A 260,927-nucleotide genomic window follows, 5' to 3' on the forward strand; every position below is an offset into this window, starting at 1 on the left:
TCCTGATATGTAACTTCCTGCATTGACAGTGAATGCTGGCTTCAGACATTAATTGTAAGATATGTTATCGTTCAATGTGGACGTAGGTCTGAGGGATACTGGGCTGGGTCTGCAGTTATACAGATGGAAAACCTGTGACCCTTTAATATTGACCTGAACACTTTCTCACGAGCCATTGAGTCTGAAGTTATAAATGTTAACTAATCATCATCATCGATTCTTTCACATAATCAATGACATATATAGTCATAAATATGAGTGAGTTACTTATTAAAAGTCACAGGTTTTGTGCATATCTAATAAGATGGCGAGAGTCGTACATGTTAGTAAGTCATTAATAAACCTTTATAACTTCATACATTCATGTTGCAATTTTATTGCAGAAGAGACCTTCTATAAATGTTTGCTACTATTTATAAATGCAAAGCAGTTAGCTTAATATCAAGTGAGAAACCTATAATCCTTTCTATCAGATCTGCAGTTTTAAATATTAGTAAGTCATTAATAAAGGTCTCTTCTACTACAGTAATCTATCAAGTACGCAGTAACAAATATTAGTCACTACTGAAAGGTCACAGGTTTTGCACATTTAGTAAGCCATTAATAAACATTTACATTTATAACTCCATACTTCATAGGTAATTGTAGCTGTTAGTTGCAAACCTGAAGATCTGTTAAAAAATGAGAAACCTGTGGCCCTTTATGACTGGCCGACTCACTCTCTAATAAGTTGCAGTTGTAGCAAGTCATTAATAAAGTTTCTTTCAGTACAATAATCACTGGAGAATGCAGTTATCAATGTTATTAAGTCATTAATGAAAGGTCATGTAACAGGTTTCTTTCTTTATAATAAAACATAAGATTTGCACTTATACTTTAATACATTATTACCTTTTAATTTTAACCTAGTTATTTTCAAATAAGCCATCAAGTCTACAGTTAATAAAGGCTACATCAACTACAATCTATCCGGTGTGCAATCATAAATATTAGTAGGTGACTGATGAAAGTTGCTGGTTTCTTGTGTTTTCATAAGATAGATAAAAATAAATGTTAGTAGGTAATTCTTCCACTAAAAGCATAAATGAAGTTTGCAGTTATGAATGTTAATGAATGGTTTTTGGTCTACATGCTTTATGCAAGGGATTTTTTTGCAACCTGCCAACTAAAACGTGGTTGTTTCATGTCCATTATCAGGTATTACAGTTCTATAAAGACGTAATATATGAATTATTAACCATTCATAAGGTCATTAGTCATAACTGATAAACCCTTTATAAAGTGTGCCAAAGCAGAAAGCGGTACTGACTTTCTTTCTACTCATTTGTAAAACCATGCCTCGTGCACAGGGGTTTCTAGTTATTTTGACCTCCTAAAATTACAACTTCAGGGTCAGCTTTCAGTGACCATTGAGGTTAATTCTCCAGGTGAGACGGCACTTCAAAGCCCCCAGCAACTGGCTGACCACGCCATTACAGCACAAACCTCTTTAAACAACTGATAGTGAGACAAAGGAGGCTGCAGCATACTTTCTGTGGGCGATATGAACAAACAGTTAATGATGTTTACTTAAGATTACCGGAGCTCACCACCAAAGGAGTCTGTCTTGGAAAGAGAAAGAGCCAGCAGAAAAAGAGAAATAAGGGAAAGAACAAAAGGAAGGCAATTCAACACTTTAGTCATTTAGTCAACATTGTTGTTTGTCTGTTTGTTGGGTGTGCCGGAGCAGTGGAGGAATGCTGTGTTTAGAAGTGAATAATTTGCCCGGGACTTGAATGACACATATGGGTACAACTCTACCTGCACACAAAGGCAAGTTAAAAAGCATTTCATGAATAAAAGATAATTTAAGTAGAATGAAATTTCCTCAAACAGTATCACTCATCAGGGAATTCAATAAGTTGATTTGAAAATGAGGAATGCTTCTTCATGTAGAGTGGATCATGTTGATTGTGTTCAGTGAATTTTTGCTGTATGCTGTGAACAAATACAGGTAAGTCTTGGGCTGTGAGTGAGAAACACTGCCAGCTGAAAGGGGCAGGTGACTGTATATGCTGATTTCTGACAAAAAAAAAAAAAAAGAAAAGTTTTAATCACTGTTTTTATCACTTTGCCCTGGGCAGTTTTGTTTGTGCAGTGTTACCGCCTCAGTGTTTTCATTTCCCTTCAGCCATCTAACAGATGGGTCACCCAAATTACAGACAAAACACTTTTAATCTAGTCATGTAGATCATTTTAGTTATATGTACTTTATCTGTTTAAACACAACACTCACATATAGTAACCTGAGCTGATACTGCAAACTTGTTAGCAGTTAAGTTTCTTATTTACGCATCCAGCAGATATTGAGCTACATTCGCATTCTTCTGTCCACCCGACGAATCTAAGTCTAACAATTCACTCTTCTTTCAGCTCTGTTTTTCTCTCCACCAACTCTTGAGGGAAATATCTGGCTCTCTCACGGCTAAATGCTCCATTATGTCCACCAGCTAGTCGCTAACAGTGTCTGTCTGCTATTTGGTGCTGGGTAGGTGCTGGTGCTGGTGTTAGGAGGGTTTTAGAGCTTTTTTTTTTTTGCTGAAAAACAACACTGATGAGAGCCGTGAGAGTGAACCAAAACGGTTAAGTTGCGGGGCATAAATAAGCGTAATCCTTGGGGGCAATTGTGCCTGTCAAAGTATGCCCACTAAAAGTGTTTTTTTTTGCTACTGACAGACTCAGATTGTTATTATAAGTGTCTGACAATGAAAGTAAACACAGGAACTAGCCGCCTGTAGCAGCATTATGGCTAACAGCATAGGGAACTACATCTGGGGCAGTTTGCTGGCAGTTTGTTTACATGTACGAGGCTGACCTTCACCACAGTTAGACTGTAAGGAAACTAAAAAAAAAAAAACTAAGTGCAATGATGGACTATCCTGTGGACTATTATGAGGACAATCGTGAGTCATTACACTTTGACTTGCCAGACATATTTATTTGATCTGGAGTATATAGAGAGGAGATAAAACAAATGGAAGAAGAAAAATGAAGAATGGAGGCAGGAAGGCAACAAGACCGTCAAGAAAGTCAATACAGATAACAGTTACCTCAGAGAAACTGCTGGTGTTCCTGCAGTCACTGCTCTACTGACAAGTGAAGAGGAAAACTTTTTCTGCACATTGGGCCCTGTTGCTGCCAGATTTGGAAAATCTAGAAGTATCTATAGAGAGAGTATAATCCCAGCTGTGTAACTACTACAAGCGTTTATCAACATTGTCGTCCTGGAGACTGTTTCACCTCCACAGAATCAACTGGATGAAAAGAGCGAGGCCAGCTAGACCAAACGTTCAGCTCCACATGGTAAGAAAAATGTGATTTCAAGAGAAGTTACAGTATGTAAGTCTCTATTGTCCAGTGGCAGTCCTTGAAAACTGCACAGTATGGATCTGGTCATTTTATCCTTGCAATTTGGAAACTTGCAGGCATGAACCATTTTATTTCATGTACTAAGTTACTACTTCTCTAGCATGAACAGACGCTGAGCCTCAGACGTAAACAAACCGATGGGCTAACTGCCCCGGATGTAGACACTTACAATAACAATCTGAGCCTATTTGTGAAAATAAACAAGCACTTTTAGTGGACGTACTTTGATGGGTGCAATTGCCCCCAAGAATTACATTGCAGCGCATTTTGCAGCTGCCGGCTGAAGCGATCTCACTAAATACTGGACCAATTCCAAACATTTTTGTCCCCATTAGTCACTTAGACCTCAAATGACAGGAAAATAGGGTCCAGGTTGAAAAATACTAGAATTACACTTTAAAGGAAAAACAATATTTTATGCCACCTGCTTAATCTCATTGATATGAAGCATGTGCAGTATTGTAGCACTCCTCTCTTAAACCATATATGCTCAGGCAGGATATGTATATCTAATGGGTGGGGCTGTGTAAGTGAACTGAAGCTCCCACACCTTGAAATGCTAAAGTTTACCTTCTAACTCGTCTCCTTCCTCCCCTAACAAACAGACAGCCAGACGCCTGTCTCCGCCACACAGATACGACTGCAGCCGTACTGTAAAAGGCACCCCAACAACCGCAGCTGATTCCTCCCAGAACATGTAATTTTCTCATTTAGCTCACAAGCGTTCGGCCCGACACCAATTAGCACGGGGCCCTGACCTCAGATGTCTGTACCAGGAGACATGGTGGCGAACGACGCACCACGTGGCGCACCTCAATCAGCCGCTTGCACCCTCTTTTCTATTTTGCAGCCATCAAATCATCGCCATATACATAATTCATACATCTCAGATTTGGAGGTTTATTATAACCCCTCTCTAACTCTGAGAGTATGATTATATGTCAGCTTCAACTTTATAAAAACTGGAGGATGGGCTGTCTTTCCGTTCTGTCTACATTTTCAAGAACCCTTGATTTACATAGTGTCAGTGAGTGTTATTGTGACTGTTTACATTTTGAAATAAAGTCAAGCTTTATGAATATAATTTCTAAGTTACTGATAAATATCTTATGATGAAGTTATAACTCAGTACACTCCAGTAAGAATTTAAATCTCAAAAGTGATATTAAATCTTAATGTGCATGCTCCTCCTGTATGTACCTGCCTATATGCTGTGCAAAAATGTAGAAACCACCTATTTTTATTTTGCCTGGCAATGTTATGCAATACCAAATCTCACCATAGGGGGGTGGGGTCATACCAAAGTGCTAGTGCTGTCACCCATGCCCTCTCAAAATGAAAGAGCCATGATTGTCAATGAGGAGGGTGTGATGGGCTTTGGAGTAATCTAAATGTAATGGTAAGATAAGATGAAACTTTGATGACTGTGGGGAAATTGGAGTCAGGATAAGTGTCTTCTTACTCAGGTATATGATGGAGACTTGTGTCTTAGGAAAGAATAATGATAGTATGCAAAATTAACCTGTAACTCCCCCTGAAGATTATGGTTTCCCTACTTGGACAGTGCAGGTAGCTTACCTCATAGACTTTTAGACTCTTAATAATAAATCTGTAACGTAATTGTAGTGACACATGACATTAGTATGCACAATAGGTTACAATTAGATGAACTCTGGTTATCTTCATTAACCTCTTGTGCTCATCTTGTAGAAATTCACATTTAGTGGCCTCACATTATATTTGATTAGTTTCCTGATGCATTTCTTTAGATTTAATTTGATGATGTTTGCACTCGTGTCTACAGCCTCGTAATGTTTACGTGTGTACGTGTGTGACCGAGTGTTTACATATGTATATGTATGCATGCGCATGCAAGTGCACGTCTGTATGCGAGTCCATTTGCACGTGTGTGCGTGCACATGTGTAAGTGTGCAGCATGCACATGTCTCTCCTCCTTGACGTCGTCTCTGCACCCCACCAGGCAGCTCTTGGCCTCCTCCTTTCATTGCTAAGAAACCATCCATTCTGTGTGAGTAATCAGAGCTGTGCCTCCAGGAGCCCAGCCAAGCCTCTCATCCTTGGGCTGCTCAAGAGCTGCTTTAATTAACCATCATACCACAGATGGGATCGATTTTTCCCCCCACCCCCTCTTTCTTGCTCTTTCTCTATGCCTCCCTCTCTCTCTCCTTGCCTCTCTCTCTCCCTTCTATCTCTGCTGCTTCTTTCCTGCACCCTTCTCTCCCATACACAAGCCCCATAATTGCACTGGAACAGTGCCAGCCGCCAGTCGGGCCCCAGACTGCAGGCCTCTCTTCTCCCTCTGTTCTCCTCCTCAGCCCCTGGCCTCACCTGCTCAATACCTTATTAGTGTCAGGATCTGTAGAGAGCCATTGCGGATTAACTAAAGAGATGTGAGATTGATTTCTGCCCTTGCAGATAAAATTGAAGTTTTCTTCGTGTGTGTGTGTGTGTGTGTGTGTGTGTGTGTGTGCGCGCATGAGTGCATGTGTGTCAGCGAGGGACAGACAAGTGAGAAAGAAAGGAAGAAAAGTAGGAAAGATGTTTCAGAAAGAGAGAAAAGGACTGTCTGATTTTCAGTCTGCAACCATTCAGGAACATACTGTATGCATGTGCACATGCAAGTTGCGTGTGTTTGTGCATTACTATTCTCTAGTATGTATGAGGGTTTTTGAAATGAGGGTTTGCTAATTTGCTATTGGAAGACCCACTTGAGCCTCTGCCTCTCTCACAACAAATTAATCCTCCCCTTGCTTTACCTTCATTGGTTTTCATGTGGCGCTATGAAGGCACTAGACAGACCAATATCCCTCTGTGTTACACTATTCTAGAGAGAGGTCCTCCATCCATACACATGAACACACACACGCACACTCACACGCATAGATAGACTTATACGTGCACACCCACCTCCACCACTAATCTGAAAGTCCAATCTCAGATTCTAATCTGCCAAAGTAATAGTCACAAGAAATGACCTGTTCTGGAAAATATGTTCACGAAAATAGCCCCCTATTGATTATTCATGGCTCAGGCATGGCTATATGTGTGTCAACGAGGTCTCAGAGGCAGCCAGTTGGGTGAGAGATTAACATCTATTTCAGAGATAGGTGAATTTGTCGTGGAGGAGAGGTGGCGGTGTGTATGTGTGTGTGTGTGTGGGGTGGGGGGGGGGTTGCAGGAGGTTGGGGGCTGGAGCGAGGTGGAGGGTTGTCTCCTCAGGATTGTGCTGTAATCACAGGCCTCCGTCTGCATGGCACATCTCAAGAGTGGTGTCAGCTGGGCTCTCTTCTGTTTGCTAATAGCAGGGGGTCAGGCCTCTCTCACAAAGAGGTGCGTTTGATCCCCAGGTATGGGACACGGAGGGAAAGAGGTGACACTACTGAATACTAACAGGGCAAGCTACGTGGCTGCTTATCTTTCATCTGGTGTGTGTGTGTGTGTGTGTGTGTGTGCACGCGTTTGACATCCTAATGGTATTTGTGTTTTGTAGGCAAACAGCTTAGTGGATTTAAAGCTTGAAAAATGTGCTGTGGATTTATTTGTCTCAAGGTATAAAAAACAGAAGAGACTAAAACTAATGATACTATACTAAAACCTCTTAAAACCTCTTAAAACATGTCTAATACTGATACTAATAATTCTAATTAAGCAGGAGACAAAACAAAGACTGTTCTAACCAGTCTTGAGCAGGCAAAGAAACTTTTCGAACAAATACGCCCCGTTCTTTCCCTGCTGTTGTGTGATGGCAGGTGCATTGCCTTTGTGTGTTACAGCTGCTGATTTGTAGTGTCGTGTTTGTGCGTTTGTATAGCAGCCGTTGTGGTGGCGGTTGTGTAGCAGTTCATGGGTCCCAGGGCCCAGCTGCCAGAGTGAGGCAGAAGAGTCAGACATCATTGTGGTGTGATTTCCTCCTCTCCTTGCAGATGGAGTGTTTTTGTCAGAGCGAGGGCCACTGTGATTGCCTCTTCGCCACCGGTGTCAGCCCAGGATAATACTGCAGCCGTCCCCCCAGGAACAACACAGGATCAGCGCAATCCATTTTCTTTTTCTCTGCCAAAATGGAATAATTTCAAAGAGACAATCCCTGGTAGTCTCCAAAGCCCAGGAAAAATCAAAAGACAACCATTATGGCAAAAATTGTGAAAGAGGTGTTCCACCTTTCCACTTGGCTCCACCAAATACTATGCCCAGCTCTAACTAACAAGCACAGCCACAGATAGACAATGAAAGTGGATTGGAGAGCAAAGCTAGCAATCTCACAAAACAGAACACTAAAGCGACACATGAAAGATGCATGCACACAGAGTACAGATGGAGAACCAGCTAGTGTAGTCCCCAGTATGGTCCTCGTATTAGGCGCCAAACTCAGATCTTTACATTCAAAATATGGTGGTTTTTATCTATGAGGCCATACATCTGCAGCAATCTGAGTTCTATGGCAACCTGCCCTTTACAGTCCTAATGACACTTCAGCAAAGTGTGGTGGCTGAGAGAGGGCGGGAGCCGGGAGGCTTTCCCTCAGAAAGAGCTGAGAGCATCTCATTGGGAAAAGGGGCTAAGAGTGTTGCTGTGATGCCTGACTCCATATTCTTGGGTCATAGATATTCAAGGACCACACCTCCCTTTCCATTCTCTCTTCCTGTTGCCCTAACACATCAACATGAGTCCTATAGTCGGCCACCTGCAAATGAATATCCGTGCAGAGATAGAGATGTGCGATGGTACTTGAGCTCGATGATTTGATGTGTAGTAAAGATGGGCAAAGTCAGGAAGTCTTTCTTCTGTGCGCTAACGTGCAACAGAAATGATCAAAAGAAGCTTATCTACACTTACCTGCAATTTTATTTTTGGTACCTTTAAGAGAAATAACTCCTCACACATTTCTCAAGATCTTGGCGTGACAGATCAAAATGATGTTTGAAGCTCTGCTATGCACAGGTGCTTGATGGACAATATCGGAGTAGTAGTCTATTATTGTACAGTGTGAATGAATGAAGAGTGATTGAGTGCAGTACTCCACGCCACCTATATAAAGCAGAAGTATTGCAATGTGAGGGCCAGGGAGAGAGAGGGTGAGAGAGCTCTAGAGGCCTAAATGAGGTGAAGGGAAGTGGAAGTGTCCAGTAGGGGGTCTGCTGCTGTGGGAAGGGAGAGGGGGAGAGGGGAAAGGGAGGGGGAGAGGGGTGGAGGGCTTGCTCTACGTGGCGCCTGGGCCAATGCATGAGGGTTTGGGGCTAAGTGTCTCATCAGCATCCAGCTCAGGTGCTGCCAGGGCCCACGCACTAACTATGCCCTGACTTGATTGTAATTGCCTGAATTCAACTCCCGCTGCTCCCTCCTGGCAATATCACAGGCACATTTAACTCCAGAGAGCCTGGGGACCATGCAGCAGGGCCACAGAGAGCAGCTGACTGCCTCTTGTTGAAGCCTGTGGACTGCAGGGGGATCCTCTCTTGTGCTGTCTGCTTTGTGGGGGAGGGTCACAGGTGCATGCACCCCCCTCCTCTGGGTGTTTGTGAACATGAAACAAGTGCGACTGCATCGGATGTACTCCGACAGTGATGGCATGAGCATGACAGAGGTATTTGCTGTTTTCCTGTCTCCTTTTGGAGAATGAAAATTTGCCCCCTTGCTGTCCTGGAGCCACTTGAACAAAAGGTCTACTCTACACTATGTGCAAATTTTTGTGGTTATACAACCAAATTCAAGGCAAAAGTTATTCATAAAAAAAGTAACTTCTCTTTAAATTTCAGGGGTGTATCCAAGGGTAGAATTATTTCGTAGGTCTTCAGAGCTATTTAAACCATAAATTATTAAACAAAATATTTCAAATCTCTACATAATGTGCTCATACAGTAAAGCAGAAACTCCTGGCTGCTGTCAGCCTGTGTTTATCATGTCCAATTGAAAGCCAAAGTATGCACTTGATTGCTTCATATTTCCACCTACAGTACTTTTATTTTACACACAGTGGTGAAAATCATTATCATGCTGGAGTTATGCTAATATTTGGGGGTTGAAAATTGCTTGAAATGTGCTTTGAAAGGAAGAACAAAATCTTCCCAGAGGCCAGAAAATAATTGAATGAAAAACACGAGACCACCATCAACAACTTTACAGTAAGTACATTTGGGTTTTTTCCAAATAATACATATGAATTTGGCTCCAAATCTGTAGTTAAAGAACATTGAAGGTGCCTACATTTCAGTCCTTTTGTTTGTGACATTTGTGACTGACAAGGGCATGAATGAAGTACTTCCCTCTTACGGCAACAAAAGCCCTTATTCAAAAACAAGATAGAACATTACAAGCATAAATAGATTTTCCAGTGGTAATACGTAATCTATGTTTCCCAATCGGCTAGCTTTGGAAACTGCAGCAGGGTTAACTTAAAAAAGTTAGCCTGTGGCGCTCCTCATCCTGTGATAATAGGCCTGTCTGTAATGAAGAACAGGCTTGTTGCCAACAGGTGGTCTCTTTAAAAGACCAGAGCCACAGCACTCAGGATGGGGAAAAAAAAGTGCCATGGCAAAATGTGTCAGAATCTAATGTTCTGCAGAGTGAAAAGCCTGTTTTCTGTCTTTTGTTCCCAGCTAGAGATTCAGCCTTGTTCCTCATTGTTCAGGGCACAAACGAGCAACAGTCTTTTTTGACACGGAGCCACAGATGAATAAAGACTGGAGCTGACTAGTCACAGGAAAGAGCTTTCTTTTTGGAGGGTTTGGAGCCCATTAAGAGTTTGTGAGATATGAATGGATATGAATCCTCTCCTTCGACCCTACCAAAAAAAATACAACTGGACCCATAGAAGACAAGGAACACCTCTGTGTCTTTTTACCGAGGTTCCCAAGAACATTATGAGAAATCAGGCAGAGGGAAGACTGATTGACAGGCAGGAATTACATAGAGTCAATGAGGAAGTGGTTCTTTGTTCATTTGAAAGGGTACACTATGCCCACCCAACCTTGGAGCACTAACCACTGACACTAATGTTGACATATTGACTTTGTATTCATGAAAAAAATGCTGTATGGAAGAAAACAGGTAATTACTGTGATTACAAACTACATTATTGCGACATACTATAAACTTTACATTTGAGTGTAGGAAGCTGCACGCATAATGTGCTCCTGCATAATGTAATAAAACAGACAGGATAAAGATAATGAAATATTTAGTGAGCCACTTCACACAGACGCTAGTCAGCATGCTCGGCTCAATGGGCAGATGATGGGTGGATCCCAGCAAACGCAGCCCTGCAAAATACAACCTTTTGTACAACTCCATAATCCATTTGTTACACTCAGACCAATTTGTCCTCATTAACCCTCATAAGGGGACTGTGTCTGAGACAAAAGCTCCCGGGGAACAATGAGCACCCCCTCCGTCCACATCCCCGCAGCTCAAGTGCTCCCCTTCGCAGCACATTGTGGCCCCTCGTTGCCCAGAAGGTTCCAGTCTATGAGCAAGAGAAGGACAGAGCCGAAACAAGCGAGGTACACCTGAAAGAAGGGGTAAAAAAAAAAAAAAACAAGAAAAGAAAAATTCCCCCATTTCCGCATTGAGAATGAAATATCTTCTGAAAAACCACAATGCAACGTCTTCTATTGTGTTCAGGTCACTCAATCAATCTACTCTGAAATAACTCTTGACATGACATACAAAAAGAATTTGTAAAGAGAAGGAAGGGGAGTTTACAGTAATTTCCAGAGACGTGAGAAAGTTGTGTTTTTCTGTTTCGGTTCTGTTTCTCACACCTGTTGCAAAATTAATTTAAAAATGTCATATTATTGTATTTATATAATAATCCAGTGGCTCTAAAATACAGTCTGTCTGTGTTATCACTTAGTTGACCATGACCTGGTCAGAGTGTCTGCATCAAACACCATTTTTATTCACTTTTTTTTCCCCCTCAGTGGATTTATTTATAAGACTTCCTGTTTTAAAAAAGTGGATTTCTCATTGTAGGTCTTTCTTCTCTTTTCAACTTGGCTCAGACAGACAGTCATGGTAAAAAGTGCTTTTACTCAACTACTGTATTTAAGCACAGTTTTGAGGTTCTTAACTTGAGTATTGCCTTTTTCTTTTTACTTCTTCTCCGTAATATTTCAGAGGGAAATATTGTACTTGTACTTTTTACTTCACTACATTTATCTGACAGATATAGTTAGTAGTTACTTCTAAGATTTTACATAAAAAAACATCTCATATAATACAAGCCAAGAACCTTTTTCCAGCTTGTGGTGCCTTACAAAAACAATGTCTAGTTGGGGAAACGTGTCACATTTCAGATGTCTGAGTGATTTTTTACTATTAATGTCTGAAAGGGTTTCATTTAAATAACAGTTTAAGATAAATTTACCCAATATTTCACAAAAAGTGAAGATTGGAGACAAATTTGTGTAGCAGAACTTTGTCTTTCTTCCTTCCTACCTCAACCATCATCTCATAACACCTTAGATTTATCATCTGACCTTTTGGAGGGGCCCCAACCCCTAAATTGGGAACCACTGGATTAAACTACTTAAGAAAACTAGCTCAACTTTTCTTTTGATACCTTTAATACATTTTGCTGATAAAACTTATAAAATTTTTACTTCAGTAAGGTTTTGAAAGCAGGATTTTTACTTACTTAAGTTCTTGTAATGGTACATATATTTAAGTAAAGGATGTGAATACTGCAAACTCTAGAAATATAAACCTCTCCTATTCCTTGACTAGTTTCAGGGTAATGCAACAGTCGTCCCCAGCTTTACTTATAACACAATAAAATCATAATTATTGCTTCAGCCGCTTACTCAGTTAAGCTCTATGCGAAAGCCTTTTATAAACATGTCACAGTGTCAAACGCAGCGGCGTCCCATTTAATGCTGGTTTGTTGGGTCTCCGATATGTTTTCCAAACAGAGTTGCAGTAATCAGGTCATTTGTTATAATGACAACCATTAGGGGTGATCATCGTCACACAGCAGTCAGGCAGATAAATCAGGTGCTCTCTCAGATTCATCTCAATTACACACACACACACACACACACAGAGACAGACACGAATGCACACACACCTTTCTCAGCATTAAAGATGAAAATGTTAAACACCAATGATAAATTCATTCTGAGTCAGATTCATTTGAACTATTCATTAGTTGTTTTTTTTTAATGAAAAGATTTGTTGATTATGTCAATCAACAGGAAATTCATTGGCAGCAATTTTGGTAATGGACTGATCATGTAAGTAATTATTTAAGCAAAACTTCACTTCTCAAAGGTGGTGGTTGCCGGTTTCCTTCCTGTAATCTGAACATCTTTTGGTTTTGAACTGTTGATTAGTCTAAACAAGACAATTGGAGGAAAAAAAGGTAATTTAATAATAATAATCATGATGATGATTATCAAATATAATCATTAGTTGCACCTCTTCTCTCTACCAATAAAGGAATTATGAGTCCAAGTTTTCATGAAGGAAAAATACTTTTATTTACAACACAATTATATTTCACTTAACTAAAAAACTATTTAGAGGAATACAGTTTTTTCTACTCTGATATCCAAAATGTGTCTCATGGCCATTACATGAAGCTCATATGAAATGTTTTTAAACACATACAAGGAGAATAGTGCTGATGAACCTCTGAGGAATAGCAAAAAGAAACTAATGATACATGTTCATTGCATTTATAGACGTGGTGTGTTTGTTGATTTGTGTTTGTTACAGTGGACCCTCTGCTCCGTATCCAGGCCCGAACTCATTCACTCTGTTCAGTAGTGCTGCTTTCACTGCGCTGATCTTTTCATCCAGTTCTGTCAGACTGCAGGCCTGAAAAGGACAAAGTCAAACCAAACACTACCAATTAAAATCAGTCAATCTCATACATAAAGTGCAAAGAAAGTGTCCAAAAGGAGACAAAAACTACTAACCTGAGCAGGTGATGTCTTTGCTCGCTTGTGCAGGTGACTCTGTAAGAAGATTAGACCTTCATGATTACTTTGAGACACATACTGAGGTTTTTTTTTCTTCTTCTCTTCTTACTTTGGCCTTAAAGTCTCTCAAGGACTGAAAAAAATAGATTTTACTCAGACACAATGTCACACAGAGAATACCTAAATTTATGCTTGGAATTTCCTAAAATCCACTTACTGAAATAAAAAAATAACTTAGTTGAATGTCTCATTTAAGTGTGGTACTTTGTTTCTTATACATACAAAAAAAGAGGAGATCTTTTATAAGTGAAAAGCAGCAGACATCTGCTTAAGATTATGAGAAGCATTTACTTTTTAGAGCTTATTTTTAAATGGTATTTTGCCTTTATTTGATAGTTTGAAAGCAGTAATAGACAGTTACATCAGGGAGAGGTAACATCCAACAAACACGGATCGTCATGGTTACGTGTCATGTGTCTATGACTATATGAAATATGTTTTTACTCCAGAGGTTTTCATCTTTACCTCTAACTGTGAATCCTTTATTTTACTGTTGCTGTATAATTCGCGAAGGAGTCTCCTTTTTCTGTTTAGTGTTAAAATGTTGCTCCTGATATCGTGGGCCAACTGTGTACAGCTCTTCAGCAAACACCAAACTACAGTATTTTCAGAAATTGCAAAAAGAAGAAGATGGAGAGAAAAAAAAAAAAAAAGTGGTACTCCGAATATAAAAGACCCCATCAGTTTATTCAAAGACACTCGACATCTCTTGCTCTGCTCACACAAATATGCAGTGAGTCAAAAGCAGATTGAGAGCAGCATACTCACAGAACCAGCATGCTGTGCAGAGAAATACCAGTGTGAAGAGACATGCAGCATCTCAAGCACACTTACTCAGATAACTAAACACACGCTGGACAGACTCCTTCAAGATGGGAAATTAGAATCTGTGTGACTCTGCTGAAGTCTTTCGGGTTGAATATGAAGTCCAATAAATTACTTACCATCCCCCTTTTAAGCCTGTGCTATTCTAAAAAAAACTAAGATGTAGGGCTGTTAAAGTTCTCGTTTCTCAAGCGATCTGCAGTGACCCAAACGCCACGGCGTGTTGACCTAAACAGGTTGCATTTTTGATTCAAATCAACTTAAGTGTAACTGGAAGAGGAAAACGTGTTGAAGTATGAGGGCATATCAGGGGAAACCCCATGAGCATCACCCGCAAACTCCTCTGAGTGAGTAGAGTGCATTTTAAAATAACTTTCCAGGCAGCTGACTGATATTCTACATACCAATTCAGGCATTATATACATAAATGCTCCGACTGACAGAGAGCTGATGAAACGGGTTACCTAAAAATACTCAAGAGCTTCTCGGCAATACAGTGTGGATTATTGTTTGAAATACTATACAAAATACAGGATATTCCTGTAAAGTTTGACAAAATAATCTCGACTCCATGACAACTGAGCAAACTACATCTCATAAGATGAAGCTGAAGCTATGGAAAAAAGCGAGTAAGTGGACCTTGATTGTTCCATGTTTTATATGCATTAATCATATTACTACTTGATTTCTCATTTTACTCACCTTTAACTCTGCTCCAATATTAAAGCTGTAAAGAAACTGTGTCCTCTTCATTTAAAAATAATCCTGAGCTGCAGATGTGAAGGTTTCATTTCTGGCTGTGTTGTATGTACTTTAGCAAGTCTCTCTAATGCCTCATCATGTTCAGGGCTCGAAACCTTGATTTCTGCCAAAAACACATTTAGAGTGAAACCTCTGTGTGTGTGTTATCTAACAGGGAGGAAGGAGCAGACAAACTTCTCCTTGTCTGCTATAATGTAGCAGCTGGTTACTCTATTTGTATGAGAGGTAGGTGTAAACATGATAGTTTACACCTTTACAGGCCAAATGAGAGGTTGGCAATAGCAGATACTGAAGTAAACATAAGAGGTGAGATTCAGGCGAAACATTATTGCTCCCGATAATGACAGTAGTAGTAGTATTTTTTGAATACACAATACACTGAAGGCAATCATCTATGATATATCACTAACTCGGAAGTTTTATGGGCAACTGAAATGAAAATATGCGCAACGGAGCCTTTGTAACACACATACCAACATGACAATGTTTATTGAGCATGTGTACCATCCATTAAATGTAAGGGGACCATAAACTGTCAGAAGTGTCTGCAGTAAAGGAAAAGTATACATATAACTCTTCAATCTGTTTAATTTGTGCAAATTACGTTAAACAGAGAACTGAAAGTAGCACATTAGTACAAAACGAGCAAATAAAATCCATCACATGCAAGTTTAATAAGAACTCTGTTACCGAGTGACTGTCGGTGTCAAAACGACACTAGTTAAGACCCGTGTATGACCTCTGACCGAGCACCGGCTAATTATTTTTAAGTGCCATTCATGTATCTATTTCAAAGCTAAAACACTCACCGTGGACTGAAAGTACTCAGGTGAGAGTCCTTCCAACTCCAGGATACGATCCTCCAGCTTCTTTAATCTCTGGTAGACACTCAAAGGGACTGGGCCCGCTATGGAATAAAACAAGTGGTGAACCGCCTGAATACGAATGATTTTACACAACAAACTCAATAAACATATTCAGGGTCATAATAAATGGAGGCTTAGCTAAAAATGAATAATGCAACACTGTTTATTTCAGGTAAACAAGGAATCAGTTGTTTAAATATGTAGAGTGTTTTTAAACTATCCTGCATCCACTACAATGTCTTCATAAGTGTATTTCAATGTGTTACATTTCCTATCATTTAAAACTTGAGACTAAAAGTGTCTGAATGATGTAAGCTAATATCGCATTTAAGTAAGAATCCCTGATTTCAGCACTACTTGAAACTCCTGTGTCTTTCTGACCTGTTGGGAGTTTAAGGTGACTCTCAATGTTGTGAAGTCGTTCTTGTATGGCTGAATTTCCGCAGTCTCTGACCGCCAGCCCCCTCTGCTGCTCCCCAGCCTCTCCTTGGCCTCCCCCACCACGAGTCTGTGGCCCGTAAGTATTTACCACTCGTGTAACTGCCCGGGAACAAGGAACAGAGCACGTAAACAGAGGCCATAACCCAGTTTTAACCACAGACTAGTTAGCAACATACAGGGTTTTCAGCCATGAACCAAGCATGATGCATAAAGGTGTTGTTTGTCAGGTATTTTAGTTTCAATTTAAAGTGATGACAATGTGTGTGCTTTGAATTGTTGTGCAAGCTCACCCAAAACTGTTTTTTGTTATGATAGATGTCAGGTAGAACATTTAATTGTATTAATTAAACCAAACATCACAAATCAACAACAATTCTCGTAAAAGTCATGTTTTAACAAGAATTTTAAGGATAATGGACCTCTGACTTTTTCAAAATTATGTGTATAATTATAAAAAATGATGGTTAAGAAATGCCACATTGACATTTGCAGCAAATATTTATTTTCTTACCTTTCACGTGGCTTTTAAAACCCGGGTAAGGAGTGAATACAGCATCTGTTCTGGCACAGCTGTTTTCTAAAGAGGAGAAAATTTGATTCAAAACGTAATTAGAATGTAATTGTAAAAATTAGATTTTAAAAAAATCACTTCAAATTACGACTGTTACCATTAGTGTGTCCTGATTTCTATTACTGGTCTCTCACATCAGGCTCTGAATTAAAAAAAAAAAAAAAGGGCCCTCTGTCTCATGCTTTTCTGGACTAAGCTGGTTGTGTTTTGAGGCTGAGTGTGTTAGCTACTTCAGCTCCACTCTTGGAGCAGTTCAGCCTGACCTCTCGCCTGTGGAAATCAGCTCTCTCCCAAACATTGGCAATCTGTGTGCAGGCTCCCTCTCCACCCTGCCCCCCAACCTCTCTCCCATTCTCACCCTGATTGCAGTCGATCACGTTGCAAAACTCGCGTACATTGTTTTCATTGATCTCCATCTGCTTGCGTTCCATAAATGCAGATATTCTTCGCTCAATCTAGGGTTACAATGGAGAGACAACACAGATAACAGCATACGGTGGATTGATGATGTATTGATAGGTGTCAGATATGCAGACTGTTTTTTCGCCTACTTAATGCTAATGATCTGTGGGGCAAACACAGTGCAGCAATTTACATTATATGGAATGAGAAATGCAGTAGGGAATTATTTCAGGTAGCCAAAAAAGTTGAATTGCTTGCCATCATCAAATGATGGAATATGAATACTGTTTGCTTGGCTACCAAAATAAATGCACAACATAATGGGGCCTCTTGTCCTTCATCCACATGCAATCTCAGAGTAATGAGCATCCACTTCATAATCCATCAAGGACCTGGCCCTCTCTCAAAGCCCTCTAGCAATGTGGTCTGTTCTACCCGACCACAGCACTAAAGGACCCCTTATTCTCTGCCGAACTCGGGCTTATCAGGTCTCCATCAAGCATTTGCTTCACTGCAGCACATCATGTGCACATCCTCGGGAGCAATTACTTATGATTATTCATTTGCTTGACAGAGAGTAAAGAGGGCTCTAAAAATGTCACTGCCTGAACAGCTGGCAGATCTGCTGACAGAGACCAACCTCTGACTTCCCGGCTCTGATCTGCACCATGACATCATCAGCCGCCGTCTTGCTTCCTGCAGCCTCTGAGCCGGGAGGACCGCGCTCAGACAGAGTAGTCGTCTGCTCTTTGAGTGAAGAGGAGGGAACGGCATCGTCTGATGTGCCGTCCTTTGTAGATGATGTATGACTTTCAGCATCCACCAGTGTCTTTAGACTTTCTGAAACAGCCTTAATGAACAGAAGGATAATGCTTCAAAGCACAAATAATATATATTTTAACAGACTCTAATTAAAAGAAAAAAATAAAGGGTGTAATACATTTTCTCAAATAATGACGCATTGCTCATCAACTCAAGCTTACTTGTGCAGACACTTTTAGCCCCAGACACAATAACGTTAAGCAATTTAACCAATACAAGAATGCATAAGCTGGAAATCATGCAGCATGTAGCCACTTTACCTGTAACTTAGTGATGTGCTGCTGCAAACAGCTGTACACATGAGCAGCTGGAGATGACGGAGGACTCACAGCATCAATGTTGACTTCTATTCTCAAAGCAGCATCGCCTAATTTGAGCTTCATAGCAAAACCAGAGACAAAAGTGAGTTGACGCTGCCCTGAACATGAACCTCAAGCAGATTCAGTAGATAACATTACATTGCATGGTCACTGGTAGAACTGAAATGCAGTACTTTTACTACTATTTAGTATTTCCATTTGATGCAACTTTATACTTGTACTCCACTACAATTTAGTGAAAAATATTGCAATTTTCACTTATCTTCAATTTATTAGATTATACATTAAAAAAATAAGACAATCTTTAAAATGCAACACATCGTTTAACAAGTAGTTATCAAGTATCGAGTAGTTCCGAACCTTTTTGGGTTTTGTCATGATTCAGATGTCTATGAGTCGTTAGAAGTTCCACCAAAGAGTAGCCTCTAAATGTCTCACAGGGTTTTAATTTCAATAACAGTTTGACATTCAAAGAGGTAAAATTATCCAACATTTCACCAAAAAGCAAAGATTAGAATACCCCCCCCCCCACAAATGTGCAGAAAATTAAATCAGGTTTGATCTGGATAATTGATTAATCATTTACATTAATCATCAAGAAAATGTACCAAATATTCTCTGGTTCTTGTTTCTCAAATGTGAGTATTTTCTGCTTTTCTAAGTTGTATATCATCACTTCTATATCAAACATCATTTGTAGGCTAAGCAATGAATAGATTATTAATTGATGATGAAAATAATCATGTGTTGCGGCCCTAGTCTCAAGATAATCAACATATTTGTTAAGGCAGTAATGTAATGCCACTACTACTACTACAAAAGCTATTAATGATAGAGTTCATGTACATGATGAAAGTAGAGCAAGTAAGTTTGCACATTTTAACAGTGTAGAAATGCAGTGTAAACAGAGTCCTACAGTGTGGACAGAGCTGCTAACAATGATGTTCATAGATTGTGTCCTTTTTTCCTGCTTTACAAGACAAAAAGGAGGAATAAAGAGATGACACATGCATGGAATAATAGAAGCAAAGGGTCATACTATGTGAAAATAAATTACATAGCTTATATGTTTAAAGGACAGGTTCACAATCGTTCAAGTCTGTCTTAAAACAACATTCAGGTGTCCAAATGAACAGTGAAAGAGGTTTTCCTCGCAGCAATCATTCCTCCTGTTCATACTGGCTATTAAAACATCCCCTTCAAATGTGCTTTCAATGTAAGTGATGGGGGCCAAAATCCACAGTGTGTCCACACAGCTTATATGAGACTTCAGCTGCCCGAATTAGTCATATTAAGTGGATATCTGCCAGATTTACAGTCTTTTTAGCATCAGATTCCCTCTTTGTGTTTCCTTGGACAGTGTTTCCCTGTTGAGCGGCGGTGGAAGTATAGCAACAAAAAGAGGGACTTTGGCACTTAAAAGACTGTAGAATTGAAAGATATTTACTTGATTTGGCTAATTTGGACGACTGATGCTTCATATTAGCTTCAGAGAAACTTTTAAATAATTTTTTACACAGAAGGAGGACTGTGGATTTTGTAAGAAAAACCTCTTTCAATGTTGTTTAATACAGGTTCAAAGGAAGAGCAATGATAACAGTTGTTAAGGGGGTGATAATGACGAGGTGAAGTTAAGAGATTTTTTCTAAATTTATGCGAGAAACTGGATGTTTTAGCCATCAGATTGTATGGGTGAGCTGTTAAAAATTTAAATTAGATAGTTTATCAGAAACCGAATCGCCGTTAAAGCTAATCACAGAACTCCACTTGAATGTTGAGATATAATGAATGAAGTGAGAGGTAGCACCGATGCTAAAAACATTAGCATGTAGCTAACTTCGCTAGCTGACAACACGCACTGAAAGGCAGCGCTACCCGGAGCCACACGGGCTTAAACTATCCACAACCAACCTCTTTCCCGAAATCTGCTAACCGCTTCAGTATCACACACATGCAGTCCGTGTAGCTGGACATTTTGCCGGATTCATTAGGAGGAGCATGACTCCCACTCTGCTTCGTTGTCTCCGCCATTGCAGTTCAACGGCTGCAGAATACTGCCCGCTGATTGGCTGGAATGTGGCGGCAGTGTACGCACGCGTACACGCACACGCACAGCCAATGCTGTACGTAGATTTCTTACGTGTCTAAATTCATGTTTCTTACTGCACAGAAAAGAATGTAAAATAATATATTATTTGTGATCCATGTATAATTAATAATAATTAACTAGAACTGCACTTTGTTTAGATCCATTTTGTCTTAAGCTTCCATTTTTTAAATGTATCTAATTATTTATTTATTACACAGGATGGCACAAACGTTACCAACGTGTTTTTTATTTTAATTTTTATAGATTTAAAACAAGTTTAATATTCTTATTCTTATTTATTTACTATACATACTGTATATTATATATTTATTTTAAGTTTGTTATTGTCATCTTTGTGTTCCTGTCACCTGTATTTTTTTACTGCCTGTATACAAGCCAAATTTACATCTGGATAATAATAAAGTTGAAATGAAGAAGTTAAGTTAAAATACTCCTTTAGAAGTATAAGTTCCTGCAATCAAAATTTAGTATATGTAAAATATTGGATTACCACTGATGCAAAGGTGTAAGCAACCTATAAGCAGTCAAGTTTAAAGAACAGGTACATAAACTTTAGAGGTTATAGTTAGATATTTTTTTAGTAAGTGTTGGGTAGTTTGATCTATACCCAATCATATTTCATAAACTGATTACGTGTTTTGTATATTATCTTCAATGTGTAACTATAACTGTAAAATAAATGTAGTATGTTGCAGGTAATGTTGATATAATTAAGAGAGGCTCAGGCAGAATAAAATGTCACTTAGCTCTCATTAGGAGTTGAAAGGGCTCTGTATTGCTGGCACACATGGCCCACAAGATTAATGGTTATACTTACTGAAATGAGCATGATTACTGATGTGTATCTACATTAGTGTAACTGCATAATAAGCCTATCATACAACTAAAATAACTAAAGTACATTTTGTTGTTCAGGATTTTCACCTGCAGCCAAATAAGAAACAATCAAACATGGCTACCTGCAGACTGGACTGGCTCAAATTTGAGACTTGCAGTTGCATTTAACTGTATACTCCATCACTCACTTTTTAAACAGGAAAAAGAATGGTCACTCAATTATAAGAACATTGTCCCGCAGACCATGGCGGACCGTGCAGCAGGGCATTGGGATGGGAACCTGGCCACAATGGCGTGTTTTCTGTGTTGAGTGACTGTGGGAAAATCTCCCTCCTCTATTCAGACATTTTTCCCTTCTTTTCATATAATGAGGAGAGAGACTGATGAAGGCAACAACAGAAGAAGAACAATTACAGGCAATGAGAAAGCACAACCACTCAGAACTCAATAATGCTCTCTAGAAGGGTTAATCATTTTAGGAAAGGGTCCGAAGACAAGTCTTTTAGTTTAATTCATCTCTGGGGTGATATTTTTTTCCCCTCGAAACAGGAAGGGAACTGTAACACTTGACATGGTTTGACATGCTGAGCCATTGCTGAATGTTCCCACACAGCAAGAAGCTCAGAAATTTGAAAACTGCTCATTTAATTTGCCTGGCCAAAGAGCTGTGAATTTTTTTTTAACTGTCTGGAATTGTGATTAAGGGTGCTTTGATTTGCCAAACTATGAACTTTTATATTTTAAATATTTTACATTTGGTTTATACTTTTTTAAACCAAATGTCAGTTTTGCAGACATTCATGTTCTATCAATGTAACTGAAAGAAAATCATGGCATTAAATATATTAAATGCACTTCAAAACTTTGCAAGCAGATATGATAATTCTATACGTAAAAAAAAACTAGTAAATAAGTTTCTCAGTGTTATAAGTTTATAAATGCAAATCAGTGAAGGAAAAACTACAAATAAATGCATTTACAATGTTTTTGACAGTATACAAAATGTGTCTTAAATGTGTTTTTCTATGCAAAAGAAATGTTTAAAACAGAGATACCACTAACACTTTACATTAACTTATTAATATTCATAAGCAGTGTATAAACACATATTAAATTGTTTATAATACACTATAAATGTCATTGTAAGTGGTTATAAGGACATTTTAAATTGTTTATTAAATGTATGTACTTGTCAACAATTATAACTTGTGCTATGGTACACCCATAACTGGTGTATAAATAAGTGATTGATAATACAGTATAAACATAGCATAGTAACATAACAGGCTATAAATGTAGTTGCATCTCTAACTGCTGTATAAATGCTGGATAAATTATCCATAATACAGTGTAATCATATTTAATTATATACACACAAACAAATATGTATCATGTGTAATAAAGCATTTGTTAACTATACGTACAAATCATTCACAGATGGCTTTAAAATGTTTATAAATATGTTCATAAAGACGTGTTGAGCTTCTTGACCTTGAAAACAAAATTTGACAAAGAAAACCCTTTGATCTCAAGATCCACTTAGGCTACTAGATTTCTCCAAAGCTCTTCAGCCACATCTCATGGCCTTCATCAGGAGATGGAGTTTGCTCAGTTGTCATGAACTCTATAGAGGTATGTACAAATAAGTAAATACTTAATTAGTAAGCATAATACATAAATACTAAATATTTCCTTTAAATAATATTACAAATATTGTTTCCAATCATTCATTAACTGTTTATACACCAATTATAGAAGTTTCACAGGAGGAGTAAGATGAATAAACTATTAAAATGTCTCTATATCTGATTACAAAGGCATTTATGGTGTGTTATAAACAATTTACTAAGTCTTTATATACTGTTTATAAATGCTAAATATGGGGTTAAAGAAAAGTGTTACGGGATCTCCTTTTTAAACTGTTTTGTATTGAAAACTCATTCAAAACACAAACAAAAGGCAAAACACTATGTATAATCCTACTGGTTTGTGAGATTGGACGTATATAATTATTATATCTGCTTGCAAAGTTTTGAGATGCATTTAAGTAGATTTAGTCTTTTAAAAAAATAATTAACATTCAAAACCTGCAAATCTCAAATTTGGTTGCTCAGAACATCATGTTTGTGTTAAAGTGGGTTACAAACCATTTATTGATTATTTATATAAAACAAACAAATGCTAAATATGAGGGGCTAAAATAAAGTGTTACTGCAATACCTTTGTGGTTTCCCATTCAAGTTAGCTCAATTTTTTTCAACTTTGGTTCACAAGAATGTGGTCCTGGCAGGGAGAGTGAGTTTGTGTTATACAGGAAACAAGGTGGTGGTGGTGGTGGTGGTGGGAAGCGAGTGAAGAGGGATTGTTGCTGCCTCTTGCCTCAGTCACATCAGCCACCTGCAGGAAAGTAAAAGGGTTCGCTTTTGAGTCTGTCTGCTCCGTGGCAGCAGATGATGTTGACAGAGCATGAGACAGAATAAAGGCCAGACGGGAGGGTCAGGAGAAAGAGGGAGCACAATGTAGAGAGGCAAGTGGATTGCGGTGGGAAGGTTTTGTCTCATTTTACTGAGAAGGGGACAATTAAATATATTCCTTCCCCCTGAGCTCTGGACTGAGCTCCCCACAGCAGCTGATCATGAAATGTTGCTTTTAACTAGAACAATAAATAATAAATAATACATTTAATTTGTACCGCACTTTTCATTCATAGTGAAACTCAAAGTGCTACAGTATTGATAACATAGAACACACAACATAAAGAAAATAGTGATAAGAGTTAAGATGAAAAAGCCTTTGTAAATAGAAAGGTTTTTAGGCCTCGGTTTAAAAAAACTAGGGTCTGTGCTGCTCTCAGATGGTTAGGAAGCCTGTTCCACAGGTGTGGTCCAGCAGGGCAGAAGGCTCAATCCCCCATGATGTGGAGCTTACTACTGGGGGCTCAGAGGAGCAAGCTGCTGGCTGATCTGAGGGTGCAGGTGGATGTTTGTGGTATGATCAGTTCCTGTGGGTAGAGAGGCGCATGTCTGTTGATGAATTTGTGTGTGAGTAGCAGGACTTTGTAGTAAATCCTGAAGGAGAGAGGGAGCCAGTGCAATGAAAACAGAATTGGTGTTATGTGTTCGTGTTTTGCACTCTGATCAGGATCCTGGCTGCGCTGCTCTGAATGTACTGGATCTTCTGGATGCTCGTGCCAGGGATCCCTGTGAAGAGTGCATTGCTCTAGTCCAGTCTTCAGGAGATACAGGCATGGACAAGTTTCTCTGCATCTGACAGGGTTAGAGAGGAGATGTAGAGATGTTTTTTAGATGATAGAAAGAGGTTTGCGTAGATATGGTCATCAAAAGTCAGCTTATGGTCAAACCTAACACCAAGATTAGTGACTGAGGAAGAAAGGGGGATGTCCTGGCCGTCAAAGGTGAAATGAGGTATGGGGGATGACTGAATCTAGTGTGGAGTGTCAATAAGGAGAGTTTAGTTTTGCTGCTGTTTAACTGGAAGAAATTTGTGCTCATCCAGGCCTTTATCTCCTTAAGACAGGTGGTGAGGCATGACATGGCTGCAGAAGGGCTTGGGGCAGTTTTGATGTACAGCTGGGTATCATCAGCATAGCAACAGATATCTCTGCTGATGACACATCCAAAGGTCAGCATGTAGAGGGTAAACAGGATGGGGCCAAGAACTGATCCTTGCGGAAAACCACAGGTGACAGGGAGAGATCTAGACCTGCATCCTCCCAGTGAGACATACTGAGTCCTACTGGAAAGGTAGGACTGAAGCCACTTAAGCGCAGAGTCTGACTGTCCAATGGTGGTGTGGAGGCGCTCTAAGAGGATAGTGTGGTCCACAGTGTGAAATGCAGCACTCAGGTCAAGGAGAATCAGGATATATATATATATATATATATATATATATATATATATATATATATATATATATATATATATATATATATATATATATATATATATATGTATATCAATGTGAATTTCCATAACAAATTTACAATGTGATGATTACATAGACCATAAATTTCAAGTTTTTTAACTTGTGTGAACATACAGTGTTAAGTTTAGTTTGTAGACTTTTTGATAAAGAATCACCTCTTGCTCATTACCACTGACCATGACTGTGGCCCATAAGATGAGAGCATAATGTACTCAGCATGTCCTGGATGGCTCCAAATTAACTGTGAGTGGGACCTGCTGCTCCTCTGACCACCTCAGAATAGGATGGTCCACCTGGCTGGATCTTTCACTGTGGAGACGGTGGTGGTAATACGAAAGGTCTGGGAGGTGTCGAGGTCCTGGGTCTGGGGTTGGTTTGTGCAGAATGGGTATGGCTGATGCTCTCCTGAGGGAGGGGACGGAGGTCACCTCTTCCTTCAAACCACCCAGTGCTCTATCCCTCTGCTTGAGTTCCTCTGTCAGAGCAAAAAGTTGAATCTTGAGGCTCTCTCTCTCCAGCTGCAGCTCCTCCAGAAGTTATTTTAGAGCATCAAGCTCTCTGCTGCGACTCTCTCTCTCGTGGTTTAGCTCTTTTACCTGCTCTGACAATGTTACAAGCTCTCTCCTCTAGCTCTCTTTCTCTTGCTGTAGCTCTCTCACTTGTTCTGTCAGAGTGAACAGGTCTTTCTTGAAGCTGTCTCTGTCTTTGAGTAATTGTTTTTGATGAGTTGTCTGTATGCTTTCTTGCTCTTTTCTCATCTGTTCCATTTGTTGCTGTTGTAAGAGCTGTGTTGAGTCTTTGTCTGTCTGATTCAAGACCATTTCCCTGAGCTGCACCAGCTCTACTTCTAACTGGGTGAAGTGTCCCTTCAGGTCTGTAAAGGAGGTTTGATGTGGAGGGGTCAGGGTCTGCTCTGTGTCATCATAGTGCTCCCCCTTAGTTGGGATGCATGAGACAGTTGGAGGGTCTGTGTCACTGACATAAGGCTGGAGAGGTGTTTTCTCTCTCTACTGGAGATTTAAATGCCTGGAAACTGTCCTGGAAAGGCTTCAGATGACCATGTTCCATGACTTTACCACTTCTATAAACACTGACAGGTGTCATTATGCTGTTAGAGCCCTCTGGGTCTCTGCTCTTTAACTGCCAGTACTCCCTGTAGCCCTTTTATTCCATTGTAGGGTGATGGTTGACAATGGCTCTGTGCCTGGTTTCAGGTCTGTCAGTGTAGAAGATGAGTTTACTAATTTCTCGACTTTTAAAAAGATCAGCAGAAAGGGTTTCTGGCTGTCCCTTAAGAAACTCTTGTCTAAATGTGCTTCTCCCTGTGTCATTTTTAATGTCTGGTGGGTAGTGTATGTTGATGATGTCACTCGTGCTCTGCTCTGGGTAGTATGGGAGGGTTGGCTGCTGTTTTGAATGGCTCATTGGTCAGGTTTCTTTGAATACAAGTTTTTCCAATTGTCACAGTTAGCTGCCACTGATTCCAGCTGCCATTTTGAGGTTCCAAATGTCACTGTTTGACCTCAGCTCAAATGGCTTATCTGAGTTGTTCTTGGTAGTCTATTTGTAACACTTGAACAAACAACTATACTTTCAGGTTTCCAATAGTCTAGGGATGTTGTTTCTTATATTAGTTATATGTAGGCCTAGTCACTCCCTTTTGAATATCTGTTGTTTGTTAATTTTCCTTCTGTTTCCTCTCTCCTAGTAACAAGCTCCTGCTAACAATGTACATATTTTAGTATGTGTATTTTATTGTACTTCCATATCTTTAGTGTATTGTGATTTTATGATAATGAAATATGTATATTTTAATTACAATGTACATGTAAAGTCCAACTAGGGACAGTTGAAACGAGTTGAAATTTTGCAATAGCTATAAACTCTCTGTGCAGCCCATCAGTTTCATGCTCTGTATTGGAACTATGTTGAATTGCATTGACCCATTCAAATAAATAAATTCAAACTCCTGCTACCTCTCGTCACTTTCTTTGGAGAATTTTCTTGATTTCTCTTGTCTTTCCTCTTGTCCTGTTTGACTTCCTTGTTGTCCTTGATCTTGTCTTTAATGTGTCCAAATTTTTACTCTGTTCTTCTTAAAATGAAAAAAATATATGCAAATCTAGGAGCTCATGTAGTACATGTCTTCCCTGTCTTTGGAATTCTTAATACTATCACTACTTTGCTAGATATGTAAAAACTGTTGACCTGCTGTTGGTGAAGATAAAAAGTCAGTGGATCACAAAAGTCAATAAGTTTCATCTATTGGGACCTGTACCAAATTTCATGGCAATCAATCCAGTAGTTGTCAAGACATTTCATCAGTTTCACTAGTGAAACGTGTTCCAGCATTTGCTAATTAGCACTGAACACAAAGTACAGCTGGGATTATTGGACAAATTAAAATTTAGACCTGCCTATGATGCTAAAAGAAAAACGAAGGCATCACCAAAGTATTAAAATTCATCCTGAGGGGGACATGAATGTGTGCACTAAATTTCATGGCAATCCATCCAATAGTTAAGACATCTAACTCAAAACCAGAAATGTCAACCTCATGGTGGTACTGCAAGTAATGTCGGGGGATCACCATTGTCTTCAAGATTCATCTTCTGGGGACCATGAATGTCTGTACAAAGTTTTATTGCAATCCATCCGATAGTTGTTGAGATATTTCAGTCTGGACCAAAGTAGTGGACTGACCTACTGACCAACAGAGCACAGATCAACACTGCCACCTCTACAGCTGCACAGCTGGTGTGGCTAAAATCCCAACACTGTCCAAAGCCAGACAGAAAAAATACCCACTGTGTCTTTTTCTGCTCACACAGATGCAAACCTGCAAACCCAGGTTCACCAAACTCTCAATGAGTTAATGCAATGGGGAAAACACCACACTCCTGTGCAATGCAGGCTCCACTGAAAGTTAGCCACAAGGGTAGGCAGGCAGGTTATTGCTTTAAGCCACTTCTGAATGTGAAGAGCATTAATGATATGGACAAAGCACTAAGGATCCTCACAAAGTTATTAACTGGCTCTTACCGCTGCACACTGCTGTTTCTGCCCGGTTCCAATCAGCAAGAGGAAGATGTACGACCACTGGCACTCCAGTCCTTCCACATGCAATCGCTTAATCAGCTTAGTACAGGTTCCCCTGCACATACAGAGTGATTCAAGAGGTCTGTTGCCTTACCTATATTCAGATGGGTTTCCATTACATGCCCTTGACTGTCTGTAATTCATGTTTTGTTTAGAGATCTCATATCTGACAAGGCGAAAATCACATAGCAAAATTGTCAAGCTGGTAAGATAACACAAGTCAGCACCCGTGGTGAAATAAGTTTACATTTAGTGGCTGTTAAATTGTTTGTTATATTCTGGATGTTTGTCTGAGCTCTTATCATGCTTGTTGGCTTAAAAGCTGAAGTTTAAAGTTCATTCTTGACTTTGGAGACAGCAGTTAAGAAAACAACTTAAATCCTCTACTTAAGTAAAACTAGCAGAACCACAATTTAAACCTATATTACAAGTAAAAGTCCTGCATTAAGGTGTAAGCAGCAGTTTAATGGTGTAGCTAGTTGATGTGTAGCCAAGTTTTACATGAAATGGGTGGTTGCATCATATTTTGATAATCTTACTAAATACAAAGCAGCAGTACTGATTAAACAGTTTTTGTTTAAGGAGTATTTCATAAACTTTGAATGTAAAATCTTCATCAGCAAAGTAAGTAGTAACTATAGACAGGGCTGCAGCCTGGATTTTTGACCCATAATATTATCACCCAATTATTGATTTAAATGTTTAATTGTCTTTTCTGCCTTCCTACACTATAGTCTAAATTTCTTTGAAATTCTTTCCAAGCCCTCTCTACACTTCTTTACGTGTTTTTCTGGTAAAGAATACTGCATCCATTTAATTTAACAATGGGTTAGATGACTATGTTCAATGTGAAAAGTGGGTGTTCATTGCCACAAACCCACAGATAATTATCACTCTGCAGGTCTGCTCCACTCCACAGAGCATTTTAAGCATCTTTGAGCTAATTTTTTTGGTTTCATGGCCCACAACTTATTATGTTGTTCACCCTCACTGCTCTAATCAGTGTTGTTTCCAGCCACAGTAGACCCACAGTACACTACACCATACACTGTACATTGTACAAGACAATCTAGTGACTAGCAAGTTATGTTTACAGATCCCTTGTTATGGAGACTGTCCACTGATTACTGATTAAGACTTGAGATATTTGTTATGGATCGTGACAAACAAACGATAAATGGAAGTGATGTAGTCGGGGATGTGAGTCGTCCCTTTTGAGCAATCGCTTTAGTTGAAACATTTTAAGTACATGCGGTTGTAAATACAAGTTTGGCAACGTGGAAACGGTTTTGGCAATGGTGGAAGAAGTATTCAGATCCTTTACTTCAGTAGAATAGCAATGTCACACTTTAAAACCATTCAATTAAAAGTAAAAGCCATTTTTTGGGGATTTTTGGATTATTATTACTGATGCATCACTGTATAAGCAGCACTTTAACCCTAACAAACCCTTAATAGCTTTCTTTTAGCCTGAAAGTTTATGACTTTTCCTAAAGTGACCCAGAATAAACAAAAATGGAAACATTTAAATTTTTTTTATATTTACGCAGCTTTTTTTGAACTTAGAGAGGCTTCCCGGTTAAATTTGACCCATATTTATTCAGAAATACAAAAATCACCATGCAAAAATCATGATGTATATATAAATATAGTGTGATTGTGAATGTTTTTTCTCCTTAAACAAATAGTGTAATACCTAAAGATTACACTCTCTCTGCTCTCTGACAGCTTCATTAAGGATTAATCACCCATTTATTAATGACTGATGTAATATTTATGAATAAAAATGGATTTGTGGTTCAGACAATTGCTATAATGATTAATTATGAGGGTTCAGAATATGAACATAATGTAAGGGTTAATGTTTTAGCTGGTCACAGTGGAGCTAATTTTAGTAGGACTTGTTGACTGTTGGTTCAGTCTATAAACCATCAGTCTATTATTAGGATTCATATTTTATCATTTGTATAAAATTTGAATCAAACAATTATTATATGTTTTGCATTTAAAAGCCTGATCTTCTAGTAAAGACAGTATATATTTCAAATATAGTTGAGTAAAAGGTATATTTGCCTCTGCAATGTAGTGAAATAGAAGTATAAATAAAATGTAAGTACACTGAAAAAATGTAACTTGTTGTTTCAACTTACAAATATGAACTGCCTTAAAATTTTAGGTTAAGTCAGCAAATATAAATAGTTCTCCTAACACCACCAAAGGTTAATTTTAACAGTCAGTTTTTCATTTGACATAAAAGAACAGCTATAGTTGCTGCTGTTGATAATGTAAAACCCTGATCTCAGTGACCTTATTATCATACGAGTGCACGGGGTAGGGACTGGGTTCAATACTAACCTTCATCATGGTTTGCATTGTTTTTATAGTTATGAAAAGAAACAGCCATGACTTATTTTAACAAGTATTAAAGACATACAGAAAGTTTTTCTCCCCCAAAAACGTAGTTTTGTAGAAACAACCTTCAGAGTGTGTAAATCTGAAAACACAGACATGACATCGTGAACGGGGAAAACCGAGATTTGTGGAAATGGTGTCAAATTGATGACGAAACAGGTAGCGGCAGTAGCATGGCATTGTTGTGTGGAAGAAACACAACAACAATAATAACAATGGCGGATGGCTTCATGTGAGTGTTGTTCTCTTTATTGTCTGCTTTGACAGCTTTTTTGGAGTTAAACGTAGCTATCTACCACCTTTCTCTCACTGAAATTGTTGTATTCTGTTCACAATAAACAAAATGTCAGGAAACGGAAATAGTATACTGTTCTTCTTCGGTGGTTTTCTGTGACCGACTTGCTCGTCTGTCCTTCAGAATTCCCTTTTTTAGCGTTTTAATGTGGATGGAGGTATTTGCAGAAAAGAGCTGAAACTCCTGCTGTAGACGCATGTCATTTTTGCTCAAATTTAGCTGGTTTATTGTAGACATAGTAAAAATTTATTGAGTTGAGTGAACTTGCATTCATCTTATGTTCATTCAACTCATTATTTCAATTTAAAAATAGCTCAAGTCAGAAGAGCTCATAAATATGAGTTCTGAAATGGTACTGAAACAAAAAAACGTGAAATTTTGAGTTGAATTAACTTGAAATTATATACTTAAGTTATGTTAATGAAAAAATATTAGTTGATTCCACTAAACTCCTGTATCATGTTTTACAGTGCAGTCAAATAAAGCACAAGTACTTATTGTGTGTAGTTACTTCCCAGTATTTGATGCAGTAGCTAAATCCTTATACATCCTCATAGTGCGATGTATTTAATAACGTTGTGATCTTAAGACAATCGTGTGACATATTTCTAATATTTTAAACTTTTCACTCAGTCTACAGCCGATCAGCCTTACAGAACCTCCGTGTATAAATCTGTCTTTCAGTGGCCCTGGGAATACATCTTGCTATATTACTCCCCCTCCTCCATTTCATGACACCATCCCTGCCCCCCACCTTCAGCTGACTGCACCTGTCACCTGGGGGCCTCTGCCTACATTCAGGATCAATTTACATAACCTCATTTAGCAGTTCACAAATCAGAGCCATTAAGAGCTACTAACAGGAACCAAGGGTTCTAATTTAGCTTGCCTTTCACAGTGGGAAAATTGTTCAGTTCAGGCCTACAAATAAAGATTCAGGTCTTAGCTTTGATTGTTGATTGTGATGGTAAATGTACAGATGATTAGAACAGATTTTTCCTCCCTGTATTGATTTCCTGCCAAAACACAGCAGGCACTGGTCCTGCACTGGGAAACCACTGGAGGAGGTGAGCGCTTAAAGGGAGACATTGATATGTACATATATTAAGTGATTTAAGTATAAAATATTTAATAAAATCATAAACATGCAGTGGTTGTCTGCAGGGTTGTTGATGTTAAGATGATCTATCAATCATTTACTGGCTTTACTGTGTATTATATTATTATTTTGACAATTATATTATCCAAAGACTCAATCAAGGATTTAATGATTAATTCATGTAACAATTTATTTACAGTAACTTAACACTTTGTCATTTTTGATTCCACTACACACATTAGACAGTATCCATCAAATCATTTAAAGGATTTGCTTGAGACTTAAACGCTTCTATTTACATTTGTGAGGCAACGTGACAGTAGCAAAAACCAATTCAGACAGCCGTGAATAGCTAAAGTCAAGAGCTGAAAAATTATTTTCAATCTGCATTCAATTTGGCAAAGATGGGGCTCATAGAATAAAGAGGCTGATTCAAATTTCCACTTGTTCACCACTAAACTTGGTGGTACGGCATTGCGAACGTGTGCTTTTTAGGGGGCATTTTTTGGGGGAGCATGTTTAATTAATCAACAAATCAGCCCTCTCTTCTCGCTGGCGTTCCAGACACATATGTTTGCACTTCAGGCTGTAGCATAAGGAGGAGGCTCTGCATGAGATGCATCCAGCCGCCTACAGATTTTGTCTACTGCTGTTGCAAAATGTGATTGCATAACATCAGTCATCAGCAGGCAGATAAGAGCTTCAATAACAGTAGGCCCATAGAGTTTGCAAAGTTATATAGAGGATATATACACTGCAAGACCCAGACGCATTGGATTGACTGTATGTAAGCTCTGGGGGTCAAGTCACACAAAAATGAAAATGTTTATGAGGTGTGATTCAGTAAAGTGCCCCTGTCCAGCTTTGGTCTGGCTCGTTTTTAGTCGTTTCACTTGAGGATAATTTATTACAAGTGTGCAGAGCAGGTCTATGTGGGGGTTGGGATTTAGCAGAATGGTGCTTGAAAATGCTATAGCAACCAACAAGAGGTTGTGGGCCTTTGGTAAAAGCAACTCTGATTGTGTAAAAAAGGAGATAAGATAGCATACTGATCGTGATGGTGAAACATGTTAACTCAGTTAAACAACAAAGTTCAGGTCTTTTTTTTTGTTTTAAAGCAATTAGGCAGTCTAAAACAAATGAATAAGTGTTGCATTAATTGCTTTTTGGATATATGGATGGACAACATGGAGTTTTTAAGTTGTTTTAAATGGACTTCAGGCAATTTTAACTCAAATATGGACAGTTTAGAAGTTGAACAGTGCATCCCAGCTCTCTTAAAACTGCTCTCAATCCAAAAAAGTCTCAGTTGAGCAAGATTAAATGCTAAAAGGAGACTTGGACCAAAGCCAGTGTCTTGTCCATCACTCCTTAAAATAGGACAAGGGGGGAGACAACTGTTGTTGCTGTGTAGCCTAGACGAATTACTTTTAATGAACATGTAATTAATGGAAATAGACTGAACGGTCTCAAAGCAAACAACGATTCTAATTGATTTGCATTTCCCCCCTTTTTTTGGCGCTCCGATTCCCTTTGTCCGGCGTCTCTATTGATTACCCGCTATGTGTATCGCTCCGCATGTGTTTTCCTTCATTAAGAGATAACGGGTTCCTGATTACTCCCATCCCTGGGTTTAATGTTGCTTAATGTCTACTTTGTTCCCGTGTCATGTCGGAGGGCAGCGAGAATAATGAGAGAGTGGGTGGGCCGTGATTGGCCTGCAGTAAGGCAATATAGTGTTTAGGACGCCGGCTGCAAGGGGATCAGTGGAGAGGTTAGAAAAGCAGAACCTTTGAGCTGGCTGAGACGCAGCATGTGGTCTCCGGGTCCGATTCACTCTCACTTACACTGGTGTTTTCTGCTAAACTGCCTTTTTTTTTTTTTTTTTTTTTACCACCAACACCTGACACTCCTTCACGCCTGTCAGCCTGACATCCCTGAGATGCTTTGGACGGCGAGTGTTTAACATAAATGTGCCTCCATGTATATAAGCCCCTTCTGTCGATTTCCGTTCATTCAGTCTCCAAATTGACCAAGTAACAAATCACATAGGATAGACTATATCCTTACGATTCAGCAACCGGAATAACATACAGTGACAATTGGCCTAAAAAGAGAACTACCGCGTTGTGAACAGAATTGCATGTTAGCTGATTGTTAATTTAAGCGGCTCGCACTGGCTAATTATGTCGACACAGCCAAGCCATTTGCATGATGGACCAGCCACCTGCCTGAAGGCGCTGCCAGGGCAAACTATGTAATTACTGAACAGCAGTGGGGCAATTTTTGACTGTCGCCCCTTTTGTGTCACATGAATTCCTCCTAATGACATATTTCATTAGGGGGGCAAATATCACCCCTCCTCTTGGTTGCCGAACAAAACATGCAAGTCTCAACAGGTCCTAATATAGGCTACAGGACCTATTTACATCCACCTCCACCCTGTGTTTGTATTAACCTGCAGTTATGTGCGTCTTTGCTGTGAGTTAAATGGACGGTCGTGCCTTTTCTCAGCTCGGCTCGCGCTTTGCTCGGGTTAAAATGGACTAGGCCTTTTCTTAAAGAAGTGATTGCACCCTGAACTCATTAAGCTGTCAAATGTCTAGGCTTTGGGATCTTGATTGCTTATTGTGTAGCAACATTCAAGGAATTTTTTTTTTTTTTTTAGTCTGCAAAGAGACGTAACCCACTAACAGGAAGAATCGATCGACAACTGGATTTAGGACGGTTCCTTTAAGTTTTCACGCACACTAAAAATCAATGGGTTTAAATTTTATCCAGTTTGGGTCAATATAACAGCAACACAATACTGGGCTAAAGTTACCCAGAAAGCCACTCAGGACCATATTTCAACCCTTTTTTAAATTATTATTATTATTTAACTGTTGGGTTATTTACTCAAACTAAAGCTCGTTATAATCTGCTCTTTTTAAACTCAGGCCTACATGTCACGGTTTGTTATTGATTGTTAATAACTTGTGTATCTATTGAATGTCATATGCACATCGTTTTGTACAAGAAATTTGTGACAGTTATTAGATAAAGAGTGAAAATAACATATTTCTACTGGGTAAAGTTTACCCATAAGTGTGTGTCTAAAGTTTTATTATTGGATTTATGTATTTATTTTAACAATAACCCAAATCAAAAACATTCATGAGCCTCAAAGCACCATTACTGTAGCCTATTATTCCGCGCATGTTGACCAAAAAACGATATATAGGTCTATTTATTAATGTTATAGGCTACTTACTTTTCAGCATTTCCTTGCCCTACAGTATAATTACACTATTGTTATAATATTATCGTGATATTGTGGAATATTTTTTTTTGTTCACTCTAAAACTGTTATATATTTTCTACATGCTTTCGTGTTTATCGCATACGCATCAGTTTAAATTCACTTTAGGTCTTGCAGTTTGAAGGCGATGGCCTCGGACTATTCAAAGCGTCATTAAAGGGAAGAGAAGTTATCTCTGCGGGCCTATAGAGCGAGCAGCGGGACCCGGGTCGGTCTGGAGGGTTTGGTGTTAACGGGGTTAGTGATGGCTCGTTGGTTTCTAAAGGACTCCTGCTGGTACTGTACACAGACATGACAACTCAGCTTTTAGTCTGGTTCTCGCTTAATTGGCATGTTTAACGGGCGCACGCACACGCACACGCACGCACAAACACACACACATTCTTGAATTTCTATCCTTGTGAGGAATTTCTATATACTTATTCACTTATTGGGGTTACACCAGCCAATCACGTTGGTATAATCTATCCTAATCCAAATGTTCATTTAAATTCCAACTAAACCTAAAGTTGGTGGACTTTAAGGTTAAAAATCTTGAAATTATTCACCAGTTTGGAGACAAAAGACTGAAATATGCAAAAAAAAACAAATGTCTGGTGTTATATTTGGTGGCAACCTGTGGAGCATTGGGAGGACTCATATGTAAAACTAATTTAGCATTAAACTGAATCCAACCTATCTAAACCCACATTTGGATTATGCTGCTGGTGTCTGGGGTCCAAAAATGCTTTTAAAAGAATCCAAAACTGATAAATTAGGCTGTATTTTGATGGGATACAAAAGTTTGCCCTGCAGGGTTTGTAGGATGCACTTCTGGAAAAAGCCTGATAGAGACGCATGAAAGCAGACCTGCTGGCTATCTCTGTGTTTTGTGGGATAAAGAAACTAATGGACCATGTGGTGAAAGATAGTTTTTTTGTGCAAAATATGTCTCAGAACATGATTGTGAAAATGTATTTTTTCTGTTTTTTTTTTCAACTTGGTGAAAATCATACATCAGAGAAACTTATTTTTGCATTTGTGATATTTGGACTAAACCAAAGATTCATTTAGTTAATTTTTAGTTTGTTTTGTATAATTTATTCAAGTAAAAAAGGACACCATGTGCACAAATTAAGAAATACTGAAGTTGCAAGAGAATGTCTGCACTCATGTGACCTCTTTATCATATGTAAAACCCATGAAAGTTCTTTTTTTCACTCCATGTTCCAGTTTTCACAAGGTCCTGAGTTATCCAGATAATGTACCTCTTAATTAAGCTTCATGAGAAAGAACACGGTTTATACAAGATCTTTAAACATACAAAGTGTCCTGTCTTGTACTTGTACCCATGATTCATAAGCTTCTCATGCTTGTAAGTAAACAAAACCCACTGTTTAACAGTTTGGTTCAAAACTAATCTTAACTGTTATCCTTATTCTTTTCTTTTAAATCAGAATCAAACACTAACCTAAGGAAATCTTAAATTCGCTCTTTACTTTAATCTGAAACTCAAACTGAGTCTTTTAAGGGCAGAATTACAACAAGAACAACTCACACTGTACTGAATGATGACGACAATGGAAGCACTTGCATTAGCTTAGTTGGACACAGCGAGGAGAGTACTTCATTAGGTTAGAGGAAGAGGAACTATCAACATCTCTGATTGAGGTGGTTTAAATACACAGTATAACTGCCATTACCTGACCTCACAGAGCAGATATGACTTTACTGCCTCATGTAGTTGAAGAATGTTTTTTTTTATTTGAGGTACAGCCCTCACAATTTGATATGCGTAACAGATTTCTGTTTCAGTTGAATAATGTTATTGATAATGTTATATTTTACCCAGATTAATTTAGCTATCACCTACAACTGATGTGTGGATATGTGATGTTTTTTATATAGTGGGAGCCTCTGTGACGTTGTCAGCCCATTATATCCTCAACATTGCCCAACACAAAACTGTTTTGTCCAAGTATTAAATGTCAATAGACTGAAAAGTAGACAAAATTGTAAGTATAACGCAATTTCTAATATTTATTACTAACTTAATAAGTAAATTATCAAGGTTATGTAATTAGCCAAGCTGTTAAAGGAGCAATACTCGTCCTATATTTAGTTAGCTTGCTGATCTATCAAGGAAACAATATGTTTGTCATTAATAAATTTAAAAAACACAGACATTTATGGTTTTATTTGAATTCTCCTTCATCATTCAAGTTTATCCATTGAAAAACGATAGAGCAACTGGCTGGGATCTAAAACAACTGTAAGATTATTTGTCTTCAGAGCAGCTCTGCTCTGAAATATTAGACCGCCAATACACAAAAGGCCAGTTTACAGCTCAAAACCATGTTTTAGTGTTGACTTATTACTGGCCTGTATACTGGATTAAATCTCCTAAGTCTTCCAGGTAATAGCCTTTGTCAGCGGAAGCTTATGATCCACTTCAATAAACATGAGGTGTCACAGGGATCAGTTATTTTTTTTATTTAACATTAATGCCCTGGACAACGTAATCAGTGTTCTGGCTTAGTACTTGTATTTCTTTCTTATATCATGTAAAGGTGCTTTTGAGACTTGTACGTGTCATTGTAAGTATTATATTTCCTTTCGCTTCTATGCAGATGATACTCCCCTTAAAACCTGATTATCTGGACCATCTTAACCAAATTATGATATCAATTCTGTTTTTGTAAAACTCCAGAGGAATATGGAGCAACAACTAAGTGGTTTCTCAGCTCAAAGTTTCTCCAAACAGTAACAGAACTTTTGGTTTTACTTTAAAACCATCACTGGGAGGAGATGGAGGAGTTAAAAATAACCTCCAGGTCTGTACTACTTGCTTATAGGTAAAAAAAATCAATGAATAATATCACAAATCTAAACATAATGCAGAACATCATCATGGAATATCAACACTTAACAATCACAGCTACATTTAAACAACTCAAGTTATTCAGAAACCTTCAGACAGCTGTTTAAGAGTTCATATTTGCTAATGGCAAACAGTTTGTAAGGACTAGAATGTCCTGGTATTTGCTTATTGTGTTTAATTTCTCGAGATTTGTTCTACATTTGTTCCACATAAAGGATCAATAATGGCTGCAAGCATTTGTCAAAATGAGTGGCTTTTACATTTCTTTAAAGACAACATCTTCAGACTCATGCTTTTAAAAGAAACCAACACACTGTCAATCACTTGGACTCACTTCATAACAATATTTCTGTCAGCAGACATTAATCAGGTAAAATTAATATATTTGTCTCTTAGAATTTAGTTCATTCTGCATGTTTATTCATTCATTTAGTCATTTATGTAACTACGTATTTATTTTCAACCTTAGTTTTTGTGTTGTTTGGAAGTTTTTGGTTCCTGTAACCTTCTGTGATTCTAAAGCACAGGTCACAAATAAATGTGTAATTATAAGGAGACAGATCACTTCAATACACATGAATGAATGTAGTGCATAAAATTAAAGTTTCTCGAAAATTTTCACTATTTTCTTATCAGCACTGTGAATTATGACCCATGTCCAGTTCAGTCTGGAAGTGTCCCCGAGCAAGACACGGAAATCCTTCTGTCCATCAAGCTTTTCTTGTAAAATTAATAAACATCCATTTACATGTTTTCTTGCTTTTTGGGGTAGGCAAAGCACGAAGTCCATTGTTAAGTACTGAAATGAGAAATCTTGTGATTTGTGCCGTATTATTAAAATGAAGATAAATTGCAGCCAGTCCTAGAGAAATTTTCTTCAAAAGAAAGAAAACCAAATGAACACTGAAGATGTATAAAATGCGCTTTGTTCATCAGAGGGAGGGAGAGAGAAAAGACTCCACTCAGCGAGCTCTGAATGCTGCATTTCATGCCTGCAACAATTATGCCGAAAGGTCAAGTATTACAGCATCTTGTGCTCCGCTTTGCATGCAAAGTATTTCAGTTCACAAATGACCCTCGTTTGCGCTCTTTGCACAATGGCTTGAAGAACCGGATAAACGTAGGAAAATTAAAGATTTTTGCTGCTGGCTGACAATAACATTTACCAAAGGGGGTGATTGCAGTTGCTGTGTAATTGTCCTATTTGTAATGCACATGAATGCTTAGGCCCCGCTGCAATGAAATGTTTAGGAACTTAGGAAAGATGAGCGAGAGTGACTGAGTTCTAAAACAAGAAAGGGGATTATTTTTGCTCATGTTTAAACAAGGTTATTATGAAGTGCAGCATTTGACACATAGTTGTGCCCAGTGTCTTGTTACTATTAAACAACGTTATATTTTTTCTTAGTTTGACTGTAATTTTGACTTGATTATGAAATAAAATATTATATACATGTATTTTAGTCAATACTGTCATGTCCGGGTGCTGATTTTCCATTGATATATCTACTTCAGCACCGTGGACAGCACCCAGGTCCGCCTCCTGCATCTTTAACAGAAACTACAAAACCCTTCATAAAACCACAAACACACACACACACACACACACACACACACACACACACACACAGTAAGAAGTCACTTTAAAATTCGCTGCTAATAGTTTTCAGGTGAATTCATGGTTATTAGAGGTTGATAGACGCTTCTATGATGCACATAATCCACAGTGCAATGTTAATGTCACACATGTCGGTTTAATGTCCTCATATATTAATCAATAGGAATATAAGTCATGAATCACACTTGCACGTCCGCGTGTTTATCTGTTGAATACGTTTGATGTGGTTACATCCATTGCTTTAAATAGCCTCTGATTTGATTATGCATATTTTCAATTATTCAAATGTATTATTTAAGTTTTAGCCAGTCTGATAAGTTAAAATATCCATCTTCAACTGATTTGATCATTGAAAACTTTCACTATTTCAAGATTGTGTTATTCCTTTATGTGTAAATTGATCCCCTCTAACTGCATTACAGATACTATTTTAGATTTTAAACTTAAAGCAGTGAAAGTGCACAATGGAAACAAACCTACAATTTGTCATTTACGTTAACAAAAATAACAAGTTTAACGCAGAAAACAAGACGAAATGATGATTAGCCTAATGGTTTAAACTGACATTTACAAAATTACAAAGTGCCAAAATTCATACATTGTATAATAAATTAAATTCTTTAAAACGATATATTTTGTTTTGTTTCCACTTGTCGAAGCCACAGTAAAGATTTAAGTCAACCCTTCAATTTTAAGACGCACCGGTGTTTGATATCCTCTCAAAATGGAAATGAATTTGTATCTACATTCCACTGAAACATAAAACAGCAGTTCTGAATGCTAAATATCGACCAAAGGTAATAATGAAGCTAAACAGGCGAATAAAATTCACCAGCTATAGCCACTAACTCAAATATGATTACCTTGAGATTAGGGTCTAATTGCTTGGGGTTCATGGAGACCAGCCCACCATAAAGCCAGGAGGACTTGGGGAGTTGCACTGTGGGTTTCTACAAAAGAGAGCGATGAGAGCACACACGCTTCCAACAAGTCATTCTCAACAGCTACAAGCTGCACACAAAGACCACACACCGCGCCAAAGACATGTTAATGTAATCCCAAAGTTCTCACTTCTCCCCCGAACAAAACCAGCTCTGCAAAATACCTAATAGAAGATAGTTTCTGATGCTGGTTAAGGTCTCACTTTAAAGTCCAAAAGGGGCTTTTTTTTTTTTTTTGGGAGGGGGTGGGAGGGGGGGGGGGGGGGCAGCCTGGTGGCCTAACTGGCTGCTACTGCTGCCTTAAAGGGACACACGCAAAATCAGAAAAGAGTCAAATCTGTGCGTTTAGTTTCCTAATAATGTGAGATAAGAAGTGCATAACAACATATAAGAACAAAAAGGGGTTTTTATGTTACACATCAAGAAATAAAAAGTGAGTGTCGCCTGAAATTAGAGCAACAATGCACTCAAAAATATTTCCATTCTCACTATAATTACAGAATAGGAGCCAAAAATGTGCTGCAGAGTCCGAATCAAAACCTTCATAACAAACCTCTGAGAAGAGAACACATATTTTTAAAGGTTGCATTAACAGAAAACGGTGTGTGCATCATGTTTCTGCAGGTCATCATACAGCCTGTAATTTTAAGACATCATATCTTACAGCTATGTGGCTCAAAATGCAAAAAAAAAAAATGCTGGACGCTGTAAATATCAGGAAACACGCAGGATAATCAGCAAGAAGCCTTCGATCAGAAGTCAGGTGCAAACTGCATATAAGCGATAATTCACAATAGATGTACCTGATATTTGATGCATTTATTTAGCCTATTTGCTGATAAACAGGTGGTTTGTGTTTATTTATTTTTTGGTAGAGGTAGGTCGAATAGTTTGATGCGTTTAAGGTTGATCAATTAATTAATTAGCGTTGGCTTTTCCATTGTAGGACTTACATTAAGACGATAAGTAAATAGATCCCAAATTAAGTCGTGATTCTTGAAATTTAAAATAAAATACGCCAATAAAGAGAAAACAAATAGCCTCACAAACTAGTTCCGGGTACACAAATGATCATTCAGCTCATGACAACAGATAAATGTCAAGATTTAAAAAAAAAATCTAATTCTAACTTAAAGAATTGCAGCATTTTTTTTCGAGGAGATGAATAGGCAGATAAAGGAGAAAATACGAAACTCCACTGTAGGCTATCAAATCATTTTAGCGTATAATACAACATTTATCAAGCTTTATAATAGTTTCCTTCAAACCGCAACTTTTTAAAATTATAGCTATATGATATGTGTCAACACTGGATTTAAACAACTTATTTGCACCGTAAAAAAAAAAAAAATCATCTGTCGTTACCTTTGTCGCTTAGCAACCAGATTGTTTACTGTTTAAGACCTATAAGACCTAAAACGCTATAAGGGTCCCTAATGACTGTCATGGCTTTTATTTACCGAGATTTCACCTACAGAAAAATAAATAACACGTTCCTCACTGCGGCCGTCTGTATAAACATTTGTCACCGTCGTGTCTAAACTGAGACATGAAATACAGCCTGATCTTCAAGAAAAAAAAATGTTTGTGAAGACATGTTTGTTATTGACGCTATAAACAGCCTTTCGCCGTTTCCCTTTCAATCCCCTGATTGATTATTGATAAGTCAGCTGATAGTCCAGCGTCGACAGTTCGCCTCGCAAGTTATTTGAGAAGAATGCCGCGCTGTTTGGTCAGGGATTTTCATCGATAAGCTGTCCTTTGAGCAGCGTTTGTGTTTGATGTTGGGAGCCGAGAGACCTCACCTTTCTGACTCACACACACACACATACACAGAGAGAGAGCGAGAGAGAGAGAGAGAGAGAGAGAGGGAGAGAGAGAGAGAGAGAGAGTAAAGAAAAAAGAAGGCACATAAAGGCTCGGTTTACTCTGCAGGTCATGCTTGTGTGAGCTGGAGCCTTTAACGATAAGCCCGAGCTGTGTGTGATTTGTCAAAGAACAAAAAAAAGAAAAATAGGCTCCAACATTTAATTGTCGTGTCAGAGAAAGAGCCTGAGTGTTGATATAGTGTTGATATAGTAGGCTATTTGGTTTCTTCACTGTGCCAAGCCTGAAAATATTTGGCAACATGGAGTATATCTGTTCTCCAGAAGATCATTTTCCCACAGTGAGCCCAAGAATATATTAAAAATGTCAAGAAAATTCTATTAAAAATTGTAAAAATGTAATAATAATAATAATAATAATAATAATAATAATAATAATAATTACGCACAACGGTTTGTGCGTAATCCGGTTTACTCCAGGCCTACTTCCGCCATTTAACACCGCATATGACGACATATTTCACAAAAAAACCCTTAACTATCTTGTTTCCATAATTTATTAATAGGACTGTTTTGTAGTAAGTCAAATATCTATATAAGTTACAAAGAAATAAAACGTACAAATACCAATGAAACGACAACAAACCGGCAAGAGCGTCAAAAACTTTGTACAACAGATAGCTAAAATTCAAACCTTTTACAGAAATATACACGCTAGATCTACGGCTTACATTAAATTCTATTATAAATCAGAGTCATGTGTGTTTGTTTGTGGGGAGGAATTTTAACAGCACCCATATACAGCAGTCCTGTAGTCTATATGCCTCCCCCCCCCCCTCAACTAATGCGGCCTATATGACTGCTGATTCTTCTTTTGTCTCAATATAATTTACATAAATAAATCCCAAGACTTTCACATCCGCAGTTTCTGGTCAAAAATGTTTTTTCTCTCTCCTCTCCTCTCTCGGTATGAGTCACACTTCCCTCCAAAAACTTTCCCTCCAGGAAATTCAAGAGGAGCTGCTGCCACCGATTTCACAAGGTTCTTGTTCAAATGCGCACATTTACAGTGAAACTGTCTTGAAAGAAAAGTGTCTCTCTCTTTTTTTTTTTTTACTTAAATAGAAGAAGGTTTAAATGATAGCCGGTGCTCTTGTCACCACGTCCTGCCGTATAACAGGGCTGAACACTGCAGGGCCGAGCCGTACTCTGCGCCGGGGGAATTCAGGTGGGAGAGGCCGGCCACTTGGCTCTGCAGTGACGGCGGACTGGAGGAGTGCGGCGCCAAATCTGGAGAGTGACCTGTGCTTCCCACCTGCTGGCTCTGATGCTGCCCGAGGCCGGCCGTGTTGTTGGACATGATCATGACATTACCACCTTGCTGGTGGTGGGTCTGTGCGGAGGATGTGGGCGTGTGGCCGCTGCCTTGGCACGGCTTCCCGTCCTTCACCAGCACCGGCACGGCCACCCTCCGGGGGGACTGCTGCTGCTGTTGCTGACAGGAGCCGCTGTCCTGCTGCATCTGCTGCTGGGACACTTTGTCTTTCGCCTGCCTCTTCATCTTATACCGGTGATTCTGAAACCAGATTTTCACCTGGGTCGGGGTGAGGTGGATCATACTTGCCAGGTGCTCCCTCTCCGGCGCCGAAAGGTATTTCTGCTGCTTGAAGCGTCGCTCCAGCTCGTACACCTGCGCCTGGGAGAACAAAACTCGCCTCTTTCTCCTCGGGGTGCTGGACAGAGAGCCCATGCCTTTACCCACGTCTGCCAGGGAGCTGAGGCTGCCCATGCTGCCCATGTTCATCCCCGACGACGAGCCCATGAAGCGAGAAACTGCGAGAAAGAAAAATAAACACAATAAAATACCTGATTTCACTTTGAAGCAGTGTGACAGTGAAATATTATTGTGTCCTTTTTATGGGAAAAACCTTCTGGAAAATTGTGGTTGAGTTTGGAGATAGTATTTGATTGATACAACTTGGTTATAATATCATTAAACCTGGCATTCATGTAATTACAACCCTGATAATTTTTTTCATGGCAGTAAAAAAAAACGTGCAACATAGTCTGAGTTTTGACAGGCAGCTGAGCAAAAAATGCTTTCCAAAGGATCAGGTGCTCTTATCCATAAATACAAAACTCCAACGCGTGTCAAAACACATATTCTTATATTATCGACTTGTCAAATTATAGGCAATCAACTTAATTTCTAGGCACACAGTGCAGCAAAAAGCTCATGCAAGATACCATATTATTACTGAATTAATATAACAAAGCATGGGACACTGGTTAATAAATTATCTTGCATACACGCGCACAGCTGAGAGGGAAATCTGGGCATGAAAGCTCCTCTGATGAGACTTTTTTTTCCAGATGTTGCCTTGGATGAAATGCAGGGGGGATTTTGCTTGATCTTTGCCCTTCCTAATAATAAAAAATAATAACTCATTTAACCTACAGGGGTATGGAAAGTGTCCACCTTGGTGCTCAAACGCGCGCAGGTGTCAGAAACAATACAGCAAGCACTAAAACGCAGCATAAAACAAACAAACAAACAAACAAAAAGCATGCATATAGGACCTGCGATAACTCAAAGCTGGAGTCAAACAGGTGCGGTATACTTACTGGTGGAGAAGCGCGGGTCTGGGTTGGCTCCGTACCAGCCGGTGGCCGTGGCGCTGCCCCTCATGCCGTCCTGGTAAGACGGCAGGTCGCCCATGTTGCCGTTACAGTAGCCCCCCATGGCCGTGTGTGACAGCTGAGAAACACCTGCCGCAGTCATGTGGTAAGCCGCAGACACAGTCCCATTATGGCCCATGTGGTGCTGCTGCATCGCCGCCTGAGAGACCTGCGGCTGCCGGTAAGAAGTGAGAGGTGCCCCCAAGTTGTTATTCTCCATACTTACTTTCTTATAGCTCTCCTCAAGGGGACTCAAGATATCGGAAACAGAAAAAGGAGTCGTATGCTTTGGGCTCATCGACATTGTTCTGGGGCTGGAGAGGGAGAAATTAGAAGGCAAGGCAATCTCTCCTTCTCTCTCTTTTTTTTTTTCCTTTTTTTTTTTTTTTTTTTTTTTTTTTTTTTTGGCCAAAGCCCCTCTGGTTCCTGTTGTCTCAACGTCGATCCTGGTAGATGAACACGTAGGAGAGCGCCTCAAGTCCGCCTTAATTGGATTGAGTGGGAGCTCGGTGCTGGCTTTGGTTTGTTTTAGCTGGGTGCCAGGTTTAAGGCTACCATCAGAGGCGGGGCATCGGCAACAATACAAAACAGCTCTATAGCCTCCTTTTTTTTTTTTTTTTTTTTTTTTTTTTTTACGCCGAGCGTAATTTCACTTACAAGACATGTGCTCTCCTCCCACTAACAATAACATAAACGCTGTAGTACATGATCATAAATGTTCATCCCGGCGGCGCAGAGTGGCTGCAGGCGGTGTCCGGGGCTCCACAGCTGATGCATTTAGAGTTTGTGACTTGTTGCTGTCGCTGATAAACACACGGCTGCACCTTGGGATTGCAGTGACCACAATACACTTTATTAACTGTAGTGATGTTTACGAGGGCCTCTTGATGAAAGGAGGCCTATATGGACTTGAGAGTTGGAGAACCACTCCTCAGTTGAACTACTGACTTTTAATGGCCATGAGAGGCCTCCAGTGATTGCAGGATTGTTTGTGTTATGCCTTATCGTACTCAGACATGCAAAAGTGCACTTGCGGGGAGGGAAATTGACTGATACTGATAAGTAAATAAATACACATCCGCGTGTTAAGTGGCTGCGTAAATGATTAACCCCCACCGCGTGTTTTTCTTTTGATATCATTGGACGCAAGCAGCGTGTCACCTAAATTCAGATGCACACACTTCGTCTAAGAGACCCGGTATAAAAAAAAAAATAGAGTCTGGAGTAGAAGAGGCTCTCGTGTGAAGTTAACGGCGTTCAAGCACTCTCCTGCAGCACAACGCAAGGTAGCCCTCAGTAGCATCTTGCCTTAATGCTCAAGGAGCCGTAACAGTTTAACTCAATCATATCTCATTTCTAAAAATGTTTTATGCAGAGGAAAAAAGATTTTTTTTTTTTTTTTGCCTCCACCCAAACAGCGTTGAAGTCGAGAAATGCTGTTCTTAGAGCCAAACATCAAGCAAGCTTTTAGTCTCCTTTTTTCCTGCCATTTCCACCTAAAAGTGACAAAAATAGGAATTTATTTCAAAGCAGAAAATCATGAAATTACACAAGATGTTATTATCACCATTGCTGTATTTTTTAATGTAATGCTAGTTTACATTACCAGTATATTTTTTTACTTGTGCATTAATCTGTATTAGCATATTTTACATATTTATCAATATTTCAATATAACACAAGACAACTGCTTTAAGTGCAAGTCATTATGGCTGCCAACTTATGTCCTTCCTGCTACAAAAATCAGAAAAAAAGCAGTGACGAATTAAAATTGGTACAATAACTTCTAACTTACACACTCTGTGGATGTCAGGATCATACCGGAGCTGAACCTACAACTGTTATATAAATAAAATAATGTTATTAAATGTGAAGCTCTCGTCAGGAGGTCTAACTTGCAGCAGCTCCCAGCAGAAGTGTTTTTGCTTGCCTGCAGGTTTGGAGCCGATATCTCCTTAAACAGGAAATAAAGCAACACAGCGTCTTCTGGTGGCAGACACAATCAGTTGTAATGTTGTGATCCGTTTTATTCCTCGGCGGCTCCAACCTTGTTCTCTTGTCTCATTTGATAAAAAATATAACTGTGAATTATTTCCTACTTGTGCAGCTTTTTTTTTATTGATGCAACAAGCTGTCAGACTGCAGGCAGCAGCAGCAGCAGCAGCAGTGAGATGTGTGGTCCCGTTACATTACAGCAGTGACATGCAGATCACTGACAGACCGTCACGGGGATCATCAGTCACACTTCTGCATTTTTACCGGCTTCTGGCTGCATATTTCACGGCTGCCCGCATGTTATCCAGCAGGATAATCTGTGGACTTGCACAGCTGCAATTTAAAGAGCCCTGCACGCGCGCGCCACAATCCATATCATCCCGTCGCCTTACAATTATCTTTAATGAAGCAATATTATCATATAGCTCAAGGCTAAATATTACAGTTAAAATAAATTGTTTGGATGATAGCCGGGATGCGGGCGCATAATTCGCAGGCCATATAATCACAGGCAATTAAAATTAAAGCAATGTTTCTGCATCCAAGGTAAATCTTGCTTATGCCTTCCTTAATTAGAGAATTTCGCAAAGACATTCTTAATCATCTAAATCAGTACCTTTCCACTGTTCTGGCACAGGGCTATTATGGCCAATTAGCGGTAATTAGTCCAAATGTTCCGGCTAATTCCTGAGAATAATGAGGACACTTTGAAGTGGCGGGCATGAGGCTACCGAGCCTTTGTTATCGAGGCTTCAGGTTGTTGTTTTGAACTGATTGGTACATGATATAATCCCGTGAGCAGGATGAAAATAAGTGTGTGCAATGAAAACTAAGAGGGAAGTTACTTACTGTTATTATTCCCCATTAAAAAAAATCAATAATATGTTGTATGAAGATACACATTTCCCTTGGAATATTTACGTCCAAATAAAAATATGACAGCGGCCCTGTAAAGAGATAAATATGTAAAACAGAAATATCATTAAATGCTCTCTAATAGGAATTTTAAACTAATATTAAAACCATACATTTTTGCACTTGATGGATAGATGTAAAATGTATACTTGCTCTCCAAAGGAATATAATTTTCAATTTTTAGATGTGGTGATTTTATACCTGAGGTTATTTTACATTCGAAAACGATTTTCTACAATTTTCAAAAATAGGCCTATTTTAGTTCCACTTTCACACAAACATTTGTGAATATATCAGTGGCCAAAAAAAATGCCACAAAACCAAAAACCAAGACTGATGTCCCGTCTGGTCTGCAGCCAACTTACTGTAGACCCCATTAAATCCAATCTTAACAAACTGCCTGCAATAATAACCTCCTCTTGTATTGGCTGCCTCGAGCTTTTCCTTTTTTTTTTTTTTTTCTTCTGCTTCTCCTCAAAACTTTGCTCAGACTTTTTCCATGTTTTCTTCCATGACAACTCTCACAGCTCCAGGAAATGAGCTGGAGGGGGAAGGACAAAAAAAAAAAGAAAAAAAAAAGGAGGAGGTGACAAAAGAAAAAAAAAAGAAAATTGGACAGTTTGTACTTCACCATCACACACTCACGAGACGTCTGCTGCTGCTGATGACCTCATGAGTCTTTCTTTCAGTTTTCAAGTGAACTACAGGAGGTCAGATTGATACCTGACAGGTGTGGAAATAAAACAAATAAATGGAAATATGTGTGACGTAGACGCTTCAAAATCCATATAACTAATTTATTTTTTTTGGAGAGGAGGTCGTTTTCAGTATTTCCTCTAAACATGGTGGTCATAGGACTTATTGGAGGGTAGGACAGCGGTTTAAAAGCGCTGCAGCACAACCTTGCATGACATCACACCAAGCGGCCATACGTCACTGCAGACAGCCATCTTTTCTACGTCTGCAAAGCACTACAGCAGTGGGAGTTCAAGGAGTAAAACGTGTTTTTTTTTTTCCCACCCCAGTGAAGTACGTCCCCTAGTGGATCACCGTCTGCCTTCATCACAAGAACTAAACTAAATGTTACTGAAGGGGAATGAGTCGGTTTCCAAAATGATACCGTGTATTATTCCGCCATCTAGTGGAGGGATGGATCACAAACACCACCAGAGTTTATATCCCACTCAACCAGTATAAGCCAGTGGTTCCCAGTGGGGTTTTTAGAGCCCCAAACAGCTAATAGATGTATTTCTGTGTTATTTCTGATTCACTTACTGTAGTTGAAAAAAGGAAAATGTTTACCATCATTAATAACTACTGTCTGCAGTGTGAACATACAGAGATCATTGACTGCAGTTGTTTCCAACATGATCACATAATAAATCTGATTGGTTGTGAGATGAATGATGGAATAAAACAAGAAGAAAATGTGTTTCTGCTACATAAAATTCTGCTTTTTGTTTGCATTTCTCTTATGAGATACCAGATAGTTCTCTACAATGTTTTACAATGAAACACTAAAAGAAAGAAAAACACACTATTGATAACAACTTTAACAACCAAAAACTGTATTTTTTCTTCTATGACCTTTTCATGTGAAGGATTTTAGAGCCCTAAATAACTAAAGTATATATTTCGTATTCTTTACTATCCTTTTAAACATCTGGGGACCCCTAAAATGTTATACGGATCTCTTTAGGAATCACTGTTTTAGTGAAGATGCGATTAACAGCTTACATGACTCACAATTAACTGCAAAATACAATATTTCTAATATGAAAGGCACCGACACCATCACTGTACAAATACGTTTTGAATGTCTGAACACACAACTATAACTGCACTATTAACTGTATGTGTATTGGAGCCATTCATGGGATTTCAAAGATCAACCCTGCACATTACACCTTTGATCTGACCTTTGACCTACGAAGCACAAGCAAAAAGGATTAATCTGTTGGATTACTTTTTGATTACTTGATCATTCATTTTATCTATAAAACATCAGTAAACTGATTTTTTTTCTTTCTTTTGGTGTTTCATTGTAAAACACTTTAGAAGACGGATAAAAAAAGCAGAATTTTCCATCATTCATCTCATGGCCCATCAGATATATTATGTGATCATGTTGGAAACCGCTGCAGTCAGTGATAGTTGAGGTCCATGTTACAGTAGATAAATGACAACTTTATAATAAATAATAATAATTAATAAAAAGACACAGATTGACACAGATAACATGCTGTTTTGATACATGTCAGACATTAAGGCTGCAATTATTTTCATTAATCTGTTCAATCATTTTCTCAATCGATTATTCGTTTGATCTGTAACATCAGAAAACTGTGAAAAATATCCACCACAGTATCCTAAAGCACAAGGTGGCGTCATTAAATATCTTGTTTTGTCCAACCAACAGGCCAAAACCAGAACAAATTCAACTTACTATCATGTAAAACCAAGAAAAGCAGCAAATTCTCACATTTAAGAACCTGGAAGCATCAAATCTTTGTAATTTTTTTTAAAAAATTCATCAACAGAGGGCATCTTAATGTTATTAACAGCAGAGCAGAGTATACCGTGTGATGTGATGTCAAACAGGCTGTGTTGAGACTAAAGTGCAGAAGATAATGTAAGAGTAACTTTACAGATAAATACCAGTGAATTTCCAGATCACTGCCATTAAATGATACCCAGTTATGTCTAAAATATCCTATTCAAGCACCGGCCATGAGGAGCAGCTAGAAAGGATTTGGAATTTCTTCATTTAGACCTTTTATGTCTGATAGAGCTACAACAATTAGTCCATTAATCAATTAGTCGATTGAAAGAAAATGAATCAGCAACTATTTTCATAATTGCTTAATTCTTTAGGTACTTTTTTTAAAAGGAAAAATGCCAAAGATTTGATGGTTTCAGGTTCTTAAATGTAAAATTTTCTTTGGTTTTACATGACAGTGAATTGTTCAGGGTTTTGGATTGTTTGTTGGACTAAAGAAGACATTTCATTACGCCACTTTGGGCTTCGGGGTATTGTCGTGGACATTCTTCTGTTTTTTTGATGTTTTATAGATCAAACAAATGATTGATTAATCAAGAAAACAGTCTGACAGTTTAATCGATAATGTCTGACATGTTTCAAAGTGGTATCTGTGTGAACCAGGAGCTAAACACAACTAACAACTAACTGTCAGTCATAGCTGCTAATGTGTTTTATTCTTTCTGATTTACTTCCTGACGTTAAGACACGTTCACCATCATTAATAACTTCTGTCTGCAGGGTGAAAATAAGAACTGTCATTCATTTGCTGTAACACAGACTTAAACTATCACCGACTTTGGTGGTTTCCAACATAATCACATAATAAATCTGATGAGTCGTGAGATGGATTTCTGCTACATAAAATTCTGCTTTTTGTTGAAAGTTTGCGTTTCTCTTGGAGAAACCATATAGTTTTAAACCTTCTGTTCTCTAAAATTTACAATGAAACACTAAAAGAAAGTGTGTGGGGGGGGGGGGGAATCACTACTGCTAACAACTTTTAAACATACAAACTGTGACAAGAGATTACAAGAAGACAAACACTCACTGTATGTACATATTCTCTTCTTAATAGGCTTTTTGGATGCTTCAGGCATCACTGACAGGAACTTGGGACATGTAGCTTCTTCCATTTTTGTTCTGTTGTTTTGGAGGACTTGGGAGTTTTTTTTTCCTGCCTCTGAGTCTATAAAGTTGACCGTGTGCTCTCTTTTCCACCTGCTGTGAGTTCAGGCTGGCAGCACATTACTCACAGCTCCAGGAGAGGCAGTAAATCAACTCCAAATACCGCAAAACTCACAAGTTAATAAAATGCTAATTTACTGTCAGTGTTGTTCATCATGTAACCAACAAATCTAAAAGCTTCAGTATTTCAGTAACACCCCCCAAAATACCAATTAGACAAAATAAAATAAATTCAGTTTGACATTTTGAAGCATCTTTTTGTGAATTTGCATATGTGATTTTAATTTAATCCCATTTTCTGTGTCTTAAAGAGCTGTTTAATCAAGCAGCTGCATGAGGGACAAAGTCTGGAGAATGATTAGCCTGTGTTTGATTTGATTGTAGCCTATAAAACAGTTTTCTAGACAATCATAGTGTTTGCACATAGATAAAGACAAACCGTTAATAAAAATCTACACTGTGGTAGCTGAACTGTTACAGCACATGTCACATACTACTACTGGGAGCCTTTGTTGCATGTCTTGCTCTGGTTTATCTCCTTGTTTCCTGGCTGCCTCTTCACTATCAGCTGTCCAATAAAAGGTGAAAATGCCCCTAAACAAGTCTTTAAAAAAAATCTATGCAATAATAGTTTTTCAAAAGCCAATAATTGGGAAAATGTTGGTGCTTGAAATGCATTTATAACTCTAAATAACTTGCCAATACATGACAAATTTTGAAAATAAAATCAATGTTTTTAAGTAAGGCCCATTTAAACATAATGTGGTATCAAAGGTTACATGCAACAACTTAACAAAACTCCTCCTGTGGCCTTCTTTAACATGGACCTTATAACTTTCCTAACAGAGGCCCCGGGGCCGGCCAGTGACTAAAACTATAGGATGGGCAGGCTAATACAAGCCCATCCTTTTCAGACAATTCTTCTGACCAACTTAAAAAACCAATGGCAACCCCTAAAAGCCTGTCTTTGTCACCCTTAAACCCCAAGATGCTCTAAAACACCATTGTGCAGTTAAACCTCATAAATTTGTCGCAGGGACTGATTAAACATCACGGGAATTGAAACACTAAAGATTTTGTCTAGGTCCCTTTAGGCCGAGGGACAATGGTCCATTCACAGGGAGACACATGGACAAAAAGAGTGTTTAAGGGGAAATGCAGCGAGCTGAGGGGTTTGGCCAGTCCCCTCCATATGTGATACAAGGTGGCCCCAGCAAGGGGGACAAAGGGCCAGGTGACAGGGACGATGGGCTCCAGGGTCACAGGACGAGCAAACAACATTATAGGGGGCGTGAAAACAGAAGAAACTGACATGATTTTAAACACTGAGGCATATTTTTCATGATAAAATATTTAAATGAGGGGGGGAAATGCTTCAGCAAGGAAGGGGAATCTGTTAATTGAGAATATGACCAGTGTTTCTCTAAATCCACGCTCACTGGAAGTCACTGTTAGAACTTATTAAAACTGTAATAAACTGTGAAAAACATCAATATAAAACCCCTTTTTCTTATCTTTTTCTCACGGTGGAAAGCATTACCCTCCATTACTGCACCTGTTCAGTTCTCTTGTAAAATATTTAGGATGAGTGCTTGAAAAAAAAAAGTTGATAATTATCCATTAATTCAGCCTGTTGGACTCTTAAAAAAAAAAAAATCACATCCTCTTCAAACCTACAATGTACAACATTTCCAGATAAATCCTGAGTTTCACAGCCTCGTTTAGCTTTACTTGCTTGCAGAATAACAAAAGTTAATTGTATAAAAGTGAAAAGCAGCTCATGGGCCCAGAGGACAACAGGGTGCTATAGTGACTGAGGCTGTAATGTTTACTGGGTATTCTTATGCTTAACCAAAGCCAGTCCTTTTATAAGTGATGTTTGCACAGCTTCTGGGTGCATAATTAGTTTTTTTAACATTATAAAAGCCTCTGGGCCCCAGTCATGACCTGCTACATATTTTAGATTTTTATATATTTTAGGCTGCATATATAAACATATATGCAGCCTAAAGCTTTAGGTCTAAACTTGTCACATTTTGAAGATGTTTAAAAAAAGAAAAATTTAAATAAATGGGCCTATAGAAGCTGGTTTTGAGAGATTACAAAGCACCAAATATTTGTTGGTGTAGTCCTGAAAAAACACATTACACTGGAAAATATCATAGAAAATAAGAGGAAGTTTTTATTAATCGTTTCCTTCACAAAAAGAAAAAAAATATACAGTTAAAACCTTTAAAGAAAGTCTCCTTAAAGGCAACAAATAACATGATTTTTTCCTTCAAACATTCAGGCTAACTGCTGCTACATATCTCTTCTATTACCACATAATGCAGCCTACTGTTCGTTATTTGTCTCCAACAAAAGTTATTTATACAAATATTATATTTTTAAAAGGCATAAAAAACAAATACATTATCTCACCAGATAATTAAAAATCTACAGGCTACACCAGTAAGCCCATATATGAGAAAATATTATCAGCATTTTTAAAAAAAACAGTCACAGAAAGACGCAAAATATCCAAAAAAAAAATGTGCAAAATATTTTTCATTCTGTAGTGAAAATCTTAATGTTTAAGTTGCTCGAAATTTTGCAAAAACATTCAGAAAACATTTGATGCAATAGTAAGTGAGTTTGTGCATTGAAATGAGGGCGGAGGCGGATTTCACTTGAAAGAATTAAACTGGACCGAGTCGCTCCAAAAGTCTCTCCAGGCCAATCTGGAGGCCGCCGCGGCTGGAAAGTGCTGGTATCTGGGAGGAAGAGCGACGGGGGACGGATGCTGAAGAGACGGGTAGGCTAAGGGGAAGGGTACCGCTTGAAGAGGCGGTAAACAGGCAGGTTTATCCGCTTCAAGTATGCAGGTGTGAAAAGGTTTCCCATCCCGGACCAGGATCGGAACAACGACTCTGCGCAGGACCGGAGGCTGAGCTATCTCCATGTCCTGCAGCGCTCCTTCCGCCCGACCCCTCTTCATCTTGTAGCGGTGGTTCTGGAACCAGATCTTCACCTGGGTCGAGGTCAGGCTTAAGACCCGGGCTAGCTGCTCTCTCTCCGGGCCGGACAGGTACCGCTGCTGGCGGAAGCGCCTTTCCAGCTCCAGGGTCTGAGCTTTGGAGAACAAAACTCGGCGCTTCTTGTTCTTCTTGCTCTTCTCGGGCTCCGAGTCCAAGGACGAGTCATCCGGCTTGGTTGAGTCCGGGGAGGCCTCAAGGCTGCCTTCATCCGAAGCTGTACGAAAGGCAACAACAGGTTAGTCAAAATTAGAATAAATAATATAGAAATAATGTGAAACCAAACATTTTTGCACATTCTCCTCGAGGTGGTAAAGGTCATCTATCTATCCACTTAACTGGATGACAGCTCCTTATAATTTACAAATATAAATACGTCCAGGAGATTTTCTAACATCCACATGCTTTTTAATGAAATTGCATGCGATAAATTCAGCACCATCAACGTGCCATGGCTTTAAACGTGTACTCACATATGCAAGGGCTGCGGTCGCAATCCATCCAGGAGGTGTAGGGCGAGCTGGAGGAGCAGGAGGAGTAAATCGGGGAGGACCGCGGCGCTGCCTCCGCATCCTGCTCCGGCAAATCCAAGATGCTCCTGACTGAAAAACTGAACTTGGTAGGAACAGCCATTACGTCCGTGAAATCCGGTTTGTTTTGCGCAAAGAGAAAAAAAAAATAAGCACTTGAATTCTATCCAAGGAGAGAAAAAAAAAACCGCATCCGATCCTCTCCACTTTTACGCACTGTCCAAACACCAGCTAGGAAACCAGTGTGTGCGCACTACAGGCTCAGTGTTTACACAAACAGCACTCCATAAGCTGCAAACAACACAAGGCTGCTCGCTTATAAAGCCTCCTCCTCCGCTTAGTACCTGAATGGCTCGAGTGCTGTCACCCAATGATGGTAGGTGTGGACGTGCGGAGTAAAAAAAAAAAAAAAAAAAAAAAAAAAAGGCGCTTCAACAATGAGCGAAGGAAACACTCGTCATCATTACAGATTCGTCCCGTATCGTCAAACTGGGGAACAGATAATGGTAATTGTTGGAGCTGAATCACGTCTTGGGTGGCAACTGACAACAGAGCCCGTCCCATCATCAAACTCCCCTCCACCTCCCCCCTCCCTCACCCCCTCCTCCTCCCTCCTCCTCTAGCCCAAACAACGTGTCTAACATTTGCATACAAAGTGAGCAATTAGCGTGATGCCTGCAGTTGGTTTAACTAATACGCCCATTATAGACGTATTAATTGCAGGCGTGAGAAGTTTTGACGTTTATGGACACATTCAGATAATTCTTGTTTTCTTTTTTTAGCTCAGTGGATGATATTTTACTTCATGACATATTTTTTTGAGAAATAATATTGTTGAAGAGGCAAATTAATTGCGCAATTTTTTTTTTAAAAAAAATGCCATTTTCAACCTCCAAACACGCCTGATTCAGCTTCTGACAAATTGGAGCAATGACTGATCACTGCTGACAACATTTTATTATTTGGTAATCAAGACAAATGATCGACAATTCATCATGTTGCACGCACAGAGCTTGTAGCTTCCAATTAAAACTGCATGTCTTGATTGTTCTCTGTCCAAATTTAACACTTCAACTGTGTGATTCGCTTATGTCAAAGTGATCCGATCATTCTCTGTCCAAACTGACGCCTACAGGCTGATATGTCCGCTCTGGTTTTTTGGGTTTTTTTGTCCGTCGAGACATATAAAACGCATTAAATGCAAAGCGTGAATCCAGCCTTATGTGGGGGCTGTGTTTTTCTCTCTCTCTCTCTAGTATTTGATATTGATATCGGGCCCTCATCCACTTCAGCGAGGTGCATGAGGCCGGGGAGGAGAGTGGACATGCCTCCCCAAGTCGTCCTGGGTGGTCGGACGAGAGCGAACACAAATACATGCCAACCAGAGGAGAGGAACAAAAGGGGAAAATGTAGCCCCGCGTCCGAGACCCGTTGGAAGCATTTGTTCCAGTCAAGATTTTGCATTTGTTCAGTCCCGCAATAATGCCTGATTGACGCCCCGGCACAATGTCCTTTAACTTTCCAGGATAAATCCGAGCTTGTTCCGTGTTGTCATGGTTTTGAATGGAGCTGAATAGGATCTGGGCCACTATCTACTGCTCTGCGTCTACTGCCGCCAAGTCTATAGTCTGAAGCAATATTACATGTGTGATTCAGGACGTATTAAATTCCTTTTAGATTTTCAGAGTTCAACAAAGTCAGTGACCTATATTATCGCGCCAAAACGCTCTTAAATCAGCCTCCTTCTGTCGTTTTCTTCCGGTTTAAGATCTTTACGCACATCACAAGTCTTGTCCCTGAAAACTAAACGTTATATAACAAGATATTTTCAGGAAAAAACACATCAGATCTGAGAGGAACGACTCCCTCCACTGTAAAGCATCATTTTCTCTGCACACAACAGCCTCCCAGTGGTTGACAAACAGCTGCGGATTACAGTACGCAGGTCAGCTGGAGTGGATAGTTTACAGAGAGCACTCGATTGGAGAGCAAAAACACGCAAAGGCAAAGAAAAGTCATGTCCAAAGAGCGGGAATTTTCTGTCCACAATGACCCAACAGCCTCTTAATCTATTTAACACCCGCTGGCTTCAGCTAGAGAGGGTCCTCTGCAGCTCCCAAGAGCTCTCCACTGCCAAATATTTACTCTGTTGTTCAGATCTCCAAACCCAATCCCTTCTCAGCCAAATGGAGATTTTTCTCACATGGCTCTGCAGCTGAAATCTCAACAACTGACAGTTTTGACGTTTAAGAGCGTATAAGGAACCTCAGTAGATGTTTTGCAGTCTGATCGGCCTTTACAAACTATGTAGTTTAACAATAAACTGATGCTTTTCTCATATTGGCTTCTCTCCACTGGCTAACAGTCAAATTCAGTAGAAAATATGACATTTTAGTTGTTATATTAGTATCAGGCACAGCATGATGCAGCTCCCTGGTTTCTGAATTGTGTGTCCACAGTGACTAAAGACTCTCGGGTCAGCTGACCAGATGTTTCCTGAACCGCCCCCCCCCCCCTCTTAAAAATGACTGAGACAACTTTCTGCTATCTGTTCTAAAATTAAACCGTTTTGATCCAGGATTGTCCCTAAAGTCATTACCTCTAAACTAGAACCAGATCCTTTATCAGTCGTCCTCGGCTCATCTGAATCCACAGGGAACCTTAATTCAGCTCTGAAACTGTTCCTGTTCTCTCACTGCAGGAAAGAAATCACACACACTAAAAGGAAATTACTGTCCCAAACATTAAAATGCTGCTGGACGACATAATTAACACCTTATATTTAGAGAAGATTCAATATGCAACCACTTACTAAGCACATCGGAGCTTGAAATTAGAAGACAAACTTTGTAATATTTCACAATATTGTACAAATGTGAATGAAAGATAAACAGGGAAATTGTTTAGAGTGACAAACGGGGAAAAGGAAACAAATAGATAATCCCAATGTCTCCTCTCAGTTATTGATTGTGTGATTAAATGTCTGGTGGATACTTCTATACCACATCCTTTGATTTTATTATTGTTAAACTGAGCAACAACTTAAGTTCTGTGCTAAATAGCACTAAAAAATTGTTTAAGGGAAATTCAATGCAGGTCTTTGCCCCTGAATAATCTGTTTACCTTATAAATCCTCCAATTCTACTGATATAAAAACTCTCAAGACTCAATGTAGTATATAGTGATTTTCTAACAAAGGTTTTTGCTCTTTTATATCCTGCATCTTTGATATTTTGCACTTAATTAAATTCTAAAGTATTTATAATATTGCTAATCTAAGTCAAAGTCCTAAAACAAACACTCACAATGGCGCCACCATGTCCTGTAATCTGCACTCATGTCGTCCAGTTACCAAACACTATGTGACGGCTCAAATTGTGAGCCTGCAGTTTATGAGTGAACCGAAGAAAGAGATAAAGCCGTGCGCCGTTTTATCTGATTCCAGTCTGAATCATTGTCCGTCACTTTAAACATCCACAATGACCCCACTGTTACTCCTCAGTGCTGCATGATGCTCCAGCAGCTGCACCTGCCGCTGGTATCCTCTCCGTCTCCCTGTCCTGTAAATACCATTAGCATTTTGGAGAGGGGCTGCGGGGGATAATTACTTGGCAGCCACATCTCTCTCTCTCTCTCTGCAGTAAACCCTAGAGTCTTGTGAGGCCGCTTGACCACACAGCAGCAGCAGCTGTGTGCTTACTGCTTAGTGAAAGTGTGTCAAAAAAAGTCAAGTCAGGTTTATTTGCACAGTGATTTAAAGACACAAAACCACTGTGTGCCAAAGTGGTTTTCATGAATGGAGATAAAAAACAGGAAGAGGGAGACAGATCCTGGAACATCAGTGAAGTTATGAGAGAAATAAAGTGGACTGAAGAGCATAAAACGACATGTTTATCACTGGGAAAAGTCAACGCATGAAGAAGATGTAAATGGGAGTTTTTAAAGAGTTATTCCAGAGTCTTAGTGAGGCTAAAAGCTAAATTATGTTCTTGATTTGCTAGATCCAGTATGCTTTGTGTTTAGTTTAAATTCAAATTTGGATTATTTATTGTGATATTTTTTGTCAGACAGTGTAAAAGTTATGATATTATGATTAAAAAATAGAGAAATACTACTCACTTTTAAGCCGAGTTGTTTCCACGCCCGCCATCGTCACAGCTCACCAGTGGTTATTTGGGTCCCATTAAGTTTATATTATCAACTACAGGAAGCAAAGAGGCCGTTGCCATCTGCAAAAAATGTATTGTATTATTATTAAAGTCATTGGAGGAAAATATGTTTAAAAAATATCAAAGTAATTGCAGGCTGTTAAAAGTAAATGTATCTTAAAAGATCTACTCCGTTAATGAGAACAAGACCGTATATGATAATCAGTTTATATACTTCATTTCACTTCATTGTGGTCATATGCTGTTATTTAAAGCAGGGAGATCCAAACTGTATTAAATAACTACATGCTGTTGGCATTAATGTCTATGAGGAAATATGTGCTCACTTAGTCAAAACAGGCTCTTTAGAGGATCCGACGGTCAGCGTTTACTTTCTACAACAGCAACATTACTCATCAATCATTATTGTTTTAAAAGTATTAATCTTAGCAAAACATCCTTAAGCATTTGATGAATAGAAAAACCCTCATTTATTTATTTTACACTGGGTTAAAATAGCATAACATTTCAGTGACACAGTTATTATATCTTCCTGACTTCATGACCAGAGGATGTCAGGTATGAAGAAGCTGCTCCTTGTCCACTAGAACCTCACAGAAAACAGAAAGTCTTTCCTACCTGTTTTGTCTTGTTCCTGTTTTCCTGAGATGCATCGTGGAAAGAGAGACACTGACCATGGGTACTTCCAACTTGTTGACATGTCTGACTGCCCTGAAAAAAATAAGAGTAAGTTAAAAAAAAAAAAACATTTTTGAGGACAAAGCAATGATCATTTTTGGTCTTTTACATGTTTACAAGCACTTACTAAACCAGAAATGTTTCACTTTTGAGCACAAACAGCAGCTAAAGTCTTTTGTAGTTACACATGTGCGCTATGTGTGATACTTGGTTGCCCTCTACAGGACACATGTTAAACCTGACAGAGAGATTATCAACACTTGTTCAGCCCTTTTCAACAATACACAGACTGTTCAGTCCATTTATAAGTCCTCATTAAAAGCCTATTGGCCCATTTGAATTACGCAAAAGACAATAACTAGACAAAGACCGAGGAGAACAGTGAAAATAATACTTTATGAAAAATACTTGGACATGTTCCTCCTAATTATCTTGAACTGAAATGAAGGGGTGAATACTGTGTGAAAAGGATGGCAGGTGGTGATGAAAATCCTCTATAGCTGGTGTTGGAGAAGGTGTTTAATGCTGCTTAAAGTCACTGGTGGTAGATGTTGAGAGAGGGAAAACTATCACTGTCCTGCAGGTTTCACTGCTGGGATTCATGCAGCCATCACCTGACCTGCACATTAAGATTCAAGACAGGCTCATTGACTCAGGCTAAACACTGCACAGGAAAGGCTTAATGCATTTTAAAATGCATTACAAGTAAATCTGACTGACTAAAATGACTCAATATTAACTTTAGGAGTCAAAAAATGGAGGCAAATACACACAAAGATTCTAATATTGGGTAGTAAAAAGGATCTAACTTAAAGGTGTTTATAGATGGTTTTACTACACAAAGGTACATACAGCACAAAGCAAAGTAATATAAATAAATATAGCAAAAAGAACCACCTCATGTATTGAGCTTTTAGATTAATTTATACACACATGAGATGATTCTTTTCACTGTTTTTAACTATTCCTGACTTTGTTGGGAAGAATAAACAGTAGATCCTGCTTTTATTTTTATTAAGGCAGAGCACCTGACTGAATTTCAGTGCAGGAGACGTGCACCTGTTTCCTCTTTATGAACTAATACAGATAAATAATAAATATCATGGGTTAGGATGGATACAGAACAATATACAGTACTGTGCAAAAGTTTTAGGCACTAAAAGTAAAGTGAGGATGCTTTCAAAAGTATTGCCATGAATAGTTCATTTCAAATCAATTTCAGTAAACAGAAGACACCTAAATCAAATCAATATTTGCTTTGAGCAGCTTCGCCTTTATAACAGCACCAATTTTTCCTCGGTACACCTGCACACAATTTTTCAAGGTATTTGGCAGGTCGGTTGTTTCAAGCGAATAGTTTTTCTGTGGATTCAGGCGTCTCAGCTGCTTCTCTCTCTTCGTGTAATCTGATCGATGATGTTGAGATCAGCACTCTGTGGAGGCCAAACCACCTGTTGCAGGACTCCTTGTTCTTCTTGTCGGTGAGGAAAGTTCTTTATGACTCCGGCTGTATGTTTTGCATCGTCGTCATGCTGCAGAATATATTTGGGATTAATCAAAGGCCTCCCTGATGGTATTGCATTATGGATAAGAATCTAAACATCTAAAGTACCTAAACACTTTGCACAGCACTGTAAGTAGTGGGGTGATATAAGGGAATAATGACATATCGATGCATTTTTTTGAAATTTTTAAACTGAAACTGCTTCAGAGCTAAAACTATAAATATTAATCTTTGACTACTAACTAGTAAAATACCATCTTGTGTAGTAGTGCATGGCAGTGGCTGCTAAGGTAAACTTTAATGCCTGCAGTAGTTGATGTATCATTTACAGATTTCTTGATTCATAAATGTCCACCAGATGGCGCCACCGCATTTTGGAAGAACCAGGCTGTGCGGTCAGAGTCTGAGTCTTGGCACTGACTCAGCAGCCATCACTGATCCTGTGTAATGAACGTGACCCAACAATGACACACAGGAAGACTTTAGAAAATGAAAACACTCGCTTCTTGTCACCAGGAAATGACGGGATAGATTATTGACCCAGAGTCGGATTCCTGGAAGCATCTGCCATCTGTTTCTCCACATATACAAACCAGTAAAAAATCAACTCACCTCACTCTACCTGTTTCTCCTGCCAAAATATGTTGCTACAGATTCCACTAACATGCAACTTGCTATTAAATTTTGCAATCAAGTGCAGCAGCCTCACCTCATTTCCATGTTGGAGTGCAACCATGCAGCATGCAGAACGGATTTATGAGGCTTCAGTGCTGTGAGCTGTTCACTTCGCCATGAAAGCAGAAAGAATTACACCACCTGCAGGTTCCCGGGCTTCTAAGGAGAGAACAAGGTGAAAAGTTAGGAATGATAATTATAGAACTTTCTATCATTCCTGCTTTTTATTCCTATCATTCCTAACATTTACTCCACGCCGGTTTTTTTTCCTGGCGGCAGGCTTCATAAACACAATTCAACTGCATAATCTTTCTTACAATCCTCCCTGACATTATACATCTGACTCTTGTCGGCCTCTGTTTGTTTATGAGGATATTGAACACTCAGTCTACTCAGTAATCTAATAACACTGTGTAAAAAAAAAAAAAGAGACGCTTGTGCGCCCAAAAGCTGACTAATTGCAGGAATGTTTCTCCGCTTATGCTGGGATCTTAATGGATGAGGAAATTTAATATAAGTGCAATCCAGGTATGACTCAACGATTCCCAGAGTCTAGTGCATAACACGGCGGTGTGGTCTGTATCAACACCCCATTTGCACGTTTCTGCACAAAGGAAACGCCGCGTAAAAGCGCAGTAAAGATGGAGCTTTCCATTTTTCAGTGTCCTTGCATTCGGGACAAAGAGGGGTCCAAATTAGGGCGGAATGAAATATTTAATACTAATGGATGCCAGGTGCCAGACGAACAGATGTCAAAGTGATGTATGCTTAAAAGTGTCGTAAATATTGTTTCTTTTTGTCCCTCTCTGCTGAAACCCAGGCCTGGCCTCTGAAACACGACTACATACGTCGTTAACCCGCGTTCGTCCTCATTAAGGCCGCACTAAAGTTACCGGGCCACTCAGCCCGGGAGAAGTGCTAACCTGCAGAAAGACTTTAATGGTGTCACCGCAGTTTGGACGGCAAAGGTTAGAGTCATCAATGCGGGTTATTTTAAAGGCGCCCAAGCCATAGCATCCCCCCCCCACTCCCCCTTCCTCCCCCCCTTTCAAAAAAAAAAAAAAAGCAGCAGCCTCCACACATTAAATCTCCATATAGTCTTATCTTATTTGTATCAAACAGCTCTGCGCCTTCATAAACTGGATTAGTGGAGCTTTTGGGTGACAAACTGCTGCTGGGCCTTGAGCTTACACACTTACACACACACACACACACTCACACACTATAACTCTCCACATGTGTGTATCTTATTGCAGTCCGTTTTGGGGACAGTTGGTATGAGATGACAGACCTCCAACCCCTCTGTGAAGCAAGAAATCACCGCGCGTCCCCATAATAACCTGTTAGTGGTGACTTGGATTTCCCGCAGGATCCTACTGGGAACATTTATTCACCCATTTGCAGTTTTCTCTGCGGAGAATCTGAGCAGCAACGCGGCTGTGCAGATAAGGAAATCTACTCTGCTGCAGTAGTAGTACAGGATGTAGCCTGTTTTTTTTGTTTTTTTTTCTGTTTGGGACCACAAAGAGGAATCAGTGGGCGGATTACAGTCAGTCCAATTCAACTCACTTGTCTCTTGATAGAAGATGACTCACACCCATCAGGCTGCAAATGAATGAATGTGATTATTAGAAAATAAATCACTGCGTGTGAAATATAGTCTTATAATAATAATAACAATAATAATAAAGATATTTTAAAAACATAATATTCAACAAAATAACTTAACAGCGATAATTTTTTGACTTTCTAGTTACTTGCAAAAAATATTATTTACAATATGAAGAATAACTTAATTTTTACGACTTCAGATAAAAATCGCATCACTTCTATTGTTTTTTGTTTTCTTTTTAAATGTAGTTTTTTAATTATTATTATTCAGCACTTTTTAATGCACTTTAATAGCGCGCGGGTGGTGATGGATCGACTAGGCGTGTCAATAAGTTAATTTCTTTGTGGTTTCGGCTTTCAGTCTGACACCTGCAGCTCTGAACGATTCCAACGTGAATATAAAATGATTGATTAGGTTACTATGGCAATAAAAGTGATGTTTGGTTGCTTAAACATCTTTAGAAAAAACAAACAAAGAATAATATTTGTCGCCTGTTTCTATATTAATAGAATGAATGATGAATGGTTGATGTATAACAGCATTTTTTATAGTTGATAAACGTATTTCACAGGTGCTGAATATAAATGTAAATCATAACAATAAATCCAATAATCATTTCAGAACGTTTCGATCCTGCTTTGATCCTTCAAGGATGAAATGATTTTTACACAGAAAAGAGGAAGAAACATCGTCATTATTTTTGCATTAATTCGGTTACAGGTGTGAATATTTCAGGTGTGTTAATTGAAGAAACGGAGATTATACGATACATTCTTTTATGGGATCAGTATCAATGAGGTGGAATATACGAAGCTGCGAGAGAAAATCGATTTTCCATTGATTACGTTTGATTGGATCGTTTTATTAGATGCAATAAACCAATAACCCACATTTTATCCACCGCAACATCAAACTAAACTCCACTGAGGACAAAGAGGGAATATGAACGAGTTGTTCAACATACACACAAACTTTCCTTTATACTTTTTCGATCAAGCTTAATCGAAATCCTGCAACTATAAGCAACTCTTTGGGCTGCTTGATATTTTATTTGGTGTAAAACAGTCCCAGGTATATAATTTTTTTCTCATGCAGTGCTGGATCTCTCTCTCTCTCTCTTTCTCTCTCTCTCTTAGTGGTGACAACAACTGCTGAGAAAAAAAAAAGGTTCATCATGTCCTCACTTGTTGTAAATTAAAAAGCAAAAAGGTGGTTAAACTCTGTTCACACATGAAGGAGGATAGCTGAAGTGGGAGTGGTTGCGACATCACAGCTCATAGCTGTTTTTCAAGCCTACAGTGTAAACGGACTGAGGTGGATCTGTGAAGTTTTGTGCCACCAAACACAATTTATCTGTACTCGACAAGACAGAAAAGCAAGATTGGAGGCGCTAAAATGTATAATTCATGTTTTTTTTTCACCCCCTTTCTCATTATAACAAGATCAGACATTAAACATGTGAACAGGATTCTTAATCTTTGCGGAACAGTGGATGTTGGTGTCCATCATGATGTTATTTATGGGAGTGTTAAGTGCTCGCTAGAAGTAAAAAAAGATTTTTTTTCTCCACTATTTCACTTTTTTAATGATGTGCAGCTTAATATTTTGCCTGGTTAGGACTGTCAGCGCCTTAAATTATTATAATTTTATTTTTCTTACTTCATTCTGGCATTCAGTATCCTTTCAAATTTGGTATCCATTGCGTTGGAGGAACATCACCTTAAAGGACGGCTTCACAATTTTTTCAACTATGTCCTAAAACAACAGTCAGGTGTCCATATTGACACAAGTTTTTCTTGCTGTAATCATTCCTCCTTCTTCACACTGGCCATTAAGTGATCCCTGCATAATACACCTTCAGTGTAAGTGACGGTTGACAAAATTCACAAGCGTCTTACAGTCTTTTTTAGAGCCAAATTCCCTCCTTTTTGTTGCTATACTTCCACCGCAGCTCAACAGGAAAACACTGTCTGTGGAGACACAAAGAGGGAATTTGTAACTAAAAAAGTTGTGACTGTGGAAAATATCCACAGATGGTTGAAGGCTCATATAAGCGTCAGATTCACTTTTAAATACATTTTTTTGGCTCAAAACGAGGGCTGTGGGGTTTTTGTCCACACATAACACATTTGGAGAGGATCCTTTAATGGTCAGTATGAACAGGAGGAATGATTACAGCGAGCAAAACCTGTTTCAGTGTTCATATGGCCACCTGACTGTTGTTATTAGACACACTTGAAAAATTATGAACCCATCCTTTAATGGCGCACAGAAATCTGAAAAAAAAGAGGACAAGAGGCAACACATTAATATCTTCCATCATCTTGAGTCAATAAGGACTTTCTACCCGTGGAAACAACTATGACCAAAGCAGACACTGTGATGTAAACAGGTACAAGTGCAGACCTCCATCCAGACAGCGGTGTTATACTGTAGCAGCTTCACGATCCAGCTGAGACAAGAGCTCCTGTTTGCTGAACAGATTCCATAAACGTAAATAAAGGAAGGGATCTGTAAACAAGAGGAACAAATATTACAAATTAATACAAAGTCGTCCGATTTTGGAATCATTAGAGGAAAAATATGATCATGCTGTTGCAGGTTTATTCATATTTTCTATCTCCAAACGAAACAGGGGTTGCGTGCATTAAAGAGGTGTAAATACACTTGAGCAGTTTGTTAAAAAAAAAAAAATGTAATCCAACTGTCTGAAGAGAAAAAATAAACGGATGTAGAAATCAAGCTGGAGGAAGTGCAAAAAAAATGGTATTATTTATAAAATCTTCCTCAAGCGTTAAATCATAGATTATCGAGACACAATGGGAGTGTGTTTTGCAAGCACTGCATTGCAAAGTTTTGCATATAAACCCTAAAGGACACCAGACAAACACACACAGCAGAACTCTGCAACATATTCAGACAAGAAAATCCATTAGTTATATACATCCTGCAGGATTTAAGCCAGAAATGCAGTTTAAAAGACAATAATTTAATGTTGTTTAATTTCTTTAGTAAATTATAATGTAGTTATCTTCATCTTTAAACTTCTGGTGCAAACATAATATATAACCAACTACAATACTGATTAAAGTGTAAGACTGTCTCATAGTAGATTATGTGCAAAACAATGAGCATTACCTCCTTACATTACATTCAGAGAAACATAACATGAGAGCAGGTAATAAAACTATTCGGCCTGCTGTCTCCTGCAGCAGAGCGAGTCGCGGCTCTCCAGTCCATCATCAGGCAACACAATTTGTCAGACAAGTGATGCTTTGCCTCAACAGGCGGTATGAACAATTCAATTCGACATGGACGATTTTTTTTTTTTTTTTTTGGCTTGTGGACCATACAGGCATGTGACAGGCATGTAGAGTCTGGAAATCATGCGTGGAAGCCTGTTAGCAAAGTGGCGCTCCGTGTCCGGCAAGTTAACGAAAACATAGGGTGAAGATCTGCAGCTTAAATACATATTTATTAAAGATTACATCTACATTTAGAACACATAAGATCCCATTCACTACAAGGCCAAACACACAGTGTGCTGACGGGATAATGATAAGCATATGAAACTTCTTTAACCCACCTTAACAGCCTCCCCATTTGCAAATAAGTGACTTTATTATTATTATTTTTTTTTCGTGATAATATGCTGATAATAATAATATTACTAATAATATGATCGGATCATTTGCAATTCTTTCTCTGAATGTAATAATAACATAATTTATCCGACATGATGGGAAATTTGAACAATGCTTTCAATAAACTGCAATTATTTCTTTCAACCAGCGATATACTGTTAATATCTTCCAGTTGTTTGTGATGTCATTAATCGGATAAACGTGCAGGAAAAACCGGCGATGGCCCCCTCTGCGTCTGCAGCGTCATGTCTGCTCAAGTGGACGGACATGTAATCTGCTGTACATGATGAGTTTTATCAGAGGAAAAAAAAAAGGAAGGAAGGTGTCCGTTTAGTCTGAAAAGGCTGAAGATGGAGCAGTTTGCGGAGACCTTTGATCCCCCCCCTTCCACAACTGACCTCTTGTTATTTCAGCCACCAGAGGCACCTCAGTGGAAACAAGTTGAGCACGTTTCCCCGCGGTAAACATTATCCTTGACGCATTAGTGGCCTGGGAGCTGAGCAGGGGTGGGCAGGTGGTGGGGTTGGAGGGGTGGAGGGGGGGGTAAAAGCGGTGATAAAGTGGTAAATTTTTTAAAAATGAGTCAACTAAGACCCCCAGTCGGTCGTCATAAGGCAAATAAACTCTCATATAAACAACAAATATATCCAGAAAAGCGTTAATTTGCGCCTCTTTAAAAATTTAAATCTGTGTAATTTCAGAGATTTATGCCATTAAGAAAAGGTGGGGGAACTTTAAACAAAAAAATGTAGGTATAGCACGCCCCCCCCCACCACCACCACCACCCCCCCTCCCCTCCCTCCCTCCAGTATTCAGCCTACAGAGCTGTGCGTGCTGAAACAAATACTGAGGAATACTTTGTGTACATTTTGGCCCCTCAGAGTCGCTTCGGTGTTTAATGTCAGCAGAGGTTTTCAACGATATTCCTAATTGCACGGCTGTACGGGAGCGCCGTTTGATGTCTACATGCAACGTTGATCCCTTTAGGTTGCACAGAGATGAGGGTCAGTCATGCGCCGTGGCCTTTTTAAAATATGACACGAGAAAACCCAAAGCATATGTCAAAAGGGGAGAGAGTGGAGGCGCAAAGTTATGGCGTGTGTTTGTTTCTCGTGTCGGGAAGCAACAAATCTTTCTTATCGCTTGCAAGTGGGGGTTTCCATGTATGCGGAGGCAGTTAAGCCAGAAATTATCCCCCTTTTAAGATATTCTTCTGCAAACTTTGACACTGAAATGTAGCTATGTGAAGGATGAGACATAAAAGTTAATTTCTTTAGCATATATGCGCCTAAAAGCCTAAATTGCTTGTGCGCAATTGGCAAAAAAAGAAACCTTTTGGCCTGTCCGGTGCAAAGCCTTAATGCAAATCAAATGAGCTTACAACTTGAAATGTAAATATATATAATAAATTATTTACTTAAAATAACAATTTAATGCGGAATGGTCGTTACACACACGTACAGTTAAAATAAAATCATCTATATTTTTAAAATTGACAGAAGAATTAAATCTGGCATGGGTACAATCCCTCCATTTATTTTCAAACTGCATGAGCAGGCGGATTCTTTCCGCAGGTTAAACATTTGTCTCTTGATGGCCTTCATTTTCAGCAAAACATCCTCCCGTGAAGGATTTCTTTTTTTGGCGTGTTTTTGCAAAGTGTAGCACTCAAGTGCTTGATGCGTAAAGATGAATAAAAAAAAACAAAACAAAACACGGGCGACAAGTGAGAATAAATGTGTGACAATCCTCGAGCGCGTGGACATACAATTTACATACAAAAACATCAGCTCGGCCCAATTACATTACTCAAAACCAATCATTCATTTCCTCCCATTTCCTTAATGATGCCATTTAAAAGGTTGAGATGAAGGGTGGTGTAGTGGAGCGTAAAGCCACCCAAATACAGGTTTTCCAACTTTTTTGTTTTCATAGTAAAACGTGGATATTTAGTTTAGATGGAAAGATTTAATATTAGTCATAAAAACACGAGCAAAAGACAACATAGAGTAATTATACGCGGGGTTTTAGTTGCACAAGTTCATGCGCTTTTCTCTATATATTAATATTTTTTCAGGTTTTAATTCGGTGTGATGATCACCCAGCTGGAGCTTTTTACGCAACTTCTTTGATTTATTTAGCGCCACATCAGCGTTGGAAATGTGAAGATCTGATCCAAAATGATGATATTGCACTATACTTACCTTATCTGTCTCAATAACAAACGCATTCATGGTGGTATATCCCCAGCTTTGCTTTCTGATGGGGAGAGAGCAGGACGAGGAGGAGGACAAGGGGGAGGAAGGGGGAGGAGGAGGAGGAGGAGGAGAGGGGGGGGGATCTCTGTAGACTTGTCATGTCAAACTTTCTGACCAATAGCGACGCGGTTCTGCACAATCTCGAAACTCTATTGGAGAGTCCAGCCAATCAGCAGGGGAGAATCGTTGGAAGACCAGCCTCCTTATTTCAGCAGATAGAAATGTAAGCCTGTAGCCAGCACCGTCAGGAAACAGATCGAGAATTTAGTTCCTCTTGTTCCTTATCGCGCAAGAAGATTTTCTTGGACGCGGTTTTGGACAGTGGACGCGCTGGACGCGGAGCAGGATCCACGCAGGAGGCACAACCAGGACTCCGTATTCTTCTTTTGCGGCTTTAACGCGATGGGTGAGTTCAATGTTGAATCGTGTTTTTTTTTTTTTTTTCCCCCCTCTCTCTCTCTCTCTCTTCTCGTCAGGGATGCAGCGAACTGTCCAACGGCAAGGTGGGAATATAGCGAAGATATTGTCTCTCTGTGTTGTTGTGACGACTCAGATTGGCTCGTGTTTAATCCTGCGGGAAGAAACTAGTAGACTGAATTATTTCATGACAGTTATGCTTGCTTTTTGGCTACTGGACATCCGTGTGAAGTTTAGCTTGTGTGCACGACAGCAAAAAGTCAGCTATTAAGTTGGTACTTCTCACCAAGACAACAAACTTAACTAAAAGTGATAAATTTGTATTTTTGAGTAAACATATTTTTGATAAAATTACTTGAAAGTCGCTCTTTGCGTAAAGATGCGCCCTGCGTAATTATGTTTTCTTCCAAATCAACTTTTAAGAGACATTAAAGAGTTAAAGACACAATGCTCTGATAAAGGACACAGCTTCAATAACTAGAATAAAAAGACAGTTTAATGCTTCATAACTTTGCTATATTTGATTGTTTATAGCTAATTGTGAGTGTAGTTAGAACTGTTAGGCCCTGTAAATAAGTGCTTTAACACGGGTGTTAGCAGTCAGTGGTGGGCCTTGGGTTGGTTACCTAATCGCTGTCTCATTGTTCTGCCCTTCTGTGTGTTTGTTTTTGACACCAGAGCCAGCCTTCGGTGAGGTGAACCAACTCGGCGGTGTTTTCGTGAACGGCAGACCGCTCCCCAACGCAATCCGGCTCCGGATAGTGGAGCTGGCCCAACTCGGAATTCGACCCTGTGACATCAGCAGGCAGCTGCGCGTCTCCCACGGGTGCGTCAGCAAGATCTTGGCCCGCTACAACGAGACCGGCTCCATCCTCCCGGGGGCCATCGGAGGCAGCAAGCCGCGGGTCACCACACCCACCGTGGTCAAGCACATACGGACATACAAGCAGAGAGACCCGGGGATTTTTGCCTGGGAGATCCGGGACAGACTACTCGCCGACGGTGTTTGCGACAAGTTCAACCTGCCGTCCGTCAGCTCCATCAGTCGGATCCTCCGCAACAAGATCGGGAATCTGTCGCAGCAGAGCCAGTATGAGTCGGGCAAGCAGGCGCCTCACCCACCGCCACAGCCAACGTTACCATACAACCACTTATACTCATACCCGACGTCCAAAGTGCCCACTCCCCCCGGCATGCCCACCCTTCCCGGACACATGGCCATGCACAGGATATGGCCTTCCTCGCACTCTGTGACAGATATTCTGGGGATACGGTCTATTACAGAGCAACAAAGTAAGCATGGCTGCATGGAGGGCGGTTGCATTTGTTTATTGCACGACATATATCCAACTTTTTGAGAGTTTTTTTTTTTTTTGCCCGCAAGAGCGCGAATGTGTGTGCGTTTAAGAGAGGGAGTGGTTTTATTTTTTTTTTCCCCTGAGTTACTCTAATTGTTTTTTATAGCCTAAGCTCCCAAAAATAAGTATTAGGACGTTACGAACTCGCCGGCCTCTATGGCGAGAGAGCTTAAAATGCCATTTGACCTGCCTGCTCTTATTGATTTGAAAGGGAGGCAGGTTAGTTCAGAAACAGATGGCCCGGCTTGCAGTAATAATTAAGAAGCGGATGTGGAATATTAGAGGGACAGCAGAGGGAAAGGCGGTGAGATGAAGTGCATCAAAATGAGGTGTTCTGAATGTTTGCCATGACTTGGAGCCAGACTTTTAGTGCTGCGTATTGTGATTTAGGCCTCAAAGAGTCAGCTCGCCATAAGATATATATCCTGTGTTGCATTGCGTTGTGTTTGTCATAGGCTACATGTGTCACAAATGCAGGTAGGCCCAGATAACTTTGGCGCGCACTCAACAAGACCACAACTGTTTTGGAAACAGTGAAACAGGATCCGGCATAAATCAGTGTTAATGGTCGGGCTCGGTGTTGTGGACGGGATTTTTCTGAGAGCCTGTTTTCCAGTGGCAGGAGGGGAAGTGTTGTCAGTGCAAGAGCAAGAGTCCTGCTGTCAGGATTCAGAGCTTCCATGCAGAAACACGCCCCGGCTCCTCTCCACCGCCGCCATGCGAGCTTAACTCGGGCAATAAACAAGACAAATGTGACGCAGATATCCACCAGAAATCACAGCGGAGGAATGTGTTTTGAAAATATGGCCTTTTTAAACAATTTGTGCATTTCCAAATGATTAGCAGATGTTTGTGGCAGGTTTCTGAATGCCGGGTTTAAGTTTTTTTAAAAGTAGGATTGAGTAACGTTGCACCAGGGAGATTATTTTTAATAAAATGTAAGTGGGAATTTATGAAAAATTGCACATAGAAAAGCCATATAAAAAGAAAACAATAGAGAGACGCTTGACATTAACAGGTTTTTGGTGATTTCACTTAAATGTAATAATTCTAGAGATTTAAATTAATGCATGACGCGCATGCGAGTACACATACACACACGCACGCACACACACACACACACACATACTGCAGGCTGAATTTCTGTGGGTGAATACAAAAAAAAATAAGATATAAAAAAAAAAAAAGAAAAAGCTTTGTAACATTGGTGGGCTTGCTTTTCCTACTGTGAACCGTGTATGATATGATCGCACACACACACACACACACACACACACACACACACACACACAAAGAGGAGGGAGACGGTGAAAAGTAAATCTAATTTGTCGCCAACAGGAAGACGTTGCGGTGGGCTTAAACGTCCAACCCTGACCCTCCAGAGAGTTGTCTTACCTCTCTAAACCATCTTCAACTGGGCCTCGATCCGATCTCCAGGAGGCACCATGTTCACTAAACGTTTAGTCTAAACACGGTTGTATTTAGCCAAGTGGAAAAACACGTAGATAATTCCACTTTCTCTCAGTGTTGTTGCTAAAAGCCCTGATCAGGTTTGTTGATTAATGACTGAAGTAAAAAATTCCTGAAACAAACTCAGATTTTAAGATATGATGTCATATAAGGAGAATTACAAAAGGGGGAAAAAATTAAAAGAAAAATGAAAAACTCAATAGTTGATGATGTCGATTTTTTTTTTGGATTTGACACTTAAGCAGATATTTTTGTTTAACTATTCACGAATAGAAAAAAAAAAAGTTAACGCCCCACAAATCAGCATATGAGCTTGTGCGCAAACTGACAAATGACCGTTCAAGTGCAAAATGTCACAGAGTTTATTGTGTCTTATGGAGCCTGGCTAACCTGCCTGGTGGATGCATGAGTATCAGCGGCCTGTGCGGGTCTTTTTTTTTTTTTTTTTTTTTTTCGTTTTTTTTTTTTCTCCTAATCTCAAACCCTTTCTCTGACTTTCCTCTCTTCTCTCTTTCTCTTTTGCCCCCCCAGTTAGTGACAGTCCATCCTTTTCCAGCGCCAAACTAGAGGAATGGAGCGCTATAAACAGGACTAATTTCCCACCAGCAAGTTCTCCACTAGTCAATGGCGTGGATAAACCGCATTTAGAACCTGAAGCAAAATACACACAGGTAAAAAATAATAATAATAATAATAAAGGGACACCTCTTTTTTTTTTGTAACCAAAACAGTTTATCCAAAAAGTCTGGCAATCAGGCTGTAAATGTAACTACAGTCTTTTATGATATTTTAATAATTATGTGGCCTGGAAATTTCCCTTTCACAGCATTAACGCGCTCTTTCTATTGGCTTGCTGGTAATGGGTGCATTTTAAAATAATATCTAATTATTATTTTTTTTCTATTTTGGCTTTATAAAGGCGCACTACCTGCAGGTCTTGCTTGCATGGTTAGTGCTTCCAATGAATCCTAAGAGTACAAATTACGGTATTTAATTATGAGTAGGTTACAGAGTTGTGGATAGTTGTTCTGTTGATTTTTTGTTTAGCTGTTTGGTTTTTTAAATCGAGTGTGGCTATTTTAACACTCCATTACTGTTAAGGCCCATAAGACCTAGTCTGTTTACGGGTGACTGTAGTATATTTTAATGGGCTGGGTCCATGCAGGGTTTGAGTCAAGACATTGAACTGGATGGCAATGAACGTCGACCAATGCGTCATTTTGTCTCATTTTGCCTTGTGCGAGAAAATACAGTATGAGCTGTTTGGTCTAAATCAACTCTCGTGAGGGCCTAAACTCTCGGGACTTTTACTGTTTTGCATTCAGTTGTTAGAGTCGATAAATATAGACTACGTGAAACAGTCAAATTCAAATGAAGGAGAGTCGATTCACGCTGAAATAGACGCCGAATTTCCGCATTTCTACTTTAACTGAAATTAAGTTAGTTTTTTAACATTTAAAGGCCATAAACCGCTATAAATTCGGGATAGTTGTTGCTTAGATTTGCATTAATTTTGTCTAATTTTCTATAAATATTTATTCTATTAGTTTATGTAAACGTATTTACGTGCCTTTAGATCTTATTTTTGCTTTTCCAGAGTAGGTAACAAATGAAGGGTTGTGATGACAGCACTGTGTACGCGCATGCGTGCTTGCTTAGTCTTTTTTTTGCACAGGATGCGCGATTCTCCTTATAGGAAAAAAAAAAAAAAAAAAAAAGCAATTTCATGGCGCATAATTTATTTTGTCACTTTATCGCGGGGCAGTTTTCATGCTCGTTACGCAGAAAGCAGGGCCGACACAGTGAGATTAGGAGCGTTGAGAGTTGGTCTACAAGCACACAGTGGACACACACTGACTGTCAGAGCGGTTAGCCAGCCTGCTATACAAAAACAGAAGTGAGCCATTAAATGCAGAAAATAACAACTCTATAAATTACAAAGTTTATTGCATGAAAAACAAAAGATGGTGCAGCGAGTTCAGTTTCTCCAAAACACTGGAGGATTAAGCGTGCCTTTGTCACTCAGACTTCATACAGGAACTGCAGCTTCAACATCGAATGTTAAATACATCTGAAATGTTGATTTGTGAGACAGACAGAGACAGTAAAAGAGAGAGATGTCATGCAAAGACCGTGATCAAACACCAGAGGCTGAAAGGCCCCTGATTTTTTTCAAACTAATTCATTTGCTCCCAAGATGTCATGCTAGTGACGCATTTCCTCTTATGTTTAATATTTTCTTAGAGTTTAAGCAGCGCTTCTTTAATCCATTTGGGACACTGAAAACTTCTGAAGGTCATTTTTTTTTATTTCTGATACTGTGTCAAATATCAGTTTAGGCCTAAATCGTATAAACTGAAGTCTCTATGCGGTTAGAAATATGTGGCCTATAGGCGCTATGCGGGGTGCTGCGGGCAGATGCACCCATGAGACTCTCAGGTTTTCTCTCTGAGAAGAAGAAGAAGTAGAAGAAGAAGAAGAAGAGCATCATTAAAATAGATTTAGGGTTGAGTCGAGAGCGAAGTGCGCGCGGCGAGGTCGATGCTCGGAAACGCATGAAACATCTATTCATAAAAACAAACAATCAGAGCTAAAATTCAATTCCATTAAATATTTGTTCATGCTTGATTAACCTGCTTTTTAAAAACATTGAAACTGTAAAATAACGATTGTTTTTTCCCCGATATAAACAACGGGATCAGCGCGTGACAAGGTGAATCCGTTTGGATTGTAATTATTTGGTTGATTTCTTTTATTATTCATAATTCAGTTCTGGTTTACTTGTGCTTAATAATAGTGATTCAAAACATTACAACACGTATTATTATTAACAAGTATTATTATTAACAAGCAGGCCTATTATTATTAAAAAGAACAAAATAAAGGAAGAAGAAGAAAAGGTAAACCTGAACTGATTTTAATCACAATCAGTAAGTTATGAATACACTGCTTTAATTTAACATATTTCTATAAATATATTCTTAAACTCTAAATAACACTCTTAACTTTAAATCAAAGTATATTCACTGTAGACAAATGACCCTGAACAAATGAACAGATACAACTAATCAAATAAATGATGCAATAAGACAACCTATATACAGCTTCTAATGTTTTAATCTTGTTGACTTTGTGTCAGACAGGTGTTGATTCACATCTGTACTGACTCTGAGACTGCAGTTACTGCTGTTGTTGTTGTTGTAGTGGATTGCATTATACTGAAAGGTGTTTTCTGTTATTTTGTATATACTGTATGTGTGTATTTATGCACAGTAAATGTGTGTTTTTCATTAGTGGAAGGTAAAATGATCTTTAGAAAGCTTCTCAGTTAGACTAATTGATTTAAATGAAAAAACATTTTTTTTAAACAAAGCTGAAGTCCTGTGTTACACTTTATGAAATAAGCTGCAAATATTGTTGAGCCAAGTGAAGACACACAAACACCCACACACACCCAAAACACCCACAGTCAGACCCACAGACACCCACTGGCGCGTGCGTACACACACACACACACACAAAACCAGTTTTTCTCTCTATAGTCATGTTGAATAATCACCACAAATGTCAGTTTGGTGTGTCATTTTTCATATCTACTTTGAAGAAATGGCCGGTGACTCTGCCGCTCAGGCAAAACTATGAAAATACCTCAGAAAAACAGAAAAGTTCCCAATTGTAGAAATTATTCTCAGTAGTCGCAGACCACCCAGGAACAGAAATTCGGCCTCCCTGTTGAAATGCTTTGGTGAATTCCTCAAGTTAAGTCCTGTCGCTGTGCCAGAAAAGCAAAGCCCATTCATGCTTTCGAACCCTATGCTCGCCTCATTCTCTATCATATTTCCCCTCTTCCTGCCCTTTCACTCTCAATCGCTCATGACATCTGTTTTGTGGCGCCCCCAACCACCCTGTCTCCCATCATCTGGCGTGGTATATCATCGCAGCCGAAGAAAAGTCCACTTTTGGTAGAAAACAAGTCCCATACACACAAGGGCAATCATGCATGTACAGTTTTTATATATGTTTAATATGTTCCAGGGGCATGAGTGCATAATTGATCATTCATACTTTCATCAAAATTGGAAAAATGGGGTTTTTTTTATGTGGTGGCTGTAATATCCAAGTTACAATTTAAGTCTCTGCTGTTTATAATTCAACCGGCTTCACTTTTCCTTTCACTTTCTTATACAGTTTGCCTCAGTTTTTTTTCCCTCCCATTACAAGTCAGCTGCTTGTCTACCTGTGTTGAGTTCACTAAAATACTGTGGCTAAAATTGCCTTCTCCGTAATTTCTCAACTGACGACATTTAAGAATCTTTTCATGGTGAATAATTTGCTTTTTTCCAACTGTGAGGAAAACCATTAATGGAATTTACTAACTGATTTTGACACTAAACAGTTAAGCCGATCGAAAAATGTTTTTCTATAAGTGACCTTTCAGACCTATAATTTTAGCAGATTTTCACCTGCTAATCTCCTTCTCTCTCTCCTCTCTTCCTCGCCCAGACGCCGAATGGATTGCCCACAGTGAACAGCTATGTCACAGCGCCCAGCATCCCTCCCTACCACCCTCCCACCCAAGTGTCACCCTACATGGGGTACAGCGCCACCACGTCGGCCTATGTGACCGGTCCCACATGGCAGCCGGCCAGTGGCAGTGCTCTATCTCCCCACAGCTGTGACATCGCCACCCCTCTGGCCGTCAAAAGCATGACGGCCAACCGTGACGCCATTCACCCAGTCATCGCCTCGGCACTGTGAGGTCAGCTCCAGAGACTGATGGGGAGAAGACGGGGTACAGGGGGGGAGGGGAAGGGGGGGGAGTGAGAGACGGCGAGGACAGGAGACACAGAGTCTGTCCCCTGCGGCTTCATTTCATTCCCACTGCCTCCTTTCTATGAAGGACTCGGCCCCAGGACCCATATTTGCGCCGTTCTTTATGTCAACTCCCCCTTCCCCTGCTAGACACAGACACACAAAGACACACGAGGAATAAACAGTCTGTCAATTTTTTTTTACTACAAACTTGTTGTCTGAAAGAAAGAACTCGCAGGACAGGTGTACTGAAGGACTGATGTATGACTGCTACTCCATCCTTCAACACAGTTCCTCCCAATTTCTTTACTGCACACTTCTGCAAATGTCTTTGGGCAAAATGGGGTAATGTATAACTTCATGAATAAGAAATCAAAGAAGAGGAAAAAAACTTTGCATTAGTGTTTCAGGGTGCTTATTAATTGCTATTGTTTTTTTTAAAAAAATGTTTGTATGCTTTTTTTGTTGTTGTTGTTTATGTTTTGATAAGTCTTATGGAGAATTGTTTTCCCACTTCTCTAAAAATGTAGCCTATGCAAGAGCTCCCGAGAGAAGTTAATGTTTATTTATTAGATTAAGGTACGTTGAATGAAGTGCAATTAGCCTTACAGACAGCATGGGAATCTCCACGCACGTTCAGACAAAATTGGCATTGGTCTTATGTTGGCGTCTATACCATTAACAATTGACAAATGTTGCACAATGAAATTGAATGTATCTTATTAAATTGTTTGGCTGTTACTGGTCTTCATGGAGTTTGCCGCTTGTTTGGGGGAATCCTCAACACTTTTTATTCTGAGAAGAGAAGTACATCATCACACCTGAAAATATTTATTTTTCTCTCTCTCTGCCAGTGCAGCTGTGGTAAATTCAGAGTATTGTAGCCTACCGGCCTGTTTTACATGAGCAGGAAACTGCTTTTCATAAAAAAAGAAAAAATGTGTGTGCTCATACAAGGCCTGTATGCTCTATTGCAACGCGTCACAGCTCACTAGGAAAGTTCATTAGAAATGCTTTGAGCATACAGAGACACACACACACACACACACACGCACACTCACCACATAAAGCAATTCTTTTAATATCTTTTAGCCATTCCAATAATAGTCTTCTCACCTCATTTCATTAAATATGGCTTCGTCTATTTTAATTAAGATTTATTCCAGAATATTAGCTGAGTGACAAAGGAAATCATGGTTTTAAAGAAATCTAAATATATTTTATTTAGTAAATAGTATATTATAAATATTATAGTTTGCACAATGAAATTTTTAGTGATGAAGAGGAGTGCTAAAAATTTAAAATGCATTATTTTTCCTAATACTTCCATAAAATTTCCTAATTTCAGTGTTAATTCTTTTGTTTTCGGTAAATATCTCATAAGGGAGTGGTTTGACTTTGGAAACACTATAACTCTCTTTGCAAACATTAGTGAAAGTCTTCCATTGTGTGTTACAATTTCTAATATTTGTTTAACTGTTACATGTCATAAATACTTTTTTTTTTTTGGGTTGGATTGAGGCGTGTGTAAGACATAGCAAATTAGAGCGTAACTGTTGCGTTAAAATTTGGGATGTTTTTGCTGAGGACTCCCGGGGTGAGGTGGAGTCCATGTACATTCAGAGAGCCACAAATAGGCTCATTGGCCTGCGGTCTCCAAGGTCATCAGACATCTGACCCACATGCGAACCTTCGGTAGCCACAAAAGGGGCCAAATAGGGCCTGTCAGGGCTAACGCAACGTGTTCATTACAAAAGCAAAGCACACAAACCCGGTTGACAAATGACATGTTTGCAAAATGATGCAAAAATACTTTCAAGAATGTTTTGAGTGGGGGAAATGTAGTGTAATAAATTACGAGTGAGTCTGGCAAGCCCCGTCTAGCCCTGCAGTAGAAGCCAGATTACTGAGATTTAAACAAACTGGGTTTCATGAAGTTGGAGATGAATAACTTGATAAAAATCGCTCACCTGCTCTTTTACATGGCATTACCTGTTGCTGAGAGTTCAGAGGGTGCCCATGTTTCCATTCCTCCTGTGTTACAGCATAAACAGTCCCTCCATGTGACTGTGTCAACAGTCCTCCCCACGCAGGGGCTGATTTGACTTGGAAAGCACTCTTCCCCGCATCCAGTGGTCACGGACCGTTGCTCAGGGATCGTAGTGTTTTTTTGACCGTATGTGAACCACATCACAGGGACGTGATGATCATACACTCGCTGTACCAGCCAGCCCTCACGGCCACCCCTACCATCTACCATCCATCATGTACAGTAAATGATAGTTACCACCAGCCCTCTGCCGTGAAAGGACAAGAGTGGCATGAAAAAGTCGTTACATGCTCTGTTTTTTTGCCTCAGCCTACACACAACAAGGCCAAACAACTTTTCCTTTCAACTAAGCTATATGAACTGAGCACAGTCTTGTTAGTCTCCTCTGACTCATACAACAAAATTAAAATGTGGTCGTCTTAATTGACACCAGTATTTAAAAAATAGGAACAGTGTGTTTTCTAGACAGGAGGAATAGCTTCTCAAAAGCCTAATGTTGGTCAGCTTTATGGAAGCGAGGACTAAAGGCGTAGTTTCAAAAATAGGGGCAGACACGTGTTTATAATTAATGATGTTGAGTCTGACTTCAGTGTCATATGGTTATCTTTATTTCTCCACATGCAATCAGAAACAAGACAGCTATTTCCAGAGTAACACAGAGCAGGGTATGTAACACTGGCTGCATACAGCTCTTCATGCGTGTTTCTGCTCACTGAACATTTTTACAAGAAGCTGACAACAGCCAGAATGTTTTCTTAATGCCTTAAAACAGCAATGTTGAGCAGACAGGTGAGTAAAACCTCCTAAAAAAGAAAAGAAGAAGAAGAAGAAAAAAAAAAAAGCTGTGTTCAGAAAAGCACATGGTTCCATGTCTTTGGTATGTCTGCATGTGCCCCCCCCCCGTGTTCAACCAAGTGGACATAAATCACTGCCTTTTTAAACGTAGTGTAAATCCTGGACATTTTAATATATTAATCATTAACCGTGCCTGCACTGGGAGAGACAGGTACAGCCACGTTCAGATTGCAGGCTTGTCAAAGTCAGAGCCACTGAATTGAAATGTCACGGGTGAAGATGAGGAAGGTACATGGCAAGGGTATAAAGAAAATGAGGAGGAGTGGACTTTGCCGCTGAAGATTTATGATCAGGACAGTGTGCAGGGAATTCAGGTGAAGGGTGGCTCCGTTGCTTAGCTACCTGCAATACACGCAGCACATGTTACAAGCTGTCAAGTCTGAAACAAACATACGCATTCAGCACTCTATTACAGAAAGCACAGGTTAAGCGCTTACAATTCCATCAGTCTGCAAGCCGCAGTTGTTAGTCTATCACCACAGGCCCCCGGGCAAAAAACCAGAAGCCGTTCCATTTTGGCAGAGAGAAACTCCCACATTAATGATGACTGTCAAATGGCAACGTGGCTCAGTATAAGCTACTACCAGATGAGGTTAAGATGAGTCTCTTACAGAGGAGTACTAACCCTAAGGCTGTGCAACAGGTGTGTGTGTGTGTGTGTGTGTGTTTGCGTGTGTGTGTGAGGGTGCATATTTGTGTAAGAGATAGATTGGTAGAGGGAGAGAATGCGTGCGGCAACCCTCCCATTCCTGCAGCCACATTTGAATTTCTTGAGCTTGTTGTTTTAGCTTGTACAAAGCTATGCTCAGGCAACGACTCCCCACCACCGAGAGAGAGAGAAAGAAAGAAAGAAAGAAAGAAAGAAAGAAAGGGAGAGAAGACTGACGCTCGGTTGAGTAATGCAACTTCTGCGACTGACAGGTTCTCAAACAACAAAGCGCTCTGATGGGAAAAGACGAGGAGGAGGGTGATGAAGTGGTAAACTGTAGGAAGGTGATACGCTTATATCAATGCCAAGTTAAAACACTCCCAGAAGAGGCAAACATGCAACAACACAAACTAGTTAAGGTGCTTAACTCACCCCCAAAACACACACTCACACACACACACACACACATACACACACACACACACAGAAAACAAGTGAAGTTACATTTTTTTTCTTTTTATTTGTTACCAATACACACAAGTACATTTCCACAAATGCTAACTAAACTGATTAAAAAGATCACTGAGATTAAAAAAAAAAAAAAGTCAAATTAACACAACTTCTTACCAATGAAAGCTTGAAAAATAAAGATTTTATACCGAGTCCAATGTATAGGAGGTACATAAAAATATTAGTCATAGAAAAACAGTAGTAGGCCTCATTTTCAGTGTATAAGATTTGCAAGGCACTGTCATGTCTGTTTGGTTTGTTTGAGACATAAGGCTTAGTACTGTAGGTGTGATCACAGTGTTTATTTGCGATCATGTAATCCGTGACATGTATGAAGACGTGTACATACAGACAAGTATGTATATGTGTGCGCGTAGACTCCACCCGCTGCAGTGGGCGGCGGCGGCGGTGGTGGTGGTGCTGTAGCTGATTTCAAAAGCTGCGTCTTAATGAGCAGTTTACATTAAAATACGAGTGATGTTTGATGGAGATGGATGATCCACCGAGTCCAGCGGGGCTCTGGTCATGTCGGTCGAGGAAGTGAGGCTCATCTGAACTCAGTGTGTGTTCAAGTTTTGTCATATAACATGTGCTGTGCAGCTACATAAAAAAGTTGTTCTATACATGAGTGCTTTATAGTGGAACTGGAGTCTGTGATTGCCATGTAAACATGAACCCGCTCCATTGTTGCAGTTTTATTTTTATTTGAAACTGAACTTAAAAGCTATCGATCAAGTAATAAAAACTTTTGGGTTCTACTATAAATGTATTTGCCAGTTTTCAAACACTGCAGCTGTTTCCAGCTGTGTTGCAGCACTTCCTGAGAAACTGACTTAGAATGTAGCTAAAGAAAAACTATTTTGATAATCTAACATTTACTGTGATGCTGATTTGGTATTTTGCAGACTAGTAGTGTATATATTTAAAGGTAAAAAAAACTAATTTGGTCTGACCCAACTGGAGTCAGTTAACAATATTAGCATTGAGGCACAATCCCTAAGGCACTCTTGTAGGTTTCCTTTCTTTTTTTTTTTTTTTTACCAGTTCTTCTGTAACCATCCAGACACATATTCATAGACCAGCAGCATCACTGCCCCACCTGTAGCCAAACAGAAGAGAAAGCCACAGTGAACCCAAATTTTCCCTGCAACTGAATAAATGGGGTGAGCGACCTGTCCAATAGGAACTAAGATTTAGTGTCACATGATCTAAAATGCAGACTCTGTGGTTTTGCTGCCCGAACAAGTAAAATTTCTGAGGGACAAACAGAAATGTATTATTGATGAGTAACACATGGTTGCTCTATTTAAATAATGCATATTTGGATAAAAGCAACAAATATAATAATGTCAGTTATAAATTAAAAATTCTGAAAGGGAAGTAGTGTTTGTCCGCACCTCATTTCATTGGAAACGGTCATACAAAGTTGAATTTACTGCTAACATGTTTTGTGAAACTCTGCCTAGATTAAAAATGTAAGAGTTCAACATGAAAAAAGTATTTTTAGCTCAAAGATTTTAGTTTATTTACTAATCTGAAAACATATTATCCAAACAAAATATTAGGTCAAGTTCAAACTGAAACTTTTTCTATCTGTTGTAAAAAGGCAATATGTGATTAAAGGGATGATTTTAATGTCAGTATAAGATAATTGTTTTGTTACCTGGTCCAAGCCTCATTATCTTGGGCACCAACCCCTTGTATAGTGCCATGTACCTATAGAAAAAAAAATACAATGTTAATGATGCACAAACACAAAATACTGTAATGTATAAATACTGTCAAGATCTTAGTTTGAGACTATTGTTACCTATGAAGTATGTGTGTGCTAGTGTACTTGCATGTTAAGTGTGTGTGTTTGTGTATGTGTGTGTGTGTGTGAGTCGAGTTCTTGCCTGGCTGTCTGTCTGCTTGCCTGCCTGTCTCTCACCCTGTCAGGTACATAGTTGGGGTCTAACGGCGAGCGCTGGCGAGTACCTGCCTCTTAATGCATTCAAGGTGATCAGTGGCTGCCTGCCTCCGCCTCGTGCTCTCTGTCCCGCTCCCTGCCCCCGCCACTGATGGCGTTAATAAGGCTCGACCCACTTCCTCCCTGGCCCTCTGTCTGATTAGATTGACCCGTGGAGCGCCGCGCGGCTCGTTAGGGTCTGCTTAACGACGTCTCCCATAGGGACCACTAATTAGCTGGGACTGTGTTGTGTTAGAGCAGGGGACTGGATGTGGCGGAGGGGGCACCCTCTCTGCACCCCTGCGACGACAACGTTTCAGTGCCGTTCCTGCAGCCGCCCCCAAGGCTCCTGTGTCCACTAACTACAAACATCTCGCTGGCCCTTGTCTAGTGTAGCTGCATGGGGGAAAGTGGAAAGCCTGGGGCAACTGCTAACATAACATACATCTTTCCTTGAAGCTTCCATTTAGAGCTGTCATTCTCAGCGGCTTGAAAATATGTTAACATTTACTGTACAACTGACACACTGCAGAAATGTATGATCACACACGTGGGGAATACAGCCCAGAAAAGTAACGTCACTATTTTGTTTCCATTCATCGGGATCACAGCTTTGCATCAAGCTATTCATGCACTTCCCCTGCAGTTGGAGACGGAAACTCACACCGCACAATCAAACCCTGCTAACTTGTAGCTGCAGCTGCTACATTTGTCTTCTCTGACAGCCAGTTTTGGCAGATAACCCACAATCAATTGCTAACAAAACAGACCAAGTGCCTCATTAATTCTTGGATGCACCAGCCCCTGAGGCCAGTGACATCTTTCTAAAATTTGGCCAAAGTATCCCTTACTAATCCCCCACCCCCACACCCCCCCACCCCTCCATGTCCGTACCCCTCCTCCCGGTACACCAGTGCCATGGTCTGGAAGCAGGTGCGGTACTTGATCTCTCCCGGTACTGGCTGGGGGCCTTGGATGCGGCTCTTGGCAACGTCAAAGGGAATGTTCACGCAGGAGGAGATGGTCCCAGACACCATGCCAATAGCAAACTTCCTCAGGAACTCAAGCGTAGGGTCCTGGTGAAGAAGAGGAGATATGGGAATAAAATAAAACCACATTCTTAATGGAAACATTTCTAGAGTGGGCACCAGATACATTTGACGGCACTAAATATAAATAGTAAAAAACATTAAGTAGTGAGATGGAGTTAGCAAAATAAATCGTGACACATTATGTGTACACAGTATGCATGTGAGCGAAAGTGAGGGAGAGCATGAGGGGGCTTGTGCATATGATTGCAAAGCTGGCATGAAAGCCCTGATCATTTTATGGTAGCGGGGGGCAGATTAGTGCTTCCTGACTGTGGCGCAGCATTCTGATTGGCTGAACAGAAGCACATGTTCTTTGGGGAGCCAAGACAGAGGATTTATAAACAGGGTTCATGCAGGCAGACTGGGGAGGCATATGGGGACAATTTGGGTAATTGGGCTGTGACTCGGCACAGGGGTATTACTGTACCAAAGAAGCCCAGACTCAGAGAGCTCTGACGGCTAATTGGCCAGGATATTTTTACAAATGACAGCAGCCTCTCTGGTCCAGGCCTTTCTCAAGCGGCTGGACACCCTGAGAGCTGAGGTAAATCAACAGCTAATCCCACTTCTTCTCTTTTTTTCAAGTGGGATGTGGGGAACGGGGTAACTTACCCGCGGCCTAAGTACACCCATCAACTGACTTCCTAACAGCCTTAAGCAAACATCTCCTCACACATTCACTTGTGAATGATTGCAGTGTGCTATCTGCCTCCTCTGTACTATTCAAATGATGATATGAGAGAGGCCCGAGCCCGGCTGGCTGAATTTGACTATGGACATGTTTGAGTTGCAAGCTCATTGCTCATGTTGCTGACAAAAGGGGCTTTGGAGAAATGCCACCATCAGCCGAGCCAGTAAGCTGTTGGAGGCCACAATATTTATCCTTTGCTGCCTCAACAATGGCGGTCGTTAGCTTCTCACAAACAGGATCATTCCATCAATGTACATACCAATGGATCATTCCCAAAAGCGATGGCCACAATCTAAGAACAGAGCTATTTGAGTCATCCAGCCACATAATTATCATTCGCAGAGGATGACCACTTGGTTCTCTGTACATCATGCGTCACTGGAAAAATGTAGAAAATATAGCAGAGCCTGGGCTCTCACTGTAACCTTCTCTTGAAAATAGTACCGTTGTCTGCTTCCAATTAGTTCATTGGAGTTAATCTAATGCTCCAGTTTGTACATGTGGAACTGGCGTATGGTAACGTTTCCATTAAACAAAATTAACTTTTGTTTGGGCCATCAGGCCCTGCCGGATGTGTAATCTGAAACTTTGAGGATGTTATGAGGAGCAAACAGACGAGGTATTAGCGGGGCTGATCTTACAAGCTCCTCTCTGATTTTTGCTTCCTCCTTTCTATGGCAGTCAGGCTAACTAATCATACTGTCAAACACTTGCTATTCCCCTCTGGCTAGGTGGCTGGGACACGTGTGTATCATATAGCCCGAGGTTAGAAAAAATTAGGTGTAGTCAAGGTTACAAACACCAAAGCAAAGCTTACGTGTTGTGTGTCTGTCATTTGACACAGAGTTTGCATTTGTGGGTAAAAAAAACACAGTATGATCATAGATTTTGATTGGCATATTACCGGGTTGGTAGGAATAGCATCCTTGACATTGAAGTAGAAGCCAAAGTAGATCATGTTGAAAACTCCATGGCGTCCCAGTGTTGATGTTAATCCTTTATTCAGGCCCTTCAGTCCGAAGCCGTCTGTCTTAATGATGCGTCTTGCTTGAGAAAACGACGAGGGTTGCTGTATTGGAGAGAGTGAATTCAAAAGAAGGACATGTCAAAGGCTGACACAAAACCACCGGGCCTCTGGAGAAATGTCCACATTACAGACACTTTACAAGTTATGACCGTATTTTATTTCGATCAACCTCTTTGAAGGAATCTCTGTTGGCCTGGAGACTGACTTTCACCACCTCAAACGGATTGACGACAAGAGCCTCAGTCAAGCCTGAGCCGAGCCCTGCTGCAGACAGCGCCTGTAGGGGAGATGGACATGATTTAGGGGAATGCAGAGATATCGTTTGGGTAGATACAGAGCAGAACAGACAAACTGATGCAGAGAATAAGTGAGATTTCAAGAGTCGGGCTGCAAGGCCTCAACGCTGAATTGTAGTTTTGCTTTCGGAAACTTGTTCCCCGAGTCTTTTTGTCTGGTCTGAAATGGACATTTACTGCTGTCACGTCTGTCATTGTTGTTATCTGACAAATGTTTTAAGACACACAAGACAACATTGTTTGTTATCGTTTGAAAAAAATGTTAGATGACAGACGGGAGGGAGAAGGAAGTAAAGGAAAGGAAGTAGGAATGTGAGTGACGTAGTAAACTTTAAGATTCAGCATTAAAAAAAAAAAACAGTAGTTCAAGGAAAAAATAAATGATTTTCAAATAACTAAAGCTCTGAAATTCATTTTGCTGATGCGATATAAGTTATAAAACAAAGTATTTATGAATATATATCTCTAATATGTAATTAATAAATGGATGTTCCAGCTTTATTATGTATTTGCATGGACCCCAATATATCTGCATGCAAGTGTGTGTGTGTGTGTCGCGTGCACGTGTGCGTGCTCGCAGAGAGGCGTAATGGGAACATGTCAAGAACGTGTCTATAGCTCATTACTCTTCCTGCCTCTTTATCCTGCTGTCAGAGCCCCGGGACCCATCCTCTCAGACATGCCTGGCAATGTTTACACAGCCAGCCAGCCACGTTTTAATTCCTTATTTGTATTATTACTGTGTGTGTCCTCATTAATCAGAGTGAAGGCATTCAGCTGTGCCATGCTGAATAGGAGAGAGAGAGAGAGAGAGAGAGACGTTCGCAAACCAATCTGTAATTCACTCGCGCTAATGATCTTATGTGATTACAGTACTTGATATGTGGGGGCCTCTGGGGGGGAAATGGGGTTAGAAGCACTTGAAGAGGAGGAAGAGGAGGAGATAGAGAAGGAGGTGGAGAGGGGAGGGGGGGGGGGATGGGGAAGAGAGAGCATGATGGATGGGACAGGTAAACATTTCTCCACCAATGGCTGTAAAAACAAGCCGGGGATATGCGCCGTGCCGGGGCAGCATCGGCTCCGAGTTTACAGGTAAGCCATCAATCACGTCTTGACACTTGGCTGCCACCTGAATAGGTAGTGTGTGGTGACCGCACCCCAGCAATGTGAATCTGTCTTGCTTAAAACTCTGAGTCAGTGTAACAGAAACCAGATTACTAAATAAGGCTGAATGTTCGCAGCCTGTGGTGTAACCAGTCCACAGAATTAACATCCTCCAACAAACGTGCAGTGTGTCCAGTTTAATTAGGACAGTGATAGGTTTGTCATTATTTTTGGCTTTACCGCAGCAGATTGAATTTGAATTATGAATTTATTCTTTTATAAGAGTTTAGGGTGGAGGCTGTGATCTTTAAATAGTTAATATGGATAATAAAGTTTGTGTTTTAATCTCATTTTCGTCGTTTCATTTCAAATCCAGTGCTGAAACAAAGCTGTCCAAAGACTTCCAGTAAGGACTGAACTCCACCAGTGAAGAAAAAAATATATGAGCTTGTAATATTTTAGTAAGATTACATTTGAATTTTATTTATATACAGTCTTTTGACTTTTTTTTCCTCCCTCACTTTCAAATTTTGTCCGTGCTAATCACCATACTTTCTTTCACACTTGGAACCAATAAAATCAAAAGAAAACAATGCCTCTGTAATAAACCAAAAAGGCTCCTGACAAGCTGCCAGTTACATTGGCTTTACACAGAGTGTCAACAACCACAATTTTGCAACCTTTTCTTCTGGCTGCTCTGTTGCCTGGAGTGAAACTTATATCGTATGGGTTCAGGCAGAGACATGAGGTTTTTTTAGAGCCACCCCTGATCAGCTGATGTCCCTGAATGTCAGCTACACACCCATTCACGTAAGAGGCAATCTATTTTAAATGCTTCCTACGTCTAATTAAGTGAAGCTTTCGTGTTTTAGAAGTAAGAAAAACTGATTCAAAATCAACAGTCTGTCATGTGGTTTACTCCATTTGTTTAGAGAGGGATTGTAATTTTTTTTTTTTTTTTTAAACTCTACAAGCTAAAATGTATCCGTATGTTATTGATTCAACTTTGTTCATGGACTATTAGTTACCTTTATTATTCCATCTATGATACCAGACATTTGAATTCATTAGTCAGTCATCTAGGATGTTTTCATATGTGTATAACACCTGACAAAATTTTACGCCGGATTAATTTTCTATACTGTCTAATGTTGGATGGCTCTCTGTTTAAGCAGGAAAGCTGCCATTATGTCAGTTTTGTATTTTCCATAATAGTAAACTCTGAATGGTTATTTAGCTTAGAGCTATTACAATTATTATTACAATAATATGATATTGCATAACAGGTGTAGACACATCAGAGTGAATGAGTAATAAATTATCTGAGTGTACTCATGAATTAGCTGCATTCGAACATGAAACAGCATTGAAAACTTTTGGCTGGTAAAATTATTCTTGGCATTTGCCTTTCGTAAACCAGCCTCTGGCAGGTGAGGTGAAACGACGATTTTTGACACTGGGTCTGATGTTCTTCCTGCTCTCTGTGTGCGTGTGTGTGTGTGTGTGTGTGTTTATTTTTCAGGTGAGAGTGTATCCAGGTGTTTCTGTGTCTAAGACTCACCACGCCAGGAGACAAAGGGGTCAAATTCAGCACCTTCTTGTATTGCTCAAAGGTGAAAAACTACAGTGGAAAGATGGGGATAAATGAGCTGTCAGAAAATGCATTCATGAACTGACATCTTCACACAAATACACAGCCGCGTATACACAAGGATACACGTTATTACACACTTGGTTGAGCTTTGTATCTACTGAAAATTATGCAGTACTTAAAATTTTTACACCACAGTCTGTAAATGGGGAAAGTCTAATGCACATTCTTGAAAGGAGAAACATCCCCTGATTTATTTATCTGAGCAAAAGGGGCAAAATGCCAGCAGAGGCGTCTTAATCGGAGCTTTAATTTGCTTTAATTCTTTGCTCCAGACATTTCTCACCATCAGCCAGCTTTGTTCGCTGTGTGAGTGATTACCCCATCTTCTCAGTGTGAGCGCTTATTTTTGAAGTTCACACATCCTCGTCTCCAGCATCTCATTACAGAGCAGCTCCATGCCAGGCATCAGGCATCAGGCCACCCCCACCCTCGCACCCCATTATATACTAGTAGGGAGCCAGAGATGCTAAGCCTGCCTACAAACATATCAAAAGATAGGGCTCAGGGGAAGGCTTGCTGTAAATGCTTGTAAGCCAATATTTGGTAGGCCAACAGAACAAATAGAGTGGCTGAGAAGGCAGACACGGTGTGGAAGGCGTCATGTGTTTAATTAACATGGGTGTACCATGTTAGAGCCACTGCGGTTGGAGTGTTTTCATATGGCAGTTCTGAGTGAAACCAGAGCCCGATGTTTGCATCACACCTCCAGAAGCTTTGCGGCTTTCTGTGAACCAACATGCACATCCTCTATCTCACCTTGACCGCTCTCTTTGGAGTCTCCGCCACAATCGGAGGCAAGATTCCCTTATAAAAGCCGAAGATACTGTAGAAAGAGAAAATAAAATGGTTACGCAGGTAAATATGACGACTGTTACTGTTTTTCCACATCTAAAAAAAGGTTAGGCTGCCAAAAGGTAAGGTAAGGTTACTTTAGATTCCAGGAAGACTTAACCTCCCGTAAAACCACAACTTGTTTTTACACCGCGGTTTTGTGCGAATTATACAAAAAAGATATAAGGTGTTAATTTGTGTGCTTTAGAGAAGCTAGCAGGCAAATTTCTTCACCTTTGAATGTTTCCAGTCTTTATGCTAAGCTAAGTTAACTGTCCCCTGGCTATAGCTTCACACTCAAGGGAAATCTCATCTAACTCTCAGCAAGAGAGCAAATAAACGTTTCCTACAATGTCTAACTATTCCCACAGCAGTGGTTCAAATCATGTACATTTTACATAACAGCTAACCACTTAACAAACCATGGAGGTGTCTTTGAAATTTGACTGTATTTTTTTGTTTTACTGCTCCAGGTAGCTACTGGTTTCAATTAATGTCTGTAAATCGATTGGCATACTCTTGAAATCCATCACAATGAACCTCAAGTCTGCATTAATTTTTTGTCAAAGTTGCACTACTTGAATAAAATAATGCTGTATAAATTTTAAAGAGGATAAAACGTGCCCTCATCCATGGGGTTGAGTGCAGCATAAAAAAAATCCAATTCCAGGCACTCAAGTGGATGTTTAAAGGTAAAAAGCCTATAATAAATATGGGCTAATACATTGAAAATACAGCAATGTTTGCCTTCATCAGGGTGTTTCCAGAAGCGCTCCTGTTTGTATTTCATAATGCTGTACAAACTTTGTAAGTGAATCTACACTTAAACTGCATTCCCCTGCAATGAAATTATAATACGGACTTTCCACTGTGACATGTATCAAGTGTCTGCTAATTGAGTTTTATCCTGTTTGGAAATAAACGTAAACCAATGGCTTCCTGGAACAGTGAGAAAATCCATCTAAAAAGATCTGTATTTGTAGTGAAAAGGGTGCTCCAGCGTCTATATAAAGTTGGAGGACTTATAAAAGACACATTAAAAAAAAGGAAAGGTCACAAAGAAAGCAAGAGAGTCTTTAAGTCCTGAGAACGAGTCTAAATCCTACATTTCCCATGATGCAGCCAATTAACATCTTTTCTTTCTTGCCTGGCAAATGCCCACATCTTTAAAACTCTACACCTCCACTTTGTAACTCTTTCTGTTGAAAATGTGTAGTCTCCATGCCCAAGACTAGGGTCATTTTCTCATACATGATATACTCATACTCAAAAAACCACAGACTTCCCTGGTACAGTTCTTCAACATGGCCCCTGCAGGAATCAAACCTCTGACAATATTAAATGTAGACAGCGGGGCTAATACCGAGTTCACAAAATGGAAACAGAAAGTACATTGCCGCTATTTGGCAACAGAACCACTAGGATATATTTTAAAACCACAAACCCTGGTAAACATGTTCTTTAGGAATCTGCGGAGGAAATGATTTAAGAGTTTATTTCCACTTTTGATATACTGGATGTTTCAGAAGACGGTAGCTGTATAATTTTAGTCAATTTGGACGTTTGCCTTAGCTCAATTATATGTCCAGCCATGATTTAAAGCGTACTTGGAGGCAGGAAAAATAATAAAATGATACAGTGAGTTATGTATATAGAAATGTATGCCTACATTTTACACAGGCTGTATTTTGTAAGCAATCAGTTTTATGGAGTATATTTACAGAGTGAATGGACAGTCTGGTTAGATTTATGCAAATTCCCTTTTAACACACATGTTAAGACACACTTATTGGATGTTTCAGAATTGTAAACAAAAGTCTAAATTATCTTTCTTTTGAAGAATCTTTCAGAGTCAGGCATTAATTTCTACCCAAAAACTCAACTATACAATGCATCTAAAAACATTAATTAACCTAAAACAAACATTTTACAACTACATTTCATTCTTTTCTATATAAAGATGACATGTTTTTACTCATGCGGGTAAATCCGGGGAATGTAATGAAAGAGAGGAGGTCATCACTCCCCATAAACGCCTCACTCCAGTCTTGGACCGTACATGCGAGAGGATTGTAGTATGTTTTCTATTTTGCAAATGAGGGCACGAGGCCTGTTTCGTATACATTGAGAAGTGCATACATGTGCATTTCCCTCACCGTCACCGTCAGTGAAAACATGGGTGTATTAGTTGATTTGTTTGAACTTGTAGTAGTTTACTCTAACTGGCTTGGGCAGATGATGTTAGATAAGTTGTCAATCAAAGAAAATTATACAGGTACTCGAATGTTTTCTGAGTACACATTATGTCTTAATCCTCTCTCAAATCTGTGACATTAGGAGGCCCCAATAAACTATGAAAAAGTACTCTGTGTGGTTTACAGCACGTCTGAAGCATCAGATACCACTGAGTCATTAGCTGTTGTGTTGACAACAAACTGTCACTGGCAACAGCAAACTACTTTTCTTCCGCTCTCATTGTTAAATGTTGTTTTAAGGGGTTTGTGTCAAAGTGAAACAGGTAAAACAGGTTGAAATCTTTAAACAAGAGAAACAGTAAACACAACATCTTACTGTACATTTTGGAACCAATTCAGATATTTAAGAGACTGTAGGGATCAATTAAATAATTATCTCCACCCTCATGCATTTTTGTACATAATTTAACGACTAACCACCAAGAATAGATAAGTGTTACATGGTGCATTAGCTTGATATGGACCATGAAGTATTCCTATAAACTTTATGCAATATATCAGATGATAATATCGTACACACTGTTTTTATTAAACATAATTTCAGTGACTTTTTTGAGTCGTCTCTAATTGTACATTCATACTATGAACGACATAAATCAAAAAAAATAACAGTGTGGCCATTAATTTCTTCAAGGTACCAGGAAAACCTAAACCAACAATCGACAAACCTGTCGCTGTGCCAGGATGACTTTTTTTTTTTTGCGGTCAGCAGCTGTCAGAAACCATTCACATTTCCACACTTCCTTCTTTCTTTATCAATGGGACATTTTTCCATGAGCTAAAATTTCTGTTAATGGAAAATGCAAAATATATAAGTTGTTCACAGCTGTTCAAAGCTTCCTAGTTCTGGACTACATTTAGCTATTTATTTGGAAATTCAGAGGAACAAACAATGTTTAAAGTTACAGTAAGTTGCATGACGTAATCGATGGAAACCTTTAAAGTCACAGTATCATTTTTATTAGTCCAGGCTAGTTAAGAATAAAGGTGGAAATATTCTATATTTTCCTACTAAAAACAACAATTAATTCATATTAAAAGCTTGATATAACTTGTTTCTCTGTGCTATTGTCCAAAAAAAGAATCAGTGAGCCACACTGTCGCATTAGGTGATATGTTGCTTGTTTACGATGAACATATTGCAATTAAGTTTGTTTAGATTGTTACTCTGTCCTCTTACTTTCACTGTAATTCTGCTACGTATGAAGGTTTTTATCCATTTTTTTTAATTTTGAGCTGAGTCGGGACACCTGTTACAAATTAGCTGTTGAGCTAACCCCAGCACATTTACATTAATAATGTTAAAGTGTCAATGTTGATGTTAATGTGCACTGTCACCTATAAATAAACAAATACAATAATAAATTTGAGTCTGAGTGCTGTATATTTACAACCACACTAAATCTGCAACTGAAAAAAAGGTTCCCGACAAATGTATTATTTACTCCGGTTTGAGTAATATTTGCTGAAACACTTCCCAGCTGTTTTAGTAAATTATTTGTCATTTTTTTTAAAAAGGTGGAAGTAAATATTTGTGATCTGCTTTTTAAAGATTTATTTGTTCAGAAGGGACTAATGTGCTTGAGGCTGAGAGCCTGGTAGGGAAGTCGAAAAGTATTAAGAGTATTAAGATTTTTTCTGTTTTTGTCTGTGGGTTTATTGGATTGTGTACTGTTATTTCATGTGTTTTAACTGCTCTTGCCAGACGTGAATATCTGGCATCTTACCCACCTTTTCCCCCTTAGAGGAGTGCAATGGAAATAAGCTTTTAGCTTTATTATATTTTTAGCCTAGATAATTTTACTGTATGTCAGGACTGGGTGACTACAGCCTTGTATGTACTTTTCTTGTTGTCAAATAGATCTATCGAGAGATGGACTGACGGTCGGGTTTGGGGGTTGGGAAGAGGGATGTGCGTGTGTTATGTGTAAGATGATTGTGATAACACTTTAAGTATAAATGTAAATGTGTATTTGAATGCATCTGTGTTACATGCTAGCCTGACACCATCCTAGGATATGTATATACTATTTTATATATCAAGGCATTGGTATTTATCTTGGTGCATATGCATAATGCATGCAAACGTGGGAACAAATAAAAAAATATTTTTAAACATGCAAAGGATCAGGACCAGGTTGCTTGCAGGTGAGACAGAAAGAGAAAGTATAAGGGAGTGCATATTGATATTGAACACAGGTCTGTGGACAAAGAAGACAACGTGGCGTGACCGACTGTATCCTGTGAACAGTGGCACCAGCTCTGTTGTGGCAACATTGTCTACAAGTCAACAGAGATGATCTTGGTAGATCGGATCTGAGTGTAAATATTTATGCTGCTGGCGCACATTTTCACTGAATATAATCTGAGAAGGACAGGCCATTAAACTTACACAGAATGCACAGCGGCGAGAACGCCTTCCAAAAACAGCAGTGAACCACGGCTAATTATCAAAACACTTGTCATCAGGTGACAGAGACGACCTATTTCATCAACACCTGAAGTTACAAACGTGCTCCCGGCTCTGGGTAATAGAGCAATCATAACGCTGGAGTAAGGGATTATGTTGCAGGAAAATCCCTCTTACGAGCAAAAAAAAATTAAACCCTTGTATCTTTGTGTAAACAAGTTATTTCAGTCAGACGGAAGGCCCTTCCCTCTGCTCTCTTTGTCCATGCAAATGGTGGCCACAGATTTCCCGGGTGTGGTCAGACTGGGGAGCCACCAGGTGATGAAGGAGGAGTGAAATTTGTTACAGAACAAATATGGCCTCTAGTGAGTGGCCATCATTTGAATCCTAATTTGATTTCCAATGTAAAGTACACACTTAGTCCCTTTTTGGCTTTCCTAAACAAATAGCCTCCTGAAGGAGAGTGGTGGATTGGGGGGGCGTGGGCGAAGCTGGATATGTGTGTGTGTGTGTGTGTGTAGTAGGTGTGTGTTTGTACGCGCTTGTGTGTATGATTTGTCTTTAATTTTCATAAACCTTTCCTTTTTTAACAGCCTCCATCCATCTGGAGAGGAGGCTGTTAAAAAAGCGCTGACAGAACTACCCAGACAAGACTAATTAAATAAAATGGCCAATAATAGCAATGAGCTACATTTTATTATTTCCTAACAGTAGATACGTTTAAATGCATATATTTATCAGAAACTCTTTCTCTCTCTCTCTCTCTCTCTCAAGCGCAACCTTTGGCTGTGGCTGCCTCTGTTGTTTTCTATTAATTTTCACGGCACTGCTGTAAGGAAATCCATGGGAAATATGAGCTGCCCCAGGGAACTTTTTAACATGTAAACAACAGGCATGCTTCATCTGCAAATATTTTCACTTTCCCAGTGTCTGCTGTAACCTTGACATTGTCACTAAATAACAGTATAATTAACAGTGAGCCAGATTCACGAGATGAAAGCGCCAAAACACGTTTTACTACTTTATGCAACATAGGATCCATAATAACATGCGTTGGTGTATCCTGCACACATCATGAGGTAGTAATTATTATTATTAATTCACATCCAAAGTGAGAGAAAAGTCAATCGTATGATTAAACGTGCTATTTCCATGGTGACGGGATATTTGCAGGTGGGTTACTAAAAACAGATTATGGGAGGAGACTTTCCTTCCTGCTCTGACAATATGGTCCTACAGTACAAATATACATCCTAATGCACTTCAGTGAATTTAGTGTAATCCATAAGGGGAGTTTTGTGTATTATGATACCTTAAAATACCTCATCCTATTTCTAAATAAAGTGAAAAGTGGAACCGTGTTGTGAAAATCCACAAGCTCATCTTTTTTTTTAATTTGTAAGAATGAAATACTATTAACCTGATTGCTGCTCTTCATACAAACCCTGTCTGTTTCACTGTAGCAAGCACATATGTCATTTGGTGGACACGCTTATCTGCACTGCTGCACACTTCCATGGATGTATATATTTTTTGCATGGGTGGTCCCAGCTGGAGTCATCTCCCCACCACCCCCCCACCCCCTCCCCCCTTCAGCCCTGCAGCGTTAGCTCCAGGCATTAGTCATTGATCTACTGTACGCAGTCCAACACGCTCTGCTGTAATGCATGGACCTTTTTAATATTCCTGTGGCCGTGCTTTGGGTCCCGACCCAGTCTCTGGATACCACACTGGTAAAGAATGCTGGAGAATAGAGTCTTTTTGTTTGCCTCCAGACGGAAACACTTAACACATGCTCATGCTGCTGCACCCACATGCAACAGAAAAAGGAGCGTGGCTTGTTAGGCAATACACAACTGAGTGTTGGTGAGCGTAGTTCACACTGTCACACACTTGTGAGTAGAGCAACAAGATTTTATGCTGTATTTTCCAGATTTAATAGCAACCAAATGTAAAATTTTGGCAAAGTTCATTTTTTTTAACAGTTTTTAAAACAGAAATAATACACACTTAAAACAAAAATGTATGTTGCTGCTGTACAAAAAGTGAAGTCTATAGGTCTAGTTATGGTGTCCAGGCTTCACAGTCTCTTAAAGATGGTGTCTCACATGTGCACATTTCCATGTCTTTCCTCAGTTTAATCACCGCGCTCTGAGCTGAGAGCTCAGGTTTTCTCCCTCATTGCCTCAGAGAGAGAGAGAGAGAGTGAGGCCTGGTGTTAACTCAGTCCTGCCATGAGCTGACGAGAGATGTTTATTTTTAATAATAATTCTACAACAGTGGGGCCTAACACTATTTGTATAAATTATAACTAAGTGGTTTGGCCTGGAGGTAATCCATGATGTGCTACTGGGGAGTGATTACAGCCTCAGCAAAAATATACTGTTAGTGATAATTGGTTGACACGAAAGTGGATCTTCCATCTGTGGGGACTCTATAACATGGCTTTGTTGTGCGTGTCTACAGTTGTATAGCCTACACTTGATGGCATGGATGCCGTTTAATTTGGCAAACGTTTTATTGTGTCAGAGAGTTCTCTGGAAATTCACGCGGACCTACTCCCAAAGGACACACCCAAAAAGCATGCAGGCGCAAAGGCATTAAGTTTCACACTGTGAGAGAGTGTGTGTGGGGTGAAAAGGGGACAGCTACTGTAGCAGGATAGCTGTGTCTGTTGAACTACAGCCAACGGAGGATTTCCAACTGTCACTGGCCGGCCTCTCACCATGCGCTTGCTCACACCTCGCAGCAGATCAACTTTATATCCGCTGTAAAGCTGTCATCTCGCCGTAAACAGACCGAGTGGCAACCACTTTCTCCTACGCCTGCACTGTCTCACAGACCTGTCACAAGGAAGACAGAGGAGGAGGGAGCGTGGCAGGACGACTGTCTTTTTAGTCAGTTGTGAAAGTTTTATATTTAAGGTTTTAAGGCACCGACAGCTTCGCTTTTATCCGGTTTGAGTTACAGCGAGTGATAATGTATGTTCAGTGACTTGCTGCAGGATACTTCCTCAGTACACATGGCTACTGACAGACACATAAGCTGTTTTTAAGTGATTGAACCTGCAACACTTTAAGCTTTCCAGCCACTAGACCAACCTGCCACCATGTGGTTTAGTTACATTTGAATAAATTATAAATGTCACTCATAATAATGCTGACTACATATTTTTTCCCCTTATGTATTGTCACTGTGATTGTGATATTACTTACAATGATACAAAGGTGTACAATCTTAATATTAAAGCTACATCATAACAAATACCAGTTGGATTAATTTATAGTGTAGTGCATAATACTTCATTTAGTGTTGGTCACCGTTGGCCAGCTTTGGATTGGACATTGACTCTTGTGCATTACAATGTTTTCTTTAGATTAGCATATTTTGTATTCTTAGATAGCTTTTATGCATTATTTGTATGAATTTGTGTGCAAACCTGCCTCACACTGCAGATTAAGGGACATATTAAAGGATATGGCTGGCCATGTTCTATATTATTCTTACTGTCAACAAATCTCATATGCAGAGCCAAACCAACAATGAACTGATCCTTCTCACACACGATACTTACAAGTATCGTGTGTGTATCCAAAGCCTTATATATCATATTCTGATATGACAGTCTGACAGTAATAGTTTTTGGACAACAGAGGTCTACGGCACAGAGGAATATGATATATAAGGCTAAAAAAACAAACAAACAGCGATATCATTCAAGTATTTTGAATCACATTAAATTATTACAGACAATTAATATCACTTAACACAGAGAAAAAGGAGAAAGTGTTTCTTCCCTGTACACAAGGAAAAGAAAAACCGATGTCATTGGCAGAAGCCTAATTCAAAACATTATTTTTTTAACTTTAGTTGGCAACAACTGTCGTGGATAACCTACCCCTCTCTGCGGAAGATGGTCCGGAAGCAGTCTCCCAGACTCTTGTAGCTGGTGGGGTCACTGGTTCCCCTCTGGATCTGGAACCTGCAATTACAAAGTTCTCATTAAAAGCTTGTATCACACTAGTTTCTGTGTTAGGCGCTATCATTACAGAAATCTCATTGTTGTTACTTGTTAATCTTTTTTTGTCTTCTGTCTTTATTGTCGTCACTATCTGCGTAAATTAAGTTGTGACACCTGTGTGTAAAATACACTTTGAACAAATTTGATCTTTATCATAAATGAGCTCATTTCCCTCCTTATTTTCCTTGCCTCTCCCTTTCATCTGTCTTTTTTTCCCCCTCCTCAGCCAAGATGAGAGGCTCCTGCCACCAGGTCCCCCCAGCGCAGGGGAGAACTAAAACATTTATTTAACCCAACCGATCCAATTAGCCACCCAACTCCCCATGACCAGGCCATTTGCAGCAAGCTTTTCGGCTACTAACATGCTAGTAAGCCTAGTGTAACAGCTCTTCAGTTACGTGTAAATTTTTAATATGATGGAGCCAGTCGAAGGACTTTTTGTTGTATAGCAAACACGCTGGTACCGCCCTAATAAAGGCTGGAGAGCTGTGTGTAAATCTTTTACATGAGAGACCAGTTGGGGGCGAAAGAATGAATAAATGGTGCCTGTTAGAGATGAAGAGTTTCAGACATCGAGACGATAAGAAGAGATCTCATTATATACTGCCATATGGCTTTGACATGGATCCTAAACTCCAACAAAAAACACGCCAAAATAAATGGTCGGATAAAATTACCGATTATACACTCGATAAGTTGATTGAGTGATTAATGAAACACAGCAAATGAAAGCCCGCTTCAAGGTTGAAGAATTTAAATACTTTTAGTGCAAACAAAAAAAATCACATCAGGGATTTGGAGGGTAGAAAATGAGGCCGAAGTGAGGAGAGTAGGAGGGAACGGGACAAGAGAAAGATTCCCTCCTCATATGGCTTCAACTGCCAGGTCACAAGGTCAGCAGTAAGTCGTCCATGCGGGTGCCTGATGGGGCCATAAAGAGCCCCCAGGTTCCAGTGGAGGGGGAGTTTAGTGGGGTGAGCGGCCTTTCATATCGCTAACAGATTAACATCTTAGAGGGGTGTCCCTCAAATCCTATTTGGTGGATTCCCAAATAGCTTGTAACCCGTTTCTAAAAACCAGTTAAAACAGCACAATAAATAGATGTCTGACACCATATTAAAGAGAAGAAGAAAAGAAGGACTCAAGGTATGAGGGGATGGTGGAATGAGGGGTGTGGAGGGGGGCCAAAGACCCGGAAGATTTAAGACTACTGGGGCTTGTAAACAAATTCAAATCTGGCTTAATTAAAGGCATATGATGCTGGGGTCAAGGATGGAAGGGACCCTGTCCCCAGTCTCCCCCTGTCTCCTTTGCTCTGCCTGCCTCGACCCGAACCGGCCCTGAGAGAGTGGGGTTGGCAGGGCCGTGGTCCGGTTCCAGCCCCCTGACTCCACTCGTGACCCCGGGGTCACCTCATTTCCTCATGGCCCTCTCCTACCCTGCCATAAAAGCCAGGGACCAAACAGCAAGGCCCAGGGAGAGGGAGATAATAGGGAGGACCAGAAGAACTTGTGGCAGCAGGGGAACCGTCAGGCCCCTGGCAAGGAAGCTGCACTTTTCACAGCAACCACCAGTGAAAATTAAGACTTAAAACTTCAGTCAGTTCAGGTTAAATGTCCTGTTTTAGAGGGTTTATACAGACAAAAGGCTCTAGTTTCTTTTCATAAGACCTTGGTGAATAAGGAGATATACTTGTTGGCTAAAGAAGATCACAAAACAGCCTCCACAGCTCTGGCAGATTCACTTGGCCTTGAAGTCAGCCATGCGGATCGTAAACTCTGCAGACAGAAGACCCAAGTAAAGCCCTGGGGCTTCTTTAAAACACACTGCTCCGAGCATCTCCTTCAATCATCAGCAAAAGCTAGCGGAGATACAGCATACTCAGAGGTGATGAGATCTGTGAGTTCATGAAGAGTCCCCCCCCCTCCTTTCCCACAACCCACTTTCCCCATGTTTGTGCTTTACAGGCCCGGAGCTGCCCAGGTGAGGGTGAAGGCGAGGGCAGGTTGGTGCTTCTGTGAGCGAGACAAGCACTCTGGGGTAAATAATCCTGAAGACCTCATCCACCTGACCTCCACCGCCTATAAAAGTACAAATTCTAGGCGTCCACAAAGGAGTCAAAAAGGTAAATGAGGGCGGAATTGCAGGCTAGAGCCCCATTCTTTGTATTTTTATGGACAGGAGCACGGTGTTTGAGGTCCCTACAAGGCTGTGTCCGCTACCAGACCCGGGTGGTAATGGGCTCGGATCGGGGTCCAACAAGACAGGCTGTCACCTCAGAGAAGACGAGATGTTGAGGTGAGGCTCATTAATGATGGTGTTAAAAAATGCCTATGGGAAGGGGTAGGGGGGTTATTGGATTGATCAAAAGGCGGAGGCTTGATGGGCCTACTTTGAAAGAGGCAGGCTGTTCTTTTTAGGGGATCTGTTAAAAAATATGCCCTAATAAATGAGGGGTATTCCCTCAGTGGCACTAAGTGCAAGGCAATTTTGATTACTGACTCACTTTTATAATTTAGGATCTAATAAAGCAGATATCAAATCATATTTACAGCTATTCAGACAGTTCAACATATGAATTAACACCTCTATATCGAGAAATGATAATCTAATAACAAAAGATAACAGATAGTTATCTTTTGCTTATCTATTATACCGTAATATTTCAAATTGTGCAATTCGCTCCAAGTATGAACGTTATGATTTATGTGTGTTGCTGTGTATTTGGACTGGTTGCTACACCGAGAGCCTTGATCTACTCATGCCTTCACATGTGGAATGCCAAGTGCTTTGACAAAAGCAGGAGAGAGGCAAAATATATGATTGAAGAAAAAAAAAGTGAAACACCAGGGGGAAGGGATAAAAGTTGGGCAATTTCTCATGTTAGATCTGAAGTGCATAAGACAATCCAGAAGGCAACATAAAGGGGAAATCTATTTTTTACAGCCAGACAGTTAATTTTAATGAGCAGGATCATAAAGATGGTAAAAGTCCATTGCATTGGTACATGAGGTTAAGAGCACTTTTCCGACCTAAATGATCCAACATGGCAAAGACGGCCAATTATGACTTTAGCCATCCAATCATGCTTCACAGTAAAAGAGTGTAACCAAAACTAAAATTGTCCCTCTGATCCAATTGCTTGTTTTGACAACTCATTGTTGTTGACAACAGTGCTGACTGACTCTCTCGGAGTAGAAACTGATTCACTGACAAATAAAAAAAGAGCATAAAACAAAGACACTTGATTTTAAAAGAACATGACAAAGTGAGCAAAGACAACTAATACTGATAGACTGAATCTTTGACAAACTGTTAGAGGAAAAAAGTGTTTGAGCATGGCAGTTGGAGGCCAATAAAGACAAACCTTTGGAGAGCAGAATAGGAAAATAAAGACGAGGGGAAGAAGAAGTAAGATGGGAGCAGAGGGGAAGTGATAAACCTTTGGCGCTTGTGACACGGCAGGCTGTCAACGCTTGATCTGAACCAGGCCAGGTTGGGTTTCACCAGCACCACAAACCTACTGGACCTGGGACGGCCCTGGTTACGAGTAAGGCTGCGGTATGGATAAGGGAGAAAAAGCTACTCTGACTGTTAAAGGGCTACGACATCCTTCTGTCCCTCCAGATTCTTTCTGAAACCGATAAAACTGACTCTTCTTGTTCCCTATAGTGATGTTGGGACCAGTTTGCTGGTCCAGATGTCTGCTCATATACTGTGACCCCTGTGACCTGAGATCAGTCTGTGTTACCATGGAAGAGCAGGAAAAGAGGTGCATAAAACAGCACGGGGACAGCTGGGGCAAGGCCAGGCCAATACTGAGACTCAGATGTTTTGAGCATTGCAAAACTTCCTTCTTGACTGATGGATCACTCTATATGTTAGAGTAGACTGTAGCTAATTTTGAAAGCCACTAATGCTCAAGTGGAGCAGATAGGTGGAAAAAATGAGTAGGCTTACTGACGTTTCCACTAAGTGGTTGCGTAACAGAAAGGATTTCTTGGGTGTTTGAGCTGGGGTCTCTTAACCTCTGCCAAACGCTGTTAACTGAAATTATGGTGCTAATGTTGGAGCAATAATTTGAATTATGGCATGATATAACAGCAAAAAATACTTTTCCTCCTCGAGAACATTATGAACATATTTCTCCTGCAGACGTGCAAGAACTCCTCAAGAACTTTTATTTAGCAAGAAAGAAATGTTTCACTATTTCAGTACAGGAGTTCATGGCTGGACGAAACCGAGAAAAAAACAGAAGCAATGAAAAGATGACGGCAAGCCGGACAAGCTAGGTCAAGATAACTTGGCGACAGACTGGTCCATGCCAGCAATAGTAACAGCCACTTCGTATGTGAGGGAATGCTGCAGAGTTTTGGAGACTCCCCTGACAGCAGGTAACCACTGGCTATAACACAGTGTGTTCCAGACAGAAGACAACTGCCCTGCGTGCCTCCAGAGAGAAACCTGAGAGTCACTATTGCTACACCGCACTGTCTTTTCTCAGAGAGGCCACGGCTCAGAAATCTGTTGCAGACGCCAACAAGCATGCTACAGATGAAGAAGATTTTTACGGAGGCTGCTATTGTTGCTTTAAAATGTTTCATTTCAGCTCCTCTATTTAAACTTTTGTAACTTGATAAGGTTTGGGTGTTTAGTCTCACTTATCTAAGACCAGAACCAGCTAATATTCTTTAGTGGAGGAAGATTAATCAGCTAGATGTAGAGGAACCATCACCCAAACATATGTGGATAAAGAGGGATCCAAGTGAAAGACTACACTTCTGTTATCTCCTCTGCTTTCCTTTCAACATTTATCTGCATATACATCTTTCTCAGTCAAATACTACCATACTGTTCTCAACTGGTATTACTGAGTAAGAACTAAGGGATGAAGACTTAAGGCCAGTTCAGATAATAGCCACTTTTACTGGGCGCCAACCAGATTCTGTACCTGACCCACTTATTTTTAAGTGCAGCGCATTCCCATGAGTGACATGAAGCATTACGGATCCAGTCGGTGATACAGACCTTTGGGTCGTCGCAATGATGCAAATGTCTCAAAACACGGCTGAGATACAGAGGCAGTGGACCTCGGACTTTGAGGCAAACGATGAGGAATTATGGCTCTCGTGCTGGTCTTTGCAATTCCGGTGTGTGCGTCTCAAAATTTTGAAACATCGAGGTCTGCAGGTGCGATGACTGCGTGCGGTGCTTTGGTGATGGTTGGTTTGTTGGTCTATGGTAACCTGGAACCAATCAGTTTCTCTTCTGTTTCCTTCCAAAATACACTGGAAACTAGATAGCCAACACCTTTCATGAGAACTTGTAATAAGGAAGTAGAAGTATACAACAATGAACATGCTATAATATGGGGATATTCATCCCTTGTGAAAGGTTTAACAAAGAGACATTACATGCAGTTTTTCCTGCTCTCTTCGACTTCAAGAGTTTGATGAAGTATGTAAACATTAATTGCTGCAGACGTTGTGCACATAGCCGCAGAGGAGACAGTGTACGGTTTGGTGCGGGGACCATGCTGAGCTCTAAAGTGTCTGTTGAACACTTCAAGTGCAGTTTATCACAACTGCCTTAACAAAGAGGAAGAGAATTGTGACTGCGTTTTAGGCACTATGTGAAACAACTGACCTCTCCGACCGCTGCAGCTTGGTCATCTTCTGTTCGAGTAGTTGTGCCAAAGCAACTATATTTTTTGGCTAGTTTAAAAGCGTCTTTACAAGTGACTCAAAAGTGGAAAAAAAAAAAAAGGCTGCTGCGAGAAGTTTGAAAAGGAGCGATGGAGGCGGGACAAAGGATGTACAGACATGCATTTTGAGAGTCAGAAAAAAAGAGAGATGGGGCAGCAGGGGGGCAGCACTGTGGTTGCAGCACAGTCAGGGTCTAGTGAAATCAAAGCACACAATGCCTCCACTCTGTAATTAGTGTACTGGAATGTGAACCCCTTCACTGATAATGATTACAGGTGCCCCAGTACGACACACACTGACATGCACATCTGCTGTTTATGTGAACCTCTATCTATAGCTTAAATCTATAATTTAGTAATCCATTTGTGACTGCTGTGAGTTGCATCTCTTACATCTGTGAGTAACTGCAGCAACATCTGTCATGGCATTAAAAATAATGGGTTGGGTTCTTAAAGATTGTTTTTCTGGCATTTTGCCTTTATTAGATATTTGGCAGTAAAGGGTGACAAGAAATGGACATTGCACGGTATGCACCATATACTGCCGGGACCCCCAGGATGCCCCATTTTAAAAGGTCCCATATTTTACAATATTCCAGAAATATCAATTGCCAAATTGTCATGTTGGAATATGGCATACTTCTTTATGATGTTGTCAAGAGCATACAAGGAAACCATTTATTTTATTTTGTTAAAAATATATTGGCTAGGTGAAAGGGACAGTTCAGGGAGATGGGCTCATGATGGGCTCTTTTGGGACTTGATGATGGGGGTCATTGGGTGAACTGAAGGGATACATAATATATACTCAAACATGCTCTTCTTTGAATGTATTTTATTTGTGAACCTTAACCCTTTATGTTTTTTCCCCTCAGACTCTTTGTTTTGTTTTCTCCTTTCAATTAAAAAAAAAGTTTTACATACTGTAGAAAATCAGAATGAAACTGAAGCAAAAGCACCACATGCAGCCCCTCCTAGAGAAGGAACGTAGGAACGTGGGTGTATATTTTAGATGATTCTGTAGAACCACAGATTACGTTCATGCTAATGTTGTTTTCCATCAACCATAAACATGTTTAAAACTCTCCCTTCTTGCAATAATTGTTCCTGGCAACTACGGTACGGTTAAGGTTAGTCAACTAAAACACTTTGTTAAGGGTTGGGGAAGGATCCCGTCACCTGCATGACAGTCAGACATAACATGCCCATCCACCACCTCAACCACCACAGCCTTTTTTCCTCTTCATTGCATATCGGGCACAACACGTTGACACAGAACGTTGGCAATGGATGTGAATCATGAGTTGCAAAACAATACATGGACATCATATGATTCATAGGGATACTGGGCTGCTGGGTAGGTAGATACAATAGGTCAGTCTTACACATTATCATGTTATTTCAGTCTAGCCAAAAAAAATAGGTGAGCCATTATTCACACAGTCAAGTCAAGTAAATGTATCTATATTGCTTTAAATCATAAATAAAGGGCTTTACAATCTGTCACCCTCTATCCTTAGACCCTTCAAATGGGATAAGGAACAACAGAGGAAGGAGATGGACAGACATCCAAAAGATATGTGTACAAAATAGACCAAAATAACAACAACTAAAGTTATAATAAGGACAATCAGAATGGCAATTCTATAGATCGATTGACATATATGGAAAAGATGGATCCAGGAGGACGTTGCTCAACTTCTAGGTGCCGCCAAACGGGTGACCTCCTCTTCACCGTAAATATCAGATAAGAGGGCAGATTACATATACACACACGGGAGGCTGAAACTCAAGGACAGCATTCACACATAGGGAGAGGACTAAGGCATCATCCAAGAGAGTATGACAGGAATGTAAAGGCATCATATTTAATCCTGCCAAATATGCTGCTCTGCTGTGCTCATGAAAAGACTTGCTCTACCTTTTTACACTGGACTTGCAGCTCTCGCTCACGCCCGAGCACTGAAGCGATCCTCCATGCACGCGGCATGTGTTTAAGTTTACACTGTGAATAAAGTCTTGCCCTGCAGTCTAACAGCGCCAGGGGGATTAGGAGCCGGATTGACGACCGCTGACCTGCCTGCTTCTTTACAAGGCAAGATCAGCTATCAGGCTGCTGCTGCTTTGTGCCCTGCTGTTTGAGGGTTGTGTCAGGGATTCCTCCATAAGTGCACAGGGGTTCACCAAGCAGTTGGGGGCAAACAGAGGTGGAGGTGGGAGGGAGGGGGGTGAAGCCTTTGGGCCATCCTCGGCGCTGTCACACGTCCCGCAAAAAGACTGGACGTCATCTGTCAAAGCCCTCATCAAAGATCACTTTCAAGCCCCCCAAGTGGGACACACTTTCATGCGTGCTGTGACCAAATGGAGGTAGTGTTGCCATGGATACTGCCGCGAGCAAGGGCCAGTACCAGGTTTTTCTAATCAGGCTTGAAACAGGCTCCTGGCAAGCTTCGAGGTTTGCAATGACTCTGACAGCCATGTCATACAACACAATTTACAGAACTGCATAATTCAATACAAATCTTCTAAAACACATGTACAACAGGGATTTAAAACAAAATATTGCATAATCGCTCGACAAACTACAAATTCAGAAGTAATGATGAAAGTTTAAACAATGCATTCCACATGATGTTGATGATGTTATATAATGAGGTTTATATTAACAGAAGTAGTGGCTGATTCAGCAAAAGTGCAAGTGAGACGGTTGCTGAAAAACTGAAACCACAGAGGACAGAATGCAAAAAAAAAAGAGTTGAAATAAGAAGTCAGCAGTGGCATGTCAGCGGGGAGGAGCCACAAAGCTGGATGAAGAATCTTTATCTGGGAGAAAAAAAAAAAAGACTAGAAGCAAGAAGAAGGGAAGGAATAAGTATAGAAAGCAGGAAAGACAGGAACAGCGAGAAAGAAAGTGTGGGTGCAGAGGGAGAAAAGGGGCGGAGGGGAGTGGCTCCGTCAAGAGTTATTGCACGAAATACATCTTTGGGGCTCATTATGGCAAACACATCAGATCATGTGCACGCTGTGGAAACTGCAGGAAGTTCCTGGTGACAGGAGAAGTATTGCTCAGGCAGACACAGACATGAGGAAGGCGTGGCTTCGGTCTCCGGAGCGGAAGTTAAGGGGGTGATGGGAAGTTGCTTTCAGGAGAACAGTTGAGTATGTTTGCGCAATGCGCATGCATGTGTATAAGGGTGGAGCTCCATGTAACAGGATCTCAACATGAAGGGAAATCCGGGCTTCGTGCTACTCTCTAATGAGAGGGGGAACCTGATCAGAGTCAGATGGGGTGCCCCGAGCGCACAGCCCCCTGCAGAAAGTGCCGCCCGACACCCTTTGTTACCTCCAAGTGAGCTGAGACCAGCCCATGAACCATGTAACTAGGTGGTTTCCAGGTTAATGAAAAGCTGTAACTCCGGTCCCACTGTCTCTCTCTGCTAAACTGACGACTCACCTCCCTCCCCGCGCCGCACCCTTCATCTTCACCCCCACATTTCTGCCTATACCCACTGAGGGGGGGTCAGGGTCAGGGGCAATTAACTGTTTACTTTGTGTGAAGTATGCTACATTTACATTTTGGGCTAATTATTATCCAGAGTGACTCACAATGAGAAAAATGTCACATTTCTGGATTCACTTTTTGGATTTTATGTATTAAAAGCAACAAAGAACGACGGCCAGTTCGGTCTCAACTACAGATGTGAGATTATGTGTGTAATAAACCTTCAATAGTTCACGTTACACAACTCTTCTATTAAAACACAATGCTTTATTCTCTAAACGGCTTTGGCTATCTTGCCATCAGCCATCTTGATGACTTGTATTGAAGGTCAGGCTGGTCTGCAACACAATGTGTGTACATTCCCCATGTAATAACGATACTTTAAACAGGACATACGGTATGTAATAATGTCTTCATGATCCAGGTAGTAGCCAGAAATGTGGCCTTGTTGTTAGTGCTAAAACACTGTAATCGACAAAACAATGGAGGACAAAAAACAACAACAAATTTGCTCATTTTAATAATCAAAATGAGGATTTGTTCTTCTCAATTTTGTATCAGCATAAATCTGGTTTGACACAACAAGTAATCTGAAGAAGTCATCTTGGGTTTGGGACGTTTGTGATGGGCATCTGTGTGGATTGTCTGAAATTTTCATCAACTAAACAATAAATTAAAACAAAATAACCTACAGATAAACAGATAACTAAAGTAATCGTTAGTTCCAGTTCTACTAGTGGTAAATATTCTTTAACTGAAAGGTCAAAGGTTCAATTCAAACTAGGACCAACTCTATTAATAGCAATTTGTTTAGCCAAGGAATTCTTGGGGCAAGACACTGACCTCTATACCAGCTTGTTTCTTGCACAAAGATATGTAATACATCCATGTATTTCAGTCAAAACGGCCGATATTAATGTGTATGCATTTAAACAGCGATGAAAGAGGTTGTTAGTTACACTGATGGAGAGTGTGCTCTGCAGGAGACCCTCAGATGTAAGATAGATGTACTTGTTAGCAAAGGTGAGTAACAGGGGTCATGGCTTGACTGGTCAGTGAACACACGACGGGGAGTAAAAGCGAAACAACAAAGGCAAAAAGACACATTTAGAACCGGGACTTTCACTTTTAGGGCTCGTATCTAAAGCAAAGTGTGGGCTAGTCAAATATTTTTAAAATGCTATCTATCATTATCCAAAAGCGTGCTGACTGTACCGCTCGGTATCTCTACTGATGATCTGAGATAATAATTTTGTCATAATTGACTTGCTTTCCTACTCCACTTTAAAAATATCTCATAAGTAGTCCGAAATTTTGCACCATCAATCATGTTAGAAGTTATGTGTCACCTTTTTTGAAATATCTCTGGAACACAGTTATTCATTTATCTGCCAAGCCGTCATCTTAGAAGATGAATCAGTATTTGTTTAAAAGGGAAAAAAAAGGCTCCCAAACGGTCTTGACATTCTTTTGATTCATAGCTGCAGTATTTGGCTACTTGAGTGTTTCTACACCAACTGCTGTAGCTAATCCAAAATCTGCAATTCACCACCCCCTCAAAGAAAGAGTAGAAAGATAAACTCTCATTTGGAAAATAGGTAAATATTAGCTCCTGGGCAAGTACACATTTTGGCAAGTTTACCTTCAAAAAAAAAAAAAAAAAAAAAAGAGAGAGAGAGAGAAAGGGGAGAAAGAAAAAAAAAAATCCCTTTGATTCTGAGTTGGTGGAAAAAAGTAAATTTACTCCAGTTGCCGATCAATTTGGACCGGTGGACATTAAAGCAGGAGCCGGTGCCTAATAAGAGCCATGCCTGAGAGAGAGAGAGAGAGAGAGAGAGAGAGAGAGAGAGAGAGAGAGAGAGAGAGAGAGAGAGAGAGGGAAAGCGAGAGAGAGAGAGCGCGGTGGTGGAGGTGTGTCTGTGTCTGACTCTCGGCTCCAAGGTTCCTGCTAATAGATTTCAGCTCCCTCAGTGTCCCAATTAGCTGGTATGTATGCTTGGTTTATGAATTCATGTGTGGATGTTAAGTGTGTGAACATGCATGTACAGTATGCATGAACGTCTCGATATCTATACGCACGCATGTGTGTGTGTGTGTGTCTGCACGTATGTGTCATTTCGAGTAACGAGCAGCAACTCCTATAGTTTAGATTCTTGACATGGTTGCACGGCTCCTAATAAAAAATAAGAAAAAACATTTTATTTGTTTCTTGCACTTTCTTAAAAAAAAAAAAAAAAAAAAAAAAGACTGAGCCAAGACCAAAAGGAATCAATTTACACGGCCCGTTTTTTCAGCAACAGAACGCCTATCAACATAAACACATGGCGACACAAACAGAAAACAAACAGATAAACCTGTCCAGTTTTAGAGCAGCTTTTACCACTTTTTAAGGAAGAGTGTTACAAAGAAAATAGTGAGTGCACTTTTAACCCTGACCCCGGTGTGAGGACGGACAGGCGAGGCGCTCAAGACTTACCTGTAATAAACCCCCATACCTTCTACACGTGACCATAAATCACACTGTGTGCCTTCAAAGTATCAAATATCAACTAATACAACACCGCTCACCCTTAGCTTTTATCCCTGCGTTTCCTTCTCTGTGTTCTGGTGGTGGCATTGCCTTCAAAGTGTAACCATCTCACTTTTTTAAAAGGCACGCCGAGCAATTTATTTACCAAGAAACTGCTGCCGTAAATGACAGAAAAAGCAGTACAATTTACTGACAAGTAGTGAATGGGGCAGGGGGGCTAAGAACTAAGCCAGAGGTCTTGGCTGGGCCTGTGAAAGACTATAAAGCTTTAGTAGTAGCCCACGACCTGTTTATGGCAGGCTGAGACACTGTGGTGTGAGGCTCCTGATCACTCTGCAGCTCAAGACTGCTGCCACTCTTGCATAACACACAAACAGGAGATGGTAACGGAAAACATCCCATGAAACGCAGCGAAAGCTTTTAGTGGCATCTGATTTATTTTTTAAGTCCCCGTCATTTTCGAGAACCACAGGCCGAATAAAAGGATATGATTCAATTAAGTAATAAGGTAAAAAATTTGAAAACATAAAACATCTAACGTTAACATTGTGTGGGGAATGAATGGGTAAATGATGCATTTCATTTTCCACAAAATGTCTGAGGCTCTTGGCACCGGTGCCAGCTTGTGTGGAGAATGATTGCCAAGCTGGCCAGGCCCGCTGAGCTGAGTTGGGAAAAAAAAAAAAAGACCTGGTATGCTCGGGACTTCGCTACACAAACTCATGTACCCACACGAAGAAGATTTGAGGCAGATGTGAAGTGAAAAATCGCTTTCTTTAAAGCAGCAAGCAACAAGTTTTCAGGTTGAATGGGTGGCTTACCTCGTCTTCACCACATCGAGGGGATGCATCAAGCAGATCTCCACCAAACCTAGAGAGTAAAAAAAACAAAAAAAAACAAACAGTCAGGGTAAGTCACTTTAATAACATGGACATTTTAGGTGAATGCATGTTTTCAGTTTTCAGGAAAATTCCAGATGTTTCTATTAATAACAACCTTTAATGAAACAAGAGCCTCATTTATAGTTAAGGGGTATCGGCAAAGCTACGAAACCATCGGTTATCCTGGAAGCAGTGAATATTTAGACATTCATTCATACTGTGCATGCAATCGGTGGTGATTGTTGATAGTAAAGACAGTTACCACTCCACTGCAAACCCTCTGCTCAGCGCAACTGCTGCTCTCTATTGCAATGAATGCATGAACGAAAACATGTAAGTAATAGTAGTTAAAGAGACGAGGCGAAATAAGAAGTTACCTGGATATAACTCCAGTAGTATAAGTATGTGTGTAGCCCACTGTTGCTCTTTATTACTAAGTCCCCCCGGGGAATGTAATTAAAGCACAGTATTGTTTGATCCTGTACGATACATCACGGTGTATCACGGTGTTGCAGTGGTACCATCAACGAGTAAAATCTGACACTGAGCTACAAACTAAAACCCAACGCCGTAGGTATCTACTGCGGTTGTCCCGTTGCATCCACCGTAATTCCAGTTTAAGTTCACGGACAGAAAGTAAAGAAAATAGAGAAACTGTTTAAAGTCACTTCTTAAGCAAAAATGCTGAACAGACGCTGGTTCCAGCTTCTCACATGTGAGGATTTGCTGCTTTTCTCTGGTTTATATCACTGTAAATTGAATACATTTGGAGTTTTGATTGTAGGTCAGACAAAACAAGCAATATTAACTTTTTTTTTTTGACATCATTAGTTATATTTTTATTTAATTATTAAATGATTACACCGACAATTAATCAACGAAGGAATCCATAATGCAAATAATAATTACTTGCAGCCATACGAGGCTCGCTGGTTTGCTGCTTTCCACTCTTTTCTTTTGACAGTACGCACATTACACTGTCGCTGTACACCAGGAAGTTCTACCACACGCACCCAATGTGAACTTGTATCTGTTAAAGCCCCGGAGGATCAGATAGCACCATAAATCTGATCTTGTCCGTCAGTCGTCACAGTTCACCTTAAAATAATCTGTTAAGAAGGTTGCCTGACTGCTAACCGGGGCAAAAGTCACTGGATAATTTGTCCGTGTCATCTTTTTCCTTTCCATTCATTTCAAAGCCGTACGCAAGGCTGAAGACTTGTTGCTGCTACCAGATGGTTTTGACAGACAGCCAGTGCCAGCCAACCCTTTCAAAGGAACCTAATCACCACTCTGATTATCACCCCGCCTAATTTAAACACCAACTACCTCAAGAAGTCTTGGTGTTTTGAGCCTTGTGCCATCTTTGCAAGAACATATGTCTGAATGAGTGGTCCAATGAGTCTTCTTTCCAAAAATCCCTGTGAGCGACTATAATTCTCCACATTTTGCAGGGCTGAAGCCACCAATCATATCATCCATGCAAACCCAGTACATCGGTAATGTGCCAGCAGCTGGAGAATCAATGCAGCCCGAGTGATCAGTGAGGGACTCTGAGGTTTCACACACACGCTAACTATGTGCATCTGTGTTGAAAAGCCACTGCTTTGGCACGGAGGCCTTCTGACTCAATCAGGTTTTTATTTTTTAACTCACGATTCTCACTACATCCCTTTACTGGTTCTCTGAGGGCTTCCCCTACAGATTCCACCGTGTGTGTACACAGCTGCTGTGCAATATGGGCTCCTTCTAATTTGCTCAATTAAACATATTGTCTATAAAAGAGTGTGTCTTCTGGGGTTTTTCCAGGGAAGTAATTATCAAGTGAAATACCACAGAAAAAAATGACTTTTTCTACAGTTGCATGCATCTTAATTTACGAATGGGAGAATGAAGAACTATTGAACCGAGCTACTGGCGGGTAAGAGTCAAACAAAATTCCATCTGTCACGGCTCAGTTGACCTGACTATGGTTGTTAATGATACTGCCCTGAAAACAACTACATTGGACAAATCATTTTCAGGCCTCGCTATTAATAGGCCTGCAGTGAAGGTAAAAGCACATCAGATCTTTCATCAGGTAATCAGATTTCGTGATGAAACCAAACCTGCCTGCCTGCTCGATCAGCTTGTACAAACACAAAGATGCTGGAAGTGACCGAACATGTCTTAACAGGTGATCTGGTGAAAGGAGAACAGAGCCTGGGAAAAGAAGAGCTTCTGATACGGTCTTGACCTGAAAAGTTCCCTGAGATAACTTTTGTTATGATTAGGCGCTATATAAATAAAAGTGAATTGAATTGAACTGCAATCCCATCCAAAAAGTGCACTACAGCAGTGCACTGCTACTGCAAATCTCAAAAATCTTCTTGCACACAAAACTTGCATGTTAGGCTTTGCTGCATCTGGAGGGTATGTGGGAGCTAATTCATTAGCGAGTGGCAATTAGCAAAAACTTAAAGTTAGTAACTGTTTGCACATTTTATCATTTCTCCTGATCTGGTTTTTCAAAGAACTACAGGCTACAATATGAACTCAAACAGTATCTTCGTAACAAAATTTGTGACTGAATCTGAAAGCCGATATTTCCCAGCAAACATGATCAGTTATTAATTTGCCCTCTATCTTCAGTCGCAGCATAAGTAGTAGCCTTTAGCCATTGGCTGTGCTCTCAAAAAGTCAGCACAGCTCAGGTCAAAGGTCAACAAAGTTGAACTTTAAGTACAATTAGCGACTAATGATTATTTTCATTATCGATTCATTTGCTGATTATTTTCTTGGTCAATCATCTTGTTTATAAAATGCCAGAAAACAGTGAAAAATGTCTTATAAGCTTTTAGATGGTGAAGTCCTCAAATGTTTTTTGGTTCAAAATTGGGTTTACTGTCATGTATGACACCAAAAAGCTTCAAATCCTCAAATTCAAAATGACTAAAATGATGAGTTGACGACCAAAATAGCTGCCAATTAATTTTCAGTCAATTGATGAATCAACTCTTTGCTGCAGCTCTAGAAACAACCCTATACAACAGATATCAGCACAGCACTGTTACAACATATGCAGGAGGTGCACAAAAGCTGTTTTCTGTGATGATGTGAATATTGCATGTGAGTATGTCATAAATTATTACCTGTACTGTAGCTAAGAGGCACTAAATCTTCTTTATATGGGTAAAGTAGGTGTGTTTTTACAGTTATAGAGTTGTAGAATAATCCAGATACTACACTGCAGATACAGAGAGGTAGGACTAGAATCAACAGCAGCAGCACAAAACCCTTTAGTGTGTTTTTAGAGTTGCACTTAAACTGAACTAGACTGTTTTTGATTATCACAAAAGTTGAGTATGCTTTTCCATCATCAACTAACTGAAAAAACACATGAAATCTCTTCAATAATAACCCCGAAAAAGGAGAGCGTTGCTATTTGTCCCTGCCAGTGACCAGAGCGACTGTGCACATCTGCATACTGCAAACTACTTCGGGCCTCATCGTAAACCTCATATTACAGGAACTCTAAAGAATACAGGTTTCTAAATGCTTCATTAACTTAGAAAGGTAACATTAGTTAACACTCTTTACTAATTAGCAGGCCAGCCCCACTGTGAAATTCAGATTCGGTGATTAGTTCAGCGTGTTGAAGGGCGGTCAGCGTGACGCACTATGGACTAGTGTCTTTACGGCTGCATGCTGTATCTCCAAGATGGCAGTTGCAGAAGAATTAAGTGATGACAAGCATGAATGCAAAACCGGGTCGTGTTTATTTGAGCGTCTGTCTAACGCCCTCGCAGACGAGACACCTGAAGAACAGCTGATGGCAGATGAATGGACAAGCTGTAGACGTTTGAAGAAAAAACTAAAATTTGCACAACCATAATCCTAAACTGACCTTTGTGTGACATACTGCACACAGTAGTGCTAAACAGCAGGTTTACCACAACTTATAACTTAGAAATATTCTAAAAAAAATCAATATATATGTCGTATACTTCCTATACTTACATATCTATCAACTGAAACTGACGCTATCTGATAATTGTGAATAGTTGACCTTCAAACAGCCTTGGATATTGTACCAATGTGTGATGATTAAAGCAATTAATGAGCACTTGAGATGTTGTTTTTGGTGTTTAGTTACTACTACTTTAAGCTCCCTCTATGTCCCAGAATGACTTTTGACAACTCCCAGTCAGAACTGTTCTCTGTGTTGTATCTTTAGAGCTGAAAATAGCAACAGGGAATGTTTTTCTAGGGGAATCAAGAGGGCACAATGCTATGGTGTGCCCTGTCACTCAAACTACAGAAAAAAAAAAAAAAAAACTGAAGAAGAGGGCGTTGTATTCAACTAATGACAGATACACAAAAGATGCAACCCGTCATTGCACTACGTTTTAATCCGTTGGGGTTATTATTAGTGGCGTAATTAACCGCTGATATTTAGAGAGCGGTATTATTTTCCACTCAAGCAGGAAATGTTGGATAGTTTAATCATCCATTAAGCCTTCTTTGGATTCAAGTCTGATGGTGACATGTCATGTGTCTTTGCGTAAAGGCCTTAGGACACAAAATATGTAGTTTCCTCCACACCACTAAGAGGCAGCTTCTTGCTCCACCAGGCCCCAGTGCATCATGCTCGTCTACCCCAGCTGTCAGCACGTACTACTGTTTAATCATAGAGCCCGCCAGTAGTGAACCCACACACTCTTGGGAGCACTTCACACTCCTTCATAGCCTCCGATGCACAATCACTGAGCATGGTGAGGGCAAACTCAGAGGATGATGCTGCTGAATTTCTCGGTTCGGTTTCCCCTCCGCTCTGCCCGAGTGTGGCTGAAAACTTCTCCTGCAAGGCGCCCACCTCCTACAGCTGTGCGGAGGGGCGTAATGTTACAGTGACCTGCCATCTGGTTGACGTTTATGGCTTTGCTACGCATCAGTGGGTGACATATTGAGAGATTCCATTATTTGAAGGTTCTTTTGTTTCGGAGCCACAATAGTCCTGACAGGGCTTGTCATCTAGCGCCCTGCAAACACATACACACACACACACATACATACACATTCAGTTAGGCATAAGTGCTAATAGCAAAGGAGTGTCTGGAGCACAGCCATTAGGACAAACTCTTACATATACACTACAAGTCTCCTATTTGCAAAAAAATGCATTCTACGCCAAGACAAGGCGTAAAAGGTTAAGTGTGCAGTGGAAAATAAGAGCTGCAAGAATACAGTGAGATATTACACTGATTTTAAACTGTGACAACATATAGTTTTGATTCAGCGCCTGGTTTTCTTATTGGTCTGAGCTAACGTCATATGCAGAATTTAACAGCCGTGGAATTTGGCTTTTGTTTCGAGTATCGGATAAGAAGACCATATGGCAGAAACAATGAGGCAGAGCGCGTTAAAAAAAACTGCTGCATCATCCACATTCAGCTGGAGCGATGTGACTCTGGGGTTCGTGCGGACGACGCAGTAGGTCTCCGGGAAGGACCCAACAAGTAGATTCACTGGTAGCACTGGTATTGCCACCACTGTATTGGCCAGACATTCCAGGTCGCCTGATAACTTGTCTTCCAGAGAGAGAAGATCATACATCATTGCAGATGAGATGATTATCTGAGTTGGTTTTGGCTCGGGAATGCACGCAGTTTTGCTCCCACGCAAAAGTGAGAAAGAAAAACAATAGTGCGCCAGGGAGCGATTGCTCAACGGGTGCAGGTGTCATCCATCATGCCGAGACACACAGTGAATGACTAATTCCTAGCAGCCACAGGGAGAAGGTCACTGCCACAGGAAGCACAACTCCCCCAGTTAAATGGACTAATACATGAGAGACATACTGGTCATTCATTTCACACGCATACTTGACCCACTGAAAGCTACAGTCTTCAGCTCTTACATGTGTTTGTAATAGTTTCTTAATTACACATAAAATAATGGAAAGTTTTCTTAAAAACACGAGGTAGCCACTGTTTGAAAGTTATACTAGAGAGGGGAGATTCCTTTTTGTCCTTGATTGACAAAACCACCAGCATAAAAAACATAAAGTAGATGACAGAGAAATGGTTTGTTAAAACTTATTAAAACTGATGTGTTATAGAAATAAACATACATGTTGCTAATTGTTTTACAAAAAAAGAAATGTAACTACATGATACATTTCTTGGTTCATTGAGAGCCAAGGCAGAAAATCACAGTTGGTCCTGCGGTTTGAAGGCTGAGATGAGGCGTACTGTAAAAGTGTCATGATGACAGAGTTTCACCTCACAGGCCCACTCTGGTTTTGACAGCACTCCTGACTGAACCTGCATGTGATATCTCGTGCCTCCATGTCCTCCATTAATACTTTTCAAAACACATCAGATCTGGAATGCTAAACAAACCCTGAGAGCTGCTCCCCCCCCTACAATTTGTCATCTGCAGTAACAAAAGCCAATGTGATATCCATCAGCGACCAGGCCGGGTGCTCTGATATAGAAACTCTGATTAATCTCAGCTTCTTTTTAATGCTCTGGCAGAAAAAAAGAGGGGAAAGAATGAAGAATGTCATGGCGATAAATAAAAAAAGATGCCCAGGGTGAGATTATGAACTCCAGGGAGTTACCATATTAACGACCAATAACAGATAGAAGAGGTAGAAATGATTTATGTTTTTTTGATTGCAAAGGATATATATAGCTTTATATTGCATGCATTGCTTTGACTGTAGCTGTGCTGATCTTTCATTACATACAATTAGAGCCTTGTCTACATTTTTCTTTATTATGTTATTTTATTAAAATACAAACATAATATGACAGATGACGATAAATTTGCACCATATCTGTAAGAAAACACTTACAGTTGGCATAAAACAAGGTAAATCAGGGAAGCGGATGAAATAAATTTGACATAAAAGGTGCTCAAATATCATGAGGCCTGCTTCGGTCAGGCTAATAAACTACAGTTACTACCAAGTGCCTAAACTGTTTTTAAAGCAAACCGCTGGAGTAACTATTCCAAACTGATCACATTAAAAATGAAATGAATTATAAACCATTTTCATACAATAAAGGCAAAATCAATCCGTCATGAAATAATAATCACCTCATGTGGAGGGGGGAGGAATGCCATATCATAGATTACTTGCATGTACATTCCTATATGGCAATTAAAGAAAGAAAAGTAAAGAAATTACATTTGCGCAGAAAGGAAACATTACAAAAAGTGATTTATGCTGCTCTGAATGGCTTGTGGAATCGTCTCGTGGTGGATGAATCCGTTCTCAGCAAATTAGTGTGGAAACAATAATAATCAAACCGGCAGGGAAAGAAAAAAAAACAACACATTATATTAACTCCATCTCAAACCAAACACTAGTGTAGAGGAACTGATTATGTAGGAATTTACATATTTTAAAAAAACAAGACCGTATAATGTCTCAGGACATCTGGAAGAGAGACAGAGAGAGCGAGAGGGGGAGAGAGAGAGAGAGAGAGAGAGAGAGAGCGCTATTAATCACAGATATCACCAATCAGACTTCCTGTCTCGGGAGTGCAGGAGCGTCCTGGGTTAACTCCCCAAACAGCCCCTAATTCTGCACTTGAAAAAGCTCAACAGGTGCTTAGAAAAACAAGCGAGGTCTTCTCCAATGACAGTGGGGGATTTTTTAAACTGAGGGCCCCTCGAGCGAGCATCCCGGCATTCCGCGGGCCTTTCCTCGGCTACTGGTACTTTATCTGTTATCGCCTCCGAGGGGCGAAACGATGTGCGTTTCCACATGACAAGTAGGCCTCAGTCTGAGTCTTTTTTTTATTATTATTCTTTAATATGTGAATTAAAACAGCCATATTATTTTACTTACAAATCATTTATTTTAATATCTGTGATTTCTCAAAAAAAAAAAATACCCCACTCCAACTTGATAAAATAACACTTTAGTTTCATTGGGCAATTTTTGAGGCATCCACCACTGAACCACCATGTCAAAACAATACCAAAAAAAAACAAAAAACTAAGAGCCTTTACATAAAAATAAAAGTCATTGATTCTATGACAGGTTTTCAACTATTTTCCTGCTTAAGTAATTTTGCGTTATACTTAAACCTGCAGTACAGAGCTTTTGTCTCCTCCTTCTGGCGTTGACAGTAAACAGTTGAATAGTCGAGTTAGCTGAGGGTTAAACCAAAAGTTAACCGGCTCAGCCAACCAATCGCTGCTGATTGACGTAAAACGCATCACTAAGACACGCTAGCGCGGGAAAGTCGCCACAGACACCGGATTTAAAAACTTTGCGTAATGTGAAATACAGAGAGATTTATCTGGCAGTGATCGGCATAATCAGCATTGTGTGAGCTTATTTTGGGGAAGGGCTTGAATGTAACACATGTTCATTTATATGTAAAGGTCCCAAAACTGCAGCTTTAAAGCTTCTGAAAACATGTGAATAAGTGTAAACTTGGTCATGCCATACAATGCTATTTGAATCCTCCACCATGCTAAATAGAAAGAAGTCTAACAAAGACAACTCTTCCTGAGTGCATCCTGAATAAAAGTCTGTTTAACTTCACCTGACCCTTACTGTTATTTGCCCAACAGTTGGACAACACCCTAAAAACATAAAGCTCCCTCCTTTATTTCTTTATTTTACATCCTTTCCAAAACAGCTACTTAGATAAATAAAGAAATGTGATAATAACGCTGATAGATATGGACTATTACAGTAACCAATATCCCGTCTGTAAATGATTTATTGATTTTTCAGCTGCTGTCTCCCGTTTAGATTGATCGTTCTGCGTCATGGTGCATTTTTCCCCACTGGGTATGCACGGAGACAGCTCGGGTATGTCCCTGTCTGTCAAACTTCAGATGAACTCTGTGATATTGCTGGAAGTGTACAGGTGTGTGTGTCTGTGTGATGTGTGTGTGCTGCTGATTGGGTCAGACCTGCGCTGCCTGGGCTGACGGGCTAATGATAAGGTAGTGACAGATTGACAGACAGACCGTGCCGGCAGTCCCCCCCTCCCCCTCCCCTCCATTACTGTCACTGGTTTCTTGACACCTGTGGTCATGGTTTTTTTTTTTTTAAATACACGATCATCTGATGCAAATAGCTGCTCCAGCAGCACGGAAGCGGGAGACAGGAGGTGAAGAAAAGAGGACAAAATGGATGCAAAACCTGGTTTAACTGATGTTTGAGAGGAAGTGCTCCGTGTCATCTCTGCCTGATTCTTTCACGCGGATCGCTTTTTAAACAAATTGTTTCCAACTACTGCAGCGACACCTGACACCATCTAAATAAACTGTAGTAATACTGTAACAAAGCTTTAGAGGGATTGTCACATACACATATCAACACAACATGCAGTTAGAAAGCCTTCAGGAGATTTTAAGAATAGCTGCTACAATTAGGTCACTATAAACCAGTGGTTGGAGGTCTGGAGCCCATATAAAGGGTGGCAAATCAAAATCTAAATTCTGCCAAAATCATGTTTATTTTTCAGTCTGTTCTCTAATCTTAGGTTCTTTCTTGTGAAATATTGTGCATTTTCCTCCTGAGGGGCCTCATTTATAAAACAGACGAAACACAAAGTGCTTAACCACAAAACTATTCTGATTTATTTCCCTTTTACAAACCCCAATCAACTCGAAATTTGGCGCACGTGAGCGAGCTTCTAGTCCCGCCCTTTTAACGCCAATAGTTACCAATAAATAGTCAGTGAAACGCCCCTAATTAATATTAATCCATATTGACTGCATGACCACAATGATGGCAAATTCAGACAGAAAGGCTAAAAAAAGAAATGTCACCCGGTGTGAAACTGAAGTTCTTGTCGGGGAGGTTGAAGCAAGAAAGCGGATATTGTTTGGTGGACACAGTGCGGGCATTACAAATGCCAAAAAGGCTTCAGAGTGACAGCATGTGGCGAGCACAGTGACTGCTGCTGGCTCAGGAGGTCGGACCCTCTCTGACATAAAAAAGAAGTGATCCGACCAAAAAGTAGAAGCCAAAAGGCAAAAATAGCTTGACACAGACAGAGTGTTTGTGTCACGGGCGGTGGGGGGAAAGGGGACACCGGAGCTCAACCTCTCTTGATGAGCGACTTGCAGGACTAATAGGAGAACCCCTGCTGAGTGGAGTAGTGACGGAGGTGGAGACGTGGAATTTGTATTCCCTCGTTTGAAAAGAGAGTAAACCAGATGCATTCAAATTGTGTTTAAACATTTATTTACACAAACAAATGAGACATTTTCTATTGTTTTCAGTCGCTGCGTGTTCCAGCTGGGTCGGTGGAGCTGAGCGCACCAAGCCCCGGCGTCTCCACTGCACCTCGTGCGTCTCGACCCTCCAGCGGCCGCGTCCTCACAGATGCAGACCCAAACGCAAAGAGACACCATCACCATCGACTCAACCAGACCAAGGAGTTAAAATAAATAATATTTGTTTTATGTGACATAAGTTGTACACTGAACGATATAAATAGTGTAGTTTTTCTATACCTTGTGTTTTTACAAGCGAGGCATCACATCCACACGCTGGCACGCGGCAGCGGCATTTGGCTGAAATGTGTGGGAATAGGGGTCGAGGCCAACACAACCAACAGCGTCAGGAGGTAACATTATGTAGCACAGCACACGCCCTCACAATTTCGCAAACCTTTAACGGGCTTGTATAAAAGTTTTCCGCTTGTGCAACGTCATCTGCCCTTCAGACAGCCGATGGTGCGCTCCACAACAGCGCGTGCATGGCAATGACGCAACAAATTGTAGTTTCTCTCCTCTAGGCTTTGTGGGTTAAAGAAAGGGAAGGAGTGAGCAGCTAACGCTTGAAGGGATATTCACTGTCGCCTACATGAATGGGTTAGGCAATGCAGTAGAGAAAAATTTCAATTGATTTAGAATTTCTATATTGATCATCTTTAGCTACAAACCAGCCACCACGTGCAGCTCTGACTGCAAGTCTGGGTTGACACAGGCCATCGAGCCTCTACAATAATAAGTACCACGTCCGCATTACATATGTTTTGGACATTAATCAAATGAAAATGCTTTTGATCAATGAAAACCAATTCATTCTCTCTCGGTGCCCTTATAGAAACATGAGTGCAGTCAATAGCACCGATTACATTTGGGAAACCGGAGATTGCTGCAAATAGCGCTTTTTTTATTTGCCTGTTCACCCACCGTGTAAGGAAACCTTCAGATGCGTCAAAGCAATTATACCTCCTAACAGGTCTGGCATAACACGGCTAAAGGTTGGCCGAGAGATCCCTGACCTGCCTGCCAAATCCCTTTGAAGAGTGCCGGTTGCCAGACATCCGAGGGTTTTTCAGGACTTGAAGTGGGACTGGCACGGCTTGGTTTCTGCGGGTGCTTCTCTGTGAAGCTGAGCCCAATACAGCACAGAGATCCAAGAGAACAGCTCTTGGATTTCGGAACAGGCTCATAAGCCACTCATCATCATTGGACAGTAATCTTTGCTGGTCTCCGAAAAATTCGCTCTGTCCGACCGTCTTCCATTCGCCAAATCTTCCGTCAGTGCCAAAGCAGCCATTATGTATCATAACGCATTTTAATTACATGCATTTTTATACCCATTTGAGTGTATCTGAAAACTACCCAACTGTATAACACCTTCAGGTGATAATATATGAAACTATACACTCATATCTGCACGACTGAGGCATCGAAAACGCCGTCAGTTTAAAGTAATTTGTCCTACTGTTCACCTTATTATTTATGAGAATAAATATGAGAATAATAACATGAGTCGCAGTTTCTCATTTTTCCAGTTCACGTGCGTACGCGCAGGTCAGAGTCTCCGCGGAAAGACCGCACATGTTTGTTTTTCATAAATCTCAAAGTTTGCTTAGAAAGTGGTGTACGCCTTCTTTTGTGCCTACGCAACGTTTATAAATGATACCTCAGGCCTCTAAAAAAAGATTCAAATCCAACCTGGGAATCACTCCTGCATGCCAAAGACACGCACCTGTGAGGAGCGGAGTCTAAAACATAGATTTCTTAGAGTTTACGAGTAAAAAGGTCAGAAATGAAAGCTATAAACACACGACTGAGTATGACACACACTGTAGTACATTAAAATGAATTCATACGGTGATTTCTTAAGTTCACACATCAATAACTTAGATTTTCTATGTGAAATGCTGAAAAGATGGGAAGAGACAAGGCCATATAGGATTTTAGAAATACTGAGGTTATGAGTTTCCCCCCACACCCTCACCCTGAATCCCCTTCAAAAATCTTTGGTCAGACACCAAGACTAAAAAAAATAATGTTCAACCGTTCAATTACATTTTCTGTAAATCCATTTTCCAAAGTCTTCCTCCACACTGGCCAGGGATAATATTGGGATGGGGAAATACTGAAGCATTTATTTAATTGAATACATTTAAATGTAGCCTTGAATTATGAAATTTTCAGAATGTAACTTCCACTGGACTGCTAAAACTCTAAATTGCCAAAAAAACAAACAAACAAGCAAACAAAAAAAGAGACCTTAGTGATCTCTATATGGGCTGTGCAGCCCTGCAAGACAGAGATCTTCAAACACAGCTGTCAGTTCATAAACAAAAAGGTATAGGACATGACATTAAACCCTCATATTTTGTCTCTATGTAAACACTGTAGGAATATTATACTGATTATTCAGACAGCTTCAGATTCACAGCCATTTATCTTAGATATTATCCAACTGCCAACGAGCCCATCATAACATTTCCCAAATCAGCAGCTGAAGACCATGTAACTCTTTAATTCAAATATAAACATACAAATCACCAAAACTGGCATTAAGACATTTTCTCCTGACAACACTGCAGTGCTAAACGACTTTACTCCGCTGCCAAAACCTCCTTGTGTACTTTCCCTAAAACTCACCTGTCTTCGCCATTTCATCAAACCTCCACACATGCCTACAGGACAAATCTAGTCTGAAAACCACACAAGCACAAACTCCTTGGCTTTTGGCACCCAGGCTTTGCTAACCAGACTGTAATTACACGCACTTTATATTTTAAAAAAAAGCATAAATGGCCGCATTGCAACATAATTAAAATGTTTATCAAAAGTGACAGAGCGTTTTTTTTTTTAATTGTAATTTACGACATAAAGATCTGTCAAGGCAGCAGACAGATTTCACTTTAAATCCAGTCAAGTGCAGTGGAGGATTACAAGTAACCAAAACAAGAAGAAAACACAAACAGTCCATCACGACACCAAACTCTTCTCTACTGCTATCTTTCTTTGCAATCAAAGAGATCTAACAGTCAGACAGCAACGGAGAAACAGTGATGTTTATTTGCCTGCATCGCAGTTACGTTTCGGTTACACCGAATTTCAACTGATGAAACCGATATGATGCTTAAATGGAAAAAGCTCACGCACATGTGTCACAATATTTCACTATTGTTTGTAAGTGTCATCTATTCTCCAGAACATAACTCATTCACACGTCACTCTGTGGTTATCTTCCCACACTAGTCTAGTTAACACATGTTAAGTAACTGCACCCCTAGACAAGTCCTCTGAGAGGAAAAACCAAGAGGATACACTCTTTTTTTTTTCTGTAAAAGCTACAATCACAGGGTCACTGAACGAGTTGTATAGCAGTGAGGCCCAACCAGGGGTCCCTGCGGTTATGTAGAAAAAACTATGTAGTAGCTCAGCTAAAGAATAAAGATAGAAAACTATGATTTGAGACATATTGGTTGTAAGAGTCACTTAGGCACATCTTGCTCTTGGTGAATTGTTTCTGTTGTTATTGCAGGCTTTATATGTTCTAAAATAATTTAAGTCCAGACAACAGTTCATGTACAGCTTTGAAGAGTATTATAGCAGGGCTCCTACAGCTTAAGGCAAGTTAGATTTAAGACTTTATAAGACCTTAATGACACTCGGAATTAAATTTAAGACCAAATTTACAACAGAACTGAAGAAAAAAATTACATCAATTTCTCTGGGTTAGGGACAATTTTGCCCAAATGTTTATTGTAACATAAAACAACTGTTTTGGTCTAGTGAAAAAGATGATCTACTTCAAATTATGAAAAAATGCAACACTTTCTAGTGTGTAACACATGGAAAACAATAACATACATTCAATTCAAAACAGATTCTTGATTGAATGTATAGAAAAGGGGCACTAAAATATAAAAATGTGAAACATAACTGGCAGATGAGATAAATGATCCACAGCCTTTTTATTTTAAAAAGTTAAATGCATTAATTAATTAATGAATTAATGTGAAAGCATCTTACAGTCTCCTGCCTGTATGAGAAAAACATAATGAGGGAGAGGAGGAGTGCTCCGCTGTGTTGTTATTAAGGTCGTGTCCGCAGCAGAGGAGAGCAGCCTCTCTACTGCGCCGTTAGCGCCGAGGAAAGCCATCGTTGTCCAACACGCTGATCAGGCGCAGGGTTTTTGAGGTGAAACCGACTGAGCACCGATTTATTTTCTTCACACCGGAGTTAGTTTAACTTGTTTAGTGCTGCAGTGTGTGTTGGTCAACCGGTCTCGTTTGCTATTGCTGGAGTTCGCTGCTCCGCTCTGCTAACATGAGCCATGGCATAGAAAGTTCACAATATACTACACGTTTGTCTCGCAAAGCTAATTATTTAGTCAATAAATCAAAACATGCTTGCAACTGCTGCCTTTTTTGGAAGATGAACTAGAAGATAACTCTAGCATGTGTACGCTATAGTCTGTCTGGGTACAGTGACAGCTAGCTAGCTAGCTAGCAGACAGTGGATCTGCTCCGAGCCAAACAAAATATGAGTGTTGTTGGTGATGTTATTCTGATCTGTGTGATGTTGTGTGTTATGTGTTATGTGAGAGACATTGGTAAATTAACACATAGATGTAACCAATTATTTTTAGATTTCAAATTGCAATGTCAGAAAAAAAATAATTCATAAAACCCTACTTCCCATGTCTTATTATTTCTAATACTCTTGAAAGACTGATTAAGGTTACATTTGCTATTATTCTGTTCTTAAGTGTGGGAATAAAGGAACATATTTTTGTTATTTGTGACAGTGGAAAGTATGTGTATGCGCAAAAATGTCCTAAAAACATGCTGCTAAGATGTAAACAAGGTGTTCCCTGCCTCCTGTGGATGTGAGTACATTGCATTTTCACAAAAAAAACTGGATTTACTTCAGTGGTACACGAGTCAAAGATACTGAGATACTTTGAGGATTAAGTGGCCTTGGAACTTGGAACATGTAGAAAGGCCGACATTTTTGTTTTGGAGTTAAATGAAAAAAACAAAATGGATTAAAAATGGGTGTGAGGCTTATTTTTTACTACGTTCATCATCACATTAAGCAATCAAATACCAGCCAGGACAGGCCAACTGCACTGCTGTCATGCAAAGTGGTAGTTCAATAGAATGAATGCAAACGTGTCAACATCTACTGGGAAAAAAAAAAACAAACAAGAGCCTGAGCCTAAACATCAATAATTCAAGAATCACTAAGTATTGTATTAAAAAAAACATGCTAACAATATTCACTTCTATATGATTGATATAAAAGTGACGCATAACATCTGACAGGGCTGTGAGGGAAGGTCAAACAAAAAGAAAAAAAAAAAGTTGTAACCACTGGTGTATGACTCCCATTTGAGTGGCTACGAGGGTTAACCTGGTTGCAGCGGACGTAGCAATGCTGGAAAAACCATCATTGAAAATAAAAACAATGCTTGCCACTGCTTCACAGCTACAAACCAATCAAAACTAACAACTTTCTTACTTCTATGATGGTACTTTTGAGCTTACACAGAGCACTACGACTGGGTCATTATATGGTGAGCCTTTATAGTATGCTGCTGAGTGATGTGAAGCAGAATAGTAACATGGGTAGTAAGTGGACTTCCCACTGTAGACACCACCATCATTAACTTTACCACCACGTCACCACATCACTACAGCATCACCGCTGCTGCCGACACGCCCGCTCGGCCTACAACCTCCAGTCTTCAGCCAATTCACCTTGTGTAAACAGAGATTACACCTCATCCCATCCCAATCCCCCAGAGGACAGAACTGTGGTGTTACTGTCACCTAGTGGACGGAGGCGAGACAGAGATTGATTAATACACAAAGAGGTGAGACGGGAGAGTGATGGGAAGCACATGTGGGGAAACTGCACAAAAGATGGCTCTCTGCCTGAGAGAAAAAGGAAAGCAGCTGCAGAAGCATATCCCATGTAATGTAACAAGAAAAATAGGTCGCAAATTATCCATCACTTCACCAGTGTCACTTTAGAAATGATGATCTCTTTGCATCACAAGAAAAAAAAAACTTAAGAAACTCTATCTATCCTTTGAGCTTTATGGTTGTTTTAGACGATCCTGTTCCGGGGACAGGGCTGACCACTCGGCCCAAACAAGCACAACTTTCTCCGGAAGCTCACCTGAGTCCATAAAAGCCAATAATAGAGCCAATGATTGGGAGGGAACAGCAATAATGGAGTTTTAGTGAGGCAGTAAATTCTTTAATTAGTTGTTAACACCCTGTGTCTATATGGACAGGTTGAAGCTCCCCCCGTTCCTAGTTGCTGTCTAGAGCAGACTGGATGGACATTCAGACAGAGAGCTTCAAAGTGGGTGACTCATCTTTTAAATAGAGAAAAAAAAAACCCATCACCTCTGCATTTAACAGGCTGTAGAGCACCTGTATGTCATAACAGTCAGCTGCTGAGAGACCTTTAAAGTTACAAAAGCCATCACGTGATAGCTAACTTGTATCTGAGGACTGAAAATAGGGACTGGGTAAGGATCTTCTTTGGGCTCAGGCCTCATGCTGCCTGGAATAAAAAAAACCTTTTTTTGGCTGACATTTTGGGATGCATCATGGGAGAGACGTTCTCCAAACATACAATCTTTGCGGGTAAAGAAAAAGGCTCAAAGGTAGATAAATGCAAATGATGCAGGGACTGAAAAACCAGCGGACATTCCTGGAGAGTGATACAATCTTTCAGTCCACAAACTATCCATGGTAGGAATGATACAGTAGAGGAGAGAGTGAATAAGCCGACAGGGTGGTCCGTCCTTTTCTGTAGTGGGGTTGGCAGATGGGCGTGATGGGGGGAAAAAGAAGAAGAGCTGTGAGGCTGCAGTAGTAGTAGTAGCAGCAGCAGCAGCAGAGGCAGGACCTGCAGCAGCAGCAGCAGCAAAAAAAGGAAGTACCCCAAAGAGAAGTACCCACATGGTTCACTCTTGTCTTAAGCCGAGAGAGTTAAAGACAGGAAGCCATTACCAAAGTGTAAATGCACTCAGCCATCACTGCTTAAACACAGTCGAAATATGCTCCAGCACTCAAACACAACAGGTCTCTCTTGTCGCTTTTAGCCCGAAATAAGAGACACAGTTAGGGACAAGTTAAGGCCCTACATGAGCCCTACACCAGCTTCACACATAATGATAGCGAGCTCGCTATGTCTTTTTCCAAACATTGCATAACCCAGCTCCAGATGCACGCCGGTGGTTTGAGCCTGATGAGAGACCGTGATTATGTTACATACGGTGGTGGTTGTACGCAATAATTATGCAATCAGCAGCACAGCTTTGTGTTATGTCTATGATTTATCAACATTATTTGAATTGGGGGTAATTAATTGTTGTAAGCGGGCGGGCCTAATGGCTCGCTGTGTGACAGGGGCATCTGACAGCTTTTGTTTTGGCAGATGGCCCTTTGCCACGTCGCTCATCCAGCACTAGGGAAACAAAACCGAGTCTTAATCATGATACAGGGCTTACCCCCGTCGCCTATCGGTGCTTTCTAAATCATATACAAACAGAGTATAGATCTACAGATAGGAGAGCAGATGCAGAGGCCTAGGGAGACAGAGACGGGTCTATCATACACTATGTGAAGAAAGTGCAGGAGGGAAAAAAAAAAAAAAGGTCAAACTAGGAGAATCCAGCATAAAGCAGAACAAGCTTGCCATTATTCCTGCAATCGTAGACATTTAAACCTAGATTTGTATACACGATCGCATGTCGCCCAGGCTGGAAATGAGAGGCAAGGCTCTCTAGCTGTTGTCAGTAAAGAGACAAACCCTGGAGCTGCTCCACTGGCACTGAATGACAGACCGACTCTCCGCACAGACCTCGGTGTCCGAGGTGATGCCGAAAAAGGTCAAGCAAACATTCTTTTGAGTCCATAAGTCTCCGATTCATTGTCAATGGAGCGGATCCATGTTTTGTCTCGTGATGGCATCAGATTATAGCCTTGCTTCTCTGGTTTCTGTCTTTGTGAAGGTAGAGGAAGGAACCAAAGATCACAGAAATACAGATGTGGTATTTAGAAGAAACCGTTTGCAGATTTTTTTTTTTGAACGTATTGCATCAGATATTGCACATGCATTGAAATCCCTGTCAGAAACATAGTAGTTAGCACATTTTAGGCAATAAATAAAAGCAAGAAACTTACAATAGTGAATTCAAAGCTTCACTGAGCTCATTTCACATGTGTGGAAATTGTTAATGAAATTCAGCAACACGCAAAAGAAATAGCTCCATCATCCTGTAATTGAGGGGTCAAGATCTCCTCGTTGGACAAACTCCAACTGAACCGTGTACGTCTCTGCGGTGGCCGCTTTTATCCCGCTATTTGTCAGAAAAGCTGAAATAACTTCAAACTGTCAGCAGAGAATTATGAATGAGAACCAGTTTTGGGGGAAAAAAAAGGGGGAAAGTCACACAGTAACCAGACTAATAAAAATCAAAAGAAGGTGTTTGAGGATTTCCAAAACGTAACACATCATTTGATCTGATTGGTGAAATGAAATTATTAGAAGGATCAAACTATTAATGTTCATGGAGCATTACTGAGGTTTTAAGCTATTTTATTTAATTACAAAGTAGTAACTTCTTCAAAAGAATGAAATTACATGCTATTGAAATCTTGATTTATAAATTTCAGGGGCCATTTTTTATTTTTTGCGTCAAATGGAAATACTTTGTTTTCGTTTGGATTTGGACATGTAAAGGTTCATAAAACTAACAGATGACACCTTGGCGTGGACTCTCTACAATGTGTGGGGGCTTTTGTGCGAGAGCCAATCGGGTCTTGGGACAGATCCTAACATGTCCTAAAAGGATCCGTCAGTTTGCTTATGTTTAGCCATCGCTGAGGCCAGTTTGGCGAAAGTAGTTGCGTGGCCTGTGTACATTTGGAGCAAGAGCGAGAAGCTGCGGTGTGTGTGTAGCAAAATGCTTTTCGGGCACCGGCTTTGCTATGACAGATGCTGACGATGAACTCTTGACACTGGCTCAACCAGTTTATGTTCAACATGTGTGTCTCTGTTACTGTCTCTGGTTTCCACTGCCCTGGCTGGCTCACTGTGGACGTAGGTATGTATGGGTCTATGTGTGTGTGTGTGTGTGTGTGTGTGTGTGTGTGTTGAGGCCAAGGGAGAGATGAGAGGAGCAGCAGGATCTGTAGCTATCTGGGAGGTTGAGCGTAATGACACACCGGGGACAGATTAGGTTCCTGTCCATCAGGGTTCCATCAGGAAGACTCTGATTTACAGCCATGCTGACCAGCCAGCCTGCCCTCCACCCAAAGCAAACACACACGGAAAACACCACCGCCTCTGTGTGGTGGCAGCTGGTGGGCTCCCACACATGTTGCATTTGGCTACATCGTACGCCGGTCAGTTTTTTTGACTATAACATCAGTGTAGATTTAAGTGTAAGACTGCCTTATAGCAAAAAAAAAAAAAAGACGAGCTTGAAATCACAATGACGTCAATTTTTTGATGTTAAACTCTTTGTGTGTGTGTGCATACAGAGTATATAATGCCATGCATGCTACTTACTGCCTACCTCCCCGTAACAGTGAAAGAAGGGAAATGGACAGATCCATTAAACAAGATGTCACCCCCAAACACAACAATGATTAATCACATGGTGCAAATTATAAGCACCTGTATGAATGAACGGCGAAGCAAAGCCCCCCTCTCCCACTGTCTGACTGCATGCTTTCACTCTCTCAGACAGCCACCGCCCCGGCCCCCCCCCCACAACCCCCCCCCCACCCCCCCTCTGGCCCCTTCTCTCCTCGCTGACCCTCTGCCCCCCTCACTCGTACCAAGAGGAAGTCTGCCTGAAAAGAAATAACTCACCACGTACACAAAAGGCCATTTTGACTTAAACTCTCCATGAAATTATAGATTTTGATGTTTTATGCAGAGCCGAGCCTACGGGAGCTGCGAGGGAAAGTTACGTGCGAAGGAAACGTGTGACACTTGAATGTGGAATTATTTTATATCACCGGCGTGTAAATTAATGAAGGCAGTTAAATATTTTTTTAAGAATTAAGACCCAAAGAAGTTTCTTAAGAAAAGAGAGAGAAAAAAAAAACCTGACCTTATAAAATAAATGGAAATTAACTCACTAAACTAACTAAATATAGCAGGAAAAAATAGAGTTCTTGTTTTATTCATCTTCCAACATAACAAATTCACTCTCAGAAGACTGAAGGCCCTCTGTGTAAAATCACCTGAATTCATTATGCTAACAAGCCGGCCCTGCTGATAGGCACACGGGCTGATGTGAGGAAATGTGAGTTTGATTAATGTGGGCAAAATTGAGCTGTGCAGACTGCTCCCCAGCCCCAGTTAAAGGAGTCGCCTGCCATCAGGCTCAAACGGCTGCAAGCCTGCAGAGCGAGCTCTCCGGCCTGCAGTGCTCCCCGACACTTCACAGCAAATCTGCAGCAGACCTTCCCCTTCCCCTGCCACACAAAACAAAAACTGCCAGGACCTGAATAAATCTAGCTGGCACACAAAGCTCTAAATGAAAAACATATTCCTGATAGCTTACACAATGAGGGAGATGTCCTTTGTGTTTTCTGTTCATGTTTATACATATCAAATAGACCTGAGCTGGCTTGTCTCTGTCTGTGATCCTGCAGTGCTCTTAAACTAGCCAGACCACAGCAGGCAGGCAGGACCGAACCGGGGCCAACGAAGCAGACTCTCTCTTGAGAGCCAGTCCCAGGAGGCGGACCATCTCACGGAGCCCGGCTGATCCGCCGGGCTGGATCCAAAAGCAGCAACCCCTGGCAATCTCCAGCCCTTAAGGCAGCGTGGCCCACCGCTGTGCATGAAGAAGGCACAGAGGTGGAGAGGAAGGGGGCAGGAGGAGGAGGAGGGGGGGAGGGGGGGAAGCAAAGCTGAGCAACTCACAGAGCCCCCAGGTACCTGCCTGTACAGTTGCCTCTCTCCAAATGTTTACTTTGGACCAGACTGGCGGCCAACTGGTTGCAATTGACCCTCTACCAGGACGAGTTAGAGAGTGAACATGAGACTTTTCCTTCTGGGAAAAAGATGGAGGAAAGCCACACACGTACACAGACTTTAAAGCGCATACACGCACACGAATGCATATCAGCAGATGAAAAGCGAACATAAAACAATACACAAATCGCTTCGCTGATACGAAGAAACAACACACTTAAAAGAACATCCTGTTTTGCTCCAAGTCAACTTCTTTGCTGAGGGTAAAAGTGAGACCTCAAAATTCACAGTTGGAAAGTGGCCATAAGTCGATGGCGGAATTAAAAACTACACCTGCCGCAGGTGTTAAAGCTTAAGCTGTCTCTCAGACTGGTAGAAAACAGGGAGGCGGGAACACAAGACTGGGCAAAGTCAGGCACTGTCACCACCGAAAACACTCTATCCTACAGACTCAAGAGCTCTGCTCCTCTGTGAACCCACGTGTTGACTGGCTGGTCATCCACCCAGCAGCAGCAGGGAGAGGCTGGGATGTGATGAGGTAGGCTTGCAGAGAGGAGGCCCGCTGGCCCCATAGACTAAATAAAACCTCTTAATCCTCATAAACTGCTCCATATGAGTATTACATCCCTAACTCTGCACAGGACTTCCAAGGGAATGGAACTCATTTCGAGGGTAAAACATTACCAGGATTCCTCCTGTTGCTGCCTGGCTTCCATAATAGGTTCCGTGTTCTGCTGAGGCCCGCTCCGACGCGAACCCCTCAATTTCCCCCGCAAATATCGATGACAGAACGCGCTTATGATGAAAAATGCCCCGGAAAATGTAAATGAGGGGGCTGGCGAAATGAAATGATTACTGTCTATGAGTAAGCATGTGTGTTCGGACAGGCAGGCAGAGCGAAGGATACAAACAGGCCCCGTTAGGGATTCGTTGTAAGGCCGATTTGCCACCCACTCACATGATCATAGAGGCCTGCAGAGTTGATACGATTCATCAATAAAAATCACATTTAAAATAAACACCGTCCGTGTAACCATTTCTCTTGTCAGCTAGGCCTATTCATGCTCAAACCCTCTCAGCGTACATACACCTGAGCGGTAAGCGTGCGTCGGCCCGGGCAGGAAACAAGGAGGGAGGAGGGAGTGGAGGAGGAGGGGGTGGGGTGGGGGGGGGCAGGTTGGCATTTCACTCCAGGCCAGTCATTTGTCACAATTGTCACAGAATGCACAAACACAAATTACTGAATTATAACTGCGGATGTGTGTGTCCTGCCTTGGCTAAATCAAGAGAGCGCTGGGAGCTGTCATAACAGGGGCCGGGTGCTGTCTGGGCCACCATGAGGGTGGAGGAGGCGGCCGCCGCCGCCGCCCGAGTCTTGTGTTTGTGACTCCTGTTCTAGCCGTTAGGTGTTTATTGGGGTAAACACAATGTGAATGCATGGCTGACAAAAGAGAAAATACACAAATAGTGAGGCGGAGAGAGAGATTGTATGTTCAAAAAACAAAACAAAACAAAAAAAGCAGAGCCAGAATAAATTTGAAGAACAGATGCATTTAAAATGTGTAAAACAATCATCATGTTCAAGAAAATGTTCAAAATGTATTGATTAAATACAATAATATAGCCTGACATGGTACTTTATGGTCATTGACATTACAATGTTCAGTAAAATAGTATTATCTTTTGTCTAAAGATTTTTATTCATTATTATTTTCATTAATTCTGCTCTACTTTAAATGAGTATTAAGTGAGGAAGACGATGAAGTACTTGCAGTCTTGGTGAATGTAGAACAGTAGGAGGCATAATAAGCTTGAACTTCAGTCTTATTTAAGAGGATTTGTTGACCATTTTTGTTAAATGCTTTGATAACTTTACATTTTTCTTTATGTGCTGCAGACCGAAATAAGGCTTGATGATAATGATGATGATGATGATGATGAAATAAAGTTGGAGAAGAGACAGAAACAAATAAAAAAAAGTCATTTTTACATGTGAAATAAACATCCTGATGCATATTAAAAAAGGTGCTACAGTTAACATTTTAAAAAAACACCAGTTCATCAGTGTCACGTTAACTGTGATATATTGGTGTAATTACTGTAAACAAACGACCAGTAGCCTCTGTCTCGCATAAACCCTTCCTGCTTCCCGTTGAAAACATGATGCTTTGTTGAAATGTTTATCGTAAAAGGTAAACACGTTTCTGTTAACACATTACAACACTGCGAGAATATCTGAAAGCTCTGGAAGAACGGCGTCCTCCTTCTATTTTGTGCTATAATCTAAACTAATGCAGTGTTGTCGGCTGTCGATCCTTTTTAAGCAACGTTACCGTGGTTATTTATAAAGATTTGAAATGTACTGATATTGAAATGTATTAAAGCGACTCGACGTCTCAGCCATCTACATCTATCATGCTCAAATGAAATCCCCAGTGTTACTAAAAAGATGTGCTGGTATGCGTCTGACTCGCTCTGTTGTGCAGCGAGTGTGTGCCGAGGTGAACCACACAGGTATGGTGGGCCAGACACAGGAAATGTATTAACATGGACCACCGTTTACTCTCCTGACCACACTGCGTTCCACAGGGACATGGATAAAAAGCTCAAGCCAAAGCCTCTTCACACACGCGCACACACACACACACACACACACACACACACACACACACACACACACAAACAAATGCAAACATATAAATTCAGATATACTAGACAGTTACACAGACAGACCGGCATTAATTTAGGCATTAATTTAGACATATTCATACATATAAGCAAACACATAAATTCAGCCATACAGAGACGAATTCGGGCATAAATTTAAATATTTAAAAACACGCAAACATCCACGGATAAACGCACGTAAACACAATTTCAGACACACACACACATGCACGCAGTCAAACTCCCGCAGACAGACAGACAGACAGACAGACAGACAGGCGTTCTGGGTTCCTCCACCTCTCTGGGCGTTAACACCTGTCCACATAGACGTTCACACACTATCCATTAACACCTACATAAAACACCTACAGGCACCCGTATTCTATTAGAGGTCAGCGCCCAGCTCCTCAATTTCATGGCCCATGTATGAGGGCGGCAAAGGTGAATGTGATGACAGAAGGGGCAGTGGAGCTGCACGGCTGACTATCACTCACTAATATACACACACACATGCACACATGCACACGGGCGGCGGACATGCCTCGTGCACCGCCGTTTACATCTCAATTAAAGCTGCGAGCGTCGTGTGTTTGTATAGATGGAATTGAGGCTATTGGAGCGCGGCGGAGATAGAATAAAAAAGGGGAAAACCTCAATGTGCGGAATTTAAATATAGAAAAATTAGATTTTTGATGCTCATTTTGATGCACGTCTATTTATATTCCCTTGGTTAAACGGCAATCTCTGCTTTCCTTTTTTTTTTTACCCACTCCTCTCCTCTCTCTCTCTCTCTCAGAGGTATTAAGTTGTTCTCTTTGGCTATCTGAGTCTCTCCAAGCTCTCTCTCTTTTTCTTTCCTTTTTTTTTTTTTCTCCTCTCTCACTCAGGAACTATGTCTCTTCCATGGCTGGGAGGTTGTAATTTGTTACAGGCGGCTGGGCAGGCAGAGAGGTCTCCCTCTTATCTGGACAAGGGATCACCAGGAAAATCATATCAGAGGGAAGGCGTGTTTAAATATAGCCGTAATTGCGGCAATCATTTCTTGCTGTCTCTTCAACCCCCCCCCCCCCCACCCTCCCTCCCCTCCTCCTCCTTCTCCCTTTTAAAAAGGCCCCACCCTCCGCTCCTCTAACTTTCTCCAGTCTCCCCTTCAGTCCTCCAACTCCCCCCCCCCCCTCACCCCTCAGCTCCACCCCACCATTCCCAATTCCCCGACGTTTTTCCCCTGGCTTTTCAGAACGACCTCCCTCTTCCCGAGCGTTTCCTCCTCTAGTATCCAGTTAATCCTGGCTCGCGGTGTGGGCTCGGGGGGCTGACAGTTGCATGACAAGGAATGTTTCCCTTTGTAAGAGCCTACTTCCTCCTCGCGCAGTTTTAGCCTAATTGAAATGTTTCCTATTGAGCTCAATCAAGGGGGCAATTACCTAATTATTCGCTTATGCCTAACTCGACCCTGTAAGAGACGGGAGAGAGCTGGAGAGAGGGGAGAGGGACGGAAAAGAGGGGAGAGAGGAGGGGAAGCGGAGGGGAGAAGGAGAAATATTGAGATAAAGGCGGTAAAGAAATGAGGAAAAAGAGACAAATTAGACTAAGCTGATTTTTTTTGCACTGTGAATGGAATTTAATACGTCTTGCTTTTGAAAACCGATGGAGAAAACGCAAAATTTCAACAGAAACACACAAAAAAAAAGACATTTGTTGCTTTAAGTGACATTATTTAAAAATAATAATTGGACTAATATGCCTCATTTAAAGATTCAAGGTGAAATTTTCTTGCAAACAACTTTTTAAAAAAAATTTTTTAAATATGTTTTGAAAAAAAAAATACATTTCAAGACTCAATACAAGACTAAGATGCACATTTTTTTTTTTTGCAGCACAGGGAGGAAAAAGGTGGTTCTCTGAGAAAGCGTCTGGTTTTATGGGCTCATAAGGAAAAGTATTATCAAAGAGAGGAGTGAGGGGGACGGGGGAGACTAGAGGGAGACATTAAAGGAGCTGGAATGTTTTGTCCCAGCTCAGCCAGCCTCCAACACATTTAATAATGAGACAGGTAATAAAACACACTGGCACACGCAGCCTCATATACACCCGCAGTACACATATCAGGGCGAATGGGAGGACGTGTTTTCATACGTTTTCTTCCAGGCTGACATTAAAATAGATTGCCTATGTCATGTTCTGAACCATAATAAACAAAATTTTATAGCTCATTTGAAAATGGAGTATGTTAAAAAGCAATCAGTACGTCGTTAAAAGTATCCATCTTGTGCAAAGTAAAGCTTTACCTCTGAATAATTTATTTCGCTGCTGTGAATTATGTGTCTCAGCCGTGCGATGGATGGCCTGAATATCACTACCTGTGTGAGGGGAGGCTGTGTGTATTTTCTGATTTGAATTCTGTCCTTCTTCTTCTCTCTCTCTCATCTCTTTAAGCCAGGCACTATATGCGCCTTCAACAAGTGTTGGCTGGACGACTCTTAAATCAATCATTTAAATATATGGATAAATCAGCGAGCCGTCTGGGTTTAAGCACACATGCCGTAGCTTAATTCACCCGAGCAAACGAGCACAGCAGCCATATTTCAGCCAACATGTGCACCACTGTTGTCTAAACAAGCGCTGCGAGGCAGGCCGCAGAGGAGGGTCCTGGCTGGAGGTCATGGAAAGCAGTTATAATGCACGCACACAAACACACACACACACACACACGTAAATACATACACACACACACACACACACACACACACGCGGGCCGTGAAGGGAGTGAAGGCCCTGGCTTGAGGTCATGGAAATCAGTTATAATGCCGCCTTTCACCAGGGAAAATGAGAGGAGCAGGGGATCACAGACAGAATTTTCTTTCCTGTGACACATATGAGCATGTGTGCAACACACAATAACGTATGTATGGCACGCACACACATGCATGTATGTATGCTCTGAGCTGAGGCCCTAAAAACATACAAAAATAGGCACGCAAACATGACGGTCCGATATGCTCACGCACACACAGTCACACTGACCTCTACGGTCCACAGAGAGAAGAAAAATGGAAGCCCACTCTCTCGCAGGCTGGGTGGGCTGGTCAGCTGGTCTTAGCGGGGCAGTGCATCTGGGAATTCTGCTAAAACGCTTTACACATACACTCACGCAAATGCACACTCTTTCACTTCACAATTTTCACAATTTGGTCGAAACTTATAGCATCGGTGCTATGAGTACGAACCGAAAAGCTGAAAAATATAGGGTGAAAACTAATTTTTTTTAAAAAAATCCAAAACGCTAAGCGAGGCGAAAGCAGGCGAAGAGGGAAAAAAGAAGGGCTGAGTATAGAAGGAGAGAGCGGATCTGTGGATCGTCCAGGTGGTCCTTACCCCCGGAGCCTGCACGGGTACAGCACTGACGTGAAGGGCAAAACCTGAAACCCATGCAAATGTGATCACCAGAGCTGGCCTTGATTGGGACGGCCGCATATGATTAAATATAATTGCAAAGAACCTTTTCCAAATGCCTCGGTGGTTTTGAAGAAGTAGGAAGGAAGGATTTAAAACCAATTCCCAGCCTTTTCTGAGAAACGAGAGAGAGAGAGAGAGAAAAAGGAGGTGTATGTGCTTCTTTAATCTGAATCTTGCAAAACAGTCAGACAGACAGAGAGAGAGAGAGAGAGAGAGAGAGAGAGAGATAAAAAAAAAAAAATCACTCTTTTCACATGGGCTGGTTTTTACATGCACACACTGAGCGCGGGAGGGCTTTTGCTGGCAGATAAAGTGCGCTGAGGTTGAGGGGCAGAGCCGTCACACACGGATGATTGATGGCTCACTCTGAATGCTTAAGTCAACAGAGCAGGAGCACGTCTCAGCAGCCCGGTCTAGGCCCTCCACTCAGCACCTATTTAAGGGTCAGGTGCTTCAGAACACACTCACTGTGCAACTTCTCTCCCATTATCTTATCAAAGCTGGGACTGAGAGGTAAGAAAAGAAGGGAAATCACCGCTACGTTGTAAAAAACCTTGACGTGCGTGATATTTGCGCAAAGTGGTGCGTTTGAGCTCTCGATGACGGTCTAGCGTGTCTGAAGAGGGCTGCCGCTAACAAAGATTTTCGATTTTGATTCATCTGTCGATTATTTGTCATCTGTCGGTTTAAATAGTGTCCAAAAAGAGTGAAAAGTGTGACAGTTTCACATTTCTACAGTCCAAAAGCCAAAGATATGCAATTTACAATGATGTAAAAGCAGCGAATCTTCATAATTTGAAAACAGAAACCAGCAACATCTTTGACATTTTGATCATTTGATGAAAGACTTCAATGATTAATTGATAAGCAAAATCACTTAAGCACTATTTAAGGTGTGCATCTAAGAGTCGGAGCATTCGGGGTACTGTGGGAGCGTGGGACTTTTCATTATCGATTAATCCATCAGTTATTTCTCTTATTTATTTCTCTATATGATGTTAGAACATAGTATAAAATGTGCATCACAAGTCACAATAGTTCTTGTATTGTCCATATTGCATTGTAACTATCAAAAACCCCAAAAATGTTCACTTTACTGTCACAGAGGAACACGAAAATCCTCACGTTTAAGAAGCTGAAATCAGTTGAATGAATCTCTTATCAAAACTGTTGCTGATTTTGTGTCGAACGACTAATCTATTAATCAACTGATTGTTTCAGCTCTAACTGGCAGGAAAGTGTGAGGAAAACACTTTATGTTTGAATGCACGCTGTTGTGCATGTGTGTGTGCGTAACCCTCGATTGTGTGAGGAAGGATTTGGAGGAGTTCTGGGTCACTTGCTCCGGGGGGGGGGGGGGGGGGCAGGTGTCCACACCGCTGATCTGTGGGCTGTTCCACTTCAACACCTTGTCGTCTAACTGCACGCACCCTCCTCCTCCTCCTCCGACCACTCCGCTCCATCATGTCATAAAAGAATCCAGGTAAGAGATCTGCCTCTTTTCTTCTAAATTTAAAAGAACTTCGTGTCACACGGGGTGGAATTAGAAATGTGGGTTTCCTCATCTACATCTGGGAGAGATGAACGTGTTTACAGTTCACCAGAAGGCCTCCCATTGTTTTAAGGAAAACCTGGCTCTTATTTTCATAGTTTTGCCCATCTTTCTTATTTTTTTATGATAACATTTTACTCACCAGACGCACTTTACAACAGAGTGCATTAGGGGAAGCAACAGAGCAGTCAGACGAACAGATGATAATTAGGTTTGGATAATATAGTTAAAACTAGGGATTTTGTTTACAAACTCTCTGAAGATCTGACTGCTCGTGTTCCTCGTACCCTAATGGACTCTTTGTAGAGTGTGTTGGTGCGCAATGGTGCTGTGACTGTAGACCTCAAGTCTGTCAGGAAGATTTGGAGGAATAATTGCAAGGAATGATGGTCTAAAACTATAAAAAAAAAGACTTTCTTTTAAAATGAGGCTGTTGTGAGCAGAGAACCTCTGTTTTTTTCACCTCCATTGTGGTCTCCTGGACTAGCAGGCCACCCTGTCTGGACTATAATATACTGAATATTTAAACAGCAACAGTTATCGAATCGCATTAGAGATGATGGACAACAAATAGTTCTAAAAAAAGTCACCTATAGATGCCACAAAGTTGCATTATGATCTTTACCCCTTAAGTTTCCACATGTCAAACCTACAAAAATCAAACACAGATGCGCAACAAATACACTCGCGTACATCTGAGTCTTCGGTGGGGGGTTCGGTGCAGATTGGCGACATCGCCGAGGCAGCACTGAGAGTGTGTTTAAACAAAGTAAAATTCAATTGTGGAGATGTAGCTGGAGTTTGAAATTTGCTCCATGTGCTGCGCAAATATATGTTTAAAAAACGTAGGAGATGTACATATACAATGGAGTGGAGATGCCTGTTTGCGACTCCTGTAACCTCCCAGAAAAAGAGAAAGACACCGAGAAAGAGACGGCAAAAGAAGAAGAAGAAGAAGAAGAAGAAATAGTTTTGGGGAGTGAAAAAGAAGGAGACAAATCCAGACAGAAATGGTCTTGTGGTCTGAGTCATTTTCATCAGTTTGTTTGTCTTCCACTCCAAATGAATGGCAGATGCTACAAGGTAGGCTACTAACAACAGCGAGGCCGCTACAACAAATACTATAGCACACACACACACACACACACACTCCATCCATACACAGTTCATATTATCTCTGCGATACAGTGTTGCCGCAATCTCGGTTTGATTAGGAGCAGGCTTGAGTCGCTGAGGAGCGAGAGCTGCGAGGAGATAAGCTTTGAGCCGCGGAAAGACGAGGAAACTGAAACAGCTTTGACATGCTGTAGGTCTCTTGGCTGGAGCAAAGCCCAATAAATCGTCTGGATTTCAGGCTCTGTCATGGTTCCACCCAGCCCTTTATGTATGCATCTGTGTGTGTGGGTGTGTGTGTGTGTGTGTGTGTGTGTGTGTATGTCTCGGTCTATTTGCAGATTACTCCCCAATGGGCGTTCAGCTCTGACAGGAGCTACACATCCCTGCATATATGAGTATACTATATATGTGTGTGCATGCCTGTGAGTTGCTTATGTGCAGGGTGTGTGTGTATGTGTGTGTGTGTCTGTGTGTGTGTGTCTTCCTGTGGGGCCTGCAGCTGTGACAGGACCTACATCACAACACAAACATCGGGAAAATAGCTCAGAACACAATCACTGGATCACACAAGATCAGATTCAGTGACACAGCAGGGGCCTGGGCAACACTAACGAAACAATCACATGTAGACAAAACACACAGACAGAGAGCGCACACACACACACACACACACACACAGACACACACACAGACAGAGCACACACACACACACACACACACACACACACAGAAACACTGCAGGAACAGCCATTTAACCTTCACTCTGTAGGGGGAATCTCATCTCTGATTTCCCCAATTTCCCCCCGTTGATTCCCTCCCTGTTGGAGCCAGATGAGGACGAGGACGGCACAACAAAGGCTGGCTCTCTTGATCTTCCTCCTGGTCATCAGTGTCCACATCGTCATCGTCATTCCAACCCCCCACCCCTCAACTCACCCACTGCCACCCCTCGCGCCCCCACGGGTTGGGTGCCTCCCAGCTGCAGCCCCGGCTCGTCCTGATTGCGCCTGATTTGGGTTAAGTGATTATTACCCTGCTGTGGTTTGGGTAGGGACTCTCCCACAGGCTGGGAACAAGGAAGGAGGGAGACCTCTCCCTCTTAAACATACATATATACAAACACACGCACATAACTTGTCTGTTTAGGTGTGTATCTAAGAGAGAAGGGCAGAAAGAGAGAAACCGCCTGAAGTGAAAAGATGACTGTAAACACATCACAAAAAGATAGACATCACAGAAACACACGCGTGTGTATGTGTGTACGTGTTTGTGTGTGTCCATGTGAGTGAGTGGATGAGAGGAAAAGGGAGAAACAAAAATACTTCATAAGAAAAACAGTATGATTTTAAGCACACACATATTCCCAACAAGACTAAAGCCCCTTTTATAGAGATCCCGCAATATTGCCGTAAAGAAGACCCATCATTATGCTGGCTTTGCTTTTTTACACTGAACCAAACATCGCTGGCATGATGCTGTCCGCCTGTGTGTGAGTTTAACACGCTGGCGTTCTGGAATCAGAGGCGTGACGTGTAACACAACAGCGTCAGCGTCATCCCGGCTGTCCCTTTTACACAGACGTCAACACGGCAACGTGACTACCTCCACTGCCGGTTTAATGGTGGAACAACAATGCCCCCCCCCCCCCCCTAGTCTCCTACAAGACTCTACAACCATGCTCTGGCTCTGTGAGGCTGTATTTCACCACAGCAGTGCTTTAAGCTAAATGCTAATGTGCTAATGCTAATGCTAATGCACTTTGCGCAAAGTATAGCTGAGGCTATGTCAGTGGTATGCAGGCATAAATGAAAGTATAAGACCAATTAAAAGTATGAACTGAGGGTGGTTGTTAGCTGCAAAGTTAAGGGATCTCCAAAGTCACTGCAATCCATCCTGGGTGGGACATGAATGTTTCAAATTTCATGGGAGCAGATACACTCAAAATCTCAAATGATTTCTTCCTTAGCATCCACCTCATGGTGGCGCTAGAGAAAAAGTCAGGCTATCAACAAAACCGTTATAAATCATCTGGGAATCATGACTATCTGTGCAACATTTTGTGCGTTTGAGAGTGTAAACTCTGACTTGCTTAGTGGCACTGGAGGAAAAGACACGGGATCACCAAATTCACTAGGCTTCATCCTCTGGGAATCCATCCGACAGTTGTGGAGATATTTCAGTCTGGACCGAAGCGAGCGAGCGACAGAGCCATACCTATCAGCTCAGCTAGAGAGGCTCATATGGACAAACTATAGCAACACCCACACACACGCTAAATCCTCTATATAGCATAGTAACAGGGACGTCACAGGAGAAGCGCGGAGGGAGGGGAAAAAGTGAAAATGGTCCAAACACATTTACGACCCGGAGTTAAACTGTCTCTCACTCTGTAATTCTCTGAGCTTTTACTGCAGGCTGGGGGTGAACAAAGCGCACGTTCTGTTATTCTACCGTCCGTCTCGTCTTACATCCACCCATCAGATTTAGAGCTGAGGTTTCAGGGCCTCCGCTACATAGACTCCGGGCCTTCACTGCATTAGGAACACCCTGAAAATTGGGTTGAGTTCAGGATGGGTTATGGCTTGCTATTCATATTCTCTTTCCTTTCTGATTGCTACTTCTGGAGAGAGACGGTGTAGTTTCCATGGCCGATTGCTATCCGCGCTTTTGCTAAAAATTTTATTTTCTGACAGATATTTGGTTCAAAAATCGCTCAGGTTTTGATTTGTGACTCATATAAGTTTAATGAAAAAAAAAAAAAAAGAGAGAAAGCCACGAGTTTGATTTATCGTTGATCCAAAAGGTTAAAATCCGACATTTCAAAAGCCAAAATCTAATGTTCGAGCACTAAACTTGTTTAAAGGATTACTATAAATTTCTTGAAACATTTTTGATAATTCTCCATCCTCTATTTTCCATGACTTTTCCAGACTTGAATTATAGCCGACCATACAACCATTACTACACCTAGACTGTCTAATAACAATAAACCATGAGGACTGAAGTTTTTATCCAACACTTTCAGACAGCAGTAAGAAGCTTATCCACGTATCTGCGGTTATCTTAGGATATAATGCCGCATCACTAGTAGAATCCCGAAACATTTCCCTATCTCCTTCATCGAATCAAAAGCAGAATTTTTTTGTTAATTCGTCTTGTCCTATCAGATGTTCCTATCATTATGAATTCAAGGTGTCCTGAGTTCATACTGTAGATAATGAGTGAACAGCTGCGGTCCAGCTTTGGCTCCTCGAACGCAGCTTATTTCAGGTTGTACAGCTCCCAGCTAAGATACTCGGGGCCCAGCAGCACATGAAAAGAGAAAACAGCAATGAGTTCAAAATGAATACACACAGAACCTCGGAACGGCGGGGAGCCAAAAAACACACCATAATCTAAAACATACCAATTTAATCATGGTGGGAAAGATTCAACAAGGCATGCACACCTGCTCTACTGAGCATTTCCACACGGGAGGGATATTTCACAAGTCCAACAATGAATTTTAATCATGTGGCTACGGTGGACAGAATGCAAAGTAACTATCAAAAAAAAAGTTTAGTCTATGGAAATATCTATATATGAATGACCTTAAACGCAGCTGAGTGGCATAACAGATGGTGTTATTTCAAAACAGATCTCTATGAGAAGTAACTAAATACAGTATGTTAAGCTTCATGCTACCATGTTACACTCTTCATGCTACCACATCACACTGTAACATAAAACAGGCGGCTCTAATTTTAGATTTTTTATTGATATTCCAGATTTAGTCAAATATTTACAGCCTCAACACAAACTAACCAGTGAACATTTTGACATTGTGCAGGCCTTAATGATGGCCTGTGCCAATGTTAAATGATTAATAAATTATCCAGAACCTATAATTGTCTAGTGGCTGTCTGTAGTGAACTGTGACACTGGGAGCAGAATTTCTGATATCATTTCAAAACAGTTATTATTATCATACTATACTATAATTAAACTAATAATTCAAAAATTTCCCTGAAAAAAAGGTTCTCTTGCTTATATTTCCAGCCTGGAAAAAAAAATGTCCAGACATCTTCAACAGCTCAAAGATGGAGAATAATGTCAGAGAGTAATTATCCAATTTTACTTCAAAAATTTCCATCGTTTAAACCTTTACTTTAAATGTACTGGACTGACTGAGTGATGACAGGAGGGAGGGGGTGACCCCGTGGAACAGGTTTGGGGATTATATAAAAGATAAATAATGACCCCCCACTAGGATTTTTGTTTTTTGTTGTTGTTGTTGTTGTGGTGCTTTCCCCGAGTGGGATGTTGTGATGTATTACCACAGTTAATATACCTATATGAGATATATGGAAGCATGTTGGGTATATATGATATATGTACGTACAGGTGTGAGAATGTGAGTCGCATTATTCGGGCGCTTGTGCTCACTTTCTTTCATGTTGGCTGCCTATCTTCATTTCTCACGTTTTCATTTTGTTTATTTATTTATTTATTTATTCATTTTTATTACTTGTCTCACTTGTTTATTTACTCTTTGAGGTGCTAAGTCTGTCGCTAGAATTGATTCCTGATTATACATATATATATTTTTATGCTGCCTGTTCCTGTATGGAGAAAAATGTTGGGTTTGCCATGTACCAAGTCTTTGAAAAGTTCAATAAAAACTTCAAAAAATTTACTGGACTCAAATTCTACTTAGTTTTTACTTCTAATTTCTGATGGAGTTTAATTTCATTTTGAATCATCCAGAAATTGTCAGAAGAAACAAAAGTACTGTGACATTTCCGTGTTTCCTCTCCTCTCCTGAAAGCCCCGACCAATAGAGATGAGACACGGTTCAAATTCTGTTACGTTCTAGTATGTCGTCATTAAATCAACAGGGACGGGCCCCGATTTTAGTGATTCAACTGACCCGCCCGGATCCCTCAACCTGGTAATCATCAGTGCCACCTACATCGATATCTCCTGCTCTAGCTTCAAATATATCTTCCTTCTAGTAGACCATGACACTATTTAACAAATCATCCGAGTCCCTTTTACACATCATAGAGTCTGTGGTATTTGTACTGACTGCTCATAGCAAAATACTTGCATATACAGCTGTTAACACACATGAGAAGATCAACAAGTCGACCAAATTAAATGACCAAATAGGTCGTCTGACACTCATGAATGACACATAGGGGTGGTTTCCTAATCAGGTGCCTCTATTGGCAGTAATCAGCATGACGTCATCTTCTGTCTGTGCTTTCCAAACCCGTAACGAATAAATATTAAAACAATGATTATGTTGTGACAACGCTGTGGTTAAGGTCTGGTTAGGTTTAGGGAAAGATAATAGTTTGGGTTAAAAAAGATCACTTGGAACATGGTCTGGGTTAAGGTTACTACTTCCTCTAAGTTAGGCAACCTCCGTTGTCATGGCAACAATAAAACAAACCACAACAATTGTAATTACAGTTTTTAAAAAAAAAAAAACTGTCCAGACTCGCGGTTGGAAACGGCGAGTCTCCTGCAGCAAAGTCCACTAAGTCCACTTTTTGCACGACCGAATATGGAAATTTGTCACTTTATATAGACGTCAACTGCACCACTTCTAATTCATCATAATTACTACGGCTGCTAGATGACTATTAGGTGGTTTTTTTGGCGTCTGACATTATGACCCATTGTGTCGTTTTTTTCTTGGGAGGACAGGCTCATTAACGCTAATGACTGGGATGGAGATGCATGAGATGATTCTCAGTCTTGTGGAGCATGCGCACTGATCCGAAGCTCAATTACACATACCGAAAACGTGGTGTGAAGTTTTTGAGAAGCAAATTGGTCTGCTTTTAATTATGTAGAAAAGCAGTTGGACATTAAGGCTGGAATGCAGGTGAATATATTCTTCAGTGGCAAGCAACTAATTTCAGATGTTAACCACGCATGAGCTGTTTTCAGAGTTGAGAACGGTTCAAAGTGTAACACTGAACATTATTGTTTTTTTGGATGTGAAGATCGACAAGAACTGAGTTTGACACTGATCGCATGGCACGCTGCTATATATATATACAAACTATACAGCCACTGTGCTCTAACACACCGCTCTCTTTTAATGTGTGTTACCATTATAAAGCTTTCATTTTCTTTTCATGAGACGGCATGTCCACCATCATGACAGGCTAACCGGGCTAAAGCAATACAGACAAAATATATATTTATGTAGTTGGATCATCTCTATGGAAACAAGACCTCTCTCTAAGTGTATCTATAGAAACCTTGAGACCTGTGACAACATGGAATTAGGCCGAATTCATACCAGCACATCTTGAATATACAGTAGTGTATTCTCAGCAGAGCGAACTACGAGACTGGGCCGCTGGGGCATCGCACAACACTGCACACTGTTGTCCAAACAAGGGCAGAGGAGAGAGAAAACATCAACTGAGGAGGGTGGGGGGGGGACCCCAGACCACCAGGGCTATCCCCCCCCCCCCCTCCCTCCATATTTACTTAAACTTTCATGGTTTGGCTCAGGTCCTACAGGACCATCTTTCACCCCACGTTTTTCCCTCCTTCACACCCAAAAACAGCATGCAGTGGGAAGAGGTTTCCTGTAGCAGCTGTCTGACTAGCATGTACATCCTAAACAGGTCAGCACATGCGCGCCCACACACACACACACACACACACATGAACAAGAAGGGGAGGTAAATTCTGCTCGGTCATTTTGACCCATGGGTGAGGTCAAGCAAATGGGAATGTTTCACAAAAGAGGAGGACGAGCTGCTTGACCGTCTCGTTTCAGTGGTTCTCGGGAGTTTCACTTCGGTGGATATTGCCAGGATTTTGAAAGCAGTTTTGAAATCAGTTTGAAGGTCACATGCCATAAAAACAGGGCAAGATATCAAATGTAGACAAAAGTATCCCTTTATACACACTAGTGGTCACTGTCATTGTTGGATTATGGAGCCTTGTGTTAGTACTGAAAAATCTTTTAAAGACTCGATGTCTCCTCACATCTAAAAATACATGTTCTTACTCTAATGGTACATACATGCAGTTTTCTATAGAGACTGTTTCATCTGTAGAAGGTTTTGCATTCTATGGATTATCCAGAGTAAATTGGATTTCAAAGGAAGAGGCAGAAATAGACAAATATCTCAAAATCTGGCCAAGTAAAAGCAAAACTGTCTGACTAGATAGCAGGGGATAAGTGAGAACATGAGATTGAGTAAATATAGGGGGTTTTTTGTAATTTGGGTGAACTGAACCTTTAAAAAAAGTGTCAGTATGCTTCATTAAAAACGTGCTTGTCTCACATCCAACGACATCTTTTCAGTGTAGAAATTCGAGGGGCTGCGTCCAACAAATTTTGAAACTTTGCTAAACAGACAATCTGACATTTCCTGCGACTGGCGACGTGTGGAGGTCTGAAAGTAAGCAGGAGTTTAACTTCCCTTTAAAGCTCTCTTTTTTTTTTTTTTTATTCTTCATGCAGCTACTTTTGGGGAGAGACTACCCAAAAGTGTGTGCCCTGCACTTTCAAGTGTGGCCATTCGGAACAGCTATGTGCACTTTCGCCATTAGACGTGGTTGAAGGACTTTTGTACAAACAAGTTTGTTTCAAGCATACCTAAGTCTCATAACAAGCAAACACCACATTTCAATCAAGGCTTTAAAAAAAAAAAAGCAACAGCATTGGCTTTTTCAGCATTTGCATGCAAGAAAGTTGGACATGGGGCTTCTAGAGGGCAGGAAGATGGACAGCCTCCCTGTCTGGCTGGCTAGGTGAGGCAGCTTAAAGCCGGGGGGGAGGAATGCTGTGGGTTCCCTTCTCCTGGGGGACACTAAGACCAGGATGTCTGCTTGTTGTTCTACTGTCCCCTGAGATTCAATCTCAAGACCTATCACAGCACCAAAATGACTGGAATCACTGAAAAACACTGAGTTCATGACATCATGTCACAAACCACCAGTCTGGAGATTGTGTGTTTTCTTGTGGTGTGCGGAGGTGCTCTCGCCAATGTCTCCTCGACTGAGTGTGTGTGTGTGTGTCATCGTCGCCCTCCCACACACGCCTACATAAGATACAGACTTCCCACAGAAGCCTTGTGCTTTGACAGGGAAGGTGAAGGGGGTGGAGGGGGTGGGAGTTCTGACTGTGGAAAATGGAGGCGAGTTTTATGACCCATGTTCCCTGTCCTCCTGTAAAAATCACACCAGTCGTTTTCCAGCGTTGCAGCATCATCGTCTGCACAGCCAATGAAAACAATGGAGCGTGTGGAGAAGAAACAAGGCAAACACAGAGGGAAAGGCCTCTCGGACGGAAATACCTGCAGGTCTACTTTATACACATACATCATCCTTTCCCTTCCCATCAGACTCCAAGGTAGACCCCTTACCTACCCACACACATGTAGAAATCTTTAAGACTCACAGGCCCCGGAGAAGTTCTCATGGGCTTTCAGTGGCAATCCGACCTGGCGATCTTCCAACGCTCTCTGCAGGCACTTTGTTTTGCAGAGGGGGGTCTTTTGGGTCAAGCCCAACAAAGATGCATCACTGTGCGGACCCACCGCGTGTGGGTGGGTAACTGGGCACGGTTTTGTAATTCCATATTACGAAAAGGAAAGCTGCCAGGCTACTCCGCCTTCACCCCCTAATTGTGATTGTCAAACTCTCTATTGAATTATGTGTAGAGAGCGGGAATGCATGTCTCTACTAAGCCTTGAAGATGAGAGAGCAGGAAACGCCAAAGTGGCTGTCCTGTGAGGTCCTGTCTGTAGAGGTCGGATGAAGACATGCATTGTGTGTATGATTCATATGCCACATTGTGTTAGTGTACAACAAGGGCTGAGAGGAGGCAGATTGGCTTGGAACGCTCTAGGAGAGGGACAAGGCATTTGTATTCTCCTGTGCTCGTAATACATGGTAACAAGGGTGATTTGCACAGCTAAATCAAAACCAAGTGATGGTGACATTGAAGCCTAATGCATCTTAAGATGATGAAGCTCCTCAGTGTGTTTCGCATCGGAGCCCACTGCAATCCATTTGCTTCTCAGGAGACTCAGTCACTCGAGGTAACATGAAGAGTTAGTTAACCTGCGAGAGCGTGCTTGAACCCTAATGCGCTGCAGATGTAGCCATCTTAGAAGTCACACTTTTTATTGAAAGCTGGCTGCACCGCTGCATCGTTGCCTCTCTATCCCCTTAAAGGAAATGTTTAGAGAATAAAAATTGTATATATTTATCTGGGGATGTAAGGAACGATGTTGCAACCACTTTGATCAAGACGCACACGTTTTGCATTACAACAACATGGCTGTTGAGTTATTTGAGAACATTTAAGAAAGAACAGGCTGCAACAGCCGCTGAGGCAGTACTAATGCAGGATAGGTGCAAGATGGATGCATGATAGGGGAGTTCTGTGAAGGCTTCCAATGGACATGCCTGCCAGGCAGCCACATTACTCATGTAGTTGGAAGGTCTATTATAAAATTGGCTACGCATTACAGGGACCTAATGTGGGCTCCTGGCAGTCCTGCGCACTGCCTGCGGTGAGGCTATCTAACACAGTCAGTGGGATTTATCTGCTGTTATGATCAGACCCACAGCAGACCTGCCTAAACACAGCTTATCCCCCTCCGCCCCTGCATCCCAGATCACATCCAGCCCGGAGAGGAAAGGTCTGAGAGGACGCTCGAGATGTGCGAACAAGTCTCAATCAGATGATTCAACCTGAAATCATATGAGTAAGCAAAATCTAGACCTGACAAGCACCTCTAATTCTTCATCAAATCCTCCCCCTCTTCTCCTCCTCCTCCTCCTCCCGAGGCTCCTCCTTATCCCCCCCTTCCCTTGCTCAGACCCCCACCCACCCCCTCCTCCCCTCCCTGGCTCCATTGCTCCAGGAGATCCTATCATTTCTCCCGCAGACTAGATTTCTTGGGTGACTTCAAAGCTTGTTCACTAAGTGTTTAGAAGAATGCAATGGAAACAGGAAAATAATGTTCTGATTTCTGTAAACTTTATAACATCTGCTTTTGCTTAGTGCTGGTGCAGTGTGAAGCAGGGGCTCCATACTGTGTTCAGTTTGGGACATTTTTTCCCACAGTTTAAACGGCATCTCGCACACTGAGCGAGATGAGAAGGGTAAAAAATAAAAAAAGTGTCTCAAGCCTAATGAACATATTCTTAATGGTAACAAATATGACATTAATGAAGCTTTGGTAACAGCGAGAGCTCGCTTTTACGGGGGGGAAGAGTGATTTAATTCGTTCCCATTTTCAACCATGTCACAGACCATTTGAAAAGCAGGTGAGGACGAATCCCACAAGAAAGGTAATAGTTTAACCCTCTAAGACCTAATTTCCATCACTGTTTGTATAACCTTCATCTTCTGAGAATTCAGAGGATGCAATGAGTACATTTCCACTGAGAGGGAAAGGAACCAGGCGAGGCTTTGCTAGTGTCCCAAAAGGCTTGTGAGTAATGTTGCTGGCACCGTACAAGCATACACACAGACTAACGCTACCTCCCTGTGTATACACAAGATGACAAGCCGTTTTTAGGGCCAGGCCAGATAACTCCATCACAATCTCCCCACGCTAACAGGGCAGCATGACAAGAGCGCCGTGTATACACACACACACACACATACACACATACACAGCATCCGACTGGCAGCCTCAGGGCTCCTGTCTCCTTTCCCTTAACTCAATCATGCTCAGGTTTCACTCTCGCCCATCCGAGGCTAACTCGCTTCCTCTCTCTATCCCCTCACACTACCCCCCATCCTTAAAAATCCTTAACCCACATCCCACCCATACAGTATCAGCTCCTAGCCTGATATACATGCATCTTAGTCTACATGTTGAGAAAAGCATTGCTCTCACAAATTAGAAGCTTAAAGCTTAAATCACTGAAATGCTGAAATAGGTTAATATATATATATATTATAGATAAAGGGCAGCTCATGTAGCTTTTAAAAAGTCTGTTGTACTTCTTCAGACAGTTGAAAATAAAGCGGAGACAGAAGAGAAGAAATTTTGGCAGTATTCAGTCCCAAGGCCAACAAGGGCACATGTGTAGCCTCAGAGACAGAAGCCCTAAACATTTGATTCTCCATGAACACTGTTAAAAGGAAAAATCCTCCCTAAATCACTCTGACGCTGCAAAAGAGAAATAAGCACTGGCAATGCACCTTGCACTTCTCCATTTCATTGTTTGGTTGTATATATATTCCATATTCCAATGGAAGAGCCAAAATATCAAAAATGTGAAGTCACGTTGAACTGTTTCCAAGCGCAGCTACAAAGTCATTTGCCAAGTCTGCATGGAAATGTTTCAGCCATTTAAAGCTTTTAAATGTCAGCCTGTTAGAATTTAAGAGCAAGTGCTTCTCTCTAAAGACGCTCAATTTTGCTCTGAAATATAACAATCTTACGGGGAGACATCTATCACCGAGCAGGAAGAGATAACAATTTCTCAGCTGACATGAGCCTCGAAAGATCAAAATGCATTAAAGCCACGAGAAATAGTGACTTAACAAGCCAAGAAAAAACACAGACTCCCTGAACTGACAGTTTTGGCGTCCTTATACAGCACATAAGTCTTCCTCACAGTGAGTTTTACTTTCACCATTTTACTCGACTCGAAAAACGTCTCAGGTTTTTTTTCCAGTGTGTCATAATACAAGCCCAACTCATACTGGACTTTTGAGGCCAATTCCGACGTTATTAGAGCTGCAACGCTTCATCAATTAGTAGAAAATGAATCAATGATTTTGATAAATCGAATCATCGTTGAAGCATTTCGCCTGCAAATGTGAATATTTTCTGGGTTTCATACACCTCTGTGATAATAAATCTTTTACCTCTGGGTTTTGGACGACGGTCGGACAAAACAAGACATTTTTAAGAGTAACCGGGGGCTCGAGGAGCTTTGGACGTACATTCTTCACAATCTGTTGACGTTCTACGGACCACAAAAAGAGTGGATTCGTCTTAGAAAATAAGAGTTTTAGTAATCTTAAAATATAATCGGCCAAACGTTCTTCTTTTACGTCAACACGAGATAAAGAAATAATTTGGCTGTTTAAGAATTATAAAAACTTTTCAGTGCTCTCTAGAAGTCAAATTGTAGAATGGAGACACAATTTCTAAACTTTGTCAAACATATTTTTGGCAATTTTAGGTTGAAATTTCTTGATATTTATTGGCTGCCATCTATAGATACGTTGGTATATCTAAAATATTGGGCAGATTTATTGGTCTGACTCTATAAAGTACTATAAACATATCATTCACAAGTTCATACATGCTTCTTTAAAAACATGGTGAAATTTGTAGGTCCGTACTAGTGTTTTTGAACGTTTTAGCCAATATATTTCATACTGTACATTACCGCTGACATGATTTCTTTTTCTCAATATGGCGACGTGCAGCAGCGGACATCACGTCTGTTTATTTTCCTCACTTATTGTTTCATTATTGTTGTGTTGTAGCTATATTTGAGTTACAACTTTTCAAATAAAAACAAAAAAAATAACTTTTACAGAAAGAAACGACGGCTGAGATCGATTACGAGAAACGCTCGAGTAACTGCGAGTTGATATTTGCACAAAAGAGAAATAAATGTAAAAAAATGTCAAGTTTGTATGTTTGAAATATTATCAGTGCAATAAAGTTTAGATGATTTGTGGTCAATGCATGGCATGATGGCTTTGTGGTTAAGCGCTGCCGCCTCGCAGCAATAAATTCAACCTGGCTGTGGCCTTTTCTGTGTAGAGTCTGCGTGGTCTCCCCTCGTTCACATAACTTTTTTTTTTTTCCCCTTCTGGGTGCTCTCACTTCCTCCGACAGTCTGAACATGCCAGTCAGGTGAACTGGAAGCTTTAAATTGACCAGAGGTGTGAATGTGTTGGCCTGAGTGCAACCTGCGTACCTATTCAGGGTGTACCCGAGTTTTGCAAAACACATACTCCCTCCTCCCGCCCCCCCAGGACCCTGAATAGACTGGTAGGATGGGCAAAAACATGCAAAAACACTGATATAGTGCGAGAAAGAACAAGAACAAGTTTTACAGTATACTTCAATAATCTTTTGCTTACAGACCTGAACACTGGAGGTACTCAGAGGTTAACTCAAGCTGAACTAGGCCACAAGTAGAGAGAGAGGGGGGGTGGGGGTGGGGGGGGCGAATCCTTGTCAAGCGTGTGCCTGTGTGAGGTTGAACATGTGCTGGGTCCACCTCGCTCGACCCTGCTCTGTTTACTGTTAGTGAGGACTTCACACATTTACTTGTAGAAACTGTGGCAATGCCATTTTGTTTACAGCATTGTTGTATTGCACGTGTTTAAGGGTTAATGACTTGCAGATGCGGCGTCGGCTTCGCTTCTATAGGATGAGGAAATAACAGGATGACGGTGTTAAACACGGGACATGTTGAAGGGGGGTCAAGTTTGTTGTATTGTCAGACTCGGTGCAACATGCCAGGTACTGAGTATAAGGTCCGATATTGGGGATATACACATGTGTTCAACGTGGCTCTGATGCGAGGAAATATCTCCTCCTTTCCTAAACCGGTGACATATTCTCAGTCACCGTTATGTGAGAGAATGAAAGAAGGAACGAGTGTGCGTATAATTGTGTTAGTTTGGGGCGTACGGTATAGAGCGCTGATCAAGGTAAGCAACAAAGCATAGCTGGCGGGCTTTACGGTCCTAACTACTTCTTAAACTAATTTCCTCTACTGTTTTTTTCAAAAAAAAGGTTCCTGCTGCAGGAAAAACAGCAAATGAGAGAAAATAAACGTGAAGTAGAAAGAGGCAAAAACAAATTAATGTGAACGACAGTGAAGGGGAGGAACAAACCAAACCGACCAGAGGGCAACATGAATGCAACAACAGGGGGAAGATACTGACACACATGCATATATTACTGGAGGCTAAAGGTGACTCGTCAATGGCTGTTTGCACTTTAAATTGAAACTGAATGAATGTTGGAACTTTTATCTCCTCTATTCATGTCTGAGGATGAAGCAGGGATAGTTTCATCTTTGCATCTTTTGTTGTAACTGTCTTGAAGGAAGCTCAGCAGGACTTCAAGTTTCTGACAAAGCAAGTGCACCAATATTGGCGAAATTTGGGATATTGATTTTAAAAAAACAACTATATTTGAATGTTCTCCATCAAAAGGTTGTAGCATGAACCACAGCAGAGTGAACGTGAACATGGGTTCCTAAGGAAAGCACATGCAGCGACACCTTCTCTAATGGCCATCCTTTTGCAGTTGACCATGTCCGTCAGACTGAAAGGAGGAGGAGTTTAAGACCTCCTAATCTTCTCTGGCCAAGACTCGCTGAGTAAACATTAATTTCATGGCCAGTTGGACTCAGGTTGTGTCTGTTCTAATTGGCATCTTCCTTCTCCACTGGTCAGCTCTCTCCGTCACCCACAGTCCCTTCTCGACAAACCTCCCCATCGAGGTTCAGCCCGTTTGTTTCCTGTCCTGGACGCCCACCACCATGATGAATGGGCCCGAGCTCCATTCGATTACGCCCAAAGTGCGAAGACGCAGGAACAATGGAAACTGGCCTCAGCAGTGCGGTGCAGACCCTCAGCATTCTTCCCAACAATTTAGTCTAATTAGCATCAACTCCTGCCCCATCCATCATACTCCTCAAGAAACATAAACAAACTGTCAGCTCTAGCGTAACAAACAGATCGCCCAGCTACTTAGCACAAATTATTCTTACATGAAACGCAGCTTCTCAGGCAACCTCCCCCCCTTCAGGCCATCTGGGGGAATGGAGAGCTATTAAAATTGAAGACATACGTATGTTTCAGTCAAGTTCAACTCTCCAGAGTGCCACGGTGGACACAGCGACAGTTTCCTCTGTTTGCTTGGCTCTGAAGAGCTGGGGCCTGCAGGACTGAGTGGGGTGTGGTGACCAAGATCAGTGTGTGTGTGTGTGTGTTCAGTATCTTTGCATATGTAGTGTATAAATGTATGTGTGTGTGTGTGTGTTTACAGTCATTACAAAAACTTAATAAAGGCATTTAAAGGATGATTCCATGTTTTTGCCATGTAATAGTCAGATATATGCAGATATATGCAGAATTGCATATAAAACATCCACTAACAATAATGCATCAAGACCAAATAACAAATGTCTGATGTTTCAGAATTAACTGAATATACAATAAATCCAATGAACTCCAGTAAATAAAACTTTAAATACAATCAATACAATCGATTAGTCAACTGTCAGTAGCTCAATTGGCGTCTATTTTAACAATCTATTCAGTCATTTTTCAAGCAGAAGTACTTTACATTTAAAGGTTCCACCTTTTGAAATGTGAGAATGTCCTGCTTTTCCTCGTCTTAAAAAAGCTACCCTGTGGAGTTTTTGATCACGAGTAACGTTATGAAGTGTCCCCCGTTTTGTTTGATGTCGCTTTACGCTATTCCGCCGATCTACAGGTGGCTGTCACGCGCCAACAAACGCAGTAATGCGCCAGCAAAGGCGGGTAAGAAGAAGACTGCTAGCACTGATGTAACAATGCAGGTTTCAAACTTTACTTGTATTTGCAAATGTTTTATGAGGAAGGAAATGCTTTCATCATGTTTTTTTTTAGATCTTAAAGATACACATAATGTGTTTTTGTGAGTAACACTGGATGTAAACAAGAAAACTCAAAAAGTGTTGATCAGACAAAACAAGACGTCTGATGGTATCAAATCATGGTGAGCATTTTTGACTGTTATCTTGTGTTTTATAGACCAAACAATTAATCAAGAAAGTAATAGACAAATTAATAGATTATGAAAATGACCCACATAAAAGATTCTGACTTTCTCTAATTTAACAACGACTGCCGTCAAGCACTTTTCCTGTTAATCTGACCATATTAGACACAACTATATCCTAATGTCACTATCATCTTTCACGTCTAAAATCATTTTATACACATCTTTCAACCCTTTATATCAATGACAGATGCTTGAAATATGTTCATCACTAAGAGATTATTTCAAAACCAGCATCCCTTTAAACACCAAACACAATACATGCAGATGAGTTTCCCGACTTCAGCGAGAACAATCACTGTGAAGGAGCCAATAATGAGAATGTAAATTGCTTGGTATTCTATGTAGTCACAGACTACACACACAAAAAAAGGCAGTTTAAACAATCAACACTTAACAAAACCAAACACTTTTTCATCACATTTCAGGCTTTGTGTTTTTGAGTGAGTTTTAAGAGCCTGTCTGACCCACCCAGGAAATGCGGTAACCAAATTTAAAAACATTCCTTCAGTCTGAAATATCCCATTCAAGACCTGCTGTGGTTGCATTAAAATACACTTTAGGACGTTCTCCTTTCGCTTATCTCGGTGCTTATAATCAGTTATGAGGCCTCTACGGTAAACAACTGTAAATAAATTAGCTCTAATGAATTCAGAATAAAAAAATGTCTTGTAAGAATGAAAACAGAGCATTAAAAAGCCGCAGTATCGTTGATTGGTGTAAATTGGACTGAAGTTATACAGCGAAGCTTGTTTTAGAGTGACCATGTGCTGTATTGGAGCACCACCAACTCTCTTCTCCAGAAAAACGCCTCCCGCTCTACATGGACCATGCTTAATTTGTCAATTTTCCACTTCCTTTTTGATGTTCTGCAGAGTGTGAAATGCTTCACTAATTATCTAGGGAGTTTGGCAGGCGAGGCTTGTTGTTTTTAGAGAGCTGATGGCAAGCCTCACTCATCCCAGCAAAGAAGGAACTGTGCAAACTCTCAATGACAAATAAACTAGAGAAAAACCCCCCCCCTCCCTCCCTCCACACCACCACCACTACCACCACCGCCGCCGCCGCCATCCCAACCGCCCCTTCGCCTCTCTGTTAACAGCTAAAAATGTTCAACAAAATAACAAAATTGAGCTATACGAAACGTCAGCACCAGCGCTCATTTTTCTTTCCTCCTTAAATGTACTTATTCCACATTAAACACACCACAGTGTGTGTGTGTGTGTGTGTGTGTAACGTCCCAAACCAAAACCATAGCAGTTGAGAAAGGCTTTGACAGGCAGATTGCATAGGAGTTGGATGCTCGGGCCAAGGTGAGAGCGGAGGGGTTTGTTCTAATCAAGCTAATTCCCTGCAAACCTCAAGAATGATGTCATCCAGTGTTTGCTCATTAGAGATTCTTGTCAGGAGGCCAAGACTAATTCTCATTCAGTCGTGAATGCAAATATGAACTCTCTCTCTCCCCCCATCTCTCTCTGTGTCTCTTCTCACAGGACAAATTTAAAGATCTATATAAAATTATGGAAGGGGAGGGGATCGGCTTCACTACGACGCCGATTAGACAGATTACGTTTGTCATTTAGTCAGCTCGCTGCGCCTCAGAAGAGATGATTCACCTTCATACAAAAACACTCATTCCTCCCCCCCCCCACCTCCCACCTCGCCTTTCCCACAAAGCTCAATTTTTCATGTATGGTTTTTATGCAGAGCTTTACGCCCTGTTTCTCTCCTGATGGGTATCACTCACAAGCCGTTAAGCTTCTGAACTGCTCTCTGGCCCATAATGTGAGTACTATGAATCAGCTCGCCGAGTGATTCTCGTATCGAATGCACAACTGGATCAGAAGGAGAACGGGACGGTGCCAGTGCTCGCTTGTGCTGCTTTCTTCTTTTCTGTGACCACTTTCCCCGAAATCTTTCTGCTCTCTCTCTTTCTCTCTCTTGGTTTTTTCATCATCTTCTTTCCTCTCTCTCTATGTACTCGTCTCAGTGACCACATCAGCTTGTCTGCACTCTTCGGAGCATGGCGGGCACAGTGGTGATGGGCCAACATGCTGCAACCTATACTTGCACCCTTTAAATCCAGCCGCCAGAACCGTACATGTTTGTGCACTGACTGACATCTTAACTATCCCCACCGTGATTTCAGCTGCCTTCTCGACTTGCGCTGAGCGTGTATTTGTTATGATAGAGATTAAGGATGCAACTGAAAGGTTATTTTCATGATTCGCTAATTTGATTGATAAAGCAATTCATTGTCTGGTTTATAACATGTTAGGAAATGGGGGGAAATGCAGTAGTTCAAATATACATTATTCAACTTTCTATTGCATTGGACAGTTTTGGAAACTAAGAGGCTAGAACTAGGTAATGTTTGGCATTTATGCTTGAAAACGGACTTTAATAAAAATGATTGATCATCAAAATAGTTGCTGATGAAGTCTCTGTTGCCAGCTAATTCATTAATAAACTAATTGTTTCAGCTTTAAAACCTTTAATGCGTCTCCTACAAGCCAGAATTATCAATTGAACAAAAGTAAGATTTGTTTTCCTTTTCTTTCTTTCTTTCTTTCTTTCTGGGATTAAAACTTTGCTCTACTTGCTGGTGTAAAAGACACATGACTGAAACAGTTTGAAAGCTAGTTGGCTCAATAGGAAACTGATTTACGCTGTTTTAAAAATACTAAATATGTGAACTGCAGTGCAGGTTAATGATTTGCTGAAACAAACTCAAACCACAATGAAAAAGTTTGAATCCGATTTTGTGCAACATTTTTGGGAAAAAAATCATACTTCCTCATTAAGGTTGCGAGTCTTTTTGTTGCTGCAGACTTGATATAGTGTGATAAGTTGGGAATATTATGTGCATTTTATAGGTTTACATTTTCTGGATGTCTTAAAGTGACAGCAGAAAAACAACTTTACAGGGCCTCAAACACCAACAAACTCACTCCTCCCTGCTCTACTGCACTGCTTACAGTATCATGAAGCTGACTAAAAAGGATTTCATGCACTCAGGCGAGCCGGGCCGAGTACAGTAAATCACTCCCTCTACTGACGGCGGTGGGAGAGAGCTGCGTTTCAGGTGCTGTTCATCTGGCAGAAGTTTCAGAGGCCTGCCTCCAGAGAAAGAAAACAAACCCTGATCTGCTTCCCCACGAACGGCTCCCCGCGAGCCAGCCAGCGGCCTCCAGGAGGCTGTCCAGCCGCTCCGGCCCCTTGGACCAGGATGTTTGGGTTAGAAAATGACTTTGCTACTCCCTCAGCCCCTTTCTCTAATTGCCCCAAGGGTAATTACCTTGTCTACTTTCCACTTAAGAAAAACCAAGAGCCGTAGTGTTATTGTATCAAATAGAAAGTAAAGTTAGCAAAAATTCGCATGAGTAATATTTTTATAATCACTATTAGAGTTATAATAATAAATGTATTAAATCAGAAAGTGTAAGTGTTGTAAATATCAATGAACTATCAAAATAAACTATGCAGACGACTGCTGGTCTAATAACTGATCAACTTACAATCTTCTGTTTATCCTGCAGCTTACGAAATGACTGAAGAACTACAATTAAATAATCTTAAAGAAAAGATTTTTACTAACAAAACATTTCCTTAACTAATCACAATATAAACAACATCTGCAAAACCGCAAAAGGCCTGTACATGATCACTCAAGACGTTTCCTTTATGGACAAAAAAAAAAAAGAGAGAGAGAGAGAGAGAGAAAAAAAAGCTGTACCAGCAATTTAAAGTAAATTCTGAATATGAAGGGGGACCATAATAGCAGAGGCTTGAGCGTGTCATTCTGCCTTCCTCAGGCTAAGGACTGATAGATTGGTGCAGAGAGCAGATTCTCCCTCGGGTGTGATATATCAGACTGCAATGGTCCAAGTACCATTATGAAAAACACCCGAGAGTACCGCAATACAGGAAAGACCAGAACACCAATGCAGCTCTCCAAAGATTTCTTCTTGTGCGGTATAAGCAAAGACGGAGGGTGGGGGGGGGTCAGGGTGGGTGGGTGGGGGGGATTTTTGACTGATAATTTTCCTTTAACCGTTACGATACCACGTGCAAACCTGGAAAACACAAATTCAGTCGGGAAAAAAAAAAACGACAAGAGTTAGAACAGGCAAAAGCAATGACAAAAAAAAAAGTTCACCTGCTCTAATACATATGCAGTAGACTCCAGGGAAACTTGTGCCATGCCGTGAAAAGAGACATGCTCTGCTACGGTTACTGTTGGATTCACGTTTTTTCCTTTTGAAGACGTGAACATCAGTGCCTCGCTATGGAAACAAATGGCCGCCTGTGTGGGTGTGTGTGTGTGTGTTCCGCCAAAAGCTTCTGGGGGGGATTCTTATCGAGAAAGCATCTGTCACAGCCTCTGATTACAGAGCTGCCCAGCTGAGCGCTCGCACTGTCAGACCGCTGATAACTTAACCTTCCTCCGTCCCATTTCTCGGCCATCGCTCCCCCCGCCCGCTCCCCCTGCCCGCCTCCCTCTGGACGTGCTTCAAACGCCGCGGAGCTGCCGAGCCCGACGCCCTGTGTGGTCTCCGTTCTACTAAACGCATCTCAGTGTGAACTCTTGTTTTAAAACTCACACAGGCCATAGAAAATACAGTCTGTGTCATATCTGAGTCATGATGTGGAGCACGAGAACCAGTGTGTTGGATGAAAGCTTGGAGACCCTTCAGAACAAAATGTAGACGACGTCTGCAGTGTAAGTCATTCGTACTGGTAATATTAACATTTCCAATGATACCTGCGGCAAACTAAACACAGATGTTGAGGATTATCTCATATTTTGAGAGCTGTATGTCTCGGTTAAGTGAAATCATTTGGGCATACATGTGAAAGGATCAGCAAAGTTATCCGTCTTGATATTACCTTAAAATCCATGAACTTCACCATGCTTTACAGCTAAAAAGTGCCACTGGGAACAGTGCAAACCCTTAACTCGATACATTACTGAGGCGGATTAACAAACAGAAATATGGCTCTCTTCTGCCCTCTAGTCAGTCTGAGTCATTATATTCATGAAATATTTGGATCAGATTCTCCTCTAAAGGCAAAACATTTTAATCCTCATTAAATAGCTGTGCAGCAAATTAATGCCAAAATTTGAAAAGCCTGGATTTTATTCCAAACTTCATAGAGTATGCACAGATGTTTCACTCTCAATGTCTTTTTATCACAAATCAAAACCAGATACATTTAGAACTATAAATCGTCCTCAGGCAAGGGTTGTATACTTACCAACACATGAACATTAACACACTAACACACTGTCTTTTTCTACAACCTGGCAGCTTCTTTACATCTCCATCCTTCGCTCTTTATTTCAAACAAACTGCGGAGGACTGATGCCGCATACGTCTCTCGCTGCTCCTTTATAAGCTCTTTCCAGAATGTGACATTTGTGTCTGCTTTGATTTCACTGCGGGACTCTTTGATTTCGAAAATGATAATGAAATGGTAAACAGATTCCTAACATGACCTTTCATTCAGTTTTGTTTCTCATTATCAAATTTTTCCTTGTCCTCTGCCAACGTCCTTCTCTTAAGTATGTCATCCTCCAACCACTCAAGATCAGAAATAATACAAAGTGTCTATAAATTTGAGCTTCCCTAATTAAAGCCTTGCCCCGGGACATGCTTTCGCATGGCCACCAGGCACGGAATATATCCTCTGAAAAGACACAAATTGGTCCATGAGCACAACAAATTACATTATGATTACTGCACTGGCCCAAATGCTGTTCATCTTGATAGAGTTAACCCAAGGTGGGCAGGCATGTCTCCCAGCTACGGAGCTAAAAAAGGGGAGAAAGAATTACAGTTTTTGGCTTACTGTAAAAAACCTGTGTTATAAATTTCCAGCTCATCCAGAGAATCACAGGGCAGACACACACACACACACACATACACACACACAATGCACACATCCATTACACACACACAAATATGTACACATGGAAACTGCCATGTAATTCAGGGGTTTTAGTTTGTCCGGTTTTGTTTTTGTTTTTTTGACAGTACTTATTATGTTTATTTATATTTCAGCGCTTACAGCAGGAGCGCAGAGGGTTTGTAATTACTGTATCTGAACTCTTGAATCATGTATCAAATTCGGTTGAAATAACATGAGGGTTGCCTTTGCCTTGACTTTTTTTTTTTTTTTTTTTTTGAAGATTTCCTACAAAAATTAAACAAGAGATCAAAAACCGGTGAGCCTGAAAAATCAGCATTAACGCATCCAATGGTTACTTCCACCGCCGTGCAGCAGGTCCACATGTCTGACCTACTACCAACTGTGGCTATGAGGCTACGGGGCAGAAGGTTAAATGCCCAATTCGAGACTTTTCAACACACATGTCAGTGTTCATGAGGAACAAGGTGGTAGAGGATAAACAGAGGGCGTGTTATGGCTCTCGAACAGCTATGTCAAATTTTCTTCAAAAAGTTTGTTACTGGTGTTCTCAGAAAGTCATATTTACTATGATTTACAGAGCCCTGAACGCAGCGGCGGCCTATGGAAGATCTACTGAGATCATAACTCTGCAAAGATGAAAGACAGAGGAAGCTCTTGTTTCTGCTGTGACTTAATGAGCTTGAAGATAGAGCTCGAATGTATACACACACATCCACATACATAACCCAGACGCCTATAGAACAGACGCGCACAAGTGCTTAAACATGTCTATTTTCTTTTCTCCGACTGCAAATCTCAGATGTAACAGTATGTGCACACACTTCTCGTGCAAACGCGTGCAATTATGTCTAATTTCCCGGCATAAATTTCTCACTCGGATGCGTATACACACACAAAAACAAACAAACAAACACGTACGCTTGACCGTTTCGTAGCATGAAAGCATAGCTCGCACATGCACGCAGCCATTTCCTTTGCACGAATACATAACCCAGAAGCATGCAAACATACACACACACACACACAAGGTCCACTCTCACAACTGTAAACTCTCGTTTTCTTACAGGGTCACTCTCTCTTTGCCCCTTGACTACTTAGTCTAAGTGCTCAATTAAGCATAGCTTGTGTAGCTGATTTCCCTCGCAGATTTATTATTGTTGCCATGTGCTGCACTATGTATGCCTTCACTTTTCGACTGCTATGAAACGTCTGCGTCATCTCATTTCTTACCGGTTTAGTATGCTTTTTATTTTCTATCTTGAGCACACACCCCGCCCCCGTACACACTCGCAAATAATGACTTGCGCTATTTGGAATGCTGACTGGTGGATTGTCATGTGGCGAAAAGGTGTAGGAGACCTTTGTGATCATCTTGTTTGCAGTATGAAATCATGCAATGATGTGATGAAATACTCCTAGCAACACAATCTAAAATCAGCTCCACTGTGCTTCCTGCAGCGCCGTGTCCTGGTTTTAATAATTGCTCCCTCTAAATAGGAGGCAATGATCCAGAAAAAGCCTCCCATGTTGAGCAATCATAATTATCCTCCTGAATCCACTCTTACCATAACAGTATAATTATTATTATTATTCTAAGAACTTGCATGAATGATAAATGTCCTGTTTGTGCTGCCATGCCTGACAATGAGATTAACAAGAGGCTGCTGTAAAAAAAAAGAAAAAAAAAGTGCAGGTTATTAATTCTTTAATAAAATGCAGCGCCTATATGTTGCTTACTGTATATTAATGCACTCCAGCATCAAATCAGCATCCTGTCTTGTTGGACATATCTAAAACGACTTTTCTGAGACAATTGAAGTCAACTGTAATTAACTGTGCGTTTGTGACATTGATTATCTGATAAATGATCAACAGGACCCTGCACTGCTGGCGTTGCGTAAACCTCGCATCATCATTCTCATGTGATGACACCATTTGTGAAATCTGTGACATCACTCCACTAAAACACCCTATAAAGCTCAATTACAAAAACAATCATGAGGGTTTTTCCCCTCCCCCCAATTAAAATTTGGCATTTTTTAATGTAAATCCATATGACCTGTATGGCATCACAGTAAGCTGTGAGTGTTGTATGAGCGACAACACTTTATAGCTGTTTGTGGAATAATAACATTATTCCTATTAACCAAGCCCAATTATTATCAATTAAAATCAAAGATTTATAGAACACATGTAAGCCTATTAGCCCTTTAATAACAGTAAGTATAATAATGGATGCAATAACACAACATTATTGGTTATGCAATAATGCAATCATGTCATTAATGATGCAGTAGTGTGTCATCTAAAACCAATAACCCACTAGACTGGCTTCCAGACTAACAACAGCTGATTCAGGAGTCACTGCAGTGCACGCGGCCTCTCTCTCTCTCCCTCTCTCTCTCTCTCTCTCTCACGCTTGGCTCGCTCCTTTTAAAAAAAAAAAAAAAAATGTAGCCGTGCGCGTGCCCGTGCGTGCTGGAGCAAATACAATCCGGTAATTGCGCGTTGCGTCTTGGCTGGACTCATTTCACACACAGCACAAGCCGCCTCTGCGGTAACAACAGAGCAGTCTCCCTCCCCGTGCTTGGCCTCCTCCGGTCCCCCAAGCTCGGCCAGAGAACCGTTGACATAAATCATGTCATTAAGATAACGTCGCGAGCGCGACTGAGCCTCATACATCACATCACAGGGCTCCCAAAAGTTTGTATTTCTGTCCACTCTGACAACAGCGTCTTCCCAGCCAACGGAGATCTGCTTTAATCTAAAACAAACAAACAAAACAAAACAACAAAAAAAAACTACCATCTTAAAGACATCACTGCTCGCCTCCAACAGACAGCAACATGCAGACCATTTAAAACGCATAAAAAAATAAATCAGGCTATATTTTAAACATCTTAAGCTCACTTTAGTTTTTTTTTCTACACTAAAGAGACTATTTCGGCTCTAACACCCTAACTTTTGTACCATTAGAATATTCACTTCTTTTTGTTTTCTTACATTTAAACCCCAAATTCTCGTGCATGTTTTTGATTTTACTGCTGGTATTGCATAAGCTAAAAAAATTTGGATTTAATAGATCAACCAAGGAGGCCATGTCATGACATAATATGCAGTCTTGATGTCTGCTGCAATTTTCAAATAAACAAAACTACGTAATTCTGAATTATTATTTTTTTTTAAAACTCATAAAAAAAAGGAGCTGCACAACGCTGCTCCTAACAGATACTTCTGATTTTAACAGGCAGCCATTAAGAGACTTCTTGTTTGACTTTTATCCGACCTGGATGACTGAGAATCTTCAGTGCTGTCAAAACGCAGTCATTAGCTGCGCTGATTGTCTGCCAAATGGCACACGACCCAGCGCCCTGTCTCTAAAAAGCAAAGCATGAGCTGAGGTTACTAACATCCTAACGAAAACTCATAATAATAATCATCTCCTTGGACTGTGGCTCATAATGTGTATGTGGGTGCAGCACACGAGTAGAGAGCTCAACTTACTGCAATTTGTGTCTTCTATATGGGTAATGAGATATGGTTTTCTTATAGGATATTTTATAGCATATTGCAAAAAAAAATAATCATAACTGTATTTGTGTGTGTGTGTGTGTGTGTGTGTGTGTGTGTGTGTGTGTGTTAAAATGCACATCAGCAAAAGTAATCCCACTAATAGCTCAATAAAACATAGATGACTTTCAGCTATGACGAGTAATTTAGGGCCTGGTCATTTTAATTATGTCACTGATTTAAAATTATCTTAACAAGTGTTCATTATTTTATCATCAGCATTTTATACAATCTATTTTGGGGGGGGAGGGTGGGGGGGGGCGAGGCATTTTGTATCGCATTAATTAGGCTACACTACCGTTACACTTACTGCCTGTTCGCATTCAACAGGCATTGTGATCACTCACATTTGCCGAGAGCGGTAATGAGTTGACGCAGATAATAAATCTTTGGTGTTTATTTTCGGGGAATGATTGGTCTGTTGTAATTTTTCCATATTAAATGAGGGGTTACTTTAATTATAGCATAGCTACACCCTGTAGCGTGCAGCTTATCCGTGAAGAAATGAATGGCTGAGTTCACTTTTATCAAGATCGGGAAGAAAATAAAGCAGCTTCTAATAATCGATGCGTTGTCTAATGTCCAGAAAAAAAGCTGCGTGTGATCGCCATTTTTTTTTTCTTTTCCTGTAACAGATACGTAGAAAGAGAACGAAAGACATGTGTGTCCGGTTAAGTAGCCATCCTTCAGCACCATCATGGCTCATTTTAACCAAGCCATCCACAACACCATGCACGGACATCTGTCTGTCAAGGATGGTAGCCTACAGAAATGTAAATGGGGCCTATTTAACGCGAGCCAAAGCACACATTAAATATGAGGAGGGGACGTGAGCCTCCGCATGCCCTCCCAGACTGAGAAAAAGAAGAAGAAGAAGAAGAAGAAGAAGAAGAAAAAAAAGATGGGAGGCAGAGGGAGCTGATTTAGAGGAACAGGCCGAGAAGCACCCCATCCAGAATCAACATTACTTCAAACATGAGGTCATCTAAACATCTGTCTACAACATGTCCGCCGGGACTTCAATCAAAGCCCCGCTGAAACATGTAGGCAATTGTTTCTGGAAATAAATATTAGGCCTAATTCGGCTGTGATTGGTGCAGCCAGTCGAGGATAGTGGAGAGAGAGAGAGAGAGAGAGAGAGAGGAAAAAAAACACCGCTAACTGCAGTCTCTGTCAATGGATAACCCCCGCGAGCGCGCACACTTTGTTTGACTTTATTTATTTGATTTCCCCCTCTCTCCTCCTTTCTTCCCTCTCCTTCATTTAGGCTAAGTGGCTTTATTTGTTCTTTTTTTTTTTCCTCTTTCTCCCTCCCGACTGATTTCAGGTTCACTGTTTAAAAACCAGTTAAATCAGGAGAGCTGCGGTGCCATTTGAACGAGGCTCTGACAGTCTGGAGAAAGAGTTGCACTAATCACACGCGGGGCGTCTGTCTCATGTCGTCACAGTCCATTTGCCGGAGACGGATCGATTTACTCATGGAGTTTAAAAAAAAAAAAAAATGCATATACCAAGGAAATAACAAAGGACTCAGAGAAAACATTACAGCAGGGCCCATGTAACTGGATAGAGTTTCATTTTTCTATTTTTAAACATCACGCCAATCTGATTTTAAAGACAATTTCCACTTAAACCTTTTTTTTATAGATTCTTTCAGGTATGAGAGCTTATATATTACATTGGGTTTTTTTGTTTTCCTAAGTATTTGTAGCAGCTTTAGGGCATCCATGCATCAATAATGCCTGTAAAATCTATCACTGAAACCCAACCAATAAAAAGTTGCAATATCCCTTTACTTAAAGGGGGATATAGTATGCAATTACTGCCCCCTTGTGGACAAAGTATGAATTGACTGCACTGAAAATACTGTATGTGTAAAATAGGGCTGAAAAAAACTTATTTTCGTTATCAATCGACTAATTGATTGATCTTTTGGTCTACAAGCTATCAGAAAATAGCAATAAATACTCATTACAGTTTCCTAAAGCTACGGGTGACATCTTCAAATGTCCAAAAATCCAAATACATTCAGTTTACTATCACATAAGAGAATTTCTGCCTGAAAATGACTTTATTCGACTATCAAAACAGCTGGCGATTGATTCTCTGTTGATTGACTATTCCAATAATTGTCTAATTGTTTCAGTTCTTGTGTAGAATATGAATATTTTAAGAATTACTGCACAGCTGTGTAAACTGTAAACCTATTAGAAAAACACTAGTAGTAACTCCGGCAAACATACACCAAAAAAAAAAAACCCAAAAATACAAAATGAGCTACCAACATCTGCAAAAATCCTCATATTCTAGCAAGCAGTCAGCACAATTCAGCTTAGTGCAGGGAGACAAACACAACCTATATTCAAATATTCTCAAACAGAAAGATAAAAACTGCAGTTTGCCCAGAAAGTCATAAAGTCAAAGTGTGCTCGAATGACTTTACACAGCACAAAATGCAGTTATCTTCCTCTTAATACTCTGTGACCGGGTCGCACATAAACGAACACCAGTCTCTCTTAATCCTCGTTAACAGTCAATCTGGATGAAAAAAAAAAGGGGGAAAAAAGGCTCCAGAGGGGAGGCAGCGAGAAGGTGAAATGAAACACTGAGGTTATTCTGCTCAGGAATCGAGTCTCCGTCTCCTGAACAGCAGCTTTCAGGCTCCCGTGATCCTCGGCGAGGACAGACGAGAGCCCCTCAGCCTCTGGACGGAGGTTGAGGACAGCAGGTTGTCAGACCCAGGGGGCTTGTTGGGGTGTGAGTTTCTCATCAAAACGTCACCTGAGTTGAGTCACGCCCTGAGCGCTTAACAATTAGCTGATACATGACAGCGTGAACGCCAAGTTGAAAGTCGTTATCGGCTCGCCATCATATAATCTGAAAGTCAGCTGAAGTTAATGGTATCACACATACATACACCTAAACTATTTATAGCGTGCAGCCATCTTTGCAGAGCTCCCAAAATAAAAAATGAAAAGGAGAAAAAAAGTCCAGCAAAACGTTTTATAACAAAACAAGTGCACTCTGGGCCCAAAAGTCCAGTTTTTACCCCATTATCTCCTATATTCTTGTGCTCTGATTGTTCACACTCGATTGCACAATAGCCAAAACACTCACTGTAGGGAGCAACTGTTTGTTCATTCTCACATAAACCATTTGATGAATAAAATACAGATTCTATTCATCTTTCCTTGAAGATTTAGAGAGTATAATGCAGTTATGCACACGAGGAGGAAATGACTACAGCAAGTTTTTTATAGTTTTTGGGTGATGTTAACATACACACGTCTACACCAGACTGATAAAAGTGGAAGTGCATGGTCTCTAAGACACAACAAAGACTCAACAGAGCAACACTAAGAAATGAAGGAAAATTACTAAGAAGGGAACAGTGCAGGAACAATGTGTGCACAGTCTTAAAAATGCAAGTCTCTCCCCACACCATTGTACGTGAGCAAAGTACTGAAAGAATTATTTAGATATTGGACTTTTGGGACCACAGGGCAGGGCAGTCATTTGCCTGTAAAAAAAAACAACACATACAAAACAACCCAAAAGAAACTGGAATATACTGCAGCACAAGCTTTTTAAACTGAGAGGGAAATTTTCACTGTGCATTTGAGTGTCCAACAAAGTGTAGCATAAATTATAAGTAGATAATTACTCTATTTTAGTTTTTGAGTGAACTGTCTTCAATCAGCCTCCATCAGTAACCACTAACTGCAATAACATCTGAATGTTATGTCATTAAAGCACTTCTTGAATCCTCTAACAGCAAAATACAACACAATTTTTACATGGAAAATATAGAGACATGTAAACAAACCAATTAAACAGAGATTAAAGCACAACAATTAGATTAATTGACAACTATTTTGATATTCGATTCATCTTTTTTGAGTCATTTTTTAAAGTCAAAATGCTAAAATTCTCTGGTTCCAGCTTCTTAAAGTGAATATTTTCTTGTTACTTTAATCCTCTATGACAGCAAACTGAATATCTTTAGGTTTTGTGGAGTGTTGGTCAGGACAAAAAAAACAACACACTTTAAGTTGCACCATGGTGCAAGTTTCACCAGTAAATGAAATAGAAGAAAATGTTTTGGGCTTCACTTGTAGCAACATCCTCAACTTGGCAGGAGGAAGGAGGAGAACAAATGTAGTGTTGGCCACAAACAATTTGAGGAAAAAAAAGATTTCGTAAGCATGTGTCAAGTCAAGGCTGCCTCCAAGGTCTTTTGTAGTCATTTTGTGCAACAATGAAATAAAAACACTTCATTCATATAATTTTAACTGTTTTTTTGGGGTGAAATTTAACTGTTTTTTCTGTTTGTGTATAACGGAAATGGAAATAAAGCCAAGATAGTTGAAAACGTTTGATGAATAAAACATGCTGTACTAGAGAACGGTTGTGCGACCTGTTTTAATTTGGATGAAATGTAAATATATATAATATAATATATGAAAATGTAAAAATATGTAAAAATATAAATATGTCACTATCAACACTCCTTAATAAAGAGGAAAATACATACGTACGTGCATACATGTTGAGGAAATATTCAAAAAAATTTATCCTGGCATCTCTATGGTAAAAATGTGTGTTTTTCTGGTTTCTGAATATGAACAAAGTATATCCAAAAGCTGGAAACAAGCAGCTATAGACTAGTCTGGACACTGTGTACAGACGGATTCTTTTTAAAAACGCCCTTCAGTGGGGACCAACTTGGTGACAGGGAAAAGCAACCGCACCCAGAATAAAAACCAGCGTTGTGGTCATTATTGTTTACAGCTGTTCGCATGAAAGAAAAAAAAAAAAAAACCTGACACCACAAAGTGACAGTCTAAACATATTTTGATAATCCCTATAATAATACTGCTTGTTCACGAATACAGTCGGTATGACTACAGTCGGCTATATCTGAGATCCAACATGTACACTGAAGATCAAAGATTATCATGATAATGCAATTGTCACAAAAGGAATAAGAGGTTTTTATGTAAAAAATAACTACAGAAAATTCAATCTATGCAATAAAAAGTCTTTTCTGAGCAGCTACACTTCTTCTCAGCTCTTTACGGCATCACATTCATTCCACAAATACTGCATAAACCACCGCAATCCTGCACTTCTGGCCGCTGAGCTGCGTTTCCACAGCAATGGAGGACTGAGACTATATTTCACAGTAGTTGTATATGGATGATGACTCACTCACTGTCACTACTCATGCAAAGGTTTAAGCCAGTGACCTTCCAGCCACAAATTGGACTTCCACACCTGCAGAATCTCTTGATAACAGAGATGTAGTTGTCCAAAGTGTGTATTCATTATCCCTGATCATGCAAAACAAGAAAAATGAGTTCTTAAAAATAACCTCCTTACAAATACTTGCTGGTGTAACCGCTTACTTTGAATTTGAAGAATGTAAAATGATGAACTATGAAACCTTGACTTTAGTTTTGCACATTCCTTTACATAATGTGTCTGACATAAGCATCCTCCTATTACTGGCAGTGAATAGAAATGTCCTTAAACACTGAAACGGATATATTTATATGGGACTTACAAGCCGCAGCAAATATTAAATTAATAGCCAACTTCTTAGATAATCAATTAATCATTTTGAGTCATTTTTTAAGAAGAAAATTTCCAAATTCTCTGGTTCCAGCTTCTCAAATGTGAATATTTTCTAGTTTCTTTTGTATATATTTAATAAAACAAGACATTTGAGGTTGCTTTGGGAAACAGTAATCAACATTTTTCAGCATTTTATCGATCAAACAACTAATTGATTAATGGAGAAAATAATCAACAGATTAATTGATAATGAAAATAATCATCCGTTGCAACTCTAGTGTGATCATTAGGGTGTTACAAGTTAGAATAGTAAATAATGTGGATTACACTGAGGCTAGGGAGGAGGTAAACTCTGGCACTGCAACTACACACTTGAATCAGTATCAGTTTTACTTTTAGAAAATCTTTTCTAAAAACATCCAATTCATTTGACCTCCATGAGTCTGACACTTTCTACAACAACTGTGTGAATCCAACAACACGAGTTACTATATGAAGGTACAATATCAGATATTTCTAGCCAGCAGCTTCTGTCTTTACTTTGTCCCTCTGCCTCAGCAAACAGGAGTTCCCAACATGTCGACCGTGTTATGCAATGTTAACTTACAGCAGACAGCTGGAGGCGAAACGAGTTTTTTGGGTGAAGGTTAAAGGAGAAGAGCAGAGTAGCGAGAGAGTACACTTCTGTTCACTTCCCAGTTTGGCACCGAGTCTTTTTCTGTCTGGACTCCAAGAGCTTACATGTAAACTAGCCTCATCTGTGACGTCAACGCTCCATTCATAGCCGAACGGAATCGAAGAATGACGAACAGAACGCTGACGTCACAAATGAAGCCTGTCGTGCTTTGCATATCTGAGACGTATTTGCCCCGATAACATTCAAAGTCTCTAATGTAAAAAAAAAAAAAAAAAAGAAGCAACAGCTACACGAAAAACGCAAATGAGGCTAGCTTACATCCAACTCTACCTCTTTTCATAATTAGTTCTTTTCCTCACTAACGCTGTTGTGAGGCCTAGCTAGCTCTATTTTAGCTGGTTACACAGGTCAACAGGTGCACCTGATGGTTGGTCAGCAGGCCTGGCACCAACATACAGCTTAATAATATAAAAAATATATAAAAAAGTTCACTATCCTGTTGGTTATAAGACTAAAATCAAGTGGTAAAGCCAACAAAGGTTAAAAAAAAAAAGCTCATACATTTGTAGCAGCAAGTCACTCGGCCATTTGTAAAACTCGTTAGGGGATAAACATCAAAAATACAAACTTACCCGATCAAGGCAAACTTTTTGACGACTTATAGAGCGGATGAACGATGTCACGTGGGTAAAGTAACAAAATGTCACGTAAAGTAACAAAATCATGATTATTCCAACAAGAGTGGGGTTAAGTTTAATGACTTCCATTACAGCCACAAAACAAACAAACAAATATTATGGAGCGCATTTTCTTCCTCGCTCACTAACCAATCAGAACGCTGCTCAGCTGCAGTGTGTCAGCGCCCCTACTGGTGGCCGGGAGGTGTATTACAACAATACTAGTATAAACTGTCTCAAATGTAAACCCTGCAGCCACTATCAATGGCAACACATTTACTGTATTATGTCATGGTTTGTATTATTTGAGTCAGCCCTTCTCTGTCGGAGTAAATTATATTTTATTACTTTACACCTCACATTGTTTTTTCAGAATCAAAAACAGGTTTATTGCCAAGTAGGTTTGCACATACAAGGAATTTGCCTTGGTGTTGCGGTGCATAACATAAAAAAATAGAAGAAAACCCAAGTACCTATACAAAGTGAGAGAAAAAGACAACTACCAGAAAATACCTTTGATATAGATATATAAATAAAATTTACAATTAAAATTAGAATATAGTAAAAATATATTCTAAGTGAAAAACAGATGTTGAATTGCACAAGATATCGAAGAACAGTATATGTAATGTGCAAATGTAAAATGACATATAATTACGTTAATGTAACGTGCCAACACCATGCAAGAAGACCATGAGTTGCTAAGAAAACTGTTTTCAATTCAGCAAGTTTGTATTTTAAGCATTCTTCCAAAAATGAATTTTATGAGCACCTGAGTGAAATGTTATGGTTACCTTGATAGCCATGCAGGACAGCCCTGATTCCATTCAAAAGGTTATAAAGCATTACAGTAACATGCACAGGGAACAATTTGCTCTGAAAATTGAAATTCAGGGCTTGCTCTCCTTTCTGAGTGCCATCCACAGAAATGACAAGGTATACAAATGACTAAACTGTGTAATTAGAGTAACTTGTGCAGCAGTAGTGCAAATTTGAAAAGTCCAGTGTCTAGCAGTTTTGCATATCTGTACTGTAACTTGGGTATAGTATGAATTTGTTGGATGTCCATAACAATGGTTTTCACCCCTAACCCAGTGGTTCCCAATCTTTTTGGCTAATAATAATAAAGCAAGGTCTACCTGGGACCCCTTGTCGGACATTGCATTGTCTACCAGTTAAACGAAAGAGAACTTACTTTGTTTTATTAGAATAACTTTCACAGGCTTGAGGAAGCCTGAAAAAGTTTGTGTCAGAAAATATGTCAGAAATATGTCCTATCATATTGCAACCCCTTAGTTTAATCCAACAACCCCGTGTGGGGGTCGCAACCCCCAGATTGAGAACCACTGCCTTACATCCTCTATGTAGGATACCGGGTAAACATCTCATCAGCTGGGTGGGATAGGTAGTGTATTACTGTAACTGCTGCAAAAGTGTTAAAACACAAGATGAAACATTTTCCTACCCTGCTTCAAAGCCTTACATTTGAAAATCATCAGTAACATAATTTCCTTGCCTAGGAGATAGATAAATTAAAATGAATGAAAAGATAATAAATATTCTGGTGTTGACATTGCAGCTGATCAATAAAGTTTTGGGGTTTTTTTTAGTTGTACGCATGCGCATTACGGTGGCACAGACGAACACACACACGAGATCCGGCACATCCGGCAGCGTGTGAAAAGGATGGGAACTATCTCGCTCACACATGCGTCATCTTTGGCCAGACGATCTGCAGACTTTATCCTGGTGTCTGTCCTCCACGCATGTGCGATTACAAACCAGAAACATTTTGTACGGTCTTCCAGTGAAAGTAATCGAGGAGGGCGCCAACACATATTTGTGTAACGACCAACACTGTTGCTATGCTACATACATTTAGCGACATACGCTCTCTCCATATGTTGCGTAATCTTGAATCAACGCTGTCATTTAGCTGAAGCGAAGAAATTGTTTGGACTTACCTGCGGATCCACCGGCAATAATCTGATGAGAAGCCTCCCGGAGCATGCTCTGCGGCTTCTTGCTTGACATTTTTTCAGTTTGTCTACCAAAGCAAACAGGAGATAAAGTTGTTTAAAAAGTTCCTGTTGTACCTACCAAGAGACCATATCTTAAAACAGTATGTTTCTGTGCTGGTTTACACCAAACCAACCTGTGCCTCCACTTCCACTCGATGGTATCTTGTCCTGCAGGCTTCAGTCACCCTGCAGCTTGGATCCTGTAGCAGCAGCGGCAGCAGCAGTTCACGCTGGAGGAAAGCGCAGCAGTGATATCTCTCCGAGTGCACAGAGGCTAGGCTAGGCTAATATGGAATCAATTATACCAGCTGCACCAAACTGCTGTTTTAAATTTAACCTCCCAGTGTCTCACAGTGATGGAAGTGCGTGAATACTGTAAATAAGGAAGGTGGATAAACCCTTTGACCCCCTTGTCAGCGACCAGTATAAAGCAAACAATCACATAATGAGCACAAAGGTCACTCTTATTTTTTTTTATAAATATCCATTTCTAACTGCATGTTTTTGACACTGTCTACTTTGAATTTACACATATATAGGTCACTGTGTGATATTATTTTTGACAACATGTTATTGATACACATTAACAACCACTGGGTTAATATTTTACCCAGTTTGGGTCAATATAGCAACAACGCCATACTGGATTAATGTTGTGCATAAAGCCACTAAAGACAAAAGGTTGTTTTGACCCAGTTTTAGTTGGGTTATTTACCCAAACTAAAGCTTGTTATAATCTATTCTTTTTAAACTTGCATGCCACAGTTCATTATTGATCGTTAATAACTTGTGTATCTGCATGTACAAGAGACAAAAAACTTTTGACAGCTTTTTGTGTGTAACACTGGGTCAAAGTAACAGACTGCTACTGGGTTAAGTTAAGCTAATGTTGTACTTATTGGTACTATATTGACCCAAGCTTGGTAAAATTTTAACCTATTGATTTTTTTAGTGTGTATAGTGTGTTACAGGCTGTAAATTTACACAAAAATGTAGATTGCCATACAGTACATCAGTCCAAAAGGAGAGTACACTGAAATTCTTTTGGTTTGCTTTCATCCTGTGTAGCAATACACAAAGAGGCTGAGTGATCAAATCACGCTTGTCTTCGTCTTATTTTAAATCGCTACTCCACCCAAACATGATCACATTACCCACTGAGTGCTCGAAAAGGTTGTAAAAAAGTTTCAGAAAGAACAGAGGCTTTTGTTAAACTTAAGTTGGTCACAGTCGATTATGGTGCAGGACATTTGGATATTACTCTCCGTCCGTGAAAACCTCTTGTCATTGGAATCTACTGACTGTACTCAAACTGACCACAGCTGTAATTTTCTGTAAAGGAACAAACCACAACTACTTATAATAGGCTAAATCATTCAAAACCACAATTAGCATCAACAGGAAATATATTACATATTGATAGACAATGGAGATCTAATAGCACATGTCTCAAAAAAGATTATAAATTACAATTTAGTGTGTTCTGCATAATGTATTTTTTTATTAAACTAGTATGTGCCCTTTAGCAACATCTCTAAAAATGGACCAGAGGTTGGCAGGTTTGCATAAGAGACGCATATAGGGCGCCTTACACAAACCAGATATACGCCCACTGTCCCCGTCTCACCCCCCCCTCCGTCTTATGTAATGTGAATATCATGTTTTAAAGTCTTTGGTAACCATGTGTGCAGGCATGTCAGCTGCATGTCAAGAGTCTTTTCACTCTGATGACACCTTGATTCAAAAGGTCACTAAAAGGGCAGTTGTTTGTGTTTGTGGTTGTGTTTGGTGAAGAAACCAGAAAATAGGTACATGTACTGGCACAGCTCAACAGGTTTAATGTTAAATCACATCCAAAACTTGTACACATTGTTCCTTTTTTTGACATGTGACATCACAAACTTGTTATTTATGAGTGATGTTCTATTAGTTGCCAATACTTTCCCAGCGTTTACAGTACTTTGAATTGGAACAAAAGGTTAACAAGATAATTAAAGGGGCATTTCATTTACTTTATTTAATTTGAGAGTTTATGAGATTTAACTTGTCCAAGTTTTGTCAACTGCTCATAATGAAGGGAACATGAGCTCACTAAATAAATAAACATAATGTGGTCAAAATAATCATATTTCAATATAAATTGAGGTCAAAATAAAGTGGACCAGCAGAAAATTTGAATCAATTTTTGATAAGTAATTAATCAATTATTATTAAGTCATTTTTAAGCAATAATGACAAAAATTCACTGGTTCCAGCTTCTCAAATGTGAAGATATGCCGCTTTGCTGTGTTTATATGACAATAAACTGAATATATTTGGGTTTTAGGCTGTTGGACGGACAAAGGTTAGACAATTACAAAATGTCGATTCGTATTCTGGGAAATTGTAATGGGCATTTTTCACTATTTTCTGATATTTTATAGACCAAACAATTACTCAATTATGAGAGAGAATCAGCAGATTGATCAATAAAGAAAATAGTCCTTAGTTGCAGCCCTAAAAAAAAGTATTAAAACCAGAAATCTCATGAATGAAAGACTCTATGGTGAAAATTATTCAGGCAGAAGCCGTCACACTGGAGGATTATGAAAAAGAACAGAGCTCTTCAGGTTTTACAAGAAGTTTAAAATTATGCATCCCTCTACACTCACTATTCAAGATAAATATTATTTTTTAGATCATGCCTTACTCATTATTAACGTAACATACATAATGATACAGTTGGCCAGTAAAACACTGTAAGGCTTTGTTGTAAGATGCTCATCAATCCCACAACACTGGAATCTTTTACTTTAAATCGAAGTTGATTTAAACTCTAATAAAGCATGTGGCCTGAGCCATGTTGCTCAATGGAAAAATTAAATAAGTTATTTTCTTTTTTGATGAGCAGTGAAGGCATGCAGAAATTCAGCAGTGAGCCCTGTAATGAGCATTTCATTTTCTATAAGAGCAGCTATGGAACAACAAGATTTTCAGACAAGCTATAAAAATGTGGGATTTACAGCATATATTTGGCAGGAAAACGCCATTACCACTTTGACCCCCTTGGATAAGAAAAGGCAGAACAGCTTCCACCCCTAAAACCTCAATTCCAGTAAAGCATGTAAACCAGACGCACTGTTTTCAACCAGTACAGAAGGTTAAGAATTTAGTTTATGGATATGTTGAATGAGTTATTTAGTGACATAGTGTGTAGAAACAGTTTTCTTTTCTTCTCCAAGAAGAGATTTGATTAATGGATGAATTCGGTTACTACAACATGAACCCTGTGTTTCCTGATTAGAGGCAAAACATTATAAAAGTTTTTATTCCAGCACAAGAAAATAGGCTATGAAAATGACAGACGTTATTTAAGAAATTAACAGCTATAAAAATGTTGCAAGGTTTTTTTTTTGTAATCACTGCAAAGCATGTTCACCCAAAAAGTGAAGGAACAAAACAAAACTTAAGTTATGAAATAGATTTAACGAATGCATAAAGAAAAGACAATGAAAACAATCTAACCAAGGATTGTACCATTTATTTTATTATCACACACAAACATACAGGCAACATAAAGACACCATCTCTCAAACATTTGTAACACATTCTAGTACAGTAACAAACATACTCTGCTCTTAAATTACTCTACTACATTAAAGAAACTGTATGTTTTCCTATTTAAATGTGACAGTTGTGGAAAACATAACCTTTTTTAAGCGAATGCTAAAAAAAAAAAAAAAAAGGAAATAAATAACTAATTTTTTTTTTTATATGCGCAAGACAGTGGTTTGATCCAAAACAGTTCAAGTCATTAAGAAATTTTTTGGTAGCTCTTCTTTCTTTTTTTTAGAAAAAATGTCCATTTCTGTTTTTTGTTAGACTGGTTATTAAAAACAGAGTGACAGCAGTGATCTGAAAATGCTCCGTGTGTTGAAGTTTTCAGGGGAATTTTTTTTTATTAGAGGACCGTTAGATAATGAACACATTCCACTGCTTACATTTCCCAGATACAGTACTCTTACATCGCTATTACATATCTTTTTTTAACTCATTCTTAACAATTGTTGTACCTCAGTAATACTACAATGATAATAGATCTTTCGGGGAAAAAGTAGTCCTACTCTTTACTTTATATAATAAAACCAAAAGGGGATTAAAGTAATATTAGATGTGGATTTTTAGATTATCATTAAGGCACTAAAAACTATGACTCTGTATCATCACATGCAATATCAGTCCCTTTCTAACTGCACAGTACCTCTTAAATGAATTTTAAACTCTGGTTCATTGTCAAGTGATAATTATAAGATACACAGTGACACACAACACTGTATTTTAGTCAACCCGACTCTCAGAAGGCCACAGTTTTGTTTTTTATGAAAGAAAAGAGGCTGAGGTCAGAAGAAAGGCAAGACTGAGCAGCGGGAAAGTCAGTAAAAAGATCTCACAGCGAGTAGAAGTGTGACAAGTGGAGACCAGTCCTCAGACCACTAATATTTCAAAAATAACGCCCAATTTTAACAATGAATTAGAAACTGACCTTACACCTAAATCAGAGTTGGAACACTCTTTTGTAGTAGAAATAAATAGTCTAACAAGACCGACCCTAACACCTCTAAATCTAAATCTTCATAAGAAACACTTACAAAAAAACACAAAAATAATCTCATAGTACCTGTTCTGTAAAAATGGAAAAACCTGGACATGCAACCCAATGCACTCCGGATGAATGTGGACAAAAGGTAACTGTTGTCATCCAGCCTCCCTGTAAGTCAAACAGTCTTTGTTGTTCTTGTTGCTTTGCACAATTCACAGTAGTGTGGGGCCCTTGGTGGTGTAGTTCATGGCGGGGAAGTGCCTGCTGTCTACGTCCCAGTGGCCGTGGGGCTGGTGCGAGGCAGACGGGAGGCTGGGGTTCCAGTGGTTAATGTAGCTGGCCATGAGCAGAGTCAGCTCCAGTATCTTGAGACGGGGGGGCAAAAACAGGTCAAATCAGGGTGGGATTAATGGCTTTAACATTATGATACTATTACATTTCATTTGATTCCGGGGAGCTGGAGACCCATATTTTCTGACAGAAGATGTAAAAACCCAAGAAGCCCAACTGATCTGCAATAAAGGATTAAGTTAGCCTCATTAGCTTCAGCTACATTAGTAATATGACTCTGTGTTAAAGCCCCATTGAGATTCTGCACATAAAACAGCAGAATCAACCTGCTTTCCCCATTAGTGCTTGGTTGTGATGTAAAAACAAGTAAATATGGAAAAGGCAATCTTCACAGCTGCCTTATAGTATTTCAAGACATTCAACACTCCATCCATCCACCTACATTTCCTTCACACCTCAGGTGCAGATGCTTTAGAGCAGCGGTTCCCTGCTTTTTTCAATATGTACCCTCACATCCGTATCAAATTAACTCAAGTTCCCCTTCATCAAGACCACCCGTCCATGCTCCAAATGTGCTCATTTGAACTGATTCTAAACTGAATGCTATTCAACACCACTGACAATATTTTTTCATGCATTTGGCACTATATTTTATTATATTGTTGCAATACGTTTCATACGACTGAACTGTCAATGTTGGTTTGGTGAAGTTTGCATTTGTAGTAGTAATGGCAGAAGCCTGTTGTTCATTTATCCATTACTTTTAGCTAGGTAACTGTTTCAACTGTCCATCCATTAATTAATCTATTTCAACTGTTTATTACTTTTAGCTACCTGTTTAGACTTCTCTACTCCCTTACCAACTAATTTCTCTGCTTCCTTGCTAACTAATGTAGCTTGTTAACTGATGTAGACTGTTTTCGATCTATCTATTTAAACTGAAAACTAAACTATTTAAACCATTAATTTAGTTATTTCAAACATTTATCCATTGCTTTAGCTGACAATTTTAACTCTTTATGTTACCTTTAGCTGAATTTCAACACTTTATCCATTACTTTTAGTGATCTATTTCAACTGTCCATTACTTTTAGCTAACTATTTCAACTTCATCCATTAATTAATCTGTTTCAACTGACTAATTGCTAAACACGCAACGTTCAGGTGTTACAGCTGTATGTTTTAAATCAAATTGTAATTTAAATTTTTTTCACATTTATTGAGGTAATCCACAATCTTTCCATGTGCTCCCTGGTAAATATAGAAGAACCGCCTGGTGTATATTAGATCATCTAACAAAATGACAAGTGACAACCTCAGTTACATGTGAGGGCAAAGTGGAAACATGGCTAAGCTTTTGAGCACCCACAAATCAGACGTGTGAACACAAGGGGCTTACCTTTGGTTTAGCCATAGCAAAGACCAGCTTCTCCACGCTCTTCTTCCCAACTCCAGGCTCCCTCTGCTGGCTCGTGACCACCATGAAATCATCACAGCAACCACCAAAGGTAATCACAGACTGGTAGGAGTATGTGACCAGCGTGTGCTGCAAAATGTAAGCATTGCCAGTGTAAATTTGCAGTGAAACGGATATAAACACGGAGCGTGTTCAGATTTTATTGCTGATCCTAGAATAAAGCACGGAATTCACTTGGGAAATCGTTTTGGTTTCTGCTTTTTTGAGGGGCAAATTGAGTGTGAAGAAGTGTCACATAATTTTCAGTGACTGTGATTTTTACTTTGTTCTTTTCTCTGACTTTCTGAGAGCACATGAGCAAAGCTGCCCGCCAGACCAAGAAAGAAACAGAGCACCATGGGCTGCTGAAAATTACAGAGCTCAACCTAACATCTTTTACATGTTGAAACTGCTGTCTGTCAGGGTCAAGAATGTCAAATTGGAGGTTGGTCATTTTATTTTCCTGTGCATTTCTGGTGTTTGGTTTGAAACACAAATAAAAAAAAAAATCTTTCCAGACCAGTGGGTCAACAAAGCTCTGCAGACATGGTAGTTGTAAATAGGAATCTCAGTATTTCAGTTATAAATCTGTAGGTCTGCAGCAGAAGTAAACCCTGACCCTAAATTCTAAAATGTTCTAATTAAATAAATGTCAGTCTCTTTATGTTTTACATAACAACACAGGACAGAGATGGCTTGTGTTGACAGAGGTATTTGCTCTCTACAGTTTGAAACTCACCATTGTGTAGTCCAGTACACACAATCCATCCTCATTGACTGCCAGCCACACCTGGCTCTGCTCAATAGGAGAGGGGGGGACAGGCTGTGGACACGGAAAACAAAGACAGGTCATGTTACAGGTGTAATTCACCCTAAGTGAAGACAACAGACTGGTCCGACCTGTGCTTACAAGCATCACAGACGGCTATGTTACAGTTCAAGCCTTTTTACCTTAGCACTGAGGAGTTTGGCTCCAAACAGGGGCCATTTCCGAGCCACGGTTAGGTATATTCTCACACACTCGGATGCACTGCACCCACGTAGCACAGACCACTTAGTGGCCAGACGCTCAGTAAGATCTCTGAAAGGAGACGAGGAACAGTAGTGCAGGTTTAAATATGAATCTGTAGTTACTACATTTAAAGTAAATTCACAACATGAGCACCCTACAACATCTGTGTCTGATCTAGCCTTGCTTGACATAGACTAATTAATGACTAAATACCACCACGATGTCTGTCAGACTTGTGGATATTGCAAAATACAAGTAAGCAAATAAATACAAGTAAACAAATCTGTAAGCTGACATCATGTTCTCGATAAATAAATACGATGATGATGCATTTAGATAACACAAGTGTTTGTTTTACCTGAGCTGCTCCGAGCTGCAGTCCTGTTTGTAGTGTTTGGGGTAGAAGCGCTCTAAAGCCTGCAGGAGAATCAGCTGAGATTTGGGTTGAGGAGAACTGGTGGGGGAGGAAGCAGCTGGTCGCTCCAAATCACCGTGTTCAACCTGCAAGAAGACAAAAAAGAACAAAGACATATGGTGAGAAAAAAAAAGAGACTGATGTTTTTAAATAGTCACCTGCAGCATGTTTCTCTTGGACTTAATGAGCCCTTTATAAATCAAATACAGTACAATGCCACTTTTGTGCAAAAAGCTTTATTACAATTTATATTGTGTCTTGGCATAATCTTTACACACCTGTGCCATGAGGGCAGCCACCTCAAGAGCCAGCTCTTTGTTCACAGGGAAGTTGCCTTGGTGAACTTCATCATTCACCTGGTACGCCAGGAGGAGGCGCTCTCGCTCCGTCTCTCCTTTCACCTGAGATCGGAAACATAGCCTGTACAAGGACAACCAAAAAAACAACAACAAAGGGAAAGGTTGTCATGAAACTTGTTTTGCAGGGAAAAGAATCTGGCAGAGAATGAAATTATGCACACACCACTGCATTTTCATGGTGCAAGAAACCTAACCCTAACACTTAAAATTACTAGGTAAGGGGAGAATCACCATCTTTTATTGTGTGGTCTATGTTTTTTTTTATTCTACAAGGCCTTATTTTCTTTACACAAATGTTTGTTTTTGGTCAAGGAATAATTATGAACACACAATAAAGGATTTTGAGTTTATAGGTGTGTCTGTGTTTGTTTGAACGCTGTTACGCAGCCCACATGTGAGCACGGGAATCCTACCTGTTCTTGTATGTTAGACGGACAATCCGAGTCCCCTCGTTTTTCCCAGGGTGCAGCTCCTTTAGGGCCTGCTCCCACTTGGAAATGACATCACAGATCTGGCAAAAGGGATACAAGTTACTCTCAAGTCAGACATGTGGAATCGTTTTACCTTATTTTTGGTTCTGTCAGCAGGTTGCAGTAGCTATAGCTAAAGAATAAGACACTGATTTGTCCAGAAAATGTTGGCTATACTGTGCTGTATGTGCCAGATATAGTTCACTGTCTTTGCTTGAGTGGTTGGACATGATGGAACAGTTTCAGTAACCAAAATTAAAATTAAGTGGAAGTACTTCTTGTACCACGATTGAGTGAAATTAAATTACAGAGGAAGGCTATTATGCTGGAATATGCCAGCATTTGAAAATAAAAAAGTAACAAAAAAGTTTGGACAGCCTGAATTTGTCCAAATTAGTCTTTAACTATCCGCTACTGATCTTCAAAAGTATTAGGTAACATGATATGAGTTATTTGACTAAATACACCACAGAAAGCCAAGAGCTTCAGTGGAGTGGAGGGTTTCTCCCCATCCACTTATTCTCATTGACCCGCAGTCCAACCTTGGCAGACGGCTGCAGGCAGTGCTCCAGGTCTTTGCCAGATGGATCATCAGTGAAGAGGGCAAAACCGGACAGCTGAGGCTTCCTCATGCCAATCCTCTGGTTCAGCGTGTTGAGGAACTCTTCCACTGTGGTGGAGCCATCGAAACCCACCACCTACACGAGAAAACAGATAGCGACGATATCATACAGCTGCAGAACCACCAGGCAGCACCAGAGGTTTCAGATCCTGCAGTTCTGGATCCATCATTTGTTAAAGAGAAAAGATGATGAAGTAGATGTCAGGATCAGGATGGATATGTTACCTGATAGGTGTTGTTCATAAAGTGGACTGGGATGCTGAATGGCAGCGAATGGTGGTACGGGTTCCTCAGCAGGATGGACACTATCTCCATACGCGAAGGTTTGGCCTCTCGCTCTCCATTCTGTAGCGTTCGCTCCACTGACCTCTGACAGTACACTGCATACTTCCCCACCTCACTCCTGTGTGGAGAAATAAGATGAATGCGTAAAGACATATTTGGAAACCTGTTCATTTTTATTTTCATTAAGTTACTTTGTTGAGTTTTTCTGCTATACTTCAAGGAATCAGGGGTCAGCTACAGGCGTGACGCAGCTCACCTTGGGTCAGCGTTGCGTTGCAGGTACTGTCTCAGGTACCAGAGGAAATGTTGTTGAGGAAGGAACAGAGCCACACACAGAGACAACAGCTGCCAGCACTACAGAAAGCGGTGGTAAAAAGAGACTTTAGGTAACAAGAACACTGAAAAAATCTCTTCTGTAAATTTCATCAAAGGAAAATGTTTGCCAAAAAGTTACAAATAAACAGAAATATCCACTTTTCCTGCTCTGTATTCCCCTCTTTGCTCTAACTCTTCACATGTATCTGTTTTATTTTTAGTGTACACCCGGCTGACCTGCGTGAGGGAATAGTTGTGTGGCGTCCGGCGGTTAGTCTGTTTGATGAGCTGACAGTACATTTCATTCTGCAGCTCTGGGTGCGTCAGACAAACTTGCAAAGCATTCTGGGCCAACGAAGTGTGGTAATCGACAGATGGAGACTCGACCAGCACGTTGATGAAGAGCTGACAGGACTGCAGAGGAGAGAAAAATTTCTTCATATTTTGAGACTGATGCTTCATTTCACTGCACTGCCAGCAGATGGAGTCAAATATGCACCAGACGCTCCAAACATACTGGAAGCAGCATGTTTTCAATGTATGTTATAATAGCAAAATAAATGAAACTGATGGCAAAATTCAGGTCAGATGAATAAAAAATATAGTGGCAAGAGGTCAGAAAGAGTTCCAGTTTGAGGATAGAAATGTGAACGTCATTATTTTTCCAAGTAAGCATTGTTGTTATGCACTGGGACAGATGAAGACAAAGAACCCATTTAACAGTTTTCATCAGTCTTGATCAGATTCATTAATACTTCAAAGGCATGAAGTGGAGCGCAGACTTGAAAAGCGCGTCACATCCATTCATTCTGTTTCTTTGTGTGTGTTTGGGACTCTGTTTTTAAGGCTGACTGGTCAAAGAGAGTGGCAATCTATTCACCCTTCATTCCTACAGCCTTACTGTAGTGGATGGGGCTGTGAAGCATGAGTCTGGCGGGGGAGGAAGGGTGGGGGAGGGGGGGGGGTTCTGGGTGGGCACACTGTGAGTTGAAAAGAGAGGAAAAGGATCTTCCATCTACCTACAAGGTCCCTGCTTCTGCTCTGATCCCATTTCTCCTCCCCCCATCCTGTGGCTTCGATATCCATTGCTGCCACTCTGAAGGCTCTGACCTCCCATGTCTCCTCTTAAAGGGGGCTCCTTTCACACTGGCTGTAAACCAGAGGAACGGTTAGCCTCAATCAGAGCAGATAATCAAGGCCATTATCTCTCTTCCACACTCTTAATGAGTTGGGGCCCCTCGTCCTTCAGCCTTTGATCGGGTTTAGAGGCAGAAGGGAAGAGAAGAGGAAGGCCGCGGAGCGCGTCCAGGAGTAGGAGGGGATAAAGGGGGAGCTACGGTGGGGACACACTGCACAGGAGTAGGATGAATAATGCCTTGAACAGACCCTCACCATGAGAGACAGATAAAGAAAGAAGGATTTGTAGAAAGAGATAAAAGGAAGATGAAAATCAAAAGTAAGTGGAATGGAACAAAAGGGAGAGGAAGAGACAGAAAGAGGGGTTAGAGGTGGAGGGACTGACCTTAAAAAGCTTAAGAGCCTCTGTCTGCAGAGCTTCAGAGGGCAGAGTGGTGAGAGGCGAGCGCAGACCCTCCTTACAGAAGCTCAAGGCCTCACTCTTCCACAAGGCAGATTCTGGGAAAAAAAAAAAAAAAGAAGAGAGGCGCGCACATAAACCCACGCAAACACACATGCACGTACGGAGAAACATAGAGATTGAATTTCAAAGCTATAACGACTCGACAGCTGACAAATATTCACACACCGTGTCCCAGTCGTAAACACTGTCTGCAGTGTGGATTAAAGCTGTCAGACATTGTGGATCAAAATAACACGTAGCACGCTACTGAGTAAATTTGTATCCACTTGTACAGGGACTTTGTAAGCCCTGCGCCTTTCAGTCAATTATCCATACTGTGTGTATCCAAGTGTTGCAAATTCATCTTCAGTGTTTTCAACAAAGAATACAGTGTTATTGGTACGACATTACTCTTGTGACATACTTGGATCACATGTTTTTGAGTTGTTAATTTAAATCAAATTTGAAAAAAAATCCAGCACCATTGCATGCAGACAACATGCTCCCATTCAAAGGGGACATATCATGCACATTTCCAGGTCTATATTTATATTCTGGGGCTCTACTGGAATATCTTTGCATTACTTACAGTTCAAAGAACTCCTTATTTATCTTATACTGGCCCTTTATGCAGCCCCTCAGTTCAGCCTCTGACTGAAACAGGCTGTTTTAGCTCCTGTCTCTCTAAGGGCCCCCCTCTGAAAGGACCCACTCTGTTCTGATTGGTTAATCTCTGCTGGCTCCAGAGTTTATCTAAAAGTAGTAGGATTTACCTTCTTTTTCTTGTTCTTTACTCAAAATGTCAACTTCTCAAATACATCCGTGCATGTTCGAGCCAACAAAGATTGTGGAACAGACATTTGTTTGTGGGAATGCACTAACAATCTGACGTCAGTCCGACCAGGGAAGTAGAGGTAACATTGCAAATAAAGCATTCAGAGCAGACTGAAGCCCTGGCTTTTGACTTTAAGGGACCATTTTTACATATGTTCACCTCAAGTTTTGGAACTCTGACCATGTTTAACATAGATATCTGAAATTATAACAGTATATAAATGACATAAAATCACAAAAAGCATGTTATGTGCCCTTTAAAAACATAATGCACATCTGCTGTTGTTATACATTAGATGAATAAACTTGTTTTGCATTGCACTGACCTGATTATTAACTGACTTTCAAGCAAGCCTACTAAAGCCTGCTTTTTGGGTTGATCGGTGCAAAAACACTCAAATGACTAATTTGTAATTAAGAATAAGTATTTCTAAATTACGGGTGAAATTACGTACTAGCAAAGGAGCATGTCAAATCTATAAGTCAACATATTTGTGTTTGACAGTGATGGATTTCTCACCTGGGTCTCCCTCTGCATCAAGGAGTTTACCGATGAGCTGCTCGTACTCTGTGCCCACCTTTAAGGTTGCACTGCTGCCTGCTGCCACAGACAGGTGATACAGCCATGTATCCTGTATAAAAAAACAGATTCTCATTAATATACAAACAAAAATGAAAGAACAAAAACAGTTTGAGACATTATTGAGACATTCATTACCTTCTCCTGCTTGGTGCCAATGAGCAGGTATGTGGGGCTCTGGTCTCTTGGCTGGACCACTAAAGTACAGTGCGAGGAGAGGAAACCTCGACTGCCCGTCTCATAGTCTTCATCTGAGTCACAGGAGCGATCTACTTCCTGTACTGATGCCTCACGCATCTGCAGCTGACCCAGAGGCAACTGAAACAGAGAAGGAGTTGGTATAACAGGGGCTTGAACAAAATAAGGTGGCAACAAGTTCTTTGTTCTTTTTCTTTTTCCAACACCAACTAGTTAGAAAGTTCATTTAACTTCTCCACCAATTATTTATCTGTCAAAGGCCTTACTCTGTACAGGTGAAGACAACCGTTAAGAAGCATGTATTTGCAGGCCTTAATAATAACTAGCAAAAGACAAAATGAAAAGCAGGTGAAGGCATGTTAAGAGTGAGAGAGAGAGGCATGTTGTATGAACCTTGTCTTCCTGGTTGCGATAGTAGTAGAAGACTTTTCCAACCAAAGAACACCACACCAGCTTAGAGTGTCCATGTTTGACCTGAAACATGAAGACAACAGCACAGACAAATATGAGAAAAGTTTCAGGACAAGTTCAAAGACTATGTGGCTATTTTTCAAAACAGTAGTAAATATAAGCCTGTGCATTTTTTTGTATTCTTTGAAACTCTGACCAAAAAGTTATTTCAAAAAAAGCTTGACAGATCAGGGTCAGAGAATTTCTGATTTCTACATCTGACCGGCAGATGTCTGAGGAGCATGCATGTAGGTGTGTAAATCATTTGAGAGCAACTTCAGTTACTTCCATTTGAAAATTCAAACAGGACTTTTTTTTGTTGTTTCCAAAGCAAAGTGACATCTGATTTCTGCCAAATAAAAACAGCACATCCACGCTCTGATTAACCTGCTGCGTTCAACTGCATTTTCACCAGGAATGCAGCTGCAGACGATAAGTATACGTCACTTTCTGAGACTGACTTAGTTTTAGAAATATGAATGGAGCAATGATGACACTGGAGGATGCCTTCAACACGAAGCCAGCTGTGCATCCCCCACAAAGGCGGGGTCACAACAAGGTGAACTACACTGAGAGGCAGGACAGCCCCCGTCTGAACTGGGATCACGTCATAACCAGCAGATCAAAGACAACTCGAAGGAAGGAATTTGAGGGTCGGTGACGGCATATGGGCTCCATCATCTCAGCTTGAGGTTGTCAGTCATCTGTCATCTGTCATAGACCAATCACACACACTCGTCAGATGCTTGAGTGTCTTAACTTTACTAAAAGACAAGCCTCAGCTGAGGAAAGGCAGGGAGAGAGCTAGAGGTGGGGGAATGTAGCATTCCAGCAGGTCTAGCCTCATAGCCGTGTCCCAACGTGAAGGAAGCTTTCAAGAATCTGCTTTGAGAGTGCTCTGTCAAACCCCCCTCACCCCAGAAACAGACATTTCTATACCTGCCTGAATGAGGACTTTATGCCCGAAAACACATGATTTCTGCAATGCTCTTTAGGGAGAAAGCCTATCCTCTTGCAACTATGCAATGGATATTCATAAAAAACAATTGAAAAACAAATAAATCTAACTACATAATTTCAGCAAATACAAATAAATACACACAGAGTTAAAACACTTTTTTAAAATATTGAGGTTAGATGGAATTCCAGATGCTTTAATAATTTGAGCTGAAACGACTTGTCAATTAATTAATTAACTGATACGAACTATTCTTAGTATTTGAAATCATGTTTTTAGCAAAAATGACAAATATTAACCTACTTAAATGTAAAGATTTGCTTTTTTTATGATAGTAAACTAAATATCTTTGAGTTTTGGACTGTGGCCAGTCAAAAAAGTAATTTTAAGATTTCAAATTGGGGTCTGGAAAACTGTAATGAGTATTGTTCAACACTTCCTGATATTTTATAGTCCAAATGATCTATCGATTAACAGTAAAAACATTGACAGATTAATCAATAATGAAAACAATCATTAGTTGCCTGAAAATTACGATATTAAATCCCATGAAAACTTATTTTCTCCTAGTTTTGATAGTTAAACTCTTATTGTCAACTCTTAAGCAATGACTAAGGCTCTTTTTCCCCCTAACTTTAAAGGTACCTCATGCAGTTTTTGACCACTAGGGGTGCTATGGAGCAATGTTTTATGAGAGCATACAGTAGCAGTGAGATACAATCCACTGATCTGACTGATGCTTAATGAAGAAGTTTGTTAGACCTCAAGGATATAAACAATGTAAAATTAACTTGTTTGTTTACAACAAAACTCCACAGGGTACCTTTAAATCTGTTGCTTTTTTTAATTGATCAGAAATATTCAGTATATTGTAGATTTGAGACCAAATGATATCTCATAACCTCTGCCTTCTGACCTTCGTAAGCCAGCCTCTCACGGTGGGCTTGGCAGTGGTCTCCACGGTAACCGGGCTGGTGGCCTGGACTTTGAGTATGTTCTGCAGAACCCTGATCCACTCCTCAAGGATGTTGGGTGAATCAGCGGTCAGGTAGAAGGTCTTCTTCTCTGTAATCAACTGATTAGACGAAAGGGAGAAATATGGGAAAAATGCTAAGCCAAGCCGACTGAGATAGCATCATCATGTCAGAGGAGATCAGAATCAGCTTCCGAAGAGCCAGGAAAACATTCCCAGCCAATGCTATACTTGATGTCATCTTAAGCTGCTTCTCTGGTATGCAGCAGTAAAGCTCTACTGTGATGCAGCGCTGCAATAATAGTGCTGGCGTACGTAGCTGCATGTGCCCCCTCACAACTTTCTTTGTTTAAGAAATACAAGTTCTTTATTGCAACAAAAAGGAGCCACTATGTCAAATATTTAGTCCTATTGAAAATTGTCAGTCTTTAAATGTTCTTACACCATCTTGAGTACTTTGCAATGCATTTTAAATGTGTTTTTCCACTTACTTGAAATGTCTGCGCTCCTTCTCCACGTACTATACGGCACGACGAATTGAGCTCAATCTGACCTTGAGGTTTCCTGATCACGTCACTCTGCAAACACCAACCCAAGAACACAAACACACACACACACACACACACACACACACACACACACACACACACAAGAGTCTTCATTTCTGTCCAAAATTATACAAGAATTCCATCAGAAACTGGAGCGGTCACAGATGCATTAGTTACATCTGACAGTATTGCTAGTGACAAGGTCTTTGGTCTAGGTATTTTCATGGTGCCTTCAACTGCCGCCAACCATTTCATAAACACAAAAAATTTTGAAATATCCTTGCAATGTTTTCTGTGGAGACAGCAAAACCTTAGAAGGAAGCAGAAAGGCAGGCTCGCAGTGAGACACACTCACAGGAGATTTGTAGTAGAGGATCTCTCCATTCCTCAGGATGAACCAGCGACGTTTCCAGGCTTTCACCTGACTGCCCATCTTCAGGAGGTACCCAGACTTCTCCAGCATCTCCTGTAGACACAACTGGTTAAAAACATTGTATACTATGGCGTGGTGTGTAAGATTTAGCACTTTGTTTTGAGGTAATTTTTATGTGAAACCTTTTCTTAAAGTCTCACTTCCATAACCTGCATTTGCTCTCCTTTTAGTGTATTATTACTTTTTGCATTGTCATTTTTTTTTAAATTAACACTTCTGGCTTTATTAATACACTAGTAGACAGAAAGCTCACCATCATGCACCTAACTTTTGGGTATTTTATAAAAACAATTCCTCCTGGATGTCCTGCAACACTGAAGCAACTTTATTTAAACTAGAGATTACTTATCTGCAGTACGTACAAAATAACAGCTGAAATGGATATAATCATATAATGAAATATTGAATATAATGAAATGAAATTTATGAGTATCTAATAATAATATGTGACCCAAAAATAAGACTGTTCATACCCTATTTGAACAACTCCAATGATTTCTTTATCATTTAGAGTCTGTGTTTATTTCAACTGGCACTGCTATTTTTAGCAGCCATCTTGATGATAGAATAATACAGCACAAGAGGACTCTTCTACTCACAGGCCCAGTGCTCTCACAGGAGTAAGACGAGGTCCGCTGGACTTTATGTTCTGGTTCAGAGTAGTCACTGTCCAGGGAGTAGGCATCAGGAGGAATCGCATAATCACTCTCTGAGCTGATGGAGGACATTGACACACCTAGGAGAACAGAAAATGGCACATAAAGGTTCAGTAAGAAAGGCATACAGACACAGGTTGGAGGAGGAAAAAACACAGGGAATGATTAATACATGTCTTAATTAAAAAGACAGCGAGCAACAGGTGGTTCAAGGCAGAAGGCTCTTAAATGACTTTACTTCTTCTTCAGTTAATGATTTAAAGAAGTGTTGAAGGTTTGGATTTTCTTCTTACAGGGTGCTTTTACTCACAGGAAAAGTTTCCAAAAGTTTGTTTATGTTTTCAGATCAAATAAGGAATTACACACTCTTCACTTGGTTCAGGAAAAAAGCCAAAAATTTTCCTATCAGCCTAATAAAACAATTAAAAAATTCCAAGGTTAGTTTAAAAATGCATTGCCAACAAGCTTGAAGAAATGCAGTTTCCTTGTTCTTGAAGAAATGACATTTTCGCACATGTTTTTTTTTTTTTTTTTGCTGATTTAATCCTGTCTGTATTACTTTAACAGTGATCCAGAATCCTCACCTCTCTTGACAGCCCGCGGGCTCCCAGGGACACTGCCCTTCTTGTCCGGACTCAGGATGGAGGTCCGTAAACTGGCCAGAGAGCTGCTGTCGTCTTCAGACCCGGAGTCATCATCAGGCAGAGGCACACTGCTGATCTGAGTGGCTTTCTAACTCACAGACGCATCAAAAGAGTAAATTATTTCAATATGGATGAAAATTGATCTCATGCCTATAACACAAAGTAACATACTGTAATTAATATAATCAAAACCTGAAGCACAGTAGATACAGTAGTAGATATCCCACACATTAAGCTGACAAGCTTCGTAAAACTTTAATAATAAAGAACTCACCCCTTTCAGTGTGGTATAGACTGGTACATTAATATTTTTATAGATCAGCTGGGTGAACGGACCTGCAGCTGGATACTGGGGCAAGCTGGACCCTGTAACATACACATGTCAACATTTATTCAAAATTTATTTTATTTAATGTTTTTTTTTTTTTAAATTTGTTTATGGAACAAGCACATAGCATGAAGCAATGCCGAGCCTAGTTTGCAACGCCCGTCTCTGGATGGAGATTTATATAAATACTCACAACTCAATAGAAAAGCACATAAAGAAGGATAAAAACACAGAATTATGCAATAAAAATGCCATAAAAACTTTATAAAAAGCATCTAATTATACATGACTATAAGACTGATAGTCAGTCCAAAACAGTCCAAAAAGATTGTTGTGTGTGTTTCAGCCACTTTCATTTATTTCATATCAGGTAGGTCTCATCAGATCTTTTTCATCAGACCTGAGAACATAAAACATTCATAATCAGTACATAATCACTACTCCTTCCGAGATTAGTGGGTATGTAAGAGATATCTAGTTACAAGATTTAAATGGGAGATGTGAGGGTAGCGTGGAAGGTTTATAGATGAATATCATGAGATGATGAGATGAGATGATGATGATATGATGAGATGGTTCTTGTCTATTAGGAAGTCCACCCAAGCTTGTGATATGAGCAGTGTATGAAATGTACCAGTGGCTCAGATTGGTTTGATAAATTGGAGAATATGAGAATAATTCTACATTAATATGATCCAAATCTATTGGTAATATAGTCATTCCTATATGATATACAGTACTGTGCAAATGTTTTAAGCACTAAAAATAAAGTGAGGATGCTTTTAAAAATAATGCCATGAATACATTTATCAATTAGCTTCATACAAAGTGCAGTAAACCTGAATCAAATCAATATTTGTTGTGAGAAGCTTTGTCTTTTAAACAGCAGCAGTTCTCCTCGGTACACCTGCACACAGTTTCTCAGGTTCTTGGCAGGTTGGTTGTTCAAAGCATCTTGAAGAAGTTGCCACAGTTCTTCTGCGTCTCAGTTGCTTCTGTCTCTTCATGTAATCCCAGACTGACTCCATGATGTTGAGATCAGGACTCTGTGGGGGCCAATTAACCATCTGTTACAGGACTCTTGTTCTTCTTGTTGATGAAGATAGTTCTTTATGACCCTGGCTGTATGTTTGGGGTCATTGTCATGCTGCAGAATGAATTTGGGACCGATCAGAAGCCTCCCTGATGGTACTGCATTACGGATAAGAAACTAAACATCTAAAATGCCTAAAACTTTTGCACAGGACTGTATGTGTAATAGCAAAGGGGATAAAGCTCTCTTGTTGGCAAACTAAGACAGGTACTGTAGCAATATGTTAAACACCCTTAGACTTAATATAGAGCAGTGGGTCAGATAAATCAACACTCTTGCTTGCAGCAGGACTCTTCAAGTACCTAAATGGTAAAAAATAGTCCTTAGCTAAAACAAAATAAAGCTGGTCCATGGTATTTATTTTGCCAGAGAACAAATGCTCCATCAACAGAAGAACCTTGAGGCCCAAACATGGGAGGAAGCTGAATAAGCTGAGCAAGCTATGACCGCAAACTAGCCGTTTGGCAGTCAGTTACGTGTACCTGGCAGTCAAGAAATTTAATATTCAGCGTGCTGTCAAACCTCACTGTCTGCATCCAGACAAAATGGATGATGACGGGACAGAAAGCAGAGCAGTAATTACACCCAGACCACGTCCTTTCATCGCAGATGATTAAAAAGCAGCCTCTCCCTCTGCTCCTCCAAACCCCTCCCCCTCCTGTGCTCTTCCTTGGCTCTTTAAAAAAAAAAAAAAAAAAAAGGGGGGGGGGGTCTGAACTGCCTATCGAAGATGAGCCCGCACCTGCACAGGTGTGTGGAGCCTCAGGCCAGAGGAAGTGACATCAAAGGCGGCAATGACAGGTCCAAACCAACCACACTCACCCCCCACAGCAGCTTAAGCATCAGCTGAATGACATGTCACTTCACAGCACCGACTCATCTCCCACACCGCAAGCAACACCACCCAGGCTCACGACACACATGCAGACAGACGAGCACAAACACACAGGGTTAGATATTACTTTAAACACTTTTGTTAGTAAATAGAATATAAATGGAGTTTAAATGTCTTTCTTTTGCAGAAAAGTGTTCAATGAACAAGTGGCGGGTTCGTTTCTTGTTTCTCCCTGCAGGGGACTCACCTCGTCCGGGGCCCCTGGCTCCAGGAGTGGCCTCTGATACTCTCATTCCTGACTTAGCCACAGCATAGATCCGACTCTCCTGTAGAGATCGACAAAGCCAGAAATATTTTTGGTATTGAGATCTTTGCTGAGCAAGTCTTTAATCCCTGTTGGTTCCTCATTAAAGATACAGTATGTTGACAGCATCAATAATACATCAAGCATGGAGAAGTTAAGTTGATAATACTTGTCTTTCATACCCATGAAGGAAAGCGATGTAAGGGAGGTGTTGGAGGCTTCAGAACTTCTGGATCCAACCTCTCCAGTTCCTCTGCGAGCCCCACAAAGGAGACTCCATCTCGGGAAGGGTCCTCTGATCCCGCACCCTCCACTACGCCATCCATGCTGTCAGAAAGCCCATCATCAATGTCTGTCTCTTCTACAACCTGAGAGAAGGGCGAGGTGGCGGTGCCGGTGCTCTTGAGTGTGGAGGAATTGGAAGATGGGGTCATGATGTCGATGTTAATGTTGAGGTGGTGAAGCCTGTCCAGGCTGGGCTGTGGCTGGCTGTAGTGCTTCTTGACCAGCTGGATGCTGTCCCTGGGGGTGAGCGGAGTCCGTACCTTGGGTAATGTCATGCTGGTACCTGACTGGTGAACCAGAGGCTGCGGAGGATTCGGAAAGGGGTTGTTGGTGGAGGGGGAGCGTGACAGGAGCGGGCTTTTAGGTGTTATTCTGTGGGGGGACTCTGGGGAGCTCGGTCCGTGGGCCATCTCGTAAGCTGAGGATGAAGATGAAGAGGATGAGGATGAGTGAAGGCACTGAGAGCGGAACTTGCTGTTGAGCTCATCCGAGGAGTTGTCTCTGTCTGAGCATCCTGCCTGACCCTCTGGGCATACTGGGAGCTCTGGTCCACCGATGGAAACAGGACTGCTGGGACCCTCCCTGCTCCGACCCTGAGAGAGAGCATTGTGTGCTGCAAGGTCTCCGTGGCAAATCCCTTTAGTGGCCTGTTCAGGAGACCTTTTCACATCTAAGGAAACAGAATATGGGGAAATGATGTTAAAGGAATAGTCCACTGAAAATCTGTTGTACGTTGTATATTCTAACAATCATTGCTTATGCCTTCGTTGCACCAGGTATGGCTGCATCGCATTCCAGCTGCAACACAGCTTTGTTCCATCCTCTGCACAGCTTCATACCCCACTGAGAGTTTCAGAAGTGGGGCGACTGAAGTCAAGCCAGCCGCCTTTTAAATTCAGTCGAGCTGTTACTACAGTAATTACAGTAGCCTAAGCCAAACGAGGCTACCATAATGACTGCAGTAGCAGATTTTGTTACTTGCTCAGATTTTTGTTGATTTGGTAATTTTTCCTTGATTTTTGTGCTTCTATTATGGGTAAGTAAGCTATGTAGTTAAATGGTTTCTTTATTTGTCTCTTTTAATTGAGTTTATTGTTGATATACGATCGCTCTGTGCCGTTCCTGTGTCTGACTTGCTGCCCGGCTCGATCTGCTCTGTGCAGCTTGATGCGGCTTCTGTCAAAAATAGACTAGATCCAGAATATATAGACTGCATATGTTTAGTGGAGTGAAGCAGAGCGCCACTTCTGGGATGCTTCTGAAATGCGTTGCAGCGTGTCTGGTGGGATCACAAGCACTGACTAGAGTGTAAAGGCAGACGTAAAATAAAAGAACATAAAAGGGAAATGAAACTAACATTCTTATTTAAAGAATAATCAAACACAAACAATAGCTGTCAGTGTAGTCAGCAATGCAAATAAAAACTCAATTTTGGGGCTTAAAAGTTGAGCTAAATTGTTTTGGATTTCAACGAAACACATTTTACAAAAACCAGGAATGAGTTAAGGTTAGATTTTGGCTTGCAATCAGACTCAAGATCTTTCCACCATTACCGGTTCTGTTCCGGCCATGTCTTCAGCTCAGCTCGAATCAAAAGCTCCCTGCTACCCATCCAAAGATAATATGAATTAAGGGCAGCACACCTGTTGGTGAAGTCTTGATATTAGAGGCGGCCCCACGAGGACCTGTCTGTCTCCAGCTGTCATCTTGGGCAGGTGGTGTGCCAGGGCAGCTGGGAGGAAACAGCGAACCATTTGGCACCAGGTGGGTATCCATTACAGGGGAGGTGGCAGGAGATCCAGAGGATGCAGGTTTCTCCAAGAGAGCTGAAGGAGAAAGAAAAATCCAACAACTCAGTTTTTTAACCACCACATTCATTCCCTACTACTTTTACTTACTTATTCTTATCCAATGGGTGACAGTAAAACCATTTAAATTCCAAGATTTCCAATATTACAAGCAAGAAATATTACAGAGCGCAACTTTCCAAAGCTCTCCGATGCCACTCCTCTTCTCCGTTTACTACACTGGCTCCTTGTTGCAGCTCAGCAACAAAACACTTGCAATTTAGCTTTCTAACATGCTTTTAACTGCTGTACTTTACATTTTTAATGACATCCAGCTCTTGTTCCTTTTGAGTTTGAATGCACTTGTTATAAGTCACCTTGGGTTAGAGTTGCAACAATTAGTTTGGTTAGTTGACAGAAAATAATCATTGATTGTTTCTGTCATTTTCTCAAGAAAAAAGGCCAATTATTCTCTGGTTTTCGCTTCTCACATGTGAGGGTTTGCTCATCTTTAGGTTTTGGACTGTTTGTCAGACAAAACAAGCAACTTGAAGACATCAACGTGGGCTCTGAGAAATTGCGAGTGCCACTTTTTCACAATTTTTAAACATTTTATAGACAAAACAATTAATGGATGATGAAAATAATTGTTAGTTGTAGGCCTACTTTTGGACAAAGCATCTGCAGAATGAATATGATGGAATGTAATGGGGAAAAAAGACTTTTCTCTTTTCTCTATCATGTATAGTGCAGTTTTCCAAACACCTACAACAGTACTCACCTTGTAGTTTGTCCTGTAGCAACATTATTTGTTCTGTGTGCTTCAAGTTGGCCATTTTCAGCTGCTGGTTTTCCTGCTCCATCTGCAACAAGGCACGTGTGTATCGTAAAAAAACACGACTCAAAGTAGTTTTGTAGCATCTACCGTAAAATATTTAAATGATGTATTTCTGGAATAGTTTGTGTTATCCTGTTATGAAAGCTGAGATCGTGATTGAAATGTGTATGCTTAAAACAGCTTAATTTCAGAGATGCATGGGTAGTCATTTACAAATAACTATTTTTAAACTCTCCAACTCTGTGCCAACTGTTTGCAGATAAAGACAAAAGTATACAAACAGCTGTAGATAATTCACTTTTAATCATAAGCATCTCTTGCTACCACAGATAATGTCTCTCAGCATGCTGAGGGCTTTCCCGAGATCTTACTTCAGTCAGGTGTGTATCTCTACATGTCTGAGCTTACCTCTCTAAGCTTAAAGGTGACCCAGTCTTTAATCTTGGCAGCCTTCTCTTCAATAATTTTTGCCTCCTGGGCTCTGACTAAGATCTGTAGTCAGAGAAAACAGGGTTTGTGGATTATTTCAACCTACATTTTATGAACATAAATGGACATTTCTGCTCTTTATCGGATGGCTCCGCCCATACCTGTTTTTCCAGCTGTATCTCTAATCTCTTTATCACAGCATCTTTTTCTTGAACCTGATTGGTCAGGTCTTGATACTTTCTGTACAACGAGCTCTCCGATTCGCTGGTTTGTATGTTTGCAGACTTCAGCTTTTCTTCCATGACATGGATCTGAAATGCATAATCAGAGGAGTGAATGCACAGGCACGGCCGATAGACTCTCATTTGCATGGTTTGTTTAATTTTGATGGGCAAGAAGAAAACACCAAGTATACTTTCCGTCAACTCTGATGAGAAAAAAGCTTTCTAAGCCCTTACGTATTTCTTGTTTTTAAAGAGAGGGGATCATTAAATTACCACCAACAGAAAACACCTGGTAATGACAGCAAATTGGTGATAAAACCCAACAGCAAGAGAGACAGACTATGTGTCATATGTAGGACGTTTGTTATCCTCAAACCACACACTCCTTTTGTAAAGTCCCATCAAAGGTCGACTCCTACTTAGTGGTTAGAAGTCAGACGAAAAACACAATACCCAACATGTGTGTGTGACGTTAGTGCTCCATATTTTGGTCTTTTTACAGCACTCACAGTCTTTCCAGCCTAGAAAGTGGACTTTGAGTTCAGCTTTTTTTTGCTGAAATCACTCAATGTGTTGAATATGATGCAATAAAATTTTAAAAATATATTCATTTGTTGAGGAAAAGGATGACTACGGCATTTAAGAATGTCACAAAGATTATACTGACAAGAATTACTGTATGTTTAATGAATAATTTGATTTAAATTGTTGGTTTGTTTTCTACTTTTTAAAGGGGTAGTTACGGTTTATTAAAACTTGGGTGTTATTTTTGTAGTTTTGGCCATCATTTCTATTAGTTAAGACAGCATTATATTTGCTGAAGTATATTGCTGGGATCTGGGAATAGGGCAACATCGCTACCACACAATCTGGCAGGGCAAGAAACGAATGATCAGACAGGTTGTAAACACGCTTAAAGTTTAGCCAGATTATGTAAACCACTTTTGGGAGGTAAAACAGAAAGCAAAAATATCTGAAATGTCAGTTATAATCTTAAATCTGTGCACGGATAACGACGGCCAGTATGACAGGTCAAAGTTGTCAACCAGGAAAATGGTGAAACTGTAACGGATGGTTATAACAGACAGTGTGGGTAATAATTTTACTATTTGTTGTTGTTTTCTCTTCCTAATAAGTTTATCTAACCTGCTTATGATTCTTGCCCTGTCAGACTGTGTAGCGATGTCGCTGCAAAGTTGTAAAAAAGCAGTCTAATCTTTTAATATTTCACAAACTGTGGACAAAATAAGGATGAAAACTGCACCTCTACCTGTTTCTCAGCACTCTCAGCCCGCTGGTCGGCCTCTGTCACCCTCTGCTCTAGCTCCTGCATCTGGGATAGAGACAAAAGAGGTTACCATGGTTTCTAACATGGGTGGTGGGGTTAGGGTCGGTCACGGGAAAATCCTGAGATCTCAGTGACTCCTTAAAGGTGGAGATGGACTCCCTCCCTCTCCATAATAGCAGAATAACATCATTCTGTGCAGTGAAGCTCAAACATCTACAACTGCAGGAACAAGAAGAAAAGCATATTTTTGAGTGGAAGGCGACTATAAAGAAGAAAAAATAAACGCCTACAGTTTGAACTACAGGTTCTGGAAAGAAACACCCCGTAACCTGCCACAAAAGGCCCTACCAGACAGATAGACCACCAAGCCAGACCTCTGCCCACGCACACCTCCAGATGCATGTAGACGCGCTTAATCCTGCAGAATCACTACTGTCATAACGAAGACATTTAAAAGAGTGATGTGGTGGGACGCTTCAACAAACCAACAGACTTGAAAGCATTCCTAATCAAGAAAATCTTGCTGAATCAGTAATGCAATGGTGAAAGTGGTTGAGGAAAGGAAAAGGCAAGGCAATATGAATTCCACCAGGAGGGAGGAGGGTCAAACATGAGCCAATTAAAAGAAATACAAGGGAGAGAGCAGCATAACGAGGATAATCTTTATGCAACTTTAAGAAACTTTAGGCATGGGACCAAGCAGAAAGGCCCTCAGCAGAAGCTGACAATCTTTCACGCTGCTGCTGCTGGTCAAACAACAGTGTGGTAGAAGAATGCTACCATGCGTGTGCACAAGCTTGCGTCACCTTTTGTGCAAAAAGCATGCACGCTCATGCTTTGCTTTCAAAGGCCAACACTGTCCACCCTGCAAGTATGCACACATCTGCAAGTACTCTCTCTCTCTCTCTCAGCCCCCAAACGCTCGCACACACACACACAAGTTCAACACAGGACACCCTTTCTTCTGAGTTCAGTGACCCAGCTGAAAGGAGAACAAACATACTAATGGATTCACTCTGCTTGAGAGATGCATTTGAATTCCTCCCGTCATCTTTGTTCTCCTTCCCTTTTGTCTTTCTCTCTGCCTTCTCGTCACCTCCATAAAGGCTCCCTGATTCCCAGAATCCACCACTCACAACATTTGAATGCTTTCTCGCAGCCAGATTACCACTCAAGAAAACCAGAGCGCGACTGCAGGAGAGGCGTGGGCGGAAGTTGATGGTTAGTGGTTGGATGACTCCTCAACTCAAGGTCAAAAGCTGCTGTCATGAGTCAAAGGTTTAGCTGAGCTTGAGCCAAAGAGGAGCAAACAGTACTTGTCCTCCATTCAAGAAACAAAATTAGCAGCAGGCAGGGAGCACTTTAGGTGAATATAAAGTACCTCAGGAGTCATAATGTTGGACAGATGTGAGAAGTAGTCATCAGAGGAAGCCATCAGAGAGCCTCAAAAGCTCACACATCTTGTTTGAGGATAGGTTAGAGGTCAGGAGATAGTTAGACACTGAGTCATGGGATTATGGGAGCTCCGAGTGTGAGGCCAACACAGAAGTCTGGCTAGAGAGGGTGTATATGCAAGGAACTGGAACTACAGTCATAAATTAACTTTATTAAAGTAAAGAGTACTACACTCTGCAGACTTCCAAAGAAAGACTGCAGTGATATTAGGACTCAACAAGGTTTATAAAGAGAACAGCCTTCGCATTGCGAGTAGGATTTAAGCGACTTGATTAAGAGTATTTCATGGCGGCTGGATAGAAAGAGGAAAACCATTAAATGTATACTAGTGGTTCTCAACTTTTTTTTAAAGACGTACCCCGACGGCCCCATCAGATGAACTCCTCCCTCATCAACACCACCTGTCATGTTCCAAACAATTTTCTGTTGATTATAAAACATTTTTTGATAAAAATTAAACTGTCAGTGTTTAGATTGGTTTTGTCAAGTTTGCATTTGTATTATAAGTGGCAGTAGCTCGATGTTTCAACCATCTATGCAATACTTTTAGCTATTTTAAAGGCCCCGCTCCACTAAAAAAAATGTGTTTTTCTTATTGTTACTTCAGCTGGATGTTTGACTGTGCAGAATGATGTATGTGCAGAGTTTAGACACTAGAAGCCTGTTTTAACATTAATCTGCTGAAGGTGGAAAATTTCTATATGCTCACCTTAAAATCTGAGTTTAAGACATGTACATATGAGCATGATTTGTGACATCACAACTAGCCTCCTGCACACATACACTGAGAATGGACTTCACAGTGAGATAGGAGACATCTTGAGTCCAGAAGTTAAGCTTTGAAAATAAACATATTTTCTTACTCATAGACTCTAGAGATTTTGAAGATTTTTTAACAAAGTAATTGAACTTTTTCTGTCAAAAAAGTATTTTTATACATGTGTCACCAAACATCTGTGGATGTTTCACTTCTTTTCTTTTCCCAATACTTTTAGCTATCTATTTCAACTGTTTATCCATTACTTTTACATATTCATTACTTTTTGCTATTGTCAACCACAACATGTTGTTCAGGTTACAGCTGACTCAATATGTGGTTATATAAAGTATTTTCTAATTGCGTAATTTCTATTTTTTAAATTAGTTCTTCTTCATCACAATATATCCACAGTCCTCAGGTGACTGGAGGGTGAAACCTTTAGGCTTTTGGATAATACAGACTGTCTAGGCTTGTGTCGGTCTCTCTCTGTCTGTCTCTGTGTCTGTTTACAACTGTTGAGGCCTGAGGCGCTGAGAAGGCGTGAGACAACTACTGTATGTCTGCTATCCAGCATCTGTCAGGCCACAGTGCCCCAGACTAGTTGCTACTGCTGCTGAGAAGGCTGAAAATTGATGGGGATGTGGGTCATGTTTCAAAAAGCTTAGCAGTTTGTGAAGTGTGGTGACATTCTGGACTTTTCTTACTGTCAACAAATACCATGAAAAGACTAAAACCAACCAACCGATGAACTGATTCTACTAACACGCATTACCTGTGTAGCAAAAGCCATAGCTTATTTTTTATGCCATAGATTTCCATTGTCATCCAAAAAAGCATTAAAAACACATCAGTGAGCCACATCATGGCACTGAGTGACATGCTGCGTCACTACTATGAACATGGGCACTGCAGCTTATGTGTCAATCCCACATACACTCTCCCAGTGCCATAAACACACACTAACGCATCAAATCCATCGCTGAAAATAGTCCCCAACAAATGCATTATTTACTCCTGTCTGAGTATTTCTTTCTACTACAGCTAAACTACATTGCCAACGTTATTTATGAGGTATTTTTTATATATTTCTCGAGAACCACTCATCCAAACAATGTCACACATTGACATTGCACTTCCCTGTTTCCCCAGCAATCAACCCGCCAGGTATGACGTAGATCAGATGAACGGTTCTCTAGATATGCGAAGGACAAACTTACATACATACATGCAGACAGACAGACAGAGATTCCTTGCTTTATATAGAGAGATAAGAAAACTGTAGAATATCACAGGCCTTAACCTTCAATGTATGCCCAAACTATCAAAACAGATCATGACAGAGAGATGTCATGATCTGAAAAACATAGAGTTTTGCAGAATGCTGTGTTGTGGAGGCCGAGCATCAGCCGCCTCTGCTTTAGTGTGGAATCCAGAGGTGAAGATAAGACGGGAGCAGGCAAGAAACAGCAAACAGATCCGTCACAGCTAATTATCAGTTTACTCTTAATGCCAGAAACAAGCTGACAAAGATTTTAGTTCAGATGCTTTAAACCCATACTTCAAAATATCAAAGGTTTTCCCTGATTATTTAAGTCTGTCAGCATTTCTCTCACTCTTCCTCTATATTTCTATACATCATATACACACATCATATGATCTTTGTGGCTGCAGCAGGTCAACACTCCACTTATAAATAATGTAAGCCTTGCAACTTCTTAACTTTTCAAGTAAAAATTCACTTATTTCAACTTTCCAAAAGGTGAAGATTTGCTGCTCCTCTTTATCATATGAGACAGTAAACTGAATATCTTTGGGTTTTGGACTTGTTGGTTGAACAAAACAAGACGTCTGAATACATCTCCACTAGCTGTGGGAAATTATAACAAGCATCTGCACTATTTTCTGACATTGCATTCATTGATTAATCAAGGAAATAATCCGCAGATTATTGAATAATGAAAAGAATTGTTAGTTGTAGCCCTAATCTTCACCACATGGTCTGAAGATCATGAAATTGATCTTTGCAGGTTCTTGGCTCCACATAATGGCAACACCGGTCACGAAGGGCATTACTCGGAACAGTAAAGAAGGCAGAGAAGGAGACAACTGTGAAATATCTGTTCACTGAGTGTTCACCTGCCTCTCAACCTTTAATCATTAACCCTTGTACACAGCTGATGACTCCGGCTCAATCATTAAATCTTAAAAAAAAAAAAAAACCCTGGTCAAAAGAGGAGAGGGAGACTGAACAGATGAAGGGAAGAGAAGTAAAACACTGGTAGAGAGTAAAATGGAGACTAAAATCACCAGTACTTTATCTGGAATACTGTGTACTCTGAGTAACCTCCGATGAACATAATGCCCTAGGGATTTTATATTAAATTCACATTAATGATTAAATAGATACAAGAGTGAATCAGTGAGAGTCCTTATGAAGTGGTTGTTGGAAAAAAAAAAGCAACAGATATCTCTGTCTTACTAATATCCCTCAAACTCACAGAGTTAAACAGAGGCCACAAAAAAAGCTGACCAACCTCTGCATGAACAGACTGAGGCAGATGAACTATTAAACAAATCCTCTAGTGAAAATAAATGTTTATACACACAACTGTGAACCTGGTAACCTCTCTGCAGTCTTCCTCGCTGACTGATACCACTGGCCTGAGTCAAATCGCAGCGTTTTGCTCCTCGAGCCACGTGAGGCGTGTGAAGGAGATTAATGTAATTTGTCCAGTATTAGATTAGCCAAGTCGTAATGAAAGGAAACCTTGAAGTAGGAATACCATCCAATTTAAAAATTCCTCTGTCTGTATACGTTACTCTTATATTCTGGGACCCAAATAAATGTGAAACACTAAAGCCAAACTTCATGGATTTATTTCCTTAATGTTCTGTCTTTGTCAAACTGTTGTTGTTAACTTTTCCTCTTGAAAGGTTTTGGTCGGTTTTTTAGTGGATTTTGGATGTTTTGATTTGTAGAAATCCTGTCCAGTATTGTCATGAGGTCGGTCAGCTGTGACTCTAAAGACAGTGGTTGTATTTCTTACATTTTGAGGAGGGAATGTTCCTCCTTTTACCACTGTTTTCCTGGTCAGTGTGTATATTACCTCATTTTACTGATGTTTACTAAGATTATTTATATACTTAAATGAATCATATGTACTTTATAGTTAATATGTCTTAGATTTTTGTCTCGTCATATCTTATAATTTTTTGATAATGTTTAGTAAATTTAGTGTTCATTTATACTTTTTTTTGTTTGATCTGTTGAGTTATGATGTCAGTATGATGTCATCATTTTGTGACCTGGTAGTTTCCAAAACGTTGCCTGTTTTATTCAGTCCAATAAAGTACTACACTGACAAAGTATAACAAAGTATATTTACTCAAATACTATACTTAACCACACATTTGTACTTTACTTGAGTACTTCATACCACTTTATGCTTCCATTCCACAATATTTCAGAGGGTAATATTGTACTTTTTGCTTCACCACATTTATTTGACAGCAATAGTTGCTGGTTACATTAAAATATAATGAGCTTACATAAAGTAATGCTTCATTAAAATACTTCCAAACAGTATACAACAAAGTTAAAAATGAAACATGAAACAAATTGAACATATATTATACACATAATATGTTTACTTGAGTACCACTTTCAATGTATGGCTTAGTTATAATGGGGTATTTCAACAGTGTGATATGATATTGCCTCTTTTACTTACTAATATAACTATAACTCTGAACATCTCCTTCACCACTGCAAATTTGTGTTGTCAGCAGCCGTAAAAAGCCTTCAGCAGTTCAAATGCAGACTGATTTGTTTGTTGTTTGACTTAAATCCTCAAATTAGTTTTTCATATTTAAAAGTACAGCCACTTCAGCACCAGAAAACATGGCTTATGAGTCATCCTTCCAAACTTTCTTATTGTCTGTGGAGAAGTTCCAGTTTTTGTAGGCCACCCGCTGACAGCTGTCAACTGCACTTTCCCAAATCAGTAAAAACTCAAACAAATCCTTAAACAGGCTGCTGTAATCGTCCTGTTAAACTCCTCACGAAGCAAATGGGGCATCTCTCTCTCTCTCTCTCTCTCTCTTTCTCTCTCACTCGCAGTCAGCCTCTGGAGATAAATGCCATGTCACAGGCAACCACGTCAACTTTTTTTTTTTTTTTTTTTCTCATGTTTTTCCATACCAAAGTGGGTCAATGCGTAAAACACTCCCAACTTGGCAAGAGAGGAGATGAAGAGCGTGAAAGCAGTCTTTCCAAACAGCAATAACATGACGGAATCGTAGTCACTCAGCACCCCACCCCCCCCCCACCCCACCACCACCCCATCCCAAAAAAAAAACTCAGAAAAACACACTCAGCAGCACGGGCCTCCACTTAAACCGCGCTGTGTGTATTTATGTGTGTGTGTCAGAGTGTATATATGTGTGTGTGTTTATAAGGGAAGGAGAGAAAGAAAAAGGGAGAGATTAATTAGCCTGTTTTTAAAAAAAAGGGATTGTATTCTCGGCAACATGGCCAAAAAGAACAATTAACAATAAATACTGTGTATGCTACGTATTAACATGTGTTTTTATGGGAGAGAAAAAGGGAAGGAGAGTAATTAGTCCATTTTCAGAAAGGTTGAACTCCTTTCTATTCTTGGCATCATGGCTGAAACGAACAATTCGTATGAGTAACACTTTCTAAAAAGTCGAAGCGAGTTGCAACTCACGGCCTTCGTAATGATTAAAGAATAAGGAGCATCTGTTCTACTGTTTTGTTCCCAATGTCAACAAATCTGATGAAAAGACCTACTGAAGATGTAGGTCATTAAAGGAACAGTTTGACACTTTGGGAAATACACTTAGTCACTTTCTTTCAAGAGTTAGATGAGAAAATTGATGCCACTTTTCATGTCTGTGCTTTCAGTGCTCAGCCGGAGCTGGAATTGATTACCTTAGCTCTCTTGATTAGTTCTGTGTAGCGCCCCTCATTGTAATGCCAAGACTCTGTGAAGTCACTGCTCCCGGCTGTTGTTCGCCAAGAAAAAGCTGAAGTTACCTCCCCGAAAAACCACAAATTGCTGTTTTTACATTTCTGTTTATGTAAGGATTAAGGAAACATGATAAAACAGCTTTAGAAGGTCTGGTGGGTGTATTGTTGAACTTTGGATGAAGCCAGGCTCCCTTTTTCCTCCCAGCTTCAAGTCTTTGTGCTAAGCTAAGCTAATAGCCTCTTGGCTCTAGCTTCATATTTAGCTTACAGACATGAAAGCGGTGGTATTGATCTTAAACTATTCTTTTAAAAATGGATCACAAAGTTTCCTTTTTAAAAAAAAGAGGAGTAAAGAGGAGAAAATTGTACTCTAACAGGAGTACAAAGAATTATTTGGGCCATTTGGTCTACTTTCAGCTGCACGCTAATACACATTTGGCACGCTAGTGAGTATTTACAGCACCAAAATGGTACACGTGATATTGACTCAAAATAAACTACAGTGCTCATGTTCATCATAATGAAGGCACATGGCTCATTGGTTTTGAATAAAATGGCACAGAGGCATAAGCTCAATCAGGCTTTGGCTACACGTGTAATACTTGTTAGTAGGATAAATTTATTGTTTGTTTTTGGTATTTTTATAGGATTTGTTGACAGCACCGCAGACAAGAAACACTAACATATATATCACCAACCTTATCCTTGAATAAGTAATTTATTCATCTTTTATGGATCAGTAATGAGCTAAAAAGAACTTTTAGGTTGCCAGGTTGTAAAACTTCTCTTTGGCTGGTGTATATCTCCCTCCAAGGTTATTGGAGTAATGACTTTCTTTCTGTTTCTCACAGTTATAAACGTTAGAGCGTGTGTTTGTGTGTTTTTTGTGCTGCATGGGATCTCAGAGTGGAGCTGGAGGTCTGACAGAACCTGACAGAGGACACAGCAGGGAGTCGTCCTGCTCTTATCAGCCACCGGGTTATGTTTGGACTGTAAACATCCTGCTGACTGACTGAATGAACCACTCTCTAGCTCTTCAGCATTAGATGATGCAGAAAGTGAACCACTGTGACACTCCAAACAAAAGTAGCCCCGAGCTATTTGGTTCTTTAAAGACCTGTGGCTTGTAAAGCTACAAAGAAACCAAATGAAAGCTGTAGAAAAGTCAAGACAGGAAAACAGATTTTATGCTACTCAGATCACTCCGTCTTCCTCTAATCCAAACACTTCCACTCTTCTACCAACAAATCTTCAGGACAGAACCGAATCTCTCGATGACAGTTGATTACTTTCCAAAGTGTCTGGTAGTCGGACTCGGGGTTTACAACAGCCACAACTTTACAAGCTTTTGGCCGGCGGCTGGCGGTTATTTTTCTCAACTTCAGGGGGAAGCACCAGCGGCGATGAGTTAAATGTTAAATATTCGTTTTGGCTGAAACTGTCGCCAACCTCTGATGACACAGAATGAGTGGACCAAATGTTTACTAAATCAGTTGAGTAATCTCATCTGTCTTTACGCACACACATAAACATACAGTCATCCACCCCTGCTGGATTTCAGCTGATTCACATGCTTTAATTGTTTCCTCATGCATAAAAACACATAAAAACACCATCACATCACAAGAAGACGATTAAGCGTGTCTTACTTCATTTAAACTTGAGGCATGACATGTTTCTCACACTGGTAAAAAACAGCCACACAATCACTACATATTCCACTATTCATACAACATTAGTGTCAGGTCAATCATCAGTTCAGTCATGTGATGCACGCTGTACCTTCAGCTGAACAAAGCAAGCAGAACAACATACATTCGTGCAAAAATTCACTTATTCCGGAGATTTTTGAACTTCATTAAAAGGAGAGCAACTGGACTGAAACAGTCAAGAGCTAAACTGCAACACAAACACACACACAGGGTCTGTTGCTAACTAGCTTACTTAGCTAATGTCTGTGCAGCTGGTTCGTTGGTTGTTTGGGGTGAATCAATTCAGACTGCCAAATGGTCCAGTGGTCAAATTTAAGCCAAACATGCAAGGTGAAAATTCAATTCACTTTCTACATCTGCCCTTATAAAAAAGAGAATCTGAACTAAAGCTGCATAAACAATTATTTTCATTAATTGATTAATATCAATCACTGTTTCCCAAAGCCCAAGATCCAATTTAAAATGTTTTATTTGTACCAATAGTCCACAACCTAAAGATATTCAGTCTATTATCACAGAGGAAAAGCAGAAAATAATCACATTTCAGAAGCTGGGACAAGAGAATTTGGGGATTTTTTCTTTTAAAAAGACTCAAAATGTTAGTAAATTTTCTCTCAACTAGTCAATCAGTCAACTAACCATTCCAGCTCTACTCTGAACCTCTTTAGTTATGTTTTATGATAAACCTGCGGCTTTCATTTCCTGCCTTTAGGGCACTTCAAGGTTAGAGGTATTGATTTCAGAGTGTGTGAGTGAGAGAAAGCTGTCAATTTACAGGTCAATATGTGATCTGACTCTCAGCTACAGTCTCAAGCTCTTTGTAGTAAGTCAAAGGATTACGTTTTTCTGCATAGAAGCTGGCAGGTTGTGAGAAACTCAGCAAACTGGACTCAGTACACCTTGGACAAACCACACTTCCCATCTGGCTTGGGAATGTTGCGGAATACCCCCGGAGGAGCTGAAGGTAGTTTCTCAGGAAAAAGACATCTGGACTGTTCTGCTAGGATTGTTGCAATCCTAACGAGTTACAGGAGATGGCAAAAGTCATTCTTAAAAGCTGCTATTATCACTATTTTTATATTAACAATAGATTAAACTCTTCTCAAGCATCTTTCAGATCATTGTTTTGGGTTTACTGGCTACAACTTCCAGACACAGGCAGCAGATAACCCCTACTGTACACTACCTACCCAACACAACACTGCAGACAAAGTGAGCGACTAGCTGGTGAACATAGTGGACCATTTAGCTGCTAAAGATCCCAATATTTCCCTTAAGGAGCTGTCAAAACAGAGCTAAAAGGAGAGTCAATATTGGATTTACATCTACCAGGTGGCCAGAAACATGACTCCAAAATAAGGCTGGATGTGTTAATAAGCAACTGTTTGCTAACAGGTTGCTTATTTCAGACTTTTCCGCTGCCTCCAATTAACCAAAAGGAACAGTTAAAGGTGCAGTTTGTAGAATTTAGTGGCATCTATTGGAACGGACTTGGCAGATATGGAATATAACATTCATAAGCGTGTGTTTTAATTAGTGTATAATCACGTGAAAATAAGAATCATTGTGTTTTCGTTACCTTAGAATGAGACCTTTATATCTACATAGGGAGTGGATCCTCTTCCATGGAGGCCGCCATGTTGCACCGCCATGTTTCCTAGCCCAAAATAGACAAACCAAACACTGGCTCTATATAGGACCTTTAGCATTTTTCATGAGTTTCACAGCCACTGTAGGTTTTCCTACATGCTTGGAAGGGGAGGAGGGAGGCGGATATTCAGTTTGTCGCAATCTGCAACCTCACTGCTAGATGCCACTTAATTCTGCACCTTTAATGCAGGTTTGACTACAAACGAACCTCTCATCAGAAGACTAAAACTCTTATCAGAAAAATTCTGCTTGTTTTACTACCCATGATGCCTTTCTCTCATACCTTCTCTGCCAGCAGCTCTCGGATTTTCCCTGCTTGGAGCCTGAACCTCAGCAGCTGCATCTCCAGAGCGATGCAGCGTTTCTGCCAATCCACGCTGGCTGCTCCAACGGCTCCTGCCCCACCGCTCTCCAGCACGTCAGCCATGGCAACGATTCAGATCTCTGCCTCTGGACTCAGACTGGACTGAAAGACAGAAAACACAAGGCTTCTCAGCACCGCACGCTTGTATGGTTTGTCTGATTTGAGTTTGCTGTCAGGTATCAGCTACTATGTAAATAATATCCATGTCCTAAGTGATACTTCATATTTAACTTGAATTATTGTCTTCTGTTCACAATAATAAGGCAGTAAATGACAAATATCACCCCGGACAGGATACACAAATAATCCTGTGATGGTATTTCCTCAAGCAGTCCAGCTTCTGTTTTCATTTACAGCATAAGAGGAGAAAAAAGTGATTTAACCTCTAAAATGCTCCACGCTCACCGCACTTCCCATGATTCACTGAGGAAATGTGAGTAAAGCAAACACTATGAGTCCACAATGACATGAGTTTAATGAAAGCTTCCTCTCACTTTCTGTGTTGTTCTGTGACACATCACCACAAAGAAACATGCTCTGCAAATACTTAATTCACATACATGTGCGCAGAAACAAACACACGGCTCAGAGGGATCACTGGAGCTCAAATCTTTCTTTCCTTTTCGTCCGCAGTCTCTCCACATGCCCACACACACTGAACAAAACCTCAGTAGGGAGGCTCTGTGTCAGTGGGGGAGTTGGGTTCATGCGTGCCGGCTCCCAGGCCTGCCAGCTACAAAGCAGGTCAGCACTCTGCTTTTTAACCAAATTACCTACTAACCCAATCCCCTGGTCTCCCCTCCTCCACTCCCCTCCCCTCCTCACCCACCTCTCCCTCACCATCCAATCCCTTCTTAATTACAAGGCAGGAGTGAAACGAGATCCTGCACGGCACAATAGTGTCTTTCTGCATGACAGTCCCATCACAGCTAGAGAGGGGGGCCGTCAGCTCGCCTAGGCAAAGAAAGGAGGAAAGAATGTGTGAGAATGAATGGGCCGAGAGCTGAATGTGGGAAACTGGGGCGCTGAAGTTATTTTTACCTGAGGAGGATTGACTAGTGGCTATTTTTCTCTGGACAGATTCTCATTCACAAAGGTTAAGGCCCTACTGTCTGAACTCAATAAAAGTCGTATTATCTTGAGATAAAAGTAGCCATAACGATCAGCTTTGGGGTTTCAACTCACGAGAGTTCAGTGATGCTGTGGAGATGTGTGAGACTTTGTGCGGAGGTTTGCATCTGCATGAACGCAGATGAAGTAAAAATGAAACCAAATGAAGTTTAAGGGTTAGAAAGGCAGTATTCAGACAGACTCAAAGTGTAGCCAGACACCGTCAGCAGAACACCAGACGTTCAAAGTCCACTAACTATAACTGCACTATAGCGCTCCCTACAATTAGCATGCTCATAAATACAGGCCTAGCAAACAAATTACAGAAGTCATGCATGTGGAGGTTTCGCTAGCTGACCGCTGCACCCAGGCTGGCCAGTCAAGGTCTAGCTACCGCCGTCTCCCTTTTTCTCCGGGGCAGAGTTGAGGGTATGAAGGTCAAGTAAAGAAGGACGCTGGCGTGAGGAAAAGGAGAAATCAGTCGGTTTGAATAAGCTCTGCTGGGAAACACTGTGGCAAGCCAGGACAGACGAGGCCAAGCCCTCCTCCAGGAGCTAAAACAGCTGGGTGCAAACAAGCCATTTGCTGGTTAAACACTCTCAGCGCCACCATGCTAATTCTCACCGGAACAATTCATTTAGCACTCCTAGCTTGTGTGACATGGAGGGGGGGGTGGGGGGTGTTACAGCTCATGCCAACCGGTGCCAGGAACACTGGCTGAAAAATCTGCAAACTTTCTACTGAGCAGGATGAGGAAGGAAGGCAACCAGAGGTTACGAAAGGCCAACTCTCCTCTCAGCTCACTGCATCAGAGTGCACACGGATAAAATCAACCCCACAATACTAGCCTGTCAAGAATGAGGTCATTTTACACTGTGTGCGTAGGAGTAATGTAGCCCAATGCTTAAAAGAGAGATTTAAACAGGAGTCATTTTCTCCTCTCGCATGGACATAACCCTCCATTGTGGCACGGTTTATAGAATCGCAGAGGACGCTTTTCCACTGAGTTTACTGTTATATACAATATGATAAATACTATTCTCTTCTGCAATATCTTCTCTGGTGTCTGGCATATGCCAATGCTGGAAACTTTCAGGTGGGAGGAAGGGGGGGAAGGGAGAGTCAAGACAACAAAAACAAGCTGCATGGTAGAGCCATGTTTGGTAACACTTGGGCCACCCAGAGAGGGCAGGAAGGTGCATGGGGGAGCTAAGACCCAGTATGGTGAGTCCTCTCTCCTGGCTGCAGACAGACAGGAAGGCCCTGCGAGCTTCTGTACTTCAATCTAGCTGAAAGAACTTGCACGCAGCCGCGGCCAGAGCAAACACTGGGGTGGACAAATGAATGGAAACGCCACCGCAGTGATCCCAGCCGGATAGTTTCTATGGCTGCCATCGCCGACAACTGGTTTTCATTGAATACACTGACAGTTATACTGTATTATTCCTCAGAATGAGTGAGATTTGATATCCAGCAAGGAGAGTTTTTATTCAAAATGTGAAAGCTATCACATATTGTGTTGAAATTGTTTGCACGTCATGGCGTGTGATGTTTCTGTCTGCATCTTTGCCATTCCTCGCTCAGTAAAGGGGTTGAAGGTGTGTGCTTCTCTGTGGAGGACGGAAGGAGCACATGTTCAAGTCTCAAGTCAGTCCTTCCATTGACTAGAACCTCCTTAATCACCACATATTCAAACACACACTCCCCGACCAGTCGTAACTCTTCAGCGCTTGCTTACCAGAGTGGAGACAGACCCAGATGGAGATCCACACAGAAACAGATTGGAAACAGACACACGTACACACACTACCGACACACTGCTGAGCATGCAGCTGTGGTGATGTAAGTGATTAGGTGGTTCAGTGATATCATCCCCACCAGACATTTCAAATCCCCGCTGTTGTTGTCTCTGCCGAGATCCAACTTGGCTTCCCCACATTCTGGCATCTCCCCCCCTTAAATAAAAATGACTCCCATCAGACAGCACGGGAGCATGTGTGTAAATCTGGGTCAGTCGCTGCAGAGTCGTGTCAGTGTGGCAGATCTCTGTGTGTACAAAAGGAGACAAAGACAAATTATCTGAGAGCACGAGGAGTCAAGTATGGGTGCGTTAAATATTGCCTTATCTTCTCCTCGGCGGCCCCTATATGTTTAACAAAGGGGACCTCTGTCGACTCCCATCCGGTCAAATATAGGCCTCACACTTGTTTAAATTAGCTCCTCACTATTTTGGTCGCATTTTACAACTACAGCGAGGACGTATTCCTATAAATAAAAGTGAGAAAATATCCATTGCAGCTACACATTTCTTAACCTTTGACCATATTCTTGGAAAACAGAAAGGTTAATGTTATTGGATAAATAAGGAGAATGTTTTAAAACTTTATAAATAACAGCATTTGCCCTAGTTTTTATTGTTATCTTGTAATAAGTCACATTCAAAAGGGGAAGTTTAACTGATTTAAAACACCACAGAGGGCAATGGAAGTCTTCAGCCTACTTTTAAAAGTCATTTTAAAGTTATCCTCCTTTCATTTATCATCTTATCTTGTCTCACTCCCCCTCCTCTTTCTCTATGCCTCACCTCTCCTCCTCCTTCCATCCTCCTGCGCTTCTTTCCTCTCCTCCTGCAGCACCTTTCCCACCCTCCCCCCTTTCTCCCCCCTCCTTCCGTCTTCCCCCCCCGCCCCCTCTACATCCTCCTACCTTTGTGCAGCAAGCAAACCTGCAGCTCTCTCCCAGCGCAGGTTAATGACAGGCCTCAGCAAAACTGACCACACTCATTATCAGCCTCAGACTTAAACACAGGCCCTGACATTCCTCTGTGCTGAGGTGTAAACATCAACCTCTGCAGCTCTCCTGTCCTGCACACACACTTTTGACTCTCTGACAGCACTGCAGGGCATGAAGAAAGGCTTTTGTCTCTGAATGTGGCGTGACTTATAGCCAGAGACAACCTTAACCGTAAAGTGTGGGACATAATATATATCTTCTGTTCAAATATCAGCTTTTGAGAGGGTGTGAAATAACAGCTTTGGCAGCTGCTGAATGGGTCAGATTGATGTACAGTATGGAGCATCATGATTTCTCCAGATGCAGAAAATGATGAATAACTGTGCATGTGTGTAATCTTAAATCCAGCAGGCAGACATAAACGCTCACACACATTCCTGTAAAGTCATGAAAACATAATTAAACTTTTTTTTTGTCTTACTTCACATATATGTGAAGTAATATAGCTTCAATAAATGTTATTATATCTACTCCAAGGGCAAGCAGGGGCCAAGATTTTGTCCAAAAAAGGCCACAAGGAACAGGTGTGCCAGAAGCGCACTGCTTAGTAGAATAGTAGCGACCATAAAACCGTCCGTCAGCAGAAAAAAAAAAAGGTTCAACCAGGCATCAGACATCTCTCAAAATACACAGCTGCAGCTGCGTCTTTTATCCCAAACAGCCTCCCGCGTCTTGGTTATATTTATCCTTTGTGCATGTGCGTTAAAATCAGTGCGTGATTTGGTGGGAGCAAAAAGGTAAAGCGGTGCTTCTATAGCGGAGTCCTTCACTTCTACTTTACCTTGTGACTTTGTTGTCTCTCTCCCCCCCCCCAAACCTCAGTCGGCTTTCTCCGCTCACGGACACCTTCCCCGGTAATTCGTCGCAAATCGGCTCATAACTTCTTCCTCATTCCATCGACTTTCTCTTCGCTTTTCACTCTTCACTCATTCATTTCTTTTCGGCGTTTTAACGCCTTGTGTCGCTCCGTCCCGTTGCTGTCCTTCGCTTTCTCTGGAGCGCAGAGTTTAGTGGGACTCACTCACTCTCAGCTCCATTCAACAGACTCATCCCATATTCCTTTAAAGGGCCCAATGCAGGATCAAATTTCTCCAGGAGTCAGGGCCCCCCCTTATGTGCAGGAGCTGCTCAGGATATTGCATTAAGGCTGGTTTGGGTTTTCCCTCAGGATGTAAACACAGTCTTGTGAAGATTTCTTTGAGCTCTGTTGCCCTACATAGCTTCATACAGAACCAGACTTTACTTTATAGGTTGGAGACATTAAAGAGCCCATCCAGACATGTTTTAAGACATATAAAATAATCTGCTTTGAATAATAATTGTATATAATATGATTTTACCACAAAAAGTTAAATGAAAAGTCCTTTACTTACTGAACAATCCTGAATGTATGAATATGCAAATATTTTTCATTTCAAAAGTTTAACTGCTGGACACAAGATGTTTCCTACTTCACTGTAAAGTCTATTCTCAGTGTTTGTGCACTGGAGGCTTCAAGTTTCCACATCACACTTATGTAAATTGCATACTTGACAACAGCTGGCTTCCAAATGAGTTGCAATGAGGTAAAAAATCCTGCTCGTAGCTCCACTCAAAAAAATATGTTTTGCTTTTTGTTTCTTCAGTTGGATGTTTGAGCTTCACTGTGCAGAATGATGTATTTACAAAGTCGGACACTAGAAGGCTGTTTTCACATACATCTGCTGAAGGAGGAGAAGTTCATCTGTGCTCATCAAAAATCTGGGTTTACAAGCATGATTTGTTACATCACAACTAGTTTGGAGGCGAATCCTGGTGGAAATGTATAAGAAGATGCAATTTTAAGGATTCCAATGAGGGAAGTTGACTTTGTTTGTGTGGGAAAAACCATAGTAGACACATATCATTATTCCAATCAGAGTAGTATTTCTATATCTTTCAACATGTCTGGAGGGGATCTTTAAAATCAGATATAGGGTGAGCACATAGAAAACAAGCAGTGCACATACATCATTCTGCATAATGAAGCTCAAACATCCAAATTGAAGAAAATAATAAGCTTTAAATAAATGGGAGGCTTTCAATAATTGAGATGTGTGATTTCAAGAATTTAAAGACCACCATGAGTGAGCATCGAGAAGTCCAACTTTAAGGTTTTAAGTAGCCTAATTACAGTATGTTTGTTTATTGGCAAGGTTGGCAGGCTGGGCTTTACTGGAATCAAAAGTTGTTAAACCACTGTGTGGAGCTTTGTAACTATAATGAATCATTATCTGGGTAGTAAAAGAATTGTGAGGGGATAATTTGGGAAGGTTGAGACTCACAAAAATGTAAGTGCGTTCAGGTCTCAGATCCCCTTTAGAGCCGTGGCCTTCATTCCCCAAACCTCGCAAGGATTCCCTCAAATGTCAGAAATAGTTCAGCATCAAGCTGCGTTAATCAGCTGTGTAGTTTAGAGACAAATGGGGACTAATCAAAAAAGCAGACTCGTGGCCCTGGTGGGAAGATCGGTTTCCTCTCTTCGCACATCTCCATCTGGAACATTTTATAATGTCTGTCTGAGCATTTGAGTTGTTGCATGTTACACCCAAATAAATAATTCACATTATTTTTTTATTTTAGGGTTACTTATACATCCACACAGCACCAGATATTAAGTCATACAACAGATCTACAACATCGTCTCAAGTTTTTCAGCATAATCACAAAAAAGTTTTTAGTTTGCGTGTTAATGTAACAAGCATGCAGTGGTGTGACACGCCCTGCTGAGTCCGCTGAAGTCAGTCCCAATGCACAAATACAGAGCGCATGCATGAAGACAGAAACAGACACAGGCCGACAGAGAATACACACAAATAACCGCAGGTATTCCTGAGCTGCTGGACCGTGTGAAAAGTGGACAGGGATGCTGCGTAACTTGGAGATGAGAACAGATTTTCACCTGAAAGCAACACAAACTCGCACTCGGTGTACAATATTAGTGTACAGAATGGGTTTTCTGACAGTGTTGGGACATTAGTTCTGTGTTTTCTAGCATGTCATGATGTTGCCTTTTGACGCCACATTAGTATACCATTCACAGCCTCATTTGTGCATTGCTCTGGACAAAAGCATCAACCAATATATTGCATCTAAATAATGTATATTGCATCTATTATATCCTACTTGATGGTGGCAATAATCGCCACATAGCCTAGACAACTTGAATGTCAATTTAAGACGTTTAGTGACCTAATTCCATTGTGGATTATCAGTGAAAATGACCTTGAGTGGATTGAAGTGGTGATTTGAGAGTTGTTTGACCATTCAAAATGCTGATATGGCTCTGGGTACCTGTTCAAAACTATCAGAAGTATTTAAGTGAGTATGATGGGTGTGAATTTCACAAGAACACTGTTCACATTGCAGAGAAGCACACTCCGCACTCACTTACGTTGTGTGTATCTTGAATTTTTTGATATGATTAACCGCACCTTTGTGGGGGAAAGAGCTTTCAAATTCCATCCTGGAAAAGGTCAGTTTGCAACTGGGAGGAGTGAGTTTACAGCAGGGAATTTCGGTGCTATAGCCGGCCAGGCTAAAGGCTCTGCCTTGTGTTGCACAATAAGTCAGTGCCTCAGTGCTCTCAGTCAAAACAACTGGTGTCAGGCCTACATGGTTTACATGCCTATTCTCGGGCACGGCTGCCAGTGCAGTGAGGGGGAGGCAGGACAGTGGAGAGGGAGCTTAAGGCCAGTTTCACCAAGTGTTTGCAGATTAATGGGAGTTCTTACAGCTATTTAACCTCCAGAGCTGTGTGGTGACCCAGACTGTGACCGGGTCACTGAGCAGGGCTAGGGACCAAACTCTTATACCAGCTGAGATGAAGTGCTGGATGACAGCGCATTCAGACAAAACATACGGAAAGCACAACATACTGTACTCTCAATCAGAGAGGCAAACACCAGTAAGACCTTTAAATCAAGACTGAAAACCTATTTATTTTCACTCGTTGAATCATTTAAACCTGATTGTAAAACCAATAATTTCCTAAGTATTGGTTTCTGTCCTGTTCTGATTTTTTTGAAATTTCATTTATACCTATTGTACTGTGTTTTCATGTGTTTAAATAAACTTACTTACAGACATCAGATTGGAGAGAAAAGATGATGGTTCGGTGACTGAAACTGTCTTTAATTGTTCCTTACTGTTCTATTTTGCAACATGTGTTTAGACATATGTCAGCGGAGAGCTCGTTCTTCTTTCTTGCTCCGTCTGCCCGGGCACGTGTAGCACTTTAAAGCAAGAGAAGTATTCAATTTATTCTAGTCGACGTTGCTTACAACAAGGCAATAACCATTTATAGCGAATGGTTATACAGTTAGATGTGGCAGAAAAGGCTCTGCTCTTTGAAGGAGCTCCCAAACAATCCAGCAGCAACGAGGATTCTGCTGAGAGAGCTAATCCCTCCTCAATAAACACAAACATTGAATCAACAATAACAAAAACATAGTGCGTAAGGAGGAGGTTGGGGTGGAGGAAGCGAACGGCGTTGGCATTACCGTAAGTATCAGCAAAGTATCAGAGAGAAGCGTCTGCATATAGTGGCTGCATTTAACAACTACATGAATATAGTTTGGATATTACTTGTCAGCTGATATCCACACGCAGCTGTGAATGAGTCAGTGATTCTGCAGTGGTTGCCTAAACTAAGGTTACGGTCCATGTTGGTTGAAATCTTAGAACGGACAATTAAAAAATTGTACTTTGTGTTAACTATAAGCATTTCTGCATGGCCAAAATGAACATCTTCTGGGCTCACTGTAGGGATCAATTGACTGGTCACGCTGGAGGTAAAACAATCCCCATTCAATGAGAAGCAGCATTACTGGCAGCAATTTTACCATAAATTGAAAGTGAGAAGAAAATAAGAAAAATATGGAGCCACAGATGGGAAGATGCAGACAATATGTTTGGCCTGTTCTGCAGCGATTTCTATCACAGCACACTCTTGACTACAATAGCCACAACATGTAAAATATCACTCCAGTAATATTAAAACAGTGCAGCTTATAACGGATCATCTGAGAGCAGCTGTGTGGGAATTTGGTTCGCAGAAATGCTAAAACTGCGAGGTAAATGACAGAAATCCATCCAATCATCCTAAAAAATGCTATTTTTGCACATCTGGTTACATGCTTAACTGTATTTCATTGGTTGCGTACTTGTACCCTGCACAATGACAATACAGTTGAATCTCTTCTAGCCATATTGTTGGTTATTTGGCCAATTAATCCGGTGTTGTGACTCCCCAAAAACTGAATGTCTAACGACAACCGACCAGGTAGAAATTCTCCAAGATTCTAAAATTATTTGGGGTGTAAATCTGGCTTAATCCATACATCTGCCTGCCTTTAATTAACCTAAACATTCTCAGTCCACGAAGCTCTGTGTCTTGCGTGCTCCAGTAGTATCTTAGATTAGACCACGTTGCTTTTGAAAAAGTTGTCTCCGCTGACAGGAGTCTGACTCAGGTTCAAAGAGACAGACGGTACACTGACACAGATTTGTCAAGACTGTTTAGTTTTAAAGTTCCATAAGCCACAATAAAACAAGGAAAATCTGCGTTCAGTTTTCATATCCTTCATGTCCAAATGGAACAGGCTGCAGGAAAAACTCAACGTAGACTCAGTCATTCCACTCTCACATTTTAAAGCCATAATTTTAGCAAACACAGCACTTGAAAGTACATGTTTTTATGATGACTTTGCTTGCTTTGCATTTTTTATTTGACCAAAACTGCTTTAATTTGAGTTATGCTTTTGTTTTTTAATGTGTTTACTTCATTTTCTTGTATTTTGCATATTTTCAGTACCGTAATTCAGTTTTAATTGACCTTGTACTGAAAAATAACCCTCCCACGACATAAATAAGGATGACTGAATTCACATAATAAAGGTTGGTTGACTGACTATTGACCCATCTCCTACACTGACACTTCTCTGCGGCTGTTGCTCAGTCACTTGTCTTGCCCCTCACACAACACTGAAACAGAGCATTGCCCCTTTTCTTCCTCGCATGTTGACTGACTATTTAACTACTGGGGATTTTGTTAGGCTAACAAATAGGTCTCCTTCTCCCTCTCTGATGTCCTTTGAGCATTTTATTGCCATTTGGCCAGCCGCGCTGGAACCACAGAGGGAGTGGAGCATGATGGAAACTCCATATAAAAAGAAAATAAACCAAACTCACTTTAACAGCAACATTGCGAGAGAGAGGACAGTGCTTGAGACGAGAGATGCAAAGAATAACACGTTTGACACGGGGGGAGGTGGTGAACATACATTTATGAGTTTTTATGGAGGAAAAAACTACTCACCATTTCATTTTTCCCCCCTCTGTGATAACAAGATCGTTAACTCCTCTCCCCTTTGCCTCTTTCTCCTCTCTATTTCTTTTCAACGCCGTGCTTCCTCTCGCTCCGTGTGTGGTCTGCTTGATGAGCAGCACTATGGTTTCAAGTTAACAAAAGCGAGTGTTGCAGGTAGGGGTCATCTCTCCTCCGGCCACTACTGTGAAAGGAAATAGTAGAAACAGCCTCCAGGTTTTTACGCTCAAATGCCACGCTATGTGACTCAACACTGGGCATGTGTAATAGACATTAAAGCAGGGGTTTGGGCTGGCATTGTGCATACTGTCAACATCATCCGCACTCAGGAGCTATTGGAAAATATGTCTGGTGAGTGAGATGTAAAGCAATGCCTAGTGACAGTGGCTTTGGAGGCAGACAGTGTGAGTGTGGTCAGGCAGTGATCCTTAAATCACAGGTCCGAGGAGTGATGACTGTTTAGCCACTTCACAATAACAATCATTTCATAAAGCTGCACGTGGGACTGCATGCGTGTGTTTGTCTCTAAAAGACATAAGTGCTCTGTGTATACATAAGCATGTGCGCCTGCATGTGAGTTTATGCGTGTCTGTGTGCAAGATGAAGTCCTGTAAAGATCTAAATTACAACGCAGGATCTCGTGGTCATGCTTTGCAGCAATTTACTATAGGTGATCCAGCCAGAGTGTTTACAATGGGTTGGAGTGCAAATCGCAGCCAACCCACAAACCACCAGACCACAATTGTTGAATATAGTTTTCCACCCTGACTGAAGCTGTGAAACTAGCCACGTTCCCGTCCTGCGGTCACAAATTCACAGCTAAAGTCAAAAGAGATTTCACTCTGACAAGCCCTGATTGTCATTTCTGATAAGTTTAGAGCTCTATCCTCTTATTGGATTATGCAACTGGGAGTTTAACTTCCCCTCTGAGAAACCATATATGTGCATAAAAGGGAAGACCACTCTGTCTTGCTGAGGGACATTTAGAGGAGGAAGGGATTCAACCTTCTAATCTTGCAGCTATGGGGTGGTCTCATTTACACCAGACTATCCTAAAAAGATGTTGTGCAGCTGTCATAGCACAGAATGCTCAAAGGAGTAGTTTGGATAACATAAATAACATTTTAGGAAATACACTTGTTCGCCTTCTAGCGGAGAGTTAGATGAGAAGATACTCCTCTTGTGCCTGCACGCTAAGTATGAAGCTACAGCCAAGAGCCAGTTAGCTTAGCTTAGCGTAAAGATTAACGTGTTTTATCTCATTTGTTTGATCCGTACAAACACCCAAGTGTAAAAACGCGGTTTGACAGGCGGTTATGTGCCAAATTATTTCTTGGCCAGGACCAGTAACATTTTGGATGTCTCTGATGGTTGCCAGGCAACTGTTCCTGGCCAAGGAATAGTCTGGCTTATCACTTCTACAATTATGGTTTTTACACGGATTAAACAAACAAGATGTAGTGTGTTAATTAGTGAACTTTACAGGTATTGATAGGTGTATTTTGTTACCTATGGACAGTCTTTTTTCCAGTCTTTGTGCTAATGCTGTGTTCAGTTGTATCGGAGTTACTATAATTATGAGTCTCCGACTTGTAAATGGCATTCGTGTCAACCTCCAAGTCGTAATTACAACTGGGAAACTGGGATTTTTCTGAAAGCTTTCTATATGTATGAGACTTGGGACTTAATAATACAGAAGTGCCTGAAACCTGAGCAAACATTGGTGCCTCACATCAGCCAGTCCGTTGTTCAGTGTAATCAAACCCAAACTTAATGAATTTAATATAATTTTGTCAATGCACAGTGTTTTAAACCCTCATACGACCAACTCCGGTATCATAGACCTTCCTGAGCTGTTAGATGAAAACTTGCAAGTCCTTGACATGGGAATTTTTTTCGATCCTTCGCATCCATCTGACATACATCTGCTGGCTGTAGCAGATGTGAGAGTGGTATCAATCTTTTCTTTTCTAACTTTCAGCCAGAAGGCGAATGAGCACATTTCCCAAAATCTTAAACTATTCTCTGAATGCTTAGATGCCTTAACAGGAAGTGAGGTCCTTGGAGGACCTTGTGAATCTTAGACTTAGTATGCACTGTGTGAAATGTCTTTTGACATGCTCTGTCACCACCACAGATTTGCACCAGTGCAAAAATATCAGATATTTTGTAGAAAAGTGAACCAAATTTTATCATTCTTTTGCACTACATTCATTATCCTACATGAAGGGGAAGAAGAGCAAAGGCTTCACACTAGACCAAACACTGTAGTTGTTTGCCTGCTTGTTTGCTGTTTGTTGACTGTCAAAACAGAGTGAGGCAGAGTGAGCGGAAACGTCCGATTGCACATATCGCAGACACCGAGGGGATCTCAATCCATCATAGTTATTCCCACAGACAAAACAGTCAACACAGAGGACAGACAAGATCTGTGCAGGCACAATACACTCTCTGTTTACACTGGGAAATTGTGAATCAAGTGGGAAAAAGCGTAAGGAGACAAACAACGATGGGGTGAGAGATAGAATAAGGGTGCAATGCAAGATAGCATGCATGTGTTTTTAGAAATTTGAAAAAAAAACATAGTAAAACAAGGGTGGAGGTAGAAAATCAGGGCGTTTTGCAAACAGAGGATGAGGCAATGTCACATGATCTTTTGAAACCCTACGGATGGGGAGCTGTGAAAGCTCGAGGACAATGGAGAGTATGAGAGCATGAAATGGAGAAAACCCAGCATTGTAAACTGTGACTCTCCAGCCTGAAGGCTTCACTCCTCTGGGGAGATTTTGGCTGCCATCCTGCCCTGCGACAGGTCCAGCGTCAGCGGCTACAGAGTGAGAGTGTTTTGCGTGCAGAGATGATAAGATCCCGCTTTGATAAGCATTTTGTTTGACACTAGCAGAGAGGATGTGAGATTTGTGTGCCATCACATAAAAGAAAAGCCGAAAGAAGAGCTCAGAGTTGACAAGATTTGAATCACAAATGCCCTCCTCGGTGCTGGATTGTTTCTTTCCGATTCAAACTTTATACGAGACCAGTGGTGGAACAAGTTTCAGATCCTTTGCTCAAATAAAAGCACTAATACAACCATGTAAAAAGAAGTACAAGTAAACAAATAACAGCCCTTCATTCAAAATCTTAATTAAGAATACTCATTCTGCATAAAAATGGCCAATGTCAGTGTTTATTACATTATTAGATTGTTAATACGGATCCATCAGTACATATGCATCATCTTACCGTTGTAGCTGGTTGAGGTGAAGCTTCTTAACTACCTTATATTCAGGGTTGTGCCTCCTCCAAAGGGTCACAGGTTAAATCTGAGGGGTTGAGGGATGATTAATGGTGTAGGAAAGAAAGTTCTGCAATAAAATTTGCTAATATTTGTCTAATATTTCTTTTTGCTGTGGAATTTTGGATACTTTCACTTCTTTGGGCCTTGAACAGTTATTAAAGTGGTTTAAAATGAAATCATGTGAAAATTTTAGAGGGGAAATCACTCTTTGGTGGTAGTTCATTAGTTATTGGCATACAAGTGCCCAGCCCTAATGCACTTACAAGACACCAAGATACAGTTGCAGTGGTGAAACATTGTCAAACATAGACAAGAACAAAACTTCTTACATTACACTACAAACTAAGAAGTTTCTTTTAATTTCTCATCCAGAAAAACTCATCAGAAATTAAAGACATTTTAATAAACAGTGTAGCCCTTACATCATCATATAATGAGCAATAAAACATACAATGGACTTCTTTAATCTCACCTAAACCACATAGCAGAGTATTTTTTCTTCAGGGAGACAAAGTATAAAAAGGAAACACTGAAGTAAAGTTCAAGTAACTCAAGTACAGTACTTGTGTAATTGTACTTTTAGCACTGTAAGAAACCTGCTCATGTTAGGCTGGCAAACGTATTTCCTTCATTTGACAGTTTTTCCTGAGCATCACTTCCTCCTCCTTGATGCCTGTGTCAATGTGTGACTACATCTGTTGTTGGTGTTGGTGCTGGGTAGCTCAGAGTGAGAGGTGGGCTCAAAGAGTAGGTGTGAGGCCCACACAGACCTTCATACAACCTACAGATGCAGTTCCTCGCCGCTGTATGTCTGCTCCACCTGTTGAAAGCGTGATGTTTTCCCTCCCCCCTAGAAGAATAGATAGTGTGAATGCCCCACAAAGGGATTAGCACCAACACATCCTCTTTTTTTTGAGGCAACCAAACATACCACACACATATAAACAGTAACAAAGTTTTCTCTCCTCACATATGCACGCTCATTTTGCAGAAAAAGTCCAAGAATATTTAAGATTACAGAGAGAATCGTCTTCTCCGCACATTCCCAGATGCTGTTGTTGCAGACTGTTCATCGTCACTGGCAGTTTGATGTGTTGACAGAACGGAAAACAACTCAGAGTGACCTCCTGAAGGGAGACTGTTAAGCATATCCCCAAACCAGACATTTATGAAGCCATAAATCCCCTGGTCAGTAAGCGCTGAGAGGTGTTTGTTATCTGCCAGCCAGCTTCTGGAGAGGAGGAGAGGAGACACTGAGGGCGGCTTTGTGTAAACACATACCAAACTGGCTTTGTTGTTAAAGAGACCCACCAGAGGTCCACACGGTACTTCAAGGGACGAGATACAGGATAGAGAGAGCCAGGACAGCCTTGTAAAACTATACCAACCACACACACACACACACACACACACATGCAACACAGACAGAAAATGAATAGGATTCAAGGTGATGATACACCTAGGATTTTAAAAAATGGTGGACACTGTCGCTGTCAACTCATCACATAGATGTGTTAATGCAAATGACCAGGGAATTTTTTTAAAAGATTGTTAAAAAAAACAGTTAGAAGCCAAAGTGTTTATATCTATGCTGACAGTTACAAGCCTGTTTAAAACTATACCAGCAGCTCTGTGATGTTTATCCACAGCAGTGCTTTAAGCTGAATGCTTAAAGGACCATTTTGCCAATTTTCAACCTTATCCTTATCTATCCAAATCAGGGATATAGTGTAAATACTGTGAAAAACACCTTCAGTTGTTGCCGATGTTCTCTGTGTCTCTTGTCTCTTCGCTTCTATTGCAAACTAGCTACGTTTCCAACAGTGAAAATGGCATCCCAGAGTACGGGTGCAGAGGATGTTATGAATGAGGATACATTTTGCAGTGTTTAGGCTGACTCAGATATTCAGCTGTATTTATTTGAGCCAGAGTATACAGCTGAAGAAATGCAGCGGAGAGAGGCCAAGGCTGTGGCTGCGTCAGAAACTTGTGTGCAATGCATCCTTGTACATGTGGGCACTGCCGGCACGGTTCTGCAGTCAATATAGCATGCACCGAGAAACGTATCGCTTCAGTCGACTGCATTTACTATCAACACTGATTGGACATCCACATAAAACGTGACGAAATTTCCCTTTAAGTCAGCATGCCAAAATGCTCACAATGAGAACATTTTTCTAATTAGCACTAAACATGAAAAATTGGATTATTTTGCAGGTATTTTTAGTCAAAACCAAAAATTTCAACCTGGTGGTGCTAGAGAAGTCTGAGGTTCACCAGAATTATGAGGATGTATGGTCTGGGAAACATAAATGTCTATATAAAATAATGCCTATCCATGCAGCAGATGTTGAGATATTTCACAGGATAAGTGAAAATTTTGACCCACTGGTGATGCAACATGAAAAGTCAGAGAATCACCAAAGTCATTAAGGATCATGCTCAGGGGACATTGAATTTTTGTACCAAATTTCATGCCAATCCATCTAAAAGTTGTTGAGATATTTAACATAAAACCAAATCTATAGGATTCAAGAAAAAAAATGGATGGGAACATTCATATACAATTCAAAATTCAACAGCTGACTGCTTTATATTTGTGTCAGTGTGCTCATGACAAACAAGATGTGAGATTAGTTCCACACACACATCAGCTAACAACTCTGTAAAAGTGCAAAAGGCAACATAGTGCCACAATTAGATTATCAATAACTGAATAAATCAATAAAATAATGAAGTTGTGATTTGTGGAAACCCTGCATGCATGGAGTTACAGTGAGTGCTCATATACTGCCTCAGAGTAGCTGATGTAGAAAGCAGAGATCTGCATCCCGACAGTGTTGCATCTTCTTCAGCAGGGACGAGAGAGACAAAAAAGTATGAGAAATATGAATGAGGGCTGGTAAAAAGGGCCAAAGCAACACACACATACACATATACATTCCCCTTATCCCACCTCCACTGTCTTTTTCCCAGACTGATCGAATGTTGGCCTCTTTCATCTCAGCGCTGATGTCATGCTCATGTAGTCAATGACTCTGACAGCATTTGATCACAGAAAGGAAGAATTTGTTACATTTGGAGGAGAGGAATAAAGAGAGGGAGAGAAAGGACAGTTGAGAAGTGGAGGTAATCAGAGAAAAAGACACGATGAGAAGGAGAAAAAGAGAGAAAAGGTTGACAAGGAGGGAGGAGGACAAGAAGAGAGAAGAAGAAAGGAGAGGAGAGGAAGGTGGGAAGGCAGCTTTCATGCAAAGAGAAAAAAAAAAGCAGAGGGCGTAGGTTACAGGGGGGCAGTGTGATGGTTTTAACAGACTCAGGCAGAGCAGACAGCAGTATAGAGAGGAGAAGAAAAACAGCTCTGCTGCACAATTCAAGAACCAGACCATAGTATGGTTAGACTGCTTGTGTGGTGTTGTCTGTCCTTAGGCAGCTTTAGCAAAATTGACAGGGGAAAAACCTAAAAAAGGGCACGACACAGACAGACTGACGAGAAAGAGAGAGACAGAACATGATGAAATGGGAAGGAATGAAGAAAGGAGTGAAAGTGTTAGAAACTGAGGGAAAGTAAAAAGAAGGAGAAGAAGAGGCAGGCAGAGAGCTCAAAACTTTTCTGCATGTTTTGCTCATCCTGATAATTTCAGTAACATGCTGTCCTCTGCTGGACAGTAAAGGTAAGCCTACTGCCCTTCTTTAAAAAAAATTACCACAAGGGACCGCCAGAACTGCAGTCATTCTGGTACCCGTTCTGGATAAATCCAGGCCAACTGTGAGATTCATGCAAAGTTGATTTTCATCTTGTTGGATCTCTCCTGTTTTCTATTTCATGTCAAAATCATCAAGTAATTTAAATTTTTGTTCCCTCCATGCAGGACGACTGGTTTAAGTAGAAGGATCCATTGCCTTTAATATATCATATCCACCTCTTTGTTTCTTCTACGTGGTAACTTAAAGGTCATGCCTGGCAATTTTGTATATTTTTCACATTGTCAACAAATCTCATGTGCTGATTCAAACCAACAATGAATTGATCCCACTTATAAGTACTGTGTGTGTGTGTGTGAGTCCAAAGCCTGATATATCTTATTCCTCTTTGTGTACTACATTGTACATTGTAAATAACTTTTGTATAAAGTCAAGTACAACAAGCACGACAAGATAGCAAAGCTGCGTAAACAGAACCACGTTCATGCACATGCTCAGTGGCATCGGCCTTTCAAGGAACTACTCTCCGGAGACTGAAAATATGATCGCTGGTCTTTGGAGCCATTTCTAAACAAACTAATGTGACTGTAATCTTCGGGGTGAAGGAACATGTCACCCAGTGCAACAGTGTGTCTCACTGATGTGTTTTTAATAGTTTTTGGACAACAACGGAGGTCTATGACAGAGAGGAATGAGATATATCAGACTGTGGGTCAAGTTAATTCAATCATTGGTTTGGCTCTGCATGTGAGATTTGTTGTCAGTAAGAAATATATGGAAAGTTGGCAGATATCCTTTAATCCAAAGCCCCTGTACAATACTAGGAGACAAGATTAAGTGATAAAGTCGTCTTTAGACCATGTTGTGTTTAAGTGATGCATACAGTATTTAAAAAACATCTTCTCTCTTTGTTCTCATATAACCAACAAGAGTCTCACAAGACTTTATTCGGCTGTTTTCTCAAGCAGAGTTATGCTTCCCATGACTAGAAAACTGATTTTGTGTAAAATATGTGGAGTTCCCCTTTAGTAAACACAAGCCAGATTAACCCAGCAGGGGGCTCCACGTAGGTCCTGCTTCTGGGCTCCTATCAATTCAGATTATATTGAGCTTCAGTGAGGCTGCACAGTATCAACAAACAAACTTACCGGAGGAAGTTGGCGACGATGTTTTCTTCATTAATGTAACGTACACTTAGTGATTAAGTTGTTTATCAAAAAGATATTTACCAGTCAACTTCCTGAGTCATATTTCATTAATTGAATTACTTAATTTAAACTCTGTAGCTACACAATGTAACCGCACACACTGAAATGTCAGTGTTGTCGCTGTTTATCTGAAGACTCAGTTTGATGTTATTTTCGTCCTTTTCCCAGCACATCAGTAACTAGCTTAATATGTCTGACTAATCAATGTCACTATTGTCAGCCAAGGACTTTGGGTACCAAACATGTTTGAAAAATTAGATTTTCTTTCTTTTTTTAAATTGGCTATTGGTAACATATGCGCATGTTTCATATCTGGTGTTGTTGTGTTTACATGGGTAAATGGAAAAGATTAATGACTGAGGCCATCCTAGGGCATCTTACACCAACTGCAGATGCTTTTTATGCAGACTTGTTGCTTAATGTAGCACTTCAAAAAGAGAAAAAAAATATGTTATACAGCTGTCAAACATAACAGTTCTGTTAATGACCAAATGTTCTGTTCGTGAGTCTTTGATGGCTTGGTTATACACAGATATGAGAATAAAGTAAATAACACCAGACTCTTGAAAAAAACAACAACTGCTACACCCCCCACTGTCAGTTCTCAGAAAATGCTTGTGGTCCTTTTTTTTTTTTTAAAAAAAACTATCACCACACTCCAAGGAACAGATGCTGCCATAACTAAAACACACTCACACTGACACAGTCAATTTGTTCTTTGTCCAGTTCTTGTCAGTTTTTGTCTTTTATCTACTCCTCAAAACAAAAAAAAAAACCCCAAGCCAACGCATCACCCTCCACCTCCCTAAATGAACCAGGGTGGCAAGAAAGAGTTGTGCAAGACAGTTAGAGTGGATATGTTCCTGAAAGGGGGTCGCTCAACAGTTACACGTGACAGCAAGCATCTTTCAAGTATGAGCCGCCGCAAACTGCCAAGATGAAGCAGAGAAGAGGAGGAGGGGGTGGGGGGGCGGGGGACTAAAAGGTCAAGACCTCGGTATCGGCTTCTTGGTGGGGGTGTGCATCCTGAAAAAAAGAAAGGGACAAGACAATTGAGCACTCTCTCCCTGCTCTCGGTCCCATCAGCCTCCTCCCGCTCTACACCCCCAGCAACGCCACATCCCATTGAATAACGGACACTCTGATCAAAGGGGAATTCCAGCTCTCCGTCTCTCACTGTCCCTATCTCGTCGTACTCAGTCAACTGGAGCGAAGGATGGAGGACGTACTGGTTATTCAGTTCCTGGTATACTGATTAGGACACAATGAAGCCTCATGCTGTGTCAGTTATGTCTGTGTGTGTGTGTGTGTGTGTGTGTGTGTGTGTTAAAGCATCCTCTACTCCCCTATATGCTAACACACACACACACACACACAGAGTACACATCATGACCAAGCTCACTCTATGACCATGACCCCTATAGCAGGTGGTGTGAGGGCCACAATTGCTTGGGTCTGGCTGGAATCTGTTCTTGGCCAGCTGTGGAGACGCCAGCCAACGGCAAGACTTGCCTGAAGTAATGATACATGGGGAGAAAAAAAGTTGAACTGGGAAAGGGGACTGATGGTGTGTATGGTCGTGGGACTGGGGGGAAAGAGATACAGACTAGGAAACATGGGGCAGAGTAACTCAGAGAGAGTCAGAACTGGATCATAGAGGCTACAGAACATGTGGGGGACTGAGCTTGGGACTAACTTTGGGTCAAAGACTCAGAGAGATGAGCTGGATGGATGGACAAAGATAGACCGGAGGGTCTGAGGTAAATGGAGGTAGTCCACCAGCAGGTAATAAGTGGCTTAAAAAGAGAGACCTTAAAAGTGTTAATTGCAGCATTAACCTCAGTGATGTATCACATCTCTCTATGGTGAATATGAGCACATGATACCACCTTATCATATGACTATCCACGCACAGAGATTTTTGATTGTTGGTGTCGGGGCGTTATACAGGACTGCCTGATACTATGGGGCGCTAAAATGTTGTTTGATAGCTCTCTTTAACTGTAACTTCCTTTGTTATTGTTTTATTTGTCTGACAGTTGCAACACAAGGATTTTCCAGAATAAGAAGAATAAACTACTACTAAACTACTTCTAGTGTGAAGTGTCACTCTCTCCATATAGGTGAGGAACTTGAAAGTGGAAAAGAATATTCAAAATGGATGCAACAGAAGCAAAGATATCCTGATTTTTTCATCCCTGGTATGATTAAAGCTCCAAAAACACTATCATACTACACTTCCCATAATGCAACTTGATACGCTTTCAAACCTTATGTACCTAGTTTGTAACAAAAGCTTTCTGTTAAAAATTTCCTATCTTTACATGAGCTGCAATGATTAGTCGATTAATTGATTAGTCAATCAACTGAGAATTAATCACCATCTATTTTGATAATTGATTAATCATTTTGAGCCATTTTTTAAAGAAAAAAAAAAGCCTTCAATGACAGTAAACTGAATATCTCAGTCGTTGTGGACTGCTGGTTGGGACAAAACAAGACATGTGAGGTTGCATTTTCAGCTTTTGGGAAACGGCGATCAAAATATTCCACCATATTCTGACATTTTACGGATCAAACAACTAATCGATTAATTGAGGAAAATAATAGACATATTAATCAATAATGAAAATAATCGTTAGTTGCAGCCCTAATCTCTAAACTCGCACACACAAAGCTCCATCAGAGCAACAAAATACATTATGTAACTGTTTTCTCAGGGGGATTAATACTCCCCATGACTAGTAAACTGATTTTGATTCCTCTTTAAGCACAGTGCCGAGTTGGTGGAAGGACAAGGAGAACAAGTCTTGTGATACTGGTTGTGTGACCTTGTCTTGTAAGTTCTTATTTGCCAATTTATGCTCAGCTATTATGTTTATTGCACCTTAATTACCTCGTAACTGTATGTATAGCTGTAAAAAGAGCCTTAACTCTGGCTGTTGTCGGATAACACTTCAACTTCATAAGTACTACTTAGCAATACATGTAGTCATATCATAACACATACAGTGCCTACCACCTCTTCACTGTGGCACATACACCTGCCATGCCTCTGACCTCCTCACTGAGATTTGTCCAATCTAAAGTGTGTCCATGCAGCTTTCGTGCTGCATTAAACGCACATTCTCCACGCCAACTGTGACTAATATAAGAACGGAGAGGAGCAGGCAGGAGGTGCTTCATGATACAGGCTTACATCATCTACATTTTGAATGTGCGGATACATTGTTTTTCTTTGGTCTGTTTTTAAACATTAGGGTTAATTATGTCTTTTTTTTTTTTTACAACTTGGGCCTCCTTTTCATAATTTTGGACATGATTTCTATCAGTTATAGACTGACACAAAAGAGTCAAGTGAGAAAGAAACATGATGATGACAGATGATCAGACAGACTGGAAACAAGCCAACACAGAGCATGTTTGTTCTAAGTAGAAGAAGGCGATATATATAACTATATAATATATAATAAAAAACCTATAACTTGACATAAACCTTTATCCAGTTTATTTTTGTATATTAGACAAGTCACATAAATCTAAAATGTTTTCTAAAACAATTTACACAAGCCATTAATAAGCAACCTCAGTCCTCGAGAGGTGGGTAGACATGCTTCAGTTGCGGGATAATGCCTCAGAGTACATGAAGAAGAGAAACAGAAGAGCACAAAAAAGCTAAACAAGACAACAGTTTAGTCATATTATCTGAACCACTCTATTTGGAGGTAAAATCAAAAGTGAGCACACTTGAATTGTTGGTAATATTCTCTTATTGCACAGAAAACTGTGTGCACGCACAGCTACGGTAAATATGGCAGGTCAAAGTTGAACCAGGAAGTTGGTTTGTAAACCAAGATGGATGTTTGCAATAATTTTATCATTCTACTTTGTTTTCTCTTCCAAAGAAATCATTTGACACTCATGTTTCTTGCACTGTTTAACTTTTTTTTTTAGCATTGTTTCTGAGATGTTCCCAGATCTTAACGATTACTTTGGTGTTTAAAGTGTTAATATCACCAATAGAAAAGATTGGCTCTATTTTTGGTCTCCACTAACTTCTGTGGGAAATATCTGTTTCTTTAGCTCCAAAATGCTCCACTTTGTTTACCAGCAAGTTGCTAACTTTGTCTGTCTGCTGTTTGGTGCTGGGCAGGAAGTGTACTGTGGTTTTTTACAGCTTTTTTTTTGTGCTGAAAACAGCTGCTGTGCTGAGTCTGAAAACGATGCTGATGAATGCAGTGAGAGTGAATCAAAACACTCACTCTCACTGCCTTATGCCTGCAAGTTACAGGCATACAACCAAAACAGTGAGCTAACAAAAGCTAAAAAGTGGCACAGAGCTTAAGGGATTAGGTGATAATTATCTGTGGGTTTGTCACTGCGAACAACCACATTCATGTGCAAGTAATTGTGTGGTCCATAGTTAATACAGAAAATATTGATTACAGCTGCTTTAAAGGAAACTTTTTACAAAATTAAAACGTCTCAACTTGTGTTCACTTGTCATAACTTCAGTCAAGCAACTTAACAAAAGCTCAATGTGAAGGTTAGCTTAGGTGTAGCTCAATAATCAGAGTATATAATGTCAGATTTTGGGGTTTTGTTACCACTGAGGACACCAAAACTAAAAATGCACTCAGTTTTTTATATATGGCAGATGATGACAGAACAATATGTAATATTCTCCACATCAGCTGTGACAAATGCAGAAGCAGGGAAGGTTAGGCGGGTAAGATGTTGTTATGTTGGGTTGGGCCGCCACACAGGAGAGCCAGTGTCTCCCTCCTGCTAGGCTGGAGTTTCCTCTCACCACCTGATTCAGCACCCTACATCTGCCCCGAATTAGCATGCTAACGGACGTGCCCAAACCCCTGGAGCCGGCCAACAAGGGGCCGAGGCAAACAGATCCCCATGACACACAGACTAATGCAGCCAGACGGACGGCCCACAGGAACGCCTCACATGTTCCACAGAGGGAATGCAAAACATCCTGCGCTCAGCAGCACCTATCCAGTGCACATCTGGGCTGCAGATGTACAGTCAGTAGAAAAGAGGCTGCTCTACGGTTCTGCATGTGTGCTTGGATGCTTGTGTGTGTAAGTGACTGTGTGTATCCATATTTACACAGCACACATTCATTTTTTATTTAGAACCTATGCACACGTGTGTCTATGTATATAACCAAATGGGCCGTAGCAGAAGCAACGGTTCTGTGGGTGGAAGGAAAGAAGATCAGAGGCGTACAGCTCTGCAGGAGTAGATACAATCAGCCATTGAGAGCTGGATTCTGTTTAAAAAAGGCGTTGGAGGCTCAACATCGATGAAGGAAGAGAAGTTGTTTCAGGTCAGTTGAAGGCAAACACACAGATGGACACAGATGTTCTGACCACTACATAAACTCTCTGTAAAAACAAAACAAAAAAAGGAAGAAAAAGGGAGGAGAAATGAATGGACAGAAACACTTTTCAATAAATATGAATGCCTAATAAAAAAGTAGGTCCACGCTGTGCCTTCAATTCATAACAGCTTCATCCTGAAGTATGCATGATGCAATATTGGACTGATCTTCAAGAGGGAAAACCCCTAATTTATGGAAATCTGTTGAGTAAGGAGGTCATAGAGGGCATCTTACTTCATGGAACCTGTCTTGAATTTGTTTTTCAATATTTATTAAGCCATTATCATCTCACAATATCAAGAGAGCTGAGCAGTGCTCACAGCATCAGACATTCATCTGAGCTGGCTGTTATATGACCATGGAGAACAACAGGATCTAATAACTCATGACTTATCTCATGACCCAGGACGGCTGTCAATAGCATCACTAAGAGCGTTGTTGGCTAAAGGGATCATCTTCTTTTCTTCCAGTGTAAACTCATCTTTATATAAGAGACAGGGTCAACAAGGGCTAATCAGATCACATTATTTCCTCTTATATGTGCTCCACACACTGGGTTATGCTTTTTTAATGTGTAATGGTTTTAGTGCTACTTCTGTGAAGCACACAAAATACATTTTATTTATGTCACACAGTTATGGATTGTTGTGGTAATTGTTGAGACTGATGGGGTTTTTTTTTTTATTACAGTTATAATTCCATGGTATGTTATGTTATGTAAGTCTGTTGCAGTCAGTGAAGGCGACCAACTTAGTGTAGTTTGTCTGTCTCCTTTATGTAATTTTGGAGAATACACACCCACTGCAGCTGCACATTAGGAAACAAGGATTAAATCTATTAGTTGGCTTATTTTACATTGAAATCGCACATACATCCATTTACTTTCCTATCTCTATCTACAAGTGTGACTACTTCTAAAAGGGCAACTGGACTTGCTTCAGGTTGAAAATATTTCACCTCTCATCCAAACAGCTTCTTCAGTTCTAGCTGCCCTTTACTTTGCACTTCTAGATATACCACAGTGACTATTATCACTCAAACTAATGATAAGATTATTTTGATAATGTTACAGATTGCTTTGCAACTGGGTGAAACAGTCAACAAAGCACAGAAACGTAGAAATAGATCTTACATTTGAGGGTTAAAGGAAACATGTTGTGGCAGAAGTCAGGAAAAGTCGATCATTTGCATGAAACAAGATACCGTTTAAATATAAATAAGTGGAAATTAGTGTCCCATGACAGTTTTCAGTTCCATGTTATGTTATGTTATGTTGTGTTATGTTATGGTAAATTTAAGATTAAACAAAAAGAGTATGGTACACTGCCACAGCATGACAGAATCCTGAACAAGAGCTGCCAACCAAAACATAAAAGTAACAAAACAATAATGTACATTTTAAGTCATGTGTTACCAGTCATTTAGTAATGAAGCAAGGCAAAGGCAACCTATATCTGCCTCTCTGTGGTGTAGGGCGCAGTACTCTTCCGTCCACTGGGTGCCACTTGTGCTCTGTCTCTACATTTGTTGAGAACAGACACTCACTCTCTCTCCAGATCCTGTGCTTTGTGAACCTGATTTCTGCCTGAGACCGAGACTCATGACCTGCGCTAACACACATGGACGCAAACACCAAACACAACCAAGCATTATATTTTCCCTCCTCAAAGAAAAAAATGGAGATGTTACTGTACAGTTTTATATAATTTAACTTTTCCACAAGCAGACTTAAAGACCACATACACAGCAGAAACCACACACACACACGGTACATAAAACACCTGATACACACATCTGCAAACATCCTCACATGCATATACATGTATATACTCAACATCACATGTGCTATGTACTTTTCTTTGCATTTATAGTATCATATTTCTGAATGAGCACAACAAGATGCTCGAGGCATATTTCCTGGCACAGATGAAACACCTGTAGGTCTCCTGAATAACTGGAAACAGCTTAAGCTGTAGGTGAACTTTCCAGGTATTGTTGTAAGTGTTGTCCTCAGATCACATTAGGCTACTGTTTCCCTTCCTCCCCGGCACGTTTTTGTTTCCCCAGAGGGACACCCAGGGCAGTGCTTCAGAAGTCCAGAGGGACACGGAGATGAGAGCAATGTAAACACATTGAGGAGAGGCTGTAAAAAGACAAGAGTCTGGAAGCTGTGGTCACAAAGTGAGTCAACCTACTGCAGAAATGTTCCACAAACAGATGCAGATGTAGTTTTGTATCCTAAATCATTTGACTGCATAAAAGTGCAAGAAATCTTCAAAGACAAAGATCCCCTTAGTTGTACTTTTACAAGGGTTTGTGGAAGGTTAATTGTGGGTATCATCTTAAAGTAAGGTACAAATAAAAGTGCATTATGGTGTAACATCCTACTTTTAATGACTAAAAATGAACAATTTAATCACTTACTTTGTTTTGCTCATTTAAAGGAAGAGCTTGTTGACTTTCTTGCTGAGAACTAGATGAGAAAATCAATACCACTCTACATCTGTCCATTAAATATGAAGCTACAGCCAGCAGTCAGTTAGCTTAACTTAGCATAAAGACTGGAAACAGCAAGCCTGGCTCAACAGTATGAACAAAAGCAAGCATGATATAATGCTTTAATCAGTGAGCTTACTGGTGCTGATTGTCAGATCTTAATCTTCAGACAGAGCCAGGCTAGCTGTTTCCCCATTTCTTGTCTTTGTGCTAAGCTAAGCTAACTGGCTGCTGGTGGTAGCTTCATATATAATGGTGTAAGCCTGCAAAAACAGATTTTTTTTTGGCCACGTGGGGGAAGTGGAAACAAACTGTAAACACAACGTTGACATTATCATCTTTTGATTTCATCTTTAAAGGACGGGTTCATGAGTTTTCAAGTCTGTCTTAAAACAACAGTCAGGTGCCCAAATGAACGTTGAAATGGTTTTTTCTTACTGTAACCATTCCTCCTGTTCATACTGACCATTAGCTGCCTTCATAATGCACTTACAATGCAAGTGATGGGGGCCAAAATCCACAGGCCTCCTTGCAAAGATGTGTTTAAAGGTTTATCTGAAGCTAAAATTGAGCTGTCCAAATTAGTCAATACAAGTAGATATCTTTCAACGCTTACGTCTTTTTAGTGCCAAAGTCTTACTTGCACCGCAGCTCAACAGGGAAACACTAGGAGGGAATTTTATGCTTAAAAGACTTTAAATGTGGCAGATATCCGCTTGATATGACTGACTCAGACTGCTGAAGCCTCAAATAAGCTTCCGATAAACATTTAAAACCATTTTTGCACAAAATGACTGTGGATTTTGGCCCCCATCACTTACATTGAAAGCACTTTTAAAGGGGATCTTTTAACAGCCAGTATGAACAGGAGGAATGATTACAGCGAGGAACACCTTTCAGTGTTCATATGGACACCTGACTTTTGTTTTAAAACAGACATTTGACAGACATTTATATAACAGCATTAGCATTCATTTGGAGTCATGTTTCTGGCCACCTGATGAATATTCAATATTCGCCCAACATTCGTTCTCTTTTTAGCTTCTCTTTTTTAGGTTTTCTGCTGTTTGATTCTGGACAGGTAGCGTACAGTGGGTTTATCAGAGCTTCTTAGTTGAAAACAGCTGCCTGCTGAAAACAAAAATTACACAGACGAGAGCGTCAAGAGTAAACAAAAGTGAAAAAAGTCAAGTTGTGGGCTCGAAAAACCAAAACAATTAGCTGAGGGGAACTTTATGTGAGTTAATCATGACAACCCACACCTTTCACATTACACACAGTCATTTGATCTATTGTCATAAAAAATATTGATTACAGCAGCTTTAACAGACAGATACAGAGAGAGTGGTATTGATCTTCTCATCACGTCTTGGCAGGAAAACAAATGAGTGTTTTTCCAGAAAGGTTAAATTATTTCTTTAAGCGATTCCACAAACTGTGCTGAAACAACACAGAGAGAAATGTTTATTTTTTCGGTAGTCATACACATTAAAGAGCCAAACACTGTTCTGCTGCGGAGGTATAATGAGTAAAGCGAGGTGGGGAAGGACAGCATGACTCAGTGGAGGGAAGGAAAATAAATACCGTGATGAAGACACTTAGACGGGCCTTTCATAGCTCATTTCATTTACTGACAGAAAACCGCATCACTCTACCTGATTAAGGAACTCCTGCAGTGTGTATTACTGTATGTGTGTTTCTTTTCTGTTCGTATATTTACGCATGTTATGAGTTCATGCGTGCGTGCTCAGTGGAAAGAAGAAATAGGACGAGTTATCTCCCAGCATGTGGTAAACACTTCTGTGGGAAGGTTTAATCTCTCCTCTCCCTCTTTTCTCCTCTCCTCCCATTGAATGAAAGAGTAAGTGGGCTCAGGTTGTAATTACAATAATGAATGATTTTGCTGCTCTACCTTTCCGCCCATGTAACATGTTTTCTGATCCCCCCCCCCCCCTCTCTCTCCTTCCCCGAACCCCCCTCTCCTCCCACCCTCCCTGTTCCGCTGGATGTGGGTTGGCTGCTCGGGCCTCTTTGTTTTTGGTAAGGAGATCCCCTGTTTATGTGGAGGTGGGTGTCCCTGGGTGTTCTTTTTTAACCACATTTTCTTTGATCTGCTCCTTCTACTCTTGCCTCAAGTGTGTTGGAGTGTGTTGAAGTGTGTTGAAGTGTGTGCGTGTTTAGTTCTGATAAGAGCGTCAGCCTAAAAAAGAATACTCCACTGTCTTTATGTGTTCACAAACGTGGTTTTTGTGTGTGCCTGAAAGTGTGCATTTGTAATGTAAGCGCAGCGTAAGAGTGGTTTTGGTGGCTTTGGGAGTCTGCAGGAGTGCAATAACGTGGTGCTTGACGACTTTATAATTGAAACGTCACCTGAAAAATTGGCTTCCATCTGCCTCTGCTCTCTTTACATACATGCTTACACATCTGTTCTTCTAAAACATGGGAAAAGTACTGTATACATACATTTATGGCAAAAAGTTATGTTTACATATGCAGTATATTCATGTTTTGCCAGCTCTTCATTGAAGATAGATGAGTGAGACGTTCAAACATTCATGTTTTTTTTAAGGCTGCACCATTCCATCAAATGGAAAAACCCAAGATGTCTTGTGTATCATTTTATACAATTTCCCTCAAAATTCAGCCTGACATATTTGGAGAGTTTCCAAGAAAAACAAGAGTATTACTCGTTTCAGCAAATGGCTAAAAAGTTTACTTTCAAGTGACAAATTCCTGTTTCCTACAGACAGTCTACGCTGGTTTCTGTTACCCATGACTGCAGTTATTCCCTAATCTAACCAAGTTGTTATTACTGTAACCATGATGATGAAGGTCCCCTAACCTTAACTAAGTAGTTATTTTAACCCAAACCACAATCTTTCCCTAACCATGTTCTCTTTTATGCCCTAAACCTAACCAAACCTTAACCATAGCGTTCAGATCATAAAACAATTTTATTTAGGAAAAACTGAGTCATCCTACTGAATGGAGTCTGCTCAGTGTCATTCTTGAGAGCGTGAGTCAACAATGTATTCTGCTGTTTATTTGGAAGACTTTTGGCATCTTTGAAAACTTTGGGATCTCTCTTCTTGAAATAATTTTTTTTTTTTTGGATAAATAACACCAACTTCTCTGTTTTTGATTTCACACACGGAGCTGAAAATCACTATTTACAAATCATCTGATTCAGCAAATTAGAATTTTGCTAGCAGCGAAGCACGTATTTGCAATTTGGAGAAGTGAAACTATGCATTTAGCAAGTTTGCATGAAGAATGCAATCAAAAGTTCCTCTCCTCATTTTTTGACGGAGGAAGGAAAACAGAATTGCACAGTTAGGGGAAGAAAAAGGAATTGTCTGCAAAAACAAATAACAGAAAATATTGAGTTCACACAGGCTTAGCATCACAAGGGGAACTGTGTTGCAACCAAACAGATATCATCTGCTTCTATTTTTCTCACATCCCCTTTACTTAGTATTAAAACCTCAAAAGTGAAAAGTTATATTGAATCAGTGAAGTAAACAGGGCTGACGTCTAATGTCTTGCACCTATCTCTTGTCTGCCCTTTCGCCCTCACACCTCCCTCGCTCTCCGGGTCACAGCTGTGCTGCTCCTACAGGCGTGTTGAGCGTTATATGTCAGACAGAGCAAGCAGCTCTGGGATCAGGAGCTGAGAGCCTTCCTGCCTTTCCAGCCCTCCTAGACTCACCCCCAGCAAAAACAGCAGAGTAGTGGGAGGAAAAATGATACCAAACCCCAGTGTCTCTGACCCCTGGTTCCACAGGCAGTTCATGGAGAGTTTAGTCAGAGGTGCAGGACAGCTAGTAATGTCCTCTCTTTCTCAGTGGACTCAAGTGTGAGCTTGCATAGAGTATTATCCTTCACAATTACAGCACTTTATATGAGGCACTGTACAATTGGATTTTAGGGAAGTAGATTTTTGTATATACAATGGACTGTTATTGTTCCAAGACATACTATGTTAGCTCTTCAGTTTGCATTAAAGGAAAACTCTGACAATTAATGTTAGAATCTTTAATGTAGCATATAATGCATTATAGGAATTGTGTTTTTACTGTGTAATATTTAGGTTTATGACCAAGTATCTGCAAAGCTAATGACATTCTCATCAGCCTCAGCTGTATTGTGTGTTTAATGCTAATTAGAAAATGCATGCTAACATGGTAACATGGTAAACATTACCTGCTAAACATCCACGTGTTAACATTGTCATCAGAATCAAAAACAGGTTTATTGCCAAGTAGGTTTGTACATACTAGGAATTTGCCCTCTTGTTGTGGACCAGGGATGTTAAGTTCATAGTGTAAACAGTATATGCATTGTGCAAGTCATGATAATACAAGTTTGCATTAATGTAACGCGCCATGTTAGATCAAAAGTGTGCAAATGCAGATTATGAGACTTTACATTGATATAACGTGTAATGTCCATGGGTGGGATAGAGTCCATGTCAGTGGGGGTCCTGGGCCTTGTTGATGAGGCCGCTTGTAGACAGGAAGAAACTGTTCCTTTGGTGTGAGGTCCTGATAGACATCAGCCTCTTGCCAGAGGGGAGTGTGTCAAAAAGTTTGTTTCTGGGGTGGGAGGGGTCGGCCATTTTCTTACCTGCTCGCCTCAGTGTCCTGGAGGTGTGCAGGTCCTGGAGGGACAGCTGGTTGCAGCTGATCACCTTCTCAGCACAGCGAATAATACGCTGCAGTCTTCCCTTGTCCTTGTGCGCTGTCATGTTAGCACACAGATATTAGCATTTAGCTAAATACACCACAGTGGTGGACCACAGAGCTGCTAGGATCGCTGTGGACACTTAGTCTTGTTGTTGTAATTCCAAAAAACCAGTGACTGGGTCTGAACCCTTTTGCCGTCAGCAGTAGGTAATAACTGTGGCCTATGTGGGAAAGTTGGTGCAGTGACAGTGATAGCAAGAGTGAAAGTTTTCCAGAATAAGTGAATCATGACCATTAAAATAAATTACATGCCTTGTGGCAACATTGCATTCTGATCTAAGAAAGCTACTGTCAGTAGAGAAATCGCTTCGTACTATAATGGATTTCTGTTGTAGCCTGACTGATATTGGATTTCTTGGAAGTCTGATAATAGATCAGCTGATTGTAATTTGCTTTTCATAAAAGCATGACATAAACAAACTATGGTGGACAAACTATGTAATGGTGACACTATTTCTAAATGACCTCAAACCTAGTGTGGTACTTCTATACTTCAGTTTATTGTTACATAGCAATACACCTGGAATCAGCCAATATCGGCAGATATACATCGGCCTGGCAAATTTACCAGTCGAGCTCTATTCAATCTGTCTGTTGAACATTATTGAAAAATGTTGAACCTTTTTTACTCTAATATATGAGGTAATGTATACATACAGCTTGGTGAAACTAACATTGGGATTGAAAGGGAGGACATTTGTAACCATGGAAGAAATTCAGGAAGAAACGCAGGAGGTAGTAACAAAAGATGACTTCAGGAAATATTTTTCTAGGATTGGGAGAAGCGCTGGGAAAAGAGTATTGCATCTCATGGACAGTACTCTGAAGGGGATTAGAAAGGTACTACTGAAAGATTTATAATGACAATAACAAAACAATAACAAATCTGGAAATTTTTGGGTCTCCCATCGTAAAAGCCATAAAAGCCTGACATTTATTGTTTAAAATGTTTAAAACAAACAGAAAATGTAATGCTATTTTAACTGTGGTGTGCACAGTATCCCAGCAGGGCGTCACATTATCTTGCTTGAAAAAAAAAGCACTTTCAGACAATAAAATGCAAACTTCATCACAGATAGCATTAAACTATGGATTTGCTTCATTGTTACTGTAATATAATGCCCGAGTTGGGTTATGACACCCTTATGTTAGCACCTGTGTTTGTGTACGTGTCAATGATTTTTGTGTCGCTATGTGTGTGCGTATAGTACATTATGTTACTGCTTACATAAACCAGATCGTGTTAAAAAATTACATAACCTTCATAGTAAGAGAACAAAAAACACATGTATGTCACCACTGTGAATGCAAGGAGAGTGAACTGTGAGACCGGGGATCCATCGGCTCACACCAACCCCGTCAATAAGGATGACAGGGTTTAAAATGAAACACCCCAGTTAACGGAGGGAGTGTTTCTAATTAGGATAGCATGAACGCTCCACCAGGGTGCGTGAAACTGAAGGCCAGATTATTACCCAGCTAATAAAGGACCAGCAAGTGGACTCCCTGTGAAACCCTCTGTCCTATATCACACCCTGTGTCACCCCCATAACCTGCAAACTGCCTCCATCCCGTCCCTTCAGCCCACTTATCCCATCCTCAGCTCCCTTAGCCCCGCTTCACAGCAGCGCAGGGAGAGGCATGTAAATCTGCCCCCCCTTTGAGCAAGCAACAGGCTCCGGAGAAAATAAATCTGCTGAGGTTCATGGTGAGTTCAGCCAAGCCGCAGCTCGAGGCTTTCTCTCTCTTATTTCACCCCCTCTCCCTGAAAACTGCTGCTGTCTCTGCTGTCAATGTGTCTGTCTTTCCATTTCCGTCTTTCACTCTTGCTCCATCTTTCCCTCCGTCTCGTTCCCTTCATCGCCTTCTCTGCTCTCTGTTCATAATCTTCGCCACAGATTTGGTAATGTCACATACACACAACACTACAGTGATGTCATTGTTCTGATAACGACCTTGGGGAGGAAGAGGGACAGTCCCCTCACATGTGTTGTGTCTGGTCTGGTTTTGGTCAAGTGTCTGATTCCATCTAGTTTAGTCTAGCTTGGACTGGGTTTGATGCACCACTATAGAACTTCAGATTGAAACTCAGGAGGTTCCCTATAGTGGGAGCCACATGACAAGAGTAATCATGTTTCAGTGAGTCACTCTAAAAGGACAAGAGAATAAAGATTGTGGGTTTGGAGGACTGCTCTAACATTTTAGAAAACACAATCTGGATTTTATCTCATTTCCATAGCAGCAGTTTAGAACTTATGGTACGTAACAGTGCTGCAAGGTTGGAAACCATGGGTATCATATTCTGATCTCTGGTGCACACATTACCACAAAATTGTCATAACACACTGTAAGTGATGAATATTTTTGTTTATAATGTAGAGAAATGATAAGAACAAAGTTGTCACTGTTTCACATGTTTTTCGATCCACAGTGTTCTGCTAATGTCATCAAAAGAACAACAAACTGCAGATGTGAATCTTCATTCCAAAAGTGTCACTGATTTGTAAAGTTATCACTTAACACTTTAAAGATAATATGTATTTTTGCTTAAAAGGTTGGTTCACAGTTTTTTAACTCTGTCCTAAAACAAAGGTCAGGTGTCCAAATGAACACTGACAAATGTTTTTTCTTGCTGTAATCATTCCTCTTGTTCATACTGACCATTAAAGGATCTCTTCATAATGCACTTTCAATGTAAGTGACGGGGGACAAAATCCACATTTCTCCAACCCTTCCATGCAAAAATGTATTTAAAAGTTTATCTGAAGCTAATATGAAACTTCAGCTATATAAATTAGTCAAATCAAGCCAATATCTTTCAAAGTTTCTGTCTTTTTAGTGCCAAATTCCCCCTTTTTTGTTATGATTCATCCACTGCAGCTGGACAGGAAAACACATTTGTAGAAGATATCCACTTTATTTGAATGACTCAGATGGCAGATGCCTTATATTATCTTCAGATAAACTTTTAAATGCATTTTTTTTCTTAAAATGAGGACTGTGGGTTTCGTCCTCCATCACTTACATTGTAAATGCATTTGGAGGATTACAGCAAACAAAACCTTTTTCAGTGTTCTTAAGGGCATCTGACTATTGTAGTAAGACAAACTTTAATTTATGATCTGTATAGTATCTTATTCTAAGCATTTGCATTATATTTATCTATATTAATTTGTAGCTATTGAACAACAAGCTATCAACTTGTTAGCTTGTTTTCAGGTCCTGCAGCAAACTGTTTTCTATAAGAGATGGCATAATCATTCCTTCATCTCAACACTGCAAGCATGATGACCAAATGAAGATGAAACAGATGCTGCAGCACAAAATGTATGATGTACATATCTGTAGGTCTAGTTCACTGCAGCACTGACACAGTTTTTTTGTAGGGCTGCAACTAGTGGTAATTTTGACTCTGCGAATTATATTCTCTATTAACTGGTTCATTGGTTTGTCTATAAAATGTCAAAAAATGATGAAAACAGCCAATCACAGTTTCCCAGAGCCCAGGTTGACAACTTCAAATGGCTCATTTTTTCTGAGAAAAACCCCCAAAACTATTCACACACAGTCTGAAAACAACAAATCCTCAATTTGGAGAAGCTGGAACGAGCAAACGTTTGGCATTTTTACTTTAGATATGATGATCAAACAGTTATTTATTTATTTATTAAGAGTTGCAGATTAATTTTCTGTCGTCTCAGCTGATTTGTTGTATATTGTTGCATATTGGGTTGCAAGGCAACACATCCCCATGACTCAGTTTGCCTTGTCTGCGCTCATTTGCCATTACGTAAAGTACTGTAGCCTGAAGTGAAAACTTGCAGTTTGTGTCTTAAAGGAAACTGTTTTTTAACCTTAACGACTTATGATTTTGGCATTTAGCTGACTCTCTTATTCACAGCTGATGATGAGTGAGCAGGAGAGTATGAGTGTGCTGGCTGTCTGCTGATGGACACTTGGCTTTTGTCGCACATTCATTTTGGGGGCTAAAACAAGTCTAAATTACGCTGTCATCACCAACCGTTTCCATTGATGTAAGCAATGCATCATCTCGATGTGTTTCAAGCCAAAAATAAACTAATTCCAAAAGAAAATCTGTACGACTCGTTTCATGAATTCAGTCTTTGCAGAGATAGCATCTTTGAGAGAGCGATTGTTGTTTAGAGGAGAGTGAGTCTCACTGGTGGATCATGTCAGGCAGCTTTGTGTTGACACTGCTAAAGCCTCTCTTCTGATGTAGCTGTTTATCAGAAATGGACGGATAGTTTTGAAAAGAAAGAGGAGGCGGAGGAGGTCTGGTCACTGAGTACTTCCAGACCTCTAATGAAGACGGATGTGAGGACACGGTGTCCACCCTAACCCTGTAAACTTTGACCTGTGACACAACATAGCTAGCTAAAAAAAGGGAACTTTGGCAGGAGAGGATGGCTTCATTTGCACCGGGTATGTTACATGACATCCTTCCAACACATTTACAGTTTCACTATCCCACTGGAAGGAATGTTTTCACACCATAAACCAGCTCAAATTGTGGAAAATATCAGCTTCCAGTAAACAAGCAGGAAAACAAAGGCCTTATTGTAGTTCGCAGGCCCGTTTCAGATCAGATATATGAAGCAAGTCTCTAACCATGCATGTGCACAATGTGTCCACATTACACTGATACACAATACTGTTCATTATTTCAAATCACTGCTCCTCTGTCTATGCTTCTAGGACAAATTGTGTGAGTAATTGTAAGCAACCACTCCTTGTCTGTCATTAACTGCCCCATCTCCTTATCTTAGACAAACCCTACTCCTCTGATATTATTGATGTCTCCCTGACAAGTGTTAAGGGTGTCTCAGAGTTATGTGCAGCTCGTTCGGTGGAGCCTCGTTCTTAATCCTTGACCTAGAAGAGGGAGGACTCTCAGTTTATACAGGGGAGTGGTGGGAGTGTTAGATTACATTAAGGCTGTAATTATAAGGCTGATAAATAGAGGCAAACACTAGCCCACGTTAATGCATGAATGTACATGATGAATGCACTCAGGCACACATACAGCGCTGCAGAAAAGTTAACGGCTACACACGGAAAACGGCCCACACTTAATCTTAAAAAGAAGCCTGACAAAGCAAAAGGGCAAAATGAAAGGAGTCTATGATAGTGAAAATCAAAGAGAGTGCTGTGAGAGACAACACTGATCTGAGCGCAATGGGACCTCTTCAGTGTCACCAAAGCCACAGGGGCTGGAACTGACATAACAAACACAACCAAATGGGCTTGATCCAATCCTCTTCAAACAACCACTAATTTCATGTTGCATCTTTGAGCATGAATGCCCAACTGTGTTTGCTCTGTGTGCACTCTGACCCCTGCCCCTCATCCCCGTAACCCCCTCCTTATCCTGCCGAGCTCAGCCTAGCTCAGCCCAGCTTAGGCCGCCCCACTCAACAGGACAAACTGCAGGCCCCCTAATCAGCTCATTTGGAGCAGATCAATGGCACTGATGACAAGAGCCTAAGCGGGGACTGTGGACCAAATGAGGGCCGAACAAAACACTCTTCTTAAACGATGGCCTCGGAGCAAATAGCCCCCGGGTGAGGGGGTCATGAGGTTGGTGACCTGGGTGGGTGCGGTGGTGGAGGTGTCCGACTGGGCCTGAGAGGGGGGGGTTTGGGTCCCTGGTGTCCCCGCTGGTGGGCCAGCTGAACAAACAGCTGGGAACAAGGCCGGGCTTCAGCGTGCAGAGACAGAGACAGAGCTCCAGCCATGCAGACCCAGTTTCAGATCAGATCAGACCAGACTAGGCTAGATGTTAGACCCAAGACAGCATGAGGACAGTGAGCTGCTTTCTTCTCTGAAATAAAGGCCACGTCTGATCAACACACGCATACCAAAATGGACACATACACATACAATTGTGCCCACGCACATCCATGGAAATGCATGCACACATCCTCATTCACACATGCAGACAGTGTGAGCAGGCAGGCATTTTTTGCACATGCAAAAGCAGAAGTGGACACACACACAGATTTTATCTCATGCAAACTCCAATTCACACAGCCTCAGCCCCTCTCTCATCTTTAACACAAAAGGCCTGTGTCTATCTGGCTTTTCCTCAAAATAACACTCCTCTATCTCCGAGCTATTGATCTACACTCGTCTGTTCTTTCACAGGACATCCACTGTTTCTACTGACTTTACTGCTCTCCAAAAAATCTGGCCCTGTTGACATCACCCCAAGGGTAGCCACATTCCAGGAACTATTCCATATCTGCACGACATTTTTCAAGATGTACGTCCCTCTTGCAACACTGATTATGTAAAAGCTTAGAGGAGAGACAGCTGGAAATAGCTGAAAAGATGCTAGCTGTGGCTATTAAAGGCTTGGGAAAGCATGAGTAAAAATGACAGTGAAGTGTTTTGATGCCAAACAAAACACAGGCAAGCCTTGATCAACTCAGGTCAACCTGAGTCGGATTCCCAATTGTATGCGCTCCAGTTCTGGCAAAACAGGGTCACTGGATGATATAAAGAGGTTTTGGTAAAATACACACACGCACACAATCGTACACAATCGTACACACAGACAGCCTTGTTTGGAGCAGCGGGGGGCACGAGCTCTGATAATGAGTGGCACACATGAAAGGGTGGCTCCTCACGAGAAAACAAACTTCACCAGCGGAGCCATTGTTAGCAGGCTGACCTCTGAGCCTCTCAGCGGGCACATTGTCCCCCGATGGATCCCCTCCGACAGCCTGTCACTCAACTCAACTGTCCCCGTCAACCAATCAGGGCCTAGCGCCGGCAACACTCTGGGAAAACTCCGCCCTTTGAAGGGTCTTAAGAATTTGGTGTGCCGCCATGTTTAGACCTCAGTGGAAAAATGTTGCTGTGGTGTAAAGATAAGACTGATGACCCACGGTAATAAATAATATAATATCAACAGATTCAGTCAGCGAGCTAATTATAGGATTATACTGATATTTATAATCTGTGTGACTTAAAATAACATGCATCAGTTAGGCACATGAAAACATATTTTCCCACTTACTCGTTATTTCTCCTTTTGGTATTTAGACATGCAGATAGTGTTGGTTTAACCTTAAGTTTTGAGATTTCTGTTATCACAGCAATATAATTGAGGCAAAAGAAACTTTGTCTGTGGTGCTCAAAGTACTGAAAAATGATGTTTGAATAACCCAACAGCAACATCTTTACAGAACTAATGACCTGCTAAGTCTGGGTACTGCACGAACTTGGGTGCACTGCAAAAAATCTCCATCTTATCAAGTCATTTTTGTGGGAAAAAGGCTTATATAAGAGATTACATTTAAATGACATGTCATTTTTCTGTATTCTATCACAGCGATGTGCCTTAGTCTGTCTTGTTTTAAGATACTGACACTCATTTCTAGGACATACTTGAAATAATTTGATTTGTATTGGAAACTAAGTTACAATAATCTTACTGCAAAAGCAGATGTTTTCACTTGTTTTAAGAAAGCAAAACATTTAGGAATGATGAAGATGGATTTTTTTTTTTTAAAGTGTCTTTTAAAAAGTTTTAAATGGTAATCATTTCTGCCAAAGAAGTCCCAATTAAAATGGTGGAAAATATGTTTTCAATTTGTAATTTGGGTGAATTGACCCTTTAGATCTGCACTTTTTACATAAGGAAAGTGTGTCACGGTCAGAGTGAGTTATGGAAAGTCAAACAAAAAGAGGTTAAATGTAGGTAACAACAAACAGGCACCGACTAAGCCACACACACACACACACACACACACACACACACACACACACACACACAAACACATAAAGTTAGAATCACAGCTCTGAAAGCCATTCCCTGAGGAGCTGTGTGAGGAGTCTGTTAGGTGTCAAAAAACACTGTACCACTCCACATTGTGAGGAGACAAAGGACAGGGAGTGGGGATGGAGGTTTATTCCTGCTGACTGCGTCTCCTGTTTCAGGTCCTCTGAGGGCGACCGTGGGCGTGCTGCGTAGGAGGAGATGGTGCTCGATTGTGTCTCGTGAGCAGGGAGGGGAGTGTACGCCCTGGGCGCTGCACGCAGGATTTTCATGTGTCAGGAACACCATTTCGAGAATCTGTGTGGATCTCGTGGCACGCGGGGCCGGCGCCCCATTCCTCCCTAATGCACAATCATCTCCCCTTTCGCCTGTCATCACCTTGATGCCTCAGAGATGGACGAGAGGATCCTTCCGGACTGCTGAGTGTATCAGTGAGGTTTTCATTTCTGCTAATAAGTCTGTGAGAGTTATAATACTGTATTAATATTGGTATATTTCATTTAATTCATCATAGAAGCACAAATTCAACACATATGACCTCAGTGCAGTCTCAAAGGTTTGACCAAAGCTTCAGTATGAAAGGCCTCACTGTACTGAAGTCCAAAACAAAAGGGAATGATAATGAGCCAGATGTTTGTCAATAACAGCTATATTTAATAATTTTAGTTCTGAATAAACTATTTGTTATCACAGCAGTTTATAGCCTCCAAACTAGGAGTGTTACATTAACTTTTTCACACTGTCTGCTGTCTGGCTGCTCTGACTTTTTCCCTACTACATAAGCACCAGCTGATCATATATTATGTATTATTATCAAAGATGGAAAAAAACATAAAAATGCAACATAAACAAGATGTGTGTTTTGAAATCTTGAAAATCTCCCCAGAGCCTATTTAATATGCAGAGATGTGAGGAGTTTTCTTGCTAAATCGACTAGCCACTGATTGTGAAACAGGATGACATCTTGGCCCACTTTACCTGACCCTTAACTTCTCTTTCTACAAGTGGGGAATTCCTTCATTTCATAACAGCAAGTCCTGTTGTGCCTGACTCCTCTGTCTTCAATCAGCACACCAAAACATATCCTCCTGGTGAGCCACCAACATCTGATTCTAGCTGTATGAGAGCATGCAGCCTAATCTGTGCCGCATGGATGAGAAAACTGAGAGGATTAAATGGAAAATTATTTTCTCCACGGCTGCTGAAACCAAAGTGGGTTTTGCAGTGGTGGGGGATCCGGCCCTCTAAGCACTGATGGCAGATAGGGCCTTTTTGTGTCTGCCTCCCATTGTCTTGTTACCTTATAAATCTTCCACGCTGACACCTGATACCTGATATCATGGCCCATTTGTCACCCGTGTTTACGTCTGGGATGTAGAGTGCTGTCGGTATGAGATGCCCCCCGCCCTCGTGTAGCCTCCCAGGGGTGTGGGTGCTGCTGGGACAGGCGACATGGTGAGCCGGGTTGGGAGGAGGGGGGCAACATCAGGGTGGAGGAGTGCAGGGATAGGCCAGAGAAGTTAGGCCTTAGACTCTTATCATGTCCCAGAGAGAGCAGAGAAAGAAGTAGAGCAAGTTAATTAGTAGCTGAGATAGTGAGTGAGTCACAAGTAAGGACAATTATTTTTTAAATTGTTGCTTCACCCAAACTACATAAACATCAGCAACATATTTTCTCACTTACCACTTCTGGTAAATGGTTATGTAGACAGTTTGGGATTTTATTTACCAAGGTTTGAGATCTCTGAGATTTCTGCCCTAACTGTTATACAACTGTTATTTTGTACTGGAAATTTGTGGTGCTCAAAACACTGAAAATTAAATTTTAAAAATCCAAAGGCATGTCTTTTCTGAACTTGGAATTCTGGATAATCCAAGACAACAGTTGTCATTTATTTGGGCGAGTTACTTGAAAATTCAAGTTACTGATTATGCACGCACAAAGATTTAATCCAATTTGGATCAAAACGTTGTCTATTTGGATTCAAATTTGAATTGTGGCGTTGGAGTAAGTGTGCAGGCGTTGCTCTCTTTCCATTGCTGCTGTCTTCTAATAGCCCTGCACCTACGTGATGTGCATATAATAACACCCTCTCCTCGTTTCAATTAATGATTTCACATGACTCATTGTAAAAGTAATTACATGACTTTACTCATTACTCATTGTAAAAGTAATGCATCACATCACTCCATCAAAAAATGCCTTCAAACAGCTCAGAATCACACCCACACGTTGCATCTGCACATATAGAAAGAGAAAAGTGAGATATTTGTGGTTTAACAAGCAGGAGACAGTTTGGAAGGATTTATTGACCATCGAACAGCTAGCATTAGCGTAGCCTCAGTCACTGGACACAGCACTCCAGATGTCCCGACCTCAGCTGCATGACAACCTCCAATTCTGAACTAAATTAGCATCAGGTGACTCCTGAAGATAGGCTTATCTGTGGCTAACGCTAGCAAGCACACCACACAACATGTGAATAAGACAACTTTAGAATTACCGCAAGTCACATTTCTCCTCCTCCGTAACCCCGATAAGACAGCAAGCACACCAACCCCCAAGTGTAAAAGTAAGTGTTACTGGAATTCAACTACTAGTTATTGAAAAAAGTAATTACATTACTGTAATGCGTTACAAAGTCATGCGTTACTGCCCAACACTGTTTGACAACTAAAAACTCGCAGATTACGCCTTATTAGATGGGTCAGATCGAGGTCAGATCACATTCCTAGCACAAACAAACTGCTCCAGAACTGGTTTGTGACTGGACTGAGACCACTTCCACTGAAGGGTCATGTGCAGTTGTTTTGGTTGATTCCTGAGTTGAAACACCCTGGGAGATCTCCAAAATCTGGGCAAATAAAACCAAAACTTTCTGCATGGCTTGATACCACTAGAGGTGAACGAGAAGGTAATTTTTTTTTGTAATTTTGATTAAACAACTTTTAACTTACTTTTCCATAAACTACTGACCATATCTTGGATCTGAACTGTAAAATATGCATGTCACTGTTAATTCGACAGCCTCTGCACCACCCCTCCACTCCGCCTTTTGCACTCCATCCAGTCCCCAGCACAATAACCCTCAATGCCTGTGCATCGGTAAATACTCGCAGGCTCCCTGGCATAAAGAAAATAGCCCGAGCAGAGAGAAGAAAAGAAAGAATGGAGGAGGGAGGGGAGCAAGAAAAGAAGCGGAGCAAAGAAAAGATTAGGCTCCGGTGAAGTACAACTTCTACAAAGCTGGCTCGGTTCTTGGCATAAGGCCAAAGAAGGGAGACAATACAACGCTGTGCGGATCCAGGGATCTATAGACGCTCACTGGAGCATTGGGCTATTGGGAAGAAGGGCTAGGGAGGGAAGGCAGAGGGAGGGAGGGGGTGGGCTAAGCACTCTGTTTTCCAAAGCCAAACACAGAGGACATGAAGGGGCACTGCGGTGGCTGCAGCCGGTAGGGGAGCGTGGTTGAATTGGCGCAGCAGAATTAGCAGTGCAGTCACAACGTATAGAAAATATTGACCTGACAGACTCCATCAGGGGATGTCCACCTCCCCCCCTCCACCCCCAAACTCTCATCGTTCAGCCAAACCAAACCCTCCCATCACTGAGCTCACATCCCCGGCTCAAATCTCACCCTCAGCACCTGCTCTGTGTCAGAGGAGGGATGAGGGGGTTGAACAATATACCACAAACAATCTGTCAAAGGACCGTCCCAGTACGTCCCCCGGGCCTTTTAATAAGGAAGGACAAGAGAAATATAACAACCGATTTTTGTTTCCCCTCCGCGCTTTGTATTCCCTCCTCCAGCCCTCTCCTCACTTCATTACATTTTCATTCATTTCAATCAGTGTTTCATTTCCTTTCTCTCCTCTCTGCCCTCTTGGCGATATGTGGAGGGTCAAGGCTAATACTGGAAAACAAAGTGAAAGAAAGAGACGAGAGAAGAGGAGGAAGATGGATGGAAAAGAGAGAGAGACAGAGAGAGAGAGAGGAGAGGTGCACCCCTCTAAGATCAAAGGCTCGATCCCATTGTGAGGACTGTACAATGGAGTACTGCATGGAATACGCTCAAACAAAACCCCTCTCCGCTGCCCCGGACCCCCCCCCCACCACCCCCGCAAGCCAACTGACAACATAGCTGGAAGGGGACATCGGGGGTAATTGGAGGAATGAGTGGGACTGTGTACAGTAAAGTATAGTTATGTCAGATAGGCCACACACAGTTAGATGTACACACACACACACACACACACACACGTGTACATGCACACAAAATGCTCATCAAAAATAGGAAAGAATAATAGGAGGTGACTGACCCTGGGATGAACTAGAAATACTTTTTTTTTACAGATGACTGTGCTTTTTCTTTTTTTTGTTGAGTAATAAAGTATTTATGCTCCTAAAAGTTAGATTCAACTAAGTAGTAGAGAAAAACAAATATTTTGCAGGAAACTTAATGCCAGCTGGATTACATATTTACTGCCAATACAAAATGCTCATACTGAACATATCAGCATTTACTGCCAGTATTTTTTATTTGTATTCCCTACAATATCCACTCCAGGCAACCTAAACATGACCAACATTTTCATAGTTATCTTTAGGCAACCAAAAGCACTTGTTTAAAGCTGAATTGATAAATGTTTTGGCCACTTGGGGGCAGCACAACAAGATGTAAAGTCAATCTGGCGAATGTGTTAGCAAACAGTTGCCTATTTACACATCCTGCAGACATAGACCGAGAAGAGCGTTCATTTGGATTCATATTTTTGGACACCTGACAAATTTAAATCCATTCTCTTGCATTTTTAGCTCTGCTTTGGTCTCCAAAAAATCCTGAGGGAAATATCTGGCTCTTTAGCTGCTAAATTCTCCACTATATTCACAAGCTAGTTGCAGTCTGTCTTCGGTTTGGTGCTGGTTAAGTAGTTTACAGTGAGATTTTACAGCTTTCTTGCTGGAAACAAGGTTGTTGAGAGCAGCGAGAGCGAACCAAGACAGTAAAGTTATGGGCCATGAAACCAAAATCTGAACTGAAAAACAGTCGCTGTGCTAGCCGTAAAGCAGCATTCAGTGATAATTACTCATGGCTCCATCACTATGAGTGACATCTTTCAGTTTATGTATAGTCATTTGATCTATTAGTGTAGCTTTAAGGTCAAGGAAAGATCATGGTTATACATATTAAAAAACAAAATGGACTCATTTTCGGTATTTAGTAAAAACCACAATCTCTTCCTAGTCTTAACCAAGTGTTTTAGCAGCGTAAAACTAACAAGACATAAGAAGCGTGAATCCTGTCTCTGATGTCAAGAGTCTTGTGATGTACAGTATTTGCCCAACCAACTATGAATTGTCACATTTCTTGGTTCCTAAATGTATTCACCAAAGCAGATTTGTAGTATGTAATAATTTCTTAGCAGGAGACACTTCTTAGTGCTTCTGTGGTGAGAATAAGGGTAATGATGTCATGTTTTGACTGGAAATAACACAAATCCTTTTAATTTAATTGCCAATACACAAATAAAAATAAAAGATATCAGTCAATAAAAAAAATTCTGTATAAAAACATAGCAGCTGTAAAGATCAAAATGCCAAAAATGAAGTACCACGTAAGTGGAAAAACACTACACCGCAGAAAAAAACAAACATGCATTATTAGTACATGATGTAATTTAATTTTCTTCTAAGATAAGCTCCTTACATCTTTCTATTTCTCTCTCTTTGTCGCATGAGTTGTGGCGAGAGTGTAACCGCAATCTAGAGCACTGCAGTGACATGACATACAATATCCTGCTTTGACACAAACTGCATATGAAGTGGTGGGGGCTGCCCCCTTGTATCTAAGATGCAAAGACAGATAAACCATAGTGTCAAGGCTTGCATACGCTTCCAAAAAAAAAAAAAAAAAAAAAAAGTCCCCAAAGATCCCCCACAGAGGAGAGAGCTGGCGGTTGGGGTTGTGCTCTTACAGCTGTAACCAGTGAATGACCTGAGGGGCAGAGCTCCACATCATCACAATAGAAAGAGACAAAAACTTCTTAGTGCCTTAAATGGTGCTGTTGCTTCTAGATGTTGCCCTCCTTTCTCTTAACTTTTCAATGTTTCAAGTGCTCAAGTGTACTTGTGATTATTGCCCTCTTGTTAGTTCCTCTTTTCTCAGTTAACTCCTTTTTCTACCTTTTTCTTCCCTCTACTCCTGTCCTCCTCCTCCTCCTCCTCCTCCTCCTTCCTTCCTCCCCTCCCTCTAAGCCTGCAGGGCTTATCTGTGGGGATGAGGGAGAGAGGAGAATGGGGAAGACAGGCACTTTCATGGCTGAGTTGGGAGCCATTAGCCCCCTGTGTGCTCGGCCCTGTTCTACCTCCTCTCAGTATTAATCTGCAGTGACAGCTTCACTGTTTACCAAATCCACCCAGGATCCTGGGGGATGACTGGCCGGCGCCACTCTGCTCCATTAACCTCTGACCTTCAGCGTTACGGCACCAGAGCCAGGCCCGGGGCTCGGGGTTAGCCGGCCCGAGCAACCGGTTGGACACCTGTCTGATGTCCGAAACGGAGCTCCTGTCACACAGACACACAGTCTGTGCATGAAGATGTATCTCAGCTGGATTTTAAAGGAGGGTGTCATTTTGAGTTATAGCCCATTTACTTTTGACTTCATGTAGTTTACATTCGCCCCAAAAAGGAAGATATAGAGGTGACAATAAAGTTTCGAAGGAGATCATTAACAGGTGGAATTTCCAATTTCTTCTTGTGAGTGTCAGTTAGGGTAGATACACACCAAATAGACTGTTATGCACAAACACTTATGAGAAAACACCCACCTTGGCCACAAACAAGATCAAAAACCCAGCGTCTTAAGGTGCACTTCAGAGGTTCTGGTAGGCAAATTTTGTTACCTATGGACAGACCCAAGATGGTTGTTTCCCCCTGTTTCCAGTTTATGCTAAACTAAACTAATCATCTGCTGGCTCCAGCTATATACAGTATTTACTGAACCCTAAACTAACCCTCAGCAAGAAAGCAAATAAGCATATTTCACTAAATGCCGAACTATTTGTCGAACCTTCAATCTTTACAGAGTGAGTCAAGTCTGAGGAAGTTTTTTTTTTAAATACTGATCAAGAAAAAATGGCAGGAAATGGCTTCAAATGAGCAAAGATGCATCCAACATGACAGACTGTCCAGGGATAATGTAAAAGAGAGGAGAAACTTATTTGAAATAAAATAAAATGTATTATTGTACCACAATCCGCCTTTAGTAAGTCTTCGGATAGTTTTAAAGGTTTAAAGGCTTCTGGGACAAACTTGAGTCTACGAGAAGATGCTGAAAACTCTGCTGAATTTTCCGTTTCTTCTCTTCTCCTCTCTGTGTGGAATATAACATCCAGCCTGCTTGGAGGCTGCAGTGCTGCTCCTTCTTTTGATTATATCCATCCACATGTCTTCTGATCCATCTCCCAAGCTGACCACTGCATGTGAGGAGTATTACATTCTCTTGCTTTGAAGTTTATGTTGCAATCAATCTCTCTTAAGATCAATCTTCTGTGCTGCTAAAGTTGAGCTAAAGAGTCTTGCTAAAGGTCTGTCCTAAAGCTAGACTGTGTAACTTTTGAAAGTTTTTTTTTTTAAAGTTACACATAAAAGTTGAATTCATAAGTTATAAATATACTGTACACTCTCTCTTGATTCAATATACTAAGGGGTTTTGGTGCTACAGCCTTACTCGGTCTGGTATGATCAGTAGCATATGGTCGCTAATGTTAGCTTGCTTTATTGTGTTGTACCTGATATCACCAAATCCACCAATTTGTTGACTCTTTGACTGTTACTCTACATTTTAGCATGTCACAATATTAGAAATTCAAGAAATTCTCAGTTATTTAAAAAAAAAAAAAAAAAAAAAAAGTTGGAAAATTGTGCCAAATATTCTGTTGCCACCAAAAGCTCAAGTCTTACTGGTTTAAAGTTCAGGGGACTCCATTGGAAAAAGGTGATGTCATGCATCCCTGCAACTCGCAACACTGAGTTGCCTCAGTATCTGATGGAGAGCCAATTGGGGCTTGAAACTTTTTTTTACTCCATCTAATACATAATAAAAATAGATAATACTTTTAAGGGAACATCCTACAGTGTTGCAAGTCATTTGAAGAACCGAAAATGTTTTGACTCAGCACCTGCTAAAGAAAGATGTGCATTTGTCCCACGCATTGTTTGCATGCATCACTGTGTAGTAATCAGAATTCAGCAACATTCGAAAAAAGCAAAACAAAACGTGATGACAGTTTTGTTGTTTGTTTTGTTGCCTCATGTTACCAGTTTACTGTCAAACAACTCTGAAAAACCAAACCGTCACAGTCCGGATGAAGAAGATTAGCTAAGTTTTTAAGTGTTAAACTCTTAATAAATAATACCTAACGGTGTTTTTTCAAAGTTATTATTGTACATTTAGCCATGAATATTTAATGTTATAGAGAAATACTTGATTTGAAACCACATTTTCAGGGGCTTTAGAGATTTTCACATTATTGTGACACAATTTGTGACACAACAAGTAGGAAAATAAAAGTATAACGTAGCTATACACTGTATGCACAAGGCTTTGGTTAGGCGATAATAAAGTTAAGATCAGGTTGGGTCAGGTTTAATGCCCAAAAAATCAGATTCATTATCAAAGAAGTTGTTGCATGCAAATTCCTGACTTAAAAATTCTTACATTAACCTTAAAATGTATTCTGGCATTCTGGCAAGACAGATTTTTGAAAACTAAGACATCAAAGTTAACTTACTCAACTCATATACAGAGCTCTGCAAAAGTCACACCTTCATTAAACTTTAAGGCAGATGACATTCTGGCACAGATAACAGTGTTCCTCTTTATCACTCACTCTGCTCTGACTAAGCTACCCTCGTTGATCTTATGATGTTTAGCTTGTGGTTTTACATGTGTGCACTCCGGGCCAAACCAGGTCTCTGGACAACTGACTAAGCAATCGTTTAACAGCGTCACACCACAGTGTTACTGCAAAGCTGTGATGTTTCTGCTCGTGTGAATCTAGAGCACTCAGCACGCAGCTGTGTGTGAAGGTTCAGCTGATGGCAAACAAATATTTTTGAAGGATAATAACTTCACCTTATCAACTAAACTTTCTTATTTCTTTTAAGTAAGAAGAAAGAAAAGAAACTAAATTATTTTTCTTCTATTCTCTTTGTTATCTTTAAACTTACATTTACACAGTATATTTTGCACACAAGGGTGCAGTTTAAGGATGACATTTTGAGTTGTGCATTGAAACAGCAGGTTGCTTCAATTTGATAATCAAGGATTCAGAAACCTCAAAAACAATGTGATGAACTAACAAAGTCAAAGAAACTGCTATTAAACCAATCATGCACCCACAAATGCTGATGTTGCAGATCTGTGAGTGCACACTGTAGAGTCATAATGTACACATACACACACATTTCCCAGCAGCGTGTTGGCTTGCTGCAAAAAAACACCAGCATGCACACTCACAGACACTCAAAAAGACGCGCCCATGTAGATAC

The 260,927-nt window shown here is 40.6% G+C and overlaps 6 protein-coding genes across 12 annotated transcripts; 1 reads left to right on the forward strand and 5 right to left on the reverse strand.

The window, feature by feature from the left end:
* Window positions 1–12,877: 12,877 nt before the first annotated feature.
* Window positions 12,878–20,481, reverse strand: mbip (MAP3K12 binding inhibitory protein 1). Its single transcript, XM_067614581.1, has 9 exons — window positions 20,327–20,481; window positions 18,356–18,472; window positions 17,914–18,123; window positions 17,230–17,326; window positions 16,812–16,877; window positions 16,241–16,399; window positions 15,803–15,900; window positions 13,344–13,382; window positions 12,878–13,242 (listed from the first exon to the last, which is right to left on the reverse strand). The coding sequence occupies exons 1-9, from the start codon at window positions 20,444–20,446 to the stop codon at window positions 13,135–13,137; spliced, it is 1,014 nt and encodes a 337-aa protein (XP_067470682.1). The 5' UTR covers window positions 20,447–20,481; the 3' UTR covers window positions 12,878–13,134.
* Window positions 20,482–43,297: 22,816 nt separating this feature from the next.
* On the reverse strand, window positions 43,298–61,810 carry nkx2.1 (NK2 homeobox 1). 3 transcript variants are annotated; one of them, XM_067613760.1, is made up of 4 exons: window positions 60,406–61,810; window positions 59,738–59,847; window positions 45,384–45,612; window positions 43,298–44,591 (listed from the first exon to the last, which is right to left on the reverse strand). In XM_067613760.1, exons 3-4 carry the CDS (start codon window positions 45,589–45,591, stop codon window positions 43,915–43,917), a joined length of 885 nt encoding a protein of 294 aa, XP_067469861.1. In that variant the 5' UTR covers window positions 45,592–45,612; window positions 59,738–59,847; window positions 60,406–61,810; the 3' UTR covers window positions 43,298–43,914. The 3 variants fall into 3 exon arrangements, with proteins under 3 accessions (XP_067469861.1, XP_067469862.1, XP_067469860.1); XM_067613761.1 differs by lacking the exon at window positions 60,406–61,810 and adding an exon at window positions 60,114–60,374; XM_067613759.1 differs by lacking the exons at window positions 59,738–59,847; window positions 60,406–61,810 and having other exon boundaries at window positions 45,384–49,699.
* Window positions 54,234–59,724, reverse strand: nkx2.9 (NK2 transcription factor related, locus 9 (Drosophila)). Its single transcript, XM_067613767.1, has 2 exons — window positions 55,562–59,724; window positions 54,234–55,305 (listed from the first exon to the last, which is right to left on the reverse strand). The coding sequence occupies exons 1-2, from the start codon at window positions 55,719–55,721 to the stop codon at window positions 54,740–54,742; spliced, it is 726 nt and encodes a 241-aa protein (XP_067469868.1). The 5' UTR covers window positions 55,722–59,724; the 3' UTR covers window positions 54,234–54,739.
* Window positions 61,811–62,190: 380 nt separating the features above from the next.
* Window positions 62,191–176,838, reverse strand: slc25a21 (solute carrier family 25 member 21). 5 transcript variants are annotated; one of them, XR_010931789.1, is made up of 13 exons: window positions 176,606–176,838; window positions 176,415–176,497; window positions 112,165–112,213; window positions 99,485–99,568; window positions 90,847–90,913; window positions 89,998–90,057; window positions 87,206–87,313; window positions 86,914–87,078; window positions 85,122–85,303; window positions 66,663–66,767; window positions 65,916–66,532; window positions 62,679–62,803; window positions 62,191–62,409 (listed from the first exon to the last, which is right to left on the reverse strand). XR_010931789.1 is itself a non-coding variant. In XM_067613762.1 (11 exons), the coding sequence occupies exons 2-11, from the start codon at window positions 176,482–176,484 to the stop codon at window positions 83,317–83,319; spliced, it is 900 nt and encodes a 299-aa protein (XP_067469863.1). In that variant the 5' UTR covers window positions 176,485–176,497; window positions 176,606–176,837; the 3' UTR covers window positions 83,294–83,316. The 5 variants fall into 5 exon arrangements, 4 of the variants coding, with proteins under 4 accessions (XP_067469863.1, XP_067469864.1, XP_067469865.1 ...); XM_067613762.1 differs by lacking the exons at window positions 62,191–62,409; window positions 62,679–62,803; window positions 65,916–66,532; window positions 66,663–66,767 and adding exons at window positions 83,294–83,378; window positions 83,943–83,995 and having other exon boundaries at window positions 176,606–176,837; XM_067613763.1 differs by lacking the exons at window positions 62,191–62,409; window positions 62,679–62,803; window positions 65,916–66,532; ... (1 more) ...; window positions 176,415–176,497; window positions 176,606–176,838 and adding exons at window positions 83,294–83,378; window positions 83,943–83,995; window positions 174,406–174,462.
* pax9 (paired box 9) lies at window positions 68,710–79,395 on the forward strand. Its single transcript, XM_067614630.1, has 4 exons — window positions 68,710–70,564; window positions 71,254–71,868; window positions 73,935–74,074; window positions 77,907–79,395. The coding sequence occupies exons 1-4, from the start codon at window positions 70,561–70,563 to the stop codon at window positions 78,159–78,161; spliced, it is 1,014 nt and encodes a 337-aa protein (XP_067470731.1). The 5' UTR covers window positions 68,710–70,560; the 3' UTR covers window positions 78,162–79,395.
* Window positions 176,839–179,971: 3,133 nt separating the features above from the next.
* On the reverse strand, window positions 179,972–217,421 carry plekhh1 (pleckstrin homology domain containing, family H (with MyTH4 domain) member 1). Its single transcript, XM_067614125.1, has 30 exons — window positions 217,158–217,421; window positions 212,393–212,575; window positions 201,522–201,584; window positions 200,189–200,338; window positions 200,007–200,090; window positions 199,542–199,623; window positions 198,617–198,799; window positions 196,871–197,643; window positions 196,632–196,710; window positions 194,403–194,494; window positions 194,069–194,216; window positions 193,428–193,564; window positions 192,751–192,861; window positions 192,339–192,425; window positions 191,791–191,949; window positions 189,860–189,940; window positions 189,407–189,586; window positions 189,209–189,320; window positions 187,798–187,910; window positions 186,513–186,689; window positions 186,217–186,314; window positions 185,901–186,078; window positions 185,596–185,751; window positions 184,997–185,094; window positions 184,503–184,644; window positions 184,168–184,310; window positions 183,749–183,878; window positions 183,537–183,620; window positions 182,741–182,887; window positions 179,972–181,415 (listed from the first exon to the last, which is right to left on the reverse strand). Exons 2-30 carry the CDS (start codon window positions 212,534–212,536, stop codon window positions 181,263–181,265), a joined length of 4,284 nt encoding a protein of 1,427 aa, XP_067470226.1. The 5' UTR covers window positions 212,537–212,575; window positions 217,158–217,421; the 3' UTR covers window positions 179,972–181,262.
* Between the last annotated feature and the right edge of the window lie 43,506 nt (window positions 217,422–260,927).

This window comes from Thunnus thynnus, chromosome 16, assembly GCF_963924715.1.
Source record: "Thunnus thynnus chromosome 16, fThuThy2.1, whole genome shotgun sequence".
Classification (NCBI taxonomy): domain Eukaryota; kingdom Metazoa; phylum Chordata; class Actinopteri; order Scombriformes; family Scombridae; genus Thunnus; species Thunnus thynnus.

Coding starts and splice junctions, on each gene's coding strand:
- slc25a21 (XM_067613762.1), bottom strand. CDS start 176,484: ATGTCAAGCAAGAAGCCGCAGAGCATGCTCCGGGAGGCTTCTCATCAG. Junction 112,214..176,414: donor TATTGCCGGTGGATCCGCAG/GTAAGTCCAAAC, acceptor TTTACTCTCTAG/GTTTGGTGGAGATCTGCTTG. Junction 90,914..99,484: donor ACCATCTTCCGCAGAGAGGG/GTAGGTTATCCA, acceptor CTCTTTCTACAG/TATCTTCGGCTTTTATAAGG.
- mbip (XM_067614581.1), bottom strand. CDS start 20,446: ATGGCGGAGACAACGAAGCAGAGTGGGAGTCATGCTCCTCCTAATGAA. Junction 16,878..17,229: donor CGTGATCGACTGCAATCAGG/GTGAGAATGGGA, acceptor TCTCCTCTTTAG/AAAACAGCTGTGCCAGAACA. Junction 13,243..13,343: donor CAAAGACATCACCTGCTCAG/GTTAGTAGTTTT, acceptor TGTCCTTTTCAG/GCCTGCAGTCTGACAGAACT.
- nkx2.1 (XM_067613759.1), bottom strand. CDS start 45,741: ATGTCGATGAGCCCAAAGCATACGACTCCTTTTTCTGTTTCCGATATC. Junction 44,592..45,383: donor AGACCCGCGCTTCTCCACCA/GTAAGTATACCG, acceptor TCTTTCTCGCAG/TTTCTCGCTTCATGGGCTCG.
- nkx2.9 (XM_067613767.1), bottom strand. CDS start 55,721: ATGGCTGTTCCTACCAAGTTCAGTTTTTCAGTCAGGAGCATCTTGGAT. Junction 55,306..55,561: donor CGACCGCAGCCCTTGCATAT/GTGAGTACACGT, acceptor CCTTTCGTACAG/CTTCGGATGAAGGCAGCCTT.
- plekhh1 (XM_067614125.1), bottom strand. CDS start 212,536: ATGGCTGACGTGCTGGAGAGCGGTGGGGCAGGAGCCGTTGGAGCAGCC. Junction 189,941..191,790: donor TGAGAGGCTGGCTTACGAAG/GTCAGAAGGCAG, acceptor TTCATGTTTCAG/GTCAAACATGGACACTCTAA. Junction 185,095..185,595: donor GCCTGCAGCCGTCTGCCAAG/GTTGGACTGCGG, acceptor CCCTTTTGCCAG/ATCTGTGATGTCATTTCCAA.
- pax9 (XM_067614630.1), top strand. Junction 71,869..73,934: donor GTCTATTACAGAGCAACAAA/GTAAGCATGGCT, acceptor TTGCCCCCCCAG/TTAGTGACAGTCCATCCTTT. Junction 74,075..77,906: donor CTGAAGCAAAATACACACAG/GTAAAAAATAAT, acceptor TTCCTCGCCCAG/ACGCCGAATGGATTGCCCAC.